Below are 249,253 nucleotides of genomic sequence, written 5' to 3' on the forward strand. Positions count from 1 at the left end.
ATTTCAGATTTATTTCCGATTAAAATATGAATCAAATATGTAATGAAATACATTTAATTAAATATAATAAATAAATATAATTTAATAAACGATTGAGGTTATATCTCATTCTAATCAATATTAATTAACTATGAAAAAGTTACTATTCATTTCATGTTTAGAGCATACATATGAATATTTATTTATTTTTTGCACTGTTAAATCCACTCTCATCGAAGCATGTATCCATTTCTTACATCTAACCTCATTAATATGAGGTTTTATAAATGGTATAAAAAACACGTTTTCTTCCGGATATCGATTATCCGACGTATAATTCACAAAACAGCAATGCTTTGTTAGCATTATACTAGCACAAAATAATTTTTTATATCAGATTTATTATATTTTTAAATAATGAATGAATATTACGTAAATAACACTGTTTTACATGTGAATAGTTTATGTTTGTCCCTACTACTAGTGCTGCCTCTCGTGACACGTTCGCTGTACTATTCTCAGAAGAAAGGCTCACCACAGCTATGTGGGGTATATTTTCAACAATTTACTAAAGGGGATCTGTAACAAAACTGAAACAATCTTTGAAATAATAGAAATATATTGATAATATATACAAAATGATGTAGAGAGCCCAAACTCAGCTCTCTCAATTGTAACAGTATAAAAATATTAAGGAATGATGGGTTATAAACACAATTTCATAAAAGGAGACTAGTAAAACCAAGAACCATGTTCCAGCCGGTTCTATTGAAAAAAAAATTGATGTTCTTGACACTTGCATCATTTGAACATAGATACATTATTTCTTATTTCTTGAAAGTAATTTATATATAACAATTTTTCAAATTCTGGCTGAAACAATTCAGTTGAAAAACAGTAAATTACAAAGGCAACTGTTGAAATGTGTAATTTTTCAAAATATCTTCATAAAAATATTGGTTTCAAAAAATCTCAATGGGGTTACCAGTATACCATTATTATTCTTCATCAACAAGAACAAAGTAAAGAAGTCATTTGATGTATGCAATTAAATTGGTTTTCATTTTCAAATTATGTTTAGAGTAATCCTATTCTAATATTATTAGAGGAGTATATTGATTCATTGATATACCAGATATCCCAATTGCACTTTGTACTTATATATTCTCGATATGTTAAATGGGTTGTGAGCCAAATTTCAAAAAATCAATACACAAAGTCATTTGAAAAATAATTCCCTATGTTAAAGGATTTTTTTACTGGTAGAATTCACTTGGTACTTTAATATGATTGATCTTTAAATAACTATCCAACCCTTCAATTGAAAACTAATAGCATTAAATATTTAAATTCGATGGAGATTATACTGATGCAGAAGACATAGCAGCTGAGCAGCTATCATTGTCTTCTATTCTACTCTAAAAATGAGGTATTTCATTTGGCACCGGAAGAGAAATATAGCCCAAACATAAACAGTACTTACTGTATAAAAATATAAAACTACTGACCCCACTTTAAAAGTTTTTAAAATATGTGAATATGGGTTAGTAAAACGTTAGAACTATTGTAAATGACTTAAAAACTGGTTAAAAAGTGTTAATACAATTCAAATATGAATACTCAATTGAAAAATATGATTTTGAACAGGTTTTCCATTATTTTTATCTTTTTAAAAATTGTCTGATATCTATTCATAAACATGCACAACCCTTAGAAAGTCACACAACTGAAAACAAAACAGATGCTTTGGAAAAAAGTAAGAACATACTTTTAAATAAAAACAAATGTTTCAACAATTTCATTATGGAATATTTTCCAAAGCAACAGTTTTTGCCTCTTAAAATCATCCAATTCCGAAAATCATTTGAAAAAGGTATAAAAACATGTATAAAGGACAAAATTCATAAACATAAAATAGCAAAAACAGAATAAATAAATGCATTGAAAGAAATAGATGCAAATATACCTATATAAAACTATTTCTTTCTACAATTAATTCTAGAGAACATATCAACGAATATTTGAGCTAGGTTAACACCCGTTGAGCAAAACAATTACTATTGCACATGGTCGAGCTGATCTGATTCGTTTTGAGATCCGATAGTAGAGAGAAAATTAGGTTTTTATCACAATAATTATGTTTGAATGAAGAATCCATTCAACGAATCTCCTGATCAAAATTGCACAATAGCCTGTGTCTAATTTCATTAATTCTCTAATTATCAGGACGGACAATTTCCATAATGTACACCTTGCCATTATCGTCAATTGCCAGGAAAGAGTCGAAATCATTTGACGCAGACATATATTTTGCTTTTCCTCCTAGCTTCATGCATGATAACAAAAAATCGTTACCATCGAGCGGTGTACGGTCCCTCCAGTAAGAAAAGTCCATAGAACAGAGATCATATGGGACATTTTCCAAAATGTCGATGCTGAAAATTTTAATGAATATCAATTTCTATCATAAACTTTTTAAATATTCACTAGCAAATGAATAATGCAAATAGGGTCTCAATATATTTATCCTTCATTAATGGATACGTATTTGATAACCTTATTGAAGAAATCAGAATTATATTTGCATCTAACGTATTGAATATGTTCGACAAGTAGGCTAAAGTTGAAGGAGTCAATGCAAACAAACGGGATTCAATGACAGACAAATATTCTGACAATATATGGTTCTCAGTACAAACCTCTTGGGTCTGCCTTTACTTTTCACGATCTTTTTCAAGGACTTGAGATTCCACCAAGCTATTTCAGTGCCCAAACTGATCAGTATTGGTTCAAAGTTCGGCGAAAACAGCAATCCTTCCACAGGATCATCATGAAGTTTCAAGGTTGTCCTTTTGAAACAATCTCTCAAATTCCACACCTGAAAATTATAAAAAGACATCAATTATTGTAAGATGTGTTTGCATTTTCACTCAATATAGTAAATATATTGTCTATATTTTATCAATTTTAGTCAATCTACTTTATATACAATTTTTTTTTTGACTAGTCCGATAAGTTACATATTCTGTAGTTTTCACCATACAATGTGTATTCTTTTGTGATTCTTTATATTATATAGAATTTTGTGAAACGGAAACATATTAAAATCGAAAGTTAAATACCTCTATGTTGCCAGACATGAATCCAACCGCTAAAAGGGAGCCATCACCAGAGAAACAGGCCGACCTGACCTTATCAGCCAATTTTTCATGTCTCAGCGATTTCGAACTATCAGCTAATGAAAGAATATCCATATATCTCCAATCATCTTGCTTGTAAAATAGTGCCAGATGAGAATTGTGTGACGCAAAAACGGCGAGTTTGCTTTGAACTGTTTTTGATATAGTCGAATTCGAAATATCTGCAAATCCATTATCCTGTTGCCAATCGTAGATTTGACAGAAATTATCAACAAATATCAAACGGTCCAACTTGTGGAAGACTGTTGGATTTACAATTTTTTTTTCATAAACTTTATTTCCTTTATAGATTTTAACTAACTCATCACCAAATATTACAATCAAGAGTCCAGTCTCACAATCTAAGAAATCTAGGCTGTCGAAACTGCCACCAGACTCGCCAGTCGGGGTGCGATTATAATATGAATTACTGGGATCATACGATTTTAGGTAAGTCACTTCAGCACCAGTTGCTTCTTGCAAGCACGTGTTGGTTTTTGAACGTATCTTGAAAATATGTACTTCACCATTACTCAAACCATAAATCACTTCATTTCCACACACTGAAAAACAAGTGCAGGTTACTTTTGGATGGATGACCTCACTTTCTGAAATGATAATATATCCACTGAAAACCTGAAAATTATTAATTATGAATAAACTACTAAAATAAGACAATATAAATAAAAACACGGTGCAGTGTTTACATGTAATTTATTCTACCAAAATTGGATACAACCTTCTTGATATATTGATGGATGCTCCATTGCTAAATTCATTTAAAATGTGTCAAAATTTTTGTATCTATTCTGTTATAATATTCAATAAAGATCAAAAGCTACTGACATAGTTACTAGTGAACAATTCCACCATTAACATAAACGGATGGGAAAAAAGTATCAGAAGCAACAGCAAATTTTCTTTTGGTAGCCGTTCAATGTAAGATATTTCATATCATACTAGTTCATTATTGTATTCCAATTGTTTAGTTATCAAATAAGTTACTAACTTACCCTGTATAATTTACCAGGATATGGATGAAAATTCTCATTGACAATGAAGAATTGGATGCGAATTTGATAAATAATGTATGGAAGAACAGATACTTTGGTATGTAATTGTATGCAATTACAACTATCTTTTGAAACTGGGTGTTGGGATTTTAGGCCTTCATTTATTGGAATTTCTTTCTAATGTGCCGACGAAATGTCAGTCTACAAACCCGAAACCCCAAACAGTTTCAATTTTTAAATTAGACATGCCGTTTTTATGAAAATATGGGAAAGTAGAATGTTTAATGGTATTTACAACAGGCCATTTGCATGCAACACTATGTATCTCTTCAGAGCTTTTGAATTGGTAATTACACAGAGTTTCATCTATCTTGTATGACATAAATTTTTCTGTTCATACCTGTATTTTGTTTTCTTTGCTAATGACGGCGGTGAGAACATTATTTTTTCTCCAAAATGGCGTACAAATGGGCATATTCTCAGTATGAGGTTCTCTTTCATAAGGTTGAATGTGACATTGTTGCAAAGTTTTCCTATCAGATCCTATAAGTAATATGTGAACCGACCGGTCTTCATCGTAAAAAGTGTCAAGAGATTTTGCCAACCTATAAAAAAAGGTTTACTCCATTCCAATACTTATTATAATTATTAAAGAATATTTCACAACCTCACCCTTTATTCGGAAACTCTCTCAACAGTTTCTTCTTCTGGATATCCCAAATATAGACTGTATTCTTATTGGTGCTAACTACTAAAAATTGGTTATCAACTGTAAGAGTTGAACAGATGTTGACCTTGGTAGGATCTGAGATGTTATAAACCATCTCCATTCTACCTTTTTCCCATCGCCACTGTTTGAGGTTTTTGTCGCTAATGGCAAAAAAATTATCATCGCTAGCAAACAGTGAATTGCAATTATTTGCATTGTGAAGCTGACAATGAAAGCTGGGCTGGTCATCTTTTATTCTGTAAACAAATATATCATCCTGCAAATAAAATTATTTGTGTTAGTTGTTGAAGAAACAAGGTACATAGACATAAGGTACGGAAAATGCCCGTACCTTATGTCGTAAAATGATTGAAGTTTTGCAATGAAACAATGACAAAAGAGCAGCGTCAGCGTAATGCTGTTCAAAAATTTAAGACGTTATATTATATCATAATACCTAGGTATGAAAACAGCAGCGAAATACCGAGTCAATTTTGTTCCTTTTTTTGCCGGTAACTAACTGACTATCCCCACCAATACCCATAATGATAGTTTGTTCTTGCTGGTAAATTCCAGTTTTTATAACATTTTCATGCACGCCAAAATCAATGCCACATTACCCCACCCCTAGTCATAAAACCAGATTGGCACTGTCAACTTCTTTAGTAGATATTGTAGTTGTTGTATTCTGAGGTTATGAACGAAGTTAGCCAGATGCAATTATCTTCTGTTGTGAACATTTTTAGCCAAAAAATCAATCTTGTACATACATTCTGATATTTTTGTATCCTTGATAACGTGATTTGATCAAGACAAGAGCCAGATTCTGAGGTTATGAACGAAGTTAGGGCCATAGACAATATCACAGTAGTTGAATATGAAAAAATTACACGTGATTGAAAGCATAATTTGTAGTCAATATTAACACTCAAACATTTAATTTCATAGCTACATTCAATTTTTTGATTGTCGATCCTAATTTTGACACTATCTATGGTCCTCTGTTGTTCTTTAGAATTTCCAAATAAAATACAAGATTATTTGTTGGGATTTCTAAAAATAATGCTCTTGTGCCAACAAATTTTTCAATTAACCAGAAAAATATAATATCGTATCGTCTGCATAGGAGTGCATTTCAAATATTTCAAGTGCTTTGCCAAAATCAGAACTATAGATAATAAAGAGATAAAATTGACCCTTGGGATGCACCATGTGAGACTTAAATATAATCAGACGTTGAACCGTTTAGTTTACCACATTGATTACTAAGACATGATTTGATACATTTTTGTGAGATCTCTCGAAAACCAATATAGTGTAGTTTGGCACATAGAAGTTCATGACTCATAATGTCAAATGCTTTACTATAATCAATTGATACAAAAAGAGTCAATTCTTTGTTGTCAGAGGACCAATAGATGTCATCCATCATTTTCAGTAGGGCGCTAGTGGTGCCCTACTTTCTTTTTCTTCTTTGAAATTGTGCTGATCTTGAATGTATTTGAGATTTTTTTTTAACTTCTTGTATCAGTTGTTATTCATTTTATATTGGTTACAATGTTCAATGCGTTAAGTTTTTTGAATTTCTAAAATACACAATTTTTTATTTTTTATATTACTTTCAATACATCGGTCAACCAAGGTGTCTTTGACTTACTTGAGGTTAAATGGAAGAGCAATTGAATGATGACTTGTCATCATGTAAATTGAACTTCGCCTTTTATCTTCATATAATAAATGAACTAACTGTTATTGATTAATTTGCTTTAAATGTATTAGAAGATAATAAAGACGATATTATTATTATTACTTACTCTTTCTCTTCTGTTATAAATATTCTTGTTTCTTGATATTAATTAAGATTATTATTATGAAATATATAATTACTGAAAGTTGTGACTATTTGATTGACGTCTGTCAGCAGATAAATTTCATACCAGGGCATCAATTGCAAATCAGCAAAGAAAGTCTTATAATTGAAGTATTTCAATTATAAGATGATATATTAATGTTTGCTTTTATCAGTTTCAAATATTGAATCACAGAGCACCAAACAGTGGTCGGACACTGAATTCATATTCAAAGTATCATTTCTTAAAATACTGACAGTATTAAATATGACCCTTTAACTAAAACTGTCATGAAAGAAATGTTATTACTTCAATAGAAACCCTCAAATTCGAAAATCGTGCTCACCGAAAATTAACAAGGTCTTATCTTTTAACGTGCGATCCTGTATTTTGGTGGTTCCAAGAGAACTAACCACTCCCAAATCTTGGAAATATTTTCATTACAAAATTTTAATACAAACTGTTTTTGATGAATAGTAATAAGTGTTTCGTTATACGGGGGCCGACGGTAGATGTTAGTGGAGTGGGTGATCATTGGATACATTAATTATCTGTGCTCAGTAGATGTCAACAGAAAATGACACCTTTCGCATGTTTCAGAACAAGATTTTTTTTTGTAATAAACCTGAAAACAATATTTCCGAAACAAAGAAGGTATATGAAATATATTTAGAATGGTCTGAAGAATCCAAAATTTAAATAACATACATGATGTTGCATTCAATACAAGAAAGTTGGTATTGGCCACTGTTACATTTTTTAGAACACACTCCATTCCATTTGGCTAATACAAACTGTATATAAAACCAAAAAATATTACTATTTAAGAGTACAATTATTACTATATTAACCTCGAACTCCTTATAAAGTATTTGAATAAAAAGTAATATGTTCCCATAAATGGAAAGTATCTAAAATATGTCCAATACTGAAATCAGGGGCTCCAAATAACATTCTGAACTATCGACCCATAACAATTCTGTCCAACTTTGCAAAGGTCTTTGAGATGTATCTGTATAACAACATTTTTCCTAAAGTGAAAAATAGTATAACTTTATATCAGCATGGTTTCATCAATAAACATTCAACAATAACTAATCTCATGTGTTTTACACAAACGATCAGCACTGCGTTATATAAACAGCTACAGGTGGATAAAATCTATACAGACTTCTCAAAGGCCTTTGATAAATTGAACCATCAAATTCTACTGAATGAACTTTTTTCTGTTGGTTTTGATAGTCAACTGTTGAATTTACTACAGTCTTATCTTCAAAATCGTATGCTATTTGTAGAATACAAAGGACACAAATCAACAGAATTCACTACAACTAGTGGTGCTCCTCAAGGAAGTAATCTAGCTCCTCTTCTATTGTCCTTGTTTATGAATGATATTGTTTCAAATACCTCTACTAACATATTACTCTTTGCTGATGACTTGAAGATTTTCAGACTCATTGAATCAACCGAGGACTGTCTTATTCTGCAGAAGGAAGTTAATTCGATACATGAATGGTGCATACTAAACAAGCTTCCCCTGAATATTCAAAAATGTAAATTTATGAAATACACCCTCAATAACGTCATATTAGAACAAAGCACAGAAACTAAAGATCTGGGCATCTTATTCGATAAGAAACTTAGATTCACAATAAAAATTAATCTAATCACATCTTCTGCAAAAAAAATGCTTGGCCTTATCTTCAGGACGTGTAGAGAGTTTCAAAACCAAGAATGTTTTATAACACTTTTTAATGCATATGTCCGATCTCGACTGGAATATGGCTCCCTAATCGGGTCACCTATATACAATGTGCATATACAGCAACTCGAATCTTGTCAAATAATCTTTATGAAATACATGGCTTACAAACTGGATAGAGCTTACCCATCCCAAGGAATTGATAATAGAGTGTTGCTAAATAGATTTGCCCTCTTATCCTTAGAAAACAGTAGAACATATTATGCCTGTATCTTCATATATAAATTGATTCATAATCTGGTTGACTGCCCAGATTTGTTATCTCAACTAGATTTTCACGTACCGAGACAAAGTAGTAGAAACGAAATATTTTTCTAATTGCCATTGCCTAGGATCGACATGTTAATAAAATCCCCAGTTTATAACATCTGTGAAATTTATAATAGTTTCTATTCAGAATGTGATATTTTTGTTGTTCCATTTGGACACTTCAAGTATATAATTTGTAACAAACTATTTTTTTATGCAAGTCGAACTACAAATCTAATTACAACCCATAAGTGAAATACTGTGTTTCAACTCTCTGCACACTGCCAATTCTGTTAGAATTCTACAGTATATGTTTCTTTTTTTTTATTATTATATGAATGTATCACTGTTTGTATAATATACTACTCTATTACTCTGCTGATTTTGTATGCTATTCGTTATATTCCATTGTACTCATACTTAGTAATAATAATAATACTTTATTTCCGTGTAGACAATATACATTGTATAGGAATAGTCAATAAAAGAAATAAAAATAAAGATAAAAACAGAGTATAAGAAACATACAAGTTGAAACAACACCTTAAAACTAAAATAATACCCTACTTATCTAATCTAAAAAATTCATTCAATGAATAAAAACACTGTTCAATTAGAAAACTCTTTAAATTTCTCTTAAACATCACATAATTATGTTCTTCCCTTAAATGATCGGGCAGTTTGTCGAATATTTTTATTCCAATGTATTCTGGTGCAAATGAAGTTATTCTTAGTCTTGCATATGGCACATGAAATCTATTTTTTGTTCTAGTGTCATAGTGATGAACATTTTTATTCATTTTGAAATGTGTTTTGTTTTTGAATATGTAGCTGCATATTTCAAATATATAAACAGATGTGAGTGTTATGATGTGATAATTTTTGATTGTCTGCAAGATTCTCTCCTTGAGACATTCGCAATACACCATATAATGCGTTTTTGAGCAATGAATACGTTATGAGTCATGGATGACCCACCTCAGAAGCAGACACCATACCTCAGTCTTGAATCAACTTGAGCATAATAAATGCTCATTAGTTGAGTGGTAGTTAAAACTGTCCGCAGATTCATAAATAGAAATTTCATTCAATTAAGCTTAGAAATTAGATGCTGGCAATGAGCATTCCAGTTCAAGTTTTCATCAAGAAGAATACCCAGGAATTTAACACTTTTATTCGATTTTGAGTATGTCACATTATCAGCACTGAAACTGAAGTCTTCCATCCTATTTTGTCTATTATGAAAACGAATAATATTTGTTTTATCCGAATTAAAAAATAAATCATGATAATTGAAAAATTCTGATATATGTTCAACTGCAGAAGCACATTTGTCTTTCAATATTTCATCATCTGATGCCGAGATGATCATAGAAATGTCGTCGGCATAAGCTGTATAATGAACTTCAGAAACAACAGAGTCTATATTGTTTACATATAGAATAAAAAGGATTGGGCCCAGAATGAACCCTTGAGGTACTCCCATATCTACACTGAAAGGCTCAGAATTTATTCTCTGGATTTCATTTTTGACCGTACACTGGAGAGATACATATTGTCTCCTACCTTCAAGGAATGAGGATATCCAGTTGAGAGATGCACCTCTTAGTCCATATCTTTCCAATTTCAGTAAAAGTTTTTGATGATTGACGCAGTCGAATGCCCGACTCAAATCACAGAATATCGCTGCCGGGCATTCACCTGCCTCAATATATCTAATTACCTCATTATATAATGAAAAAATGGCAGTATTAGTTGATTTTTCTGCACGAAAGCCATGCTGCGTGTTTGTTAATATTTTGTGTAGATTCAAAAATGAAGTAAGTCGATCCAAAAATGCATATTCGAATATCTTTGATAGTCCATATGGTACTGTTACTGGACGATAATTTTCCATTAAGTTCGGGTTGTTTTTCTTGAAAATGGGAGTTACTTTTCCGATTTTCATTTCTTGCGGAAAGACACCTTTTACAAATGACAGATTAATCAGATATGTTAATGGTTTTATTATCGTTGGAAGAATTATTTTCCAAATGTACATGGGAATATCATCTGCTCCAGAGGATTTCTTATTTTTTAATTTATTCCCTAATAAGGATAATAGTTCAGTTTCAGTAAATGGTTTCAAGAACATTGTGAACACATTAAAAAAGTTTTCCTTGAAATTTGTATGTGGAGCTTTATTAACTGATATTTGATTGACCAAACTGAGGGGGGCCTCTATAAAAAATTTGTTGAGTTCAGATGCTACAGTATGTTGATCTTCTACCATAGAATCATCAACTTTGAGAGAAATATTCTTTCTTTTGCAGTTTTCATTTGTGAGATTAGACACAACATTCCATGAGGCACGCATTGTGTTTGGAGAATTGAATATAACACCTTGATAATATTTTTTCTTCTTTTCTTTCATTAAACTGTAATGTGTTCTTTTAGCTTTCCTATAAATAGGTGCAAAAGAGGGAAAAGCAGCCTTCAAGGCAAAAAGATTTTTCAAAGCTTGACTTGAATGTTTTACTTCGGTATCAACCCATTTTTTCTCAACAACTTTATAATAAAAACTTTTTTCAGGAAAATGTATGGAGAAGTTATGTTTTATGATCTCAAAAAAAGAATTGAAGGCTTCATTAATCTCTGAAATGTTATAAATGTACTCCCAATTTTCAGACAACAATGAGTTCTCAAAGTTATTAATATTATATTCACTGAAACTTCTTTTGAATTCAGTTTTTGGGGAAAAGGAGGTATGTTCATTGAATTCATCTAACTCTAAGAATACTGTTCTATAATCAGAAATTTCATTATCGAAGACACCGCATGAGCCATTATTGCGAAAATTTAAGAAAACTTGGTCAAGTATAGTAGAAGAGGTATCTGCCACTCGAGTAGGCCATCCCACAACTGGAATTAGATTGTATGATGATATGATGTATGATGATAGTCATAGCTGTGATGCACTGTTCGGAACCTTTGGTGTAGTAATGAATATTACTGGATTTTTTCCCAACACCAAATCGTTATTTTTAACACCTCGATATGTGTTTCGATCACCAAGTGATCATCTTCAAGGGGAAGATTAAACTGGAAAAACTTGCCAGGTGTTAAAAATAACGACCTATAATAGGGTTAGCCTGGCAAGTTTTTCTAGTTTAATCTTCCTTTTGAAGATGATCACTTGGTGATCGAAACACGTGTCGAGGTGTTAAAAATAACGATTTGGTGTTGGGAAAAAACTCCAGTAATAATAATATTGTCTCAAAGATCATAAAAATGATATCAGACATGTCACAGAAAAAAAATTGAAATATATTGTAAATAAATGATAGAAATATATTACCTGACAAGCAAATGCAATCAAAATCATGATATGTGTTTCAAGATACAAAACACATGGTGCAGGCATCCCTCTAGGACCAGTACTGAAGAGCCGAGTTTCTGTCCGAGCATCCCAAACCGAGACATTGCCTCTTTCAGAACCAGTAATGATGCGAAATGTGTTTGGAAAATTATTGCAAAAACCAGCCGAAATCAAATGATCTTCTTCAGACTCGAAAACGCCAAACCTTTTTCTAGGGGACACCTGACCACGATCTGCAGTGTGCATATCTTGCCAATAGGACTGTTTGCTTTTCGGTGAAACTATAACAGAAAATGACAAATTAAAAAGTACAAAATTTATTTATTCAATAGCTTACTTTGAAGCAGATTAGTGAAATCTCGGCTATTTCTAGCACTGTCGGCAGCAAATTTCCACATCAACACTGTCCCATCTATAGAAACGGACAAGAAATAGGATTTATCTGGGCTGATGATCAATGATTTTATGGCACCCTCATGGCCGACAAAATTAGCTATTTCTTTGACAGATTGTTCGTAAAACAGCTGGAAATCAGATAAAACAAAGATCTAAAAAGAGATTTTTTGTGAGAATATAACTAACTTTTATTTTTCCATTGGTGGTTCCAATCAATATACTCTGGGGAGAATCTACGAAGCACGCTGACGTTATATCATCCTTAACATTAATTTTCTGAGAATAATCAAATTCTTCACAAGGTTTCCTTAAAAAAATCCCAATTACTGCATGAATTGTTGATGTCACTGAACTTACTGTAACTGTAAATATAGCTGATTCCCTGTTTTGGCTAATTTGATGGCATCTTTGAATACATAACTGTCTCTGTTTTCACGCAACGCATACTGTATAATGTCCGTTTTCTCATAGCTGTATAGATTTCCACCACAACGTTTGATGAAATCCTTATACTGCTTTAGTTTTTCTGATAAAATATTGTCCTGAAAAAGTACCAAATAATGTTTTTTAATAATGTATCATATAGTCACATTACCAGTGAATTTATTTAGGGTCCCTGTTGTACTTAATTATACTGACAAATAAAATTCAATGTCCAACGTGATATTAGCCAGGAAAATAGTTGTTTTCCGGCAGGCATTTACCAGAACCTACCATCTCACCTATTACGAATCCCGACAAATACTGAGCAATGGACGTTGTGCATCACACTATTTCGTATTAAGGGCGTTTGCACGAATTCTTTGCTTTGCAGTTTGCAGCTGCTCCCAGTGAACGAGAGGCCCAAGACTTTAATTGCAATACCAAACGAATATTAATTTGAAGCTCCAGTGAAATAAGCAGATGAATATTTTTGATAAACGCAAAAGTGACTGGTCTGGGAATGAAGTGAAAAACTGAAGAAGCTAGTGGAACAGAATAGTCTCTATACTGGCAATCACAGGCAACGAAAAAACTCATGCTAGATACGTATTACCAGCTTTATATATTGGCCCTGAATCTATAGGACAGGATTAGATCATCAAATGGTTCAATAAGAAACATAAAGAGTACTGGAAAAATACACCAGGGAATGCACTCTGAAAAATCTTCTATAAAAAGAAGTGAAGAACTGTTCAACAAACAGGGTTCATTCAGCTCAGAATAACTTCAGCGCTAGTCATTGGACATTTTCTCATGTAGAGGACACCTGAACAAAATATAGTTGTGTAACTTGATGCAATAAAGAACAGAGAAGCTCGTGATGTTTAATGCAAATTATGTCGATGAAACTCTGAAAAACATCCCACATGGTATAAACTAGTTCACAGAACAAGAGTGTTGGAAATGGGTGTAATGAAAAAGATGGCGGAAACGCAAATCTATGAAGATGCAGTGTTTTACGGAGACTTTGTAGAAATTAACATATCAAAAGCTCCCAAGGAGCAAAAAAGCACTTCCATTATTTTATAACAAGTAGCAGTGGTCTGCAAGTGTGTTCCAATTGAAAATCTATTGCGGCAGTTGTATCGCCAACAGCATATGCAGGAATAACTTCAGTGAAGAATCCTGCACTGACAACTGTCGGATTTAATCTAACGCCTTTTGTAGTATTAGCCAAGTTGTTTTCTGATAGGTATCAGCCCATTGACCAACAGTGTAGGCAGTTGATACTGGCCTGAATAGATTGTTCTTTAACATGATTTGATTGATAGCCAGTCTTCAAGTATGCCCACTGACTATATGTGAATATCTATATATTTATCATTATTCTTTCAATTCAATCAATTTCAAGTAGACATACTTACTTCACGAGTTATGTATATCTGATATTTATCCATGTCTCTCAGAACATCTTCCTTGCCGACAGCCTTCACTTTTGCTGCCAAGAATCTTAAATCGAAATAAATATCAAATCTATCAAAATATTCTCCGTAATACAGATGGTAACCAATAAACTGTAATGTATAGTTGTCATTAGGTAAATTTGCATAATTTTTACCAGTGAGTCTGTCATAGCCAGAGAGTAGCTTTCTATGCAACAAGACAGAACAGTCTTTTGTGATGTCTTTAAGGTAATTTAAGTGAATGTCGTGGATTCCATAAATGTAAGTCTTCAGATCCTTGTGATAGAATGGTACGATGAGCGACTTCTCTGCAAACTTGTTCATGATGTTGCGGACATCGTCATGGGATACATCCCACAGAGTTTTGAGTACTTCTGGAGGTATATTGACATCCGGGGGAAATATTGCAAGGTCCTCGTAGAGATCCTTCAAATCGCTGGTCAAAAGATTTTCGATGCACTTTTTAATCATTTGAAGGATATCCACTTCAGTGGTATTATACTTATTCAACCTGAAGCAGAGAGAAATTAAATCAAAAATATTCAATGGGGCTTATTCAGTGAGAAGGTTAAATAATTATAACTCAAATAGGTGCATATAAAAAATAGCGTTTTTCTTTGTAATTTTTGAATTGTTTCGATTTCTTGTAAGTTCTCTCTAGGTAGAAATTGAATTTTTAGTTTTTCTTCCCTTCATGGGTATTTTTTAGAAAATTATTTCTATTTTCAATATTTAAGAAAAAAACATGTGAAAATGTAAAATTTCCTAATATACAGTGTGAAAAATGTAAAATTTCTTAATATACAGTGTGTAAACTGTAAATTTTCATTATATCCTGAAATATAAGAAATGTGTATAATAAAAAAATTCAACAGAACTGAGAATATTCACTAACCTGTAATGTCCCTTCATAACCATAGTTTTGACAAAATCCCAAATACTTTTTCCTTCCTCTTCTTTTATATAATCAGCATTCTCACTCAAATATGATCCGATGAGAGCAATGAGCATGGGATGACCTTGACAAATACTATGAATTTCATCTGCAGCAGCAGGTAATTCATGATCAACTTTGAGAGATTTTTTGAACAGATTTAAAGACTCTCTGCGGGAAAAACCTGTTTTCACCTGAAAGTTGGGATATCTACAAATATTTACTAAACCAAAGATATTACACGATATAATTTTTGAAACTTTCTATGTTTTTTACCACTTTTATTTTTAACTAACGTTACTGCAGTTTAGTCCTATACGGACATTTTCAAACTTATACAATAAACTGTAACGTTAGTTACGAATAAAATTGGTAAAAAACATAGAAAGTTTCATTTCTCTTTTCTTCATTATGATTTCCTACCACGTAGTAACGGATTCATCCACCAATTTATTGATATAATTTTTGATTATATATCTAATCAAATACCGACCTCGACCAGTACAGCCTCTTCATTCCGCAAAATATTTTTATTCTGGGTAGTAATCACAGTTTTGCAGTTTACAATATCGAAACACTCTAAAACTTCCTCATTGTTAGCGTCATCAAGAATCAACAGGGAATTTTTCAGTCTGTTATCTATAAATAGCATGATGAGCAACCGTTTCAAGTTATCTACGTCATCTTCATTATGGGAAATTTTTTGTGAGATCATTTCACTTGCAGTAGTATAAAGCCTGAAATGAAAAAAAATAGAAACATATTTAACCAGTTTGACAATGGTAATAAATTTTACTATTGATAATGATTTATTCGTACAGAAGATATATATTTTTTATACAGTCGTAAGACATTAGGAATATTAGAAATGGAAACTTTATGTATCCCAGATAAATGTTATGACCATAACCAGTAAATATATGGTCCAGTCAATTTTCTAGCCAAAATAAGTTAGGAACAATGTGTTACAAGGGGTAAAAAATTCACTACAAATGAAAAAGAAATCCCAAACAAACACTTTTCCCAAACACCAGAACTGCAATACTCTTCTCTCTGTCTGCTGAAGATGTCATCATGGTGTGTGATAGGCGCGTCGAGAAGAGTATTGCAGTTTTGGTAATTGGGAAAACTTGTTTTGGATTTATAAAAATCCAAGAAGTCATGGTGCTCAATTATTTTTCTGTTGTTTCTGTTTCATATAGAAAATGAACCTTTGTCATCATCAGTAGATCTTAGCCAAGTGCAAGGAATGAGTCTCTTTGAAAATAATAAGTTGCTCACCTCCACATTGGTTGTAAGGCATCCTCCTTTTGGTGACAATCTCCTAATTTTATCCAGAAAATACAATTATCAAAATATTTTCTCACAGTACTATCACTCAGTATTTCGTTTACCAAACAAGATTTTCCATAGCCCATCATGCCATGTATTACTAGTTTGGTCTTCCATTCTAGATTCAAAAATTTCCGTCTCACGTCTTCTACCTAGATGAAATGAAATCATGTATACAAATTGAAATTGAATTAGTGGAAAGGGTCGAATACCTTCAAAGAGTTATCATAGCAAACTTTGGATTAATCATGTATAGTTTATTTGTATACAGGACAACTTCACGACTATTTTCACTACATCATATATTTAAAAATTTCTTTTGCAATTTTTATTGTTGTTTTATAATTCCATGAGCATATCTGTAATTAAAATACAAATTTCTTGTTCTTCCCTTTCACATAATATCTTCTTTCAAAATATTTACAGTATCGATTCTTCTTTTATATATTTATACACATAGTTATATCAAAATTCAAGAATAAAACATTCTCTTTTCCAATGAAGAAAATGGTTGAATTGATAGACTGTAATCAGTTGATGAAGAATATTTTTAAAATAAGATTGATCTGACGGAAAATCTTCAAGATTGTAAAATTGAGCAAATTGGTACATGTAACTGTACTTTTGATTTGTTATTTATTATCTGGATATTTTATTAAATTCAAGTGATCAAAGATAAATGCTGTTATCAATCCATACCTTCAAGTTTGAACCCATCTGAGAAAAATGTGACAGAATTTAGATAAAAATTTGAACATAAGTTAGTTGATTTATAGTTTCTTCTGTTTTATATTTCAGATAGTGGAATGGACATTAGGATATTTCAATAGTGAGTTCCTCATTTTTATTATTTACCAAAATTATTCAAACCTAAGGTTCCTTTTATACATATTTAACAAGGATTTTATCACCAAGGCCAAATCTTCTTCCTATTTAGAAACCAATATTAGTAAATGGAAACAGTTTTTTCACAATATCATCCTTTTCATTAAAAAAAAAACAGATAATTCAACAATTCACATCTGAGCCGGATATTATTTCTACTCTAAAAAACTGAACAAAGATGGAACTCTGATCTTAAGTATCATTCATTAAAATTTATAAGAATGGTCCAATAATATAGAAGTGATACTTTGTTGATATTTGTAAACATGATACTTCTATGGCTCGAATTGAATCAAATAAGAGTATGAATGTCTTTATGTACTGTTATAGTGAATGAAATGAGTACTTCATCTTGTAATATTATCCAAACAGGTGCTGATGAAGTAATAAGACTTCTTCCGAAACTTCGAAGTATGCCATTGAGACTGGTACTGTTCCATATAAGTGAAATTAAATACCGTAAAGCTTTCATGTATCATAATTGTACTGCAGCAATCCTATGAATGATATTTTTCAGTTCCATTACGAATGTTTGGAGTGCAAACTGAATAGAAAAAAGTGATTTTCGTATAATTCAATGTTTTTTCAAGGGACTTTTTCTTTCAATTTTCATCTGAAAGTAACTTCTATGCATCATCTACACATCTTTGCAGACAAAGAGCTCATTTTGCTTTCTTCTTTCCTTTGGAAGTTTGCAACATTTTCTATATCGAAATGGTTAACTTTCTTCAATGTTGAAAAAGTTATTAGGTGTTTAGTTACATTACTATTTAGGAAAATAAAATTTCAATGACAAAATTTCAATATGAAGAAAGTCTGGCATATGTTTCTGGTAAACTATCATCTAGTACAAGTATCATCTAGTACCTGTTGTTTTTATTATTGGTTTAGTAATGGTATATTTCTGATGACTTTTCCAATTATAGAGCCATCAGTTTATTGTCAAGTCTCTCTAAACTCATTGAAATGGACATCACTAATCAGCTCTCATCATTCTTGTGGAGTCAGAGACTGTTATCCAGAAATCAACGTCGATTCTATAAAAATATGAGCACAGAATCTGCTCTGTGTGATTTTCAAAAATGTCTTGTAGAAAATCTTGATAAGGGAAAATATGCTCTGGGTCTTTTCATTGACTTTTCAAGAGCTTTCGATTTAGTCAATCATAGGCTTTTATGTAGTAAGTTAGAATCGTTTGGAGTTAGGGGATACCGCTAAAATTATTTGAATCATATTTAAATGGCAGAAATCAGGTTCTTTGACTGAATAGAGTTCTGAGTAGTTTCCGTGAAATAAATCGAGGTGTACCCCAAGGATCTGTTTTGGGACCTTTATTGTTCAATATATTTGTAAATGATATAATCCGTCTGATGAAAAGAAACCACAATATAAAAATAGTGTGTTATGCAGATGATACCAATTTACTAACTTTTGAAAAAAACATAGACATGCAACTGAGTAAAACTGAGAAGATTTATGAAGATATCATTCATTGGACAGTCACAGTATTTTTTGGGCGCTCCAAACAAAGATCACCTGTGTTATTCAAAAATACAGAAAAACAAATAACTTGTAGGGATGAGGGAGTAATTTGGGAGTAATTTTCGACAAACATTTGCAATGGGCCAGTCATATAGAACTATTGTCTAATAAACTGAGAAGTAGTTGCTACAGCAAAAAGTATATGAAAGACCACTGCAGCAAAAATGTCTTGCTTTCGCTGTACTTTATACATTTTCACTCCCACATGAAGTATGGTATACTGAATTGGGGAAATAGTGCCGATATGAATCGGATCCTCAATCTTCAAAAATACGCAATTCGAATTATGGAAAGTATTGATATGAGAACCAGTTGTCGTCAATACTTTATAACTCTTGGTGTATACAGTTTACAGTTTATATATACTGGAAGCTTGCACTTATATCTATAAGAATAAAAATAAGTTTGCAATAAATAACAATCATTGTTACAACACCCGTCATAAAAAATCTCTTGCAGCCTGATTTTCATCGCACATCTCTGTATCAAATAATTTTTTTTTTGTATTGGTTGTAAGCTCTATAATATTCTTGATGATCATATAAAAGCATCCCCCAATGTTCACATTTTTAAATCAAGACTGAAAAAGATCCTACTTAGTGATTGTTGTTATTCCATAGACAATTTCTTTTTATGATGATAATTTTTTATTTTTAAACTACATAATTGATTTTTTTTATATATACATGTATATTTAAATTTGAATTGTTGACATATGTCCTTGCTCAATGTAATGATGTAACTGAAATATTGACGTTTTTAATCATTTATGTAACCTTTGTGCATTCAAATGATAAAATAAAGGAATATTATTATATATATATATATATATATATATATATATATATATATATATATATATATATATATATATATATATATATATATATATTATATATATAACAATATTAACGTATGTCACAAAAAGTATTTTATAACTTCTATTTATTATATGCGAGCGCTTTCGATAGCTGGCTGTGCCATCATCTTCTTCGCTCTACTCAATACATCTACTTCCAAAATTTCTGCTACAACAGTTGTCGGTTGATTGGTCAAACAACCAATACTGACATAAAAACTTGCCAAGTTGACTTGCTTGTCACACCAATAGGTGGTTCCACTTATGTCTCGCTTGTGTTTACGCAGATATTTTTATCAAGTGCTTTCCTTAATTATTCACGTTTTGTCTTTAATCAAGGACCACCTGCCCGGTACTGACGATGCTCAACAGGCTGAAAAAGCTGTCTACCGGTGGATCTTAAATTGAAATCAATGTGGGAATGATCAGAATAATACTTATCTATTTATCTTTTGATTTTCATGGAATTATTTTCCAGCAGCTTGACTACATTAAGCCTTCTCGATTTTATATATAATCACTGTGGCAACCAAAGTTGCTACAGTACATACAACAAGTTCAAATATTTGTAAGTTTCAACTATCATCTTTTTCAATTATCATTTAACTTATTCTCTTTTGCTGCTTTAGATATGGAAAACATTCACCATTTTATGACTATTCGAGATTATGAGATCTTGATTTGAATGATTAGTGAGTTGTTTTCATCTATAGCCTGAAGACGTATAGCTTCAAAACATAGTGATCTGTAGGAACTTGTTCTGTTATCTTCAGAGACTTTTATTGGCTTGCAATTAGTACAGTATTCAGGAGTACTTTGTTGCATACTTCTGTCATCTGAAATCAAGCAGGCTAAGCTAGTAGAACAAAGACCAGCAGGTTGACAGACTATCAATCAAATATCATTTCTGAATAGAATCTAGCAGCATCAGGTGGATCTGCATATATGTAAACAATATTTCATAAAAGGTCTAATTTGAGCTTTGTAACACAACAAAAGTTCTATGGTACTTACAACTTTCTAGTTTTAAGGGCCAAATGTTAACTGTCACATCATTCAATTATCATTTCACCTATTCTTTTCATTATTGGTTTGGTAATTTCCAACCTGCTTAAGATGAATATGACTATTGTGTGGTTTGGTAACGGTAAATGTTCTTTTCATAATTTTTTGACTATTTAGATGATGGTTTGAATGATTAGCCAGTTGGTTGCATCTATAGTCTGAAGATGTATAGTTTTACAACATAGCGATTTATAGACTTTTTCTGCTTACTTCCGAGACTTGTATTGACTTCAATAATTTTAAAACATAGATCTCAACATATGTAAGAGATTCTCTGAAGCTAATTAACACTTGATTTCTCCATATAAGTTTGCCACTGACTTCAAAGCATACCTTTTTTGCAACTACAAACCAGTTGTTCAACATACTTCTTTCAAGATTTTTTTTATTGGAAATCAATTCAGAAAACTTGATGAATCCTTCAATTTTTAATATTTTGCCTTACAAGCAAAGGTATGGCATTTTACGTGGATTTCTAACTATATAGAAATATTTTCAGGAACTTCAAATTGAATATTTGAACATAAATGACTATAAATAGCAATATATTTACCTACCAAATCGATCCACTCCTGATTGATATAAGCATGAAAAATACATTGATCAAGATAAGATATTTGAAACTGCATTATCAACACTATGAAATAAAAAAACATTATTCACTACTCCACCTTTCTGATTGAATGCAGCAATATTATTTTTGTAATTGAATTTATTGTGATACTTACTAGAGATTGTCTAGGAATATAGTTTGGAGGCAATTTCGGAAAGCCACCTAATGCAACAGATACTCGATAAGCTCTTTCCTGTTCTTGAGTGTTTGCCTCTTCTGGATACCTATCTTTTAAATAATCAAAAACTGTTTCCAAATTTTCCTTGGAGTGTATAATTTCAAACAGTTCATGAATCCTAGCAGATTGTTTCTGAAACAAAAGAAAGATTACTTAAGTCTGATAATAAGCAGTCACATTCTCACCTTTTGCTGAACAACATAATAGTTTTCTTCAGATATTAATTTATTAGAATACAAAAAGTCTATGAAGTCTTCTACTTCTATAACTCTCTTGTATCCGTTTAGTTTTGAAAGTGTCTCTTCCATTTAGACTATGTCCAATATTCCTGCATTATTTTTATTACATTACTACTACATCTAGACAATTTTTATTTGTCTGATGTTATGACTAATACCACAGAAATCACAAATAAAGTATAAAATGAAAACAAAAGTTCAAAATTTGATCACAGAAGGTAATAAACTTCGTCACAGAACAGAGCAGAATGACGGTTTTCTGTTTTTGTTTGATACTTATTCACTATTTTGTTTCGCCCCTCTTCTTTATCCTTATCAGTATTTATCATATATCAATCAAAATAAATATGGATAACAAGGACAGCCTGTGTGAAGTCGAAGAAAATGAATATCGCCATCCTCAAAAAACTATTGCGCGTGCGTCAGAAAAAGCTTAATTTTGTATCAGACTTTTGTTTTTTTTTATCACAACAAACCATCATGGAAACAAAAAGTAAGTCTAAATTTTATTACAACCTATGAATTCTAAGAATTCCTGATCAAATTATTTGTTATAAGAAAATAAACATTTCAAAATGGAATCTCGAAAAAATATTCATTTCTCTTAACGTACATACACAGTAGGTTCTGGTAACTGCCTGACAAAAAACAACTACTTCCCCGGCTGATACCACGCTGGGTATTGAATTATATCCTACAGACATGTATGCATGATACATAACAGAGATTATTCTTGCAGATGTATCTCGTCCATCCAGCAGCAATACCATGCTGAAATCAGTCGAGTGGAGTAATTATTTTTCGGCAGGCATTTACTGGAACTTAGTGTGTAGGTAAGTTGGGAGAGATGAATATTTCGAGATTTCGTTTAGAAATATATATTTTTTCATATATATATGTATTTCTCCTCGATAGAGTCTTCAGACTTATTTGATTTCATTAGTTGATGTTAACTTCTTTATGTCAAAGGCATCTATTGCTATGGTAATTAGCCTCGTGTCCTGGCTGGGCAGTGTTAATGAATCTCCAAGCCACCTAAGGAGCATCATGACTTTAAACTCTCAAGTGAACTCTCATATCGAGAGAAAACTCGGATACCTCTCTTACTTTTTTATTTTCGAAACAAAGAGATATATCCGATTTTTGTCTCGATGGGAGAGTACACCAGATTTGAAAATGAAGCATCTGGTCTCAGTTAGACTTGAAACCATGATCTTCGGTTCGTAAGTAGAACGCAACGAACCCTGAGACGTATGTACTACAACATATTCATATAACAATGGTTGTACATGTTTCAGACGTTTCTTTATTGGCAACACTGATTTTTGACATAAATATGAATATGTGAAGAATTGTTATTACTGAGTTATGTGTAAAATTATTTTTTGTTTTGATCTTAAAACCTTCATATCTAGTGCACGAAAATTTTGTTCGTCCTATGACGAACTTCAGCAAATAATAGTAAACGCATTGGCATCGTTGCGTACCTATAGATTGACTATCACTTGAAAAGAGGAGGCAATTTATGGTACAATGTTGGGTACACTCGTTGTAGCCAACATTGTAACATAAAACATTGTGACCTGTCTAGTACAGGATTTTTATTTCCATCAAATTTCACCAGGGTTCGTATACAGGGAGGGTTACGAAATAGAGTCGATTTGGACAAGAGAAAATCTGTTTTCCAATGACGTCACGTATTTGTTTAACCGAGTTCTTGAATGTAATAGAAATTTCTGATTATTTGCTTCAACCAATATAAATGCATTAAAGTTTTGATTGGACTAATAGATGAATCCATCGTTGGACTCATTGAAGAAATCATGAACTCGTTTGATATTTTACTAATTTCTTCATTGGTTATTTCTTTATTGATGATTTCTTCATTGATGAAAACGTTTTTTGTACTTTTAGAATTCAGTTATTTAACAACAATGACTGAAGTATGAAAATTTTCAAAGCACTTCCCGGTGATACGTTTTGAGACAACTTTCAAGAAGCAACTTTTATATATTCTTTCTAAAAGAAGGCATTGGAAAAAATAGTTCATAACTTGGTTTGTTAAATCCCAGAGAAACTGATTCTTAACTTCTTTGTTTTGCAGGTGGCTAGGAAGAATATTCACCTTTACCGATTTATGGTAGACTGGTAAAGAAAACAAGACGTCGATAAAAAATAGTAGATAACTTAAATAAAGATCTTTCAATCTCCACAATAGAACAAGTATTATTATATATATATATATATATATATATATATATATATATATATATATATATATATATATATATATATCGTCAAAGCTAAATGTTAATTATGTTCTATTGAATAAAGGTCGACCTCGGACATGCAAACCTGATTTTTGACAAAAAAGTTAATGGGGAAACTGAAAGAAGGTCTATTTCAAAACTGTGTCTAGTATGAGGCAAAGGTTTGAACAATTGTCAAAACTGATGTTGAAATAAAACAAATATCTAACGATTCGACTACAATCTTCTGGTGGAACACTTGGAAAAGTTATCTACCTGTATTACCTAAATGAGACAAGAATAGAACCAGGCCTAACTTGAACTGTTAATATATATGTATATATTGTGGAAACGAGTTTCTTTTCATTCTTATTGATCACCTTCACTTTAAGCTACTTTCTGGATAACTAATTTGGAACTACCGTTTTGAAAATTGAATGGAGTTAGTATGAAAATGAAAAATAGAAATAGTCAGTTGAGTAAAGATAAAAAAAATGGCAAAATAATACATAAATAATTTGCTAATACAGCAATTTATTATGACCTGAAACATATGAATTAGGAACATGGGGAGAACAGTTATAAAATGAAACAAAAGTTATAAACAATAAATAAAGTCAAGAATGTGCAATATAGTTAGGAGTCAATTATTTCAAACTATGTTTCAAATGCTAGTGTAATTACAATAATTCCATTCTTGATTTTTATATTCTATTGTGTCATTATAGCTTTTCATTATTTTCAATTTCATTTTTTTTTGCGAACCCACTCGAATGTTTCGAATTTCTAATTTTTGTTTTCAATACTCCATGCATTTTCCCAATCTCAGGTTTTGAATTTATTATTTAAATCTCACCAAGCTCAAACGTATCCTCAAACCATTATATTTTTGCATAATAGAAAAAATAAATAAATATAAGGACTAGAATAATGATGCAAGAATACTGTTGCAAATTATCCCTTGAAAAAATAATGCTGGCCGCCGCTACTTTTCACCAATGGACTGTGACTTGGCCATGGTCCTAAATGGATAAACATTCTTGTAGGCCTTTTTTTGCTGCCAGTGAAGGTGAACCTTCTTTTCTACAGGTTCAGTAGTCTTTTTCCATTTCTGTTATTGCAAAACTGTAATAAAATATAAATTCAAAACAAGCACTTTTTCCCAATCACCAGAACTGCAATACTCTTCTCGACGCAAGTTTCACCAACCATATTGGCTACTAGGAATATATCTAATAATACTAGTTTTCTTTGTATAGACATCTAATTCAAGATCCTGGTTACATCGAATCACCAAGGCACTTAGGAATGGTAACTCGGTCCTCGTTGTTTTTAACTTAATTTAAGAACATAATATATCCATTCAAATATTTTTATTATGATTGAGTCGACAGATTCAAATATATGTTACATTTGTTTATGTGAGCAACAATCAAATCAAAATTTAGTTCACAAAAAGTATATTTAAGTTGACTATTATTTGATTTTACGTAAATTCCAGATCGGCACCTCAAAACAACTATTTTCATTTTGAATTGTCATCGCTTTTCTTAAAAATTGTTTCGGCCAATATTTTTTCTTCACATTCCTCATTTTCAGCAAACTTTTCTTCAGATTCTATATCTTGAACTCCAATGAATCCCAAACGATTTCTCAAAAGACATTTTTTGATGACTTGTAACTGAACATTAGATATATCAGTCTCACGAACGTCCAGCCATTCTAATGTCGTATTAATCCTCATTGCCTGGACGAGATACTGTAAATCATAGGAGGGAATCAAGAGAGTATTATTAATAATACAACAATAACAAAATATTGCATGGATATTATCGCCAAAGAAAATGAGGATTGAGTCTGGTATGAGGTTGTCGGGCTGAGACATATAAGTACACAGAGTGTCGAAAGCTAAGGATGTGTTTGAACTCTGATTTCAAAGAACTTATTCTCAGAAATTGAGATAAGGGGTATCGAGTATATCGTGTACGATAGTAGGAATGACAATAGATAGGAGCAATTTCTGACTGACACTGACTTTCAGCTGTGATTCATCAATTTGACAAATAGTTACAGGAACGGTTCTCTCTCTCTATGGTAATGGCTTTAGCTTCCATTCAGGCGTATTAAGCCAACCAGAAACGGTTGTTTGAAATTCTAGACGAAAATAAAATATTTTTATGCACGACTTCATCACTTCATCACCCGGATTTGCGGGCGTAAAGTTGCACTTTAGCGCTGCTAAAGTGCTTCACTTATTTCTGGTGGAGTACAATTTACACTTTCTTCGTCGCTTGAATCCATTTCAAAATCACTAATGAATTATCTGTGATCACAAAAATTGACAGCAAATATGACTACTAGTCTATATAATCTTTCGAAAAATTGAATGAGTTGCCATGGTAACAATAATTCCCTCACTTTTTGATTTATTCTGTTTCGGATATGATATGAATATATACAGCCTCAACAGTCTTGATGTGTTTCTATCGTGTTCTGGATATAAACAGCGTGTAAGTAAGTAATAATACTTACACGCTGCGGTCTATAAAAACCTATTTTACGCCCTTGATACATAAATAACTATTTTGGCTGTATTATCGATCCGAGGGAAATCAGGTATTCTTCAAATTTTTCCCTCTTTAACTGCATTGAAGACTATGGCCTGATATTTCGTGTGGGAAATATGGATTGTGGTATATTAACAACTGTAGCTCAACTTAACAACTGCTCAATGGCCCTATCCTCCATGCGAAATGAGTGACCTAAGTATATGTGCCTTAGTCATCGGTGTATATATTTAGATTTAGACGTTCATTTTACAATTTGGGATTACTTACAGTAACTGTAATGATCCACAGACTGTACTCGGTCCAAGTAGGTATAGTCAAAAACGGTTGAATTATTTAGGTTTATAAGGTCACATAAGCGAAAATTATCGGAAATGATAAACCGTAAATGAAACTGCCGCTCTTGGTAGAATCAGACCAACTAAGTCCATCGAACACTTTCCGTAAAAGAGTACACAGAATAAAGCCTTGAAGTTCCTTAAAGTTCTTTCCAGACTAATAAGGATCTTTTTTGGGCATAATCCAGCGACCTAGGTTCAATTTGAGCTTCATAAAGCAGTAAAAGTTGCTGAGGAGTATAGAATCATCCCGTTCAATATATAATGTTCCAAGTTTCTGAGAAGTTTTTTTTGTATTTCAGTACCTAACGTAATTTTGCCAAAAGTGATATCCAATTTGACACCAACAAATTATATAATCGGTTCATACGAGTATAAGTGAAGTAGTTCACGTTAAAAGTGTAATGTGTATTTCAGTTTATCTATTGTGTATTCTTTCAAGCTGAACAAAACCAGGATTACAATGCCTTTACTAAACTTCAAATTAACAGAACTTCAAAATGAATACTTAATATCCACTTAAAAGTACAATTTTGTTATGTCAAACTAGAAATGACAGACATTACACTTTTCCTGTTACCTCTCCTCCTTCTTCACCGAACCAATTATTGCTGATATCCAGTTTCTTTAAACTCTCGTTCAATTTCAACATCTGGCCAACTTTGATGAGCGTATCTTCTTGAAAATGACACCCACTCATCGAAAGTTCTCTCGGTATGCTACACCGTACTAGTGCTCTCATTATCCCCATCGCTCCTTCAGTTTCCAATGGGTTGAGTCTCAGGTTTAGATGGACGAGTGGTGCGCAGCTTGAAAGCAATAAGGTGTATCCTTCAACCAAATAAAATTCATTTTCGTTTAATAATAATAATATTAATAATAATCTCTTTATTTACTCAGATTGATTTGTATAACCACAGGAGCAGAAGTACAAATGAAAAAGAGGAAAACGTCAATTTCCATATAACTACTCAATGTTCAAATTTGTGAGTTACAGTCTGTCCAATTGAAATCTACTACATTCAGATTGGAAACATTTAAATCAAATTATAATATGTATATCACAGTGTTTTGAGTTTGTTGATGGATGATGCGTCAACGAGTTTGAATCATTCAACATCAAATTCGAAGATTTTTAAAATCTTTGATTCGACTCTATCAGCCTTGTGAAGTGTATAAATGACGTAAGCGAGAATGTCATATGGATCGCTCAGTTGAAAATTCTTGTGCCTTGTGGTCAGTACCACAAAGTACGGTCAGTATTTGTTAACAACCGGCTAAAGTTCCATGCACATTGCAACAGGATGGGAACATGACGTAAAGTTTCGTTTCTTTGTCTATAGTTTCCTATGAGGGGGCGTCCTGGACCGGCGATGCCGTTGCAGAGTAGGAAAAGAACTCTCCACCATGCGGTTACAGGAAGCAGGGGTCCCACAAGGTGGAGTCCTTTCGCCTCGGTATACACAGCAGACGTGCCCAAGCCTGAAAACAACTTCAACAAGTTGGCACTCTACGCGGACGACACTAATACTGGCGAAATCAACTAGCCATGTGCAAGTTACCAGATAATAACAATTGCAGGCGGACATATTAGAGGAATGGGCCAACCTTTGAAAGATCAGCATAAACCCTGACAAGAGTCAGGCAATAATGTTAACCCGAAGGATGGTACACCTTCAACGGACAAGAAACTCCGTGGACCAACGAAGCGAAATACATGGTTGTCACTCTCGACAGAAGACTAACGTTCAGGGCCCACGTACTGGCAAGAGCTGCACGACAAAACCTACATCCCATTATAGGCCGCAGAAGCAACACGGGCTCCACGTAATTAAAACTGCTGCTAATCAAGACCGTACTAGTCGCAATCATTCTGTGTGCCTGCACTACCTGAGGCCAGTGCGCAGCGACATACAGACGTTCATGAACGGTTGTGTGCGAGCCGCCGTAAACGATCCGAGATACATACCAAATGGATACATACATGCCAGGACCTGGACCTGAACATACACTACTTAGACGCGTATATGAAAGAACACACAGAAAACGTGTTCGAAAGAGTTCAGTCACACAACAGTCCAGCGCTGCGTGATCTACACGAAGTACTCAACAGGAGAGACCCAAGATTCCAAGGAAGAGACAAACACAAGAGGCCAACCAAGCAGAATCATAGACCACCCCGAGAGTCGCTATCAGGCGGCCCCGGTAAGTATAAAAACTTTTTAACCAGATTTCAAATTCGATTCTTTTTCAGACTCATTCAGAAACACTTGTTCGCAATATGAAGACACTCGTCTCCGGTTATTTTTTGGGGACCCATGCAATAATTACATTCAAGTAAAATCAGGACTCAATAAAATACTAGATTAGAAAATAAAAGCACATAAAGGCTGGCTGTCGACCGCAGTAGGTCAAATGTCAATCTTGCTGAAGTGCCCATCAGTAAGTTGAGGACCGCCCCGGAGGAGCCAGGATGGACGGACGAGATGGGATGTTCTGCACACAGTAACCGTGAGGGGAAGATTTCAATTCAGGGCACCCAACCCCGGAGGGGGCATGTGGGGGGAGGACGTCCTGTTCCTGTCCTGGCATGTACCACAGGTACCTGTCCGTTGCCGAGGTGTCCTCTGCCGTTGCCTGTCTAAGTGCGCGATTGTTTTTATAACTGGAATTGAAAGTAATTGTTCTATTATTGTCGATATGGAGTGGACTGTATTATTATTGATAATTAATTATTATTGTATTCGGGTTTTTCTTAGTGTTCCATGAGTGGTGCTAGCGTTTGGAAGAAGTTATTTTATTTCAAGGTTGAATGAAATTCAAATTGTAGGCTACTTGATGTGATTGAATTGACTCTACCTGTACCGTTATTGTGAGCTTTCCACTAGACAGTTTACAAAACCTCAAGACGTGTTTCGTTACCTATAGCTTATGAAAACGCTTGATGAAGCTATTGTATAGCGAAACACGTGTTTCACTTTTATAAACTGACTGACTGAGTGTTACTCAAATATTGTAGGTTATTTTCAAATGTTATTTCTATTTGAGACATCTCAGGACCACATCAATTGAATTTTGTTCAAAACCATCTTAGGAAACTGAATAAACTGCTGTTGGCCAATCAGCCTTTTTGTCAGTACGATACAGCCATGTGTAAAGGATAAACAATAATTAGTTTCGAAAAAAGCATCAAAACAAAACGAATACATCATCAGGAGCCAACGGCGTGGCATCATTGGAGGACCTTGTTTATTAATCAAGGATAACTCCCAACAATTCATGGGTGCATTTACCATTGGTATTGATGAAGTTCATAAGGTACTCAGAATAAAATAGTGAAGTGAATTGTATACCTATGTGTTCGGCCTTTTTATTCAAGTTTATCAATCCAGTGGTGTCAACCATACAGGGTCTTTCACGACGAGTGTTCGTCAGGAATATATAGAGAACGATTCAAAATAAAAACTGGAAATTTTGTGGTAGTGGGTTTTACAAAATGGCCTTCTCAACTGAAATATTTTCAACTTCTGGTCTCTTTCCTTTATACTTAAAGTTGAGGGCAACTTCCTTATTCCGAATGAAACACCCTGTATTTGATTTCATTTTTGAATTTCTCAGCACATTTTAGGCCCACTTTGTATAACAATGCCTATACCCAAATTTGTTAGTTTTCGAGATATTACATTTTTTCTGAAAAATTTGACAGTTACAGCACCGCTCCGAAAAAATCATATCTCATAGACAGTAACAGTTGAAAATGTGAAATTTCATAGAATCACACCTTAAGCATCAAGTCATGAACAGGTCCATCGAATTTTCGAAAATAAATTACAGGGTGGACAAAATTTCCACCTGAAATATAACATCAAGAAAACTAATGATACACGATATTTTCAAATGAAAACCATACACTATTCTATTATTTTTGGAACCTACAAAAAATATATATCAAATTCATATATTGTTGTTCATGTTTTGTATCGTAATGCCTTTTAATGTTATATTCTTTTAATGTCCACCTAGTCTATGAGCATATTGAGCATACCAGCTTCATCTTTGACGAATGTGAAAAAATAATCAAATTTCCACTTTTCTTGGAAATGCCTGGTCCTGTGCTCATCCGCAACCTCTCGTTTTTTTGTTTGCTTTTCCGACATGTTATGTTTTTTCCATTAGCACAAAGGTAGCTGGCACAAGTCGAAACTTGTGCCAGCTACCTTTTAACGTGTGATTCCTAACAAGGGTTGGACGATAGTCCGATAGTGAAAATCGATCTTCCAGACTGCAGCTTAAACCACCGACTAACACGGTGGTCGATTTAAGTGAGTGAACAAAGCACCCACGTCGAACCGATCGGCTACCGACCGACATGCTATTAAGGATTAAAAATTTGAAAATTGCTAAAATTGTTTGAACAAGTCGCCGACAAGTGATTAACTCGTAACAAAAAATTGTTTCGGTTTAATATGTATTACTACCATTTTATTATACTTGATTTTATAATAATATGTTGATGGGAGAAAGTCGATAAAATGAATTCAATTTCAGAAATGCTTGGCGGCCGTATAAACATTTTTAAAGGGTCGCAAGCTGGTCGCCTGTTGCTCATGCCTGCCTACTACTGCTACTACTGTGGGGTACTTTTGGTAATTCTACCAATGTCAGTTTAATAAATGATATATAAGGAACATTTTAGGAATTGTATAGTAATATAACAAAGTGAATTCATAATAATTACCAAGACCTTCTGCGCCAATTCTTCCGATAAGGTTATTGGACAGATTCAATATTTTTATAAAAGGGTGGACTTGAAGGAATTTAGCCACACAAAGAGCTCCTTTGTCGCCTATTTGGCAATTTGACAGGTCTAGTTCTACTATTGATCTGTTTTTGATAAGATTCTGCATCAAAGCTTGACAGTGCTTGTACTCGACTTTACTTCTATGAATGCGCAAAATTCTCAGATTCCTCAACTCCAGTAATGCCTTTCCGAGTGTTTGGCAATCTTTAACTGTTACTTCGAACATGTTCCACTTGTAATCTTCAGATACATTGTTCATACCTTCGACAAAATTGAGTGATAAAAACTCAAAATAGATAAATTTTAATTTTCTCACTGACCAAAAACTAAATCAAATTCGACGATATCTGGTAATTTTCTGAGAATAGGATTGAAATTTATATGATTAAGAGGGTACACCTCTGGGATATCGTCCTTATCCATCGTCAGTGGAGGTTTCCATGCTTGGAGTTGACTAACAACCAATCTACGAATATATGGCGAACACAATTCCAAAATTTCTCCAATATTTTCTTCATCTGAATACTGAGGTTGAGCTTCTTCTATCACTTTCTGGATATGATTTTCCAAATAGAGGGTTTTCCACTTCCAGTCCGACGGTTTCCTCTTCAGAATCAAATGAAAATGTGTTTCATATCTCCGTTTCCAATAGTACTCATCCTACGACATAATAACTTCAATCATATCTACAGAATAACGTACGCTTGAATGTTATATTCACATCTATTATCGGAATAGCTAGTTCGAGAGGTAAATCTGGAGAAATGATTTCCAGAATATGATCTTTATCTTCACAAGGAAGTTCACAGAATAAAGGTTTCTTTTCAAAATTCTTGCCAATGCATTGAATGCTCAAGTCCACCAAAGTAGGACAGTGATTTTTATTCCACTGAAAGTCTTCAGAAATAATCTGCCTTTCCGTTTCTCCTATCAGATCTGTGGTTTCTGGCGAAGGGCTATACTCAGCAAGAGTGTTTGGATTAATGGAATGTGGAATCCTCATCTTCAACAAACTATCGATATATTTGTACCCATTCAGCAAAGCAATATAGAAATTTAACAATTCTAGAAAATCTTTGAAATCAGTTTTGAGAGACTAAATGTCATATTGACGACACAAAAAAATCATTGAAGACATGTTGTTTCGGTTTCGAATGTTTTCCACTTCCGGACACATATCTCTTACAATTTTGGAAAACTGGTAATTTTATCATAAAAAATTAAATCGGACACGGCGAGTGGAATTATATGCCTCTTATGAACACTACTGTTTCCAATAAATTTAAAATAATAATTGGGGGAAACATTCATCTTTTGATACTTTTTTTAAAGAAAAATCACAGAAAATACCTTAACCACAAAACTCATAAAAACATTATTTTCTTTAATGTAAGAAAAATATGGAATGGATGGCATAAGTGATGTAAAGAATCAATGAATAATAAAATAAAATTATTTTAATGAGTACATTGATACAGGTTTTTCCAAAAATATATGCGTTATATCTAAATTTCCCTGTAATGTTAGAAGACATATCATAATAGCATTGCTCAACACCAACCCATCTGCATCGCTTAACTTTTTTCCAAATTATAATTTCTTGCCCCTTCAGCTTATAACTAAATAATGTAGTTGAGCCACCAAAAGTTGTTTAGCAAAATTTTGTTCCGGAGATTTTAGTCTCGAAGAGAAGCCCCGAAGTGGTCAATCTACAGTATTCCAGGACGAAGATTTACGGACCCTGGTGGAGACTGACCCATCACAAACGGTGCGTGTGTTGGCAGAAGAATTGGGTGTCAGCTCCCATGAAGTTTTTGAAGGTTTGAAACGCATTGGAAAGGTTAAAAAGCTCGAAAAATGGGTGCCCCACGATCTGAACGATGGACAGAAATAGTCACGTTTCGAGGACTGTTCTTCTTTGGTTTTGCGTAAACAAAACGGTTTTTTTATCGGATCGTCATGTGTGATGAAAAGTGGATCGTCTACGACAACAGGAGATGTTCAGGACATTGGTTGAACACCAATGAGCCACCCAGGCATTTCCCAGAGGCAAAAACTCACAAAAAAAAGACCATGGTCACTGTATGCTGGTCAGCGGCTTATTTTATTCACTATAACTTTCTGCAACCGGATCAAACCATCACAGCAAAGTCCTATATTGTGAGGAAATCGAATTGCATCAGCAGCAGCCGGCACTGGTCAACAGAAGAGAACCGATTCTACTCTCTACGACGACAATCCCGTCCGCTCATTTCACAAATCATTGTCCATAAAGTAAACGAATTGAGCGTCGAAGTTCTGCCTCAACCACCATACTCTTGCCACCCGACTACCATACTTTCAAACACTTCGATAACTTTCTCACCAGTAGAACCTTCGCTAATCAGAATCAGGCAAAAACGGCCCTTGTTGACTTCATCGAATCCCGAACAGACAATTTTTGTGCTGACGGAAATGATCGACTCTTGTTACGTTGGTAAAAATGCACTGATTCGAATGGCGCTTATTTTGATCAAATTCAATAATTAGTATTTACTGATATATTACAGTTTAAATTGAAGTAACTGTGAAATATATGTATTTCTGTTACATATTATTTCTTTATTCACCTGGATTCCTCTACTATATTCCGAGGTAATAGTTCTAGGGTGTGTAATGCTCTGTCGTTACTCTTGACTGAGAAAAGTTATCAACCTGTGTTATACCTATACATTTCACTAATTTCCTAAAACTAGCTAGAACAGATGAGGATAACGAAGTTCCCAGGTGTGTCCCACTTTTACTTCTATCTTAATAAATCTATCACTATTGGATATTTTTTATTACATATGTTGTTACGCCTAAATACAATCTATTACGTTTCCATAAAAGACCAATATCGATATATCAGATAAAGATTTTATTGGGAGCATATATGTCTTTTCTGACTTAGCTTCTCCGTTTATGTCATTAATGTCAGTTGTCATATTAATTGTTCACACCGTGAGCGTCTTTTTTGACCTTGACTGCCCTGGGCTTAGACAAGGATATCTAAGGCCCTGGGCTCTCCATTGGGACGATAGGGCTTTCGTTTCGATGTCATAACCATCTACCCATGATTCGTTATCAGTTATAACCCATTTAAGCAAATCTGGATTACCGTTGACGGTTTTTTTTTGACAAAATTCAACACACGCTATACATGTTCAAAATTTCCAAAACACTTCTAAGTGAACGTGCTAAACAGCTGAGACTGTGAACATATGTTCGAGACGAGTGCACCACCATAAAAAATAAAAATCGCTAATCAAATGTACGTAACCCGTGAAATTTGAACATTTACCTTATTTCTTGAACAAACCTCGAATGATACTATTTAGGAGTGAATTTTAGCCCTCCGCTCTTTGAAGGGGATGTACAAAAAGTTATCTGTGAAATTTCACAAGTTTATTCATGACATAAAAAGTATCAATTACAACTTTTACTCTGTACGCCACTGAACGTTCGGAAGTATTCGAAAATTTTGACCGCTAACATTAGCAGCCAACTTCACACTGGTCATATACAGTATACTTGAGTAGATAGTTGCGACACAGAATAGTAAACAATTGACATAGTACAGTTTTGGTACAGTCACAGATTTAGTTGATTGTATCATGTGCGGTTAGGGAGGGTGATAAGTTTTAGCCTAATATTTTATTAATATTTATTAAGTATGTGAACTGATATAAAAAAGTGAAAATGTGGACTATGAATATTTATAAAGTGTTTTATGTTGTGGCTCACGCTATCTTTACAATTTTTGAAACGATTTATGGGACAACAAATCATTTCTATGATAAACTATTTCTTAAGGAGCTTTTACCTTTTAAGGGCTATTATTTGCCGAGTGATTCCAACATACCGGTTAAAAAACCCAAACATATTACAGTACTTCTCGGTCTTGAAGAGCCGGACATCAAAGACTTGGCCAAACTCATTTTCTGGTGCATAACCACTCAAATATCTTTTATCAGTTTTTATGATTACAAAGGTTAATTTGGTGCCAAATAAATTACTATTTTTTGTTGAAGTGTTGTGTTTCAGGTAACTTAAAAAAACATGAGCAAGATTTGCAGTATGAAGTCAGTTTGTATAGGCACAAAGATCACCACATTGTCTGGCACAGTAATCCTAAAACTGTTCATAAAAATGGGTTTGTAGGAAAAACAACCCACGTCAAAATATTAACAGACTTTGAGGGTAAAGGGAGTGTTGTGAACCTTACAAAGCAGATAGTTTCATCAAGAAGTAAGGTGGATATTAGTGTATGTACAGTTAATGAAACTCTATTAAAACTGTTTGAATTTCCTGATCCTGATATGGGGATAGTTTGCGGCAAAACATTCAGGTTTTTCAATTATCCTCCATGGCAGATAAGACTAACTGAATTTTTCAGACTGGAAACTATTCAAGGTATTAGGTTTCCACAATTTTCAAAACTTCTAAGGAAGTTCAGTAAATGTGAGCAAAGATTAGGTAAATAATTGTAAATGAAAATAAAATATTGCATCATCCTATTTGTACTTGATTAATCCTAACATCTGCACCTAAACTATTAAAAATTAAAAAATTATGTTTCACAATTCTGTTCAGATATGAATAAAATGGTTGAGAAAATTGTAAAGTTACAAGAACTTATTAGGGTTAAAGGTTATCAAGCCAGAAAATTTTGCTAAAACTTTCATATGTCAATTTGTCAAAAATCAAATGTTATTAATTATATCAAAGGCCTTTCGAAAATATCTCATTTTATTTTGAATATCATATCTAATACACCAGACTTATTGCACATAATATAAAAGACAACCATTTCACAATGTTCATTTCCTAACCATTAGCTGTTCAATCATGTTTGGAATATTGGCCTGCTGATTTTTATGTGGATTTTCAAAAGTATGGAAGAAAAGATGTATATAAATTATGAAATCTTTTTGTCATTATTTTTATATTGATAACTGATTCACCACTTTAAACAATTCTTTCTCTTCTGAAAATTGAGGACAGTTTGCTGATATACTCAACTCAATTATTTTAAGTTTTGTTTATTACCGAATTGAGTTTTTTTATTCAAGCAATAGTATGAAATCATAGTTTTCAAATTGATTTTTTCCTCATATAAAAAAAAGTTATAACTTAATGACATATTTTTTCAGAATCTTACATTAGGATATTTTGCTCTAGTCAATTATCTACTGAAGCTGAAGTCATACCAGAGATATTCAATATTTAAAGAATATAACTACTGATTTGACTTCAATTTTCTTTGGGAAATGAATTGGTAAAAACGTAAGAAGACAATAAAACAATATAAAAATTATTAACAATATAATATATCATCAATATATCAATATTTTTACAAATGAGATACTAAAACACCCATTTTTGAATTTTACATTTTCACTCATTTCTCTGAAACGTGAAATTAAGATTAAGAGAAAATGCTTGTTGAAGAAAATATGTCATATACGTAGGATCAGTAGAAATGGTATGGTCCTTTAGGAGCTATATGGTCTTAGCTTCTTATTTAGAACTTTTTTGACATAATGTGAAAAATAATACTACCTATATTATTAGGCATCTTATCAATAATGCACTGGTTTCAATTTTTTAAACTAAATGCAGTGCAACTAAATCATTGAATTTCCAACAACCAGGTATCTAGGTTACAAAATCAGAAAAAACACTGGAAATTCAAAAACAGAAAATAATGTGAATAATAAATAAAGATAGCCACTCTCATCAATATTCATAGAGGCATAGAAAAGTGAAAAAAAAATACAAAAAAAATGATAAAATACTAATTTCAGTTTTTAGTTTATAGTTAACATTGTAAACTGAGCCAACATGATATATCACTAACCAAGATTATTTTGATTTCGATGGTTTACTGAATACCTAACTTTGTATTTTACTAAATTTTATTTGAACCCGTAATTCTACCAATGACTTTAAACACTGAAGTTTGTTAAATTTGGATTCAAAACCCTAAAATTTATAAATTCCGACTCCATTGGGCATTTTTCTCAAAAATATATCACTTCTATTTTATAAATATTTATTGAGAAGATAACACAACTCTTGAAATTTCTGAGAATATCTTAAAAAATGTGCTCATGTACCAATAATACAACAGTTACTGAAATACACCAGAGATATTCTAAAGTCCCTCAATCTAGAAAGTGCTTATGAAATGTTTCTGCTTTTAAGCCTGTGACAGTCCCAACAAACTTTTAACTTCAATATTCTCAAATCCACCGTGTCATATTATCAGGTGCACAAAACTTTACTTTGCAGAAGAGAATACATGTGGAACTGTTTTTTTTTCAACTGAGCAGATCCATTATATCATCATTGGACAACCCTCCTTGTTTATTATTGACATTATTACTAGGAATTAGTGGAACATTATAAGATGCCATACTGTTCTTTGGCGTATTAGCACTGTTACTACTTGGCAGAAGATTGTCGAGAGCACTCCAATCTGGTGAATTGTTTTTCTTATATGTTGAGGAACCCTGGCTGTTCGCCCACGGATTGGGAAAGTCATATATTGTGGAGGTAATCTGATTGTTGAAACCTGGGGATGTCCTAATAGGATTCCTATTTGTATCTGATCCTTGGGGATGTTGGATTGTATTCATGAACAAATTGGTGTTTTGCATCATGTTGGGACCGAAACTATTTTGTGTCGACATCTGTGAGTTATTCCACTGATTGAAGCCAATTCCAGTAGTAGAAGTATTGGACACAGTTGTAGGAACTTGTGGGTTGAACGTATTTTGTGAATTAGTCCAATCACCACCAAGTGAAAAAGGAAGATTTTTAGGAACAGCCGCAGTTGTTGGTATGGCTTTGACATGTTCAATAACTGTCTGATTAGTAAAAGCCTGCACTTCTGTTTTCTGCTTGATGTTCATGCCTGGGACAAAACTATCTAAACCAAGACCAGAGAAGGCTTTATCAAGCTCCACTGGTTCTTTACTTGTTACGACTGGTATACTACTAGCCAATACCTTCTGCTCATCTTTCACAGAATTCAATTGTTCCAATTTTGTTCTGTGCTCCGTTTCAACAATTTGAAACATTTCTTTAACCAAGGATGTCATAGCATTGAATTGTGGAATTGTTAAACCACTTTCAATGCATAAAGGTATTAGAAACGGTAGGACTCTAGAAGCTATAATTTCTTTCGTGATCCCTAGTTTCTTGTGATTCAATGCCAATTTATATATACCAAGAATTCCCATCAGCACAGCCGGCTCTCTAGATGGAATTTGTGGTAAGAAAGGAAGAACTTCATCGATTACCAACCACTTGTCTAAATTCTCCAAAAGTCGACCTATGCATAAAAGACTGTTTACTCTGACTGACAAAGTTGAAGTATTCAGGCATATCTTTTTTATTCGCGGCAAGAGACAATTTTTGACGTTGGAATGATCCAATAAACCAGCAAAGGTCGGTAGAACTGCTAAACACAATTCATGGATTTGTGGAGTTCCAGAATCAAGTCCTCTGTACAGCATGGGAAGAACATGCTGCTGGATATCTTCAGCTGGAGTTAACTTCAATAACAGTTCCATCCTTTGCAACATAATTAGAAGAATCTGTGAAAAAGGAAAAGAAACATTTCCTACTAATACAGTAAATCCAACTTTCAAATAAATTACCTGAACAGGTTCCATCAATTTCATCAAAGGCTTGATATGAGGTAATATATAAGTGCAATACTCTTGTTTGTTGCAATCTTGAGCGATATCAAATAAATTTGGCAAGATGAAAGGCACCATTGCTGGTTGTCCCAAATCATGTACCAAACAGGCTAGTACCCTTTGTACTTTGACACGATGGGGAAGTTTCGTGAGAGCTTCTGGCAAACCTTTATAGAACTGTGATTTCTGGAGATTATCCCATTGTAGTAGAGAGTCAAGATAAGTGAGTGTTTTTATGCCAACATCATCGAAAAAAGGAATCTGAAAAAAAGTACCTAATTCAAGTGAGAATATTTTTTGAGAGACTGGATAAAACTTTTTTCTTTGTTTTCTGATAGGAAACTGTATATACAATTGATCAATATTATTTAAATTGAAAGAATATTTTCAAGAGAGATTTATTTTTGGGAAAGGAAGTTTTTGGCATTCAACTTTTTCCATCTTAAAAAAAAATATGGAAGAAAGCAATTTACTCCAAAATGAACTCTTTACAAATTGTGTACATTATGCAAAGAAGTAACTTTCAGACACAAACTGGAATAAAAAGCCCTCTCGAAACAACTACTTTCATAAAAACGTTTTGAAATGAGTTGCTTTCTTTCTTTCTTTGGAAGATTTCCATATTTTTTTTATGAAGATGGAGAAGTAGAATGCCAAAACCTTTCTTTCCCAAAAATTAATATTTGTTTCGAGAAAAATTGGAAAATTTTGAATGAAAACAAAGTTATATGTCAAATGAATAAATGCATGGAGAGCATGTAATGGTGAAAAGAAGATGGATATTTTACGTTATTATCGCCAAAATTTTATGAAAAAAAAAAAAACATTTTTTGACTTCAGAATGGCCCTGTTGACATTGCTGCCAAACACTGACTTCAGATTTGTGTGTTCAGTATACAGAAAAGTAGGTAACAAAAAAGTTTGCAAATTCAAGACGAACATCTCAATTATTTTATCAAAATGATATTTTGAAAATATGTAACAACTGAATGGCAGAAATTATTCATAAAACTTCAACATTGGACATTTATTTCCTTGCTTTCATTCTTTAGATGTTTTCTCTAGTTTATGAGGTGAGAAACTTAAACAAATTGTCCTATGTTTCCGGGTTTATTAGCCGTGGGCTGCATGTTTATATACCCATTTTGTCTGCTACTGCCACAGACACTATTAAAAGTGATGCGGCAATGGTCAGTGATCTACCTTGCTGAGATACGCAAACTGAAAATAGGTCTGATGCGTTTGTACTTATAATGGATTAGGTGTCAGATGACCGATTGCTATTGTACCTGATTGGTTCATCTCTTCTTCAATTAGTGGGAGAATCTTTGTGTTATGCCGGTATCCATCTTCTATTGATGTTTGAGCATCACAGCAAGGTAGAGCACTCTAACCCTTGCCGCATTGCCTTTGATAATGTCTGCTGCAGTAGCAGATGAAACTTCAGGTATAAAAACCTACAGACCACGCTAATAAACCCGAAAACATCAAACAATTTGATAGACACTGGCCTTGAAAGCCTACACACCATTATAACTTTAGAAAATGACAAACCTTCAAGAAGTGATATGTATCAAGCCTGATTTCTGGAGTAACATTCAACAATGACTTCACCGAGTTTCTCAGTTCTTCAGGAACACATTGTAATGCTCCGAGATTTAGTTTTTCGAGTTCCTGTACCCTGGATTTGTATTGGTGTAAATCTCTAACAGGTCGAATACATTTTTTTTCTATGGAATATAAAGCATATGCTAGCATTCCTAACGAGAACATATCACTAGCTGGGGAATGCTTCAATTTTGTAATACATTCAGGAGCCAAATAATCCAAATTAGGCTGACAAACCGAAGGAATTGTTGGGTTATATTCCTCAAAAGGATAGAAAGGTTCTAAATTTGGAGGGCTAGTGTTGTGGACAGAGAAGTCAAAACCAAATATTTTCCAAGCACCTTGAGCACTGATTATTATGCACTCTGGGCTGATGTTTTTGTGTAATAGTTTCATATCATTGTGCAGAAATGCTAAACCATCGCCGACCTGCAACAGCCCATACTTGATTTCAATATCAAATAACTTATAATCCGAGATGTTAGCTGGTTGGGGCATATTTGTAGTTTGTCCCAAAATATTTGCCAAACTAATTAAGACTGGTTCCGTTGCGAATGCTAAACTGTCTCTACTCTCTTCTAATGGGTGTTGAATAGTGAGTAACTTGGGATGGCGAATTTTGGTAAGCTGAACTATTCCCCTTCGTAAAGTTTCCAAAAGTAGTTCTCTGTCACTTTTATTATATTTTTCCAGTTGCCTCTTCTCGAATACAAATATTGATGCTTCTTGTTTTGTAGATCGTTTACTGCCACTGTAAATTTTCCACAATAAACCTGAAAAACCATAAATTTAACAATTGATACAATAATATAAACAATTTGATGGTACCTGGTCCTGCAGATGCAATATGAGCAGATGATTCATATTCTCTCGTAACTGGATTTCCGGGAAGAACGCCAGATATTTGCGAAACTGTTATACTAACTGAGCTAGATACTTGTGAAAAAACTTTATTGAACATATCCATGTCCACAAATGGTTCAAAGTAAAATAAATAGATGAATAATTTTTACTTATCCATCAAAACCATTATCCACTCTCCATCACTGAACTTAAAGTTAACTACACTATCCAACTATCTATTCTTTGCCACTGTACTATTATTTGTATTTTTTATTTTAGGCGAGTTCTTAAAAATTCGACTTTGCATATTGGATTAGTTCAGGATTGCCATTCGATAGTTTATTTTCGTAGTGTTTTTCATTGGAAAAACCAGAACAAATTCAGTGTATCTATGTGGTAAATTTCTTAATATATTATCACAGTATTCCGTATACTTATGAAATACTATGATATTAATAGAGGATAAACATATACTGAATGTGTACTAGTTTCAGTAATAGAGAACGCTATAAGTAATTTAGTAATAAAAATTCAGTGATATTGTATAATAAATATATTGAAACGCTTTTACAAAAATATTCGCCTATCCTTTTGTTAAACGGAAATAATCAAAATTACAACCAGAACATGAAATTGTATTCGAATAATTCATTGTGAGATTTCCACTGGACACTTTACAAAAAAGCAACACGTGTTTCACGATTTCTCAAGCGTATTCATATGCTAATATGCATTTGGCTTTGACGGTTACGTAAAGTGTGAAGATCTGCATCTTCATTTCATGTTTCATTATAATGATTGGAACATCTTCACTTTAGCTATCACAAAATACTATTCATTATCGATAACCGGTTTTCTTTACTAATCTACCATAAATCAGTAAAGGTGCCATCATTATACGAGGAGCAAACTGATTTTTCCTATGTATAGTTAATATATAGAAGTTGCTCTTTGAAATTTGAAAAACTATGCTATACTTTAATATTATATGCATATATGCATACTGCATGTGTATATATGCATAGTGTTACAATAATCAAAAGGGTAAATACTGTGTGAATTTCGAAGTGGACAAAAAAAGGTTTACATCTTGTTTTCTTTACAATACATTTTTTGTTATAAAAACTTATAATTTTTTGGAGAATCGCCTCCTGCTCGAAATGTCTGGATTTTTTTATTCCGAGTCTCACGATAGCACATATCATTCGAGTACCTTCTTTGTGGACGGGCTTTACTGGCACGTTGATTATCAAATGTCAAACTTTTGTCAATGAATATTCTTAGAAATTACATCCATCTAAATTGTCATGTCATCAGAAATAAAAAAAACTGATAGAAATCTTTCAACCAAAGGTCAAAGCGCTCGAAAGCGCTTTGCTCTGTGAGTTTTGGATACTATAATTAATGTCACAAATCTCATAATATAACATAATCATTAATTAAATCCCCGGATTTTTGTATGCGCCTCAATTATTTTTATGTAAATCTATAACTTTTTTCTGTAAACTAGTACTTTTTCGTGTATTCACCTATTACCTGAACAACTTTGTATGGTAGCCAACCACACATCAACAAATGTCTCTGTCTCTTCCTCTTTATTTCTCCTTTTACGTCAAATGTTATTTACGTCAAATGTTTGGACACAGCATACCTAACAATTGGATCGCTTGGAAAATAAGTAATATATAAGCATAGGATACTGGAGTGAGGTCAAAGATGATCATTGAAAATTCCCTCATAATTTGAAAGTTTGAAATTTGATCAGAAAGGAGTTTCAAATACTTAACTGTGGGAAAAATGAAACAAAAAAGAAATAAGTATGAGCATCATACGAAAATAACTTTGATGTGCCGTATTTGTTTAACACAAAGTAATAATGTAATGTATAAATTAGAGGAAGAATTCGAAATTCAAGATGCATTGATGTCTTATTTGGAAGCACTGGAGTATGTCACAACTTCAAAAGTGAGTATATGAGATGGTGTTTTCAAAATGTTCATATATAGCCATAAAAAATTGGATAGATAGTAATTTTATAAGTTTCAGATTGTTGTCAATGGAGACTACCCAGAAAATATTTGTCCTGTGTGTGCCAGTGTTCTCAAAATGGCCTTTGAGTTTATTAAGCAGTTCAAAGAATCACAACTAGAACTCAGAAAACGGTTCAATCATGATTTAAGTGAACCAGAATTTGACGGAAGTGTGAAAAGAGAAAAAGAAGATAACACTCCAAATGTAGAGTTAATTTTTCAGAATAACAAATTCAATATAAACGATTTACTAGTCGTAGAAAAACAAGAAACAGAGAATTGCACTTTTGAGGGGTTTTTAGGGAACCTTGGAAAAGAAGTAACAGCCACCTTTGTTGAAAATTTGGAGAGTAAAAATTGCAACAATATAGTGAAAGACATCATTTCAGTTTCAGTAATTGGTAAAGACCGGATTATACCTGTTAGTCAACTTCAGATTGATGAAGATGCCAATGTGATAGAATATGTTTTAGATGAAAACTCCATAAATCATGCATCTATTGAGGAAAATTCGACCAATGGAGATAGCTTGTCTGAACAATCGGAAAGTATAGAAATAAATATGAACGATGAAAGCTTATATGAAAATAAAAATATTGAATTTATTGTTAGTGATATTCCAGAACAAGACACAATTGAATCCCTTATAATTGATAGAACTGAGATAACAGATGATAATAGTGCAACTGAGAATACATGTAACAATGGAGCTCCAAGACGTAAAAAAGTTGTTAAAGTTGGTAAGAGACGAAAAAAAACAATAATGAAGGAGATCGAGGATGAATTTGAAAAAGAAATCAAATTTATATGTGAAATTTGTCAAAGTATTTTTCAAACTAGAAAAAGCTTGAAAGCTCACAAAAGAGTGCATTTTCCCAAAGAAGAAACTTTTACTTGTGAGATTTGCGGCTACTTATGTAAAACAAGATCAGGTAAGATATATTTATTGCTTTTCAGTTTCATTATTATGAACATTTACAGTGCAGATGCATATACAGTGTATCAAAAATTTTATACAGAACTATCATTTATCACCCTGAACAAATGTTCTCAGTACCATTTTGAGATAATATCATGAACAAAGGGATACATTGCCTGAAAATTAAATGGTTTTTGCTTTACCATCAAGGCCGACATGTTTTTCAAAAACTGAATATATTCCTCAAACTCATTTCTTATCAAGCAAAGCTTACCCCACAATCTTGAAATGAAATTCAAAAGTTTTTAGTCTATGGTAATTTGAACATCAATCCTGGAACTCGCCTCTGGATCGTTTGTTAAAAATCATTCTTTTTCACAGCATTTGCTTCAACAATGTATCTTAAACTATGCATAAGCACCATCACAAAAGCACGTGACAGATTGGTTGGAAAAGTGGAAAGTGTTCCTCATTTCAGTTTCAATAAAAAATTTCTGATTGCTTCTGCACTTATGTTATTTTCTTTATTAACTTTTTACCAACTCTGAACATTGGAAGTTTGAAAATGTCCTACGTATTTTTATTCAAGAACATTGATGATTTTCACAAGTAAATTAATATATTCATATGAATTCATCAATTATCAAGTTTAAATTCTATAATTTATTTAAAGAACTAAAGATAGATCGGTTTTACAACATCAATGTTTTATGCTGAAAAACATGCATGTTTGAAGGTCGATACGAAAAGTACAAGAATAGAACATAATACTTCAATTACAAAAGAAAAAATAATATCTATGTCATTAACATATTCAAATAACACTTTATTGTGAGATAATCACTAAACAGTTTTACAAAAACAAAACAATGGCTTCTTCAGGCATGTCTTCAATAACTATATTCTACATATTCAATGCTCAATATACCTAATTTTACAATTTGAAGTACCTACATTTCAAGGACCTGAGTTTGTAATGAATTAAATTTTCTGAGTTTATGTCCTATAGTTTCCACATTTGAATACATATTTATTCACGGGGAGTTAGTCAATTCTAATTGAATCATTAAGTAAATTACCCGAATTCTGGATTCTATTGATTTCTAAATACTCTAGAAGATTGAGTTTCAAACTTTTCTAAATATAACAAGTCGTATTCATGATTGAATTCATGTCCTACTGCTAAAAGGTAGTTTGCAAATGTGGAATTGGTCTTACTATTTACAAAACTACTTGTATGGTCTTTAATTCTTTGGGAAAATGTTCTCCATGTTCGTCCAAAATACAGTTCTGAACAAGAACCATAAGTCAGCTTACTTCTGATCTATCCGACACCGAAGTTTTGTCTTTATTGGTTTAAGTAAATTTACTTAGACTATTATTCGTTCTGTAAGATACGTACGCATTCTTTCTTCAAACAAGGGGCAATATTCTTGATGGGTTCACCCAAAGATGACAATGTCCTATAATTTGCAAATAGCCTGACATAAGATCTAATGTACAAAACAATTTAGTTCCAGTAAGTAATTCAAAACAATCGTCAATATTCGGAATTGGAAAACTTTTCACTACAGTTTGAGAGTTCAATTTTCTAAAGTCTATCACTTGCCTTGTTTCGCCTTACGATTTACGTACTAGTAAAACTGGCGAAGCATAAGGAGAGTTTGTATCACGAACAATACCGCACTTCTGCCATTCTTTGACGATATCATTTATAATTATCCGATCAGCAAAATTAGCGCGATAAGGTTTCATTCTGACGGGTGTGTGTGTCATTATCTTCAATGTTCACGGTCATCAAGTCTGTGCAACCTGACTCACGTAATATTTATTGCAGAACATTCACGAAATTCAGTCATTATATCTAAAAGTAGTCATATCTAAAGTGATGAGTAGTCTCTTATTATTCACTTGTACTTTTGATTCAACAAAACTTTCATTCTTTCCTCCTATGTCTCCAATACAATTTCCTACTTTCAGGTCTATGTCGCAGTCAGTTATCATTGGTAAATGTGATACTTCATCACCAATTTGTACTTCGACGAAATTCACTGACATCTTTTCAGACAGGTACTGCAATTTTCTTATTTTCCGCTCTCTGTTTGATATCCCTGAAATGGTCTTCGATTTTATATCCAAAATAGAAATGATCTTACATTCTAACATAAGCTATTCCCGGTAGTTCAGTAAATGTCCGGCCAATCACTAAATTCATAGATTGAGCGCTGTCAGGTACTACAAGAGCCTCGACCTCTTCTTGTTCTTCATGCATATTTATCAAGATTTTGGTCAGCTGTTTACTCACAGTGCTTTGTCCTCCTAAACCATTCAAGCTCTGATGAGTCTCTGAACTACCTTTTCTTCCAGAATCAACAGTGAACAGATAATTGATTTTGACTTGTCTGATGATTTTTTGAACAGATTGGGCCTGCAAATTATTATCAATATCGTTATTTCGTCCTTCAGCAATATTGGAAATCATCACACATCGATTTGTACTTTTGGTACAATACTTCTTTATATGACCTCTCCCCTTGCAACGAAAACAAATGACTCTAGAATTAGAAGGTACTCCTTGACTTTCTCTTCTAGACTCCTCGTAATTTTCCGTAGTGGACGTCACTTTATTTTTGTAATAATTATTTGTTTCACGTACATTTCTATTGTTCCAATTAGCTCCTCTACTATAGAATGTTTCTTGTTGACAAGTCCAAACAAAATCACATTGACTTTCAAAATAATTTGCTTCGTTATTTATTTTTTCAAATTGAATTATTTCATTAAACAGTTCATCATTATCTATAGTTTTTATGCCACGCAAACCACAAATGATGTTTTTCTTATACAGGCTTGTTCTTTGGTTTCGTCATGATTATAACCAAGAGCTTGACAAAGAGTGACTTTATCTTGGAAATAAGAATAAACCAATTCATTCCCACCTTGGTATCCCATTTTCATCTTTTCCCACATCTCACCTTTGCATTTCTTTGCAGTACCAACCATATGGATTTTTGCAGTTTGTAAAGAGAACTTCTGAGGCCAATTATGTAAAATCGCCGCATGTTTCAAACTAGAAAGCCAATTCATTACGGGTTTCCCGAACGATTCTAATAATAATAACATTAATTTGGTAAATAGGATACATTCCTAATATATAATAACAAAATTATAAGTAAGAAATAATTAATTAGTATTCCAAAAATCATGACTTATCATCATCCTATTTGTATAAAATTCAGTTACATTTGTTAGAAATATGTTACAGTTGTTCAGTTTAAAACCTTTTTAAGGTTGAAGCTGATTTAATTGAATGAGGAATTTGTTGTACGTATCAAAACCTTTGACATATACTGAGTTCATACTGTTTTTGGTATTAGTTCTATGTGTATGTATGTCAAGATTATGTCTAGTGTAATATTGGTGAATATCATAATTATAACAAATAGATTTTTTAAGATATTTATTCGAGTTGACTCATTAACAATTTTATGAACGAATATCATTGTCTGGTATAAAAGTCTCTGGGATACTGAAAGCCACTTTAAGGTTAATAACATTTTAATTATGGGAGTATATCAGTTTCCTCTCAATATGATTGTCATTTCTCTATTTTGTAGTTTTTGTTTGTTCAAGTTGAAGGAGTATCAAATCGAAGCACAATAATCAAAATGTGGTTGAATCATTGTTTTATAAACTAATATCCTTGTGTTTGATGACAGATGCCTTAAAATTCTAGAGTGAAAATAGTTTTTTGAAATTTTCTTGTGTATGTATTGAAAATGTTCTTCAAATGTGAGATTACAGTCCAGTTGGAACTCTAGGTATTTTACAGTATTATTCACTTTTATATTTTCTTCATCAATAGAAATATTTATTCAGTTTATACCGATTTTTTTATATTTGTATTTTGAATTGAGGATCATGGCAGTAGTTTAACTCACATTCAGTTTCAATTTGTTAATTTCAATATATCCTTCAACTTTTTACAAAATCACATGCATTTTCTATATAGCAGTATCTAGGCTTATATCACTACAAGCTAATAGAGTATTGAAATATTCAACGCTCTGACTGAAATCTGGCATCACATGGAACTCCTTGTTTTGTTCACTTCCAATAGTTTTTTGAAGTTTTGACTTTCAAGCAGTTTCATGAACTTTTCTTCAGATGCCATTCTATTCTTCTCCATTGTTATCATCATTTCCATGACCTTCTCTGTTGAGCTGTACTTTCTGTTGAACTGGTTCTCTTGTTATCTGCGTCCATGTCAACAGAAATGCAATGCTCTTATTGACGCACGTTTATTCAACCAAGTTGGCGTCTTCAGGGAGAATATCTTTTTGATTCAATAATTTTCATTAATATGGCTTTTTTTGTTGATTAACAAATTATGGAAAACATTGAATGTCATTGATTCATTTAGAATTTTATTAAATAAATAATTGGTATCACCAAGCCTCTCTGGCTCATTTTAAACATTTTCAACCATCCACTGATATAATCACAAAAAATTATTTTGGCTGGAGATACCTTTTACGATTATGACTAAGTTTTTCTCAAACTGCAGAAAACATTTATGTACCGACCCCAAATATCTTGCAACAAAAGTTTCGTAGCATTTTATTTATGAACACTTCGTATGTATGACCACCCTTGAAATAATTTCCTTACTACGGCCTTGACCATCGGCATCACAAGCTTTTTTAATATCGGAATAATAATAAAAAACAATTTTTTTTGACATATTTTTGAAAAATATTTGAAGCAATCAATTTGAATTATTGAATAATTTATAATTAGGTTACCTTATTAGCATTACTCAAATCTTCAACTGTAATATCATCACATTCAGGTGTAATATCAAATTTGTGATTTCTAACAATTTTATTCAAATTATTTCCGAAAGTAAGCTCATTTGTCGTGAAATAACTAGCTTTTACAATAATATTTCATTCGCTCAAATATATAAGGCGATTGAAATGATAATTAAAAAGATTTTGTCCCCCACATATGCTTCTGAATGTGCATATGGTATTTCAAACAATAAGTATAAAACGATTGATTTCTTTTGTTGTTACTATTCATAACACACAACTTAATAACTTTGTTTTTAGCTTTTATTCATCATAGACTCAAACATGACGAAAAAAAATTCCAATGCCAATTATGTGACAAAGCATATCGTACCAAGGCCGTTTTGAAAGTGCATATGGACACACATGCAAATAAACGTCAACACCTGTGTAATGTTTGCGGTAAAGGTTTCAACTATCCAATTGCATTAAGGTATCATATGCGTCTCCACACAGGAGAAAAAAACTACAACTGCGAATTTTGTAACAAGAGCTTTCGAATGAAAAATTCCCTCAATCGACATAGACGTACACACACTGGTGACCGGCCTTATAGATGCAAATTCTGCAGCCGAAAATTTTTCTCAAGAGGAGAAGTAACTTGCCACGAATACACTCACACCGGTTACAGGCCATATCACTGCAAGTACTGCCGAAGGGGCTTTTCCAAGACACACAATCTCAAGGTTCATCTGTTGTCACACTCTGGTGATTATCAATGTAATTATTGTCGTAGGAGTTTTATTGAAGGGGATATTTTATCAATGCATTATAAGATTTCTCATAAGGATCGCTTACAACAGGATGAAGGAGAGAGCACTGATAGTCACAGAGGAAATGATGAGTCACTTGATTTCTCGGATCAAAAACAAGCATCAGAATGAGTTTCATCGTTGTTCCAGAAAAAATTGAGTGAAAATAATTTGTTTTTTGTTATACAATAAATAATATAATACTTTATATCGAGTATTTCTCATTCATTAATATTATGTCTAACTGCAATCACCAATTTTACGTCTCTGTATGTTCTTTAATAAGAGATACACTTGAAAAATCAACCCCGTTATTCAGTTACTCACTTGTAATTTTTTTTAACTAAACAAATCAAGGTAAACGATAACCTGGAGTTACCTCACAATTGTATTACATATCATAAATCGAATTCAGAAAAGCAAATGGTAAAACATTATATATCCTACTGAATGTTAATTATTATGCTATTAATTAAATGACTCAGCAGTGCTTCTGGAAAGAAGTCAAACATGTTTTATCCATCTGAATTACACAAAATAATTAGACTTGATCAAGATAATTTTTGCATTGAACATATAAGGGATATGATTATGTTAGAAGCAAGAAATGTTCAAAGAACCCTTGATGAATTTTTTTAATTGAATAACTTTATTTAGCTCTTTGAACTATTACAGTACATTATACATTGGAAAAGATGGCATAATTTGAGATAAGGTAAAATAACATTCATAAAAAAATTAAAAATACCTAAAATAATATGGGAATAGATTAAAATGCAGAATCATGAATGAAAATTAACAAAAAAAAATCAACCCCAATAAGATAGTTCTAGGAATATATACTGGTATAAAAATTTAGGATTTAAATTGAGGTGCATATTTGGAAAATTGAATTTTGTTAAGAATTTAAGCTATTCTGAACTTTAATAATGAAATTGTCTTGTCCTACTGTACTGAAAGTATGTGTATCACTGATCTTTTCAATTTTAAAATATGGTACAGAAATCTCCAAGTGAATTTTATGTATGAATATTAATTCAATCTCTCCAGCATTACACACATTTTTGTATTCTTATCACATCTCAAAATCATTCTCGTTGTCTGGTACTGCAATTTTTCCTTCATTTTGGTAAGATGTACAAAATAGTACTACAAAAAGTGATGATGAAATTATGGTAATTTATACTGATTTTCCGGAACGCAGACAGATTTTTGCTAATTTTTTTGTCGAATATTATCTATATATTAACTGAATTTTAAATCCAAATCTACAATTTGAGATTGGGAATTTCAAATCAAACGGGATATGAAGTGGTTCTTCCAACGTTCATAATATAATTGAGGAGATAGGCAAGTGATAGTAGCAGGACACTAATGGAAGAAACTTAGCTGGAGTCATGAGAAAACATTTTTAATCAATACCGTCAATGAAAACTATTAGAATTTGAATAACAATGATGTTATACTATGGCCCAGTAAACTGACAAAAAAATCAGAAGTTTTTCTTGACAAAGTAAATAATACTAATTCATCAATCGACCGCTGTGAGTACTGGTGGTTCGAATCGCAAGGTCGGACGATCGACTTTCACTTCCTATCGTCCAACCCTTGAGAATCACACGTTAAAAGGTAAGACCTCGTTAGTTCTTAGCTCGCACAAGTTTCGAATGTTGAGACTTGTCGTTTGTAGGGGGGGCGACAGCTGGTTAACTGAAAAACAGTTTTTTTTAACAGATTAATAACCACTGCACCTAATCGACCTCACATAAAGAAAGGATGAAATGAACATGTTTACAATAATAATTTAGCATTATACAAAGCTTTTCATCGAAAGCACATTCTTGACTACAATATTTTGCATAAAACTACATTTTTTTAAAGACAATACAAACCTCAATAAAGCAGGGACCTTCTTCCTATCTAAAGCCATTATTTCCCACTTGGAAACTGAGTACGGAAACTGTTACTAGAAATTACTGAATACGGAAACTATTACTGCTTTCAGAACTAGCAACTATACTAGTCATGAAAATGAATGAGAAATTAAACTTCCTATGTTTTCCCACTTGTATTTGTAACTAACGTTACTGAAGTTTCGTCCTATTGGGACATTTTCAAGCGATTACAATAAAAAGTTTTTGTATATATGATGATGATCTAACACGTATTAACGGCTACATCCATCAATTTAATGAAAATAAAAAAATATACTAATGTTACCCAAAGAAGTCCAAATGAAGGTGATGGATCTAGGACTATACAGGAGTTGTAAGAAAAACTGAAATTGTCGGCAGGTTAGATAAAATCTTTCATTATATAAGGAGTTGTCATGTCTAGAAGGAAATGATCCAAAATTTTCCGAAAACTCCCTTCGTCAGGTCAATAACAACTTAATATCTAATTTTGAAAACCCCCTATTCAACCTAGAAATTGACGCTCCTACTATTGAATATTTAGTTACTCTGCAGGTTGATGAATTATTTGTTCTTAGAAAGCCTGAATTTTCCTAATTTAGTCCTTTTGACTAACTGTCAAGCAAGCACAACTGTAATAGGTTTTATCAACGTTGTGAGCAAACGAACTGGCTTTTTTTTTCTTGATAATAATCGCCGTTTTGAGGTATTTTAAGGATTATTAGAAAATTTCAACAAATCGTTTCCTCTTCAAAAAATCAAAATAAGAAAAACCCTGGTTGACAAAAGGTACTAAAATCTGCCAAGTAGGTACCTAAGATCATCACATCATATAAGGAAATGTATAGATCCTACCCAATCTTCATTTATTGATCACTATATAGAGGTACAGAAAAACTTTGAAGTATGCTAAGCAGATCTTCTTCAAAGAAACACTGGACGAGGCAGAAAATACATCAAAAGAAAACTAGGCCTTTACACAGACCTATTAAAAATTTTTGTGATTTTTTTTTAAAACAAATCACCTAAATATGCAATATGTTATCGATTTATTACTTAAAAAATTAGGGAGAATCTGATATACCTATACAAATTTAGCAAATCATAGTTTTATAAATTAGTTATATTTTCGCCTACAATCATATTCAATTACTTAAATTATAATATAAAATGCTTAAATTATATATATTTTTTTATTTCCTCTCCCTTTTCTTTGTAAAATTTCTTGCGTAGCTTTTTCACCTATGAATTGTGTTTTGTTGTTCTCTATGAAGTAACCAACAGTAATCACCCATCATTTTGATACCACCATCCCTGGTATCGCTTCTCCATCTCTTTTATGTCCTGATGAAACAATTTCCCTTGCTCTTCACTCACTTGCTTCTGATAAATGAAGAAATGTCTCACACAAATATTTAAAACAATCACCATCTTTAGACAAAGCTTTAACAAATTGTTTCATTGAACCCAGATTTTTGTGCAGTGGAGGTAGAAGACTCTTATTGAGGTTTTGTGTGAAAAGTTTTTTATGCCAGGTCTCCAAGTTTTCCTTAAGTGCCATTGTTTTTGAAACCAATGTTGATCCCTTATTCCTTGCTCTGCTGTGGAGCAGAGCAAGGAATAAGGGCAAGACAACTTTTAAATCCCCACATAGCATCCAATCATGAGCTGTATAGTTAATTTTCTCTGAAATGATATTAAGATTTTCGTAAGTTTCCTTAACATGACTTGAATGTACCACAGGCACTGAGGCATAAATATCTCTATTATTTAATAACACACCTTTCAAGCTTGTTTTTGATGAATCAATAATTCTTCATTTTTTTTTTGTATTCAATGCCAAATTCATTCATTAGACTGTCAATATCGTGACAGTAAACTAGATCCTCGTGCTGCCGAAAAAATTGAGTGAATTTTTTGACAAGTAAATCAACAACTTGACATTACCATAGCATGCATTTTGTTTGTCAAGACCTACTTAAAAATTTTATTCAACGTGATTAAGCATCCTTACCGCTCTAGTTGTGTTTATAAATGATCTGTAAATACTGAATATTGAAATTTTAATGTAATTTCAACTCTAGTAATTTTATTAATACTTATTGCAGTTTTTGAGTTGTGTCTGCTTTTTCAAAATTGAAGGTACTGACGTTTGTTTAAGAAAATAGCCAAGTGATTGAAACTTTGCACCAGTCATGTTAAAATGTATCAGAAACTCCATGATGAGTTTGTTATGTATACCTACATGAATTGATGACAATTAACTGAACTTGTTTTTTAAAATAAAGGGGATATATCTGTCAAAAATAAGCAAAACGTTAACTTTATCGTAGCTGCATAAAATTTGGCATATGGATATAAAATTGCCGTAGACAACTTTTTCAACTAACTTTTTGTTAAATTCGATCTAGAAATGCACTTTTTAATTTTTTTTCAAAAAAAAGTTGAATTTGACAAACACTGAACGTCAGTGGGTCACAGTGCCGAAGTTAAACTTCATTGAAACTTTTCGAAAAAAAAGTTTCCCATATGGTGCGCACTTTAATGGTGACACTGCATAAGGGATAATGCTATTGAAAATGTCTTTATAGGACGAAACTTCAGTAACTTTAGTTACAAATAAAAGTTAAAAAACACAGAAATTTTCATTTCTCATGATCTCCTACCACGTAATAACGGGCTATAGGTATTCATCAATTCATTAAAAATTCATTTCTTTTTTCCTAATATATACTTTGTTTTGACAATACTATTCTTTAATTCATTTTGATTTGTTCATTTTTAATCTCACTGATTCAATTGGTCATCTGTATACAAATAGCCAAAAATCAGTTTAATATTGGTTGAAACTAAAATTGTCCCACAATCAAAATTATATTAACGAGAGTTTGTTATGTCCGCGAGATTTCCTTTTTTGATGTGTTTGCCTTAACCAACATTTTTCATATAAAAAACTTTTTATATAGTAGAAACGTTGATTATTAAACTAAATAGTGTCAAAGAAGGTGAAGTAAGGTGTAAGAAAATAATTGTAATTCTATAGTTTGTATTGTGCAAAAGAAAGCCAGAAAAGTTTCGGAACTTTGAGGGCTGTGACTCCAGAAATAAACAAGAGCACAGATTTTTTTCATTCCGATTCGTAATCTACACGTTAAGATATGTGTAAAAACAAATTTTTTTGCCAAATAGGCGGATGCCTATGTAATCTACACAATGTTGACAGAGGAGAAATTGTAATGGAAATACTACTGAATTGAAATTGAATAAAAATGCAGATAAAAAGGAATTCTGATTGTATTTCATTCTGAACATGTATATAGATTAACTTTAGAAATAAGATACATTGTACGAAAGTTAACTAAATACAATAACTGTTTTAACATTTGTTATTTTCCTAGATGCCCATCTGTACTAATTTTGGAAAATCAAAGGCACTGAAAAAAAAAAAGAGAATATTAGGGATAATTTATAACGATTGAACTATAAACTGTTACAATAACATATCCTTCATAACTTTTGAAAATAACCAACTTGTGAATCCTATTGGAATTCAATGTACAATTACGGTATGTAAATTGGTCTGCTGACTAGAATATCTGATGTCAGAATTTGAATACAATAGTATAAAATTATTATTTATATCCTTCTATTCAAGTTCTAACGTTGAAAGTACCCTGCAACATTCTTTATTACTTTAACCACATCTCTATATAATGTAACACCTTGATACGAGAATTTACACCAGCAACATTCTGCTAACTGATCTTCAGAGTATATACCTATCATATTTGAAGGTGAAGATTTTAAATATTTTTTATCTCATTAGTGAATATTTCCTTAAAGAAAGCACCAGTCTTATGTACAAATTTTGGGTATGTTATTACTAAAAAATTACAACTCGTGCATGAATACTACAATTGAAAATAAATTTTTCTACTCCTTATGACTCGAGTTACGACTTGTTACTGGCGACTTCCAGCTGGTGCATGAATTTGTTCTCAAGCACAGAATATAAAAACAGTTCATAAAAATATCTAATAAAGACTATACAAGTTGATTCATATAAGCTGATAATCCCAGAGAGATGCTCCAGTACTGATTCCAGCAAAAACAGTCAGAAACTTGAAAATCAATATCCTTCTGCTTATGACTTCCCACTACTGGTCCAGGAATTTTCCTTCAAACAGAGATAATATAAAAACCTCCGATCCAATCTTTGGAATTTCTAAAAAATTGTCATTACAGTTGATTCGTATAACCAGAGAGAGAAAGATGTTCCAGTAATATTTTCAGCAAACTTTAGAAACATAACCTTACAATACTTACATACTCTTATAATTCCAATCATTGCTCCGAAGATAACTAAGTTAGCTATTACAGACTCACGACTTTTTTCTATTAGGTTATTGGAATTTCCAGCTCGTCCAAAATTTTCCTGTTGTATTTTCCTCATTCTTAATTTGAAATTTAAAAATTTTTTTAATTACTAAAAAGCTGAGGTTGCTCAATGGTCCGTAGTCCGTGGCTGTCTGCACCAGTGTTGCCAATAGAAATTGCACAAAATACTCCAAAACTTATAAATAAATACTTCACAAAATCCTCGCACAGCATACTTTCATTCAGTGACGTTAGTAAACTGCGATGTTACGTAAAATGCCTAGTGATGAATATTTACTTTATATATTTTATGATATATCAGATAACATAAAATGACTAAAGAAAAAATTTTGTCATAAAACAATTCGAAAATTATAACTTATAAATGAATAAAAAAATAGTAATTGTGTTAAAAACATCAGATGTTCAGTTTACAATATATTGAAATAAAATATATACTCTGTATAAAATTTAATGATATATAAAAATAATTGAAACTCACTTGTTGATTATCACAAGAAAAATAGAAGAAATAGAATATATTTCTCAAACTAACTGAAATAATAATCAGGTTTTTCATTTTGATATAATTGATAAAAGTAAGTGTTATGTTAATAAAATCAAAATAACATGTATGTTCTACACAGGATATTTATCTAAAAACTTTCCACTTCGAATATTTCGAATCCTGAAAATTCAATAGAAAATCGCATATAATTACGCAAAAAATTTGAGTTGAACAATTTTTAGTAGGAGCTACTTCCTTTAAAAACTTAATGGAGAGTGGTATCTAGTGACAGCTCATTTGAAAAGTCGTACAAAGTAAACCTCAAACCACCAAAACATAGCTTTAACAACTACATGCGTCATGTGTCACTCATAAATATATAAGAACGAAATGTCCAGTACAAGCAAGTACTCATAATGAGGAATGTTCCTCAATTTGGGTTATTGCAGCAAATGCAAATTTGAACAAAATAAAGTTGAGTTTGATTCATGAGTTCTTCAAATTCACTTCGAAAAGTATTCAAATTGATGTTTCAAATGTTGGGTTTTAATTTTTAAAGGGATTTGTTTCTAATTCACATATTCGCAACACTGCGTATATCAAGTTGAAATAATTTATACGTACCTCGATATTCTACTTTAAAAAAGGAAAATTATCTTTAGAAATCAACAATTAAGGCAAAATATATATTATAGTGCAATACCACCTCCACAAGCCATATAAACAACAGTTGTTTTGTTATTTATTTATATCTAGGAAGATAGGTTAGGTACACAAAATGTCATATGTCACAGAATGTTTCGGAACTCGGAATCTAAGTAAACAGAACAGCACGCCTTTGAAATATGTCATCTTTGTTTGTCTCATACAGGTAACAGATTCATTGTCCTTTATTAGCTATAACCGATGATTCCAAATGGTGAAATAGAAACGAATCCCTTCAAATGTTGAATGCATTATTTCATTCCTCTTTTTTAAGTATTTAAATATTTTTTAAAGAAAAAGGTTGAAATGATAAGGTTAAAATGCGTTGTTTTAGAGCTCTTTCATGAACAGGAGGAACATTCCCTATTCATTGCATCCCGCCACAGAATACCATACAGAAGAGACACTCATCTGGCGGCAATTTGTTGTTATGGGTTAAGTTTCTGTGACCTTTATTCTGTGTTTTCGAGGTCTTCAGTGTCATTTTCAGCGGCAAATTCAAATTATTTGAAACTTATCAGATATATAATTTAATTGCCATCAAGAAATTATTACGATGTCAACTCGACATATTGTTAGGCAGCATTTTCAGCAATTTAAGCCAAACTAGCCTAATTTCACCGTCTTCAATTCCATTTACACTCTCTTGTTTAGGAGTATATTCAAAATACACACTTCAATGTGAGATTGCCACATTCCGTATGGCATTCTCCTATTACATGGTCTAATATCGGTGTTGCCAATCATGAAAACCCTGAAACATGTACAACCATTTTTAAGTAAATATGGTCAGACAAAATGGTAATAGGGAAGTATGATAATGACTTTATTAGTGACGTCATTATTAGGTTCCCGCATTTGTAAGCATGGTTAGTGGCGGTTATAAATTAGTGAAATAACATCTTGATATTGAAAAGCAAATGAAACTTCCGAGGTTTCCACTTTTCAATCATAAAAAAAAAAGAATGAACAGGTTGAACTCGAATAATTGAGGAGAAAATTTAACCTCAGCTGTTGGTATAGCTACACCAAACAAACCAACCACATTAATTCTGTTAAATATGTAACGAATACATGACAAACTTCAAATATGCAACTCAACTAATCTTTGTCATCAATATAAAATCTGAACGGCTAGCCGGTTCACTTTTGTAGTAAGGGATCATCAACAATCACTACATAACTTTCTATTATTTTTGGGTGGGATAATAACCGCTGTGTAATTGATAACGGGATCTCGTAAAAAATTGACTAGTATCAGGATAATATCAATCTCACATGTATTTAAAGAACGTAAATGGTAACTTATATGTAATCTACGGTGCTCTGCTCACTACTACTACTACAGTGTTACACAGTGTTTACTGTCTATAGTCTATCTGCACTCTGCAGGATTAATGAACTTGTCAATTTTAAATTCTGTATTGAATTGTGGCACCTTTTAGAGAAATTGTTTTTGAACCATTTTTTTGTACCGAATAGTTTGCGTTTATCGTTTGAAAAATGGCATTCTCTTTAAATTGCACTAAATATCTTAGGTTATGTTTAACATTAAAACATTTTAGACAATTCTCTACAAGTGAATCTGCGAAGGTAATATTCAGATGTGTAATATGATTTATTTTTTTCTAAACTAGTTTCTCAACAGAAAGGTTTAGTGTTGGGAGTACACACGAGCAATGATGATAAGGGGATAGAGCTTACTCCTACATCTGAGATATACAATAAAATATCAAATGGAAAACTTCTAGATCAAATCAAACTGTGAGTACTGGTTTTATTTTTCTTTTACAGAACAATATATCAATATTTGAAATATTCGTAATTCCCTCTGAATCTGCTGCTTATGATTTTTTAAGACTACAACTTGAGACAGTACATTATTCCAGCCTTAGTCAGTATGTACAAACAACCATAACAGTCTAATTTCTATATCAGAATTAAAACACCATCTCTTAGTTCTGAAGTATTTTCATTAGATTTAATTCATGTCAAGAGGTTCCAATTTTACCTATCAAAATATTACTTTTTAGATCAAACAAGTTCCAACATTTTTCAATTTGCAAATGCACTTTGATTCACACATTCATTTCCTTAAAAACTCTACGATTGATTAACTAAGTACAAACATTGAACCATAGCCCGTCACATATTCGATAGTATCATCAAATTTGTCATATAAGTAACATAAGTGTAGTTTGTATTACTGACCTAGACTCAAATGAACGGTTATTAAGACATTGGTGTATTCATTCTAGAACTATGAAAAATTTCACAAAATTTGCAGTATCTCCAAAATTCTAATTTTTTTTGAATCTTGAATTACACTATTAACAAGCATCTACTCGCTCGGCTCCAAATTTTTATAACCAAACACATCCATGGTATGGGTATCAAGTGAAAGCCTTTGCTGAAAAGAATAGGAACAATCACATCTAATATGGCGGACCGTCCTAGATGGTGGACTAGTTTTTTAAATCCACTCATAGGGGTGGATTATCAATGAACCCCATCGTAGGATAGGGTTCATTAAAAAAAATATGAACAACATGATGTCATTTCAAATCCAAAATGGCGTGCTAGTTTTTAAAGCTATCCATGTTGTGAGTTTCAAATGACAAGGTTTTCAGAAAAGAATGCAGAAAATAATTTCACTTTAAATCCAATATGATGGACTACCAAAGATGGTGGATGTTTTTTATATCCTCCCATGATATGGATATTAAATGAATGGGTTCAGGAAAAAACAATTGAAAATGGCGGAAAACAAAATGGCCACCATAACAATTCTAAATAGGTATAACTCGGTAAAGATTAGGAATAGTACGGTGGTGCGCGAACAAATGTTGTAGGAGCTGATATAACCTTTCTCCTCCCAGTCAATTCACATACCACTTTGATGTCTGCTGCAATGGCAGACGAATAGTTTGGTACTTCAATTCTCTTCAATTAAATTGAGGGCTGTTCTCCCTACACCAGATATGAACTTTGTTGTGTGAGTTTGAGTGCAGGGACATTGTCCTGCAAAATAAAAACACCTTTGGACAACTTTAAGCGTTTTCTCTCCATAATTTTTTCTCATAAAGTGGTCACGGTTACTGCTTGCCAATCACAAAAAATTTTCCCAGCAGAATTTTGAACACAGACATTTTTAAGGCCTTGAAGAATCAGTGTGTTTCCATTCAATCTATTGCTGCTTTGTTTCCGCTTCTACCCATGCATGCTTCTGGTTAACATTCATACATTTGGAGAATAATTTTGCAGAAATTTTTTCATGTCCAAGTCAACGTGAATTATATGATGTACACATAAAATAATTAGTGTCTCAAATATTCTTTATAGCCCAAGAAAGTAATATAAAATCTTACAATGAAGTGCTTCGATATTTATGGGAGTGAACACAGAAACAGACCTTCTTTTGGATTTTATCTAGCTACTAATATATTAATTGTTTCAAGAAAAAAGAAATCTTATAGAAAAAACACTTTTTTTAACTACACTATATGCTATGAGTTGAGTAAAATAAAAAAATATACATGATGATACCAAACATAACCACATATTGTAAATAATATAAGTAAAAAATATACATATTAGTATAAATAAAATTTTAAAGTAAACTTAAACTCTATTATTTGGAGAATTGAAGAGAATAGGATTATTATGATTCAGTCCCTTGTTAACGAAATATGGTCATCCATTGTAGAACATCCAGAGTATAACAAACTTTGTCAACAATTTGATATGTGAGTTTTTTCCTGAACATGTCTTAACTTTCAGCCGTTGTGAATCACAACATTTTTTCTGTGTCGAATTTAGTTTCAGGATTCTGAGCTGATCAGCCTGTGATGTTTTGTGTTTGTTGAATATCCTTTACAGTTGGTTTGTGCACACATCCAAGAATGCATAGTATGCACATTTGGCAGACTAGAACTGAAGTTCTTTCGAAAACATACATAAGCATAATATCCTGAGGCTAATTTTCTCGAAAAGGTTATAATATTTTCCTCAAAATTTTGTCTCCCTAAAATCAAATCTAGAAGGGGTACTTGTGATGCACTGTTTGGAACCTTTGGTGTAGTAATGAACATTACTGGATTTTTTTCCTAAAACCAAACCGTTATTTTAACACCTTGACACGTGTTTCGATCACCGAGTGATCATCTTCAAGAGGAATATCAAACTAATCTTCCACGTGTCGAGGTGTTGAAATAACGGTTTGGTGTAGGGAAAAAACTCCAGTAATATTCTAGTAGCGTACATTTGCAACTGACTACTTGGTTTGTCTGTTTGAACACTTCACATCTATCAAATTGATATCTAGAACACCAATTTCTTTAATGTCCTGCAGTGACATTGTAACGGATAAAGGAATAAAATCTTCAATGGACATACATTCATATCAGCCTTTCATTCACATAAGGAAGTAGATAATTCTTGAAGTTCGTTCAGCAAGCATATCTGCCTTCCCACAAACAGCCCAGAAGGGGGGTTGAATTTCCATAAGATTCGTTTTTCCACACCATATTGGTGTACTTTGTTCCAATCAATTTTGTCAAATGTGTTATTTGCCCCAACAAAACTCTTACCACTGTCACTGTACACTACAGTGACAGGTCTGCCTCTTCTGCTGATAAATTTTCTGAAGCCTCTCTGTTGATGAGCTTGAAGCGAGTTCTAAGTGTACAGCTCTATGAATAGTACATAAGAAAATAATGACTCATACCTTTTCATTATTTCTTACAAAAAGTGGACCTCCCAAATTAATTATTTCTAAGACAGCTACATCTTTCACACTATTCGCAGGCAATGGAGCTAGTGGTGTTCAGAATAATTTTCCTGATTTTCACGGGAAACAACTTACCTTGATAAAACTGACGTTTTTAAATATGGCATGGATATAATTTTATCATCAAATAAAGTCTTACTGACGTTTCAAATTCTTTTTATTTGACAACTCTTACTAACAAACTTGATTCAACTCTAAAATTATTGTCAAACATCACATAAACTAAATATGAAACCTAAATATGGAGGGAATAATAAAAACATTTATTCTAAATCTAACATTCACCACCACTTTGAAATTAAAATGAAAAACAAAAGAGAAATTCCAAAGTTTTACTCGAAACCATAACAATGCGGAGCTCTTCTGTTTTCTCTTTGGTGACCTGCTCTATTTTGCAACTCTTTCCTGGCATAAGTATTTCTATCTCCTCTGTTCGTTGTATGAATTTATCGCCAGATGGCAACTCTGTTGCACGATATAGTCAATATTTGGATTCGTAGGAGTAGATGTAACTAATCGTAGAGGTTTGGTGGCGATATCGCACATTTAAATTTTATCATGAGATTATTTGAAAAGGACTTTAGAGAAATAAAGTATTTTTCAGCGTTGATTTTTAATTCCATTCACTTGTTAGTTCGTCCACTTTAGTATTGAATTTATGTCAATGATGTGTTTTTGTTTCAAGTTTCTGAAGTGGAGTACCTTCATGAGATGATATATTGTCTTTGTATATTTCATAGGCCCTTCTGGGTCCATTATTGGTATTGTTTCTGTTGAAATATTATATAGAGAAGAAGACTGTCATTTGTCTTATGTCAATGTATGATGTACTTGTTCTTTTACTGTAATGTTATGTTTTCCTGGAAACCTACCAAACCCATTAAATATTTCTGAGTTGGCCTGTAAAATTTTTTCTTTATCAACTGAACTCTCTATGTTATGTACATTTATATTATTTATTCTTTTAATCAGATTTAGATTGATACATGCCTGACCACTTAAGAGAACCAGGTTTGCTCCATCAACGATTACAAAATCTTCATATGTATCTTTTCCTTTATATTTACAATGCAAATTACTTATACCAATAGTTTTGGCTTCTGAGCCTTCAAACCCTTTCAATACATAATCTGTAGAGCGAACTTTTAATTGTTTGTTTACATGTTTAAAAATACTTAAAGGCATAACACTTACATCTGCACCTGTGTCTAATCTAACCTTAAATTTCTTGTTCTCTATAATAAGGACTTCTTCCCAGGCACTTACCATGTTAGTGCCTTCCGTTTTCTTTGAACATACATTTCCAACAAATACTTCCTCTTCGCTGGAATTGTCGTTTCCTTGCTCGACATTTCTGATATTCTTGACCTTGCAAGCAACAGCAAAATGGTTCTCGTTACCACATTTTCTGCATTTCTTTCCATAGGCAGGGCACTCCCGGGGCCCATGTATCTTCTGGCACCTCCTACATTTGAAAGTCTCTTTGCTCCTCTCAGATTTATTTGGTTTATTGCATTTCTCTTCTTGCTTGTTATCTGACCATAAACCTATAGTTTCTATTATGAAAAAACCCATCCATAGTATAGGATCAGTTCGATTACAGAGGTTAAGATTAAAACTTCTGAAATATTCAATTAATGTTTACTATGTCCCAGGCAAGAATGTTCAATTCGCAGACATGCTGTCTCGATCGAGTATTAAGGGTGACAACAAACCAGATCCTGATATGCTGGAAATGGTGCATTCTGTGACTAAACACTTACCTATGAGTGAATTAAAAAAAGATCAGTTTAGAATTGAAACATCAAGGGACCAAACATTATCAAAAATTTATGATTATTATTACAACGGGTGGCCAAAACCTAATTCAATACCCCCAAACTGTAAACCATTCTTCCCATTGAAAGAGTCAATCTATGTTGAGGCAGGAATTATCCTCATAGAAGATAAAATAATTGTTCCCCACTCTCTTAGATTAGAAATGATGAAATTACTACATAAAGGTCATATAGGAATCAGCAAAACCATAAATAGAGCTAGAAAATTATTTTATTGGCCAAACTTGTCTACAGACGTAACCACTTTTATTAAAGGATGTCGAATTTGCGAAAAATATATGCCTGGGAACTTCAAAGAACCAATGTTACCTCACGATACACCGAAACTTAGATTTAATAAAGTTGGTACAGATATTTTGGAATTTGGTAATCATAGTTACTTGGTTATTATAGACTATTTCTCACATTGGTTAGAATTAATTTTGTTGAAAGGTAAAACCTCTGAATCTGTTCTAAATGCTTTTCAAGACACTTTTACTCGTTTTGGGTATCCATCCTTCATTATTGCAGATAATTTACCTTTTATATCAAATCGTTGTCTTAAATATTATAAAGAAAAAGATATAACAATAAAGACATGCTCTCCTCACTACCACCAAAGCAATGGCATGGCAGAAAAAGCAGTTAGTATTAGCAAACAAATTTTGAGAAAATGTAATGATGATAAAACAGATTTCAGAGAATGTGTACTAGAATACAATAATTCTCCCATTATTAATCTTAATGCTTCTCCTGCTCAGATTTTGCAGAGCAGAAATTTAAAAAATCAAATACCAGTGACTATGAAAACCCTACAACCAAAAATTCAAACACATATTTACCAGAAACTAGTCTCACAAAAGGAAATTGTAAAAACTAACTATGACAGATTAGTTCGTAGAAACCCTCAAATGTTCAAAAAGGGGGATAAAGTAGTAATAAAGTGTAATAATGATAGTAATTGGTCAAAAGCTGTTGTAATAGAGAAAGCATCCGAACCAAGATCATACTGGGTGAAGAAAGAGAGCAATAATAAAATCGTTCGTCGGAACACCTCTCAAATGAAATTATCAAAAACAAATCCTGATTACAAATTCATTTGTGAACCAGAATTATTTCCAGATACTCATTATACTAATCAAAATAATCAGAACTTTGAGGACCCTCAAAATGATTCTATTTATAGCTCTCTAAACAGTAGTTCATTTAGCCCAAAAGCAACTCTTTCTAAACGTGATAGTTGTAATAATAGTGACTCGCTATCTAAGTTAAGTAGTCATAGTGCGCGTAGTGCAGTGAGTGCGTTTAACCAAGACTGTACTCCCAATGATCATCAGACTAGAAGTATTAGAACTCGCTCCCGTTATGGTCGCTTAGTTAGACCACCGCGTCGTTACGACATTTACACTTCCAATGAATCGGATAGTTCATCTTGAAGGGGAAGGTGTTGAAATATTATATAGAGAAGAAGACTGTCATTTGTCTTATGTCAATGTATGATGTACTTGTTCTTGCTTCTTAGAAAAATAGAGACGTTTTACAAAATGGACAACAGGGCTTTTTATTTGAACAGTTTCTTCAATGAAAAATTAATTTTTTTAAGCTTGCAGTCCAATTTTTCACAGTCGCATACAAAGGATATTAATCTCCAAGAGTATCAAACATATTTTCGTGACAACTTGTGATAACTCTCTTGAAATAAAAGATAAAGTGAATGTGAAACATTGGTCCATGAATCACTCATAATTCTTGTATTCTTCATTGATATGTTAACCCAGTATTTGTTTATCTATATAACCAGTCCTCATAAATATTGCTCATAATATATTGGAAACGCTCCTTAGAAATAGACTAATTTATTATTTGTGTTTTCGGAGTTCTGCCAATACATTATTCAAAGGTGTATCCACTTAGCTACAAAACACCAATGAAACAAAATACTTCATTTCTTGTTGAAACCAGAACCCTGGTTTCAACCAGTTGCCTTGCAGTGAAAAAAGACAGTGAATCTCTTTCGGCCGCTGAAGCTTAGCTTTGCAACTCGGCGCTTCTTAGAGCCTCGTTTATCTTTGATATTCAAGGATTGATTCTTCTGTCGATCTTATAATCGCCTCTACTATTTAATTTCTTATTGTGTTACCTAACATACCGGTGGGTATATCTTTACTTGAGTGGCTTCACTAAACAATGCCTGAACCATTATATTGTTTATAAACTGCATTCGAGTTGCCGACCTATCGAGCAGACAGTTCTTCTTACGTCATTGACATTAATCTTATTGCACATTCAAATAAGGTTCCTAAAGACATCCTGCCGATGATGTTGAAAGCCTATTGGCAGGGTATTTTAAGAACCCTATTTTAAGCTGAAAGTAGGGTTTATGGAATACTTTAATGAACTTTAAATGTTCAAGCCAGTCTCGAATATACCTACACAGTAGGTTAAATGGACTGACGCCTATCAGAAAACAACGACTCCCCTGGATAATATCACGAAGGGCTGACTAATAAGAAATGATGTAAGAAGCACTGCTTGCTTGACCGGGTGTCAATTTTAAAACAGAAGAGAGCTGTAGATTCAAACAGCTAAACATCTGAAACAAACTCTAATCCATTCTTTGGCTTACTGGATATACCCACCCATACATAATCATTCTCTTTTTTCCTCTTTCCGTTATATAGTTATTTGAGAGAGAAAAACAATTTTGTGAAAATAGATTTACCAGGGTCAAAATATTTTAAGATTGTTTAAGAAAGAAATCAAATTAATGCTGACAGTTCAGGAGCTGATAGAACAAAATATAACAAAAAAAAAGGAATCAATGAAACGCTAAAAATAATTCTAACTTCTCTCGTATAATACTTCGATATCAAAATTTTAGAGATACTCGTGGACTTTTCCCGCGGAAATTCGTTCGATAATCGCCGCCCTGTAAGAAATCTCTGGCTTCATGATCACGTTCAATTATTTTTCCTAATACCGCTGCCAGTTTGCTAATTAATATTTGGCTATAGAGGTTGATTGAATTTTACGTATTCCTCTTACTGGATGGTTTTAATTAGTTCGAATTATAAACCGATTAAATCTATTTTTGTCAGCTTCCTCGTGGCTTTAGACTTAACTTATGCCAATTGCACCTGCAGTGTGTCACAATTCTTTCAATTCGGGTATAAATTATCCCGTTTTTGATTCATATGTCAAGGAAGTTTCATTTTGTATAACCTATGCATGAACAGATTATATTCAAAATCATATTTCTCGTATATTATGTTAATGAAACTCTTCGATTTGCTTACCTCGATGTTGAGAAGAGTAATTTCAATTATAAATACTTTGATCAGAGGACGTAGGTGTGGTCTTGATGATATTATAATACCTAATTCGAAATCATACACCCGTGTAATAAAATATCTGATTGTTTCAGGTCGGTCGGGTTATTCTAATAACCGCGTCACCAGCAGCATGGCTTCAAGTCGTGATGGTAGGAGTAGCTCGGCTTCTTCTCACAGCGGTTCAAACGTACCACCCAATCGTTCGTCGATACGCACTCCAAAAAGACCACGACCTACGACCAGCTGCACCCTCGATGAAAAAAATACCGACTTTCTCTGCCCTGTATGTTTCAAATTGATCGAGGAAGCGCATATCACTAAGTGCGGCCATACCTACTGCTATTCTTGCATAACTAAATCAATCGAAACTCAAAAGCGGTGTCCCAAATGTAACGCTTTCGTAAGTGTGGAGGAAATATTTCCAAATTTTTTGCTAAATGATCTGATAAAGAAACACAAACTTCGGATCAACGGGTACGAAGCCCTCGGTCTGACTAGGGACAGTTCGGGAGAATTTTCCTCTTCCGCGGATGGTTTGAGAGATTTCGTGGCTAGCGAGTCGCAAAATTTGACTTTACCGGACGTTAACGTTATGCTCGAAGTTTTGACGCAGCGCAAGCATCTCTTGGAGGCAGAATCTTGCGCCGCACAGAATCGGTTACTCCTCGAGTTCCTCCGACATCTCTTGAAGCAGAAGCGGGAAAAACAAGCGCAAATCGCCAAAGAGATCACCGTGATTGAAAGTGACTTATGTGAAGTTGGCAACAAGTTGAAAGAAGTGCACAGCAAGTGTCCCACCCTGGAGGATGTCGAACGAACAGCCGCGGGAGCTTCCGAAACTGACGCTTTAACCGTCAACGCCATGAAGAAGGAGATGATCGAGATCATAGATAAAATGGGGTCGTCTATTGGCTACAAAGAAGAAGAAATCCCTTTTATCCCGAACGCTGGTTTCACGTTGCGGCGCAGAAGGATGCATGACTACTTCGATGATTTTGTAGAATCTTATTTGTCGTATCGTTCGAAAGACGTGTTTTTCGGAAAAGAAAGTCTGGATAAAACTGCCAAACCTGCCCTGGAACTGAACCCAGGGCTGGACCAATTTCGAGAAAGTCTAATCAAGTTTTCGACGTACAACTCCCTACGTGTTCTTTCAACTTTAAACTACTCCAGTGATCTGTTCAATAACTCTACGATAGTGTCGAGCATAGAATTCGACAAAGACAATGAGTATTTCGCGATTGCAGGTGTCACCAAGCGGATAAAAGTGTTTGATTACGGAGGGGTCGTTAAAGATATCGTTGGCATCCATTACCCTTGCATAGAAATGATTTCGAGGTCGAAAATTTCTTGCATAAGCTGGCACAATTATCTTAAAAGCACACTGGCTTCCAGTGATTACGAAGGGACCGTCACGATATGGGATGCCTCGACGGGACAACGGACTAAGACCTATCAGGAACACGAAAAACGTTGCTGGAGCGTGGATTTCAACTGCGTCGACACTCGCTTGATCGCTTCTGGCTCCGACGATGCGAGAGTGAAACTGTACTCTCTCAATGAGGAGCATTCCGTGGCCACTCTGGAAGCTAAAGCTAATGTTTGTTGCGTAAAATTCAATCCACGCAGCTCCTGGCATCTAGCTTTCGGCAGTGCCGATCACTGTGTTCACTATTATGATTTAAGAAACATGAAAGAGGCTGTGAGCTTATTCAAGGGCCATAAGAAAGCTGTGAGCTACGTAAAATTTTTGAACAGTGAAGAAATAGTTTCGGCATCGACGGATTCTCAACTTAAAATGTGGAGCATCAATACCCCACACTGTCTCAGATCTTTCGTAGGACATACTAATGAGAAAAATTTTGTTGGCCTGGCTACAGATGGGGATTATGTAGCTTGCGGTTCTGAAAATAACGCTTTGTATGTATATTATAAGGGGCTTAGTAAAAAATTGTTCACTTATAAATTTGAGGCTATTGAAGGCGTCCTTGAAGTAGAAAGACGTGAGGATGATTCCAGTGAATTCGTATCTGCTGTTTGTTGGAAGCAGAGCTCTAATGTAGTTGTGGCGGCAAACAGTAGGGGTATGATAAACATTTTAGAACTTGTTTAGTTATTCCATCGATGGTGAATGTATTTATTTTTGTTATATTTTATTGTTGACTGTGTGTATATTGTAATTATGATTTATTTATAACGACAATCACTTCCGTTAATTTGATGAAGACAAACATTTTTTTCAGTTTTAGTATCAATTCTGTTCGTTCAACTTATTTCGGAAATAGTTACTGAAAAGTTGTTATGTTGAAGGAAGTTTGATTCTTATGATTGTAAACGGCTTCAAATATATCAGATTCACGAGTAAATCTGCAATACAGGCACCAGTCTAGGAGTTTTCTTACTTATATATTTGCCAGAATATACACAAATTAAAATTATAAAGTTGTAACATCGATGTTTTCGATGAACTTATTCATTATAATAACAAGGATACTAGAAAACTTGTAATATCCCCTTGTGAAGAAGAACTTTTGTCAATAGATTCAGTTAACTACTCTTTTTCTCTCTTTATGTGTGTATAAGGATTACAGTGTTAAAGTTGTTCAGCGGACACATTCTGTACAACATACATATGTATTGAGAAACCTTAAGATCCTTGAGCAGTAATCATTGAAAAATGTGGATCACAAAAAACTCCCCAATAATGAAAACACTGCCAAAATCCTATAAATAGTCAAATAAGCACAATAGAAATTCTTCGTCATCACAATTTCAAATTAACTAAAAGACTTGTGTCCTGTCAGTTATGTACAACAATAGGCGTTCTCAATTGGCATTTGGTATCATCAGTGGTTGACATAAAGCAGATCTAATTCTGAGATATATAATAGTTATATGTTCCTTTTAGTAATTATTATTTAGCCACTAACTGTACTCAGAAAAACATCCACTTTAAAAGCAGTTTTTGATGTCAACCACTGATGATACCAAACACCAAACAAGAATGTCTTATAAGACTCTCAATAAGACACTCATGTCCTGCGTGGCATATTTAACTATAGAGATCCATCCATAAACCTAATTATATTCTACATTGTCATTAACGTGAAAAGTTACTCGCTATCGCTGCTGTATCAGATAACATTAAAAAGATAGGGCGGATAACTTTTAAAGGATAAGTGCCAACAAGACGCACCTAACATCTATTATCCACTTATTTCCCCAAAGATGTAAGATATATATATATATATATATATATATATATATATATATATATATATATATATATATATATATATATATATATATATATATATATATATATATATATATATATATATATATATATATATAGGAATAGTCAACAACAAATACAAAAGAACAAAAACAAAAAAAAGCCAATTAACTCAATCTAGAATAGGAGTAGTGACAACAAAATACACATTGTGTAACTTTTGTTTCTTACTTTAGTTCAGAGGTTATGTATAAGTCGTACAGTGACTGACAAAGATAGGCTTTTCATTAACGATGGTAACTAGGCTGGGTAAATTTTGAATTTTGCCTAAAGAAAGCACCATTCAAAAGGATGATAAAAGAATGTGCTTCCAATCGAAAAGTCCAAATAACATAGGTTCTGATTCCTCACAGTTTTTGAGTAAATTTGATTTTTACAGAAGACCGTGTGTTTGGAAAGAACGAAAATTATTGTAAAAATTATAAGGACATTTTGACACACATATATTTAAAAGTAAGTAGTAGGGTTGTTCATCTGTCATTTTGAGTATGAACAAAAAATATGCTTCAGCAGAATTAATTTTTTTTTCTTCACAAAATGTTGACTATGATTCAAATGCCACTTACCTAAAACAATATTGTATGTAAATGGATCCCTTTTGATAGAAACTGTGCTAATTCACTTGAAACCTTATTTGTTTAAAAAGTCACTTTAGTTTTCATTTATTGAAATTTGTTCTCATCCCAAATATTAAAAAACAAAATAGATAATATTTCAGTTTATTTAACAAATTTATAAAAATAATTTTAACACCTCATAGATTTGATATAATTCAATGAAATTGCTAAACCTGACCCGAGCTGACCTGACTTGACTGGTCTTTACCTGATCTGACACAAACAAAATAACCCTTGTGTCTGACACCCACTAATTCGAGATTTTATTTGTAATCCTAGCTCACATTCCATCATGTAGTTTTATGTAAGATATTCCTTCACTGTGAAAAATGAGAAATAAAACTTTCTATATTTTCATAACACTCGTATTTGTAACTAACGTTACTGCATGTTCATCCTATAAGGACATTTTCAAATGGATATCCGTTTTATTGTATCCGTTGTAGACTTAAGTTTCCAAATATCCATTTTTTAAAATGTTGATATATCTACATTATAAATCCTTGAAAACAATTTTCAATATTATTGTTTTATAGTGTCCTGTCGTTCCTATTTATTTGAAATAAAAAGTATTTTCTTTGTTTCACAAAATTCACAATTAGGTACATATATCATATTTTATTCATTTATTTACGGTATTGCCTATTTTTACAAAATAACTAACAAATTCACACTTATGTACTATAACTGTCAGCTGGATGTAAGAAAAAAATATAAAAAAATAAGAAAGGCACAAATAAACTAATCAATCACAATCTTTTTACGTCATTATTAAATGAATCCAAAGAAGAATTGAAAAGTTCTTAATCACCATTGTAAGTGTTAGCAAGTCTCAAACTTCTACCTATAGACTCATTCTAGCCATAGTATGATGAAAGGGTACTTTGAACATTTCTGTATTTCTTGTTCTCTTTGGATTCACAATTAAAATTATGAGTTCAACAAGTACCGGGGTATTGATGCTACCATTGATTATTTTGTGAATCAGCTTAAGATCTGATGCTAATAAGCCAGAGTATTCAAGTTGTTTTCTGTTACAAAATGAATTGAAAAAATATTCAGTAATTTTTTACTGCCGTTTACCATCATTTTGAAATCAAAAGAAATGTTGCTCCAGAATAAAATGTCATATTAAGCTTTGTATCTCTGAATTAGAGTTTTTGTATTAGTTTGTTACCTGAAGTTCCCAATGTGCCATTCGGTATAGTTTATCCAAAAAGCGCACAATTTTAGCTTAACTGTATTTTAGAAATGATGCCGTACTGGACTAATTTGTAGATTTTTGAAAAACTAATATAGTTTTTCTCCCAAAAAAGTCTGCTTTATCACACTCGTCATTACTATTAGTACTTGTCCAAGAACGCCACATTTTGAACAGATAACAAAAATTTTAAGTAATTATAACTGCACCAATTTCGAATTTTAACACTCAAATCGCGATAAGTTCCTGAACTGAACACGACGGCGATAACCATCTCCGCATTCCCGATTTCTATTAGTCACCGTAACATGCCTACAAATTTAATTTTAACTTTTCACCCAATCCAATACCAACCGCCAAGTCTACCGTCCACGTGGACTAGTTTGCTGGCGGTTCATTTCTATGTATTGTTTTTTTTAGCCTTTGAGGTTCTCTGGGGTCCTTAGATGACCAGACTTTCTCTGTTGCCACGAATATTGGTTTCACGTCGTGTTTCTCGAAGATTCTCTCAATCCGTTCTGTTAAATTTTCAACATAGGAAAGGAATTTTTTCCTTGATTAACCTATCTGGGATTACTTTGGTGTTTTCTCTACTGGGTCGTATGGCTGGCTCGAATTCTTCTCTGTACCCATTCCCTTGGAATGCATTTTTTCGGGTGATTGAATTCCTCTGGAAGACTCTATCAACCAAATTTTTAATTACCCCTATCATTTGTTGTGGCTGATGGTTAGAGTTTTTTTACAGGTACCTGTCTTGTGTGTGTTTGTTTCCTGTATACTCTTTGGACCATCTTCACGTCCAAGAAGACATCCGGCATTCAATGTCGGACAGTCTCGGCTAGCAGAGTAGACGTTGCATTGATAAATGGAAAATCGGTTGTATCAATAGAAGGCTGCACATAAGATTCTATATTTTAGATGTTTCAGACACACCTAATGATGAAGTTTTCTTTTCTCAAATTATATATCTTTTAACTTCGTAAAATACTTCTATTGAGAGAAAAACTATTCTACCTATTTGTCCATTACAGTGCCTAGAATGTTATATAGATTAAAAGTTTTTACATGGTAATAAGTTGAATGTATCCCATGTTGCTGTATATTAAAAAAATGCTCATTATCAACAATTGTAAAAGTAGAGAAAAGCAATATGTGCCACTTGTAATTTATATATCAACATGGACATTATAGTGTTCGTGATTGTTCTTGAAACTTTGTCATAAAAATATGTGTTAGTCCATTGAATGTTTCCTTTTTGTTCTAAATGAAGTTGATAGTAAAAATTTTATCGACAGTATACTCGGAATCCAAATATTCAATCCAATTTTAAAGAAATCGTACATACTGTTTATTTGGTGTTTTGGTACTGTCTGTAGAAACTTCATTGAAACATTATTTTTGAACTGATAGAAACATCTGGAATGAGAATAAAATTTTCACCATTTTTTTTTCCTATCCACTAACAAATAGTTGCTACCGTAAATTTCATAGTGTTCCATTCACATAGTTATATTATTGAGAGGAGTTGGAAGAATATCAATATATTTTATATCAATATATGTTAGTTGGATATTTCAAAGTTAATTAGAGTAAAAGTAATTATATTCCTTATTAGATTGATGACCAATTTATTTTGTAGAAATTCATATTGAATATAGAATAATGGAAATAACTTTTGCCTAATTTCTACAAAGTTTTTTATTTGTTATGTGGCCGGTTTCGGTTTATTAAACCAGTTAATCGAAAACCGAAACCGGTTGTAACAAATGATAAACTTAGTAGAAATTAGACAAAAGTATTTTCTTTATTCTATATTCAATTAAAATTTTTACATCTCTCTCATATAAGTTTTGTGTATGTGAATGTGTTTCTTTTTTTTATCGAAGAAATCTGATAAGATCAGAATTAGTTCAAAAAGCTGGATCAAATTATTTTGTCTCATTGTTTCAATTCAAACTCAGATCAGGAACTATCAGAATGAGGTACACAGATATCATTTTTTTATCTGATATCACTTTTTCCAAAAACTAATCTTCGCTTGTCATACAAGTAAAAGAAAGAATGCAGTCTTCAAATGAAAAATTGTTTTATTATCAATTCGTCATTATTTTATTCTGTATAAAAAATTATTCATCATATGAAATGCCAATAACCTTCGTTAAATATTGACAAAAGTATTCAAACAAGGAAATCTAAAATTTGAAGTCTGGTCAATAGTAAATTACTTTCATTTTTAAGAATAAAAAAATAAATAGTTGTTTGAAATTCAATGTGGGATGTGAATGAAGAAATTTTGTTTAAATAAAAGTAACTTTCATGTAGTTATTGCAATTATTTGTCAATATAAGATGTCTTATGAATTAGCATTTAATTTATGCTCAAATTGAATAACTTTAAAATCTATTTTTCCGTTAATCAGCTTTCCTTGAATATATTTAACAGTATTTTTGTCATATTTGAAAATAAAATTTCAAGTATCACCTTCTAATGACTATTTCAAATAAAATTTATCTGTGTATTCAAAAATGAGAGTAGTTTATTCATAAGTAAAATCAAGTTATTTAATATAAATTTTTTAATTTATGATTTTGTTTTACATTTCAGATGATGCTGAACATTGTATGTAAACTTTCAGAGAACTTATTAAAACTCACTGTGTAACCAGTAAATTGATATTCAAATGATATATATTTTTGAACTTGTCTAAAATCATATATTGATCTCCATTGAAATTATACATATAGATATATTATGGAGAAATATTAAGAGCTGATAGAAAATTATTTTTTAATATATTTATGTGTATAGAGTAAAATATTCAAATTTGAGTTATATCGATGAAAAAATAGATTTTAGAAACTTAACCACCCAAATTCACATTTTCTAGATATAATCTTTTATATGTAGAACTAATAATTTATACAAAAAGAAGCTTTTTAATATTTTTTGAGACAACAATGAATTTATGAAAAATATTCAGTTTCAGCAGACTGGGTGAAAAAATCGTCAACTTCAAAAACGTACAAAACTAAAGTTACTAATTGTTGAACTTTCACAATTTTTTTTGTTGACACAGTTCCTTGGAGAAAATGAAAAATAGAATAGGTAACAGATGTAAATCTTAAAATCATTGTTTACTGCACTCGATGATAGTTTTTGACTCATCTTTTCTGTTGAATAATTGCTCTACCCTTCGTAGTGGTCATTCATTTCGTTTTAAAGGATCAGTTTTAACTAAAAGTACTGTTTCAACCGTTAAATAATGTTGCTGATGATCTTTTCTTAGCTGTCCTAAGTACTTGCTACAAAACCTTTCCTTAGATCCTCCTTTACTTTGTTTCTTTATCTTTAACGTTTTTTCAGGTTTGTAAAGTCAGGAACTCTTACGTCTTTGATGTCAGTTATAGAAAAAGCTTTTTGGCGGTCTACTTCTTCATCTTTATACAAAAAATTTGTGAAACTTCAATTATGTGAGTGAGTGATATTGAATTTGCAACGGCTTCACAATCTAACTTCACACTTTCTTCAGTGGGTGTTTGACTAGGCACTACCCGCTTCCACCAAGCAGCAGAAGGAGTATTTAACCCCCGGATTATTCGTTGAGCTATATGTTCTTTTACTATTTCTTACCAATCCAATGTTTCTAGTGCATTCTTAGCGTCAGTGAAATTTTTGTCACTATCACTGTATATTAGCGGCGGTCTTCTTATCCTTGCTGTCAGTTGACAAAAAGTCTGCAGAATACTGTCTGTTGTTAGAGAACACACTAACTTCACATACACAGCCTTGTACACTGCACATGTAAAGATGCAAACATGAACCGTTTCGTAGTTTGTTAAGTATAAGTTCCCAAACATATGTGTCCCTCCAATTTCAGACTGCAGCATCTCTGACTTGGGTCCTTTGGCAAAACCACTGGACCAGATTCACATCTCTTGGCTTCATATCTCTTTTCTTCATATCTTCGACATATTGTACGTTTGGAAATTACTGATTTCCCAGATTTTCTTCCTTGTATTATCCAGAATTTTTTACGTAAAATGTATAAAAGACCTTGGGTTCCAACATGAGGAGAATCAGCATGTATATGCATAAACCATCTAAGGATTTCCAAATATTACAACCTCAAAAGGTTCGTTTTACTTTCTGATACTACTTCAATCCAACTCTATTTATCAATGTGACTTGTAGAGGTAGTAAATCCAAGGGAATCAAAAAATTTTGTTTGTAACCGAAAGTAGAGTAGAAATCGTGAAAACTGTCGAAGAACATCTTCAGTGTATCAGAAGGTCGTTCCTAATTCAGACCAAGTGCATATGACATGCGACAATAATATGCTCTCGTCAGTGAATTTCAGACCGAGCCTGGATCATCATCTCTTGTGATTGCTTCATGAAATCATACAGCTCTTCTTGTGAATAGTATCAACACAATAAGGGTACGCTGGATAATTCTCGGCAAAAGCTTTCTGTGAATGGTGATTGATAACTGCTCCAAACAAAAGGACTACACGTGACTCCAAACAACTACACACGTATGCCTGAAATATACCAGTTCTTCGTTTTTGCAATACCAGCGTAACATTCTATATTTTCGTGAAAGATGTTCGGTGGATATTAACGAATTTTATGAGCTTCTCCATAATTGTCAATTCTCTATTCTGTCACGGACAAGAATAATCTTTAGTTTAACTTTAAAATCGTTCAGAACTGATAAAGTTTAAAATTGACCAAACTTTCACAAATTATGTTCCTTTTTTGTTGACAGTTTCTTGGAGAGAATGAAAAATAGAATATGAAACCAGTGTTAATCCTCAAAATCTTCAATATCACATTGAAGAAAAGAGTTACAGGGTAGACGCTGCTTCTAAATAAATGAGTTGAATTATAAATAAGTTTTCATAAGACCATTGATCTCGCTACATCCTCCTGTTTATTCAATTTGTCAAGTGAAACAGTTCCTCTTTGTTTATGTTAATTTTTTTAATGATATCTCATGTAGCAGTGTAGAATTAATATTTATGTTAGGCGTATGCTTGTTAGTGTTTTCCAATATTTATTTTCTAGACTTCAAATAAATGTGAATTTGACCACCTCCAATTATGAATGAAGTGAAAAATGTTGGCTGTTTAAATGTACTATAAATATACAATAACCACATTTACAGTACCTATTAATGCATTTTGTGTCAGTAGGGATGACCAGTTGAAATAAGTGAACAACTTATTTGAAACAATATATTTTCGTCGATGTGATGTAGCTGTACGGCAATAAAAATTTGAAACATGTTTTGTGTATTTTTCAAAAATATTTCGAATCCTATTTGATTTTATATAGTGTCTGTCAAAGATAAGAAGGGACGGCATGAAAAACGTGACAGATACAAAGTCTGGTAAACTAAGAAAAAGTTGCCCATTTTACAGCTTATTTAAATTAAGTTTTAAAATTCATAAAATTGTTCTGAAGATATTAAGAAAAAACTGAAATTTTTATTTCCTTTTAATTTTTTTCTGACTTACTTAATTACATATTGAAAAAACACTTTCTCATTGCCACTTTTCATGCTCTACCTCTACAAGATGGTGTTAACAGATTTTTAATCCAAACCACTACAAATTTCAATTTTTTATATGGAATGTAAAAAAGGATAACCCCTTATATTTACCTTTTTGGCGTCAATTTCACTGATGTATCTGAAACAAGATCTGAGATGGACCATTTTTTCCTAATTCGATCGACTCTTCTGATGTTCATAGTGGCCCTTCTTATCTTGTCACACTGTATAGATCCTTTATTGAGTATACCCAATATATATATATATATATATATATATATATATATATATATATATATATATATATATATATATATATATAATATATGTATGTATGTATGTATGTATGTATGTATGTATATATGTATATATACATACATACACATATAAATGCATGTACAGGGTGTCAATTTGAAAACTTCCCACCCTTAATATCTTCCTTCCAGTAATCAATATGAGGAATCGTCAATTTTATTGTCAAGGGGGACACTTTCAAGGACTATTCGTGGCCCTCGTGGTCAACCCCCTGGGAGGGATAGATGTTACCCTAAGAATTTTAAATGGAAAGGGGGGTCAAATGGCACATCATTCTAATTGGCGTTCAATTCTTCATCCAATGGTACCCTGACTTATTGTTTTTTGATGAGCATTTTCCGAAAAATAGCTTTCTAGTAATCTTCAAGAGGATGATTAAACTGATCTTCCTCTTGAAGATGATCACTTAATGAATGAAACACGTGTCGAGGCGTTGAAAATAACGATTTGGTGTTGTGGTAAAACTCCAGTAATATTCATTGGTCAATACAGAGAGGATTTAATGTCTAATGTTTACTTCTGGCCCGAGATTTCATAACTCAAATTATACCAGAGCTATATATGTTAATACTGCAAAGTTTGGGCGCTCGGTACCTGGACCTTCGCAACTTTATTACCTATCCTACAAGGAAACAAAATTGTTGGAAAGGGTGCCATGAAAAGGTTGGGGGGGGGGGGGGGCTTGAGGCTGCAGTGTTTTCAGGAGACTTGGGAGAAATGGACATATTGCTCCCAAGTAGTAGGAGGAAAACTACCATCCCTCTGAGGGCTTTTCACCATCAATTCCTAATCAGGGGGTGTCAAAAGGAAAACTGAAACAGAAAGCAGAATTACTATAACTCTACCTACCCTCGGTACCCTAAAAACAGAGTCACAACGTCTGATTCACTCCCTTAACCGCATACTTCCAGTTTGGAGTGTCTTCTCAGCTTCCTTTGACACGCCTCAATCCTTGTTCCTCAACGTCCTACTCCCGATAGTCTTGATTTCTAACTAATCTGAAAAGAAGTTTTGTTGAGACCTGAAAAGGTATTTTTGTAGCTTCAAGTTTAGTGTTGACTCTTTAGCTGCTAAAAACAAACATAATATCGATGGTACATTACCAGTCCGCTAACTTTTTTCAGCGGTAATTGAAGCTGTGGCTTGGGTCTCATTTTTTCAAATCGAACTTCGTCGATTCAAACTCTAATCCCAATGTCTTTCGGGTTGACGAAAACCTAAATGAAACATTTACTTATTTTGGCTTTACCGTATTCCACTGCCTGGGTTGCACGATACACAATAAAAACTAAAATTCATATCGATCTAATAAATTCTTACCCGTTTCCACATAAAATTCATAGCGGCTTTTCCAATAAGCAGTTCCTCAGTTATTCCATCAGCCTTCACTCCATCCTAAATTTACTTGCCCATATACATCCTTTGTAGACAAAAATGGCTGGAACTATTTCAGTCTTTTTGTTTTCTAATTTTTACGCGATACGAAAAGTCCATCAGAATTTGCGACTCCAACTCCCGACCTCGTAATGCATATTGCATTAATAATTATGATAAGTTTGGATGGAATCAAGTCGGTATGTTGTGCATATATCAAGAAAGCAATCAATGCATAGAGAATCGAAAACCCTTTTCAATACTGGACATTCCTATTAAAAAAACATTGGGGGGATGACCCGCCACTCAGATGATTGGAACTTTTGCAATGATTTTTAAGTCAAAACTTCCTTCTAAAAAAAAGGAAGAAAGCGACTATTTTCAAAATAAACTATTTACAAAGATTTATAGATCATGCATGATCTAAACATAGAGTTTATTTTATAATTAATTGCTTTCTTCCTTTGGAAGTTTCCCACCTTCTTTGTATAAAGATGGAGAAGTAGAAAGCCAAAACTTTTGTTTCCCTCAAAATTTGATCTTGACCTGTTTTTGGAATTTAGCGAAAAGTTATTTCCATAGAAGTTTTGCCTTGCGTTACGTTTTCGATACCTCAGTCCGTATAAAGAACTATTTAATGGAATTGAAATAGGTCAAATTTTCAACTTTAAAACTCACATGAGAAATATGTACCTCGTAACATCTACTCCAATAAGAAATATTTAACTTTATATGTGAAATTATCAAACAACAATAAAAATTATTTGGCGCTCCGGAGCCAATTATTATTTTAAAGCTGTTCTTGAAATACTGTTTTGTATTTATGTTTTTGTTTTTGATGCAAATCATTGAAGAACCATATATTTTGAGTTGATAAAGCATAACGTGGAATAATAGTGTTACGTTTTTTCCCGTGGGATGATCAATAATTGACCACACTGAATAATCAAACTTAACTTTATTTCACTTCAAATACAACAAACACTTCAATTAAAAATTTAACTATTATTTGAATGTCTATCGCCTTACTAGATCACTTCGTGTACCGCACTGTAACGTCCACTTGACTGTCTCGATATGCCCGCCGCCAGCGCTTAAATATCGTAATAGAACATTCCCCGAAGTTCATGCTGCTTCTCGAGCGGCAGGGAACATTGGGCATTCCCGCACTCTTAACTACGTCACGTTTGGATTGTGGTTACCAGTGGCGGCCGGCGTTACTTCATTTCGGGCATGATCTACAACAATAGTATCTACCAAAAGCCCACAAAATATGATAGAACAGACCGATACTCGATGAAAATGCATTATAACGTATTCAAGAAACACACTTTAATGTGAGATTTCAACTTGAAAGTGTGTACCTAAACCCCTAAGGATTTTTTTCTGGCCCTTTGATACTATAAATTAATTCAACTTTGTGCTCAATCACAAAGTATATGGTTTTTCAAAGACTGTGTTTTGTATCAAGTTATTCAAAAGGGTTCAGATGTTTTCTTAACACTATTAGGTGAATATTATTTATTTTCAGTACTGGGAATGAAGTGAAAGCGGGAAAAGGTTTCATTTTTTGGGGACTTGATGACGAATTTCAGTCGGTTGCTGTTGTAGGATTAGGAAAAAAATGTGAAGAACCTGAAGACATAGAGCTCATAAATCGAGAAAGGGAATCTGTACGAATTGCAGCATCAGGTAAATACAAGTGTTCTGAGTTATGGTAATAATATTCAATAATATGGTAATGAAATTCAACCATATTCAATAGCGAAGGTTAGAACTTCCAACGTTTCACTCGCATAATTCTTTCTACGTCTTCTGAGGTAAAGAATAACAATAATGAATAATCTATAAAATATCATATATGTTGACCAACTCTGTCCATTTTTTACTCCATTAATTTTATTTTGATTAGAAACATACCGTGGGATTTTACGAACTCGTATTGTTACGTCCATGCAGGTTCTTATCAATACTAGGTATAAGTGATATGCCTAATCAAATTTCTATTTAAAACATATAATTAACGCATTTATTTCAATTATTCGAATCAACTGTCTTCGAATTAACTAATCTAATCTCAGTAACTCTATGTGCTCATATTTATAGTTAGGAAAATTATCCCGTTTGTACGTTAACGCGTCCAGCACAAATGACGCCAGCCTTTGGTTTGGTCGTGTATCTTTGTCACGATTCGTTGTTACATTTGCTCACTTCATACTCTCCAATCAGGAGGTAACGATCTGTAACTGTAGAGTAGGGAGGGTGAGTGTAGGCCCACAGCACTTAGGCCACATGTGACCCATTATACATCCTCCCAAGTGGTTGTCCTCCTAGGTCATCGTCCATACTGTCCTTTCCAGGAAGGTGGACAGGTCTCTGGGAGACATCTCCTTTATATCGGCAGGTGTAGGCCAAGACTCGCCGAACACGTATAGGACATGCCTGATAGTTTTATCTTTCTGTTCACACATCCTGCATAGAGGTGTGTCCAGTAGCCCCATATTGTGGCGTTTCTTTAGTTGACAGTGGCCAGTTAGAAATCCTACTGTTGAACGTAGATTTATCCTGGTCATCGCCAGATATTTCTTCAGCGCCAGTTTCCCATGGTCGCCCAGGGTGATCCTGGCAAGATTGCATGTATTGATTCCATACCATCTCTTTAGGGATTGAGCATGGGTGTGACGTTTGGCTAGTTACGCAATTGTCGAAGTCATCAGGCCGTAGGTGCCACTGGGTCCTAAAATTCTTATTCCAGCCGCTTTTTTGGCTAAAGAGTCGGCAATGCGATTACCTTCACTCCTGTCGTGCCCTTTAGTCCACCTTAGGATAATGTTATTTCTCATTATTAAGAATCAATGTATAGACATAACAGTGTCCTTAAAGGTCGTAACATACTTATTACCTGAATCTGCACACTGAAATTCTCTCAAATGTAGCTACTGTTTTGCTACTCAAATGTAGCGGCTGTTTCGCTAAAACTTCAGCAAGAAACAAATCAACTTTGCTGGAAGTTCCAGCATTCCTGCAAGGCTTGAATAAATTAGGGGTTTGTACTAAATAACTCAAAACCGAGAGACTAGAAAATTTTATGGCCTGTAACAATGCACCAGATCTGGCCTGTAACAATGCTAAACGGTAACCGTAAAAACCAAATGATGAAGCATCCCCCTATTGAGTAATTAAAATTGTATGATTTTATTACATTTGCTTTGAATTACCTATATTTCATTCAATGTATCACATATTTTACGTTTGCATCATTATAGGTACAGTGCAGACGTAAAAAGGCATCGGTTTCGAGATTTTTTTGAAAACAAAAAATAGTGTCGCATTACTCGTTCCCGAGAAAACCATCAATTTTTTTTCCTTTCAAAAATCTGCAAAAACACGTCAAATGTATTTCAATAAAAAATGTAATCAAAACTCACTCCATTGTAAGTATTCCAATAAATCTACAACTATTCATTTCTTGACAATAATGAGGTCTGTTTGGAAATTCATTCTTCTCATTATAAAATATTCCTCTGGTAATGTCGTTGTAAGCACTTTATTCTATCTACGTCTTCTGAAAGTAGCTGCGATTGTGTATTGTACACTTGCACATATCCCCTCAAAAACATCTAGAGGCGTCATATCAAGTGATCTAGGGGGCTATTCTAAGGGACCACGTCTGCCTACCTACTGCATAAACCCAAATGAGTTTTCAAATCACTCACTTCAGTAAGGTGAGGTACCTACTCTTTACGACAGGCTGGTCCGAAAGTGGGTAGATGTGGTCCTTCAGAATGGCCGGATAAATCACTTGATACAATAGTCTTAGATTTTTTGTGGAGATTCGTAAAATCCAAAGTATTCGTGATACAACCACAGTGTGTTACAAATTACACCAGAAACATTCCATAATGTATAATGTGGGTTAAATACATTCTTTTTTGGAATAATGATTATCGTTTATTGCAGATCCTTAAAAGTAAGTTAGTACTGACTAGAGAATTCCTTTATTTGAAAAAAGTTGGTAGCGCTATCTCAGCCATAATGGTTCCAAACAACGGAAGTCTTAACGTATACCCTTAATAGAAACCCTTATCGCAAATTGTAGATTATGCTTTAGGCTGGTTTACTAATCTTCATAAACGATTTATTGTTTTTCAGCCGGATGTAGAATGTTAGCTGATGCAGGAATCAAAAATATCCAAGTTGAAAACTTTTCGGACGCTGACGCAGCAGCGGAAGGCAGTTTATTAGGAACGTGGAAGTTTCAAGAGTATAAAACAAAAAAAGATGCTTCACCGCAAATACAACTTTTTGGCGAAGATGGCGAAGCAGAATGGGAATGTGGAGCCATAAGAGCAGAAGCTCAAAATCTCGCCAGAAAACTTGCCGATACCCCTTCGAACCTGCTAACCCCCACAATATTTTGTGACATTGCACAAAACATTCTAACTCCCCTTGGCGTTAATGTAAAAGTTCACGATAAGAAATGGGCAGAAGATCAGAAAATGTGGGCGTTTCTGAGCGTAGCCAAAGGTTCGATAGAACAGCCAAAGTTTTTAGAAATTACTTACGACAGAGGCGACAAGAAGGATTCGCCTTATGTTTTGGTAGGAAAGGGAGTTACCTTTGATGCGGGTGGTATAAGTTTGAAGCCATCACTTGGAATGGATAATATGCGAGCCGACATGGGAGGCGCAGCTAGTGTTGTAGGTAATGACTCATCATGAAAACATTGTTTAAAAATCGAGGAGAATATAGATAAAGGGTGATAACTGACAACGGATCTGTCAAGGTTTAAGGTAACATCCTGGTTAGTCTGATCTGGAGAGCTATTATTATTTTCAACATTTGTTGAACCAAATTTAAGTTATGAAAATCTTATTTGCGTTTACCACCCTATCTGAAAAATGTTTATCACTGACTAAGAGGTTTGTATCATCAGCAGGGTATAGTTATATAGGGTAGGCTGTCGAACAGTAACCACATTTTTCTCAGAAATCTATATGTTGGAAGATTATTCGTTTTCAGTTCTAGTTTTTCACTATGGGTTTGAGAAAAACTATCCATGTTACACTTTATTCACTGAACCAGAAAGGGGAATCAATGACAAAAATAAATGTAATGTAATGTGTAAAAAAAATTTTAACAAAACTGTAAAAAATGGACGTGAAAAATGGTAATGAACACCTATTTATATTTATTTATGAAATATTCACTTATATTTGGTCGATTTTTTGGTTCTCGTACTTCATGGAGAAGAAAGAATAAATTTAGTGTCAGACAAACCTAGAATCACCAAGTCCGGTTCCAAGGAAATATAAAACAATTTAGTCTCTTATGAATATCAAGAACGACACTGAATATTCATTTTCGGTATCGTCATTCACTTTTTCAGCAACATAACAACTGGTTTGTTTCTTAGATCCATACAACCTTTTTGACACTATTTGTTTGCATTGAAATGACGATATCTGTTGGCATAGCTACACATTCGTAAATCTCATGGTCATTTCCACAATACAATACAAAAACAACCTCAATTTACATACTTATGATGCACTGTTTGAAACCTTTGGTGTAGTAATGAATATTACTGGATTTTTGGGAGGCAAAATAAATCCACAAACCGGGAAAATCAATGCGCCCCATCATGTCAGCTATTGGAGCTCATACCTATCAAATAGCAAAGTGGCTCACTAAATAATTTGAAACCTTGTCTATTGCGGAACCAGGTTTTAGTATAAAAAACTCTTTAAGAGTTCATACAACATACAAAAAACGTGGTTCTGCAAGGTGAGATTTTGGTTTCTTTTGTTGTTAGTTCCTTATTTCCTAGCGTCCCAATTCCACAGACCTTGCAATACCTCAGGGAATTACTAGAGAAAAATAATTTCAATAATAACGAAATCGATGAATTTGTTTCTCTTACTAATTTGTGTATGAAACAAAATCGGTTCCAGGTAGAAGGTTGCTTTTATGAACAACAGGAAGGAACGGCCATGGGAAACCCCTTGTCCCCCTACCTGGCAGACCTGTTCATGAGCAGATTCGAAATGGAAACCAAAGAAAAGTCGTAGTATTTTCCTAGGATTGGCTAAGGTATGTGGATGATATTTTCGCGATATTCGATACCAAAAAATCGAATATTGACGACTTTGTTTCCATTTTAAATAATAGATGTCCATCAATAAAATTCACATATGAGTTAGAAAATAAGGGACAACTACCATTTCTTGACGTTTTGGTAATGAGGAGCCAATATGGAGGGTTAGAATGCAATATATTTAGAAAAGATACAAGTACGTACAGGTATATTCCTGACAGTTCACATCTCTGTGGACAGCATAAACGTGCTGGGTTGAATTTTTTAGTGCATCGTCTTTTGACTTTTTCCTCTAACACGTGATAGGTTCAAAAAAGAAAGACGTACAATACAGGAAATAGCAGCCACTAACGGTTTCTCGAGGGGTATTTTAGATGACATAATAAGGAAAAATAAGTTTAGGTTAAGGATGAACGAAATCTCGACTTTCAGAAAGGACAAAAACCAAGATAAATACATCTCAGTTCCATACCACCAATATACGAGGAACTTTGGAAAGATTTTCAAGGAATTAGGTATGAAGGTGGTTTTTAAAACAAGTCATACACTACAGAGCCTTTTGGGAAGTCCAAAAGACAAAGTCGAGAATTCGGAGAAGTCAGGAAATTACGAAATTGAATGTAAGGACTGCGGTGCAAAATGTAATGGACAGACAAAAAGATCTATCAAAGTAAGATATAAGGAACACATAGCACACTTAAAATATGGAAGACCTGAAAAATCATCAGTCGCCCATCATATTTTGCAACAAAACCATTCCATAGACTTCAGTTCATTAAGATTAGTTAGACAAGTTAACAACAACAGGCAACTAGATGCCTATGAGAGTGTAGAAATAAGTAAACACAATAATATTATGAATAACGATGACGGACCTATACCAAAGAGCATAGGTACTATATAGCTTGTTAAAATAAAATAAAATAATGTTGTTGGGTTTACTGATTACTACATAAGGACACATTGCAAAAATAAATTTGGATAGGCAATGCCGTGAAATTAATTTTTATATAGCTGAAAATTGTTTTATTTAAACATATATTGTAACATAATAGATAAGGCAAAATTGTAAAATTAATTTAGGTTGGTATGCCTGGATGGTCTACCTGTATGAGTTACCGTTTGGCATAAATAGGATTAGCTCGCACTAGTCCTCTGTTTTAATTTTCCTCTTTGAAGATGATCACTTGGTGATCGAAACACGTGTTGAGGTGTTAAAAATAACGATTTGGTGTTGGGAAAAACTCCAGTAATATTCACTCAATTTACATGGTAACTGACATTTCCAAAATTGAGTTTTTGTTAATACTTTCTTCAAATTCAAAATAATTTAAAAATATTGAGGTGATCTTCAACGAAACGGGTGAGATAACTCATTTTCCAATCTTTTATTTTTTATTAGAGCAGGTACTGGTTAGGACGCATAAATAGCACGAAAGCTGAAGAAGCATTTTTTATCATTTGGTAAGTCTCCAGACAGTTATGCTTAATAGGTGGTAAACATAATAAGTATTTGTGTCAACAACTAGCACCTATAACAATGAAAAAAAAAGAAACGGATAAAATCACACTTGCAAGTGCAAGTGTGTTCCAATAATTGAAAATCGATTGCGGCAATTTTATCGCCAACACTTCAGTGACACCTGCCGGATATAATCCAATACCCTTCGTGGTATTAGCCAGGGGAGTAGTTGTTTTTTTTGATAGGTGTCAGTCCATTAACCTACAGTTTAAGTAATATGATACTGGCCTGAACGAATTGTTCTTTTAGATAATTTGATTTACAGCCAGTCTCCAAGTATGGCCACTCAATTTGAGAAAAAAAAATATTGAAACATTTTAAATTCCACAGGTGCATTATATGGTCTAGCAAAACTTGGTGTGGAAACAAATTTGAAGATTTTAATACCATTGGTAGAAAACATGCCGTCGGGAAGCGCCATCAAGCCTGGAGATGTAATAACAGCTCGAAATGGGAAAACGATATGCGTCGATAATACAGACGCAGAAGGAAGACTTATTTTGGCAGATGCGCTGTGTTACAGCTCTGAATTCAAACCTAAATGGGTTCTAGATGTCGCAACTTTAACGGGGGCGATGGCTGTTGCCTTAGGCTGTGCTGCTACAGGTAAACTTTTCCTTCAAGAATCATCTATATCTATAAGAATGTGATACGGCTTTATACACAACAAGCACTCGGTGTGGATAAAATTTGTACAAACTTTAATAATATGTAGAGCACAAATTATGAAACGAGGTTGTTGTAGGTTGTGAAAAATTGTTTTCTTTACTTTTAAATCTGAAAGAAAGATTTGTTTTAGTTTTCTTACTTTAGACGTTTTCCCTCTTCCTAATGGACTAGCATTATTTGTAAGGTTAAGAATTAGTAGGTACTTGAAATTATTGATATATTTCATTGAGGCCATTTATGTTACCCTGTATTAGAGGTATACAAGTGGTTATTTCTATTCAAAATGGCGGCATAAGGCCATCAAGATGTCCTCCATAAAACTATTATCAAATAATTTGATGAAATATGATACAAAAGTAATACAAAGTAATACTTCATTATGAGATTTTCACTGGACAGTTTACAAAAACGCAACACATGTTTTGCCATACAAAAGAAGAAATGTGCTTCATTTTTGATGAACACTTTTTAACAAAATAATTGAGAGTACTAAAGAGAAATTTATTTTTATGAAATAATTTTTTTGTCAAAACTGAATTGAAGTACTTTCCAAACATAAATGATATAGTAGTTTCGTTTCAGTTTTTATAATTGGTTCCCAAATTGTCAGCTCTTACTTTACAAAAATACATTGTCTCTTCAACTATTTTTTGAAATACTATTTTTCACTTCAATTCCCTCGAAAATCTCAACAGGAATGAGTAGATTTTTTATGACTCGAATGTACATCAAACTTTTACGTTTCTTTTTTATTACTTTAAAATAGTTGCCACAATGTAAATCAAGTCACCACACTAAAAAAGTGAAAGTGTGCTCCCATTGATTTATGTTATGACAACTTTAATAAAGTAAAAGATGAAGTAAATGTTGAACTTGGTGTAGGTTTGTACCATCTAACATTAATGTTAACATATACTTTGTTCTTATAAAAATTGAATTTTCACGTAAAAATAGGATTTCAAAGCTTATTTTAGTTGAACAAAAAAATAACATACCTACTATCTTTGATATTTTTCAGGAAAAGAGGTGTACTTCAATGTTTAGTTTAAAAATGCCACTTTCTGTTATTTTTTTTTTGAGAAATTCAAGTAAAAAACGGCATTTAAAAAAAATTAACTAGTGAAAAACTAATTTTTTCAAAGTATTTCAAAGTATTATACCTATGAAAAGAAAATATCTATACATTCTATCGAATGGTTTTGAAAAATAGAGACGGTTTTATTAAAAATTTTCATTGTCAGTCTCTGGTTAAACCAGAAGATATTAAATTGTTTTACTGTTGAAAATATCGACCTCGATTCTCATTAAATCGTACGTTTATTCTAGTTATCAAAATCTGTAACCTTACAAACCACTGAATGTTTTTTCCCAAAAAAAAAACCAATACTTCATTTTCAAAAATTCAATTTCTATGACTGTATTGAAGAAACAAACTGGACGAAAAAAAATGTGTCACCAGTGTCAAATATTCGAAAAGTATTTCTGAATTTCAATAAAAAAGATCCAAAATAGTTGAGGAGTTGAATACTAGTGTTTTGATTCGAAATCCTGTGGTACCCTTTGAGATAGAGAGCATTTCACTTAAATGTAGTTTTATGTTACCACTTTTTCATATTTTATATCATAGTGTTTTTATTGAACTATATTCATTTCAAAGCCTAAAACGAAACTTTGAGGTGAACATTAAAAAAAATTCAATTCATTCTGTATCTGTAGAGTAGGGAGGGTTAGTGTAGGCCCACAGCACAGGCCACATGTGACCTATTGTACATTCTCCCGAGGAGTTTTCCTCCTAGGTCATCGTCCATACTGTGCTTTTCAGGAAGGTGGACAGGTCACTAGGAGACATCTCCTTTATATCGGAAGGTGTAGACCAAGACCCGTCGAACACACACTCTCTTATTGACGATAACTCCGGACATTTGTATAAGACAAGCCTGACAGTTTTATCTTCCTGTTCACACATCCTGCATAGAGGTTTGTCCACTAGCCCCATATTATGGAGGTGTTCCTTAGTTGACAGTGGCCAGTCAGATATTCCATTCTTAAGCGTATATTTTTCCTGGTCGTCGCCAGATATTTCTTCAGCGCCAGCTTTCCAGGGTCGCCCATGGTGATCCTGGCAAGATTACATCCTTCGATTCCATCGTACCTCTTCAGGGGTTGGGCATGGGTGTGACATTTGGCTAGTTCCGCAATTGTCTAAGTCATCAGGCCGTAGGTGCCTCTGGGTCTTAAAATTCCAAGTCCAGCCGCTTCCTTGACTAAAGAGTCGGCAATGCGGTTACCTTTACTCCTATCGTGCCCTTTAAACCCACCTCAGGATAATTTTATTATCTACCGAGGCTTTGGATAAATCTTGGTGGCACTCTAGTACTAGCCTTGAGGTAACACTTTGTCTGTTCAAGGCTAATAGGGCTCGTCTGCTATCAGTGCAGATTGTTATGTTTTTGCCAGAAATTCCTTTACTGGTTATTTCTTTTGTAGCGATTGAGATACCAGCCAGTTCTTTTTGAACCACGCTGGTATTTTCCCATTCCCCACTTAACCCTTAGGCTTAGTGATCTGGAGTACACTCCACATCCTGAGCCTTCTTTGGTTTTTGAGCCGTCTGTATATATGCGTATTCATTATTCATAATGGAAAAATTTCATATGGGTTCTTTTTATTTGTATCTGAACCATTTCATTCCTATGAATTATTTCCATTGATATTTTGGAATTTTTCGTCTCTATAAATTAATGGTGAAGTCGAATGCCTAAAGGGTTTTTCCCACTATACTTTTCATAACGTATTGAATACATGTTTTGTTTCAAAAGGTTTTTATTCATTTCATTTGCAGATTTCTTCAATGCAGTTAAATTAATTCACCCACAGAGAAGACAACTTTAGAAAGTCACGTTCATCAAAATAATTCTAGAATCCAGAGAATTGTTTTAGTGAATGATAAAATTCAAACTCCTAGTTATTTACGTCTCTACTTTGGACATTTGACCTTTTTTCACATTTTTAGAATAGATTAATAGTGTAGGTTACTGTGATAATGTCTGTTTTCTTATTTTTATATTTCAGGTTTACTAACCTACATTACTCTTTACGTGATGTGACTATTTCGACACCTATATGTCAAATGAAAATAAACATTATTATTATCATAACAACGGTCCAATTTCACTATTTCAATGATTAGTAAGTTTGACGTAAAATTATTTCAGGTGTTTTTTCAAACTCAAATGCCCTTTACTCGATTCTGGAAGCTTCTGGTTCCACCACAGGTGATAGAGTGTGGAGGCTACCTCTTTGGAAACACTTCACGAAACAAGTGTGTGATTTTCCTGCATACGATTTGAACAACATTAGTCGAAGCAAGGTAGGAGGAAGTTGTACGGCAGCCGCTTTTCTCAGAGAATTTGTTCCGGAAAAGACGGAATGGATGCATTTGGATATTGCAGGCGTTATGGGGCCAGATGACAATTCACCCTATTTGCACAAGGGCATGACAGGTAGACCCACAAGGACTCTGATAGAGTTCATACAGTCTCAGTCAAAATAAGATACAAGTTTATTTTAGTTGATTAGGTAAATCAAATTATGCATTTCCTGCATGTTTTGAAAGGAAATATTTCACTTACCATTAGCACTAAGTCCTAATTGGTAAATCAGACTTCAAGTCTTATCAGTGTGTAGCTACAATATGAGTTGCTTTTTGTATCTGTTGTTCACTGTATGTTTATAATAAAAGAATCCTGAATGAGTGTATTCCTTTATTTATTTTAATTCATATCACAATTTTGAAATTCGGTAACGTTGCACGTAAAAAACAGCACAATACAAGAACAACCTCAATTTACATGGTAACTGACAAGTATTTGTTTGCTGTATTATGTGCCCTAATAACAATCACAGAAACATTAAAACATTTTCAAATTGCCAGTAAAATATCACCAACGTGCTCAATATATTGAAAATGGTGTACCAATTGAAATTGCCTAGAAACAACCTGTTGGTTGATTTTCAATTAGATAATATTCAATTTGACAATTCTCAATGGAGTGCTAAGCAAAACTTAAATTAACAACGAGTAAAATGCACAAATCCCCAAAAATAAAATGCCCGTGTCGATATTAAAACTAATAAACAGATCATATAAATAAAATAATTACACTTATAGAATGATTTGTATGAGATTTTCCCATCGTTTCATTGCGTTCTTGAATTTTAAAGTTTTTAGGGATATTATGATTTATGACAACAGGCCAAAAGCAGATATTTTTTAAAATTGAAAAATAACCCTTTATAATATGCTTCCTTGTTTTATGGCTCTGCTCTTCAAGCAATTTACCGGTCTTTCAGATTGTCTCACTCAAGTTAATACCACAAATTGCTGATTCCCTACTACATAATACTTTGTTTTCTCTCTGTCTCTTCTTTCCTGCTAATTAATATCTTGACATGAAAATGATATAAGGATGGAAAAGGCAGTTAGCGCAACAAAGAAATATACTATACCAAAGCTATTTTCTGGGTTCATTGCCTTGGTCTGCGGGTTTTTTACCAACGTTTCGTCTACGATTCCGGCAGACATCAAGGTGATGAGGAACTGTGCAAAATAGTGACACATATAAGTATGTAGTATAATTCATTATAGTTTGAATTAAGGTTGGCGAGAGAGAAATATAGATAAATTGTGTCCAATACCTTTCAATAGAATAATTAAATGGTAGGATTAAATTCGTTGAATTTTCTGTTAAAGATCCTAGATTATCAAAATCAAATGGGAAAAGCTCAAACATTCATAAAAACATATAATATATAACAAATACTGAAAAATGTATGGAATTGAAAAACCAATTATCAAAATATCACTTATACTTCAATTTTCAGCTGGAGTAAATTATATTTACTCATATTGCCATTTTGAATTATTCTAAAAGTTTTAAATGAAATATCCATTAATAATATATTTTTAAGGAAAGGGTGATCTAATATATATTCGAGTAAATAATACTATGATTATTCGATCCTTCCTGCGGAACAAAGAAACCTTGAGTTTTTATCTGTATATATCAAACGTGATTTTCAACTATGAAAAATTTTAATCTCTTATATAATGGTGTTAGACTCTCTACCAACACTTCTGATAGTAGTAACAATCATGTGTATTGTTACTGACAATTTATACATCTACGAATATCAAATAAACTTTATTCCTCAATAATCTATTCGATATTAACAGAAAGTATGAAACCTTATTATCTCTTATTGTGTTTGCCGATCAATAGATAAAGAGATTTCAAACACTTGTAAGTCGAAGAGCGTGCAGCATTTTGCACCTATAATTATGGTTTAATTATCTCTGTCAATATCATACAGACTATAGTGGAGATTATATTTTTACTTTTTATGCAAATGACGAGTTTGTTTTTTCAATGTCTTTGATTCTCAAAAAAATTTATGAGAAAATCTTAGTCACTTATTTTATTTATTTATGGTACTAAGAACAAATCTTTGAAAACAATACCTACAAGAATTTATTTCCATTTTATTAAAAAAAAATCGAGACAAAATAAATTGAATTTCTATTTTTACATTCACTAATACTATTTAATTAATGATAGATGATGGAAAGTAGCAATAAATGGATTAAATGATATCTTGGAAGATAATCTCACAGTAAACTGCCTAATCCTATCTTAGTAGAAATATGTTTCAATTATTCAGTGTTGTCAAAATAGTGAGAAGTGAAATTAGAGTTTCAGAATAAGACAGTTGAATAGGAACAAAATGAAAGATTCCTGAGCTATCTATTGGTACAGACTAACGGACATTATTTTATTGAGACCTGGATATATGGAATAAAAACCAAACTCAGATCAATTCAATCTCTAATGTTTATTTACTGTCATTTATTCAGAAACTATAAAATATTTCCCACATTTCTGTGATTTGAAGTAATCAAATTTTTATTGTTTTATATCTACTCTATAGAATCCTTTCAACCATATATACGAGAAATAATGAAGTTTGTCCATGAAACTTTCACGATAATTTATCCCAATTTGCTTGAAAATTCTCATTCTTGTGGTGAAGTAATCAATTTTCGTGTGTTCAATGTTTCAATAAGTTATTCATAAAAAATCACTGAATGCATTTTTAGAATGCTAATACGAATGTGTCATTTCAGGAATTGATAAATTTTATGAGAATTTAATATTTTTGATGTTAGATATCCAATCTTAATTCATATGAAACATAACATGAGACTTCGAACCTCCAACTCTAAATATAATTTCAAACCGTTGTACTTTTGGTACTCATCAGACATAAACTTTATTGTATTGACCTTTTTTGGGTTTTTTTCACCTTCCACAATCTGAAAAATATAAATATTGTAACGGAGTATTTTTCACAAACTTCACCATTACAATTTTTATATTTTACAGTTTGTGGAAGGTAAAAAATCTCCTAAAAATTATCCTCCACAAAAAATGACTCTCATTAAAAATAAACTTTATTATTAATCAATTGTATATATTTATAAAGCTAATTTAAATTCCCAGTCTTGAGAAAATCCTTTCAGTACCTCAATTGCTTCAATAACGATTTTATTGCATAGATTGTCAAGGAATGTGAAAGTACCTTTGTATATTTACTTTCAAAGGTAAAAGATCAAATTATTTTTTGAGAAACAAAATCTATATCATTCATTTGATGCAAAACATGTTTTAGATTCAAGTTTCTATCCATTCAGATTGAAATTTTTATACTATTGTTAATCAGAAGTATCTGACCTGGCATATTGATATAAGTCAAAAGTGTGTACATTTTACATGAAGAAATTCCACAAAAAGCTACAAATCAATGTCTTAAAATATTTTAATAGAGTATATGGTGATGTTTCGCAGATTTTGGATTGATTCACTTCATAAATGAGATGAAGGATCGTCACAACAAGCGAGCTAAGGATTAACGAGGTATTACCTTTTAACGTGTGATTCCTAACACGGGCGAATCAACATAAAACAAGATGAATACAGTTTCATATAAAGCAAAGATCATGTCAGTTATTTGGTTGTCATAATTTTATTATTTTTAAAAGGCAAAATAATCCATGGCGAGTATTGAGCTAATGAATCGGATCATTACAATGATGAAATCAAGGAAAAAGAAGGCGTTAGTAAAAAAGAAAGTGTTTGATAAAATATGCAACACTGATCCTACATTTTTTACCACATTCTCCAAAATCACTAGATTAATGTTCAAATTACATCCTCACACTTCATATTTCCTAGATTTAGCGTCCTTTTATTATATGATGAAAGAGTTGTCAATAAGGAAGGGTTGATGTCTATTTTGAGACTGTCAGTTTCAATTTTAACAGGGTATTATAGGAAGTGAACATCGCTATGAAAAGACTGAATCGAGCTAGAACTAGTCCACATAGGAAGTAAAAACTTTTTTTTACAATTTTTTTTGTAAGGACAGGTACTTTCATGGCAATTCGTGCATGTACTTTGAAAACAGAATATTTCAATGGTAACATGTATTTGAGAGATATGTAAAACTTTTTTTCAAAATTTTTTGTCATGAAAATGAATCCTCCGCAAGAAGAATCGAAATACATACACACTAATGATTAGGCGTACAGTTGAGAAAATACTCCTGCCAACATTCCTGTTGTTGTGGAATGTAATGCTGCAACTTCGCCGGAAGTAAATGCATCCCGGCCGGGGAGGGGGTATTAAGGGGACATATAGTCCGGCAAAGTCCCACGGCCACGACCTCTGCCTCTTCCCCTTCCTCTACCGCGCCCCCTCCCTCTCCCGCGTCACCTGCGACCATCGGTTATCCCTGCGAAATCAGATTTTTTTAAAAAGTAAGGTCGTCCTGCAACCTCGACCTAGGATATACTCTATATACTGTAATACTCTAGACCAGGGGTTCCCAAATTTTCAGGCACTACAACGCCCTTTTAAGGCCGAATATTTAAAAACTACACTTTTTGCAAAGTTTTATCCATAAAAACACTAGTAACTAGTAAAATAAGCATGAATTTTTGTCACTTCAATCATTTTATAATATATAATATTCATGCGGTCATTGTTCACTGTGGTTCTGGCGTTGAATTTGGTCATTATTACGCCTTGGTCAAAGACGAAACGGACTGGTTTAAGTTTGACGATAGTCGTGTCACGAAGTGTTCTGGCAATGTATTGAATCTATTGGAGCCTCTGGAGATACCCTACATTTTGTTTTATGAGAGAGAGGGCATTGGCAGATCAAGATCTTCAGGTGATGTGGTGCTGCAGGTTTTTCCGGGTTTTCCTGCAGCTGAAAAAGCAAATGCGCCACTGGAATCAATGAAGTCGCCCCGGAGCGCCAATTAATTTTTATTGTTTTTATTTTTATCGTTGTTTTATAATCTCACAAATAAGAGACAGTAGTAGACCTCACTCGCAGTAGTAGATTCGCGCTTCTTCAAGCTCAAGCTTTTACTTTCAACAATGCTTGTATTGAAATGGAATATCCGGAACTGTCCACAACAGCATTAAAAACTTTGATGCCATTTTCTACACCTTACAACTGTGAACAAGGACTTTTATAATGGTGAATTTAAATATAAAATTAAGGAATCGTTTGACACTGGAAAATTACATTGTTTTGTATGTTACAAAAGTCATTCCAGACATTAAAAAATTGGTTAATTACAAACAAGTTCATATTTCACACTGATAGAATTAAAAAAAAAACTTGTGTGTGCACAAAAAGCTTGTACATTTTTTTTTAAGCAACGACTGATTTTTTTTTCTTTCTCGATATGTCGCAACAACCTGGACACATCCCACGACTCCCCAGGGGATTGCGCCCATCGTTTGAGAATCCCTGCTGTAGAGGATTAATAGTACCTATTCTAAAAGTCGAAATTTCTACTTGATATTCAAAATTTTGACTTTCAACTTGAAATTTTTACTTTGCAACAAATTTTGATTCAACAGTTCAAAATTTATAGATGTTAACACATATAAAAAAGAGAAAATTACATGATCGGTGTTTGTGTTGATTTCAAATCTGAACTGATTATCATCAATATTACTGTTAAACTCTTTCATGTAATACTTTGTGAGATTTTCACTGGACAGTTTACAAAACCCCAACAAGCGTTTCGCTATACAATACGCTATACAATAAGCTATACAATATACTTTGAGCGCTTTTGTAAATTGTCCAGTGAAAATCTCACAATGAAGTGTTACTTTGAATGAATTATGGATTTTCATCAAGTGTCGGCCAATTCCATCACATATTTCAAAAACTGATTTAACCTTTTTGCAGTAGGCGGGTTGAGTTAAACAGAACCTAAGGTAGACATCTCATTCTCCACCCTTGTGCATGTGAATCATCCGATTTGCTTATAAAACTGCAATTTACTGAAATTATACTTGTGAACCACAACCCCTGAAAAGTAGTAAATCCGAAAGGAGTATTTTTTTATACTCAGTATGAAAAGTTCAAAATATTTCTTTTTAATATCTCCAAAAAAGTTCTGGAGATGTTCTTTCAATAATAGTATGATTACATGACATTATTGACTTTTTGGTTCGCTATGAAATTCTCTAAAAATTTTTCATTGAAACTCTTCATTCAAATCATGATGTTCACATATATACGTGGACTGTTTCGGGCTACGTACATTCGATTAGCGATTTTTTAATTTTTTTAGAAGTGTTTTGCGTGTTCGACTATTTTCTGCTATCTAAAAAATGGATCAGAGAATTTGCATCAATTTTTGTGTAAAAAATGGAACTAAGTGCTCAAAACCACTTGAAATGTTGACAGTTGACAATGAGTCAGAAAAATGTTTGCAAGTGGCACAAGCTTTTTACAGAAGGCTCATCAACAACCGATGTAAATGTTGAGAAGGTGAAGAAAATTGTTATGAAGAGTCGTCGAGTCACTATTAGAGAAGTTCCTGAGCATCACTCATAAATTGTTGGTGACCGGTGACGAATCATGGTTATGACATCGAAACCAAAGTCCAGTTTTCCCAATGAAAGAGCACAGGAGAGCCAAGACCAAAAAAGCGCACTAGTTCGATCAAATGTCAAGGTTTTGTTCACTGTTTTCTTCAATTACTGTGGCGTGGTGCATCAGGAGTTCTTGCCACATGTTCGTAATTTCAATAAGGAGTATTATCTTGAAGTTATGAGCCGCTGCCAAGAAGGAATACGAAGAAAATGTCAGGTATTGTCAGGAAAAACAATTCATGACTTTTGTACCACGATAATGCACCTGCTCCTTCGTAATTTTTTGACCAAAAACAACACTGTAATCATGCCTCAGCCACCGTATTCACCAGATTTGCCCCTCTGCGACTTTTGCCTGTTCCTAAGATTGAAAAGACCCATGAAAGTACGGCATTATGCGACGATTGAGTACATACCACAAAGTGCACATCAGAACTGCTTGGAGGATTAGAAAAAACACTGGCACAGGTGTATTATATCTGAGGGGAACTACTTTGAAGGGAAAATTAAGAATACCTACATATTTTTTGAGAAAAATGAAAATTCTTTTTTAACAGAGAAGTATATTAAAATTGAAAAATCTCAGGAACTGTCAAAGCCACCAAAAAATGACCCGTTACCCTTATTGTTCATCATGTAGTTCCCTACAAAAAAGTTCCTATGCTGCAATTATTAAAAATTGGTGATTTCAGGTGAGAAGGAAAGAATTGAATTGAACCGCTCAAACAAAAACTAGAAATTTTCAACTAACTCTATACTTTCAGTGATTCGGTTGAAATTGTAGATTCTGTTTAGGTGGCGCGGTACCATTGCGTTCAAAAAAACTCTGTGTCCGGCACATTATTTTTAATATCTAGATAGAAAATTCTGCATAGAACAGCTATAAATACTAAATGGGCTCATTCAGGATAATTTAGTTTTTTATTGAAAATTATATATTATAAAAATAAATCATTTCCCAAGTATCCCACAAAATTTTCCGGTTTTTATGTCAAATAAAAACTGAGCAAGAGCAATTGAAAATGTGACATCGCCCGCGGTACATCCTGACGTTACACCAAGCAATGAGCTTCGAGCGGTGGCAACCGGGCCTGTAGTTGGAGATTATGAATCGCTGCCATCGTCGGATTTTGTTTCATTTGCTGACTGGTTTGAAAACACCATGTTACATATTCACGCAGTTGATACACTGCAGTAAACAACACACAACTTGCTCTCTACGGCTTCAGTACACGTATGTATTTCGCTTATCCGCCAGGACTGGCGGCTGATGTGACGTCAAGTTTGACCACGCCCCGTTTCGGTGAACGCCACGTTCAACTATTAATTTGAAGGGGAAGATAAAGAGCGAAAATTCAGATTTTTTCCAGGTGTACTATTCGAAGTATAAACTTTCAAATAATGAAATAAAAAAAAATTGGTAAATGAGCCCATTCAGAGGAGAAGATATACCAAATTTTACTCAAACTGAAAGAAACGTTTTTTACTGATATTGAACAAAATACTTGCATACTGGGCAATAATTCTAATGACTGCACCACTACCACAACTGCATAGTATATATGTTTGACTAGAATGGCATGAATTATTACAGAAACTCAAATTCTATAAGAACTGATAATTGTAGAAGAGAAATGAATCTGATTCAATCTAATCATTTACTGGTATTTTGATACTTATTTTTCAGCAATACCTCTTACTCATTGAAAAACATGTACTTTAATTGGTATTATTGAACTTAGTGTTAAATACATATATAATACGTTTGACAAAATATTTCTTGATCCTGATATACATAGATCATAAGATATTAAGGGAAATATTTCAATCATTTGATGTTTATCGTATTATTCAGAGATAATCCCGAGGGAATTCACTGACTGCCACTGCGTTCGTAATTTGTTTAGGCAAAAAACTAACTACTTTTTACTCTACACAATGTAAAACAATAAAAGAAATATGTGTGTGTATCTACCTATATTACTTGTAGTTTTTTCCAAATATGCTAAAGGTCCTTGTAAAACCCCAGCTGGTGCCTGTTGTCCGAAAGGACTTCGTGAGGGTCCCATTCCTTGTTGCTGCATAAATAATGCTTGCTGAGGGGACATCACTCCTGGCCCCACTGCTCCACTGAGGCTGGGACCTACCTGAAATGCGACAAAATTCGTTTTCCTTCATCTACAATTCATTGGATAAGCATTTCTAAAGGTAACGTTTCAGTACCATGGTCCTGAATCAAAAAAAGGATTGAAAATAATAATGAAAGACGCAAAAAAATAAAATTGAAAATAAGTAAAAACAGTGAAAGAAAACAGTAATGACACAACAAACACAGATGCTTGTTCAATAATAGTATAAATAAAAGATGAACTGCCATATAGTTCTGAAAGAGTTCAAGAAACTATAAATTTTTAGCTGTACTTAAAGAAGATGACACGCATCAAAGCAAGAAAAACCAGGATTTCATTTTTTTTTAGAAATGTAATTTTCTTTATACTGGGGATAAAATTGAAAAATAATTTGAGAGTTTTTTAATAAAATTCAAGTAGAACAACTTCATCAGTGAACTGTTTCATAAATTCTACAAGAATCGTTGAAAAACCTAGAAGGGACAAGTTGCTGTACCATAAAATGATGTAGACATGCATTTTCATATTATTTGGACTCCAAATGGGAGGCGAATGAGGTTAAGTCCAAAAAAACTTTTTTCCTTGTTGCACTTTTTTTTATGGAACTTGATTGTAAAAGTAGCAGGCATATTTGTATCATTGTGGTAACAAGAGATCTTGTTGAGAATTGAGTCATGAAATAACAAAAATAGATTTGGCATATGTATATATGAAATAAATAAATAAATATATAGGTATTGTATCATTTGAAAAGAGAAGGTAGACATTTTGTTAGAATTACATAATTTTTATAAAGGCATGATTTGATTATAATATCGTGTTTATAATAAGGATTTATTTACAAAAGGTAAAATAAAATATAATAAATTGATCAAATGAACTATATTTGAAAAATCCGAACATCCTATATACATATAAATATTCACTTATGAAATGTTGGTATTTATTTTTTATCTTCCACATCAAAAACTTTTGGGATATTTTTGTTTGTTATATTCTACATAACAATATAATGATTATATTACAAAGCATAAGTACTACTGGTCGTTACTGAATAATTTTTATTATTTTTTTCTAATTGATTTTTCAATAAAACCAAGCCATCTAAAATGTGAAATAGAGCAGAGACGAGCAGAAGTTGAAAAAACAGCTTTAAAACAAAATTACAAAAAGGTAACAAACAATTTTCAAGAATTTTTACTGAATTTCCCAGAGGTTTCCTTGTGAAACCACTTGTATTATATGTTGCATAGATACCTCTTCTTCAGTCGTTAAATACACCAATATTAAGGCACATAAAAATGGCTGTGTGTATACAAATGCCAGACTATCTCGTTCTGTCCTCATGCCTAACACACGTCTAAAGGGTAAGGGAGCTAGGCTCCAACCTGAATTAAACGAAGACGAGCAATCGATAGTGCCAGACTGAATGTTACCATACAACGTTATCAGAATATCTTTGAAAAATGGCTGGGAAATTATTTCTAATATGATTATCTGATGAATAATAGATTACAATGGTATGTTTCACACTAAATGAAATCTCTATTTAGAGAAATCTGAGTATGGAATGATTTGTATGGATGGTTTCAATTGTAGATACTGCGTCTCATAAAATGATGTGGTTTATTGATCGCTAGTCAACCCTCTGCTGAAAGATGCAAACTCAAAGAATCAGTGTACCTTTTTATATATAGAGAGAAGGGTATTTCAAAAAATGTTGAAAAGTGGATCGTACTTAGCCACCTGTCTCGAAGAAACAAATTGGAAACTGGCAGAATTGCAACAGACCAGAGAACACCTTGTACTACATCGGAAAGTTTCAAAAGTCAATAAACAACTTCATGGAAAAAAAACTTTGGCTTCCTACTTCTCCACTGTGGGAAATTTTCGAAGGGAGGAAGGAAGTAATTAAAATAAAAATAAATTCTTCATAAAGATGTGTAGATCATGCATATAAGTTAGTTTCAGATACAAACTGGAATATAAGGCCATTCTGAAAGTTTTCAATACATTTTCATAAAAAAATTTCTGAAGTTTTAATTTCGGGCACAAACGGTTGAAAAAATAATTTTGATATATCATTTATGCTAATCACATTAGCCTAAAAATATACTCCTTTTAATTCGAACAAGATTCCTATGGCTGGGATTAAATCAAATATGGAAATGAATGTCATTAAGTACTGTCATCAATGACATGAGTAGATTTAACTCATTCGTGACATGAAGTCGCAATTTTATGAATGAATTGAGTGCTTCATCTCATAATGTTATCCAGATTGGTGCTAAAGGCAGTAAAGCAAGTGTCTTATTCCGAAACATCAGATGTCCGCCATTTAGGATGACAGTGTTCCATATAAGTTGATTTTAACCAAATTGTGTAGCAATCCTATGAGTAATATCTGATTCAATTCCATAACGAATGTTTGGAGTAGTATGAACTGAATAGGAAAAAGTGTTTTTGGTATAACTCAATGTTCATATAAAAGTAGTTGTTTCGAGAGGGACTTTTCTTTCAGATTTGTGTCTGAAAGTTACTTATTTGCATGGTCTACACATCTTTGTAAATTATTTTGCAAATTGTTTTGAAATTATTTGCCTTATTTCTTTCTTTCCCACATTTTTTGTATGAAGATGAGGAAGTAGAAAGTCAAAACCTTTCTTTCCCAAGAACACATCAATCTCTTTTTTATTAATGGCCATACTAACTTACTGGATCAAACAGAATTGGATCTGAATCCAACTTTATAAATTCATAGGATAGACAAAAAACAGAATTTGGTCTCACAATGAAACAATATATAGTTATTTCAAACTGCAACAGTTTCTTGAAATGCATGCAAAAAATAGAGTGTCCAAACTCTCTCCCCATAGTTATCAGCTAGCTTTATTATAATATATAAATTTGACTTCAACACTTCATCTGTAGCTGAGGAAAATCATACACAATAGAGTATGTCATTCCAAATAATTGTTGTGGTTCTCAGATATCTCAAACAGTTAGAGAAGTTTTTCCAAATTCTATTTTCTTCAAATTATTCAAGGTTGAAAATAGCCCATAATATGACCTTAAATTCGAAATATTTTTTCCAATGATAAAGCCACTCGTGATTATCTTAATAACATTCAGAAACACCTGACTATAACTATAATTGGTGATTTTAGTAATGATGAATTATCAGTAATAATGGAAAAATTACGTCAAACTTTTATCTCCTGATTCATTATTTGAACAGATATCAGAAGTAAGAGGCATTTTCAAATTTGTATTTGAAAGAAATTGACGTTCTATTTTTAATTCCAAGCAGTTTCCACTAATTAATTGGGGGTAATGTACTAACTGAAATTAAAATATTTTAAAACTGAGTCGTATGCTTGTTTCATATGGATAACATCTATGTTTGTCCTTACAGTAATCTAGTTTCAAATTTTCTAGCGAATTCTTGAAGGTTTAACAAACTACTAACTGATTCCCGGTTCATTAGCCGTGGTCCGTACATTTTTAGGTATGACGTTTCGTTCACAGTTGAGGCAGATATCTTCAGAAACGATACAGCAATGAGCGAAGTGATTCCAATTGAAACATCAGACCTGAAAACCTACGGATGACGTTTAATAAACCAAAATACAGCCAGTAATTTGTTAGATACCGACCACTAAAACCTATAGGTACTCCCTAAAAGTTTGTTTGCTACTTCTTTCGCTTAAGTTTTTCTTTCAGCCCTGACCAAAAACGAATTTTCTACTTTGAGGAAGATAAATGTGACAAGCCACTCTCTAAGGTACTCGTTTGGTCTGACCAGTGCATCGTTTTTGAGGCCAAACTACGCTTTTGTAGCGACCTCTTGCATACTACTGAGAATTTGAAAAGTTTTGAGTTATTTTACGGCTTAGCAAAAAATATGAAGTAACAGTACTTTCTCAATCTTACAAACCAAAAAACATTCATATTCATATCATATTCAAAAATATTGTTTGTATTTCTCTATTAGAATTCATTTGTGAGAATGTCCTATAGGTTTGGTGTGTGGGAAAAGTGTTTCCATTTAATTAATTTCAAGTCAAAGGTTCCAATTCTACCTGAAAAGATTTGAGGTTGGAATTGGTATCAGGTTGTTTCAAAAGATTTGTTAGTTTAAAATCTGTTCAAAATCTGTTTTTTCGTTAATCAGCTGTCGCCCTCATACGAACGACAACTCTCAGAAGTTGAGAAACTTGTTCGAGCTAAGGACTAACGAGGTCTTACCTTTTAACGTGTGATTCCTAACACGGTTGCAGAATCATACCAGCTTCAACCAGATAAATTATATCGAGAAAAATATCTGGTCGAGGCAGGAGTCGAACCCACGTTCTTCCGATCGTGAGTCGGGCGCACTACCACCGCGGCCAATTCCAGTTTGAATGTCATATCTCAATAAATATTTATTCGTGGTATATACTGAGCGATAGAGAATTTTGTACTCTGTAGATTGATGCTGTTCACTTTTTTCAAATTTTGATGCTTTGCCTCTTTTCAGCTCATCACTGATGTTAAGCGATTTTCGGCCAATTTTTCTCTACGAATTCAAATTGAACTAAAGCTGCAAATTCAGTTTACCATCACTGTGAAACCCTAGAAATTTTGGAATGTATTCACTCTTGATAAACCCACTTCTAATGCCAAAGTGACATCACTGATCTTTGTGTCTTCTAAAGAAAAAGTTTATTTGAGTTCCATTTTCTAAATACGTTAATATCATTATGATTTTTTTTAAGAAATCTAATACAACAGTTCCATATTGAAGTGGTATTTTTACATTTGGCAAATCATTAACAAATATAAATGAAGATCGGCCCCAATATAGAGTCTTTAGGTATGCCTGTCTTCATTTCCGTTTCATCAGAGAGTGTCGTTTTATTTTAAAGCTTTAACCCAACGAGTAGGAACTACACCTTTTTTGTAATTTGTTGGATTAATGATTTCACACCCTGTTAGTTGCACGTTCTGTATATGGATCTGCCATGTTTTTGTGTGACGATAGGTATTGGGTTTTACATGACACAACCTGGGCTCAAGAAGAGTTCGATTTACAACAACTTTATATTTCAAAGAACCAGTGGGAATATTTTCTAACATACACAGTGAATTAAATTTCAATTGAAATCCAATCTAATAAAGGTTACTAAAGCTAACCTTCTAATCCTTAACACCAATTCGCTATAATAAAATATTTATCTAGGATCTTTCCTTAGCCTAGATGTTTATTTGCAATAATGAAATTGGAGGGTTGAATAATCTTATGATTTATTCGAAACTGTAAATTTGTACCAGCCAAAAAAAATTTAGAAATGGTCTATTTCCATGAATATATTGCTGATGTATATTTCAAGTTTTCAGTTCTGTAATTTCACTTGGAGACATTTACTAATCAACTTTGAATAACATAAAAAATCAAAGCAGTTCCAATCCACCAATATAAAATCATAAAATACCTATCCAACTATATATTTATGAATACCAACCCTCCGATTTTTAGACATATAGCAGCAACAATGGAAAGTTGAATAAAACTCCAATAAAATTTTGAAAATTTTATTATACTTTGCACACCTTATACATTATAGAGAGAAATTAAATGACAATAAATATGCAACATTTTTCCAAGGATAATTAAATTCACAAATATTTTAGTGGAACAAAAATTCTATCAAAGGCACATTTGAGCAAGTAGACATTGTATACATTTAGTACAATTTTTTAAGCTACTTCATACATATCACATTTAATTGATCGATCTTCAAAAAAATAAATTATATTGCCACTTTCTAAAAAACCCTGAGAGTTAGTATACAAAAATATACACTAGTGACATAAGAGTAGCACTAAGGTATCTTTTCAAAATGACATTGCCAAATAGTAAGTCAAACTAAAATAATTGTTTAAAATAAATATTATTTTGTTAATGAACTGACTTTCATCTCAATTGGAAGTATAACCTAATATGTATGATATACAAAAGTATGAAGAGTCCAGCATTACCATTGGAAACTCAATAGTAAGCCATCATTAATAAAGAACTTTGAAATTATTTTTAAACTTCAAATTGAAACCATCCAAATGACAATGAAATTCGGATTATTGATGCTTCTTATTTTGTGCTTCAAAAGGTATAATAAAGAAGCTTTTTTTCATTTCAAATACACCTTACGTAAAGTCATATCAACTCCAATTGTTGTGTAAAACTTGCTTTTCTTTATCAAGTCTTGGACAATCTAGAATATTTACTAAAAATGACGATGGCGACCCCTTATATACACATCGTTTATGGGATGGATAGTAAATTTTAACCATACTAATCAATGATAAACGAGAGTCTCAACAGCAGTCTGTTGCAATGTTTTGACATTGACCGTCAATCGATTTTTGTCTTTTTGTAGCTTTCACTGGAAGTAATTTATGGTACCACTATATAATCCACATGTAAAGAAATTTAATATTTTTTGTAGATATTACTACTTTCCTTTACTCTAGATATTTCCCAGACATTACCCACTATCCCTTAGTTTAGATCAAGTTCAAAGTGAGTGGGTCTATTCAACCCCTCATTGGCAACTTGCGAGAGCTTTTCGTGGCTCACACCAAATAAGTTGAATTAGTTAACGAAGCAGATTAGTTGGTTTGGTGGATGATCTTTCAGATCCGATAGCTTCAAGGAAATCCCCCCAAACATTGAAAAGATGTTTTGAGCCGCGGCGAGGCAAACACAAAGTACGTGTTATGCTGGACAGGGAGCACTGTAAGGCAACATAGTCCAACATTTGTATGGTGGCCTTCTCTACATGAGCTATAAATATCTTGGAATGTGACAACTCTGGTGGATTCCGACAGATATCTAAAGCTCTTCTTGCAATCAAGTTTTTCGTGTTTGTTTGGCAAAACCTAAAACGATGGTAATGACAGATTCTAGTCCAGTGAAACCTCTTGCAGCGCCTTCCTTGCAAGGAAGTCAGCAGATTCATCACCTTTCAAGCCAATGTGGCCATGAATCCAAATCAGGATCGATTTGTTGAGTTTTTCTACATTGCTCAATTAGAACTAAGTACTTCCAGAGCCCCTTGATTGACGACATTATTTATATCGATAAATGTGCAAGGTTAGCTTCTGCTAATCTCTTCACATGTGAATCTATGGTGCAGATTTCCTCCAGAAAAATATTCGTTCAGTCAGGTTGATACCTGTCAGTATTTACTTCTCCTGGAAAATCCAGTCCTCACTGCTTGGAATTAGGACTGTATAAGGCAGGTCATAGTTGATTAAGTCGAAGATAATTACCAGAATATGTCTTTCGGTAATCTGCTAAGCTCTGCATAGGCCTGTTTTGTGCAACTGGCATTATTCACAAAACTCATTGATGTTAAAGGAGACTGACGATGAGGTACGGATACCACCAGAGACAGCCAAGCAAGCCTGTTCTGTATAATAGAGGCATTTGCTGTAAAGCTTTCGACTACCAAACAAATCCATAGGGACAGTCTGTCACCTTTTGTGTAAAACTTTTTCAAAGTGACCGTTACAAGCGAGTTTTTATCAAGGATAATACATAGATATTTCACTTCCGTAGCTAATGGAATCACCTTACCATTGAAGGAAAGTGGAGTTGAATTATCGAGATTCCTCATCCTGTTGAAGGATACAATCATAGTTTTGCTGGGTTCAACAGTGGTTGTATAAGCTGTGAGTCCTACACTCTGGTTTCATCTAGTCTAGAACCTGCATTTGGTCAAAGGCAATGTCATTGAATATCTCCTCTGGTTGTCCAGAGTTGAGAACACAGAGATTTTACCAATAATTCAAGATGAATCAGACCAAGCAGGGGAGAAAATAAGAGGATGTCCAACAACCAGTTTAATGTAAATGCAAATATGTCAGAACACTTTTAGTTTGCATATCGCAGCAGGTGTATCGCAGATAGTGTCTGCTACCGTTGCGGACGAAATGCCAGACTCAAAACCCAGCACGGCCAATGAAATGAAAAACAGCAAATAATATGTTTGATATCTGCACCCACTGGGACCCATTACGTACATCAACGTTTGGAGGAAATTTCAGGTTACCCATCCTGACGTGATCCTTGCCAACATGACGAAGTAGACTGAATTATCTCACAGGACCTCTTTTTTATCAAGGACATTGACAAATTTGAATTTATTTTGGAATACATACTTTTTTAATGATGGTTCACACTTTACATCTTCAATAATCATCTGTTTTAAAATTATCTTCGCAATGTTTTTATTACCAAGCAAAACTAGAACATCAAGCTTTAGAAAGAATAATAATCAGTTAGAAACAAAGTCAAACAATAAAAGTTTTAAAGGAACTAGAGTTGGTAGATAAGACAATTTTTATGCTTACTTTTTGGCATGTATTTCAATCAACTCAAATAAAACAAAAGAGATCCATTTGCAGTCACATTAAATCTAAAAAAATATATACCTATGAGACAACATATTTACAAATTTTACTGATTTTTTTTCTCATAAAAATCAAATGTTATCAAACATAGCATGCACTACGGGATCCCGATACTCAACTGGATCAAATAAGTTGAAGTAAAGCTTTATGAAAGACGGATTTTGGTTATTCACATCCAGTATTAGGTAAGATGGAAGAGAATGCTCTTGATTTTTCACCCACTGTGAAAGGACAGGAGAAAGAGAAGATAAAAATGTTCAGAGATTATTTTAACCCTTCTCAAAAAAAAATTATATTATGCATGAAAAACTGAAATTTTTCAATTACCCTTCTGAACGAGTTGAAAATATTCCTTTAGTAAATTTTCCTATCTTCAAGACTCTCATTATCCAGTACTTCAGTAATGAAATGTGAATAAATCAATAAAAGGGTGTTTTCGTGGAGTTGTTCACATTCACAAAGTTTACTGTAAGTTATTAATTTTTCCTTTATCAGGTTCGTTCATATAGTAGCTTTTATTACGTAATTCATAAGTGAACAATATTAAGTTATGATGTAAGGAAATACATAAGATAACTTATGCAGATGCTGGAACTATGATAGTATTTGAAAACAATTTTGAAACAACAGTGAGCACAGAACGTACTATTATCAATCAATTCAATTTGTGATGAATCGCTTATCTGCCAACTTATATAGGTTAGGTCAAAAGTGAGTGGGTCTATTCGACCCTCCACCGCACACCTATTCACATTCGACCAAATAAACCCAGCTTCTTTACGAAGCCGATTATTTTATATGGCGAGTGATCTTTCAGGTCAGATAGTAAGAGTGTGGTTCTACCAAACTTCAAAAATTTGATTGGTCCACAGCGAGGCAGGTACAAAGTATATGCTCTGCTGTTTCATTATTTTCCAAACCAGAGACGACACACAGTCTTCCGACAGCCCGAGTTCCTGCGTATGATGATTCAGATGACAGTTATCTGTAAGGAGGCTTGTTAGACATCATAGTTCATCCTCACTGTAGTCCAACAATTGTTTGGTTTCAAGCTTCGAAGGGTGAATAAACGCCTTGGGGTGAGCCAATCCTGGAAGATTTTGCCAGAAGTCTTTAAATCTTCTTGCCATTCAGGTGTTCAATGTTTGTTTGGCAAAACTTAAAGCAATGCCAATGACAGGTTCTGGTCCGATGAAGCTACTTGCAGCACTCTCCTTTGCAAGGGAGCCAGCAGCCTCATTGCCTTCCAGGTCAGTGTAGCCAGGAATCCAGACCAGAGACAGTTTGTTGAGTCTTCCTATCCAGGAGAGCCGTTTTTGACAATTTGCTACCAATTTAGACGTTGCTCGGTAGGAGCCAAGAGCTTCCAACGCCGCTTGACTGCCCGAGAAAATTTGTATTGACTTGTGCGAGGTGGATTCTACTAATCTCTCCGAACACAATTCAATAGCATAGATTTCCGCTTAAAATACCTAGTCGCCTAGGTCCCTAGACAGGATGATATCTCCGTCCTGGGTCTGCCACTCAAAACATCTGCACCAGAGCCTGAAGGTGTTATACGATGCATAAAATGGAAATATTTCACAATTCTCAAGACCAATTTCGTTAATGAAGAAACTTTCATCTAATACAAAACATTCATCAAAAATTTGTACTGATATCTCAGAATTTGAAGCTCTCGTTCACTGTGGCCCAGCTTTCAGGATTTCAACTAGGGAGAGTATCTGTTATAATTTTCGGTGCAGTGGAAAGCAAAGACAGGGAAATAAATCCAATAATCTCAAAACTACTGAATAATATTTTGGCTGAACCCAAGATTGTGTAACCATTCATGTTTCTCTATCTCTAGTAGCCATCAGAAGATAGTAAGTAGACTTATGATCTACATCCATCTGGTGTTTTCAGATGAAGGAATAATTGAGGTTTGGAATAGTCCACAGATTTCATGATAATGTCCTAAACTAGTCATAATAACCATCCCAACTAAATGGATGATCAATATTCATCGTGTATCTTCGAACCCTACTGAGAACCGCACATCAAAAGTTAAGACTTTGTTAATCATTAGCTCGCACAAATTTCAACTTCTGAGGGTTGTCGTTCGTGACAGTTGGTTTGAGGGAAACACATCACTAGATTACCCATGAAGATTTTATTTCTGATGTTGTTGATGTTTTATTTCAAAATGTTTATAGACTTTTCATGAAAATAAGTTTCTAACATTTTCACAACAATTTCACCCCTCCAATGACCTAGAGAACTTCAATATAGCTCTCAACTTGTTAAGGTAAAGTAAGATATAATATGCCTAGGTAATTCCTCATGAATTTTTTTACTGTCATTTATTTTTAATGTTGTTCCGCCTGTCAACAACAGAGAAATTTATGCTCAAATCTACTGGTTGCTTGTAAAAAACTGACAGGAAAAAATTAATAATTCCATGTTTTCAGCGTACTTTGTGGATGTGAAATTGCTACTTGTAATGAATAATTACTTGAAACCGTCTATATTTCTTACCATCAGTATTGAATGCTCGAACTATAAAAATGACAATGATAGTGTTTATATTGACAGCTTCGATCTCCTTGAATAGTTGATTGAAACAATTTGTTCATCTTTTAGTTAAAAAATAAACAAACATGTTTTCATTCCTCTTTCAATCTGATCAAAACTGGCTAGATAAATGGAAGGCTAATCAAATCCGATTTTCTCTTTTCAAATACATTAATTTAATTAATCTTTCATCAATCGAGTTGAATATCGTGATTGGTCATAAGGTTTTACCGACGATCTACCTGCATTTGCTGTTGCATCTGCTGAATTTGCTGTTGCATCTGCAATTGTTGCTGTTGTTGTAACTGCTGCTGCTGCTGAAGTTGCTGCTGCATGGCAGCTGGAATACTGGGCATCATTTGATTGGGAGTTTGATTTCCAGGTATGCTAGGCAAAGGAGAGGGAGGAATAGAACCACCACCTGGGGTGGCATTACCTTGGGCAGGACTCTTTGAATAGCTCTGAATGTCAGCTAATAGATTTTGCCAAACGGCAATTTTGTCATAATGCCTTTTGAGTAATTCTTCTTTTCTAGCTAGCTCCAGTCGAAGTTCGTTGATATCTTCTTTAACATTCATCTCAGGCTTGAGAGCGGAAAGAAGAAACCTTTTTTGCAGAAAGAAAGCTTCCATTTGCCTAGCTAAATCAATAAATCGCAATGTTGTTTGCTCTACTTCCACTTTAATTTCATCTTTATCTGCGTTAAGTATGGCTTCTTCTTTAGTAAGTACATTCAAACAATGCTGAAAGTGAGAAGTCATTGAAAAGTGATTAAACTTTCGAAAATAAGAAAACTCAACCTGAAAAGCTTCCTCGAATTCGTCCACTAGATTTCCACTGCTATTTGTTGGAGTTGCCATCGCTGAAACTGGAGGCGATGCCTCTTTCATTGGAGTCATGGAATCAACTTTTAATAAACTACAAAATATAATAACAGATTCCGAATACTTCACCTCCTAAATTACTAATAACGAAATATGTCAGTATCAAAATTATTGATCCATTATTTTCATGGACTGTTATGTTCTTCTTCTTTTTTCTTCAATGGCTTCAATTGCCAGGGCTATCCAACCAAGAGTTCCAGATTCATGTTGCTACTATAGGTGGATCCCACACTAAAGTAGATCTGAGTCGGACCCAAACCCCACCTGGGTTTGCGCTAAAACAAAGTTCAACTGTAATTTAAAGTCAATTAACAAGCGATGACCGACTGCACTAGAGTGTAAACACTAATGTGAGGTGATGCACTACGGTTACGTGTATGGGCGCTATGATCAGGTCATGATTGACGAAGCACTGCATGCGCACAAGTATTAGGGCTATCTTGGTCACTACAGCTTTATATTGGATGCAATCAGGACTTTGGATATGGTTTGTATGTTAGATGGTGATATATATATATTTGAAAAAGATATCGTAGAAGGTAAGAGGCTGAATTGTTGAAGGAGGGATGCTGAGAGAGGCATGAAGTATTTGTATATTGTGAGAATTACTAGGGCAGGCAAAGAATATATGTAGGAGCGGTCGTCATCTTAAGTAGCTAGTCTTCAAGTATGACCATTTACTATAGGTGAAATTCATTTCGTTAAATGAGGATTTGGGTCATTCGAATATGCGGCTTGTTAGTACCTCGTCTATGGACAAAGGAGGCGATGACGGGTATATTGATTGTCGTTCGCTTCAGCTTTGTTCAAGGTATGATACTGTGAAAACAAGCTTGAATTATTTTTAGGTCAGAACTGCAACAGGTGATAATTTAATTATCAAGTTTTTTTATTGTGTATTCTGATTTCATTTTGAAGTTATAAGGAATTGTTTTCAGAACATTCAGATAAAGTTAACAATTGTTTTTGTTAATGTACCAATCATATACATACCGTGTAGTGTCAGTGTGACACGAGAGCACAATCACAACACAATGGAAAACACTGTAACACTAAAGCATTAAATACCGCTGTCATAAAACGAGATTTCGGTAACTTCATTTGAAATCAATAATAAAAATTAATACCAATTCTAATTTAATTTACTGTAATGTTCAGTATGACCACCTATATCAGACCTCTTTTGGATGATAAAATACAATGTGTAAAACGAGAAACCGAAAAATACTTCTCTGTAATTCAAGGTTAACTGAAAATCTTAGCCCCCTCCCGGGTTGAGTGCCCTGGAGTAAAAACTTCGCCCCACAAAGCCACAAAATACATTTTCTGAGGAAAACTTAATATACCATTTCATCCACCCCCGCTCCCCTGGAGCGGTCCTCAGTCCTACTGATGGGCAGATGGGCACTTCAGCAAGATTGACATCTGACCGTCTTTAGTCGAAAGTCAGCCTTTAGGTGCTATTACTTTCTGATCTATTGAATTAATAGTTTTTTCATGACTTTCCTAACTGAATTTTTGCATGGGGTGCCCAAAAACTTACCGGAGACGAGTGTCTTTTTAATCGCGTACGAGTATTTGAAAATCTTAGCTGTGATGATTGAATTTGAACTCTAGGCCGGAGTACTTCAGTGGTACATACATATATTTGCATATCCGTATGTGTATACGCAAAAACCTTAAATACATTAGTCAGTCAGCCCCGCGAATATATGAGCAGTGCAGCTCATGGAAAAAAAAGCCATAGAAAGTTGTACCACTCAAAGAAATAAGGAGCAATAGTAGTGACCTCGGTTGACCTGTGAAAGGTCTTTTTTGTGGACTGTTCAAGATCAACTACTTGATTGGTCCGTTATACTTATTCTTACTTCAATAACTATTGAATACATACATATTCATTCCGGCACAAATATATTTGAAAATTTCATTTATTTTCAAACTTGGTAATATTGACGTTCTAGAGATAGATCCAAAAATATTTTGTTTCTTTTGTTAAACTGGGTGAAGATGCGTAGACACCCGCATCTTGTACTTGGTCTTGTTTGCATATATTTATAAAAACCACGTAACATCTATGATTACAACTTCACAAAGTATATTTATTTTAGACATTCAAATTTTGAACTGTCTCAATAAAATGGTTTTTCAACCTATCCATCTTGCATTTCCAAAACAATATGATGACAATTTAATGCAGAAATACTAATCCAATCAAATTAGTGTATTTCTGAACATCTTAACTAAAGATAAAATTATTATGATGATAGTGATAATTTACTCGTTATGGCTTAAGAAGGTGATTCGAAAATGATTGGTTTTCTTCACTGTATTCTTGTGTAAGTGTGAAGTAACGAATGGTTCACATTTAGGACAATTTAGTCAACCTTCACATTAACATTGCACATTTGTTATATTGAAATCAATACAAATCATTAAAAATCTATCAACTACTTATAGCCTCAAAACCCTTGTCTGTTCTGTTATAGGCACAAATGTACCTTCATATGGTCTTCTGATTACTGAAAGCATATTGAGAGCTTTGAGAAAATACAAAATGGATAATTGCGGTCTGCAGGACGAAACATGTTTTTGGAAACAAATAAAGCAAACTCTCTATTGAACATTCATGTATTCCTAATTTATTTTCAGGCTCTCAAAATAGGTTTGGTAACGACTGCATTCTGCATTGGATACTCATCGGTATGGACTCCATGGCTTTTAATGGGCAATTCACATTCGACGTGATAAACATATCATATGAACAGGCAGTGTATTTGAATTTAATTGAGCTACCGCGAATGAGTCAGTTGATACAGAGACTATAAAAAATCGTGGAGCACACCTCTCCATAACAACCCTCATGTGAAAAATTTCTAATAGAAGAAACACCTTATTTGAAAGGTCTTGAACAATTACAACAATAAGTAACGTAAAAAAAAATACCCTGTTGGGTTTTTATTCAGTTACAAAATAGGTCAACCTGTAAACATAATTTCACCATTCGTAATGTTGAATCTGAATCATACTAATGAATATAACAAATAAGAACACACGGTGGAAAATATCTTATCTAAGTTCACAATATGGTCCTGAATTTCAACACCTAGTTAATATAGGTATGGAAGTTGTTGATGTCAAAATTATTTTGAAATAGTGATTGTAGTTTAGTTTCTTTATTTAAAATTTTATTTGCAGAAATGTATTATATTCATACATAAATTCATGGAAACTGGTGACGTTAGTAATAGACAACAAGATCATTTAGGAATAGTCAATAAAGAAGGCAATAATGTTGAAGTTCTAGTCCAAGTTGCTTTGATGGAAAATACTTTGACTGAGTTTTAGGTATAAAAAATTATCATTTCATAAGTTCGGATTTCCATTGTGTAATATGATATAAATTGATTTGAAATCCCTGAAAGAATCTGTAAAAAATTAAAAAGGGTTAGCTGAAAAATAACAAATATATTAAGCAAAAAAAAACTGAAATCACAATGAAATAAAATACAAGCAACAACCAAAAAATAAAAAACACGAGATGAAAATTAAAAAAATATTAACAAGAAATGAAAATCAAAAGATTCCAAACCCAGTTACTTCACGACGTTTCGATTGTTAAGTATCCACAATCGTCTTCGGGTGATAAATAGAGCGGCTACCGTTGAAATATCGTGAGCTATAAATCCCTGGAAGCCGCTTTGCACATGTATAGGACAATAGTAATCACCAGTGGCGTAGGCGGGCCGCACCGGGTGTCACCTTTTTTGGGATGACACCAGCCCGGTGACTCAACTTTGACAATAATATAGAAACATTGAAAAATCACTAGCACAGCTGTCTTCAAAGGGGATTTCTCCATACTAGCTCAGCACTATGTATAATTTGGAGTTTCCCTCAAAAGCGGACGATGTTGTCATGTGGGATTTCTCACCCATAGTCGCGATCCGTGACGTCTCAGTGGTATCGTTTCTCATTTGTTTCGTGAAGTGGTTGGCGTAAATTGTTAAACGTCAATCGCGGCTTAGCAATCTTGCTATACCTATTGGCCATTGAACACGAGGCAATACAAAATATGAATGTTGATGAAGTTATTTCTGAGTTTGCAGTTTTCAAAGCTAGAAAGGAAATATTTTAATTGTAAGATAAAAATATTTTTTCTATGCCTTTGATTTTATTGTGTTTTGTAATTTTGTCAATATTTTAAATATATAAAAAAAATATTAAATGATCCATGACGTTTATCAATATCATATAAAATTTATTGTTTTTAACTTTTGACGGGGTGACACCACCAACTTCCGCACCAGGTGCCACCTAAGGTAGCTACGCCACTGGTAATCACTTATGTATTTTGTTCAGTGATAATCATAATAAGGCATTTCAGAACGAGTTCATGTTCTTTGAAATACCCTAAGAATTTTTCTTATTGCCATTTCTAGTTCAATAAAAATTCGTTGAGAATGAATACCAGTTAGCTTACCTGTTTAATATAAATCCAGTTTCATGAATAAAAAAAGACAAACTAAGAAATAAGTATATGAAAAGAATTCAAGAGAAAAAAAGCTTTTTGGCTTTGTTACTCCATCATTATACAAAAAAAATGATATACTTTCGACAAAAGCAATTAATTTCAATAAAGACTCTTTACAAAGATGCATAAATCATGCACAGAAGTTTCTTTCAAATACAAACTGGACGAAAAAAAAGATATGAACATTGAATTTAATGAAAGTCACTTTTTCCCATTTAGTTTGTACTCCAAATATCCATGATGAAATTGAAACAGAATATCATTCATGTGGACATGTGGACGGTACAAAACCACAAAATATTTGTCTTCATCTCTTCATCAGCAGTATTTTCACAAAATTACGATTTTGTCACTCGAAGAGACAAATTTGCTCTTGTCACGATGATAGTTCATAAAAACATTCATACTGTTAGTTAATTTAATCCCAACCAAAGTTTTTTAAATTGAAAAGGGAATATTTTTCAGAAGAGATAAGTTTTTGAGAAAAAATGTTTAGCTTTCTACTTGTTTATCATGATTCAATTCAATAGATTCTTTATAAAAAAAAAGAGTTTGTTATTCGCGGGTTTCTAAATTTAGAGATAATGTTTTGTCAATTCTATATTTATTGAAATATTTTCTGGGAAAACTATTCTATTTTTGGGTTCTACACAGGTTATCTTGATTTTATTATTTCTGGGAAAACAATGTGTGATCACAAAATAAACTCAATTATTTGCTTGATTTAATTTATTATGATAAAAATTGACCACCGATGGCAATGTAAGGCACAAACATAATAATATATTTTATAATTTTTGAATAAAGTGCTGAGGTGAAAAGTCTTCGCCCCTTCACTTTTGGAGGCAACAAAATAACAAGATTCACTTTGAAAGTATGTTTTTCAGTACTTACTTACTTACTGTACTGAAGTACTTCAGTACAGTAAGTAAGTACTGAAGTACTTCAGTACAGTAAGTAAGTACTGTACTGAAGTACTTCAGTACAGTATCTCTTTATCTATCAACGAGTTCTGAAATGAACTGTAGTTGTGTATCGTACACTTCAGTGTCACATACTCCCTCAAAAACATCTGGAGGCGTTATATCAGGTGAACTAGTGAGCTCTTCGGAGGGATATACTCCAGAACTCATGGTAAGAATAAGAGGTGCTCCTGACAAAATTACCTCAGAAACATTCCATAATAAATTTGTTAAAAAACTTCATTATTAGCAGGAAGTGAATAGTGATCAATTTAAACATTTACTGGAATGAACTGAAGTGAGTTTGAAATACATTTTTTCTTGAAATTAAATTTATATTTTGTTTGTAAATCCTTAAAACTTATATAACACTGCTAATTACTCAGGAACAGCTGATACAATTTTCGAAAATAAAAAAAACGAAAATTTTGTCAGACCTTGATATTTTGTTGCGTTCAAAAGTTAAGAGGGGGAACTATTTACGTCAGCACTGCATCATTTCTATCATTAATTTCTCGAGACTACTATCAGACAACAGACAAGATTGAAAAAAATTTAAAATATTGGACCAAACATTAATCTCAAAGCTTAGTCATACAAGGTAAACTGTAATTCACACAACCGTGTGTAATTGTAAATTTTTACTCAAGATTTGGGACTGTGGATATACATTTTCTTGATGTAAAAGTGTCAGTCTTATTGAAAGTCAACTTTACGTTTCTAGAAGACTAAGTGAAGATTAAATGTCTGATGTTTTTACATTGCCTTAACAAACTTCCTTTACTCAAACACAGTAGTTGTATTTGTATTGAAACAATAAGTACTTGGAAAAATCAATATTCACAACAAAAACCTTTCACAAAATAATGAAATAAATAAATAAATAAATACTTGTTTATAAATAAGTGTTCAAAATAGTACGGCAAAATAGAAAGAATTAAAATTTTCTATGAACTTGGACAGATATATCACATTTATATTGTCTATTGCATTGTTTTAGGTGGTGTTTCGCTTAGTTTTCTTTAGTTCTCATTTTCTCAAACTGCATTATAAGTGAATGTGTACCTGCAAAAAATTGGAATTACTATTGATAGTTATTCAGTATATTCATATTATAACTTTACTATGATTCGTGAGTTGTCAAAGTCACCGATCACTATAACATAAGATAATTTATTCAAGATATTTTCCAAAAGTAACCAGAATTGTGGGTTGGTGATCCTAAAATCACGACCTATGTGATACTACTAAGAAACCGGTCAAAGTTTTCTCAACATTTTAATTATTTTTTGTTTATATATAGGGCTATTCAAATTCGTGTCTATACATGAGGATCTTGTAAATGCTGAGAGATAGAGACGTAAAATTCTGACAAAGTACTGAGTGCTTTTGAACTGAAAAAAACAAATAATTCCAAATTTTACTTTTGCCTATATTTTCTTTATTCTCAGAAATATTGAAAATCTGTTTATATTTTTTCGCATCAACTTTCAATAAACTATTAGAATATGAATTTTTATACAGGTTGCCATTCCTCAACTTTGAAATTTTGAATATGTAACTGATTTTTTTTATAGACATATGCTCGTAATATGAAAATCTTTATGATATTCCTGAAAATTTCAGACTTTTGATGAAATAAGCTATATATTTTTAATTAAAGCCCCGACAATCGCTTGAATGGAAGCAAGATATTCCTTCATGTATAGTCTATATGAAGTCAATCCAAACAGCTAAATAAAAGACTAATGTACCGGGTCTGAAAAATTTATACTATTTAATACCATATAAAACCTCCCATATAAAAATATCGATTACACCTCGTAAATTATATCACGCCGCCTATGCGATGTAACTATTTACTTTTTATGCCATTCGACAACTTCATATAGACTATACCAGAGCTGATTCTCAAAAAATTCTTTGTCACTCTATTTTTTGGGTAATAAAGCAAGAAATACCTAAAATGGTTTGATATTCCAATCCAGGAGTTCAAGAAATTGACAAATAATCTATAGATTGTCCAATGTTTCGGGTTTATTAGCTGTGGTCTGCAGTCTTGATGGAAATTGGCATTGAAAATACAGTATAAAGGAAAATTTCAATTTAATCTAGGTATAACCTCTCGCAGGAGTCAATGATTAAAAAAAACTAGATTATGAAAAACTATAAATAAATATGAATCAACGTTACAAAAAAAATAAACTGATAGTGACTCTATCCTGTGAACGGATTTTGTCTCTTAATTTGAAAGTTTACCACATATGCATAAGTAGATACTTGGTCTTGAAGTACATTATTTTTACTGATTGACAACCACAAGAGGTCATAGGTTATAGTAATAATTCAACAGATTGAAATGGGGTTGAGACAAAAAAAGGTAAATTTTGTTATGAACTTCAAAAGAAGGTAAAATATGAAAAAACCTCACAGGAATTAAAGAGTTAGGGTATCAACATATTTTACATATTTAGTGCTATATTTATTCAAATAATGAAGTGTTAACAGTCAACATGAAGAAACACATTGTTTCCTTTCATACAATCATCAGGGGTCTGACAGAAAAATTACAATTTATTTGAATATCATCAAACAATCATAACTCTCAGGATTCAGGATAGAATTCAATTTCATGATATTATATGAACATTTCAAAGCTGAAGGTGGCCCAATATAAAATTTCTTTGAATATATTCTTACAATCAATCCGAAGTTCTCGAGACGAAGTCCTATTTAAAAAAATTTGATAAACTGAAATTTTCTGAACAAGCCGTAAATAGCCTCACAAATATTACTTGAAATTCTATAGAATTTATTACTCTTTTACTCTAATCAACCTCAACTCTTTTTTACCTGGAATTTCTACCTCCTCATCAGAGAGATCACACAAAGCTGCAAGTGAACGTGACGGCTTCAAACTAGATGGTGCAGAAAAATTATTTTCCTGCATTTCCTCTTCATCGAGTAGGTGAAGACTAGAAAGAGATTTTCCAGCCTTCAGAATGTCTCCAACTCCATTACCCCACTTAAAATCAGAACTTTCCAATTCCAGAGCTGTCATCAAATCGGATTGAGATTTAATTCTTTCATTTCTCAATTCAGTTTCACGAGACTGGAAATCAAGTAATTCTTTCACAATTTTTTCTTTAGTGGGAATATATCCATTTCTCAGAGGTTTACCCTTTTCCACAATCAGTTTTGCAGGACAAAAAGCTGCATCATTTATGAAATGTCCCTTTGAATCCGTTTGTTTCAAGGAATTGACTTTTCCTCGACTTTTGAAAAACTTTTGCATAACGCCCTTTGTATTGGTGTTTGGAATGAAACGCCGCAGGGTGCTTGAATTCGAATTTCCCTTAGATTCAATTACCAAAGAACTATTATGATCATGTCCATTTATCTTTGCATAACCGTTCTTCAACTCTTTCTCCCTTTTCAGATTTTCTTTAATTTCATTCTGAATTCTAATCAAAGTATCGTCTTTATAATCGTTCATTTTCAAATACGGATGGGCAACCACTTGTTGATCAGAAATTTATAGAAAAATAATAATTTATTCGTTAGTAAATTCTCAGCTCGCTTGCACTAACTACGGTTCACTTCACAGTAATCATGACCGTTGTCACAGCTGTTGTATTAGTAACTAATCTTATCTTTCCTCTGAATAGCAATGGCAAATTACAACTAATTACCATCAAAAATTTTGAACAGTTATGTCCGTGTCTAATAGTCCGGGTCCGAGTAAATTCCAGACACTGGATTTTTAAAGTTTTCCATTGACAAAACTAGTGCAATTTCGGTGTATTTGTACACTTCGATAATGTATTGAGAAGTAGAGAACAGCAGACATACTGTGAATGTGCACTGGTTTTAAATGGAAAACGCTATTAGTTGGGTCAGCTCAGATTTGTGTTAAACGAACACACCTCGTACCTTGATTCGTGTTGCAGCTCTCGACGTGCGAACACCGGACTATCTTCCACAAACCACTTACTCTAGTGGTTTGTGCTATCCTGCATACATCGGACTGAGGAACAGGTGTGCTACCTTTTTGGATTTTTTCTTTCTAACCTTTTCCTCTTTGAATATAAACATTTTGATAGTAAATATTGGGTTGATTGATCAACTTGAAATTTCAAGCATAAAAAGCGGGTTTGATTTTTTAAAGTAATTTTTTATATTTATAACTTCCTGAGCAAGTAAAAAACTGTTAACATGTTAAGGAAGAAAGGGGAGGGCTTACCCATCCACAAAAATAGCATATTGACAACGCTGACGATAGCAGGGATAGTACAGATGCGGAGGTAAAAAGCGTCTACACTATCAAGTTAACTCTCGTATACCTATTTGATAGGAAAAACTCAGAAAATCCATCAATAAATTCATAAATGAATAATGAAATGAAAGAAGACGATCAAACAGATAATGAAATAGCATTACATAATGAGGAGGAGAATATGAAGTTATATTGTTTAACCTATGTACAAAAAAACCCAAACAAACCTATATATAGAGTCTTGAATTATACTATTAGAATGTATGAAATTCACACCTGGGAACGATATACTTGCGAAAGCAGGTGTAATGGAAGAAAATGATTTGGCACACAAATATGTAATAAGACGCATTGAATGTAATGACGTAATGTAATGACCTTTTAACGTGTTAGGAATCATACGTTAGTCCTCAGCTCGCACAAGTTTCTCAACTTCTGAGAGTTGTCGTTCGTATGGTGCGGCAGCTGATTAACGGAAAAACAGATTTCAGAATGAAAATCAAAAAAATGATTGAAAATGATGTATAAACAAATGAAATAATACCAAATTTCAGCTTGTGACTATGAAACATACATAGGTACAAGAAATTGATATATTAGGTACCTAAGATACAAAACTCAAAAAATAAACTTTTATTATTTGCCGAAGAGTACAAAGACGAATATAATTTCATTTATACAGATACTATCAAACAGAATAATAGGGTGGGAATTGGAATACACATACAAATTATTTGGTAACGATTGATTGGATACACACATATATATGCGACACGAGAATAATTGCAATAAAAGCACTATAGAAATAATTGAAAATGCGGATATATCAACAAACACTGATTATATTACATTAAAGATAAAATATAAATTAAGAACAATTATAAATAACAACAAAATTTTCAAAATGGCATGGATACCCAATCACCCACAAATATAGGGTAGGTAATGACATGATACTTTAGCAAATATTAGCACTCGTCTTAATATTCTACTGGTTATAAAAATAGATAAAATAAACTTTATATACCGTCTGAAACAAATAATAAATATACCATGTTACACATAATGGAAACAGGAAATTTAAAACGAAGGCAAAGTGTATTTTAGGGTCCACCCTTACTACCCAATCAAACCGTGGTATATAAAAATACCAAATATGGATAGACGACACATAACAAGTATTATGAGAATGAGAACAGGATATTATAGTTGTAAACATCATTTTTGTTTTATTTTGTTTTTTTATTTATTTATTTATTTCAAAATGGGCTAGCAATATTCCAAACTGTGATGGCGGACAACCCGAAACAATAAACCATATTTTTTTAGAATGCCCCATCAACACTATTCTGGGATATCTGGTTGTTGGCGAGGTGGATCTCTTGTGGTTATTGTTTGTTCGACTTGATATCTCACGATTAAGAACTGGGGAATGTTTCTTTCGGTGAATTGTTCGCCATCCTTTATTCTCATAATTATAATCATTAAATTAGTGTCATTTACAAAAATCCTCAACTAGCTGTCAAGTGTCAAAAGTACATTTGACTAATTGACCAGTAGAAATACATCTAAAGTTGACCGGTTGAATTCTACATAACCCTGGACAAGATATTCTTCAAATCTTCTGAATACAAAATAATTAAAAAAATAAAACGTTTTATGTCATATAACCATACAAAATGGAGAACTTACCCGTAAACAACGACCTCATAGTAACAAAAGACAAACAACGACCAATAAAACAAAGAGAGAGAGAGATAGAGAGAATACGTCTAAGATGTGCTCGTTCAATACGAGCTCTGTGTTCGGTCTTTTGTTTGTCATCACACACTAGGTTTGTTCTGGTTCTACGAAATTCAGGTTCTAGGACGTCAGGATCATGCGCAGTTGATATAGAGCGTTTTGGTTTATTGAGGATAATTTCGGACTAATGAATCCTCTGTTCTGGTTTCGACTGCGAAATGATCCTAAACTGTTTTGAACCGTCCCGAATCTTTCTTGCTCTCGAGGCTGAACTGTTAAGAACAGTTACCGTTGCTCATACGCATTCGTGTGGAAATTTGTTAGGGCTGTTTGCTAGGATGTTTTTTTATTTATTTGATTTGAATAATTGATGATTGAGGGTAGATAACATTTGAACTGACTTAGGGATACGCTACATAACAAAATGGAGATTATTAATAGTATTTTCTTGTCTTCATCTCTTCATATATACGATAGGTGGCACAGTAGTCTCCTCAAAAGCGTTCTGGTTTAAACAAGTGTCCGCACCATGTCTTGCGCAGTTTCGATACAGTCTCGGATGTTAGAACCAGAACAAACCTACTATTTTCAAAAAAGAGTTGACATAATAATGCCTTCCTCAACACTTGTAAGTCTCAAATAGTTGTAAAATGTTTACATTTGAAAAATAAAATTATTAATTGCATTTCTGTTTCAGAAAAAAAACTTCACCAATCATACATAAAAACCAATGTTAGATATTTGTAAAGACGAATAGTAACACAAATTTCAATTTGTCATTTAATATAGAATCGAGAGTTCGTTAAATAGTGTGAAGACACGCCGGAAGAGGCTATTGTATAGCGAATAAACACGTGATGCGTTTTTGTAAAACTGTTTGAGGGAAAAACTCACAAAAAAGTTTCTTAAATAAGATAATACTGTTGAAGATGAATTATCATCTGAAGTATAAATACAACAGAGCTCGTCTTCATATGAGTTAATTGATAAACTCTACAAGAATAACATCTGCGATAGAACCAATGAAAGAAAGAATATAGAATAATTCATCACGCATGTAGTTTTGGAAAAACGATATCATCAACACCCCCAAGCAGACTGAATATTGAATGTTGAGTTATTTTGGTGACTCAATTTCAGATTTTGGAGAGGGAAGAGATCAATCAAAACTGCTTTATTATAACTCGACGTTTTAGTTTATTATCAAACCATTATTATTCGATAATGAACCGAAACGTAGCATTTACAAAAAAAATATACATATCCACAATGAAACTCTTCTGAAAATATACCCGTACATGAATGATGTACAATTTTTTCCCTTGTGTTACTCAGTTCCTAGGTAGTTTATTAATAAAGTTATCAACGTCACCTGCACTAGATATATGCTACATGACCAAAATACTGAATCACTTCATTGAACACGGTGAAATTTTAGTTTTTTTAATTGCAATCTCAATATTTCCATGTCTTTTTACAATATTTCAAATATAAGTATTACTAATCATGAAACGCCTGAAACAAATACAAACATTTTTACGTGAATGTGTCATATCAAATAAGGTGGTTGAAGTGCGCGATATAGTTATTAACGTTACAAATAACGGATGAGGTTGAATATTGTAATCCAAGGCGCAGTCGAGGATTATAACAACCGAATCCCCCTGAAAGATTACATTTTGATTCCAAGGAAAGAACAAACCACGTACCACAAACGGCCGCCGTCCGTTAAAAATCTTAATCGGGTGGAGGCTGTTAACATTAACTTTTCAATTGTCATCTGAACACCGTTAAATCAAAATAATTACGAAAATGGTATTTTATGACGATTTTGCCAGGATTTAGAAGTTTTTGTGAGGACTTTGAAGTAGGTAGAATGCTGCTTTTCTGACCAGTTTGACAGAGCGAAACGACAATAAATAGTGTGTTCTGTGCTGGCATTAGACGTTTTACTTTCAGTTACTCTTACATATCAGAACGGGTTCTTGAATTCAACAGAAAATTATCAATGGATGGATTCAACCAATAGAAAAGCGCTAATCTTTCGAGTGAACCTATAGATGTATCTATTTGATCAATCGATGGACTTATAAGATATTCATATGAGTGATACATGTAACATTTGATGATATATGAGTTGGCTGTTAGATCAGATGAGTGATATGCTTAGGTTTACTTTAAATGTAGTAAATTAAAGTGGAATGTGGTTCGATGTGGGCATTCTCGTCTCTGTTATACTCATCAATTACTATCAGTAGATCCTACTTACGACAGAAATGAAATTGCACACAAGTCTCTATTTCTGATTTTCTAAGTTCAATGGCAGTAGGCAATTTATCACCTTTGTATAAACTTCAAAACAAAATTAAAGATTGATGGATAAATTTTTTTTTCATGGATTCCATATATTTGAAAAGTATTGTGAGTATTTTTATCATACTGCGAATAAAATACCTATATTCTGTCCCAAGCTTTGTAGTACATTTTTCAATTTTCATTGGCAAGCCTGGTTTGAATTCGTTTTCATTATTATCATCCATACAGGCATTCTCTGGCGCTCATGTATTCAAAACGTATTCGTCTGTGATTCAAATACATTCATTCTGGCGCTTTGGCGATTTGAAACGTATTCATGATGATTCAAAACTAGCGTGAGGTTGGTTTTAACACGGAATATGACTTACGTTAGTTGTCAGAAAAGCTACTTGTTGGTCTATATTTTGAATAGAAAAAAGAATTCTGCTACACTAGTTTTAAAAATGCAGCTACATTTGTAATATTTATGCAAAAATTTGTACTCTTTGTCTTATATGGTATATTCTACAGAAAGTTTAGCCAACATTATAACTCAAAATTTTCTAAATGAAAAACAGTGGGTAACCACATATTTACTCTCAATAGGTTATTGTACCTTCTAATTTTGAAGTTCTATGATTGGTTCACTGATATTTTATAACAATCCTTTCCCAAATAATGAAAACTTGTAGAATGAAATTATGAAAGGACGATTGTTGGTTTTCTCCCTTTGAAATCTACTTCGAACTGTCTCGAAATTCGGCAATCTCCGTTTTTTTACTTGACGTCACGACTAATGACGGACGCTGCGTCACTTTATTTCTTCCGGAGAACAGGCCAATGAAATCAAAGTACTGCGTCACGTGACTGTTGGCAGCCAATCACAAGAGAAACAGGTTTTAATAGACATGATATTCTGACAAGCGTAGGAAAAGGTTTCATCAACAGCGGCCATTTTGCCTGTTTGAGATTGTGCAGAATTTCGGACGAATTTCGTTGATTGTAGCGTCGTGTGTAAATTGAAGAAGTACTTCATTAGCAAAATCGGTGTTAGATTATGGCATTGTGTCTTAATAACAGTAGTGGTTGCTTAAAACGAGTGTAAAAGTGAGATCGCAGGGTGAATAAGTTTAAGATCGTAGTGCGGTTTGGACGAAAGATGGTGAGAGGCAGTCGCGAAATATAGTCGACCAGTCGGATTAGTCGAAGTTCATAATGGCCGATGGTTGACATTCGTTCGATAAATATGTGCCTTGTAAGATGCATCGGGGATCGAACACACGCTACATCGTCTATTTGGTTCAGTTTATTTCATATTTTCGCTCATAAATGATGTTTTTATTGAAATTTCGATAAATAAAGACTAACCGTGTTGTTGGTTGGGAAAGCCGTAGCATTGGGCCAGTGCTCGGCTTTGGCTTGGTAAACACCGAAGTGCACTGATTTTGCCATGGCCGATCACCTCGTAGACGGCCCCCCGATTGCCAAACGGCAGAAGTTGGACCAATTTCAGGGACCGTCGGATTCTTCCGGTAAGTGAGGCGAATGAATCCTTTATCCTCGATAATGTTTATTTGTATATATAACAGCATGTAGTACAATGAAAGCGGGAGAGGCGTTACTGAGTTTGACAACTTGATGTTATTCTACAATTATTTTATGGATGTTTTCTTGAAGAAAGTGCTGGTTTCAAGTGAAATTTACAAAATTTTTATTGAATTATTTCACAATTTTTGTACGATGGTTTATTTTAATAAGAATGTTTTTCTTTGTTAAAAATCGCATTGAAAATGAATTGACCTCTGTTTATTTTCTTCAGAAAAACTAATCAAACCAAATAATTGAATGAAACTAATAGGTAATAATGTTACAAAATCAACGAATTCAAGTTTTTATCAATTTATGTAATGTAAATTGTTTTTCATTGAATTATGGGTTTGTTTTTCTTTATGAAAAATCACAGGATTCTTTTAATAGGATATTAGAGAAAACCAAATACAATATACTCAACCCAAACAAATAAACTTAAATAAAAACTCTTCATTCAGTTCTGTAGATCATGCATTGTTTCTTTCAGAATATTGAAAGAGTTTTGACACAAAGTTTCACTCACATGATACTAATGGAGAAAAAGAAAGCTGAAAAGCTTTTTTCCATATAATATCTGCTAAAAACTATGGGCTTGTAATCAACTATAAAATATTTTCTTTTTTTGTGTTATACTATGTTTCAATTATGATTTGATTTGTTTTTTAGTTTGAAAAATCAAATTTCGCTGTGCTATTGGGTGCAAATATGTAGGACAATATTGTTTGGTAACTAAAACATACATAAACAATAATAATTAGATATTCACACAATATTAGAAAACTCCTCACATTTTTAGCTTATTCAGTGTGTGTCTCAGTTTAAAAAATGATGAAACACCAGAGCATATACTTTGTGGCTGCCCCGCTGCGCACTGAATCAGGTTTTCAGAGTTTGGTAGAACCACACTTCTATCATCTGACCTGAAACACTATTCACCATATAAACTAATCGGCTTCGTTAAGAAGCTGGGTTTACCCAGCAACCCTTGCGGGTTGCGGTGGAGAGTCTAATAGACCCACTCACTTTTGATCTAACCTTACCTAGCTTCTCTAATTCTTTATGTGTCTGAATTTTTAAATTTATAGTGTATGTACTTGTTCAATTGAACGCGGTAACCCGACAAATATTTTGCAAGGCGATGTCGAATGAGCTAATTTATAAGATTATAGAGTTACTGTCACGGAGCCCTTGTAGTCCGAAACTCAAATCAAAGTGATAAGATTCTGCAAAACATAAGATCTGTTGAAGAAAACACCTTTTTCTCACAAATGCTGTCTCTCGCTTGGCATCATCAGCAGTTTTAGTCATCTCTTGATGATGCTTACTTGGTTTCCTGATGGTGCTAACCTGGTTAGGTTTGAGAAACAGAATTTTTGTTCTGATGAGGAAAAAGTGCCAGAGGTTCCTAATTCTACTCATCAAGAAACATATGATGGGAATTTGATAATTCGAACAACACAATACACAACAGCATTGGGTATATTTTGCAAAATTTGTAGTGGTGCAAACTGTAGTTACAACCTGCTCAAACACAAATTAACAAAGATTTGTTGAAATGAATGTACCTAGGACTTTCGGATTACCAGGAGCACTTGATTAAACAGGGGTCGGATTACCAAGGGTTTTGCTGTATATTATAAGTATAGTGTATAAGTCATATGTTCAATTATGCCCTAATTCTAATAAATGTTTGTTTTGAATGACTCGCGGAATTTTTTGAAAAATTTTCAATTTAAATGACCTAGTTTTGTCTCGTGTTCAAGAATCTGATATCAAAACTTGGCGGTCTGCTCTATTTTTGTTTAAAAAAAATAACTTATCTCAGGGATCCACTTTCCATAATAAGAACTCACTTTTTTTACAATCATATTAAACTTTTATTCACCCATTTCAAATGTTTTCACATAGTAAATGACATCTGTTCTTTAGAAAATTGTTTTAGATTTCCACTTCTCCATATTTCAGGTACAGACTGGAAGGGAAAGCCCTATTTATAAATCTTTGTGGAGAGTTTATTTTGAAATTACTTGCTTTCGTCTTCCTTTTAGAAGTCTCCCAAATTTTTTGTGTAAAGATGGAGAGGTAGAAAGTCAAAACCTTGTTTTCCCAAAAATTAATCTCTCTTAAGAATATACCCCTTTCTATTTCATTTTAAATAATTCAGAACACTTTGAGTTTTTTTATTTATTGGCAATATCACGAAAGTAAGTGTCAAAAAATGAAAATTACAAGGGCAAATTTTGAAAACTCAGCTTTACCCTAAAAAGCTCATAATTTTTTCAAAGCTTAATTTTATTTGTAGTATAATTTTTGTAACAATGCCAACACCACCAGCAAAAAATTCCTTGTAAAATTTTGTAGTAACAATATATACTACCTTAAAATATAAATCATTTTTGAGCGCTTCAAGAAAATATCCTAGTATATTGTTACTAATAGAAAATATCCTAAGTTTTCTTAACTTATATTTCTTTGTCAAGAACTTGTACATGTACCATCATTTGAAAAATTTAAAGTTTAAAAATGTATATTTTTGTAAATTTTCTCAATGATTGATAACGAAGGCTTAAAAACCTTTAGTCTGGTTTCGGAATAGTTTCAACTATGCACAATAAATACTATTAATGTCTGAAATTGTAGAAGCCTAATCCTTTTTTTAACATGCTGTTATGGATATGTGATGTAAAGAAAGCATGGTATTCATTTGTAGTTCCGCAAAATAGTGTTTTTGTGCTTTCTTAGCATGATATTTATGCATGGATCATCATGATGTGATGTGTTTTCTTTATGTTAAAAGGTTTCGATTTCCATTACCTGAAGATATAGAAAGTGAGAAAGAGTGATGATAGATAAAAAAATGTCTAAATCAAAATCCGACAATTAATAAATGAACTTCATTACTGTTCGTTTGAAGGCAGTTGACAATGTTTCATGGCGAATTTGATTTTCTTTCATAGATTTTGAATTGTAGTACAATATTAGACAAAGGAAGTCGGAACTAATGAAATTCATTACTGTTGAATTCATTATTCTTGACCAATTTCATTATGATAAAAAGTATATTTAGGTATGTAATGAAAAATAAATTGATTTTACATTGAATAGGAATCATAATATTAATGGTTGAATAAATATCCACAGAGTAGAGTGAAGTGTCTCATTTATTTGTCTTATTTCTGTTCTTATATTTTGCTTTCATCCTTATGTCTACTTTCCAGATTAATTTTTAGTTAGTTGAGTTTTTGTATCTTTTCATTATTACTTGATAATATCCCCCAATTTTCACTTCCTCTACTTCTGAGCCCTTTAATCAGGTTCAAAATCCCTTTAGCCTTCAGTTAAAAGAGAACCATTGTCGACATTTGAAGAAAGACTGTTTTCATGACTGATTCAGGTGAAGAAAACGGTAAGAAATCAGTAATTACACTGTTATTTTTTTCTTGGACTTGGTATTTTCACCCCCCACATTATGAAAATATGAATTGAACTAGATCAATTGAAACGTCCACAAAACTTTGGCATAAAAAATGTATAAAAATTACAATTATTTAATAACAATAGATTTCTGCCTATCAGAGAATAAACACATATTTTAAAATAAAATTAATTAAACCATCTACAGTACTCAAAATGCTTTATATAGATAAAAATTTTATTTTTTCCTGTTACAAAAATATCTCTACTTTAACTATCGTTTTATATAGGTAATAATTATACTATCTTCATTAGTTGATTTTTATGATAAAGGAATATAATATAATTAATGAATGAAGAAGTATAAACCTGCTGTTCTTAGCTAGACCTTTTTCACAAAAAAATATATTTTTCTGAATATAATGATTGGGAGATCCCTATCAGTTTAGCAGAACTATTTGTTTGTAGGTCAACATTTTTGGCAAATTTTGTGCAAAATTCCAGAATGTTTTTTTACTTCACCTTGCAGGTAGGTACTTCAAATGTCATGGATTCTACTAGCTTAATGTTAAGATAGCAGAACTCAATATTGAATTAGCAGAATTGACCACAAGATAGATTTAATCCAATTTAACTTCACCAAGGTTTTAGTCTCTTCTTCACCACAGCTTAGCTGTTGATTTTTTTTTGTTGGATTATTTCTTTTCTACCCTGTGCTTTACTTTATCAAAGGTGTTCCAAAAAACTGATGCAGCACGGGCTATATTTATTATTTTATTTGTTTAGTAAAACCTACAAAATACCTCACAACACTTACTGTTTTAGAAGCTTTATTACTACATTACTAAGCTTAGGATACAACTATTTTAATTGCTTTTAAATTTTTTATGAATTCTATGCTTTCACCCGATGAAGAACATGTAATAAGTACCAGAGCACTTTTGGACTAATGATTCAAATACAATTTCATAAGGATGTATTTCCATTTGACAAACTTTGCTGTGCTGAAAATAGGAAAATTTGGTCTATTATTAATATTTTTTATTTTTCGTTTCTAACCTCAGCTTTCAACTATGGTTTGCTACCCACGCAGATGCCAGTTGGTAGTGGTGGTGGTGTTTTAACTCCAGGATCCCATTGGAATTATGGCCAACAAAGTAAATACACTATTATTATAAAATGTGGATTCTATTTCAACTAACAACTAACACTTGTAGGTTGAGAGGTTGGAATAAGTAATTTTCCTTCCTATTAACCTTGAAATATTTTTTTATTAAATTAAAAGGGATTTTTGAATTCTGCAACATTTGACGCTGTTTTATTTATTTCAAAACAAACCCATTTTTTTGGTTTTTTCTTGCTTTTCTAGGCTAGTAGTCGAGTGCTTTCAGTTTTCAAATTTTTCTACCTATGCTCTTTTTATAATTTTTATATGGAAATATGGTAATAATGATTTTCAATCCCTGAACCATTTAATTGTGTTGCTTTAATTTTTTTGTCATTTTTTTCTGATAACACACCATTTGGTCAATTCTTGTAAAAACTACAAATACTTGCATCAGTTATCTTCGAATCTGATTAAATGAAATGACGTAATATTAGGCTGTCTTCTGTACAAAATAATTACATTTTGTCAATATGTATGGCAAATGGAAACTCTAAATTCTGACTGTATTTAAACATTTGTTACTATTTCAGTATTGTTCTAGTTTGTGTTTGAGGTGTTACATTTTATTTATTTGAGCTTTTGTCTTAGTTAATTTAATAGAACCTTGCTATGTTTGCATGAGACTGACTGAGTACCTGCATGTGAATAAACCGTTATAAATAATTTTTCCTAGCAGGACAACTTTTGGATCAATTGATCAACTAATTTTTGAAAGAATGGAAGGGTTTTAGCCATTCAGACTTTTTCATTCAAAGAAATTCAAAGACAAATTGGTGAAATGGTGCCTGAATATGATACCTTAAAGAAACTATGGTACTTAGACATTATTTTATTATTGAGAGACAAATGTAGAACATTTATAGAACAGATAGTATCCAGTCTAGTTTTCAAAACAGTTAGTAACAATAGTAACTGAGTAACAATAGTAACTGAGTAACAGTAGTAACTGATTGATTACTGGCAATAGAAGATGTATTACTCCTGAATACTTTTTGCAACACAATTATTGGTTTATACAAACTTTGTTGAAGTAGAATAAGAATGATAAACTCTATATTTGCTATAAAGATTGTAAGATTTATCATCTTACTAATCAAAAATCGTTTCAAATAAATATATGAGGTATAACAATAACTGAATCCTTTTAAATGTGAGCTTGATCACAAATTTCATCAAAGAAACTATTGTTGAACGTATAACTTGCCAAACTTCTCATCTGTGTTATGCTTCATGGCATTCCACAAAAACACTTTCCACACATCAGATTCTTGACATTTTTCTGACTAAACTAATTCCTTAATAGTTTAGATTTACCTAAGGAAGATACAGGAAAATAATAATTTATATTCATAGTCCTTGTGTCCTGTTTCCAGACTTTATTCAATCCAGAATCTTAATGTTTTGTACCAGTCTCAACAATTTGGAGTAATTTTAATTCATTCTGAAGCCAGTTTTTAAGGCACATTGAAGTACTTTACACTTTTCTGGTCTACTAAGTCAAATATGACCTGAACTCTATTTGAAACAAGTTTCAATAGCTGACATCTTTTGTAGCACACCTTTCAGAAGTAAAGTAGCTTTTAAAATTGCTTGTTCTCTTAAACAAGTGTGCCAATTTAAAAGACAGTACAATGAAAACTGGAGTCTAGTTTTCATAAAAATAATCCATGAAAGCTACAAAAATATTTTGATCAGACCTAACGAAATATTAAAACTTAAGCACACCAGAAAAGTTTATTGCAATTCAATAAATACCCCTCTTTTTTATTCTATCTAGATATTGGTTCCAGGTCAGCCTTATATTTAGTATTACTTTCAGATATTGACCCCCTTATGAGAGATGATTCTCTTCAACTCAAAATTTTGGAGAACCTTAGGTTCTCTTTGGTCCTGTTAGTGAATGCTACAATGGTTGATTTCATTGGGCTTATGTTTAGCCCTTTTTCATTGATCCAACTAGATATAATATTCGGGGTCTGCTACATACCGTACAATTTTTGGAACAAATTTTGATCTGTTTTCTCTCTTGCAGAAAAAAAATTATCTCCTCTTCTTCTCTCCTTCATTTTTTTTTGGATAATCAGTTGAGCAGGTCAAACGTGTTTCACGAAAACATAACTTATCTCATATTAAATATGTTCAAAAATTTTAATTCTCAACTATATGATAGAAATGTTTTTTTTGGCAGATGTATATATATATATATATATATATATATATATATATATATATATATATATGAGTTTATCAGTCTGATTATGCTCCACTCTCAGTGAGTCTTTGTGAAGATTATCATTATTATAAACTTTTGGTTCATAAGTTACACTTTATACTATAGTCAGTTCCAAGACAAGACTCAATTTACCTAAAGCATTACAGCATTCGGCTGGCAAATCGACACACCCCCAATCACCTATTCAGCTATGTTTACTTTGAGCATGCCTTGGAAACGAATATAGTATAGTAGTATTTTATTAGTTATAGACCTTATTTGAATAATTCCTCACCAAGATAAATTTGAGTTTCTTTGAATTGTATTGTTTTTTAACTATTTCAGTACGTTGAACTGAAAAATTATTCAGATGTTTCTATAAAGCCTTGTTTTTTGTATAATTAGTATCATTTTGATTCAACATCTATATTGCCTTGATTGAGGTTTTATTTGGATTGTTCGAATTATCTGATATACAGTGTGTTAATTAACATATTAATCACGTTTGTTTTAACTGCTGGAGGAAATGTATTTATAATCAGTTTTTTATCAATCAGATGTTCTCTCAAATATGGACATGCTTGATCTGGAAAATGATCTTCCGGACGAGCTCATGTCTTCATCTCCTTGGGGACTTTCCGATAACATGGGCAATACTAAGCCCCCTGCTCAAGGTCCAGGTCCAGGAAGTTTGCAGAACGGCATCGAAAACTCTGACAGTAACAACCTGAGACAGCAAATGCAACTTAGTCACCTGTTGCAGCAGGTAAGTCACGCATCATACGTTGTATAGAAGTATATTATGACATAATGACAAAAATTCAAATTTTTTATTAGTATGTTATACACTATTTTCAGCTGATTGTAATTTTTTGATTTGACCATTTTCAATTAAGAAATGGATTGGTTTATTAGAAACATTACTGAAATATGAATCTATAGTATATTTATCTATAGTTTAGTAATAAAATGTCATATAATCGGATCATATAATTCCATCAAATGTTGATTTTTAAGATGTGACAAATTATAATTGAGATCAGCAGATAGAAATGGAACTTCTGGTGTAGAATAAATCCAAAACAAACAATGCTCTCAAACAAGAGCAACATTCTTCGCAACAAACGTTTCACTAACCAAGTTGGTGTCTTCAGGAGATGTAGTAGATAGCCGACTTAAATTCCTGAAGACGTCAACTTAGTTGGTGAAACGCGTGTTGAGAATTTTTTTGTGGCTGTTATAAACCGGGCTCTCAGCTCAAATAAGTGGGCAAAAAACCAAATTTTCACCCAAAAATTATGAACAATCGAGAAAGCTTTTTTTAGCACAATCAACAAAAAATATTCTCTATTGCATATTAGTTTTTCATACAACAGTCATACTATTTTTTTTTTCAGAGTAATAAAGGTATAGCAGGCAATGCATTAGTGTTGACTAGTGGTCCTTTAGGTAGTAAGAGTCCTAATCTTCAGTCTCCTCCTAATGTATCTGTTGCAAAAACTGGTGTAGTAGAAATGAATTTGGGGAGTTTACCTTCAAGTCTGTCTAACAATACAGGGCTTCAGTCCATGGCCAATAATTGCAGTTCTGCTCAAGTTATGAGTTCCATTCAAGGCTCCATTCAGGGTTGGTAGAGAATGTGCTTTCAACATTTTGTTTTCTTTAATGAATATTGGATATTCATTAATAATTCATTTCCTAGGTATCAGCAACAGTGGAGGAAATATGATTATGACCAGTAGCAACATAAATTCAATGGGAAACATGGCAGGAGGGGGGCTAATAGTGAGCAGTAGTATAAACAAACCTTTGTCAAATACACCTAACATGTTTTCACCTGGTCATCCTCAACATCCCGGCAATCATAACGTCCAGGGGTTACCAAATGGACCAATGTTGAACAGAGTAGGCATGCACATGAACCAGCACGCTCCTGGTTCCCTTCACATAGGACCTCGGTTATGCGGAACAAAGTGTAATACACCAAATATGCCCGGAAATCCTCCATATGCAACTTATCCCAACTCCGGTGCCCAAGGAGTGCCTGTAGGTGAGTAATTCCCAACTATTACTTTTTGAAAGAAATATCATTTCCCTATCTCTCTTGATTATTATGCTCATGAGTTTTGAAACCTCTGAATTTTGAAGAGTTCAATCACACACCCCCTGTTCACATCGAATTATCTCTAATCGATTCAGGTGTAGTCACTCCCCAGCAAAAACTGAATATGCAGAACCAGGGTCCAAGGTTTGGAGGGCCACAAACTACTTCTGTTGTAGGACCAGGTTGTGGTGGCGATGGTGGTATTGTGCAGACACAACCTCCAGCTCCTTCACCAGCACAACCACAGTCGGGTGCTCCCAGCGGAACTCAGTCAACACCTCAGCAAGCAACGCAGAATCCGGGGAGTCAACCTGGTGCAGCCCCACCACCATCTACTGGTAAGCAGTTGTTGCATGATTTTCTTTTCTCATTAGTTATGAAGAAATTCACACCCCATATTAGTGAACCCACTAGAATAAATCAAACACGAAAGATTAGTTCAAAGTAGTCATTCTTTTTACTGTATCGTCATACATTTATTATGGATGTTGATAGATACTTGATTATGGTGTCCGAAAGACGAAACATGGTAAGAAAGAACCATCATGTAGTGGAAAAACCTGGTAATGTAAATGTGCAATTTGTTTTTGAATATATCCTTGAAACCGTTTAAGTCAATAGTCATTTCTGTAATACCAAAAATGATCAAGATAGAGATGAGAATGCTGTAATTTAGTTTGATGTTCTTTTGGAATACTAAATGCTTCAGAAAATTCGTTCAAAGTTTTTTTTGTGATTTTTATTTGGAACTTCGACAACTTTTCTAAACTGCACTAAAACTAAAGCAACTCGATATAAAATTAGTTGCATTGACATTGAAATTGTTAAAAAAAAATCAAATACTTTGGATTCATGATTGATAACACATTGAACTTCAAAGATCACATCCAATACATACACAGTAAAATAGCAAAAAAAAACAGTGCTTCTTTACCCGTGTCAGTAGCCATCTTAGCTTCCAAACATGTGTAACAGTCTATAATACGATAATACAACCTCACTTTGTATACTGAGGCAGCTTATTATCATTATTCGATAGTAATAGTCTAAAATCCTTGCAAAAGTTGCAAAATAGAGGTACGCGAATTATTTTGAAATGCAACAGACTCGCTCCTATCATAATTATGCATCAAGTATTAGGTTGGCTCTCAGTTATATTTTCTCTCTCAGATATAATTTTCTATTCTTCTATGATTGTCATCTTCAAAATTTTGTTTGATGAAGCACCTTTTTACTTCAACCAGTTCATCACATACATTAGTGAAATTCATGAGTAATCCAACATGTAGCAATACTGATCTATATGTTTCTTGTACACATTATTCACAATTTATGAACTCAACTTTTCATCATGGTTTGTTAGAATTCAATAAGCTTCCAATAGATGTCAAGCAGCCTTGTTCGGTGAGAGAATTCAAGTATACTTTGATTGAATATATAAAATCAAAATACTAAACATTAACAGTTTGTATCAGTGTTAGCACTTTGAATTATTACTGTAACACATCTATTGCATACTTATAGCAAATATTTGTTTGTTTAATTTCTTTACTTGCGTTTCTTATTCATGTTTGTATTTATTATTCAAGTATGATTTGTAACAAAAAATTTTCCCATTTCAGTTTTAAGTTTTTTTATTTTTGCATGCCCAAAAATTTTAACAAAGTTTTTTTAAATTATTTCATTCAGCAGACCCTGAAAAGAGAAAGCTTATACAGCAGCAACTAGTTCTTCTGCTGCATGCTCACAAGTGTCAAAGAAGAGAATCACAGGCCAATGGTGAGGTGTGGTCTTGTACTCTGCCGCATTGTAAGACAATGAAAAATGTTTTGAATCACATGACAACATGCAATGCTGGAAAAGGTTGTTCTGTGGCACATTGTAGCTCGTCCCGTCAGATAATAAGCCATTGGAAGAACTGTATAAGAACGGATTGTCCTGTTTGTCTTCCTCTCAAACAGGCAGATAAGAATCGCAATAATCCTAATGGTGAGTGAAGATTTTCTTTGTACCTTCATTCAGAATTATGACACGTTTAGTCGTAAAATTTTGTATTTATTTAATCGAGTACAACCACAGTTTTTGAGTACAGAAGAAATCTGAAAAGCAGTTGAAACATTAAAGGGCACCACATGACTAAGTATAACTAATAATAGAACATTTTTTGGGTCATTACAAGATTTTATTTATTCTATAATCTTTTTATTCATGTATGTAAATTCGAGTCAAATCTTGCAACTAAATTTGGAACTGATTGAGCGGTAATTTTGCACAAACGCTTAGGATAACAATGCACGGTTAGCCCAGAGACTCCATTCTACATCCAATATGGCGAACCGACCAAGATGGCGGACTAGTTTTTTTAAATACACTCTTATGATATGGGTATCAAGTGAAAAGGGTATTCTGAAAAGAATTCAAAATTAACATTGTCACTCTGACTCCAATATGGCAGACCGCCCAATATGATGGGCTAGTTTTTATGTAGTCTTATGATATGGATATCAGGTAATGGGGTTCAAGAGAAAAAATTAAAAACTGGAGAAAACAAGACATACAGCTGTTATGGCCGGTGAGAAGCCATTCCCTCAAGATGTGTAGAAATCTGTTATCAGTCTGTTAGATTATTCGAGCCGTAAACATCCAAATTCAGGACCGTATTCAGTTAGTGATAGAGTTCCTTTTTTCCTAATTCTTTCTTTCATACACCGACCCAAACTTTACTCAGATACGATTTCTCCCACCAGTCATGATTCAGTCCGGTTGTTGTACCCATTTCAATGAGTTATAACTCGGCAAAGGTTAGGGATAGTTTGGTGGTGCTCGAACAAATGTAGGAACCGATCATGCATTAAATGTCATGAACAGAGAAGGAACATTAAGTGATAAAGGAAATTAAGTGAATCTCCATTTTCTCTATTTAAATAATTCAACTGTAGTTGATAAGTAAGATGAATTATAAATGCACTTAATCAATTCTGTAATTTATTTAAATTTTTTAACAAGAAAAACCCCAAATCAATAGTAAATTGAATTTTTTGACAATTCAATAGAATATGGGTCTTGCTTAGTATGAAACTCCAGTTGAAAAGGCATACATGTTTTTTTAGTTTTCTCTATTAGTTTTACTACTCGAATCTTCATATTTGTATTCTTATATTATTTTTTCACTTGGTATTATACATGATTTATAATTTAATTTCGAAAAGTTGAATTAATTTGTATTCTTTTTTGTAGCAATGAACTGTTGGTTATACTCGTAGCATATTTTTCACAGAGGAAGTGACTTTGGTGGAAATAATTGTACCGACTCATAGTATCTATGAAAGTAGGGCAATAAACTTTTTCACAAACATGATAAGCATCATTTCATATACACAAATGAATACATATTATTTTTTTATGAATTCAAATTTAAAAGTTATTTATAATTACACACAAGTGTGACCCTTTATCATATATGTCACTTCAAGTTAATTACTTGAAGTAAACAACTTAGAAAATTTGAATATTGCATCATGCAGATTGAATATGGGTGATACTCCTGTTTTTTCCTAAATTTATAGAAACACTGAGATGTTTTGTTCTATTTTTATGTTTCTTCTGACCACATCTCAACAGTATTCTTGAGTTTTGAATGAAATGTTGAATTATCTTATTTTATAGTTGTTGCTTTTGCATAATTTCATCTCGTTCTCGAAAATTTACCAACCAAAGATTACAGAAGAATATGGATTTATGTATTTTTTAGCGGCTACAAACCCTCCTCAAAACAACCAATCTCCTAACCCGTCAGCAACTGATATGCGAAGAGCGTATGATGCTCTTGGAATCCAATGCCCAACAACAGGTGCAGGTCCACCTCCTGCTGGTCTGATTCCAAACCCTGTTCCGTCAAGGCCAGCTTTAAGGTTACCTCTGAATCCTGGACAAAATATACCTAGTTTAGGTGAGTATATTGGCTTTTATTATTTTCGGGAAGAAATACACTCATTACAGAGAACTGCACACGGCGACATATATTTTTACTTATTGAAAACGGTAGAATTGAAATCAACGATAAGCATTGAAAAGAGCAAATCATTTTATTGAAATATTATTTTATCTAAGTAACACAAAAATGAATTGATAACAGAATTGAGTTACTAAACTTGTTTGATTACATATTTAAAATATTTACAAAAAAGTGAGTAAGTAGTTATTGATTCACAATGATATAGAGCAGCTTTGACACTGACACTGCATTGGTAAACAAAAATGAACAGCATAGTATCGTCTATAACCTTTTGTAATTAAAGAGTTGCACTTCGACATAAAAGTTAAAAAATATCACTTTTCTATTTAAGATTTTTTAGACAAATGAAGTAGAATGTAGCATTTGAAAAAGTAAAAATGACGGTACACAAATTAGTGAAAATTTTCTATTTTTGAATTTCGTCATCCTGTGAGTTGACGTCATAGCGCCGCCATATTATATTGGAGAAAATGGCTCCTATCCTACCATTTCGAATGGAACATGGACGCATGTTATATCGTTGAAAAGAGACTTATATCTGATCGAATGGTCAAAAATACACAGGTTTTTATTTGAAATTCTTGATTTGTTTTTATTTCCAGTTAACCCTGTATAGATGTTCAAGTGTTTAATCATTGAAAATATTGTCTTTGATGTACTATACCTGTATTCCGTATTTCAAATTTCTTGCCTCATGAACAAGTGAATGCACCTTGTACTGGTATAACAGTATTGTGTTTTCGTTGATATTATAAATACAAAATGTACTATATCTGTTTCTTGATTCATCATCGATTACTATTTCAGGTAATATGAGATGTTTAGCTCCACCCGGCCCAGCTGCTCCCAATGTATCTCTACCTTTGAATAATGATCCCTCTTCCAACTCGGCTCAAATTCAAGGTGTTGATCAGACTGCTGCCAGCTTACGACAAAGCGTAAATAGTGTGATGTTTGGTCTTGCTAGTGGTGCAGAGGCAGTCAATCAAGGTTTGGTAGGCCAGTTGCCAGGAGGTTTGCAACCGGGTCAAGTGACTGCATCTCCTGTAGCTGGAACTAAGGAGTGGCATCAGTCTGTTACTCCAGATCTCAGAAACCATTTGGTGCATAAGTTGGTGCAGGCTATATTTCCTACGCCCGATCCCCAGGCTCTGCTCGATAAAAGAATGCACAATTTGGTTGCCTATGCAAGGAAGGTAGAAGGAGATATGTACGAAATGGCCAATTCGAGGTCTGAGTACTACCACCTACTGGCAGAAAAAATCTACAAGATTCAGAAAGAGTTGGAAGAAAAAAGACAGAAGAGAAAAGAACTGCAATTACAACAGCAGCATACACAGCCTATCAGACCAAATCTTCAAGGTGATTAACAAATTTTATTGATGATTTTTTTTTCTTTTATGTGCACATTGCCTTAATAATTGTTTATATTTCATAAAAAATGCAAATGAAAACAAGTACTCAAATTATGTGAAAAGTAAATACCTTCTCTCCAAATTTAAGGAATGGGACCGAGACCTCCAGTACCAGGTAATATTCTTCCGGGGCAACAGCAGTCCCCTGCCCAGACCCAACCAGGTTTGAGAAGCAGTTCCCCATCTCTCGGCGGTCCTCCTCTAGGAGGTCTTGGTGTTATCAATCAACCTGGAAACCGATTACTATTCTCTACTCAACAGCCCACTCAACAAACCGCACAACAGCCTCAGCAAAATGTTGGTTTACCAGGGCCCAGCCCGAGTCCATCGAATCCTGGTCTGTCGCCATTTGGAAATCCTCTTTCTCAAGGTAGTACCACCACTTCTTCCAGCAACCAGTTTCCTACAACAAGCAATGGACCTGTCAGCCTTCCTCAAGTGTCGCCTAGTGGACAGAACTCTCAAGCAAATCATTATGGAGATATGTTGAAGTCCAGTCGGATATCTCCTTCACCATCGAGTTTTGTTCAACAATCGCAAAACTTGCAACCGGTTTCTGCTCAGAATGGCAATAGAATACCTACCACCAGTTCAGATTCGGTACTCACTCCACATGCTACAACTGCAGGTCCCAGGTCAGTCAGTTCTTCCAGGGGGGCTTCCCCAGCACCAGCAACTCCGATTCAGGCCTCACCGTCATCAGTTGCCGCCAGTATGGGTAAGTGTATATTCAAGTTTGTTTTCTACAAAAAAAAATTTGAACTTTTTTCTTGGGGCCAAATTTTTTTGTATGGTGTTCCACAAGAGTTCATGTCAGAACTTTCGTCATGGACTGTCTTTATAATTAACTCATGTGCTCTCTAAAATCAAGAGAAAATATCCATGGTTTTGGTAATAATAATAATAGGTTAGTCTATAGAAACACAGTTTTTAGACGTGTCAATAGTTTTCCAAAATAAGACTTGAAAATACATGGAGTTGGAAAAAAAATTATACAAGTTGACTGTACGGTAAAACCATTGAATATTTTTTTATAAATTATTACTAGAATGGATGACATACAGATTCGTAAAATTTTATTTTATTTATAAAATGTTCAGGAGCTTACCAAGAACGTGAATTTATTTTTGTGAAAGGCATTGAAAAAATTGATTAATGTCCTAAATTCAAACTATCCTTTAGTCTAGCCAGGCTGTAGATGATCTTTATTGTATATTTATATGTTTCTAAAAATTTATATATCTTTAAAAACTATACCCTTTGCAGGGTAATTTCGTCTGCTGAGGTACTCGAATGGCAGACTAGTGACTTCTCAGCAGAGTTCATTAGTATGTGACAAGACCATATATTTTTTACTGTGAATAAAAATTAATTAGTTTTCAGATGAAGTGAATGTCATCACTGTTTATTTAAAATAGCTTTCAATATCTAAATATATAATTAATTCACATCCATTATCTGTGATTCATTATGAATTTTGACATGATTTTAAAACCAAGTGAATAAAGGTGTTTTCGGCTCATCCTATCACTGGAACTTAATAATTGCTATTCAGCATTTGTTTAATGTTTTTAAAGAATTTGGCAGTGAAGTTTTTGCTTGAAATGTTTGTAATTGTATTCATTGGAACTTACCAACTGAATTCTCTAGTGTGTACTTATTGAGAAGAATCATTAACAATTATCCACTTCCAGGAAAGGGCATGAGTAGTGCAGAGCGTGCTGCCTTAAATGCTCCAAGGCAGTCATCTCTGTCATCCCAAATGGCAGCGATAACTGCAGCAGCTGATAGAGATGAAGAATCCCCATCACCTCCTCGGGGAGGTAGTAAAGGAAAGTTGGAGCAAGTCAAAATGGAAGTTGGGGCAGAAGAGGGAGAGATGAATGAATCACAGATGGAGAGTGTGGGCGGCAAAGGAACGAGAAGTGAGATTAAAATGGAGATTAAGCAGGAGATTGCATCAGAATCGATCGGGGAACATGGCAATATGATAAAGGAAGAACCTGGCTTGGTGAAAGAAGAACCGGGCATCTCTGAAATCTCTGCAGATGTGAAACCCTCCGTTGATTCAACCAGCGTTGTAGCAACAAGCGAAAGGAAGAACAAGAGTGAGTGTTTCTAGATTTTATTCAAATTTATTGATTAGAAACCATTCATATATACCTTACTATTATCTATATCCAATATAATTAACTTGATTTCTGTATAAGAATTCAAACCGGATGAACTCAGACAGAAGCTGATGCCAACCTTGGAGAAATTATTCAGACAAGACCCAGAAAGTATTCCATTCAGGCAACCTGTAGATCCGCAGACTTTAGGTATCCCAGACTATTTTGAAATTGTTAAAAGGCCTATGGATTTGTCAACAATCAAAAGAAAACTCGATATTGGACAGTATGCAGACCCCTGGGAGTATGTGGACGACGTGTGGCTAATGTTCGATAATGCATGGTTGTACAATAGAAAAACAAGTCGAGTATATAGGTATTGCACAAAGGTAATTTTTTGAATGCTAGTGTGATTTTGAAATACCTGATGTTTGGTGTGATTTACAGCTGTCTGAGGTTTTCGAACAAGAAATCGATCCTGTTATGCAGTCTATGGGTTATTGTTGTGGTAGGAAGTATACTTTCAATCCTCAGGTGCTGTGCTGCTACGGTAAACAACTATGCACAATTCCCAGAGATGCCAAGTATTACAGTTATCAGAATAGGTATGTTTTTATTTACTTTTTTATTGTTTATTCATAGATTCATTTCGAATAATATATAAAAAGTAATATTTATTGAGTAAAGCAAGAAGATACTGAAAAAGTTAAGAAACAATTTCATATATATTTCATTTGCTTCCACATATTACTTGGATTAACGATGATCCTCAAGAGAGAAAATGTTTTTTCTAGTTAAATTTCTGATTTACTTTCAAAATCAGTTCATACGGTTTTATTAGTATTTTTGAAAAAAATCTATTGAATGTTTTTTCATGCCAAACATCCCATAAGCTGATGATTTACTATCAGAATGGTGAATTCTGATTTCCAAAATTATCAACCAAATTCTATCACTCACTAGTTAGTTGTGTTGTTAAAGTCATCTTGGAATTTTGTCAACTATGAGTATTGTCAATTATTAATTTTGTGAAATGTTCCTCTGGAAACTTCAACTTTTGAATATAAGATTCACAAACTTCTCTTTATCACCTTGGCTTATTTTACGAAAGTGTATACTTTTGGCTTCCTTAGCCGTTTTCTTACAATATTTCTTCATTGGTTTTCTGAGGAAGTAAGATTATTTACGAAAGTGACAAAATTGTTGGTTAATTAAAAAAAGAAAAAAACCTGCTTTTTGTTTCATGAAAACAAATCTGTATGCAAATTATAATTAAAGATACATTCTGCAAAAGTTGTAAAGTTGAAATTCAAGAAATTTCCATTAGTATCAATTGCAGAAATGGCTTTAAATTTTCAGGTCAGTAATAAGTAATAATAATCTTCATCATTGAAATGATGACAATTTGGATACTTGTTTATTTTTCTATTGTTTGGTTCATTGTGCAGTTTATTATTTGAAAATATGATATGAATTCTGTTGGTCTTTGCTAAATAACATGTATTTCTTTCTCTGTGCTCAGTATGAAAGCATATGGATTAGGATCTGATAGGTACACTTTCTGTCAGAAATGTTTTAATGACATCCAAGGAGATACAGTAACGCTAGGAGAGGATCCTACACAAGCCCAAACGTAAGTCTTGTTTATATTGCATAATTTTTTGTTATAATAATAATAATAATATTGTTTTGTAATATTTTTTATTCAGAAGTTAACAAATCTACAGATTCTCCATGATTGACATACCTTTGGTTCAATGCACTACTTCACAAGAAATCACTCAGTGATTACTGTCGGCAGTAAATCAATATATAGATTATTTTATTTTATAAATAAGGATTTACTGTACTAAAAACAGTGATAGTTATAAAAACTAAATATTTAATACTTCATGAATCTAAAACAACTATCAAAAAGCTTTATATTGGCTTTTACATTGCTTTGTCTGTAAAAGCAAATATAAAAATGTAGTATACGACAAAGTTCTGTGAAGTCCGATTATATCTTCTAAGCAAATCTCACTCTACAGTTTCTAGAGCTTTTGTAATTTCACAGAACATCCACTCTGAATATCAATATTTGTTACTAACTCACTTTGAAATGTGTGTCATTTCATTACCTCAGTTATATATATTTTTTTCAGAAATATAAAGAAGGATCAGTTTAAGGAAATGAAAAACGATCATCTGGAGATGGAAACGTTTGTGCATTGCAATGACTGTGGGCGAAAACTCCACCAAATATGTGTTCTTCATATTGAAGCCATTTGGCCCCTAGGTTTTATTTGTGATGAGTGCCTCGAAATCAAAGGACTGAAACGTCGGGAGAACAAATTCAACGCGAAACGGTTGCAGGTTACGAACTTAGGCATTTACATTGAAAACAGGGTGAATCTTTTCCTCAGGAAGAAAGAAGCTGGAGCGGGTGATGTATCGATTCGTGTTGTATCAAGTTCGGAAAAAGTTGTTGAGGTTAAACCGGGGATGCGATCCAAGTTTGTTGAAACCGGTGAACTTACAGGAGAGTTTCCATATCGGGCGAAGGCCCTTTTTGCCTTTGAGGAAATCGACGGTGTGGACGTTTGTTTTTTTGGGATGCATGTTCAGGAATACGGTTCGGAGTGTCCTATGCCAAACACGCGGCGAGTGTATATAGCGTACTTAGATTCTGTTCACTTTTTCAAACCCAGACAATTTAGGACTGCTGTGTATCATGAGATTTTATTAGGTTATATGGACTATGTGAAACAGTTAGGTTATACTATGGCTCATATATGGGCTTGTCCCCCTTCGGAAGGTGATGATTATATCTTTCATTGCCATCCGCTGGACCAAAAAATACCAAAACCCAAGAGACTGCAAGACTGGTATAAAAAGATGTTAGACAAAGGAATAATTGAAAGGATAGTTTTAGATTATAAGGTATGATGAAAATTTCATTTTTGATATTTCTTTTTTTAATCTATTTTGTGTGCTAATTACAGGATATTCTGAAACAAGCAATGGAAGATAATCTTAGATCGGCTGCCGATCTCCCATATTTTGAGGGAGATTTTTGGCCAAACGTTTTGGAAGAAAGTATAAAAGAGCTTGACCAAGAGGAAGAGGAAAAAAGAAAGCAAGCGGAAGCAGCTGAGGCAGCGGTAAGTTGTCCGTTACAAGCTTTTATTCAATTTGCAATGTTTGCATGTATGTCAGTTCTGGCCAAGCCTGGCAACTGAATTTCAAAGCACTTATTCTCATCCAATTGAGCTAAACTTTTGCATACTTGTTTAGTTTGGATGACATTCATAATTAGCTAAGTGACGTCATTCTACATCCAACAGATAATCTAGTTTTTTGTGCACTTCCATGGTATGGGTATCACATGAAAGGGCTTGCCAAAAAATAACATGATGTTACTAAGTGCAATATGGCAGACTGTCTAAGATTGTGGATTTTTTTATGCTCCCTAATGATATCCGTATCAAATGAACACTTTATTGTGAGAAATGTCCAGTGGAAATCTCACAGAGTGTTACTTGAATAATTCTAATAATTTTTTTTAATGAGCAAATCTTGTGACGAGTTTTCATATTGTATAATGTAATAAATTAATGTATTTGACGTAATTTGAAATTTTTCTCTTTTTTTAAGTGCTTATAAATGAATGTCCTGTATTTTTATTGGATTTTAAAATTAATCATTACACAACTTTGCAGTAATCAAAAAGTTAATTCGAGGAAAACTATTTATTTTTTGGCAAAAGTGTCCACAGGGGTGGACATCGGATCTCACACAAATTTGAAATGTGATGAATCATTGATGCTGATGAAAAAACATCGTCAACTTGAGTTTCCTTTCTAAATATGTACTTTCTATAAAAATTCATGAAACAAGTTTTTTACTTGAGGAAACATAACTGTATCTTACATTTATAACTAGAACAATTGTTTTTTTAGAACTGTTCTCCAATTTACGAGTTGCTTCTTTTTCTTTCATGGCAATTTGATTTGCTCACAAAATATTTTTGAGTTGAAAGAATTTCCTTTCATATGATTTTTTACTGGGCTGGCCCCAAAATAGCACCATGTGTTTATGGATACTAAGATCCTTTTCAACTTGTAAGCAATAAGAAATATACGAAGAATATTGAAGTTGAAAGTTACCAAAATAGTTTTTAAGATAATTTGAGTACTTTCAACCATGAAGTGTCAAACAAAAAATTGTTCAATATTGGCATTAGTGGAAATGTTCTCAAATGGTTCCAGAATTATTTAATCAATAGGAATATTATGTTCATATTGAAAATCATGAAGGTTCCTTTAAGAATATTACCTTCAGGCAATTGAAGGAACAACTGTTGAATATGGATTTGATTGAATATATATATATATATATATATATATATATATATATATATATATATATATATATATATATATATATATATATATATATATATTTTTTTTTTTTTTCAGTTATTTTATATTTTGTCTTAATGTGGCAACAGTTCTTCTGTGACAATTAACTTTTTTTTGAATAAGTTTTTTTTTATTTGAAAATTGTTCACATTTATTGAATATTTACTTTTTTAAGTTATTTTAGGTTAATGTTTAACTAGCTTTATAATCCCTACATAAAACATACATTAGGTTATAAATTTTGATCAACTTTTTTGAAATTGTCTTTCTAGTTTATTTTTATATCAGTTCAATAATTATTGTTTCTTGTAGATATTTTCATCCCTGGAAGAAAATGAGGTGGGTCCTGATGGAAAGAAAAAAGGACAGAAAAAGGCTAAAAAGAACACAAAATCGAAGGCAAATCAAAGAAAAAATAGTAAGAAATCAAATGCTCCTCAAAATGGTAATGATTTGTCTGCAAAAATATTTGCCACAATGGAAAAGCATAAAGAAGTATTCTTCGTTATTAGATTACATTCTGTTCAATCAGCTGCCAGCTTGAAGGTAAGTTACATGTTTTAAATCAGTTTTATTTTGCGGGGTAGTGGAATTTCAATAAATAATTATATATTATCTGTGTAACATTATGGTCTGTACCAAGATTTTTGTTATACTGAAGATAATTTCTGATTTTTCAGCCAATTCAAGACCCTGATCCTTTTATCAACTGTGATCTCATGGACGGACGGGACGCGTTTTTAACGCTTGCCCGAGAAAAACATTACGAGTTTTCATCTTTAAGACGAGCAAAATACAGCACAATGTCCATGCTGTATGAATTACATAACCAAGGACAAGATAAATTTGTATATACTTGCAACAACTGTAAAGCACATGTGGAAACTAGATATCATTGTACATTTTGTGAAGATTTTGACTTGTGCATTCATTGTTATGAGAAAGATGGCCATCCTCATAAGATGGTGAAACTTGGGTTAGACATAGACGATGGCAGTTCGCCAACAGACAGCAAAGCCAATCCTGGCGAAGCAAGAAAATTGTCTATTCAGGTAATTTATATTCTGTTGTTTTTGTTTCTTGTTATTCAATTGAAAATGTTTATTTTAGCGGTGTATTCAGTCATTGGTGCACGCTTGTCAATGCCGAGATGCAAACTGCCGTTTGCCAAGCTGTCAGAAGATGAAACGTGTGGTAACGCATACGAAGGTGTGCAAAAGAAAAACGAACGGAGGTTGCCCTATTTGTAAACAACTTATTGCACTGTGTTGTTATCACGCTAAACACTGCCAAGAAACCAAATGCCCCGTCCCATTCTGTTCGAATATAAAACACAAGCTCAAACAACAACAGTTACAACAGAGATTGCAACAAGCACAATTGCTCAGAAGGAGGATGGCAGTAATGTCCAAGACAAACTCGACAAATGCTCTTCCTTGTGCTACCAATGTGCCAATGAGTGGAGGCGTGGTGCAGTCAGTACTGCCAGGTTCGGTTAGTCCTGCTAGCACTATGAATACTGGTACGTATGGATTTCATTTTTTGTCAAAATATCTTCATTAAAAGGGTGAAGGATAGATACCGGCCACCTTACTACGTGAAATTTAAAACTCCTAACTTAACATCTTTTTATGACTTGTACCTCTCTAACCTACCCTGTATACACATCTGTGTGTTGTTTATGAGAACTCTAGAACAAGTGAAATCACTTCTTGTGCATTTCATGGAACAATCTGATTTGTTTCACAAGATGATTAGTAGAATAACGTCTGTTGAAAGATAGTAACGATAATAAATATGCTTCATGTCCATAGAGTTACCCTCATTGACAAAGCAAGTATTGTAGAAACTTAGTCAAATGTGAAACTCATTAATACAGTTTATTGTATGATTTTTCACTATGAAGGGTTTTACAAAAACCGTGATACGTGTTTCGCTATACAATAGCTTTCTCAAGCTTAAAATATTAGATTCTAGATGAGTATGTTATTCTTACTGCATAACATCCCCACGATAGTTTTTTACTCGGCGATAAAACGTATTTCTCAAATTTAAGGTTTTTTGTCACTATATATATTATTGGAACAACATCTAGAATTCTTAAAAATAGAATAACTTCACATAAAAGTGATATAAAGCTCAATAAGAAATCATGTGCATTAGCGCAACATTCTATAGAAACAGGACATAAACCAAATTACTCTAATATCACAGTTTAACATACAGAAAAAAATATTTCCAAACGCATTTTTCTTGAAATGGTTGAAATTAATAAGTCTTCTAATTGTATGAATAAGAGAACTGACATTGATAATCTCAGCAGTATATACAGTAACTTGCTGGAACTATACCAAAACTCATATTGATACCTAATAATGAAAATTGTATCAATCAACTTTCCCTTTAGAGTCAAAGATTATCAAATTATCATGCCCATTGAAAAATGACATTTATGTGAAGGTATGACATTTGTCAAACCAAAAAACTCCATTAATGTTTAACTTTTTTCGTCGATTTATATGTTCAATTAATTGTTTTTTACTCATTTTTACTGTAAGTATGATTTGTAATTTTATTCATTGGCAAAAAAACCCACAACTCAATAAATTATAGGCCCTGAAGAAGCTTCCCACTAGAAGCGAAAGCTTGGCAAAGTAAAGCAGAGTTTTTGATTTTTGATCTTTTGACTGAGAGACCCCGTTATTCCATTCTACTGTGTCATCTGCAAATAAAGTGAATGAAGCCTCTAAGTCAATGGTTGTTGAGTTCTTGATGTAAAAAAGAAATAGACTGGAACCCAATATCGGACCCTGTGGTACTCCGTTAGTTATATGACAGATATCAGATAAAGTGAAATATTTAATCACTTGACTTCTGCCAGTTAGATATGATCATTTATTAATAAATTCCTCGATTCCATGATGATACAGTTTTCTAGGCAAAACTTGAGTATTTTTGCTTGAAGTTAGTTATTTCTGTAACATATAAAAATTCTGTTACGCAAATTTTAACAAAACATTTTCATAATTTTGGCAAGTGAAGAAATCATCTTTATAGAGAGGGATTTTAATGGAAGTTTTTAGAAATGAAGAAAACATCCCATTTTGAAATTGACTCTGCTAATGAATCTAGAGCAGAAACAGAAATATTTTCCAGAATCTTAATTTATAATTCGTTAATTTTAGATATTGTTTTGTTTTTCAATGAATGTTTCACTACCTGAAACTCAGCAGTATCTAAATTAATCAGTATGTCATATGGAACTACAATATTTTTTGTCCCCAACTCAGCTTTTGAAGAAAAATAATAATGGTTTATATTATTTATCAGGATTGAAGATTCTATTTGTTTTTGTTCACCTCTGAAAACATTAATAATGTACCAAGTCTCTCGTTTTATTTTAGCTCTTTTAATATTCATATTGTAAACATTACATTTATCATTTTCAATCATTTTTTAATATATATTTTTATATTTTCAACGCAGTTATAAAATCGTTAGTGAACTTTTTTTAATGTGATTAAGTAATCCAAGAGCTCTTGATAAGCCACTTTGTTTAATCTTGACTTTTTAATAAGGACATTATTAATGAAAAATGGTGATAAACAGATATAGAAGGATTGATGATAACAATTAGGAAGCTACAGTGTTAGCCAAATGCATCTAGAAATAAAAAATGTTTGTTAAAATTGTTTGAATGTCATGGATAGTGTTATTTATTTTCATTGTATAGTCTTCCATACTTGAATTTTTTGCTGTTTTTGATTTAACCAATGTATGCTGAATAAAACAACTTCATGATCTGGTATTCCAGGGAAAGCTATAGTTCATGATGTGAAATATTCATCTAATTTACTACATACAAAGTCGATTATTGAAGTATGTACTATATATATCCTGTTATGTGGGTGGGTAATTATTCCTAATCACAACAGTAATTATAAGATTTCCACTTTACCTAGTCAAATTAGTATTGATATAATATTACAGCTATCTGGATATCAAGTGGAGATATCAGAAGTTTCTCAAAGAAAATATAAAAAAAAATTAGAGGAATACAGTTTACTACTAACATATTACCTTTTTTAGAATACTCTTAGTGACAGTAAAAGGCAATATTTCACAATTTTCACCTTTTCATAAATCTAATTAAAATATTTTTCACATACATTTTGTTACAGAGGTACCAATTCTACCTCAATATTAATAGATATATGTACATCACTGAATAAGTGATAACTTAAGTACTTCGCACCAACTTGTACAACTCTTTAGAATGGGGGCTTGTATATCTTACGCTAGTTTCTAAATTTGTCATTCTGTAGTTCGTTTCTAAGAAATATATGTTACTTGTTTTGGGGTTTTAAAGAACTTTCTCTAGAAATGTTACATTGTAAACGTGGTAGCTCGAATAGTTTTGAATCGGAATAAATTAATGCATAAATTAATACAGTATAATATATTATTTTGAACTTACCGTTTTCATCTATTTGATTATATGCTTTTTAAATTGAAGGTTTACCCAATCCATCAATGGGTATTCAAGCTCCACATCAAGCAGGTATTGGTTCGAAGCCAGGTACACATACCCCACCAGCGAATGTACTTCAAGTCGTCAAACAAGTGCAAGAGGAAGCTGCTAGGCAACAAGCTCCACATGTCGGTTATGGCAAAGTCACTCCTAATCAGGTTCCTGGACAGAGTATGCCTCCTCCACAAATAAGAAACATGGGCCATTTGGGAGCAGGACAAGGTAAGACTTCCTCATAAATATTTTTCTAGAAATAATGTCAACCGCTTCAATGATACTTCACTTCAATGACATTGACTAATCTCAAGTAGGGTGTAGGACTTTTATCACCATTTCTTTTTTCTAATCAACAAAAAAAATAGAAGACAGTACGATACTTTATTCTCAGTGGCGGTGCATAGCATTATTTGGGTCAATGAATTACTATTATTTATAATTCCAGTCTTCTGACAACATAATTTCGGTTGACCCTGTATTAATACATATTGAAACCATTATACCGTTGAATAGATGATTAGTAGACCTTTTGAATGAGGTGCCACATGACCCCTGTTTGCATTTAAAAAAATTGTCGATTACGTCATCACGCCAACACCGGTGACGAAACGTCTTTCATATGAATATCATGAGATGGGCCGTCAAAAATTAAAGTTGACCTGTTTTTGGATTTCTTCCGAAAGACGCTCATTTTGTAAATATCGAATTTATTCCATACATTTGCATCGTAATGTATATATATATATATATATATATATATATATATATATATATATATATATATATATATATATATATATATTAAATATTACATGAAGTCATGTTGAGTATCCTAAAGTCCTTTTTCTGTAAAAAATAGTATTAACGTAACAGTCTAATTTCAAAGTTCAAGTTAGTATTCATGAAGACATTTGTTAAGAAGTATTTCTTACCATTTCGTTGTTGATGTTTATTGTAGGATGATTCTTTGAAGGGTATTATTTGTTTCAGGTGGAAATCTCTTGCCAATGGAACAGTGGCAGCCAAGGTACGCTGGCGGTGGTGTTGCGCCTGGTATCCGACAATCTGTGCCACAAGTACTGCAACCAGGTCAGATGGGTCAACCACCCTTGCAAGCCAATCCGGCAGGTGTAAGGCCAGGTGCAGCACCCCCACCTATGATGCAAAAGCAAGCCCTCCAACAGCTCATGCAAACATTGCGCTCGCCTCAGTCTCCAGAACAGCAACAACAAATACTTTCGATACTTAAGTCTAATCCTCAGCTTATGGCAGCATTCATCAAGCAGAGACAGGTATTTTTTTGTTATTGTAATTTTTTTTCTACAATTTGGTGTGGTTAGTTTTTTCCTTGAAACAAGAATTACAGTGTGTAGGAAGAAGTATTATTCAGCCTTATTTTAACTATGCAAGTCTTATACAATTTTAATTTAAATAAATTAGAGCAACTATTCAAACTTCAGAATTGAGGAATATGAATAACATATCTTTCGTTATAAACCAATCAGCAATATGTAATCTACATTGGGTTGGTTTAGGGTGCTTTAACATTTCTTTTATTTTTTTCAATGATTTTCATCTACAAAATTGTTAATAAATCAGCACCATCATACCTTTGTGACCCAATTACATTCAACATAGAAATTAATGAACAATGATCTCGGAATAGAGATTATTTGCATATATGCAGGGTTAATAACTCCGGACATTTGAATTAACTGTTTTTTTAAGGCTCTCCAACCAATTGTATAAATTGCCTGTGAATGGTAGATCTGCCAAAAGTTTTTTTTCGTTTTGGAAAACAATTTTAATGTTATATTTTCCAAAATAATAGGCCTAATGTATTGTCATTATTTTCCAATAGCTTAATGATTGTGCATTTATCTGTGCACTTTTGAATTAACTTTACATGTACTATTTATTTTTATATTAAGATTTCTATTCAAATGAAATGAATCTATCTATCTATCTAATAACTTATATAAAATACTAACAGATACATGGCAATGAATATAATACTTGAAAAATTATAATAACTATTAAACCACATTTCAAACATTTTCCATCTGTTGAAGGACTGTTTAATTTCTCAGTAGGATATCTTGAATGGTAATTTCAGTTTGTCTATACTGTTATTCAATAAAGCTGCTAAGTTATAGCAGCTACCTTCAAATTTTCTAGTTGAGAAACTGGATATTGTAAAAATACAAATTTCTATATTATTATGAACAATAGATTGTCTTATTAATGAAGAGTCTGGAATTTTCAATATTATTTTGATATAATGATTATAAGAAATAATAGATTTGAATATTATACTCAGTTTTGTGAATTACTGGTTCTATACAAAGAGTCATATTCTTATTGCACCCCACACAAATATGTTGTCTCGTTCAAAATTTATGCGGTTTAAAACATTCGCCATGCATTCATGATATATCTGCGTATAAGTTGATTTTTATCATCTTAGGTAGGTCAAAACAATCTATATTACAATTCCATAATAGAAGGCACTAAATTCTCAGAAATATTGCATTAAAATAAAAACTTTGTTAAGGTTGTGATTCTATGTACTTTGTCATCATTTTTCCTCATCTGTTTAGAATAATTTTCGTAGGCTACTGGAAGACAGATTAAGGCAAAAACTTAAATCATTTCTGAGAATTTAGAGCCTATTAGTTTGGAATAATAGTATAGCAAACAGAAAGGAACAAGTCCAAATGATGTTATTCCACACCTCGAAATTGAATCATTATCCATCCTAATTCTTTGTAATCTAGCATAAAGGACTACCACTCGATCCAAGATAATGTGGCTTGTGTATTGCGACTTATCCCAGGCCGAGGCTATATCATTTGCTACTTTTAACAGATGGGAAGGTGGTCAATAATGATAAATGAATATTAATCAAGAATTATCGTTACAATCATATTACATTGATTGATACCATCATGCGCATGGAGTTTGATAATTCATAAAATTTTATAAAACTGGCAGGAAGGAATTCTTTCAATTTTTTTTTCAGTGAATTCACAGTATACTAAAAAATACCTCAATCATTTTATTTTCGTGAATTTCTTTTATAAATTATAATTTCTGGTATTATATTGGTAAAAATGGTTAATATGAGTGAAGTTTAGTTCAAGAAAATAGCTTGAAGCTTAACTTTTAATAACCTATGGATTCCAAACTTGAAATGTATTGAGTTATCAATAAATCAACAGTTGATGTTTAGTGAACACCTCAGGAACGTCTCCATTTCTTCTTGTCTGGAAACAAAGTTGATTTTTCTTACTAAAATTAATGTTTGAATTTGTATACAACATAACCTATTGAGCAATATTTTAATTTTTTTCAGTCCTGTTTTCATTGTTTCAGAGAAATGGAAATTGGTTTTTTATTCCTACATAAGTTCCTTATTTATGTTATTTTCTATTCTCCCAAATAACCTCTCTTGATCCTGACATGTCCTGTTTCCTGATCCCTAGGATACTAACACTCTGAAAACAGGTAATTTTTATGAAACTCTTGAACCCATTCATTTTCCTTAGTCTAGACTTAACGATTTATTTTCATTTCTTGATACGTTTTTTGTAATTTTGAGAAATTCGAAAGTATTGAATATGATAATGATAATAATAAATGGTCTTTTTATTTAATGTCACAAAGTTTAGCAAAACACTATTTTTACAATAGAGTTTCCTGAATATTTGGAAAAAATGAACAGATCGTATAGCCTGATAACGATAGCCTGATAATCTTTATTTTTCCAAAACGCTATTACAGTTCATTTTAGGGGATAATTAACTTGAACATTAATCAAGAAAAAAACTCATACAGACACAAACAGATCAAATAATATAACTTCCAAAGTTAAGGACCTGCCTTATCCCATTCACATTTTTTGCAATAATAAGCATACCACCAAGATCGCTTTCCTTTATCATCTTTTTTTTTCAATTCCTTTATAATTATTATATGTTATTCTGCACACTTTTACTGGAATTTGCGAGAATGAGAATAATTTGAAGAAAATTGAAATTTTGTTTCTCTAGCAGGCACAGCAGATTCAGCAGGCAGGTGGTGGCGCACCTCCCCAACAACAGTTACAGCACATTCTCAACACGCAACCGAATGCTAATCAACAGCACCAAACTAGAATGCAAATTCAAAGTGGAATTATGAATCAACCAGGCCAAGGCTTAAACCAAGGACCTGGCCAGCCAATGAGTCAGCCTCAGTGGTACAAACATCAACAGATGCTAGCGATCCAAAGGCAGCAACAGCAGCAAGCACATCAGCAGCAAGCACATCAGCAGCAGCAGCAAGCAGCACATCAACAGCAGCAGCAGCAAGGTTTCCAACAGCCCGGTGCTTGCCCAACGTATCAACAGCGATTGCCAGGTATCCGGCAGCCACACCTAGGATATAACAATTCCTTTACTGATCAACAGTATCCTCAAATGCAAGGACTGAAACCATCGCCATCGTCAGTTACATCACCGCAAGGGGTGATGGGTCCTCCTCAAGTTCAGGGGATTTCTGTGCAGCAACAGCAACTGATGCAGAGTGTACGGAGTCCGCCTCCTATAAGGTAAGAATAGGGTTGTTTCAATTCATGCATTTTGTTTGCTAGTATGGTACATTACAAGATAATTTGTTGGCTTCACTGTCCTATTTGAGAGTACTATAAGTATTTATTAGAGAAGTGTTTTACCGATTAGAAGCCCTGCTTTACTCTCCATAGCAATACGATTGGTGAAATGTTGTGTGTTACTTGGGAAGAGTAAATGTTATTATAAAAATATTTGAATTTAACACTTTGTGAGATTTTTACATAACAGTAAATAGTCACCCCCTCTCAACTTTTGAATGTAACAAGATATCAACACCAGACAAAATTTACGTAAGAAGGTATCCTTTTTAGTAGTTTTTGATATAACAATTTGTTGCATCACTTTTCGCCTGGTGGGCGCTACCAACTGTTTTTGTACAAATCGAAAGAGGGGTCCTGTGATACCCCGTTTAATAGGTATTTCTATTCTCTATCCAATACTTTTTTTATTGTTGGAAATGGAATTATCCAATCTCGAGTGATTAGCAGTTTTATATTCAATTTTTGCCTCAAGAAATAATAAATGCTTATAATCAGGGACTATAACTAATTACAAAGTATTATACAATAATATTATATAAAAATTATTCAAAACTCACTCCAGTCCATTTTAGTAAATATTCAAAATGTTTATCATTCATTCCCTGACAATAATGAAATCTACCTATAAATTTTTTTCTTATATTATGAAATGTTCCTGGGGAAATATCTCTTTACCTATCCACAAGTTTTAAAATGAATTGCCGTTGTATATCGTACAGTTCAGATGTCAAATATTTCCCCAAAAACATCTCTGCGTACTATCAGATGACCTAGTGGGCTCTTCTAAGGGATCATGTTTGTCTGTCTACCGGTTTTCAACTAATTTTAGGTTTCAGCAAGATGAGGTACATCATTATCACGACAAGCTGGTTTAAAAGTGGCTAGATGACAATCCAAATCATTAGATAGGTAAACGTGGTCCCTTAGAATGGCCTGCTGAAGATTTTTGTGAGGATTGGTGAAATCAAAATTTTACGTTACACCACTGCAGTTTACTTTAGAGCTCATGGTTAGAATGAAATTACTCCAGAAACATTCCTTAATGAATTTGTAAACAAACTTCATTATTGTCAGAAAGTGAATGGTGACCAATTCGAAAGTTCACTGGTATAAACTGAAGTGAGTTGAGAATACTATTTTTCTTGAAATTATAGTTATCGTTGTGTGTTTGTTTGACTCAAAATGTTTTTTAAATTCCCTGAATTCATTTTCTAGGGACTTGTTACTTTCATTGTGTTTCTCAAGATTCAATATCCTTTTTTCAAGACATTTATTTGATTTCGATATTTTTTCCATCTTCAGGATTCTTTGTTCCAACGTGATGAATTTTCCATTGAAGTTGGATGAATAATCTTGGATTTCCCCTTGAAATTTAGTGAATTACAAATAATTAGTTTCGAGACTCTACATTCTCTGAAAGACCAGATAGTCAACGGAGAACAATGTTGTTATCAACGATTGTTGAACTGTCTAGACGACAATAGTGATGTTTTGTCCATATGCGGAGCACACTATAAACACAGGAGATCATGCACCTTATTTCATTACTCGAGAATATTAAATAACAATTTTTACCATTGAACCTATTTTTAAGATTAGTCCTAATTACCAAATTCCTCCTTGTAAACTAAATTCGAATTTATTTGATCATTGACAGATAAGAGTCCTCAGTATTGAAATATATTTTCATTTTCAGAAGTCCGCAACCTAGTCCATCATCAAGAGCAGCCCCAAGTCCTCGAAACCAGGCAGTTCCGAGCCCTCGGGGGCCTCAACCTTCGCCTCATGATCTCGCAACATCAGAAATGCTTTTGAGTCAAAATCATTCGAATGCCCTGCATCCGCACTCATCGCCTGCAGGAGTTTCGAATCAAGACAACAACGAAGTGCCTACCATGACTCCTCAAGACCAGCTGAGCAAGTTCGTGGAGCAACTTTAGTGGTGCCGCGCGTTTCTTTCTAACAAACTGTCAGACTAAACAGTGAAAATTTATGCATATACATGTAAATATTGTACATTTTGAAAATATATAAATTTGTTTTATGTATTAAATATACAAAGTTGTAAATATGTTACATAGAAAACTGTACCATACTATATATATGTATACATATATTATATATATAATTTTTAGTGAATTGAGTAAAATCAAGATACCCAAAAGTATTTATGGCTTTGCGAGGCTGTGTTTAAAATAACGGATTGTTACCCTAGTGACGGTAGACTTTGGCATAGCTACGCACCTGTTGCTCGTTTGTTTCTCATTTTTACAAATACATGTGACATTTTATGATAGTGGCGCTGTATGATATAGGCGAAGAAATTTTTACCGAAACTTTTTAGTGTCGCGTCGGTAGCTATTGTGATGGTGGTTTCCTCGGAGGAGGGCCTCCCTAATTGTTTTTATATAATATATTTATAATTTATATACCTATCATCTTTGTTTTCATGTGTTTAAACATTCCACGAAGTGTGGGGTGGTGCGGTGCTGGCGCTAACGACAATCCTGACCCACGCCAGTGCAATAACTTATACAACACTCCCTCCTAATTTATTACTGAACATACATCAATTAGATTAATTAGTAATAAGAATTATATAAAAAATAAAATGATATTGAATAAAAATGTGAGGCCTTTTATTGGTGCAGCGAGCTGCTCTACAGAAGAAATTTCCCTAGGACGATCTGGGATCCTTATTAGTTTGAACAATACAAATTGAGAATCAATGTCCTAAGCTTTTTGGAGATTGGCCGATATGGGGTTCGTCCCAGAAATAGATCGTCAAGGGGAGTTGCTATCCACAAACTGGAAATAGATAGGGACGGGGTCCTGAATGACGTTTCACTCTCCACGAGAACACTGAGATTTTCACTGAGCATTTAAAAAAACTGAACACATGTTTCAATATGCAATAACTTCAAGTGTGTTCATACTCATCATGAACAGTTTACAAAACCTCAACATGTGTTTCATTATACAAGGAAGTTATTGTATAGTAAAACGTGCTGCAGCTTTATGAACTGTTTACCATTCACAATATGATAGGTAACATCCCCGGTATCCAAACAAAAATCAATACCTGGTAGGTATGCTGTGTCCCAGTCTGGTTCCTTATCAAAGATTTTGGTAGACTGTGGTGAAGGGCCTATATATAGAGTTCATGTTCTGTATCTGGTGCAGCATGGCTGTCCATGAAAACCGCTCATTTAGTTTAGGCTTCAAATTAATTATCGTTAATCATTGCAATGTTTCATACTCTTCACCCATGAAAACTAATGTGTGCTGATTGAGTGGGTAACTGAAATGAAGATTTCTTCCTTACAGTAAATTCCAGCACCCGTGTCCTATGTTCATTTTTCGACCCCTCTGTATACCAGGTGTTTCGGCCGAGTATGTTCTTCGGATGAATGTTCATTCTCAGCAGTACCGTATAGCCAAGTGCAAGGCGATGGGATGGGCAACACTTGGTTGCAGGAAATTTCCTGCAACTCCCGTTAGTTACCGGAAGTAACTGATCGGGTCCGAGAGTTACGTTCCCTGAGTAGTCAAAATTAATCAGGGATGACAGGCCTCTGTATTTGCCTGGCCATCAAGAGTGTTACAACGATAATTCAAAGTCCATAATTTTGAAAAGCTTTCTATCCCTTATTTACGGAATCAAAAAGATTATTATAGAAATCTATGAATAGTGGTCATTAAGAGCTTTCCATTGATGCCTTGGACAATATAAGAAAATAAATTTTCAATTTTTCATTTCACCATACCAATTACATTGCACTACCCCAAGTAGCTTAATTATGCCAAGTAGATCCAAAATATGGAATTTTCAACCCTCAGATACCCCCTAAGTTTTATGTCCAATAATGAACATGATATGCTGCAAAGAACTCCTACTTCCTGCGTACCAAATAGATCAAATTTGGGGTATCTATACAACGAAACGTTTTTTTGCTGATAGCTTGAAAATTTTCAGATCCATTGAGAATATAGACTGTTTATTGCTTCAAAGAACATGCTGAATCATGTTTGGGAATGGTGGGAGAACAACAACTTACATTTCACCATAGTCAAATACAAAATTATGACATTTAAAAAAACTACATGAATATTGAACTCCGCTATCATTTTGAAAATAATATGGTGCGATGCAATCAAAGACTTAGTTTATTTAAATCAAATGTGTCATTTACCTATCAGATCAAACCTAAGAGCCGAACGATATGCTTGGATTATTATAGGTTAGAATATGGCGCTATAATTTGCAATCCATTCTAATTTTGTCGTGTTTCACATCTAAAAGCTTGTTCATGCTTATTCGAATATTCTCATTTTTGTTGTGAATCGTAAATCGCACAATAATGATCGCATTGAGCGTTCATACTTGTATAGCTCATTTTCTTGCAAAAAGTTTATAGTCAGCTGCAGTTTTCTTTCAATATTAGAAACTTTAATAAATTTCAACCTAAAAGTTGTTTTGTTCGCGATAAAAAACACATATTGAATTAATAGTGTAGCGAATTAATGAATTATCTAACTCGTTCGATTGATGACTTATTTAATTTGTAGAACCGGTAAGTTGCCACACAGTAAAAACTAGACAGAAGCATTTTCTTTATTCTATAATGAAGTATCTGTCTCAAACAAATGTATTTCCAAAAATTTTTCACTAATCACAAACTAATTTATTTATTACAATACTTACCAGCTAACGCTTAACATATTTCCACTATTTGAATTTCTTGTTTAGCAGCTCGATTCACTTTATGAACTGCCCTCTTGAGTCGGAAAGACTCCTTTCTAGAATTCGGTAGTCGGTTCGGTACTAGAATTTTACCAGCGATTCCCGACTGCATTCTTTTGAGGTGAGATCATGTGTTTGTTCAATGAGTCTGGCTTATCGGTCAGGACCGGTTTCAGATTCGTTACAATAGGTTTTTAGGTGACACTTACTAAATGACAGAAGAAATGATTCAGCATGTCCTTAGAAATATAACCAGATGGCAGAGAGTGGACTTCGAGTACAGTTGTACCGGGACCCTTGTACTAAGTGGTCACATGTAATATGTTCGATAAACTGAGTATAATAACAAATGTTATTACAAAATGTAATCTCGAGCTATGACATCATTAAACATGGTCTGCAAATCAAAAGATGTAATGGAAATACGGAGATACGTAGATAAACAGTCAAAGTTTGGGATTGCCCAAGAAACACACTAAACAAAATTTTAATTTCAATAATGAAAGTTGCCATGAATAGTTTTTGGAAATGAAATCTATCCAAACATGAAACCTAAAATATAAAAAAACAAAATAGAATTTTTTGTTATTTCTTTATGTCTAAACGTAAGAGGGCTATTAAAGACTTATGTACATTTTAATTATGTACTCCACAATAAGCAACTTTGCTTTAATTTAACTTTTACCATTTTCGAGATCCGCGTGTTTTCACTCTTCGCCGGTTAGATAAAGGAGTTAGATGGCCGCAGCGAAAAGAAAAACCATGGGGGGGAGGAAATTCAAATTTTCCCAACCTCATCAGCAACATTTCCCAACTATCGAAAAAATGAAAGCCGAGGGATCAGTTACTACTATAATATATTAAATTTCTTACTTAGCTATTCAAAGATTGGCCAAAATGCTTATGTCCGTTTGGGTATGCAAAAACAAAAATAAATTTTGGTAATTATAAAAATAATAATGGGAGTTTTTCTACTTTGGACCAAGGTCCTTGGTCTTCCACCATATCCACCATGTATAGGAATATTCAATACAAATGAAAGGAAACAACACTTAAATAATATTGTGCTTATTGTTTTCTACTATTATTTTTTCTATCTTCAGGACTGTTCTCTTACTTGGGAGAAATTAAACTTTTTTGAGGTTTTCAAACATATCAGAATTTCAAAGTTCTTTCCTTTTTCTAATTACCTCTCCTTTTCTTTTCTCTCATTTTCGTTTTTTTTTTATTTATTTTTTTACTATTATAATAGGTGAATAGTTGTTAAATTCGCATCTGCCTGATTAGGTTGTGGTAATGCTACAATTTCTAGAAAAGTTATATAAACACTTAACTTTCTTTTACTTTTAACGAAATTATTCGATAGGTCCCAAAAACCATATAATTTGAAAAAATAAATAACTAGGAATTAAATGCAAAAACACTTTTCTTGAATATCCACTATAATAAGTAAACTACAGTACATGCCACGGCTGATGGCGAGCGATCGCGCAGGTATACACTCCCAACTAAATTACTATTGGATTACGATAAGCCCCTTGCCGGTCAGTGTCGTAACTATAATTAGTTTTAATTAGGGTAGCAAATGGAACATGATTTCTGTGTAATTTCTTTTCATATTTTATTTAATATTACAGGTAGTAGTTATATAATGTTATATAATGATACACTTATCCAAAAATAAACTTTAATCTGAGTACAAATTATCTTCACTGCTGCTTGTGAAAATTACATTCTTTTGGGACACGTTGTTTTTGGCAGTAGCCCAAATGTCCGTGTTGAAGCAGAACCTCATCCAATTTGTATCTAATTTGATGCTTTTTATTTACCTTGATCAACTCGTATAATTCGAGTTTGAGCATGTCAGGGGTGAACATAATGCTTTTTTCCTGCAGCCACTTCACCATGTTAGCCTTCCTAGAATTTGTGTTGGGGGCTGGATTAATTTTAATATTATGATATAGAGCATTATCTGGCATGACTACTGAAATCACAGGTAAATTTAGGATTACCTTTTCTTGTAAACATTTACCATAATTTTCATAATTCATTCCTAAATGATATCCTCTGATGTTGTGTCTGATTTAAATATAAGTGGGCAATTAGGTATAAAGCCCATGAATGGGCTTTATACAATTGTTGACTTATACCTTTTGGTTGATTCATCTGTCCAGTTCTTGGAAGATATATGTCCACTATGAATTTATGTTTCATCAAGAAACACAATCATGACTGGTTTTTTGTTAGGCAACACAAATTATTCAGACAATGCCAAACGTAACCAGAATTAGAGGACAAGTAATGATACGCCTCTGTACAGAGCTTTTGTATGTCTTGCAAGATCTGTAGTGGGGGTTACATTGAAAATGAGTTTGTGTGCGCAAATGTGATGGCGCCATCACGTTTGGCGCTTGCTGTACCTGTTTATTATTAGGCTACCCATTTAAGATAAACACCTTCTACTATTTACCTTATTTCAAACTGCTATAAATATGTCTATACTTTTACTGAATACATTTTTGTTTGAGAAAGCTATAGGAATAGCAAAACGCGTCACATATTACAAGTAGTAATATATTGTGGATATCTAAAAGACAAGTGTTGTTTCATTTAATTCCTAGTAACTATAGACATCCATCCAGTATCGGTCAAATCAATCAAGATGTGAAAAAAAATGAATTAAACTGAAAAAAGAATTTGTCAGAAAGATTTCTCCCCAACTAAACAAAAAATGTGGGAACTTCCAAAGAAAAGAGAAATAGAAAGCCAAAAAGCTTTTTGTTGAATCAATTACTCCAGACAAAATTGATGTTTGACATATGTATATCATTTCACAAATACTTTGTGAGAGTTGGTAAGCATGAGCCACACATGAATAACAAATACAATATTATTTTAACAAGCTATATAGTATACTATTAAGTATTGGTCTACCATCGTTATTCATATTATTATGTTTACTTTGTTCTACACTCTCATAGGCATCTAGATGCCTGTTATTGTTAACTTGTCTAACTAATCTTAATAGTTAACTTATATAGCTTATAATATTTTAATTATTAGATTCACCTAACTGTTACATAAGGACACTTTGTAAAATTAATTCAAGACTAGTAGATAAGGCAATATTGTCAAATTAATTTAATACCTAGAACAGGTATCTATGTTATAAATAAGGATAGCTTTGTAAGTAGGATTAGTTTGATCTTTCTCTTGAAGATGATCACTTGGTGATCGAAACAAGTGTTGAGGTGTTAAAATAACGGTTTGGTGTTAGGGAAAAAACTCCAGTAATAGTTTAAATTTCCATAAGTTGACCATTGACACCGCTTTTGACAAGTCACAGAAGATTCTTATCGTTCTCCTGAGTATGGAAATTTGAATTATTGGGAATTTGAGAATATTTATATTTTCATGGAACCTTCATTTGCTTTATTGCTAGCATCAATATTTTGAAATACAGCCAGAAAGACGAGATGAATTGTTTTACTTTTCTTTTCATACAATCAAACAATAACAATAAATATGTCGTCATGCCAATGGGTTTGCAAAAATAGGATTTTTCAGTAATTCAGTTGTTGACATTGACCATGAACTGTCACATGACAGTTCCAGCACATGAACTGTGCTTGAAGAAATGTGAAAAAAACTTTTCAAGTCATTCATAAAAAAATATGTTATCCATTGTAGAAGCTGACTTATATGCTATTTTTTGGAGATATATCACTGACATATTTGAAAAAGGCATAAATAATTTTCAAAAAACTTCAGGATAGTTGCTCGACCATCAGTAAGAAAGCCATAAATTCATATGTGTTTGGGATGATTGTTGAGCAATCATGAATACAATTTCCAAATGCAAAGATCAACATCGGACCTCCTTTATGGTTCTATTGAAATATGTACAAAATTGCTTAAATTAATTTATTAATCATAACTATTTGACAATAAAAAACTAAACTCTAATAATGTACACATTACTCTTTCTGCTCTATCTTCACCTTGACTTCCTCCTCCTCCTCCTCTTGTTTAACATCATCATCCATGGCTTCATCTTTGCTGTTTTCATGCAGCAAAACATACTCTCGCGAGCTGAATCCAAATTTTACAACATCCCTCTCGAATAACTCCACATATCTTTTGGGTTCTATTTTTTTATTGTTGATGAAGGTTCCATTAGCGGACTCGAGATCAATAAGATAAGGACGAACCCGTTTTCCTGTAAAAAGAAGATTTTTAAATAAATCATATGAATCAAATATTTGTTTTCTCAAACTCAGTCTATCATTTTGTCGAAATTATTCGGATATTCTTTATGCATTGTTATTAAAACCTTGAGTAGCTACTGTGATAACAATTACCGATTACTTCATCTCCTAAAGAGGAAATTTTGATTGGTGAAATGCGTGTTGAGAAGAATTTTACAGTTTTGGTGTTTGAGAAAAGTGCTTGAATTGGATTAATTCTATACCAGAGGTTCCAATTCTTCTTTTCAACTGAGTTTTGTTTCTGAGCGCCCATCACCTCAGTGCTGAGGCACTGAGTCGAATGCCACAGCTCAGTGCTGTTGTTGTGGAGATGACTATGGCGTGTAAAAGTAATAAAATTACATTTTTTATTTAAATCATAATTGCTTATTTGATATTATGAAGAAATAATTTGGTGTTACGCCACTTTCTATGTTTTTTACATGGAGATAGATGTTAATTTCATCTCCATTTTGGTGAACATGAAAGTAACAAAGTTTTATGGGAAGGAAGCTGCCTGGTAGAAGTATTCGATGCATCTTGCAGTGGAGATGCTCTCATGTAATATATCCCAGAACTGCAAGCTAACACTGCTTTTAATTTGTTTTCAATGTCTAATTTGGCATTTATCAAAAGTGGAGCAGAATTTCTCCGAAATAACAGTAATTTTCATGTATTATTTCTTCATTTGAATCTATTGTTCAGATATAACCGTCATCGAGCCATATAAATAAAAAGATATCTGAACCTTTAGTGTTGTTCTGCCATATAAATTATTTATATAGTGTTTCAGATTTGAGGCCTAATGAAAAAAAAAATAAAAAAATCGTCCAAAAAATATTTTTGTGGGTGGGAACAGCCTAATTATCAATTTTCAACCCTCAAACCACCCCACCCTCCATTTTAAAATTCACGGGCATGCAAATTGTTTTCCTTCGGGAAAATGTTACAATGCAAAAGAAATTATTTTTTTCAATAATCTTACCTACTGACCCGTCTTCCCTAGTGAATGGTACTAGTCTGTACTGAAGTGCTGCATGTTGTTTTGAGCAAGATGGATGATCAACAGGTAGATCGACAACTTTTCTTTCTCTGCCTATGAGATAAGCACTTTCCCTGTGTATGTACAGAGTCTGCAAAGCTTTTTCTCCTTTGAAGGGATAGAGTCGCCACCTCCTTCTTGGCTTCCTTGCTTCTGGGGGCTCACTGTATTTGATGACAACTCCTCGAAAAGTATTCCTTTCTTCAGTCAACTTGCCAGAAAGGCCAAAGTTTGGCTTTTCCTTATCCTTCTTCTCATTATCACTTTTCTCAGATTTGACATTGTCATCATCTTTACCCCATTTGGCATTGGCATGATCATAAGATCCACTTCTTCGTCTCCTTAAAAAATATAAAAGTTATGCTAAATTTTTTTTCAGCTCAAGCTTCTTGTTGACAATACATTGATAAAACTCGCATAATTTCATCTAAATATCACAAAACTGAAGTCAAAAATTGGCGTTTCAGCCTACTCTTGGATATTCGGTCATTCAAAAGTTGAGAAATAAACTTTTTTGGAAATGAAAACTTAAGTATATGCATGAAGAGTTGTAATTATAACGATTTCAGAAGATTGTGTCATTGAAGGTATACAATATTACAAATACTGTAAATTCCTATCTTATTTTCATATTCAGCTTTTTAGGTACGAACTATCGAAAATTAATCATTTATTAATACAATTCTTGTCCATGATTAGCCAGAACACCCTAAAAATAAACTAAGCAATTCCTTTTATATGTCTATTGAAAGTTAAAGAATGTCATGTTCCTTTTGTCATTTAGAATGTGCCTTCAACTGATTCCTTGTTAGTGTGTAGTGTATCAATTAAAAAGGAGTCTGAATTAACCTATTGTATTACTTGCACAAATGAACAGAGACGAAGCTAAGCTGAGACATGGTATATGTTTAAGGTCACTGTAACATTATTAGCTGTTGCTTCCAAATCAGGCGCAATTGGGGGATCAGACACAGTTCTGCTATTGTCATGTAACAAACTAAACATAATCTAAAACAAGGTTTCTGCTGCAAACAATTTAACAATTGTATATACTAATTGAATATTTCATACACTATAGAACTTAATGTGTGAACTTGTGGCAGAGCTTAGAGCTAAGCGGAATAAAATTATAATTATGACATTTTAACAGAACTTCAAGTAAAGCAACAACATCAATTAGAACATGATTATAAATTAGTTCGATCTGGTGAAATAGAAGTTTTTGTACATTTGAAATGGGCGAATAAAGATTCGCAGCATATAGAAGAAGGTTCTTGAAAGACTTGATTTTTCAACAGTTTCAACCTTTGAGTGGCTGTATTTCTGAAGATATATGGAGCACCAAGTTTTGACTTCAGATTCATAATCAACAAACAAAAAGACGATATCGTTTACTCTGAGAAAATTATCACAATGCAAATCAATATAAGCATCCATATATCACACTTCAACATTTTTTTACTTCAACAAAAGTTTTGAGAAATTCTATAAAGAAAAATAATGCTTATGCTTTATCCGATAGAGTGTTCAATAACTTTTGTAACATAATCCTGTTCTTCTTTGATATTGGCATTCTGCTATTATATATTGAGGGTAGATAACACTGACATATAATTAATAGTTTCCCAACTTCTAAGTCAATATTGGGAAATATATTTGTTTTTAATAAAAACACCATAAATTCAAGTCTATAGCCATGCATCACTTTTTAAAAAAATGCTGTCTAATTACTAATTCAATAATGTTTGATACTCATTATTGAAGTAAAATGTAAAAAAATATTAAGTACTAGTTTTTTTTTCCCCAACACCAAATCGTTATTTTTAACACCTCGACACGTGTTTCAATCACCAAGTGATCATCTTCAAAGAGGAAGATTAAAAAAAATCCAGTAATATTCATTACTACACCAAAGGTTCCGAACAGTACATCATAAGTAGAATTCAAAAAATAAAGCTTGAACCTAAATAATGAATATATCAGGGCAAAAAAAATAATAGTTTTGTAGGTACAGCAACTTTAAAATCGATCATTGCATGTCATGCAACCATTATACAATTTACCTTTTTTCATTCCTTCCATTTCTTCCATCTGGTTCTCTTCTGTAGTTCTCATTACTCCATTTATCATTCCTCCTATCAGCAAATTCTTTATTTTTATATCTATCTTCATGTTTTTCTCTATTATACTCTCTTTTACTTCTGTTATCATCATTTCTCTCTCTTGTTTCACTGTGTTTGTCTCTTTTGTTATTACTCTTCCTTTCTCTATCTTCATGTTTGTGGTAATCTCCCCTTCGTTGTCTTGTACCATCTCTATCCCTAGATCTACTCCTATTTCTGACATCATCCGTAACTTCTTTTCTTTCTATGTACTTACCTCGTAACTCTTCAGAATGAATCTTTTCTCTGTGACGGGTTCTTTCCAAAACTTCATTCTTGGATTTTCTGTAACAATATCATAGTAAGAACATAGTAAAAACATATATATTTTGAATTACCTTATCTGACAGCTTGACTTATGACTTCTCTTTTCAGTCTCATCACTTTCTTCAGAACTAGACTGTTTAAACCTTTTGGAACATTTTCTCTTACTGGTTCTTTCCTCTTCAGATGAGGAGGATTCGCTTTCAGAAGAGCTAGATTCTTTTCTGTGTTTTTTATTTTCTTTATGTGAACCCATCTCAAAGCCCACAAAATATTTAAAAGTAGAACTAATACTTTCCTTCGATATGCCGTTGCTTTATAATCAGGCACAATTCAGGCCAGCTCGATACCCGCGGTTGCCGTTTTTGGATTTACTTATCAATTGTTAATTTTGTTCAATCATCAATTGATTTGATTTGTAAATCTATAAACTACTTAACGTTAAATGACATGACATGGTAATAATTGGTCAGTGTTGCCAATCGAAAATTATCAAATGTCTCAATGGACGATTCCAGTACCCCTATAAAAGTTTCGGATCTAAATCGACATGATATAAAGTTGTCCATATCAACTTCAATAATTCGATTCATATATTCCGGAAACAGCCAGGAATCTATAAAATTACAAATTCTATCTGTTCCGACTTTGAATTATTCCAAAAAAGGCATAGAAAATGTCAGTCGATTTAGACCCGAAAATTTTATAGTGGTAACACTGAATAAAGTACTGGAATCGTCGATTTCACAATCAAACTTCTCATTGTTTTGGAAGAAATGGTAACACCACAGTATTTTGTATATACAGAAATACTGTGGTAACACTGTATGTACGCTATGGCCACATGTATAATGCTAAAACCTTTGTATATAGACTAGTCTATACTTATGATGCACTGTTTGGAACCTTTGGTGTAATGAATATTGCTGGAGTTTTTTCACAACACCAAATCGTTATTTTTAACACCTCAATTAACAGAGATGTTAAAAATAACGATTTGGTGTTGTGAAAAAACTCCAGTAATATTTATTAGTCTATATACAAAGCTAAAAGCTCTACTTGTGATATAACATCACAAGAAGGCTAATCTAGGGTTACTAGAACAAGGGGGATTACGCAATGTCATCATTTTGATTGACATTTGTGGCTGCATAAGGGCCGTCCATTAATCAAGTGACGCGAGGGGAGGGGGTTTATCAAAAATCACGAAATATCACAAGGGGGAAGGGGGTGTATTCATTTTTTCGTGAAACGCGCGATTTCTAAACCAAAAAGCTGCGTATAATGTGACTTTGACTCACCTATTTGCAGAGTATAAGAATTTAAGATTCTTTGTAGGTATTAAAAAGTACACGTTTTTTTTGCGTGGGAGGGGGGTTTAGTCTTAAACCCCATCACATATCGCCAAAGGGAATGGGTGGTTAATGAATGCTAAAAAACATCACCCGATTAATGGACGGCCCCTAATATGGTGGACACTCCCATGTGATACCTACCGAATCGTTGTAAAAAATATACAATAAGTGATAAATAATAATAAATATACTTTATTGTCCAAAGAAAAACTTTCAAAAAAAGCTTTGTCAATGTTCATCAAAGTGAACATTGTTTTTTTTTTAGAGAAAGAAAAACATAGTCAAGAGCATATAGAACAAGATTCATCAATTATCGAAGTATCAAAAGGAAGATGAAGTTGAACATTAAACAGAACATTAAAGGGAAGAAACGAAAGTGGAACACTTATTAACCATAAACACGTTCATCAAAGAAACTATGAAAATTAATAAACCCTCAGAGTAACAAAATACAATAGAGAGGCCTTTTCCATCCTTACATTGAAGGCAGCATAACTTTGTTTGTTTATGGGAAGTAAGTTGGACCATAAAACAGTGGCGGTTGATTTAGTTGATAATCGGAGGGATAGTATATATTTATGAAATAAATCATTTCAGGTGAAAATAGTTTCTACACGAAATCTGATTTATTATTAATGATTATGGAAATGAGGCCAGTTTTTCTACCACCTACTAGATTTTTATTTATGTATGGCTTTATAATAAAGCGCGTGGTTTACTGGGTTAAAATTAAATTATTTCATATGAACTAATTCATAACAATGATAAATGTTAATTTCAAAAGTAATGAACTTTACTTCGTATAATCAGATGAAAAAATTTGCGATTTATTCTCAGATTTTATAAACAAGCGGTACGGTTTTTGAGGTCCGATATGTATCTAGGGGTCTTTGTGGACCGACATTATGAAAGGGGATATTTTTGATATCATTTTTTTGATCTAATTCTTATAAATGAAGTTTTTGAAACTAGGTATATATTATTTCATTATTTGACACATCCCAACCAAAAAAAGGTTGAAAAATGACAACCGTCATTTCTTATTGAATATTGTCTGTATGCAACGTGCATAGAAAATAAAACCAAAACGGAAATCATATTCTTTATGTGACGTAAGTTAGTTGTTAAGTGAGCAATAACAGATTCAACACCGGTTGCACAAGAATAATTATTTAGTTTTACAATACAAACTGAACATTTCTGTGGACAAAAATTATCATGACATTTCTTGTCACAGTAGTTGCATTTCTTATTTTTCATTTCGGAAGTACTGAGAAGTCTTTCATGTTTTCTACCTTCATATGATTTTTGTTCAAATTTGGAGTATTTACAAGGTGAACTAACATAACAAGCTGCATTAGAAATAGTTTCCAACCATGAAGAGAAATCTTCTAGAGTCACATCACCCTTTTTAGACTAAACAATTTCTCCCCAATTCAATTTCAGTAATTCAGGAAGTTTGGTGAGTAGTTCTTTGATTAACTGAGGATTCTGCAAATGTCCCTTGGATTCTAGGGTCTTCATAATGGATACCATGTTATTTACTTCTGCTGAGAATAGTATTAGCTTTTCCAAATTGTTATCTCTGATGAATGGCATACATTTTATTTTCGTAATGATGGTTTCAATAACAAATTCTGAACTGCCAAATCTTCTTTGTAGAGTATGGATTACTAAGTCTACATTATCAGCAGTCAGTAACATTCCAGCAACCAAAGACTGATTCACCTTTGAGATGTCGCTGTAGTTCCAAAATGATGTTTTCGTTTGAATAACCGCCGTATTTTCGTAAATTAGTAAGTTGCTTATGAAATAGCGGCCATTCCTGGGGATTTCCGTCAAAATATGGAAAGTTCTTTTCCATCAATTGTCTCTTCTGCCACTTTTCTGTTTCAACTTGATTACTTATACATGGAGTAGCTTGATAACATTCCTTAAGACATTAGTGATAGTTTCACAAAGTAATTGTATATCTTTGTTATTATTGGAGTTAACAGTTTCCGGAACAGTAAGAGTGTCTGTTTGATCAAATCCATCTGGAATGTCATTTATCCATTTTACTACTTCCTTGTGTTTTGATATTTCACTCAGGTTTGTTCGTGAATCTTCATGAAAGTTGGTTTCATCAATACTTTTTAACTCTGCATTTTGAAGGTCTTCTTGCATTTTTGGAAGGCGTAAATTGTTCTCTATATGCCGTTTTTTCTTTTCTAGCTCATACTCGATTCGTCTGCTCTCTAGTTGTAATTCTTGTCTTCGTTTTTCCATTTCAATTGCATTTCTCTTTCTCTCCAATCTTGCAATACTATGTTTGGATTTGTTTGTTGGTCTAGTCGTGGTAGAACGTATTCCATAGATTTAGTCAATTTCTTGGAGACCTTGTCACTTTCTATCACAACTTGATTAGGGTCAGGCATTTCGATATTTTCCCTGGATTTTGAAGACTCAGCTGGTAGTATTTTTTCAGATGCGCTTATGAGGGGATAAATCACTGCTGTTCTTACATCAAATCTGAGCGGAACATCGAATCTCTGTGGCCAAATATAATCCGTTGACAGGCTTTTATTCAAACCAGCGGTGCGTCTTTGGCTTAATTTTCGTTCCTTCATTTCGCGATCACGTCGGGGTCACCAATGTTATTTCGTATCAAACTTTCGTGCCAAAAAATATCCAATTTTCGTCAAAACAATTATTTTATTGACAATGACAAGTTTTACAAAAAAAAACTCTTTCTTTTCAACAACACCATAACAACAATTCAACGGTAATAAGATCAAGAAAATAAATAAATAACTCAAAACTAATCAAATAATCAACATCAGTGCACAAAAATCAAGTGTAACACCTGTTCATAGTGATAAGAAACTTTTTAAAGAATGAGGTGGAAACATCAATCTTTTATATGGTTGTCAGCAAAATTTCCGAAAAATCTTGAAATACAGAAACAATTGCAAAAATCATAGAGGTGCCTCTTATCTTTAAATTTGGCATTCAGAAAATGGGTTCACAAATCCTTTATATGAGAGAAAATCACGAGAGTTCCATGAAAACGTTTCTAAGGAACCACAATGTGTTCTTGCACCTTTTCCTATTTATATTGAAATTTGAGGTATTTGTAGAAATTAGATTTCATTTTTTCATTAAGTATTCACATCATAAATTTCCTTTATGCTAAAACCAACATAAGGTGAATCAATAAAGAAAAACCTCAATTAATTACTGTTTATTAACAAAATAACTACTATTAGATTATAAAATATTGGCAACTTCACTAACAATATAATCAAATCTCTAATACATATATATCACTTATGATAAACACCAAATTCTGTGATATTATCTGGAATACCAGGAAAGGCCAGAAAGGTAGAAAAAATAGTGAGCTAACATTTTGGTATTGAGTTCAAAAGTGGCTTGTCCAGAATTCCAATTTGAAATATTAATCAATAGTTGCTCTACAAATTTCGATTAAAACCACACGTTTTTTTTCCACTCTAACTCAAGATTTCGATCAATTATCTCGATAAAATAATATATTTCGCTTTATAAAAATGTAACTAATCTGCCTTGGTAGCAGTCACATGTTGATAAAAATGACAATGACTTGCAATTAAAAATGGCAATGAAAGATAAGATACTTATTGGATAGGTGAATTTTCATATACACTGCAAGTTATAGTCATTAAGGCTCTTTTGTTAACTACAGTGTTGTAAAGTTTCGTGATGCAGTAAATAACTTACTCTCTAATATAATCACTAACATAAAAATAGTCGATTTAATTTGTTTCATATAACATATCATAAAATGGGCTTAAATTTCTACCTTTACGAATTAAGATAGCACAATGTGTATGATCGAAATGGATATAAAACTTTTTACGAATTCAGTTCAGTTCACTAGAAAAGGCACTTGTGAAAATTCAAGTTTGCCTTTCAACTGTGAAGGGGTAATCGTAATCCTTCAAAATTTGTTGCATTGTCCTTGCTTTTATTCTTGGAAACTGAAACTAAAAAGAAATGTGTGATGAATATGTTAAAAACTGTGATAAGGTAAACGCTGGAGATATGACGCAAGGTTTGAAAACATTTTACAAAACAATTATTGGATAACTCAATTCTACATTGTGAATGCTACTTAGGAATTACTTACAATTCATTGAATTCCATATTTATACAAAACTAAGGAGGCTGCTTTTGCGGTATATCCCTAACTAGGGTGGGGATATGCCACGTCATTTCATCAGAATGTTTCACCTAAAGCTCTGTAATATTTATGCCTAAGGAGTCATACAATTACATCTGGATTCGAAAGGAAAATATTCTAATTTCAACCAAGGATGAAAAAAATTCTATAAGTATTCAGTCGAAGAAATGTAAAGGCTATAACAAAATTTTATGGGCAATACTGGCAGTCCTAAACAGGAGTCATGGACTTGACGACTTTTTTGGAATAAATCAATGTATGAGCCAATCAAGGAAGATTTCTTCAGTTATATATGCGGATTTACAAGACATCAACAATTCACCTCCGTTTGGAAGATCGTCCAATCATGCCGCTTGCTTGTTTATGCCCTTGAAAATGATGAAAGGTGACATAAACAAGACTTCTGCATCGCAACATGCAACTACGGTTATGGATTCACCTCGTTCAAGGGAATGGTGATACTGATACATTTCCTTTAGCAACGATAACGAATCGCGGCGGATTGTTCAGTTTGAAATAATTCTTTTTCAGATGATTCCGAAGTGTTTTTTCTGGATTATAATCAGATTCAACAGCTGTCCGAATTGAGAAGCCATTCCAAGAAGCCCCTGTGAACCCTTTGCTAATATATTTTGGCATTTCTGAAACCATTAATCAATTTAACCATCACTGAAATGGAAGAAAATAATGTGATGTCAATTAAAAACCCAATGGACGAGAGATATGACGCGTATCATATCACCCGCCAAAAAATCCCCATTCGCCGCCATTTTGCAAAATGCAATTTTGTCCTCTTCAACAATGGTTCAGTTTACTTGTTAATTTAGTTATAGCGTTGATATTAAATAAATAATTGATCTAGTCATGTCATTACCTGGGAAATTGCCTACAGGTCCTGATGGAATTCCGCTATTCCTAATCAAAAAATGTGATTTTATCCTGGTCAAACCAATTCACGTGATATTCAATATTTCCTTGAAATCGTCGGTCTTTCCAGATTATTGGAAAAGAAGTTTTTTGAAACCTATTTATAAAAGTGGATCACATGATATAAAAAATTATCGAGCAGTCTGTAATGAATCAGAATTACCCAAATTGTTAGACAGCCTAATTACAAAAAAGCTAACATGGGATTGTAAACATATAATCATTAATCAACAACATGGTCAGTCACCTAACGGCCGGTAGTGGAACCCACCATTAGCAGCATTATCATTGGCGTCATATCCCCAACATTTACCTTATCTTTTCAAAAATGATAAAACTAGCCTGCTCATTGATGGATTGTTTATATGTAATTTGTACTATACATTTGTATTCTTGGCCAACGTAGTACACTAACAAAAATGTAGTTGATAGAGAATACAAGTAATCTCGAGAATCATTCAAATCATTATTATGAACGAATTTGTTTGGCTTGACTTTTTTGTGTCTTGTGTGAATCAAGTCTGAAATATGTCATTTGAAGTAGGGTTTTTGGAAACAGTTCAACCATACACGATACCAATGCTCAATATTACAGTTCGTGCCAGATCTCCTAAACATGGTATTGAATATATGTTAAATGAAAAACTTCGAAGTGATATGGAAACTGAATCTTTTTTATATATATTCTACCAATTAACAATTATCACGAACAAATCATTTTTGCTTTTTTTAAATTTGAAAAAATGAAGACAAACATACTCCAACTTGAAACCTAAAGCCTTACCTGAAATGTTCATGTCAAACATAATTGAAAAAGATTTTTTTTAACAAAAGTAACTATGTCTGATATAATTTCATAAAAAGTCAAATGCAACCTGAACAATGGGACAGCATTTGGGCTTGAATTAAAATTGTAGATTTTGTACATTGTTGAAATTGATATTTAGATTTACTTCTTTCTTACCTGGGTTGAACATTGATGATAAACTGAAATTTAAAAATCACACAATAAACTTAAGCAAGAAGCTTGCCTCAGGTTGCTATGCACTAAGAGTGATTTCTAGAGAACTAGGCTACTCCCATTCAAGAACAGCTTATTTCGCCCTAACAGATCCCCATATTAAATATGGAATTGCCTTCTGGGGAGTCTATTCTAGAGATTTATTTCAAATGATTTTTGTGCTCCAAAAAAGGGCTGTCTGATATATGTGCAAAGCAGCTCCCAGGGATCCATGCAAGCCTCTTTTCATAGCTCACGGTATTTTAACAGTAGCTGCCCTGTTTATCTTGGAATCAATTTGCTTGATAAAAAAAATTTATTCTTGGGCATCTCCCCCTTCCTCATATAATACTCGTAGCCACAATAGTAACATAGATCTGCCTATTCCTGCGAGCTCCCTTGTTAGGGATTCAATTATATTCAACGGGATCAACTGTTTAACCACTTACCAGCCCGAATTAAAGAAATTATAGTGCTTAACAAATTCAAAAAAGCAGTTAAAATGCTACTTGTTGATAGGGCCTATTATTTAGTTCAGGAGTATCTTATTTCCAGCTGAATACCTCAGTGTATTTCACATTTTTAGCTTATGTTTATTGTATTTTGTTAAAATTGTGTATGTTTCTTTTTTATGTAGATTTTTGTATCTTACATATTATTCATGACTTTGTCTACAAGATGTAGTTCTTCAGACAATAAAGTATATTTGATTGATTGATTGATTGCAGAAAAAATATTCTTTTTCCACTTCAGTTGTATTGTGGGTAATATGTGCAGGCAATTTACCTACATTATTTACTTCCTGCCTCCTTTCTTAGACCTTTTTTGGCAAATTTGTTTTGGTGTTAGATATATGAATTATTTAGCTATTGATTGGTTGGACAACATTAAGCTTTAGCCATAATCCGAATGGAATTTCCTTAAATGACGATGGTTCTGTGTTTCAATATGTCGGTCACAATTTATTTTTAATATTGAATACATTTTATCAGCTTACATCTTCTAATCAGTATCAGTTGTATCAATAATTAATCACTGTAGTTCTATTTCCATGATTGTTCTCATTTGTTAAAATTTTGCATATTACTTCCTTTATTTACTTTACATTTTTTAAACTGACAAATACATGCAGCCAACGGCCTAATGAAGGAATTGAAATAGTTCCTTTTGTACTGTTGGATTATTATTATTGTCTTCATCATCCCAAGAAACATTAGATGTTTATGAATAGGGATTAACTAAAGATAAAAATAAGGAAATACCAAACAAGAAAAAAACAAGTAATTATTTTTAGCAGTGAAAATTGAATTTGTTAATAGGTATTAAAAACTAAAATATAAATAATTGAACAATCAATATAGCCAAGCTGTCAAATGTGAAATTCTTCATAATTAATATAAAAATATTTAGAGGATGATTCTGGCTATATAAATCCTGTATTTTCAATTTAATTCATTAAATACGTTTTCAATTGAGATACAAAATACTCTTCCCAAAAGTTATGATGCTGAGCAATAATGAAATGATTGTGAGGTATTTGGATAGAATATCAACCCAAGTCTTTTTGAATACATTTTTTTCTCAATTATGAAACTCTATGAAACTGCTAAAATCATCTACTCACCCTGTCACCACTATTGGATGCTAGAAATTTCGGATTGATGATAAATGGCACACCATCCAAACCATTTTGATAAGTTATCACCAAAGTCTGTGTTGAGTTTTGATGAGGGACAGCACCTGGAGGTTTAGGAGCTGGTCGAATGGGCCCTCCAGGAGCAACAGGAGTTGAAGGATACCCCCCTGGTCTTAGAATTTCATAGTCGTGGTTGTTATCTGAGAGTGCAGGGTACATTGGATTAACTCCTCCTGGAGACATTGCATTGGGTTTTGGAGGTCGTTGAGGAGGCGTCGAGTTGGAATTTGGGTCTGCTTGAGAATCTTGAACATTTCCCATCTTGTAGCAAATTGTCACTCCGTTGATTTCTCTACAAGAAAATCTGGTATTGATGGCATGTCTTCCAAGCGCAATACTAATTATATGAATATCGGATGTTTTCACTAAGATTCAAATGTCACTAAATGTCAGAGAATAAAGAAGTCCTGAAATTAGCTCAAATCTTACACATTGTCGATACTTGAAATTAAAAATGTACATAAGGAATGGTAACGTTTAGAACTCAAAAATCTTCGAAATTGAATGTTCTTGTAAAGGAAATCAGCTTATGAGATTGGTACAGTTTGCTCACAAATAACGTTAACAAATATTAGGTGGTTTCAAGAGTTTTGTCCCTTTTTATGAGTCTACTTTAAATTGTTATATATCAGTGAATACTTATTCAAGGTAATTCAAATTAGCGCCATTTGAACCAGTGCACTTTTGCTTACATAACACAGAAGGATTAATTCCGCCAGCATAAATATTTGTTGTTGGGATTCGATGAAGTCGACGAAGGCCGTTACTGCCTGGTTGTGATAGAACAGTGCATCATAAGGTTCTACCGGTGAGAAAGTTATCGAAGTGGTTGAAAAGATGGTATTTGTTTGGAGAGTATGGTGGGTGAAACAAATTTCAACGCTCAATTTGTTTGTTTTTCGGATGACGATTTGTGAAACGTGTGGACAGGCATTGTCACGGAGCAGGATCGGACCCCTTCTGTTGATCACTACCGGCTGCTGATGAAAATTTCAGAACATTTCATCGATTTCCTCACAATGGGATTCTGCTGTGATCCGATCCAAAAAAAGGATTTTTTTGTTTGTGAAAAAGCAAAGAACATACCTTGAAATGTGACAATATCTGTCGATTGTTCAAACCGTGGGGCACCCACTTTTCGAGCTATTTGACCTTTCCAATAAGTTTTAAACCATCAATAACCGCAACATATACTGAACCTTTAAACAAATTTGAAGTTTGTAGGCCTTCAATAATATTTAATAGAGCTAGTAGGTTATGGCACTTCAATCTATATACAGTGCTTCACATTGATAACCACACTATTATTTTAATGGACCATTTTGGCAATTTGCAGATAAATTTGAAGAATATGATTCCAAATGATTGAAATGCATTCAAATTTTTCATCTCAATTATGTTCTTACCCCGCAAATGAAAATCCTGTAGGAGCTTTTCTCAGTCGGCTACAAATAATTATATCTGTTACAGCAGTTCTGATTTCTTTTCTATTCACTAATCTATAACAAATCTGTTTCTTCTTCCAAGCTTTTTGTTCACTATCTGCAGTCTTATTTAATAAACTGAAACCCTGTGGTGGATTAGATTTGTCGCCAAGAACTAATATTTCTTGTATTACAAAATTTGGTAGCCCTGGAAGAAATGTAAATATTTTTCTGATTATTTGCAAGCATGCCTTTGTTTACAGTACAGTATGTTATCCACTAAGTGTGCAAAAGTTTTTTTCATTAGTTGCGCAATTGAAATTGGAATTGAATAAGTGAATACTATACTAGAAGCCCTAAAAAAATGTTATTCAGAAAACTTTCTTACAATGAAAAGTCATGGACTCTCATTCAAATTTTTGTAATTTTTTGAAAATTTTTGAACTACTTCCATGATTTGATAAGTAGAATTTGGAACCTCTGGCATGAAATGAATCATCATTAGATCCGTAAATATTAGTCTCAGTGAAATGCTCTTCAAGAGACAGCATTTTTGTTCTGGTGAGAGAAAAGTGTTTTCAATAGCTTTACTCCCGTGATATATTTTTTCCATAGATTTAATTATATTCAAAGTAGCTATAATCAAATCATTAGGTATATTTTAATAACTAATAGGGAATAAACTCAACAAAAAAGGACCTTATACACTTCCTTAAAAAGCTCAGAAACTATTGAAATATACCATAATTTTCAATCCTTTCCTTAATGCCATATTAATATATGTCTTTTAGTGAACAAAATGTATTTTCTGTTTCTTTCTCTAACCCAATCAGTATTTATAAAAGATGATGAATTTGCTTATAAGAGTATTTGATTGCTTGTATACCTTTATTTTCTACATAATTTTTTAAAGTAGATGGTGTGTTCATTACCGTAAATTGTTGTAAAGTATTTTTGCAAATATTGTGCTAGGAATGTATAATACATTGTTATTAATTTGTTGGCACACATCACAACTTTTAGGGGTTGCGTTCATTGGGAACAATAGATGGTTGATAGAAGTCTATTCTAAATCCTCTCTATATGGAAACGGTTCATATATCAAACTGTTTGAAAATCAATTTTTCGAGGTGTTACAGTTGGAATATTATTTTCACTGATTTTATTTAACTTATGAATTATAGCTCATAAACCATTTAAAATTAATAATTGTTGAATAATTTAAAGGAAGACATACATATTGAATTCCTTTAAAAAAACCATGGTTGTTTAAAATTAGATATGCATAATGTTTGATTATGTTAAAAAATGTGAATATAATTAAAAAGAAGTTTCAACAATAGTTGTAGATTTTTTTTAAAATCTATTGATTTACTTTTCAGAACAACAGATTCTGCAATAATATTTTATTTATATCTTTCTAAGAAAAACAAAATAAGAAAGTGGTTATGGATTATTAGCACCCTCAAAAAATATGCAAAAAAACTAAATTGTATTTACCTTCAGTTTTCGATAAACAAAGATATCTGGCTGAACTACTCTTAAAAATTGAGCTCTCTCTCAGATCAGCATCTGAATCTTGATCATAAGTTTTGCTGATTGCAAAGAATCCTCTAGGACATTTTTCCAAATTCTCTACAATCTGGAATTGGTTTATTAAAAAAAATCAATGTCAAGAATAATATGGATTGAAAACTCACTTGTATGGCAGTTATTGGTCTATCATCTGGCAAAGAAGTTAAGATTTTGTGCTGCACAATAGACTTTAACATTGTAATCAGTCTTGTCAATCTCCTTAAAAGAAAACAAATATCAGGTAGTTCTAATAATAGAAGTAGCGGTAGTGAAGCTGCACTGAATTGTGATAAGTACCTGCCATACTGGAGTTAGCGGAATCAAGTGGGCTATTAATAAAGTATTAGTCACAATCTATGAATTGAAAAGTAAATACCTACAATAATTAAAATGTCTATCTCAATTACTTAAAACATGACTGATGAAGTGATGAACAATCAGCATCCAACAGGCTTGCCACTACCACTGGATATTTTATTCATAGAAAGAGTATTTAAAAGGTTGTTTTGGTTCTCAGTTTGTATTGTTTCGGATAGTCCAAATTCAGTTAGTCACTGGTGAACTGAAAAGATTTACCATGTACAGTTTTCCTGATTGTTAAAGACAGTACGGACAGAGAACCAGAATAGGCATTTACATTATAAACGCCCTCAACATTTAGTCGCAGTCGAAAATGAATTGTAAATTAAAAATTATTTTTGTTTTTTTATTTATGGGAAGGGGGCCAAGAGACCAATATTTTTCAAGTGAATTTTGAACTTGCGTTTGAATGAAATTTTCCTGCCTTTGGAAGAACAAGAGTTTGTCAAAACTGGGTCAATGATCTGATATTTCAACAAGTCCATGAAAAGTAGAAGAAGAACAATATGTTTTTGAGGTTGGTAATTTAAATTTAAACATCATTGAATTTTTAAATTTCTTCAAATATCGTTCGTCGTTCTCTCAGATCTTCGGATTTTCAGAATTGGGCCCCTCCATGGTCTGTGCCCTCCATAGACTTCATAAAATCTCAAATATTTCGTCACGTCAGTTATATTGAAATTTCCATTAATGTCAATAATTATGGAAGATACAGTAACTAATGAAACTCCTGATGTAAAATCAAAAAGTGATAGTAGGTTGTATTTTCAAGATATTATATTATTAATTTCTAATATTTTTTATTTTGTAGGTTAGGTGCTTGTGAAGTATGTGCAACTAGAAATGCAAAATACACTTGCCCCAGATGTGAAGTGAAAACATGTTCACTGAAATGTAGTAAAATTCACAAATTGGAGCTAGAATGCAATGGACTTCGAGATCGAACAAAATACATTCCTTTAAAAAAATTCACAAACCTGGATTTGTCAAGCGATTATAGGCTATTGGAGGAAATAACAAGATCAGTTGAATCATCAAGAAAAACCTTTGGAAGAAATAGATGGAAAGATTTACCACCTGTGAGTATTATACCACTCCAAGTAATAAATTATTTAAAGGAGTATATCTTGAAACAACTATTGTACCTAGGTGCGATTCTTTCTATTAATTTTAAAATAAAAACGGTAAAAAATTAATAACTTGGAAAATAAACAAAATTTATCAGTTTTCAATTCTTGATATGAATGACTGTCAGAATAGTTGGAATTATCTTGAAAATAAATCATATATGACAAACAGTCAGCAATTTTGTTGGGAAGTATGTTATTTTCTTTGCTTTTTATCATAGAACCATGGAACGCAACAAATTTTTTTTTTACTTTTAGATTTATGAGTGCATTAGAATATTAGAATGAACATTCATTCCATAGATCACACACCATAATCCTTAACTAAAACAATTAAACTAAACAATCAATCAAACCAAACTTTGAGGATTGTTATGATTTTACACTTATGTATATTACTCTGGTATTTTATGTTTTTACTGAATGGTTTGCTTTACTTTTACATTACTTAGTTCACAAACTTTAAAGCTCCCAAGTACATGACACAATTTTGAAAAAAATTGATAAAACATAATAAATTGCACTTTGTCTCATTGAATAAACAACCACTTCTGAATCAAATGTATTCACAGAAAACTGAACAAAAACTGTGTAATGTATTTTTGGCAAAAAAGATTCTTGCTTTCTATTTCTCTATCTTTATACAATAATGTGAACTTCTGAAGAAAGTAGAAAGCCAAATAGTACTTTACAAATGAAAACTCACATAAAATATTCAATATAAAAACATTATCATATATCTACAAGAACCTAAATGGCATTTTAATATCCATTTATTGTTTACCTCTTAATCCGTACTATGTAAAATTGCAAACAAAAGTTTCTATTACTTTTTTTTCTAATAGTTTCTTTGTCTCCCACCGGCCATGACTCAGTCCGGTAGCTGTAACTTTTTTCAAATGTGCATGAAAAATTCAACACAATTTCTAAATATTTTTTTTGAAGAGTTTCATCCTACAAAAACAATAACTGTTAATTTCATTTCAATCAAAGACTGCTTTCGAGCCATAGAAAACGTTTGGAAAACCACATATTTTGAATAACACTCTGAACATAGTTGATCAATATAAATGATTGCTTATTAAATAATGTAGAATTCAGGAGTTGGATATACCGTGAAAATGGCAATTTCAACCTTGACTCCCGATTCATTTCTCTGAAATATTTTCATCGCGTTTTCTATTTTCTAATTTATTTTTAGGCATTGTTCAAACTTCGAAATGCTGCTAGAACAAGAAGAATCAATTTGAAGTTTCTGCCTTTCAAGTTTGCCAGACGAAAAAATAATTCTACAGCATATTTCCACAAGCAAGATTCAATATATTGGCATATTGAATGGATATTTGTTAATGCAGACATGTTGAAAGTGACAGATGTCAAAGTATGTGAAACTGAAAAACTTGCCACCATATTAAGCAAGCATTTGACTGTGGAAAATGAAACTTTTGGCGAAAAACTTCATTATTATCAAGCCGTTGGGATACCGGGGGTCAAACTATTTTTGAAGGCAGAAGAAAAAGGCACTAACAAGTTTTATGAGCTAGATATGACATTGTCTCTACGTGAAAATTTAGAAAAGAAACTTATTATCGAACACCCTGTAATTCATGTTTTGTTGAAGGATCAGGACTGTGGGTACAACGTGATAGACTCAGGTATGAAAATTTCTCAGGTTCATTGAAAATACTTGTTGTTGCTTTCTATTAGGATGCCTTCATCTGATTTCATTTCAATATTCAACAGAGGTAATTTGAGTACATGGCTTGCGCTTTTTTCAAAACAGTTTTTTATCAGACTTACAGTTTTGTCCAAAACTTGTATCAGCAAAATTTGTTGCTAAATTTTACCTAGCTTCATCTTAGGAAACAAAAAGCACTTTACTGCCGCTGCTGCTATCAGAATTAACAACAATTACTTATTGAATTGTTACAGAAATTGTTATAAGGTTACGCTTATAATGATTAAAAAATTCCTCCTGGCTCAATTCAGTAAATATACGATTTTGTTTATTTCTGCAAATAAATCTGATCAGTTGCGTGAGAATAAAGTTACAAAAATGTACTCGTTATTTTTTCTTCAGTCATCTTTCAAATTATTGATGGTAGATTTCGATTACAAAAGAATGAAATTTCTTATATTTTTTATACCCATTTATATTTGATAAGAGAACATTAATTTTCTTGATTATTTGTAACAGTCAACAGAACCAATGAGAAATTGCCGTATGAAAGTGTCATTTACTTTTATTAACAAGATGTTGTTTGTGGAAAGAGATACAATTTTGAATGAATCAAGTTTTGTAAGGAAAAAAATTGAAGTGACAAATGAATATAGTTCTGTAGTATGTGACAGTTACGAGTTTTTATCCAGATATGTGATCAGCAGAATGAACTATGTACGTCTGAACATATGGTCATTATAATTTCAGTCTTAGGTCTATTGATACTGTTCTGAAATTAAAAACATATTTACATCTAATTATGATTTTATGCTGCAAACATGCCCAGTATTTCAACATAAATTTTTCACACCATGAAAAGTTTTTGTTTTAAACTAGTCATAGACTTATGTTACGAGACGATTTGACATCCCAATATCACTGTTTTTTTAAAAGCATTTAGAAGTATTAAGGGTTTTTAATTGTTGATGAGAAATATGCAATTTCTTTGATATTTTCTTCAATAGTGCAATACTATGATCATAAAAACATAATATTAACCACTTCCAAAAACTACTTGTTATATAGTTGCATAAAAGTGACTTTTTGAGGATTGATAAATGTATAAATACATGGATAGTAAACACAAAACTAGGTCACTGAAACGAGGATAGTTTGATAGCAGCACTTGTAAATACATTATGATAGCAGCACTCGTAAATAAAAGCTAGCGAATTTCGTTGTTCATCACCAAAGTTTGAATAATTTCGGATATGCTGTTGTTATCTAACAGTCGTTTGAGTGAGTGCTTTCATGAAAATGGACAAAATTGAGTATCGAGCTTTCATTACTTATTTGTTTTTGAATGGCAATATGCCTACGCAAATCGAAGATGAGTTAGAGTCTGTATAAAGGGACTCTGTACCATCATTTACCACAGTGAAATTTTGGGCAGCTGAATTTAAAAGTGACTGTAAGAGCTTGGGAGACGATGAACGTTCGGCAAGTACAAAAACTGCACCTACGGACGAAAGCATTGCCAAAGTTCACCAAATGGTGCTAGACGACCGCTGAATTGAAGTGAGATAGCAAAGGTTATGAACATGTCAAAAAAAAGTGTCATATACTGAATCAACATTCAGGCATGAGAAAGCTGTCTGCGCGTTGGGTGCCGCGTTTGCTCACGTTATACTAAAAACGTGATCGAATGAACATTGCCAACGCTCTGTTGGCGCAAAAAATCCGAGGAAACACTATTTTACGCTCGAAACAAAAATACAGTCCAAACAGTGGACTGCAAAGGGGAAACCGGCTTGAAAAAAAGCAAAAACTGTCTTTTTGGCTGGGAAAGTGATGGCGACTGTTTTTCGGGAGAGTCGTGGAGTCACTTTAATCGATTATCTTCAAAAAGGAAAAACCATTACAGGAGCATACTACGCATCATTACTTGACAAGCTGAAGGCAGAACTTGCGGAAAAACGGCCACATTTGCAGAAAAACAAAATCCTGTTTCACCAAGACAACACGCTTTGTTATGTCATCTTCATTTTCTTCAGGTTGGAAATTTTTTTCCTTGCCCTTTCAACTGTCTTTCGTCAGGAGGACGAGTGGTTCATAACTGAAGGTGTTTTTTGGTGACGACATAAAAATCAATGACCTCTATGCCGTCCTGCCTTGTGTACCCCTTCCTGCCTGGGGTATTTGATGAACAAACTGTTCATTTTAACAGACGTCGTGAGGCCTTCACTTAAACGAGCGACAGGACCTTCTGTATCGGAAGGGGTCGTCTATCTATAGTATAATCTACAGCTTTCCTAACTAATGGGTTGTCATGAGTTTTCGCTGACTCGAAAACTCTTTGATTCCTCGACTGAATGGACTGCCGTATAGTTAACAGCTTCAAATCTCTGCAGATGGCTTAATTCATTCTTTCCATTTCCAAAATGGAAATATTTGATGGAGTGGTTTGTCCCCAGGCGCCTGTAGCATACATGATGACAGGCTTGAACATCGTATTGTATAGTAGAATCTTATTTTTAAGATTGAGCTGTGAGTTTTTGTTAATCAGAGGATAGAGTTTTGCTATCCTCGACTGCACTTCGCTCTTGATATAATCAATGTGATTTGCCCAGGCGAGTCGGCGATCAACCCACAGACCTAGGTACTTAACTTGCGTTTGCCATTCGATCTCCCTGCCTGAAATCGTGACCCTTGTGTCTGGAGAAACATTACGTCTCCCCAAGAAGACAACACTCTGTCTCATACCTCAGCGGTTGCCATGGCGAAAATCCACCAATTACAGTTTGAACTCTTGACCATCCACCTTACTCACCAGATCTAGCCCCAAGTGAATTCTTTTTGTTCCCTCATTTAAAAATTGCGCTCGGAGGACAGAGATTTTCATCAAATGAAGAAGTAATCACTTTCATGAACAATTATTTTGCAGAGAAAGTATTATTTGGACGGGTTACAGAGATGGGAGCATCGCTGGGAGAAATGTGTAGAGTTTAAAGGAGACTATGTTGAAAAAAATCTGAAAAAATGTCTTGTATCTTTGTTAGGTCGGAAATTTTTCAGACCACTCTCTTATTCTCGAATCTGTTTTTCCGTTAATCAGCTGTCGCCCCAAGTCTCACAATTTGAGAAACTTGTGCGAGCTAAGGACTAACGAGGTCATACCTTTTAACGTGTGATTCCTAACACGGTTGCAGAATCATCCCAGCTTCAACCAACTAAATTCTCTCGAGAAAAATATCTGGTCGAGGCAAGCATAGAACCCACGGCCTTCCGATCGTGAGTCGGGCGTACTACCACCGCGGCCAATACAACTCAAAAAATAGTAATTACCTTAATGAATAATACAAGTATATAGAAAATGATTTCTAGTATTTTACTTCATATTTGATACACATTTTACAAAAATCTCATAAACACTTGGGTACTTCTGATCAAATAATTATTCTAGAAAGTAATCGAGGAAAATCTGAGCATTTTATCTTGTTTAAATCGATCATTTATTATCTTTTGGAATGAAATCATACTGGTCATTCTGAGGATCAGCATAAGGAACCCCATTTTTGAATGTTTCCACAAAATATTCATTGTTCCCTTCAGCTTCAACATCTCTGTCAGGTTCTTTGCTTGGTAATGGAGTAAGCGTATATTTTCTTTCCGAATTGGGATTACGAATAGTAGGATGATCACTAAAATCAATAGGTTTGGAAAACATTTGGCATTGATTGTCTGGAGAAGCGGTGGAATCTTCATCACTTATAAGCTGCTCAACTTTATTTTTGTTTTGTCCTGGCAAGCAAGCTTTGCTATCTTCTTTTTCAGCATTTTCATAACTTTGTTCTTCCACTTTGAACTTGGGTTTTGGTTCTTCTGAAAAAATCGCAACAATTTGGGCAATGTCTTTCTCGGAAGCTATACGTTTCTCCATTGCGATTTTAGCGTCTCTCTCAGCTTTCAAACGTTCCTTTTCTTCTTTTCTGTTTGCTTCTTTTAAATGCAAAACTTTATATCTTGTCGCCCCATATATTATTCCAGCAATAAGGAACGTGTATCGGAAAAATCTGATCAATGGCGAAACCTTTGAAGGCCCTGGCAGTGTCATGTCGATTTTGTAAGATATTTAGCTAGAGTTTATGACATATTGATTTTCGAAATTTCATTTGACATTTACAAATAATGATTGACATTTCTTCTGAATACAACTTGATAGTAGCACTCTAAGGGTACTGAAGGTTTCATGACTGTCTCTCAAAAAAAAAAAAATTAATAGTTAACAGTGCTGGATTTTAACTTAAGGCCCTATGAGCTATTTGGATATATGGCTGATATGGGGTACTGGTCAGGAAAAATCGTCAGTGAGGAGTGGCTTTCTGTAAGCCAGGATAGGTAGGGTCGGGGACCCTCGAAATTGGGGCCCTGTGTAGCTTATGCCTAAATCCTGCACTGCTAGCAATGCCCAGTTATACAGTCACAGTTTTAAACTAAATTCGATATAGGAACGTAACCTAACTCTGAAATGTACATTGGAATTTTGTGGCGTTTTGGTTTGAAGTTGGAAATCATAATTTTTTCTTGGGTTATTCGAAATTTGGGTTTGTTAGAAATGATAATGAAGACATATTTGAATTAATAAATGTCGGTAGAAATGCTAGTACAAGCTTGTACAACTGGGTCTAGTAAGAGTAGCAGAATGTTTTATTTTAATTTAATTTTATATATATATATATATATAGTTATACAGAAAATAGATTTTTACTTTATTAAAAATTCAGTAATCAGATTTATCAGACCACTTTCATGTATGTGTACATATTTATTCCCAATTTGAGTAATTTTGTAATGGCTGGCATGAAATTTCAATTACATTTTTCGTATCTTGAATATCCTTATTGTTTTTGTTATAATTTTTTTGGCAATATTACATAATTAATTGTATAACAGGAAATCAAGTTGTCAGGTTTTGAACATTAATTTCTGTTATGTTTAACACTACTTTCAAGGAAAATTTTCAACATTCAGTCAAGTTGAATCTGTTAGCAGTTTGATCCACCTAAAATAAATCAAAATCAGGTCTGTTTCTGAGGTCTTTCGAATTTGGTTGACGCGAATATTCACCCCCAATCTGTTTTCGATTCAGTTGCATTGTAAGACACCATCATAGAAATACTATTTCAAATGTTTTCAGATGATGAAGAGGAACACACGAAAGCCGACGGGAAACTGAAGTCTGGAAAAGAAGTGGTGGATAGTATCGTTAGCAAAGCGGAATCTAATGAAAATTTATATAAAACATCGAAAAATTTTCTTTTCACATCAGAGTATTCAGATGACGAAATTGATTCAGAATGAGCAAAACTGAATCAAATAGCAAGGTTTTTATGGGGGAAGCCAGAAAAAAATGTATGATCATATGAACTCACACATATACAAGTGAGGTATAGTGATGAAAATATATGAAAAAAAAAAACAGTGTTCCAGTCATATCCAATACTGAATTTCACAAATGTAGAATATTTACCTAAACAAGGTTTAACTTAAGTATAATTGAGTATCTGGAATTTCAAAATGACTAGGATTGTTGGAAATATTTTTAGGTAATAATATTTAGGGCTACAGCTTTATGAATATGTTTATTATATTAATGTGGATTTTGTACAAGAATTGAATATTTTTATTTGTTGAATTATATGTATATATATATATATATTTTTTTCTTAAATTCTCATGTTATGAAAAACCTAGTATTCCCGTTTCTTGGAAAGAAACGACCTACTTATGGTGTTTATTATTGAAGGTTAGTTTTCTGAAAATGTGAAAAGGGGCTCTCTTTGAAAAATCTTAAATTATTTGATTCATGACAAGTGTCTTTCTTATTATGGATTAGGTCTCTCTGATCTACTATAATGAGCATTAGTTGACAACGAATAGTGAATTTGAGCATAATCATTGGTTCATTGGAGTACTGTTGTGAATAAATAGGTGAAATATTTAGTGGCAATTCGTAAAATACTTTTTGATTGTACATTTTTTCTAAATAGAAAAAAATGTTAACTGATAAATGGTTAACTGAAAAGATCAAAACTAGATCAGGTAGACATAATCTTAATTATTCGAAAATCATTTGTGATTATAGGAGTAACAAGTGCAGAAAGTTACAGTGAAAAACTTCGATTCACAAAAAATTTCAACTCTCTTTGAAAGACATTTTTTTGAGGAGGACTCAATACTTTCTACAATTTTTTTGGGTTTATAACCTTCCACAATCTGAAAAATAAAAGCCCAATCAATAGAGAATCTGCTGAAGCGTAAAAAGGGCAAACTGAAAATTACTGTGCAGTATAAACCACTGAAAAGTCCAAATAGTCAGTAACTTGTATTCATAAATTTTGACTAAAAATTGAAAAAAATAAATAATAATACTTAGCTTCCTTTTTTGACTTGTGTCAAAAGGAATTAGAGCTATCACAGTTTCGGTCAAGAGTGAATTTTAGATTTTGAAAACTGTGTATAAAATTCAATCATCCAAATAGTTTTCAAATGCATTGAAAGGAAATGAAAGAATAAAAATATAAATAAATTTATTTTATATATTTACAAAATCATTTGATGCAATTTAAATACAATACACCCCTGCTTCAGTGAGTGTAAAAACCATTTAAAGACCAACACTATGAACGCAATACACCATATCAATATTAGAATATATAACTAAAAGGAGGTCCCCAAAAAAGTGTCACAACCAGAATAATGACAATCAGTGTTTCCATAATGTACTTATGTATGTTTGCCTTAGTATCTTTGCAGATTCATTGATTTTAAACTGAAATATATTTAACTTGAAGGAATTAATAAATTGAACAAACTTTTTTGTTCGGAAGCAAATAAACAACTGCAAAAAGTTATATCGAATTGTGTAAATGATTTTTAGTAAATGCAGAGGGCATATAATTCATATTTTGGTATAGCTTTGATTGTACCACTAGTTATTGTTATTTTGTACCTTCCATTTTTTACATTCAAGGTAGCATAATAGAAACAAACAATTAAAATTTTTGTATCCTATCTACAAACTTATGAACTTCTTAACAAGCATAATTGTATTCTGCAATGACCTATTCAGCCGTGACAGCATCAAATGAAAATTTTAATGAATTTTCATGGTACTATTTTGTTTTTCTGAATATCAATTTGGAACTGGATGTACATCTTGTAGAATTGCTGTTAAGACACTTTACAATATCCAGAAATAAAAAATAAATACCAGAAAAACTATTCCTCCTACTGCGGCTTTGACATACATCGATTTGGTGTTCAGGTAAGTGGCATCTTTTTTATACTTTTCAGTTAACATTGACAAATTTTGAGTTTTTGTATCCAATTCTGTAAAAAAAAAGAATTTGTTATTAATGTCTTATATCATGTAAATGATCGAAAAGACGAATAATAGTATATTATGCAACGATCATGTAATGATAGTTATTAAGACACGAGCATTAACCGGGATACGAAACGAGCCGAAGGCGAGTTTTGTATGGTATATGCGAGTGTATTAATAAGCATTACATGAGAGTTGCATACGCTATTTTTTCTAAACCCGATAAATAATGAAAAACAATAAATATTATATTTGTATTGAACACATTTACAGTAATTAACTCATTTTTTTTTTAAAACACAAACTTAATGGTATTATCATGGATATATGAAAACTATAAAGATTATAATTATATTTATATTGAATATAACAACTGTAATTAATCTGATCTTTTAAAAATATTGGAGTCGATTCTATATTGCTGTTTTCAGACATTTTGATAATATAGGTAGGTAATATGAAAACTGATTTTGACAAATAAAGCAATTAGTTACTTAGGTTAGAATCTAGGACAAACAAAGGAACAGGATTCTTGATTGAAAAATTATGGGTTTCTATTGGTTGATAATCTGTATCGTTATGAAAAATCTGTATCATAATGGATATCATTATGAAACGGATTATGGTCATATAAGTGTATTGTTAGAGTACGGGTGTAGAAAAAGTTATTATTATTATTAATAGGAAGGGTACTGCTGAATCAGTGATGGGTAAGATTGTATAAATTCATCAAAAAGTGTACTTGTGTCTATAGCAAATATACATACATTTAATATATATTGAACTATTGTTAGTTATAGCTACAGACTCGAGAAACTCCAAATTCAGTTTATTATACTTACAATAACAAAAATTTTTTTATGAAAGATAAGAAACAATACAGAAATAAGTCTGATAAAAAGCAAGCAATGTTCCCAAATACCAGAATTGCTACACTCTTCTTGGCGCACGTTTCAGGAAACTACTTATTTCCTGAAGTAGTCAACTTGGTTGGCGAAACGTGCATTGAGAATATTGCAGTTATGGTGTTTGAGAACACTGCTTGTTTTGGATTTATTCTATGCCAAAGGTTCTAGTACTACCTTTCGATGAGACTGATGGTGAAGTCTATCTGAAGCTATCCTACTTAACCACCAGAGGAATTACGCCCAACAGAAATTTGAAATGAATCAAATAAGTAAATTAAAGTCTATTTTCGCATTATCAGCGATAATATATAAATTTGGGAGAGGTTGTATGTTTCGATGCATAGAATTGTTTCATTAATTGAAAGCATATACATGAAATAATAATTATGAAATAATAATAATTACAGTTCATCAACAACAGTACACCTCAAACTTTACTGTTTCAGAACTCTTTCATTTGGAGAACTGCGTTTATGTGGAACAAACTTCCTGAAAACGTTTTAATATCCAGTATTTAATATCCAGCGATTCAAATCCAATGTGAATCACTACTTTCGCACAGGCACCGCTCATAGAGTGCCTTAAGGATTTTTCTGTATTGCTTGTATTTTGTCCTTAAAAAAAATACAATTTTGCTCAACAAGTTATCGACCGAAGTCTTTCTGTTGTATACATATTAAAATTTAGAAAAAACTGTAGTATGTTATGTAGAAAGGTTATAGAGTTTTAGAGTCGAGAAAATGAAAATGTTTTCATTTAATATTTGAGTTTATTAAAATTACATATTTTGAACTCTTCTAGTAATATATTGTACATACAGATTGCATTAAAGACAAATGCCCTTTGAAAAATTGCTGGTCTGTGCCGAAGCACTGTAAAGTTAGACTTGTTTCTGACATTCCTTAAACACATTTGAGGTCGAGAAGTGAAACATCGTATCAGGCTTGGTAGGTAAGGATTGCACAAAAGTTTTTTCAAGAGAGTATTTTAATGAAGTTCATGAGAACTGGATTCATATTTTCTTATGAAATAAAAACTAATTTCTATGATTTATCTAAACCTAACATGGCATGGAAACTGGATATAGTTTGACGGGAGAAATTTACATTACAGCTACTTGCTCAGTTAATACACATCCATATTTCTATCAGTCAATATTCTCAGAGACAACCAATCTGTACCGAAAAGTGATATTGAGACTAGTCTGGGAATGCCGTTACAACTGAAAAAAAGGTGGACCAAAATGAAGTGATTTTATATTGAATGTCTTGACAATCATGAATCACGGGTAAGAAAAAGCTGACGAGTAATGCCTGAACCAGCTGTGAGGTACCAAAATCTATGGTGCAGGAGTATATTAATAAATGGATCAATAAAAAACATACACCTGAAAAAACCTTTGTGAAGAGACAGTCTGAAAAAAGAAATGAGAAACTGTTCTTATTGAAATAATCAGAAGGCTACTCAAGTGTCCCCCATTTAGGGAATACTTGAACAAAATAGGGTATAATGAAGATCGTAGCTGAAGGCAGTGTAAACAGGATAAAAACAGCCCATCATATTTTATGCCCTATGAGAAGCCCTAAATCACAGGAAGCAAGCAATTAAAAAAAAACCCTATCTATTCAGAAGATGGTAACAAATATCCAATAAAGGACTAACTATCGAAATTATTTTAGCTATTATCTACAAAGCAAGTAGGTAAAAATTAAAGTGGGGTTATTTCAGGATATAGTTTTTTGAGAGAAAAGCTTTATGGCTTTCTAATTCTTCATCATGGAACAAAAAAATTGTAATTATATTCTTTCTTTCCTTGCGAGTTTCTCATAATTATTATTTGATGATGAACCATACAGCCAAAAATCTTTTTTTTTTCCATACAAGTGCTTTATCTCAGTTGTATAACTTTCTTACCACATTTTACCTTACATCAAGATAAACTAAGAGTTACTGCTCAGACTTTTGTTTTACGCACCTGATAAAACTGTCCCTCTTTGTAATACATCATCGATATTTTGAACCATAATCCTCTGAACATCTTGAAGTTGATTATTAATAGTGTTCAGGTTTCTTCTAGACCTAGAATCTGTGAAGGTTTTTTTTGCTTTCTGTATATACGTATCAAATTCTATAAATGTGTAAGGCCTAGTAACAGTGTTCACTCTTTTACCGTATTGGGAATGGAATTCTTGTGCAATGTCCTCAAGATAAGAATATGCCAAACGTTTGGAGTAGTTTTTCTCACAAAGTACTAAATAGCATACTTCATATTCTATTAAATAACTAAAAAACATTTCATTAATTTCATCAACTATGCATATTTTTCAACATACTGGAATAAATATGGTCCAGTTTCAATAGTGCACCTAGGAGGAGATTGAGGTCCTAATTTTCGAAATAACATTTTCGCCTGGTTTTGGTAGTCTAGTATACTTCTTCCAGACTGAAAACAAAATAATTTATGATGGAGAATATTTTAGAAAATTCATATGTACCTGTTCATCTTCTTGCATAGTAGCTGCTAAAGGAAGGCCGTCGGCCACACGGGCAATCATAGTCATTAACACCATTCTTGTAATTCCGTTTTAAAACAGTTTTTCTAACTTACAAATTACAATCTGGATTAATCGTATGATGTATGATTATTGGTTAACTTTTATTTACACGTCATTTTAAAAACGTCAATTAAAGAGTGGTTAGCTGTCACCTGTCACACTGTTAAAAAGTCAGTTGTAGAGGATCAGTCGATCTGAGTCGATCACTGACGTACGCTATTATTTTCTCAGAGGTGCTGAAGTAGAGGAAAGATATTGTAAAGAGCCAAAATCCTATATAGAGTAGAAATTGCTGTAGATGTAGTGTCATAACACTTTTTTCTTCCAGTTTTGAATGAATAAAAAGAAAATTGGAATACATATCCAAATTTTCTTTTGGGCTCGAAACTCTCTTTTTAAAAAATTGCATATAGGGTCACGTTTTTTATGAATCCACTCCATATCTCTGTTGTTCAGAATTTAGAATTCCGAACACATTTGGAACATTGATGTATATATCATATTGACCAAGTAAAACTTATTATTGTAGTACGCGTGCTGTTTTGCAGGTGGTAGTACGGTCAATTATTCACGAAAGATATATTTTCGAATTTTTGACACCAAATTATGTTTGTTTTTGGGAAAAAGTTTTTTGGCTTTCCACTTCTCCATCTTTATAAAAAAAATTGAAAAAAATTCATATTCAAAGTTACGGCATAAAATTTCACTTACTTCCAAGGAAAACCAACATCTTCAATAGGAAAAAGTAATTTTCGTATGATTCAATGTTCATATAAAAGTAGTTGTTTCGAAAGAAATTTTTTTATGTAATTTAATGTTCATGTGAAAGTAGTCGTGTCGGAAGGGCTTTTTCCAGTTAGTTTCTTTGTAAGGAATTTATTTTGATTTTAATTGCTTTCTCCCTTCCTCCAGAAGTTTCGCACATTTTTCGTATAAATATGGAGGAGAAAGCCAAGAAGCTTTTTTTCGGTGTAAATTGAGCACACTGTATTTGGACAGTACATTTTCGTATCGCACTGGTTTAATATCATATATACGTTAAAAAACAACACTTCCGCCTATTGTAAGAACACAAATAAATGTCTGAATACCTACATCCATTCCAGGTACAATTCTTTTTATATTTGTCACATTCACCTATTTTTATGTTCAATGAGAAGTTGAAAGAACCTAAGTAAAAATGGCTAGCAAACACCCACAAAAATTAGAGACACTGCCACTGCCTCAAAGACTGAATTGGCATTTAAAAAAATTGCAGTTGAACCATGATCACAAAATGATAGGTAGGTTAAACTTTATAAAAGCTGCATCATGGCATTCCTATAATGAAAATGAAGTGGTGTTTATTTATGTGGTGTCAGATATATCTATTAGATAAAAAGTTGAATCAGCTTTGCTTGGTGAGATTTCCTCCGCTGTAGAAGTTGATACAAATGGAAATTGTTTTCAAATTCGGAATCAGCAACCAAAAAAACAGTACATACGAAATTATTTTGCAAGTATAGAAAACTAATGAAAAAAGGTTGAAAACTGTTCCGTTCCTTGATGTTTTACTTTACTTTTACTTTGTTCAGTGTCGCATAACAACCATATTCCAAATATGTTTGGAATTGTAATCTAAACGTAGAGATAGGGGTGGATAAATGAAAAATCCTTACTACATAAATGTCTGAAAAGCAGAAATCTAGTCTTTTAGCTTTCTCTATTCTATTGAAGTAAAAATTTGGTCACCGTACATTCACACCTATAGTGACATAATTACGGAACACTGATTTGGTTTAAAAACTTAAAATCTTATCTCAAGATGAAAGGTGGATTCTGATGAAATTTTAAATTGTTAATCAAAATTCAACCCTCTCAGTCCAAATATAATGAAACTGTAATCTTCTGTTTTGATAATTCAATTACATCATAAAAATTAAAAACTGAACTAATGGATAAAATAACTGTTACTAAGCCTCACATTCGAAACTAGCTATATTTAATAGAAAAATTAAATACCACTGAAATTGTTTCATACTGTTTTTTTTTGGGTTTATAACCTTCAACAATCTGAAAAAATAAAAGGGCAAACTGAAAACTCCACCCCAAAAAGTTACTGTGTAATATAAGCTACTGGAAAGTCTATATAAAGTGTATATATCTAAAAATAGTATTATCAAAAATGATACACAACGTAAGTCAAAATAATCACACATTTAATACATGAGAAAAATACAAAATGATATGGTTCACAGCAACAAAAATCCTTGAAAAGATTGCAATGATAAAAAATGATCATCGGCTGGTGTCTCTGCTCTTATAGATTATGCCACGACTTCTTAATTCTCTGACGATACTGTTTGGAAGACGTCCCGAAACGGAAATCGCATAAACACCTTTGCAGAAATGATCTGAAACAAGATCTATTAATAATCCTCACCCAATCTATTTCAACAACTTACTAATTCTCTGCCACTTGGCCACCCAACTGTCCCCAGGAGTTAGCATAGAAATCATTCTAGAAAAATAAAAAGTTGAAGGGCATAATGAATAATTCTGTAATTTGCTTACCCTTCAAAGTTTTTGCTTGTACAGTCAACTACATTGTCTATGTTGTCCTTCATACTCAAGAATTCTTCACAGTTGTCGCATCCTTCTTTTTCAAACTGATCGACGCTCTGAAATAGTACATTAATTATGAATTATGCCAAGTAGCCATTGCCTACCAGAAACTAATAATAATAGCCGCACTTTTTGCTACCAGAATGATCATTCCCGCCATTTTATGCTCTCTGATTCCTTTCTGTTATTCTTCACCGAAAGGTAGAACAGAAAAAATGTAAAACAATCACTGCAACCACACACCAGAACTGAAATACTCCTAACGAAGAGCATTTCACCAAACAATTTGGCGTGATCAAAAGATGTATAAGAGATTACATATATGAGTGCCCAGAAAAGTGTTACAGATCTGGTGTGTGGAAGCAATGTTTGCTTTGAAGCTATTCATTCATTTCTTCCAATCAGTCGAGCACTTGAATGAATTAATTCGAATAATTGATATCATTCAAATTCAAATGCTATAAAGGAATACCAAGTTGAATGAAAAGAGAAGAACGTAAAATATTGATAGGAAAGTTCCAGTCAAATATGGCAGAGACCAATTTTGTGGAATGTTGAGCATAATTTTTAGAAACCTAATACTAAACTATTTCATAGATGATTTTTGTAATCATGATATCCTTTACATAAACACAAAGAAAATATAGGGGTAGGTTAGAATATATTCAAAGCATGAACAAACAATAAACCCTAACAGGAACAAAAACTATTTATAAAATAATCTTCGAAATTACAAAAAAATTATTATTTAAAAATGAAATGTTATCAAAATGTTTTGGCAAGAGACGATTCCTTTTTAAATTTGTGAGCTGTTTTGAGAAACTCATTTCTGCTGGAATCCATAGACATTCCATTGCCAACCAGTGTAATTCAATAAATGTGGTCCACTTCGGCTAAATTTCATTGAATCTTCTTTGCTTCATTATTAAGGTAACAATGGATGGGGTGAAGAAGACTCTGCCTTACATTACAGTTAAAATATGCTGAAATGTTCCCATAGTCATTGCTCACATAAAATACATTTCGATTCTCAAGTTGATATTGAATTGGTGAGTGAAGTAGAATTCAAGTGATTAATTATTCATAAAATATTTTTTGGGTCACTTGAATACTGAGAATTTGATCCTGATATGATTAATTCGAGTATGCCCATCATTACCAATTCTGGTGAGAAACAAAAAACCATCATTAATCTTTTTGAGATTATATAGAAAGATGTTTATGTATAATACATATTGTTTCAAATAGTTATATCCCTAATATATCAATTGAAACAAACTTACCTTTATCAACGAGCACATCAGACAAGCTCTAAGACCTCTCAAATCTTTGGGAATAGTAGGCAATACCATCCTGAATAATAAACTTTTTATGCTATCCAAAAAAGTACAAGTCTAAACGTCCAATGCCTCTTACTTTGGTCCTTGCTACTTACAAACTGTCGATATTTAACGTAATGCAACATTTTATATGTTTCCCCAGGTATTAATTACTAATAGTAACCATATACAAAATTACCTGTTCTTCTTCTTCTTTCTTTATTGGCCGCTGCTTCCTATTCAAGCGCAATTGGGTCCAGCTGAATACCTGGGGTTGTCTAAAATTACCTGTTTTTTCAAATCTCAAGCTTCTTCTTCATAGTTTGCGCATACGCCCTATACAAAATTCAAAAAAGTCATAGTGCATGTACCATTCGAATACACAAAACTGGAACTGTCAGGAATCAGGATCATGCTCACTTTCAACCGCCTAATTTTTTAAATTTACAGCAGTTAATTTTTGAGAGCCGTCGTCTCAACCAAATATTTTTTAGCTTGAAATAATGATTTTGGAATAGGATTTATTGTAGAAAGACATTATCTCAAGATCAATAAAAACTGAATATAAATATCACACTACAATTTTATTATGATTTGGTACTTATAAGAGATCAAAAGTATACATAAATTTTTGTTTCATATAAGTGAAAATAAAGATCAATTTGTTCACATACATAGTCAGTCTAGAATTGTAAATAATAAAAAAATAACATTCTCAAATCCCGAAATAAATACCGAGACAATCTACTCTGAGTCAGTCTCTGATATATGGGACGTATCAATAAGTCTATTTTTGTGGTCGTACATGTATTGATTGTATTTTTTGTAATACCTTTCATTGAAGACATATTCACTACAACATTTATTTTCATTTGAAGTATCCATTTTTATAGAAAGAAATGCCTTGATCATGCTGGTGGACTTTCATTTTTTTTAGTTTTGATGTTATTTAGAAATGAAAATATTCGTTGCACATCAACATTTCCGTGAGGAAGAGTTGAAACTGTGAGGTACAATTCTGATATGGATTTAAATATCATTGAAGTCTTGAATATTCTTTAAGTACATCCAAAATGAAAGTACTTCTCAAGGAATATCATTCATTTCATTCCAATTGAAATATGATCCAATTAAATTGAACTAACGAACAATATTCTTCCTTATCTCATTAGATTTTTTCACCAACAGAATATTAAAAAATCTTCTTCTTTCTTTCATCATGTAATGGCCTCAGTTACTAAGACTATAACTAAGACTATAACGTATTGACTGTGTATTCAATTGTCAGTTGTCAGCGTCGAATGCTGCCACTGACTCTTCTTTTTTCATATTTTTTCAGTATTGATTATTTGTTGAAAATTCCGCTACTTTATCTTCAAATCCGCTAGAGCCGCTACTGTGGAGTAAATTCCGCTACGGTAGCGGAATTCTGTCACGGTTGATAACACTGAAATTTGGTGCTATCATGACCAGTACTCTTCATTACAGTGTTGACTGTAACAAAAAAATTGTCCGGGGATTACACAATATGGTACTCAATTTTTTCGTAATTTGTTTTCTCTATTTATCCATCTCATCTGTCGGTTCAATGTATTCTTCTGTGTGCTAGACCGTTATTCATAGAAGGTATAGATACTTCATGACAGCTATAAAGCATTAGCACAAACCGAAATGCTGCCTCGGATGAAAAGAACCATCCGATATTTTATTTTCATACTGAATATCTGGTGTGGTTCAAAGAGTCCCTATGTATGGAGGTAGCGATATCACAGTAGACTATACTGAAATTCCATAATAGTAGGCGCTAAATTTTTAGAAATATTATTGCATTGAAATGAAAACATTGTTGTCAGGTTGTTATTCCATATATAATATCATCTTTTATTCAAATCATACACACGCAACTAAATGTTCGAAGAGTAACAGACATATTTTATTCATTACAGAAACTTCCTGCTGATGAAATGTATTCAACATCATCAATGTTTATTACTTTATTTTTTACTATTACAATAAAATATTTTAATTATATTCTGCGACTAAAATTTATAAACGGAAACATTGCGTTCACAGAGATGTTTGGGGAGTGGAAAAAACAACGGCAGATTGAATTTGCGATAACATAGAGAGATATGAATATTGGCCCATCAGCTGAGCGCGGTTAGGTTAACATTCCTGAGCGTAACATTCATTGAATAACACGTAGAGTAAATATTGGTTTTTTTCTTCGATCTGTCATTATAATTTAGTTATAAAGATTTAGGATTGTTTCAACACTGTTTCAACACAAAAAGAAATTTTATATCAGGTAAAAACCAAGGGATTTGTTCAAGGACTGGAACAAAGGAAATATCATTATGAATCAGTTCAATTTTCTAATGAGAACTGTGAGCAATATGGAAAGTGAAAGCAGTCAAAGCAAACGCAGACGTCCGAATTTATCTGAAGGAGAAATCGTACCTGCGTAAAGTTTGGTTCGATGTATGACAAAGAAAGTATTTTGAAAAAAAAAAGAATAGCAATTTTACGTTGTGAGGATCAAGGTGTAAATATTAAATGGATTTCTGATAACAGATTTCTACACATCTACTGCACATCTTGAGGGAGGGGCTTCTCACCAGCCATGACTCAGCCCGGTAGCTGTAGATGTCTATTTTTAGTCTGTTTGATACTTTCTTTGAAAAACTAAAACTTTGACTCCGATCGCGACAAAGAACGGTTGTGCCGATAACGACCGTCTTCAAAGATGGCCAAAAGTGAGGTGTTTTTAAAAAAATAAGGTCAAGTTCGAATAAATATTGAAGTGAAAGACATTTTGAGAGGACTGGCGGCCCCCTACGCCAGTAACCATGCTGGATGTCAACGAGGTCGTCTGTGCGATAATAGATGTGTTATTTGTGAAATTCATATTGAGAGGACTCGCGACCCCTTGTAAAAAATGAACTGTTTTTTATGAAAGAAAAAGTTAATCAAAAAACAGGGTGGCAGCATTGCCTCGAGCAAGGCAGCTGCGCCTTCGAATGAAGCTTCCTTTCACTCTGGACAAGAGGAGTCTGGCCAAATGCGCTCGACCGAGACCAACGGCAATGTAAATTAAAGAAGAAGTTAATTTCAGGGTGTTGGTTTTTTTTGTGACGGTGTGCGCGCATCGTAAAAAATTCTGTTCTTTCCCTAACGCGCCAAAAGAAGTATAACTTCAAAAAACAACGCAAACGAAAAAAAAAAAACATCAAATTAACAGCACAAAGTTAGTCAAGAAATTGGCGTTTTTCTCGATATGGTTGCTGCAAATTCTTTTAAAAAAATTCCCCACGGTAGAATAGTACATCTCGAATAGTTTCTAATTAATTTCGATTTTGAGAATAATCTCTCACCAGAAGAAATGGACTCAGGTCCGTTGGAAATTATTGAAATGTTAAGAATTAGAACTGACCTGCTGCAATTTTTTTGTTTATTTTTGTTTTATTGAAGTGATAATACGAATTCAATATTCATTTAGGTATTTTTTATGATTATCTTTCAAACGTGAGATTTGAATTCGTAAGGCGCAAACCAAAAGTTTGTCAATTTTTGCCAGAATCCACTTCAGCCTTCCTACTTTTGGGTTCAACTAGTGAATATCTGACATAGGTATTCATTTTTTTTTCTTCCGTGAATCTGTGTTATTCAAGCAAGAAGTGTTGAAAACTGGTGACTAGATCCTTCCCAAACAAATTATCTACTTCAAAGTTAGCGGTAACCATTATTTCCCCCAGTTTCATCTCTAATATTTTTCAAATTTCATTAATCATTCACCTGAACCGGCCCTGCTGTAGAGCTTCATCGAATCAAATTATAAACACAAGCAGTCAACGCTGAAAAATGTGATATTTATGATATCAAACAAGTAATTTTGTTTTATCATCAGGGAATTTCATGGAAACGTAAATCTAAGGTAATTTGAATTTTTTTCCAGTTCGATGAAAGATGATTACTTTTGAAGCGTAGGCTTTTGATATTTAACATCCCATCAGACACTGAAACTAGAATCGATGTGATATACACGTACAGTACGTACACCTTTGGAAAAAAGTATTTACAACTTTCAGTAATAACTCCAACGGAAAATATTGGAAGTCAACCTACCTATGGTAGGTAGTTTTCTTTGGATGATAAAATATTTGACACGAATGATTTCAATGGCAAATGATAGTCGAACAATAATTCATCGGTTCCAAAGTGAAAATGTTTTGGTCAGATGTAAAATAGAGGTAGGTTAGGTGGGTATAGAGACTTCAATTGGAAATTATGGGTAAATATATGACCGTGACTTTCAAAAATGTAGTATTTTCGGTAATTATTCGGACACACGGCTGTAAAACTCAAAATAAAATTATGGTACTTACATAGTTTGGTGCACTGATCACGAATCTGAGGTCAAAACCTGGTGCTCTGGTCTACTTTCGAGGTTTCGATCGAACAAAAGTCGAATAATCAACTAATTCAGAAACTCGCTTTCGGTAATAAAAACTCGTGAAACAGTGGCGTAGCTAGGTAACCTAGGGCCCTGGGGCAAATGAACAAATGGGGCCCCAATGCTATCAAAACTGGTAAGGTTTTATAAAGTAAAATCATTAAATATACAGATACTTTAAAAATGCTAAGCTACTTTATCATCAGCTCTTTTTCGTGCATTGCAGGGTAGGTAATAAAAATATATTAAACACTTACTACATAAATTACAATTATTTTAATAATTGGAGTAGGTATTGGCCAATAAAACGAAATAGAAAAGATTCAAGGGTTTATTATTATTATTATATAAAGATCAGACCCACCAACTGACTAAATAGCTATTAAAATCACAATCTTTTCCTAGCTTTAGTTTTCGCAAAAGTATCAATAACTTCGGTTAAATCCAGACTTGATCCGGTTTTGTTTTCAATTGCTATTAGCAATAAATGTAGGAGTCGAGTTTGGCCCATACTATTTCTTAAATAATTTTTTATTATTCTTGATTTGCTGAATGACCTTTCAGCTGCTGCAGAAGTGACAGAAATTGTAGAGAATAATAACATTGATGTAAATACTTCCGTTAGATCGCATTCTAGCACTCCATATTTACTCATTATTTCCTTACATAATGGTGAACAGTCCATGCTTGAGTTAATTGAGGTACAAGTAGGTGGTAAATATTAACAAATTGAAGTGAAAAGCTAAGGCCTATTATATCTGAATATTTTCTTTGGAATTCGTCATACTTTTGTAATGAAGTTGCTTCATCAACATGTAATAAAAATGTGGGTGTTAGAAAATCGAATGTTTGACAGACTGCACTCATACCAGTAAATCGTGTATTTAATCGAGCTATTATCAATGTATCAAGTAACTGAGTTGCCATGATTAAAGTTGTGTTGCCACCTGTCATATTTATTTTGAGAATGGGAGAAATTTTTAAAAGTTGAGTTCGATTGAGATTTTCTGGTGAGGTCGAGGGCCCCCTGAGCTTGAGGGCCCCGGAGCACTGACCCGCCTAGCCCCTTAGTAGCTACGCTACTGTCGTGAAATGACAAATGGGTTTCGGCAAAATGTTTTTCAGCTGAAATATCATCAGGGGAGGAAGTTATTCATGTGGGTAGTTTTTCAAGTTCCCCAAACTGTTTTACCAGATGTTCAAACGAATATTCCGCGGCAACAAAAACTGCATTAGCTGCAAGAAGCAGAAAGGGAAGGGTAGAATTTTCTCGATATGACCCAATCGAATTCGTTGTCAAGAACAACATTATTTTCCATTGTAGTAGCCATAACATCACTTCTTGAACCGAAACCGAATATGTCAGCTCCCAAAATTAAATCCACGGGCTGTAAAAAATTTAACAGAGTATCTACCAACCCTAATTTTTGGAATTTCTCGAATTTATCTTTGGAAATGTCAACACTGGGCATATTTGAACAAAGCTTTGATGTGACTACAAAGTCCAAAGTGAAACTGGATTGTGCTTCATTTATCGGCTTTATATGGTATGTCCAATAGTTCATAAGCAATCAACGGAAATCAACTTGGTCGAGCAAATGAAGAACCGCATTTTACAGATTTCCGATACTTCTTTTCACTTAAAAAATTCAAATATACTTTTCCAATCATTTACCAATAAATCTTACCCAGATCCTCTACTTAAGAAGATTCTATTTAGTACGTTAACCATTGACGTTCAAATCAACAATAACAATCAGTTGGATAGAAGTCCTTTACAGTCTGACAATGTCACAATTGGGGCTTACAGAAAGAATTCTGGATCTTCATTAATATAATTTATAATATTTTAAATATTTTTGTACAAAATTCCAATCTCCCTATGGCAGGGTTTTACTTTCATTTAACAACACTTCTCCACTTGTTTTCCTCAAAACTAATAAGGGTGTTGTCAATCAATTAATTTTTAAGTGGACTTATTTGATATTGGGTTTTCTCATTGAATCACTCATATAACAGCAGATGTCTCTGATCACACTAGCACCATAGCAGATCTCTTTTGTTCCATAATTTTATCGTAGACAAACAAACACACCTTTTCAAACTGAATCACATGACAGCTGTCATTGTCAATTGTTTGTTGTTTCTCTCTTTGTTCTTCAACCACACGGCTTTTCCTGTAATCCATAATTTTAGAACAATAAAAGATTTTTAGTAAATTTCATTCAATAATCTTCTTTGTATCAGTGAGGAGTCAGCCTCTTTTAATGTAGTGAATTGTTTTATTATATTGACATATTTCAATTGTTAAATGTAACATTCTTTTCGACTCGTCTATCCTCACTAATAGTAAGTTGAGCCCTTTCATAATAATTTTTTTAATGTATATTTTATCGAAATATTGGAATATCTTGTATAGATATTTCCCAAGTTTTGTTCTTAACTAGTCAGCACAGACTGTCCTTCTGATATATATATATATATATATATATATATATATATATATATATATATATATATATATATATATATATATATATATATATATATATTGATTGATGCAACAATTTTCCTTTATTTTCAGTATTTCAATATTAACATATGTTCACAAAAAGGATTGGATTGGAATAACTTCTACTTATCACATGCGAGCTTTCGATAGCAAGCTGTGCTATCATCTTCATGGCTCTACTCAAACTGAACGTTTCATTTTCTTGTTTCTTCTTTCATACGGTTAGAACGCCTTAGTGCAGGTATTTGTCCCCTTCTGTCATCCGGATGTTTCTTTAAAGCGCTCGCATGTAATAAGTAGAATTTATTGAAGCTTCAAATCTTTTTTTTAAACATATGTTAATATTATAATATGATGATGCATTTCAGATGCCTCATTATGACAGAGAGATAAGATAAAGCCAGAACTTGACAACTGAAAACTAGAGATTTCAATATTCTGTTGGAACAGATAATTCAACTGGAAACCAATAAATATGGACAGAGACTTCTGGTTACATCGCCGTATAGAGACTTATTCCATTACATGTAGGCTACAATTTTCATCAATGCTTTTCATTATGTCATGAAATGATCATTTTTTACATCAAATGTCGTACCTAAACTATATCCATCCAACAAACAAAGTAATTCAAACAAAGTTAGAAGTCTGATCAAAGCATGATCACCACGCATATTTGCATCTATTGGGTAGAATAAACAATCCTCCTTATGCTTGCCAATCAGATTCAACTGCAATCGGCTGGCGGAATTCATTGTTACTGTGTCAAAGTGGTCAATTACGTTTTAGCGCCTGTGGTGTGAATATATACGGTATTTTAACGTTTAAAATTTCCAAATTGTTCTGATACGGCTGAACAAACTACTAATTTGTGTCCCTATACTCCACCTAAAAAATTTGCCTATAGCCAGCCACATATTATTAAAAAACATCCGGTTGTTCCTTAGTGAGACTATGTACAAGCATTCTCGTCTGGGAGATCATGTGCAATATGCATGATAAAGTTTTGGAGCACTTAGACGGACAGAGTATACCTACATGTGAATAACAAAAGGTTGTTGAAATTGTTCCAAATGACTAGACCCCTTTTCGTTATACAAACTTTGACGTAACTCATTACAGAACAATAAAATTGACAAAATAGAGTGAACAACGACAATATACTAAACGATACTTATTCAAAAAGGACCTATTAAAAAACTCATTGTTGCTGTCCACCTGCTTTGATGTGAAGACGAAAATCGGTTTTTCATTTATGTGGTACTCCGTCCACGGATTTCCTCGTTCAGACGTCACAGACAGACGCGTCAAATCATTTTTCCTGAAGTTGTAGAAGACTGATCAACCGTGACAATGACGTCTTGTCTACATTTATTTGTGAATTTTCATTAACTGCTCATTGAATATTTATGTTCGTTGTCGTCTTTTTTGTATGATTTGTTTTTCAGCGAATCAGTTCTTGGGTCTCTACTTTTAAAAATTACAGTCACTTGATAAGCGAATTTGTTCAACATACTTTGTGAAACCCCCTGTTTCTTTTAATTCAGTTTTGGATGATCTTAATGAATGGTGCGAAAAAATAATGGAACGTCCTTTCCGCGAATTAAAAAGAAGTTATTCCTGAATAGAAAAATGGATTTCATATCGACACTTCCACACTATCACGCCACGAAAGCCACAACACAATAAATATCTATCAACTTTTTCCTGACACCCCGAATGATGGTAAATCGCCACAGGAGTTATGGCCGTTTCATTCAGTTGGGCACCCCAATTACATTTCATTAGCAGCCCACTACCTGTTTTCATTGTGTTCGTCACAATAGCACTTTCATTATGGATTTGATTACGTGTTAAAAAATCTCGTCCCCGATGCACATACACACACCAGCTAATTGGCAACGCGGTTATTAGTTTACGTTCGTTTTGAAAAGGGCAGTCGTGATTTTGAAAAATCGATCGAGGCAATTCTCAGTGCAGATCTGACGAAGAGAATGGATTTTGTTATAGATGAGCGAGCAAAAAAATTTGCATCATTTTTGACTGATTATAGGCACATTATATGCTTGGTTCTTGACCAGATTCTCTTTTCTTATAATTTCGAAGCTGGAATCGTTCCTTCAAAAATGTTTATTAATATGCGTGTGGGAAGATTAATGATAATTTCAAAATTAATAGGAGACTGAAATAACCCTAAAGAGTAAATATGATTGACTGGAAGATCTTTTGGACTGTTTTTCGCAGTTTCAACGTTTCACTTTGTAAAAATCTCCTTTTCGTGAATATGTACTTGTCGATTCTATTTTCCAACGTTGGTAGTTCAGACAAAGTCATCTTTCGCAACCACATTTGTAGCTTGAAATTCTAGCTCAACTAATAGTTTGGCTTTTATTTTACCTCTTTTCCTATCATAAAGCCAAATTGAACGATGTTCAATAGAGCGTCGATGTTAAAATTTTTTGATTTAATTGATTCTCCTAAGGCTATTTTTTGTAAGAATTAAGAGTTTGCTGTACATTTTTAGCTAATTTTTGCTGCTTAGCTGTCTTGAATAGTTCTGTACCAGATTTTACAAATCCTTTGTCTAATGTTTGTGATATTCTGGGCATTTATAATAATAATAAATCGACTTTATTCATCATAATATACAATAGAATACGTAGCATTGACAGTAAGATCATATTTTAATAAATGATGAATTCGCGGGGGTTCAGCCTGAGCTGTTCAACCCCAACCATGAGAGGAGTGTCTAGAAGTATAATCGTAATACAGAAATCTATAAAGGCAATCGATCAGATGTGTGAAGCTATCAAGATTGTCAGTTCGAATTGAGGAGGTGTAGTTTTCTCATATTCTGCACTGAAAGCCAACGTTATTCTTTCATTTTGTGGCTAATGTGGTCAAATTTGCGACATCTGTATGAGTACCTTATGCAAGCATTTTGTATTATCTGCAGACGGACGGAATCGCATAGGCGTAAGGAAGGTCCATAAACACTGTCACAATATGAGAGCTTTGAAAAAATGAGACTTTCGCATAATGTCAGCTTCATCTTTGTGGAAAGAAGGTCACGATTTGGGTACAATTGTCTGAGAGTATTATATGACACCTTACATAAGTTGCTGACATGTCCCGAAAATCTCAGATCACTGTCTAGACGCAAACCTAGATTCCGGCACTCCTTGACCTGAGGGAGGTAGTCATTTTCAATTTTGGTTCTTATCTGTCCAATGGCTGAGTTTCCATTGAACTTCAGATTGTGTGCCATATATATGTCCAACAATATATGGCACACAATCTTGAATATCTTAATTTATTGATAATCCGATATATAAATACTGAATAGCAAGGGACCTAAGATTGAACCCTGTGGTACTCCATATGCAACACTCAATGCTTCAGATCTATTGTTGTCTATCACTACCGATTGTGTGCGATCAGTTAGAAACCTCTTATGAATTCAACAGAATCAGATGAAAAACCAAAAAATTGAAGCTTTATACAAAGAATGTGATGATCTAAGGCTAAGGTATCAAAAGCTTTACTATAGTTTAGTTTTCAAATGGTAATTCACGAGTTCTGCTACAACTGGCCGGATTTTATTTGGAGTATGCTGTTTAATCCAATATATGGCACGGAAATCTCGTGCGGAGCAATCAATTTCAAGTTTGTTATTGATGAAAGCTAGTAAGGTTTCGATCGGTTTGGCCTCGATGCCATCTTTGTGTGTGTCACACATAAAATATAATAGCTGTATCTGTATCTTTATTGCATTGTTTGGAATACTGCCTGATTTTGTTCTGATATCCTCTAGCTCTAACGATCTCTGATTTGGTGAAGCAGTTCTGCAGTTCTTTTCCCAGACGAACCCTTCATGAAGGGTTTCCCTGTGTGTTCCTATGTATATTTTCCAGCAGTTCTTGTGCTTATTATTACTTGATTAATACTTTCTTCTATTCCTTAATCACTGTTTTTTTCTTTCGTCTGAGTTGTCACATCCATGTTAATCTTGGTCAATTCTATGGTATAAGTCTATATATTGTATATATCCATTCCACAGGTTCTTGAAGGTGGTGTATCATAAGAAGGTATGTTGAACACTCTCAATTTTTTGAACGGTATTCTTTCGAATTGGATACCAAACACAGGCTGCGTATTCCATATGAGGTCTGACTAATGAGCAGTATAATATTTTGACAATCTAGATAACTGTACTGTCAAATTCTGGAAGCTTCTTTTACGGACTATTAACATTTTGGGGGTTTGACGATCATCTTCATTTCATTCAGGATTTGGAGACCAGCTCCCCTACCCTTTTGGCTGATCATTGGCCTTGAGATGGACCAATGGGTACATGACTGATGGATGACGGCATGAAGTCCTTAAACATCAGTGCCGCCCTTCACGGGATACCCCTACCTGGCTGGGGTGGGATGGATGAAAAAGTTATTCATCCTTTAACGGGGGACATGAGGGCCTCATTCGACAGAGTGTCGGGGCCTTCTATATCGGGAGGGGTCGTCTACAGCATAATCTGTGGCTTCCCTAACTAACGTTTTTTTTTTTGGGGGTTTTTGATAAGATATTTGAAATATGGGCCTTGAAGGTGAGCTAAAATCAAAAAGTACATCTAGATCCACGAGAGTTTGAATTTTTCGGATAGGAGTTGAGTAATTGATTTTGTAAGAATAGGCAATACCCACACATCTGGAGCACCTAAGGGAAATAGTATAGAATTTCGCAGCATTTATATTTAAGCGTGTTCTCCCTTATGACAGAGTATAACTTCAAATCGTCGGAAAGTAAAGAAACTTTGAGTGGCTAAATAAAAATTGGAATTCATTATAATGGTAAATAATAGAGGTCCTAAGCGGAATCGTTGGGGAATGCCCGAGAGCACATCTACTTCCTTAGATAAATAACTTTTCAGCAAATTTGAAAGACAAATATTTAGACCTAATTCTTCGAGTTTCGATATTGTGATTAACCATGCCAAAAGCCAGGAAAATCCCGTATTTGCATTAAATGGTGAAAGGTCCTTGTGAAAAAAATCGTTATAAGATAGAATGCTCAATTAATTTTTCTTGCATGATCGAAATCCAAACTGTTCATCGATTAGGTGGTTTTGGATCAAGCTGTCAAAAAACTGCATATACTTGATTGAAAGAGTTTTGGTTTAGCATTCAATATACTAACTGGTCGATAGTTCTTCACCAAACTCGTATCTCCAATTTTGAATAGTGGTATGAGAAAACTGGCATTCCAAAAATCCGAAAAAGAACTTATCTGAAATTTTTCTTCAAAGCGGCACAACCTTGAGTGAGAAGTGTCTGTCAATCTCATATATGGCGATAGAATTCTGTCAGAGCCAAAGTTTCATTAGGTCATCCTCGGTACACAACAATTTATTGGAAAAGACATGGTTTGGTTTTCTACTTCTTAAAAAAATTGTAGGAATCTTCCAAAGAAAGGATGGAACCAATCAATTTCAAAAAAGTAATTTCATACAAAATTGTTTAGATCATGTACACCAAACTGGGAGAAGAAGCCCTATCGAAACAAATACTTTCATATAAAAATTGAATTACACGAAAGAAAACTACTTTCGAAACAATTACTTTTATATGAACACTGAATTATATAAATACACTTTTCTCTATTCAGTTCGTATTCCAAACACGCTTTATGGAATTGAATAAGATATCATTCACAGGATTCCTACACAATATAGTAAATGAAAGAGGTAACGTTTCACTTACATGAAACACTGTTAACCTCAATGGTAGACATTTGACGTTTCGTCGTAAGACACTTGCCTTATCAGCTCTTCAGTATCGAATCTGGATAACATTGTAGAAAAAAAAAACGATTTATTCATAAAATTACGACTTGATGTCATGGAATGAGTTCGATCTACTCATGTCATCGATGACATCGTAATGACATTCATTCGCTTATTTGATTTAATCCCTACCAATTTACTTATTCATACCATGAGTTAGTGGAACTCTAGAAATGTACTCGCCGAGCAGTACTGGATCTATAGTGTGAGCATGTACAAAAACAAAATAGGATTTTCAGAAATACTGTTGATAAGACCTACTACCTTCATGAAGACGACATGTATGGGATCAACTGAAAACTTCAACCACGAATAGCAAAAATAAATAAATGCCACCATAGTCGCTTCTCCATTGAATTCGTTCATTTATTTTCGATGAATCGGAGTTCCAAAACAAAAAGGAACGTATGAGATTCATCAAAACATTCCAGTTTTTCGGAACTGCCAAGTTCCCATCATTTGGTAGTAAACTCTTGAATACCTACAAAATTAAAGATAAATTAAGACATCAATAACAAGAGATACGACATGAAAAATATCCACTCATTTATATTCGGCGTTCAAATGAGAGTCTATTAGTAAACCAAGATTATTTCTCGAACATCTTTTTGAAATGATAGCGGCCAGAATTAAAACATAAATGATGATTTGACGCCTTTATTTTCCACCTGCGACAGTGTTAAATGGATGGGGCAGTACCTCATCAAGCTTATGTCTGTCTGTATTACCTACTACGACCTATTCAAAATACCTATGGAAAGGAGAAGTTTTGTTAAAAGAAGTAATCGAAATTTTTTGACCCGCTCTCCTGAACATGAACATTAAATGTTAATTGGGAAATGAGATGATCTCTCTTTGAATCAAGTTGATTAAAATATTGAACGTTTTTCATGACTTACTACAAAAATTATTACGGAAGTCAAAATAATGCTAACTGTCTTGGCAACTATGTCGAAGAGAGAGGCATATGTGTATAAAGTAAGTGTATTGAAGTGATAAATTCTTATGAGAGGGTAAACCGCTTCGGTTCTTAACGCCAGACAAACTGGTGCGTAAAGGCACCAGTTTGTCTGGTGCGTAAAGGCACCAGTTTGTCTGGCGTCCCTTTCTCTTACGCATACGTCAGCGAAAGGCAAGCTTCTCCTCACTCGTCGGACAGATGAATCAGATGATCAGTGTTTAGTGTGGGTCAGACATGTACTGTTGACAGTATTATAAAAATCTAACCAGCAAGCACCTGATATTCTTTTATCATGTGAAACGTGGCTTGAAAATGATGATACTAATTTTGTGTATGTACATTATAAGTATCATTATTTAATCCTACGAAAGTAACAATTGACTTATGGTAGCTATAATATATGTACATACAAAAAAAAAGAAACATTTTATTGGTAAATAACCGTACACTTCGATACTTGTTTCGATCACCAAATGATCATCTTCAAGAGGAAGATCAGTTTGATGATCATTCGATGAGTCATAGTTAGACTTAATAATAAGATGTAGTTGCAGATAAGAAAAACCGCGAAGAAAGAGAGGATGAAGAAAGTCTATACAAACTGGAGTTATTTCAAACCATTCACGGTAGCTTTTTAGAAAAATAATTATTTTGAATTTTTTTTACTTTTTTCCCTTTTTTTTCTTCACAGCATCTCCCATTATAGTTTTGTAATGTAGTAATTATTTTTTGTATCGATGAATCGGAGTAAGTTTTCTCGAGGTATAGGTAACTAAGTAACCATTTTTTGTATGACTTTCAAACATTTTTAGGGAGTGATTTTTTTTTATCTCAATGTCCAATGTGTTATATAATTTACGTTCTAGGCAGCGGCGGCTCGTCAGAGGAGGCAAGGGAGGCTTAGCCTCCCCATAAAATTTGAGGCTATTCATCGCAATAAATTAAAAGATATTGGCAAATAATTATGACTATTTTTTTCTAAAAATGCTTGGGTATCATTACTTTACCATTAATTTTTAATATAAATACATAATATGCCCGAAAAAACACAATCACTCACTATGTAGTACGTACCATACTGTATCCTGCATCAACAAAACTCAAACGCATCGCCTATGAACGAATAACGAATAAACTATCAACCCGAAATAATGAATGCCATACGTTGCAAGGGAGCCAAGTCTCAGACCGCTTTAAAAAACACAGGCTCCACGAGACCAATCCAACCAGCGACATACGTCCCGATTTGTAATTTCAGTTGCAGAAATTACAGCGTCAGAGGAGGCTAGCCTCCAGTTGGTCTCCGTTAGTGTATGACTGCGTTTGTTTTTTATTTAATTATTCGGACGGGATACCGTGACGGACCGGGACTAAAAAATATTCCGGTAAATCGTTTTAGTGTTTCTTGATAATATTTGTTATTTGTGTATAAAACAGGCAGTATTATATTATAGCAGTGCTTTTTGGTAATATTTTTAATGTGTATTTAAAGTGTTTTCTTTCAATTTCAAGGTGTTTTCAGGTTTTCACTTTTCGGTAAGTTTTTTTTTATTTATTATGGATATGTTGAACGAAATTAAAAAATCTGATGATATAGTCGATTGGTTGGTGACAAATAATTTTAAGTCTTTATCTTACGATAAATTTTACATTATTAAAACTCTGGGAAGGCCTTAACCGAATTTGATTTCAATTAAATCATCAGATAATTGACAAAATCGATGATTTAATATTAGTTGGTACGATAAATGCGATTGGTTAACCGTCTCCATTAAACGAGAAAAACTTTTTTGTTGGCCCTTTTTTTTATTTTCCGAACAAACCGAATACCAAACGTGGTCTAAAATAGGATACCCCGATTTAAAAAATTTACCTCGTGTTATGAGGCAAATATGATTCACAATTTGGCACTTTTTTAAACGGTAGCGTTCTTTCGGGGACCTCAAAAACCATTCAAAATGAGCTTATTATAGACAGTGTGGCATATGTTATTAAGGAAAATATAAGCAAGGAGATTGAAAGTGTTTCTTTTTTTGCATGGGAAATTGATGAAACTACCGATTTTACCTGTACATCACAACTTTCAATCGTTTTTAGATATATCAAAGATGGTAAAGTGGTAGAACGTTTTATGGGTTTTCATGCACTTTTTACGCATTGTCATGCCCATGCCCTAACTTTAGTATTTAGCAAAGCGTGCAACAACATAAAAATTTTCGCGGGCTTTTCTGTCTATCTATAGCCTTTATGACTTTAGCCTCCCCTGTTCTCCAATGCACGAGCCGTGACTGGTCCTAGGTAAGTATGGCATCTGATTTTGGTTTTTTAAGGGCGTTTGTTTTGTGTCGTGTGTTATGTATATGCGATATCCGAATCGAAACTTTCTCATTTTTGTGTTGATCCATGAGAAGACTGTGACAGAATATGTTTTTCCGTTAACCAGCTATCGCACCCCTACGAACGACAACCCAATAATTGGCGAACATCAAGTACTTTGGTCTCTGTGTATAACAAGTCGGATGAGAATCGTCTTGTTTTGTTGAATGCAACTTTCAAAAGAAATTTCTGTATAGTTCCAAGATTTCGTGTCAAAGTTTTATTTGCTCCTCCCCAGACTACAATTCCATATAATAAATGCGATTCCGCTAATGAATGGTAAATTATTTTCATTTGTTCCACTTTCAGGATATCTGATAAATATTTGAACTTATACAGTAAGTATCTCAGTTTTTTTATTATATTATTGATATGCGTTTCCCATTTCAAATGACTATCTAAAAATACTCCTAATTTCCTAAATATTTAATACTTTTGGTAGACGAAATTTCAACTTGGGAAGTATTATGCAAGAGTGTGAACTTATTATATTCTGGTAAATGACTTTTAATGCGAATGGAATTTTAATAAGTTTTATCATTGTTGATTGTAAGTAATTTTGTATCAAACCAATGCATAATTTTAGGAAAATCTCTCTCAACCTTAACTTTAAGGCCTTACCAGTATAAATAACAGCGGTATCGTCTGATAGGCAAATACATGAGAACGTTTTCCACGGTAATATAAGCTTTACTATAAAATCATTCATTCATCACCATTACTGAGATGAGAGGGTGAAAACACAAATATGAACCTAAACTGAGTTCTAGGATATTATCTGTATTCAGACTATCGAAAATGATATCTAAATGTGAATTTCTTTTGAAAAATGTAAATTTCTTTCACAAACGTCAAATGAAATTTATATTTTTTTAATCGAGGCGTTTATCACCAAAACTTTATCGATTTTGAAACTGAAAGGGTGTACTTTCCGAAACACTAAGCTAATTTTACAAATACTACAAGTTACCATTCACCATTTAATAATAATAATAATAAGTTTATTTCCAATCAAAATAACAAGATAATAACAAAAAACAAAATACAAGAGAGAGAAAAATAAAAACACTTTGTATTTGATTTCAAATGGCTTTTGGTTCAGATCGCCAATTTGCATTCGCGTATGCTCATGCACCAATGCCGAAAATGTATAAAAATAAATAAATGAGGGCTTGAAGAGAAGAATAGAAGAAAGAAAGAAAAAAAGAAAAGAGAAGGTAATATAAAGATATAGATATATGAATAGCTAAAACCTTTTTCAGGATTTTCACCGCGGACCTAGTTATTCTGAATGCTGAACAGATGCTGTTTAAACCTACTTTTAAAAACAGTTTCTGACATATTGAAACAATTGTTTTCCCACTTATGGAGATAATTTATTGTGGAGGAGATATTATAGGAAAAAGATCGTTTGAATATTTCTTTTTTATGTACAGGAATGTTTAGCACAGTCTTTTTACGCAAATTCAGGTTATGGATATCTGTCCTATGAGACAAATGTTTATGTAAGTAGGGAGGGTTCCTATATTTGAATATTTCAAAGAATACGCATGTTGCATGAAAACGTCTAAGATTAAACATATTCAACCACTTCAAATCTGCTAATGTGTGTGAAATTCTGGTCCTTCTTCTGATACCAAATATTAACTTGATTCAAGAGTTTTGAACTTTTTGTATGCGACACCTGTCGTTCTTGTCTAAACATGAATGATAAACAGCGTCACAGTGGTTGAAACGAGATAAAACTAATGAATCACATAGCATTTTCTTGACATCTACATCCAAATATTGTCTATGGGGATATATGAGTTTCAATGATGAATTAGCAATTTTAGGTTTGTAGGTTATATGTTCATGAAATTTTAGTTTATGATCTAAAATCACCCCAAATTTTTTGAATACGGTCTAAATTGTATCTCAGAGTTTCCCATTTTCAAGCTGTGGTTTTTTAATTCTTCCCTGATGCTATCACTTCCAAAAATAATAGCTACTGATTTGTTTGGATTGATTCTCAAAAAATGGTCAGTGGACACTTTTAGAATCGTATTAAAATCAAAATTCATATCGGTTACTGCTTGACCTATATCTGAAGATTTGAAAGATAAATATATTTGAAAGTCATCTGCATGAAGGTGATATTTACAAGACTTCATTTTTTTGATAAATGTGTCAGTATAGAGGGTTTTATTTCTGTTAAAAAATAAATCTGTTTTTCCGTTTACCAGCTGTCATGCCTCTCCAAACGACAATCTTCAAAAGTAGAACCTTGTGCGAGCTAAGAATTGACGATGTCTTACATTTTAACGTGCGATTCCTACCACGGAATTATACATGAACACTTCTTCTGCTGAACTGGCTTCAGCCATTTTGTATATTGTTGTAAGTTAAACACCTAGAAAACATAAAAAACAAACAATATTTTCAGTTGCCGATGATTTTGAAGTTTCAACCTGTAAAAAAATATCGCACTATTTCATTCTCCGACACAATGAAAATTTCAGTACCCTATTCAATATTTCCCACTCGAACTTGATATCAAAACCTTCAAATTACTCAGGGGAAATGGAGTTGTGTCAAGTGTTGTACGAAGCCGAGTGGTGTTTAATGTAGGACCTTGGGGCAGTTTCATTTTCCCTGTTATTAATAAGTTCTGAGTTATGAGTTATGATTGGGTGACAGGCAGCTGATTGATGAAGCCAAGTGCGTAATTACACTCGCATTATTAACTATTAATGTCCAATCTTGAAGTAATCTTCATGAATTGTAAATATAATAGTGTAAGAGTTTTTTATAGTCCATTGGTTCGGAGAAAAAAACCTTTTTTACGTTAATAAAGTCAAGAGACTTCAGGGACATAAATAAAAGTTGGGTAAAAGGTTGAATAAATATGAATAAATAGTCAGGATAATCTAGTTTTTCTCTAGTTACGTTGGATGTAAAAGTTTATTCATTGAGCTGAATATATAATAATTTGAATGAAAATGAATATTGAATATTGTTCGGCAGATACTACTTGAAATGCAATTCATAGTTTGACGCAGAGTACAAAACATTTTGGTCTTAAATAAATACAAATACTTACTTGAGAAAAACTGATACTTGAGTACAAGTACAAATACTCACTTCGACTTGGGCTCCTTGAAGAATGCTAATATCACAAAATTGAATGAAATGCAATAAAACTGCTTGCATAATAATATATTCATATCTGTACCTAAGACATATCGTTAAAATTGAATAACAAATAATGAGGAATATGTTGTATATCTACAGGAAAATAGTGAAAGCGTCAAATCAAATGAATATATTGAAGAAAAGCAGTAATGTACCTGAAAGTTAAAGCTACGCATTTCCATGGTGTAAAAATAATGTTATGTGTCCTTAAAATGCAATAAGTGAAAAAATATATATTATTTTGTCAAACATTCATAGGTATTTATAAAATAGTTCATAGGTGCCTTTATTCAATTTAACTCTCATTGTTTTCAAAATGCTGTTTGGTAATACGATTAAAAAGAAATAAAAATGAGTGTCAAAAACAAATAAAATTCATTTCAGAAAAAAATTAAGAAAAATGTACATTACTAGTGAGTACGTCCACCCCTGGCTCTAAGAAGTTCGGCACAACGACGAGGCATGCTTTCCACCAAATTTCTAATTATTTGTTGTAATAACTGCTCGTAAATCGTCAAAAGAGCATCTGCAACTTGGTTCAGATTTTGGAAGGGTTTATTATCCTTCAAACGTCTTTCCAGTTCATCCCAGAGCTGCTCAATAGGATTTAAATCCGGACTATTAGCTGGCCATCTCATGACATTAATATTGTGCTCCTGTAGGAAAATTCTCACGACCCTGGGTACGTGTGGCCTGGCATTATCTTGTTGTAAAATGAACCCAGCGCCATATTTTGGGCAAATGGGATGACATGAGGTTCCAATATCTCCTCTATGTAACGGACAGCCGTTAAAGTCCCTTCCCGAAATACCATAAGGTACGTGTGTCCTGTCAAAGTAATACCAGCCCAGACCATTATCGATCCACCTCCAAATGGAACAATTTTTTGCACACAGTCATCCAAATAGCGTTCACCGGAACGTCTCCATACGCGAACACGTCCGTCATTGTTGAATAACATAAATTTTTTTTCATCTGTGAACATTACATTGGCCCACTGCTCTAAATTCCAATTACGATGCCCTTGACAAAAGTTTCTACGATTTCCTCGATGAGCTGGAGTTAATCTAGGGGCTCTAGCAGGTCGTCTTGCATGGAGTTGTACTTCGTGTAGTCGGTTTCGTATCGTTAGGTTCGAAATTCGCGTTCCCGTAGCTTCTATAAGGCGATTTTGCAGTGTTATAGCAGAATCGGTGCGACCCCTAATTGCTCAAAGTCATAACAAACGATCTTCTCTGCGGGTTGTTGCCTTTTGCCGATTGGGATAAGAGGCTTTTTTTACTATGCCGTAAATTTGGTAGCGATTCCAAGCTCTGGAAACCGCAGAATGACTCACATTAAGCATTTGGGCTACACGACGCTTTGAATACCCTACTTCGATCAATGCCACTGCTCTAGCAACTTGAAATTCGTTGAGGTACACCCTACGTATCCTCTTTCCACCCAGTTCATCAACATTCATTGTTTAAATTAAAAAATTTAGTACCTATCACGAACTAAAGTAAAGTGAAACTGAATACAGACTTTTTCATATTAATGAATTTCTAGCTAAAAGTACAAAAAGAAGTAAAAAAAGTAAACAACAACTGAATGGAACATGATAAGAATTAGTATGGAGTACACACCAGAAGTTTTTATCATGAAATAATACATATTTTTTACTCATTGGATTTTAAGGATGTGTCTCTATATTCATTTTGAGTAGTTTATAATTATTATTACTGATACATCGTTTTGAGGATCAACTCAGTACACCTCGAACATAACTGTTTCATTTGGAGAACTGCGTTTATGTAGAATGAACTTCCTAAGAACGTTTTTTTAAATGAATTTAATCTCTAGCGATTCAGATCGCTAGAGTTTCGCACAGGCACCGATTTTAGAGCGCCTTAAGGATTTTCCTGTAGTGCTTGTGTTTTGTCCTTAAAAAAAACATAACATAATGGTAATATCACAGTAGATATATATGCAGTTAGCTGCTTGATTACAAAATAAGTCGATTAAATCTCGAATATTGTACATCTGACAAAAAATTATACTTCAAAATAAAGATTTTTTCAATGTGTTATAAAGAAAATATAATGTGAATAGATTTGGAGTGCTCACGAGTTAAATCTATGTGTTTTCATTAAAATAAGGATTTTTCAAAACACGACAAGTTTTGGGAAAAAAAGTTTTTGGCTTTCTACTACTCCATCTTGATACAAAAAACAAGGATGAGGGAATCTTCCAAAGAAAGGAAGGAAGTAATCAATTTTAAAATAAGTAACTCTATACATGGATGTGTAGATCATGCAAAGACGTAACTTTCAGACACAAACTGAAAGAAAGTCCTCCTGAAACAGTGTAATTCAATGTTTATATGGAAGTAGCTGTTTCAGGAGGACTTTCTTTCAGTTTGTGTCTGAAAGTTACGTCTTTGCATGATCTACACATCCATGTATAGAGTTACTTATTTTAAAATTGATTACTTCCTTCCTTTCCTTGGAAGATTCCCTCATCCTTGTTTTTTGTATCAAGATGGGGTAGTAGAAAGCCAAAAACTTTCTTTCCCAAAAATTAATCACTCCTAAAAATATAACCCTTTCAATTACGACTATTTTTGAAGGAATTTTTGAACTGAAAACTATTGCAAAACCTTTTGTTTATAGGCATGGGGCTCGAATAATACTTCATTGAAAACCACACCATAAATATGCCTCAGCCACGGTATTTACCAGATTTGCCCCCCCCTGCAACTTTTTCTGTTCCCAAGATTCAAGAGATTCATGAAAGGATCGCTGAGAGAGCTCAAGGACTGAAAAAAACGCTGACACAAGTGTGTTATATTTGAGGGGGACTACTTTGAAGGGGGCGAAATAGAAGTTGATGGATAAATAAATATTTTTTGAAAAAAAAAAAAGAAAAATCATCTCATTTTCTGAACAGACAGCGTAAATCATTTCAATCAATTGATGATTGATTGTTCTACTTATTTTTGATAGGGCAATGAACAGATGATATCAAAAGTTTTGAATTTCTTTGTGAATTCAATGAAACAATAAACGGAAAATGAGGTGAGCAGAGTACTCATACATACAGGAGACTGGAAATTTCAACAAGAAATCAAACGGTCTTATTGGATTCAACCTTGAACATCATTTTCAAGATCATTTCAAGGTCACCTTGTATTTTCATTAGGATTCGATATTTTTATTACCGCAATCAATAAGAGCGGAAAAAATCATGTTCGAATATATATTCAGGTGAAGGGTTAACGTGACTCCTAATCCTACTTTAAGCGTTACCCAAGAAAAACGATGTGGACCTAGAAGAACTCTGTTCCCTTCGGTCTGCCACTCAAACCTAGATGCTTTTTCAGAGCGAGATCGCCTCTTCTTCGGGATATTTTTTTAGAATGGGTTTCCGTTTCCTCCGTATTACGAGAAAGTACTTTGACCATTATTTGACGCCAAAGGATTTGGTTAACACTGAACCTGAATACATATTTGAACGTAACATTTTTCAGTCTTTACAATTTTCGTATGAACATAAGGATTCCCATTAAAAAAAGTTGTATTCGAAGTGAACTGGAAAGTGGGACTCAAGGTCAAATTGGACTGGCCCAAAACTGGATGAAAATCTAATCAAAACTCACTTTTCGATATAGAGGATCTTCCAGAAGTGACTTTCGAACTTTGACAATTCATAAAGGCCATCTCGTTGAAGTTACATCTGTCAAATTAGTCGTCACTTATTCACTCTGTTTTGCAAAATCACCATGGATGGATTCTACAACACGTGCAAATAATAAAATTGTTCGGGCAACGTACCGCGCACTTTGCCCATTTTACGGTCGCCAAGAGGACTATTCGCAATATGGTGGATAAATCTGCCGAAAACATCGCCGCTGTCGATTTTGTGTCGCTCACAATGACTCCGCCTTTCGCAGATCACAACTTGGCCAATTTTAGGTCATGATTTGGACCTGCACCAGTACCAAATTCAACTGACCCAGAAACTGAAGGTAAACGACCGTAGACAGCGACATTTGTTCGCTGAATGGGCTCTTGAGCAGTTAGCAACTGACCCTAATTTTCATCGAAGAATCATCGTCAGCGATGGGTACGTGAACAAATAAAATTGTCGAATTTGCGACGATACCAATTCAGATCGGATCCAAGAGCTTCCCGAAAAAGTCACTGTTTGGTGTGGATTTTCGGCTGGCGGCATCATCGGTTCCTATCTTCTCTCTTTCCCTTTTATCTTTTTTCTCTTGCTTTTTTGTCGTCTTTTCGTTTACTGGTACTAGTCAGTAAGTATATTTTAGTTTTAAGTTTAGTTTGTAGTAATTAAGGGTCTGAGTGGAGGACCAGTTTCTCTCTTCCTGGTGTTGAAAGAAAACTGAACTCTTACCTTTTATTTACCTAGTTTTTTTTAAATTGAAACTTAATATTGTTTGTGGATTTGTGGTGTATAATAATCTTGTTATTATTTTATTTTTCACCGTAGTGTGCGCTGGTCAGGCCCTATCCCCCGAAGTCCCGATACATTCGGGAGGACGCGCCAGCATTATCAACCATTAACCACTCCCCACACCGTGGGGTAAGTGATAATTGGGTCCGAGAATCACGTGCCCTGAGCAAGCGCAGTGAGCCAAGAATGACAGCCTTCTGCATCTGTGCGGCTAAGATTTCTGCCTTAGTGCGGCAAGCCGGTATGATTTTAAGATTCGAGAGTAGAGAGGACATCATTTCACCAAGGACTCCAATAATCAGAACAACCATCTTGACAGAGTGATCTGGATAGAGTCTGCGGAGTTCGAAGAGAACATCTCGATATTTTATCCGTTTTTCCTCCTCTTTTCTGACGATATTTGTCTCGCCAGGAGCTGAAAACTCCACGACAAATATTGTTTTGCTCTGGTGGTCGGGAAGGACTACATCAGGCTTTTAAGCTTGTATGAGCCTGAGGGTGGGAAACGAATAGTTCCAATAAATTCGGCACTTCTCGTTCCCCATAACGGATTCAATGTCCCCTGGAGCGTAGGACAACACCGATGTCTCGTCAATACCGTAAGAGTGCCGTAGATGGTAATATAGCACTGTTAGGGCCGCGTTATGTCGATGGATATAGGCCGAGACCGCATATGCTGGACATGCTGATAGCAAGTGCATTAGGGTCTCGGGCGCCTCGCGGCAGGCCCTGCACCTTGTGTCAGGAACCTCTATACCCATCACGCGACTGCGGTAGACTAAGGTTTTGAAAACACCATCCTGGCAAGCCATAATGAACCCCTCAGTTTCCGACTTCAGCCCACTCGACCTAAGAAAAGCGAACGTCAGGTGCTTTGATAAGCCAAGGTCACCAATGTTATGGAAGAAGACCCCATGCATTGGCTTATCCTTGTGTTTCCGCAGAAGTAAGGTGATCTCTGTGGTTTTTATCTGAGCTTTTTGCTGTCGAAAACTATACCAAGTTCATCATCTGCTCGGGCAGCTGCCCTAAAGATAAATGCTCCAATTCCTGCTCTCCCATGGCCACGGACCATGGGGATCCAAACTCCTGACGACTTTACAGGCTGTATCCAGTACCATTCTGTCATGTAGACACTTCAAACTCAAAAGTCCATGTCCTCCGTGTTGTAGGGGGAAGTACAACCGTGGAACGGACGATTTGGGATGCAAACTCCTGTAGAGATGCATCATTTTTTGGGTCTTTACGTCGAGTTGATACAGCTCTTCCCGATTCCACTTCACTACTCCAAACGAGTAGAGTAAGATTGGAACGGCAAGCATATTTGTTGCAGCAACTTTGTTCTTCCCCGACAGCTCCGATGACCAGATCTGTCGAAGTTTGTGCTGATACTTGCCCCGGAGAGAGTTTTTCACTGCTGTTTCCTCTTGTGGGGGGCGTTGTTCCACCCCGAGGTAAATATACGTCTCTCCGGCATCCAGATGGTGTATGATGCTTCCATCTACGAGCTGCACATCCTCTCCGTAGTCCCCGCATCGTCCTCTTTTGAGATGGGCAATTACACATTTGTCTATCCCGAATTTCATACCGATAGCATGCGTTTACTCTTCCACCACCCTCAAGGACTGATGGAGATCCTTCTCTCCAGAGGCATAAAGTTTAAGATCATCCATATAAAACAAATGGGTGACCTTGTGCCTCCGGTTTCCGGGGGTGCCACATTTATACCCTCGAGTATTTCTGAGCAATTATTATTATTATATTTCTTTGAGAACGACGTTGGTCAGGCCATCACTGTCAACGGCAAGCACTATAGGTCGATGATTACCAAATTCTTTTGGTCTGAATTGGACGATCTGGACACCAAAGATATGTAGTTTCAACAGAACGGCTTGAATGGTATTTAGGGTATGATATTTTGTTTTTTTGATTTATATCTAGACCTGCGATATTTCTAGGAGTGTCCATATTTTCTCTTCCCCCGGTATACATCTTATATGTATCTATTCTTTCTTTCCTTTCTACGACGGCGGCAACTGTTTTGTGCGTCGACATTAATTAATTATGGCAGTAGCGGTGAGTGGCCAGTCCGATCTGATGGGGTCCTAATAGCTCGGCTGCTGTACATGCCGGGCTCAAAACATCATTACTTTTTGTATTGTCTCAGATCGGCTCATAAAGGGGGCCGACTTCCTTTTTAATTGCTTCATTCACTACTTGACGGTTCATTAGGGATATAGGATAATTAGAGATATTATAATTGGGACAAAAATTTTATTGTTCGCTTCCATTGTCTTCGCAGGTGAGTTTGAATATGCTTTTTGGAAAACGGGTAATGGTCAATTCACTCTTTGGTGTTAGATATTTGGTAATGTAATTTCAGTAACTTTTTCTTCGGCATTCCTCAAAGAAGACACTGGGAGTGGATACAAAGGATATTTTTCTGATAATATCGTCTACTAATGTAGAATTTCCATGTCATCAAATACTGCCCATCATCTCATTGCCTATTTGCATGGAACCAGATGAACTAACGGATCAGATCGAATTTTTAAAAGTTGAATGTGAAATGCATTGAAAACTCCTTGCTTACTTCAATAAAAATCAGGTAACCATGAAGAGAAGGTGATGAAGAATGAAAAGCCGGAATTATGTGATATAAGTACAATAAGAACATAAGAACAATTAAAATTTGTTTCAAAGAACACGAAGCGCACCATTCTGATTTTGAAGACCAACACGCTTTGGGAAACCGCCGTAGAATGAATGAAAACTGTCTGAAATTGTTGAGAACGGTACATGATACTAGATCCTGACCGCAACCTGAACCATTGAAGAAAATTAAAAAAATAATAGCTGGAAAACAACTTTTTGAATATATAATCATGTTCACTATTATCTCGCCTAGACATTGTTCGTGGATTAGACTCTATCTCATAGGTTGTATAATATATATATATATATATATATATATATATATATATATATATATATATATATATATATATATATATATATATATATATATATATATATATATATATATATATATATATATATAAATAGAGCCACCGGTATACAGCTGTTTCAGCTGTATACCGGTATATGGGCATCATCAGTACCGGGCAGGCGGTCCTCGATTGAAGACAAAATGAGAAAAACCAAGAAAGACCTTGATAAAAATAGCTGCGTGAACGCAAGCGAAACATAAGTGGAACCACCTATTGGTGTGACACCCAAGTCAACTTGCCAAGTTTTTATGTCAGTACAATCAAGTACTTTCTTGGTTTTTCTCATTTTGTCTTCAATCGAGGACCGCCTTCCCGGTACTGACGATGCCCAATAGGCTGAAACAGCTGTATACCGGTGTCTCTTAAGTTGAAATCAATATGGGAATGATCAAAAAGTATTAATCTATTTATCTTTTGATTTTCATGGAATCATGTTCCAGCAGCTTGACTGTATTAACCTTTCTCGATTTTATATATATATATATATATATATATATATATATATATATATATATATATATATATATATATATATATATATATATTTGAATGATGCAACTAATTTTCCTTTATTTTCAGTATTTTAATATTGAATTTTACAAAAAGGATAAAAAGGATTTGAAGCTTTATATCTTCTATTAATTATCTGCTTTCGACAGCTGGTCGTACTGTCATCTTCTAGGCACTCCTTGAGGAGTGGCACAATCATGTCGCTGAAATTGCAAAGGCTGTTTCTCAAAAGCTTGAAACACTGTTCCGAATCGGAAAACTGTACACACACCAGCAGCTCCAGAAAAAAGCCATCCGGCTGATTGGAGACGTGAACATCACTTGCCATCTTGGTAGTCTGGATTTGTCTTTCTTCTATAGATACTTCCACGGGAAGTGTTCAAGTGACTTGGCACTTTTGATTCCACCAAGAGCGATACATATCAGAAAAACGCGACGGACTGTGGCTGCTCATCGTTTTGAGGTTCAACTCAGTATACCTCGAAGTCCACTCTTCAAGAAATCTTTCATCTGGAGAACTGCGTTTGTGTGGAATACATTTCCTGAACACGTTTTTCCAAATGGTTTTAATCTCCAGTGATTCAAATACACCGTGAATTTCTACTTTCGCACAGATACCGCACTTAGAGCGCCTCAAGGACTTTCCTGTAGTGCTTTTCTTTTGTCCTTGAAAAAATTTTTTTTTTCAAGATGTCGGCCGGGGGACAAAGTTGCGACCCCTCATACTAACCCCCCTACATATGAAAATAATTAAATTGCGTCCTCTGAAAAAGGCAATCCTATAAATGTAACTTTTCAATAGACTATTACGAAATAAGCTTATACTTATATAAGTAAAACTTCATTTTGGACGCTCTCTTGTATATGATTTGATTACCACCTCTGTTCAGTTATTCCATTTATTTCTTTTCTATTTTTATGATAAATAAATTGAAATACATTTGAATTGAAAAACGGATCAAGAATGCTGTGAACAAATCCTTATATTAAAGGAATTATTGGCAATTTCCAGTTGGAAGTTTTTCCCTCAACAAATGCCACAATTATTTGCAGCTTCTACCTGGTAAACGCACAGCTATTACTAGCAGAGATTTTCTTTCAACGTACGTGATTGTGAGATTATTATGACGACAAAGGAAAATCGTAACAATATTCATCTACTAAATCGCAGTTGACTCGCGAAAGGCTATTTAGTGCTCCTTTTACAATGCAGAGCTTTTGAAATCTGCCAGTCATGCGATACAGAGATTAATCTTGACGAATTATTCTTATGATTATTGTACGCGAGGTTTACAAAAGAAATACAGTTCCATAGACTTTTGAAGGTCTCGGTAATTAACTGAATAAACGGCGACGCAATACTGAATTCGCAGTATATTATTTCTCGTTTTTCCACTTATAGTTAATTTTTCAAGCAAATACAATGTGTAGGTGTATTTGAAAAATCCTGGAACACAACAATTTTGAATTTAAATACTAGTTACACCCTCTTGTGTGAAAATGTCAACTCTTGAAACAGTATCAAGACTGAAGATCGCAAATCCTAATCTTTTCAAAGTAAGGTGGGAGCTTGTGATAACTCATTTGAAGGGTTATTTATTCATAAATGACAGAAAAAAATATGTGAAACAATAAAATCATCTAATTGACGAAATTCGTCACACAATCACCTGATTTTACGCCATTAGACTTTTTATTGTACGAATGGAAAGTGTAATATACAAATTGAATAACGTTTGCGATCAGGTCGATCACATCACAAATGTTGAATATCTTTAGAAAACAATTTTATTTAACACTAGTTTACTCCTACCACTTCGATCGCGTGTACTTCAGTAGTCGATAACGTTGTCAATGATAATTTTTTTTTTGATAAATGAATAGGACAAAAATTTCCAAGTTCTTAGCGTGAGAGAATATCAAGAATGCACATATAGACTTTGATGCACCGTGAAGAGTAATTTCTCAATTGACATATTATATTATATATGGTCACATATACAAGACAGTGGTTGGTTGGCGAGAATTGTTGTTCCACTCACTCAATCGATCGTTAGGTAAAACGGTGGTTCGAGCTGCGACGCCAGACGATCGATTTCCACTACCTATCGTCCAACCCATGCTAGGAATCGCACGTTAAAACCAGTCGCTTTGCTATCAGTGATATCTAAAATAATAATAATATTAAGACGTTTATTATTCCGAATTCACAATTACATATTTTGTGATATACAGATTAATTTGCCTATTGTCATCTTTCTGATACGAGATCAAGTGCCGTTGAGGCCCAGAGGGAAAATGCATACACTGAGAGTAAGATTGAGATTATTATATTTCGAATATTATGAAAACTGTCAGTTGGGTACTAAATATATCAATGTTGAGATAGCTTCTCTTTTATTATCCTTTTGAATGACGTCATCGATTTTCTGAAGGCAGTGATCCGGAATTTATTCAGATTTGCCGTGCAGTATGTAAAGGAACGTTTGAATATCTCTTTCTTATGGGAGGGTATAGTTAAAATTCCTCTTCTACGAATATTTACATTATAAACATGGTTTCTAAAGATTATTTTTTTGTGTAAATAAGGAGGCTTTTCGTATTTTGAAATTTTATAGAAGAAACAGGTTGTATGAAGTGTCTTCGATTATACATATTCATCCAAACTGCGTTGAATTCTTACTGAATTTGATCAACAGCTCGTTGGCCCTCAGACACTTCCCCAGAAGGTGGAAGCATGCGATCGTCGTCATGCTTCCAAAACAGGATCAGAATCCGCAGAACTATCGCCCGATCAGTCTACTCTCGTCGGCGGCTAAGCTGGTTGAAAGAGTTGTTCTGCAAAGACTCAACGAAGAAGTTGAGGACCGAAATGTTCTGCCTAACGAACAATTCGGCTTCAGGAGGGATCACTTCACTGAGTTACAGGCTCTAAGGTTGGTCGAAAACATCATCAGCGAGCTTAACGCAAATAATGAAGTGTATATTGTGTTACTAGATATATCGAAGGCCTTCGACCGAGTATGGCACGAAGGCCTTCTGCACAAATTAAACGCGTTCGACCTCCCTCGGGGCCTGATCCGGTGTATCGGGTCTTTCCTGAAAGACAGAACTTTTCAGGTCAGAGTAGAGGGCTCTTTGTCTGATAACAGAGAGATCTTCGCCGGAGTGCCACAGGGGGCCGTGCTCTCTCCGACGCTGTATTCTCTCTACACCAGCGACCTCCCCAGGTCCGAGCGTGTGAAGATATCCCTGTACGCCGACGACACGGCTCTTCTCTCATCTTCCATGGGTCGAGAGCTCAGCGTCGTCTACATGCAACGTGCATTGGACGACCTCGAGCGCTGGTACCTTGATTGGAAGATCCAAGTAAACCCGGACAAGACTCAGGCGATAACCATGGGAAGATTACTATCTTCTCCGGCTAGAAAAATGAGAATCTCTGGAAGGGAGATTGACTGGCAAGTGCGGGTAAAGTACCTCGGCCGTCTAATAGACCGTAGGCTCACTTGGAACCCGCACATCATGTGCGTTAAGTCAAAGATCGAGGGTCGGATAGCTAGTCTGTACCCTCTGGTCACCAGAAAATCCAAATTGAGCACAAAGAACAAAATTACCATCTATAACACGATGTTCAAGCCTGTCATCATGTATGCTTCAGGCGTCTCGGGACAAGCGGTTCCGTCAAACATTTCCATTTTGGAAAGACTACAAAATAAGTTAATTAGGATGATTGTGAATGCTCCTTGGTTCGTGCGGAACGAAGCCATCCGCAGAGATTTGCAGCTGCCTTCCATTCGGCAATCCATTCAGTCGAGGAATCAGCGAGTTTTTGAAAGTACGGAAACTCACGAAAACCCGTTAGTTAGGGAAGCCACAGATTATGCTGTAGACGACCCCTCCCGATATAGACGAATGAGGCCCTCATTTCCCCCGTTAACGGATAAACAGCTTTTTTCATCCATCCCACCCCAGCCATGTAGGGGTATCCCGTGAAGGGCGGTACTGAGGACTTCATGCCGCCATACCATCAGTCATGAACCCATTGGTCCTTCTCGCGACCAACAATCAGCCGAAAGGGTAAGGGAGCTGGACTCCAAGCCTGAATGACATGAAGATGACTTTCCACTTTCCACATATTCATCCAATTTATTTCCTTCAGTTTATGCGACACTCTCTGTCTTGGCCTTATACCAAATATCAACCTTGAACAAGAATTTTGTAATTTCTGAATGCGTCACGAAGAAAGCCGAAAACCACCATATCCTCAAATATTTGGAAGGCTTCAACATCTTGAGCGATCATTAATATGGCTTTCGGAAACAAAGATCAACAGGCGACCTTCTATCGTATGTCACCCATATTAGGAATAACGCAATTGAGAAACATGGAGATTCAAGAGCTGTTGCGCTTGATATTTGCAAGGCCTTTGACCATATGTGGCATGAGGATTCGCTGGCCAAATTTCGATGCTATGGCTTGTCGGATTATTTTTGTGTATGTCTCTTCAGCTTCCTGAAAGAACGTTCCCTGCAAGTGGCCATCAATGGATATCTCTCGAAAACTTTCACCTTCAACGCTGGTGCTTCCCAGTGATCCATATTGTATTTAACCCTCTTTTTATTGTATACAAACGACTTATTGGAAAAAAACAAAAATCTAATATATTGCTTTGTTGACATCATACTTGTCTTGTCATTACATCTTCACCGGGTTGCATATATTAATAAGGATCTAGAAGTTATTTCGAATTGGAGTGAAAGTAACCAGGTTCAATGGGGAATGTTCCTCCTGACAAAAACCAAGTAGTTTTCATATAAGAGCTCTAAAACAACGCAAACAACTGATTATTTCAACCTTTTTCTTTAAAAAATTATTTAAATACTTAAAAAAGAGGAATGAAATAATGCATTCAACATTTAAAGGGATTCGTTTCTATTTTTCCATTTGGCAACATCGGTTATAGCTAATAAAGGACAATGAATCTGTTACCTGTATGAGACACAGATGACATATTTCAGAGGCGTGCATTTCTGTTTACTCATGTTCCGAGTTTTGAGACATTCTGTGATATATGAAATTTTGTGCACCTAACCTATCTTCCTCTACATAAATAAATAACAGAACAACTGTTGTTAATGTGGCTTGTGGAGGAGGTATTGAACTGTAATTTATATTTTGCCTTAATTGTTGATTTATAAATATAATTTTCCTTGCTTAAAGTAGAATATCTAGGTACGTATAAAATATTTCAACTTGATATAGGCACTGTTGCCAATATGTGAATTAGAAACGAATCCCTTTAAAAATTAAAACCCAACATTTGAAACATCAATTTGAATACTTATCGAAGTGAATTTGAAAAACTCATGAATTAAACTCAACTTTATTTTGTTCAAACTTGCATTTGCTGTAATAACCCAAATTGAGGAACATTCCCCATTCAATGCCACAAAAACCCAGGCATCGGTTTTCTCCAAAAAGATAAATGTCTCCGAACCGGATATAATAATGTCAGGTTAGATAATTCCGCTTTCTGCTTCGATAAGTTTGTTGAGGGTTAAAATGGGCACCAATATGAAACAGAAAACTGAACACACCTCAGCAACTTTTGATGCTTCATAAAGCTCAGATCAGACCTTCTTTGGAGTATTGTTCTCATGTATGGAGGTCTTCTCCCAAACACACCCCGAACTTGCTGGATTTCATCCAGAAAAGAGCCGTCCGCCTGATTGAAGACGCGAACATCACGTACAACCTTGATAGCCTGGAACATCGAAGAAAGGTTGGAGATTTGCCTCTCTTTTATAGACACTTTCACGGAAAGTGTTCAAGTGACTTGGCACATTTGATTCCACCAAGAGCGGTATATATCAGACATACGCGACTGACTGTGGCCGCTCATCGTTTTGAGGTCCAACTCAGTACACCTCGAACTTCACTCTTCAAAAACTCTTTCATCTGGAGAACTGCGTTCATGTGGAATAAATTTCCTGAGAACGTTTTTCTTGGTCCAGTCACTGAAGAAGACGTTCGAGATGCAATAATCTCCCTAAAAAATTCTAAATTAGTATTCATTGTAGTATTATTGGTATGTGTTTCAACTGACCCCAATCGCTGTTGTAACCGCTCCTGGCGTGAGGACGGTTCAATTTCATAATTTTCTAAAAATTTTTCTATAATGATACAGCCATATCGTAGCTAATAATAGGGGAACCCAAGCGGGGATTTCGGGATTTACTAAAGCGCGGCAGATTACAGGGTTAAGATTAACATACCCGGTTAAGTACCTCCACCAAATATGATCCTCATATATAAGGCCGCATGTAAGGGATAAAGGATCAGATTAGTAAAAATAAATGATCATCAGAAATTCTCGAGCGCGTCAGATTAAGGTAGGTTGAGTTGATTACCTGCTGAAAAGTGTATATTCCAGTAATCTGACAATTTGAGAGTGACGTAAAGAAAGAGGAGGGCGGCAAAGTTGTAAAAAAATAACGTCATCTCGACATTCTCTAGCGTAGCTGAATTTTTTTTATTTTGAAGGAAATAATTCAAGGATAACGAAAAATATATAATCTGACGATTTCCGCAAGCTGAAATAACAAAAATTCGTCGATAAAGTTTAATGCGGGCAGCTCTGTGATACCTATATTTCTCTCTCCGAGTTTCTATTCCTCTATTTTCTATTCCTTTTTCTCTATCTATTTCTCTCTCACTCCGTCCCCACTCTGAATTCTGTTGCCATGACGCCATCACAGCTGATCACAGAGACTCGTTCGTGATGAAGAGAAGATGAATTGGTTAATTGATGGATGTAGCTGTTACTACGTGGTAGGAAATCATGATGAAGAAAAGAGAAATTAAACTTTCTATGTTTTTACCACTTTATTTGTTACTAACGTTACTGCAGTTTCATCCTATAAGGACATTTTCAAACTTATACAATATAGTCCTTATAGGACGAAACTGCAGTAACGTTAGTTACAAATAAAAGTGGTAAAAAACATAGGAAGTTTCATTTCTCTTTTCTCCATTAATTAATCAATTGATTATAAAATATTAAATTTTTTTGAGCATTTAAAAAAAAAAATTTAAAATACAAGTGTTCTACTTAAAATACCTACGCTTATTTATTTGCATGCTATTTCCTGAGCTTTTCAATTGATTGAGTTCATTGAATTGAAAAAAAATGTTTTTGTCAGATTAAGCGAATCCCTCTAGATAATCGTCAGATTATGGGACAGCACGTCTAAAACATAAAGATGAACCATATATATCTTAATCTGACGCGCTTGAGTATTTCAAAATGGCGATTTTTTTTGCACATTATAATAATGGCGCGAGTTTGCATCAGATCTAAATTGTCAGATTATTGAATGAGATCTTTTTGTTGTTGCATTTAACACCCCCTTTTATCTTTTCACTTTTAACTGTTACGTACAACCACCCACATCATTTAAACGATCAGATTAACATACCAACATTATTGAAAATACGTAGGATATTGATGCTATCAATATCTGACGCGCTCGAGTATGTCCATGCAACAGTATTTTTTACATATTTAAAAATCTATAGCCGCTTCCCCCACCGATGAAAAGGTATATATTATATAACTTTTTTTTTCTCGTCATCTAAGCTTTGCAACCTAATATGTCTCTATGACGCTCGAGTAAATCCCCATTTTGCATCGTGGGCTCCCCTGTTATAAAACTTCACATTTCAATTTGACATATCATCGGTTTATAAACAACAAATTTATAAACGATAAATACGAAATTGTTTCAACCGTACCCAGTCTCCCCTACTTCGATAACTTTCTTACCGGTAGAACCTTTGCCAATCAGGAGCAGACAAATCATCGTCCGAAAACTAACCTCTCTCCATCCGAGTACCGCCTTTTCAACTACTTCGATAGTTTTCTCACCGGTAGAACATTCGCCATACAAGACCAGACAAAATAGGCATTCGTCGACTTCATTGAATCCCCAGCACCCAAAAAACACTGATTCAAATGGCGCTTATTTCGATTAAAATAAGTGTTTACTTAAATATTTCAGTTCAAAGTAGACTCAATAAGAACGGACAACATTTTTTCATCATTTGGTAGTGTCTTATTCCAGTATCTTTGTGCTCCTTCTCGTTGACGCAACAGACTCCACTCGGAACAAGGACAGTAATGACATTAACGATGTGATGTAGCTTATTTGAAGCAAATGTATGGACACATTAACTCAATTACATCGTTACAAAGGCAGATTTGGGAGCCGCAAAAGGGGCGGTAGACTTTTCGTATGAGACACGTCGTAGTTTTGATGTGATATCGCGGTTTGTTAAGCCGCATCTAAGACCCTCCACCGAGTATGTGCATATTATGGGCGAGCGTAGAAACTTTTTGGACGAGGGGTTAGGATCCAATCTGTTGAAAAGATGAGACAATTGAAATTACGTTGGCAGATGACTGTTTTCATTAAAATTTGCTGAATATTTGTTAAACTCTCATAAAGGAATAACAATTATATTGACCAAGCATCTTTAGAGCAAATTTATTACACAGTGAAATGAAAAGTCAAAATATACCCTATATAAAAAACTATGATATGTTAATGAAAAAACTCAGTAAAGAGTTTGTTTTTTCCATAGATATATGGTTTCAATGGGGTAATTCTTTTGAGGACAAACTGACTAATTGCAATTATAATTCTTTATGTGAAAATTATTGAGAAACCTAGATTATTGTTATTGAATTAGTATTCAAATCAAATCAAATCACTTTATTAATCCTGTAGAACCTTCAAAGTTATAGGATAGGTCAAATAGTATTTTGTACATACATAAAACAATACTTGAATTAAAATTAAAGCAAACATACAAAAACGAAAGATTTCATATGCAAACAATGATGGACAAAACATTAAATTGATGTGATAGAGAAATAAAATTACCGAATATTGAGAAATTCATCTATGGTATAAAAATTATGATCTAATAAAAACCTTTTGAGGGTGGTTTTGAAAACTTGTATTCTATCAGTAGTTTTCAATGATTCGGGCAGTTTGTTACAAAGTTTTAGCCCCAAGTAAGCTCTTCCAGTTCAGACAATTATCTAGCGTGAGTTCTAAAAATTTACATTCGTCGGATGAAGAAAGTGCGTTTTCATTCTCATTGATTTTAATTTCAAGATTTGAACAAATTTTTTGCCTGTGATGAAACCGTACTAATAAAGTTTTTTGAGAGTTGAAATGAAGTGAGTTTGCGGCACACCATGAAACCAAATGATTTGACAATGTGTTAAAATAACGCGCGTATTCTCAGCAACCGCGGCCCCAACATCATTACAGTAGAATATAAATAATAGCGGTCCAAACACTGATCCTTGAGGTCAAAACTTGAGTATTTGAAATACATTTATAATGACTATTTTTAGATCTATGATTCACCGAAACAAATTCATTCCTGTTTTTGGTGAAAGATTCTATCCAGTCAAAGCCATTTCCTCTTATTCCATATGAATATACTTTATTTAATAATATTGTGTGGTCGATGCAGTCGAATGCCCTGCTGAGATCTCAAGTTCATGGTTATGATTCTCCATTTCTGAGAGACAAATAATATCTACTGGTTAATTATGTTAATGAAGTTAAAAAAGTCAAATTCATTTTGAATTTGATTTGCTAGTATAGGAACTGCTACTGACCCATATATAGGAAACCTCATCAGGTACAAAGTCGGTTCAATCAGACAATATTTTCCCATTTTAGAGCTAATTTGAAATTCAGGAAATTCAAATCGATTCCGGATATATTTGGAAAGTAAAAACAGTTTGGTTTTACTATTTTCCTGACATTATTTAAGAAACAAAAACACATTCCTATTGCCATTTTTTAGGCTGTGCAAAGCTGTAAAAGGCTGCTTCAAACATATCAGATTCAAATAGAAATATTTTCGAATATTCTAGAGTTTTCCAAAAAACATTCCATAACCGCAATGATGGGACATTAAATAATAACATTTGAATGAGAGGTTAACTATCGCTACTTTCGCACAGACACAGCTCTTAGAGCGCATTGAGGATTTTCCTTTAGCATTTGTGTTGTGTCCTTAAAAAAAAACTTCCATACATTTCTGAATGGCGAAATAAAAATGTTGTGCTCAAAGTAAGGAAGACAAGCATGGGAAAATCTAACACAGACGGTTAGATTAGGAAAAGTTATCCATTTAGGAGCTTATTTTAATAACGTTTTATATTTACTATTTTTACGATTATGGTGATAAAATTTGTGACATGATTAGGCGAAAACATTGAGACCAATCTAATTAATGTAATTTGTATTGAAAAAGTTGCTGATATATTAATGACCCATACCTGGCTGACAGACCCCTGTATCTTGACCAATATGCGTATAAGTCAGGCATATCAACAAAGAAGACTTTGTGTTGTGTCATGGAAAATCAGAATGTGTTTACAATAACAGGTACTTTCAGATGATTTCTTGGATATTGAGGGCTCATTGGACCTCAGGAATTGCGAGGAAACAAGAGTTCATTGATAAAAGCTGCAGGTGAATAGAATGAATGCTTAGAGAAAAATTGGTATAAACAAACCTTCATGGGGGAAGCAGTTTTGACACCGGGAGCAAGGGGATGTCTTCATTGGGGAACTGTTATGAAATCTTGAAATAGATGAATTTCAATGTCTCCTGGTTCATAGTGTAAAGCACCGGGGTGTGCAGACGACATGGTCATTTCAGTCTAGAGTACATAAAGTGTAGGGCCGCATGCAGCACATTATAACAAACTGGGCCATGGAAAATGGTTCAATAAAGCCTATCTAAATCAAACATAACCTCATTGACCAAGAAGACTCAAAAGAAGAAAACTGGACCTCTAAAACTTCATGCTGAAGGTGAAGAGATATAATTGACAGGAGAGGTTGAATATCTGGGAGTGATACCCCAGAATCATACCTAGAATCAACATTTAGATAAAATAAAAATGAATGAGTAGTTACCATTGATGCTGGTTATCCACACCTATGGAAAGATATGGAGGCTGAAGCCTGTTGAATAAGGTTGGCTATAATCGAATATGGTTGAAACTATGAAAACTGGTGCTTCTTTGGTTCAATCACAGAAGATGAAACGAGTGACTGATATTAATAAAGCAAGCAAAATAAAAATACTTGCTCGTTTTTGAATAGGAGGTGCAATAAAAACCATGACAGCAGCATAGAATACACTCTTGCATTCACCTGCATAAATAATGACTTACTGAAAAATTCTTCACAGAGCTACAATGAATCAGAAAAATCATTGGGGTATGAAAATCAGACGCATTCGGGTTTGAAGGTCGTCGTAGTTTGGGACTGCATCCTAAAGTTTCGCCATAACGAGTGGCTGGCTTCTTCATGGGTTTATTCATCTTGATGCTTCACCGATGATTGGTGATTTCTAGTTCGTAGGTTGTATTTATGTTGACTCAGGTAGTCCGTATCTCTTGTTGATGCATTGCTATTGGCCAAAGTGCTATTAGCATCTTTCAATATGGGATTCCAAATCCGGTTGAGCGTTACCGCCTCCTCTTTTCTGTTGTAGTTTTCCTTATGTTTATGGATTTATATGGCTTCCCGTACAAGCCGACTGTAGTATCCATGAACGTTTGGATGCAGTTCCAAACTGTGACGGCCTTCAAACCCGAATGGAGATGGTAACACTTGGTATACCTTCGACTTATACTTCAGAGTTGAAGCAATAAACTGTGGATTGTCAAATTTCGGTTCTTTCCGAATATCTCCGGAACCAATATGGATTTCCTGAATTTTAAAATACCATTCATTTAAATAAGGTCTAAGCAAGTTTTTCCTAATTGAAACAACTTATTTAAACAAACAACTTATTTAAACAAAAAACTGAAATTACAAAGAAATAACATACAAGCAACAACCAAAAAAATAAAAAACTGAAATATTGATAAAAGCTGAAAATAAAAAAAAATAAAAAATATTATTAACAAAAAATGAAAAATAAAAATTGAAATATTCCAAACCAAGTTACGTCACGACGTTTCGATTGTTAGTATCCACAATCGTCTTCGGGTGATAACTGGACTCATTCCTCCCAGATCATTCGAGTGCTTTCACCTATCTCCTCTTCCCTCTCACCACTTCATTGGTTTTAACGGGAGATGACCCTTTGGCGGAAGTTGGTCGTTTTTCGCTTGATTAGAGATTTCCATATGTTACGTATCTCTACGCTAGCTTGACTAAATGCGTTGTTGGACAACATATCCGCGGCTTCTTTGAATTTTCTTTAAAACTAGTGTTCCTCTTTGTGGATGATTTCAGCTTGAGCCCACCACTCAACATTGTCAACCACCTTCAAACAAATATTTCACAGTTTTTATTCTCTATTACGTTATATTTTCAAAATATCTCAATTAAATAAAACTTGTGATTTTCTACAATTTCTTTTTTAATACAGTCGATCACTTGGGTTCATGGGTGGATTATCATATCTGACATATCAAGTATTGAAAACTTCATTATTTGATTTTGTATTTTTGCTGTTTTATAAACGGTTCACATAAAAATTCCATAATGAAACGTTTTTTTATGAATTCATTCCGAATTTTTTCATCAAATATCGGTGAAGATGATCAACATCAACTTTTTTTTTAAGATACTGTCAGCGGTCACAAATTCTTCTGGAGGATTTATCAAATATATTTAACACATGGAGAAACATGAATAGTTATTTGAATTGAAGGGGTTATATTTTTAGGAGTGATTAATTTTTGGGAAAGAAAGTTTTTGGCTTTCTGCTACTCCATCTTGATACAAAAAAAAGGATGAGGGAATCTTCCAAAGAAAGGAAGGAAGTAATCAATTTGAAAATAAGTGACTCTATACATGGATGTGTAGATCATGCAAAGAAGTAACTTTCAGTTACTTTGCATAATCTTGCATAATCTTGCTGTTGAAGTGGACTGTATATGTATCGTTGATTCTGTACTCCTATCGCTACCACTCGAATCTGTGCTGGTTCTGGTAATTGAAAATGCTGTTACATATATTTAATGGATGTATATTTTACGGAGTTACAAAAACCAACATTTCTAACTGTTGTTGTTTGACAATCTCTCCTCTTCTGTCATCATGACAGTTGTCACAAAACTTTCTTTCCCAAAAATTAATCACTCCTAAAAATATAACCCATTCAATTCAAATACTATTCCTCTTGGCTGGGATTAAATCAAATAGGTGAATGAATGTCATTACGATGTCATCGATGACATAAGCAGATCAAGCGTATTCCGTGACATTAAAAATCGTAATTCATGGATAAAGTGTGTGTATTTTCTATAATATTATCCAATTTGGTACTGAAGAGCCTTAGGACAAGTGTCTTAAGGCGAAACATCGATGTATACCAGTGAGGATGACAGTGTTCCATATAAGTGCAATTTGTTACTATTCATTTAAAGTAGAACTCATGTGAATGATATCTGATTTTTATTCCACAACGAATGTTTGAAATACAAACTGAGTAGAGAAAAGTATCTTCTGTATAATTCAGTGTTCATATACAAGTATTTCTTTCGAAAGAATTTTTTTCTTTCGTGTAATCCAATGTTTATATGAAAGTGGCTGTTTCAGGAGGACTTTCTTTCAGTTTGTGTCTGAAAGTTACTTCTTTGCATGATCAACACATCCATGTATAGAGTTACTTATTTTCAAATTGATTACTTCCTTCCTTTCTTCGGAGGATTCCCTCATCCTTTTTTTTTTTTTGTATCAAGATGGAGTTGCAGAAAGCCAAAAACTTTCTTTCCTAAAAAAATGAATAGTCAGTGTCACTATACAATTACACATGTGTAACACGTTTCCCTTACGTAAACTATGGAAGAGGACGACCGTGATTCGCAAAGTTTAATCTCCTTTGGCTTTTCCAGAACGATAATAGGCAGGCCTATACCACAACTAATTCGGTTAGGTCTATGTATAAGCTGAATCTAAGTGGATAGTCCTTTAGTTCATTAGTAAACATACATCTGTTCGATTACTGAGTGGGTAAACAATCAGGGATTGGTTCGAGAGTACACAAATTACATTGAAGAAACCACAGGGGTTTTTGTCACACTATGTACCTACAGTTAGACCGGGAAATGGAGGTCATTTCTTACAGTATGGCGCTTTTAGAGTTCATAAACGTAATGAGTAAAAGGAAAATGATGTTCTTATCGGTGGTGCGTGGGACGCAATGGCAGAATAAATAATTGACATTTCTCGAAAATCCGAAGGTGTCAATTCCTCCCACAAAATTTCTTCAATTTATCGGTATTTCAACAAAAATAATCCGACGTTTGCAATATGTCATAATTCTCCGGTAGGTATTTAGGCCTGCCATACTTTTTTATTTTATTTTTTTTTCAATTTATTTGTCACAGGCTGATTTTTGGTTCGAAAGACCGTGATACGCAAGCTGAGATGTAAAAATAAAATGAAAAATAAACGATTTCCTACAGTATGGCATTTTGATTTCCGGAAAGTTCGTAAGTATTATCCCATACCTATGGTGAAGTCCAAAAGTGGTGCCATACCCGGAAAATTGATTTTCAGGAACCTAATTCATCTCCAACTTGTACGAGAAGTACAAATACTCATAACGGTACGTCCACACTGTGGCATCATGAATCGATTTGTTCAAAAAAGTCATTTTCAATATTTGTGATGCACTGTTTGGAATCTTTGGTGTAGTAATGAATATTACTGAAGTTTTTCTCCAACACCAAACCGTTATTTTAACACCTCAAAACGTGTTTCGATTATCAAGTGATATTCTTCAAGAGGAAAATCTTCCTCTTCGGAAAAGTCTGGAATTTACGAAATTGAATGTAAGGACTGCGATGCAAAATATTATGGACAGACAAAAAGATCTATTAAAGTTTAATCTTCCTCTTAAAGATGATCCAAACAGTGCATCACAAGAACAATTTCTTTCATATGCCACTTTTGTAAAGTGTTTGATATGCTTCTTGAGAAGATAATTTCAACACGGTTTTATGAAAGGACGTTCAACCATCACCAATCTTGCAACAATTACTCAATGTATTTCGGAGGGTATTGTCAGTCTCAGACTGATGTCATCTACACTGATTTTTCTAAAGCGTTCGGCAGACTTGACCATAGTATCCTGCTCAACAAGCTTTCGACTTTTGGATAATCCAATGACTTAATTACTCCCTTCAAATCGTATTTTTACAATCATAAGCAATATGTCCAACTCAATGGCCTCAAGTCTGTCGAATATGTACCTACATCTGGAGTACAACAAGGGTCAAACCTAGGACTCCTAATATGTTCATCAATAATATCGGATCGGAAATTACTATGGATATTCATCAAGTAATGGCTGAATCTATCAGAAGTTGAGATTGCGATTTTATACGCAGATGACTTGAAACTCTATCACAATATAACATGTTCTAATGATTGCGAACGACTCGTCCTGAATTTTAATCGTGTTGCTACATGGTGTTGGAAGAATAATCTATCTTTCAACACATCCGAATGTAATGTAATGTCTTACTCACTGAAAACGAATCTGACATTACACAACTACGTCATAAACAATCAAGTTCTGGAGCGTCCTGACACATTCACTGATCTAGGTGTTACTTTTGATTCATTTCTCTCTTTCAATAAACATATTGAGACTACTCTGACAGCTGCTCATCGCATGTATGGATTCTTAGTTAGAAATACAAAAGACTTCGAAAAAGCTTCAACATTGAAATTACTTTAGTTCACTTTTGTTCGATCTAGGCTGGAATATGCATCTATTGTTGTGTGAAATCCCTAACTATCAGGTTCATATAAATCAACTAGAAGTCCTGCAGAGGCGCTTCTTAAAATATGTCTTTCAAACTTGAATCCTACTGTATAGGAATACCCTATTACGAATTGCTTGAAATTCACAATTTTTGTAGTCTTGAGGTAAGGTGTAAATATCATTAATCTCTTTCTTTATTCAAGGTCATAAATAATATCATTACCTGCTCTGAATTGTTACATATGTTGAATTTTTGGGTTCCTAAACCCTAAACTCAATTCAGTAATATGACAGCTAATTAGCAAAACCTACCTCAAAATTGATAAATTTTGATCAAAACCGGTCGGCAATTGATCAATATTCTGAACAATATCCCAATGAATCTTACAGAATTTTCAGTTGGCATGTCCATGCAGATCCACGTAAGTAATTTTTTATGGGTATCAAAACCCATCATTGAGTATGGAGAATATTCGAAGGGTTTATGTTTCTTTTCATCTTTCTTTGCTATCAAGCTCAACATCATTAATATAACGAATGAAATTCCCTCTCTTTCTTCCATTAAAACAGAAACGCCCAAGCCCCTGATGATGAATGAAAATGCGAAGTAGCTTATGCGGCTACAATTAAGACAGTCTCACCCTTTTTCTTTTTCTCACGTTACACATTTTCACAAAACAGATTATCACGACCATTTTTAGCTGAAGAAATTAATGGTGTTTTGTTTTAGAATCAGTCACGCTTTCAGGTTTGATAAAAATCATTAAAGTGTTTGCCTTCCCATTTTTTGGGGTCATCGCTTCTAATTACGAAAATCCAAACAAAAATCTTTTGTGGCAATTAAAAACACCTGTTTTGACGTGAACGCATTAATGGTTTACAAAATATAGTAGATTATTATTTATCTTTTTTTCAGGAATGAGAATGCCTCAGTTTTTATGATGTCATTTTTAGATTTACAATGTGTCTATATCACTGTGTTATCTGTTAAGAAAAGAGAAATGAAACTTTCTATGTTTTTTACCACTTTTATTTGTAAGTAACGTTACTGCAGTACTGAGTTTATGGTATAATATTGAAAATGTTCGTATAGGAGGAAACTGCAGTAATGTTAGTTACAAATGAAAGTGGTAAAAACATAAAAAGTTTGAATTCTTTGAACGTGTATCTATATAATAAAATTCTGTCAAACTTAAGAAGTCTTAATTACAATCAGTTCAAAATCAGAATGAAACAATATTTCAAATCTATATAGATGTTTTTATAGTGTCCCCTGTCCTCCTTTCAGGTCCCCTGATGTGTTGATAATACGTACATTTTTCGATTTCTTCTTGCAAAATAGTGATTAACATTTCTGTAATGGAATCCAGGCTATTATCTGAATAAATTTCTTCCAAGCTTCAGTTCTTTATGCTTTCAATGAATTTTTTTTCATTGAAATGTTGTTTTGCTTTTTCCTTCAATTGATTATCCGTCTTTTTCCCTGTTATTATTTGAAGAATTATAGTTGAGTGATCAGTAATATTTGTATGATTTATTATAGGAATTACATTTTCTAGATTCTGGATATGAGTTTTTATAAAAATATGGTCAATACAAGAATTTACGCGTGTTGGTGGATTAATTAGAGATGTGTATCCGGCCATCACTGTTAGATAATCATTTACTCTATCGTTTTGCTCGTTCATAATATCAATATTAATATCTCCAACAAATAGACTGTATTTTTTGTTGTTTGTAGTTTGGTTTTCAAAATAATTTTGCAAGTTCTGATTGAATAAGTTAATGCACGTTGATGGAGATCTATAGAATGAATGAATATTTGAGTTTTGTAAAATTCAACCTCCAATTTTAATATATTAGAGCCGTTGAAATTTATCAAATCGTGATTTTTATAAAAATCAGTTTTCAAGTAAACAACTGTACCGTCATTTTGGTTCAAATTTCCTTCGTTATAAAGCATCTTGTATCCTGGTAAACTGAATACGCTGCAATCAGTAATTTTTTTTGTCTCTGTAAATATTATGCAGTCATATTCAATTTGAAATTGTGAAAGAAAAATTTTAAATTCATCGAAGTTTTTTCCGATACTTCTAATATTATTGTGTACTAGTTTGAAGTTATGTGATTCTTCATTGATCTTCAGAATTTGATTTGTTTGAAATATTGTATCTAAAGTAAAGGTGTCAACTTAAGTTATCTCGAAATCTCTGATATATGGATCCATTAAAAGAAAAAAAAATCAGCACAAATGAATTGAATGTAAAGCTTACTAAATTGGTTTCGCTATCTCTAGAATTATGGTTCCTGGATTACTACAAATAAAATAATAAAATAATGTTTATAGTTTGAAACTTTTCATTCATATAAAATATTTTAGCCTGAACGTGAAGTTGGTGAAACTGTTAATTTTGAATTATTGGGAAAGAACGCTCGTTATTTTTGGTAATTAGTTCTCGATCTGGTGAGCTTCTCAACAGTTGGGTTGTCTGGCTTCGATAGTTTTTTTGAGGCTCCACTAGACTTTGATAGGTGTTCTACTAGACTGATTGATTGATTCTCTAGGGCGTGCGTTTTTCGGATATATTTGTTCTGGATTTTCTTGATTCCTTATCGTAGAATATTCAGTACTAGTTGCTTTCTTGTCTACCTGGTTTTCTATTTCGTATAGCTCTTCTAAGGAAAATTCTTTATTTTCTACAACAAGTTTATTACCGTTGATGTAACAGTGTTTATTTTGCTGCCTCTCTTGAATTAGAGATTTCCGTAAAATTTGATAAAATTGATAAAAATAACTGCGTAAAGGCAAGCGAGACATAAGTGGAACCACCTATTGATGTGATACCCAAGTCAACTTGCCAAGTTTTTATGTCATTGTCGGTGGTTTGACCAATCAAGCGACAACTGCGGTAGCAGAAATTTGGGAAGCTATCCTGGAATACCATTGGAAAACGAATCCATATGTTTCCGAAAATGATATGAAATCGAGAAAGGTTGATGAAATCGAGCTGCTGGAAAATTATTTCATGAAAATGAAAAGATTAATAGATAAGTACCTATTATTCTAATCATTTCCATATTGATTTCAATTTAAAAGCCACCGAGTTTCACACCAATAGACCACCTCTGATGTCTCGGTTGCGTTTACGCAGTTATTTCTATCAAGTACTTCACTGAAGTTATTCGTGCATATGCTGTTGACGATACAACTGCCGCAATAGATTCTCAATTATTGGAACACTTGCAGACCGGTTTCGGGTTGTTTGGCCACTCGTCAGTGCAAGGCAGTGTCTACCATCAATATAAAGTCGATGATTTCCGATAATTGAAAATCGAATTCCTTCAGAGTATTATTCCTCGAACTAGGCTGAAGCGGACAACAAAAAAATGGTTTGTCATCGCCCCATCTGCCTGTGAACAAGGTAACTAACCGCATATCCGAAATTTGCCCAATTTCTCGTATAAGGAAAGAAAACTTTTGATATATAGTCAGTGGGCATACTTGAAAACTAGCTATCATCTAAAGGAACAATTCGTTCACGGTAGTCTCAATATAATTGTTATTTCCAGTTATTCATTTCAATTTTTGATTTTATTTGTTCTGCCAGGGATTTCAATTCATATTAGAAAATAGAAGTCCAAACTAATGAAACATTGTCAACCACTTTCAAATAAAAACTGTTTACCTCCGAAATACCTTTTTCTGCCGTTGGTATCCCTGATAACCTCAGGTACCATTGTCTATTATCCTCTTATATAAATAAACCCTGTTACTCGATTTATAGAATTGTTATTCAGTCATTGATGTGATAATAGTGTTCATTTTGTGCAATTAACAAAGTTGTTGCTTTTGGAACAGTTATAATAAACAGGTTGGGAAATAATCACCAAACTCTATGATGGAATGTCACTACAAAGTTTTGGGTATCTCCAGAAATGCAGACGACGCCGAAATAAGATCCGCATATCGAAAACTAGCCCTCAAATGGCATCCTGATAAGAATTTGGACCAAGTCGAATTAGCAAAAAAACAATTCCAGATTATAAAGCGAGCTTACGATATTTTGTGTGAAAAACAAAAAAGAGCAGATTACGATAAGAGTCATGAGGAGTTTCCGAGATATAAAGGAGCAGATTACGATGAGAGCCAAGAGCAGTTTCCGAGAGATTTCTACTCAGACTTCGTAGACAAGGGATTCGACGTTTCCCAGTATTTGACTACCACATGCTTCAAGGGTTACGGTGATGACAAGAATGGATTCTACTGTGTGTATCGCACTTTTTTTGATGGTATTATCAAGGAAGATATGAATTTTATGAAATGCAAAAATAAGTACCGTGATGTACGAGTACCGAGGTTAGGTAACTCTTTCACTGACTACGAAAAAGTTAAAGAGTTTTACGCCTACTGGCTTAACTATTCAACGAAACACAGCTATGTCTGGGATTTCCATAGAAAGGAGCACAACCAGAAAGTTCAGAACCTTGTGGCTTTCGTGAGGGAAAGAGACGAGAGAGTGCTAGCCCAGAAAAAACTTCGGGAGCAGAAATTGGCGAAGAAAAAAAAGAGAGGGGAACTGAGCCATCAAGAAATGTTAAGGAGTGGGCAGAAGTTCATTGATTCTAATTGCACAAGGAAACAGAACAGCAACAGAAAGAAACACTAGGTATATTATTTCATTGTTTGAGTTATTCACATGCGATCTTTTTATATCTTTAGATTTTTAACCCAAGATTTGCCTCAGTTATGCTGATAATAAGTTTTTGATGACCCGATAAGTTTTTCGGAAGCGTGACTGAGATAGTAGATTTTTCAGTATTATATTAATTTTTCAATGAACTGTTCCAATAAAAACATATGAAATAAAATCTTAATTCTAAATAATTCCCAGCGATGCAACATGCCGCTCGCCCTGAACAATCTGGTTCAAGATGATGGAAATATTCGTACATGAACAAGGTACAAAACTTCTTGGTACAATGCTTGAACTTGCTGCTCCTTGATTCAATTGCCACAAATCTAACGACGCCATCTTGTCCGAGGTGGACTGCTGTGATTCTTCTCATGGCCACATGAGTTTTGGTGTCGCCCACTTTGAGATTGATCGGTTGGCCACTCCATCTGGCGCAGGTATTCCTTATGCCATAGCTTCAAAAAATGCTGTTTGAGCTGCTGAGTGTGGTACCATAGCAGATTTATAACAGTATCCGTAAAGTCAACCTGAGAAGCTGCCGTCAGTACTTTGCCCATAAGGAAGTGGAGAGGAGTAAGAGGGAGTGGGTCATTCGGATCTG

At 33.4% G+C, this 249,253-nt stretch overlaps 16 protein-coding genes and 2 long non-coding RNA genes across 30 annotated transcripts; 7 read left to right on the forward strand and 11 right to left on the reverse strand.

The window, feature by feature from the left end:
- Positions 1-580: 580 nt before the first annotated feature.
- On the reverse strand, positions 581-22,366 carry Dark (Death-associated APAF1-related killer). 3 transcript variants are annotated; one of them, XM_023173700.2, is made up of 15 exons: positions 21,975-22,362; positions 21,727-21,921; positions 16,597-16,799; positions 15,809-16,052; positions 15,277-15,509; positions 14,343-14,892; positions 12,853-13,037; positions 12,682-12,802; positions 12,437-12,623; positions 12,079-12,380; positions 4,844-5,157; positions 4,572-4,776; positions 3,102-3,794; positions 2,679-2,857; positions 581-2,414 (listed from the first exon to the last, which is right to left on the reverse strand). In XM_023173700.2, exons 1-15 carry the CDS (start codon positions 22,095-22,097, stop codon positions 2,195-2,197), a joined length of 3,954 nt encoding a protein of 1,317 aa, XP_023029468.2. In that variant the 5' UTR covers positions 22,098-22,362; the 3' UTR covers positions 581-2,194. The 3 variants fall into 3 exon arrangements, with proteins under 3 accessions (XP_023029468.2, XP_023029469.2, XP_074038309.1); XM_023173701.2 differs by lacking the exons at positions 21,727-21,921; positions 21,975-22,362 and adding an exon at positions 16,860-17,000; XM_074182208.1 differs by lacking the exons at positions 581-2,414; positions 2,679-2,857 and having other exon boundaries at positions 3,565-3,721; positions 21,975-22,366.
- LOC141485454 (uncharacterized) lies at positions 17,120-24,629 on the forward strand. Its single transcript, XR_012467221.1, has 2 exons — positions 17,120-17,476; positions 24,133-24,629. It is a non-coding gene; the product is annotated as an uncharacterized lncRNA (long non-coding RNA).
- A 1,004-nt stretch (positions 24,630-25,633) lies between these two features.
- On the reverse strand, positions 25,634-33,116 carry LOC111517519 (dynein regulatory complex subunit 5). 2 transcript variants are annotated; one of them, XM_023173698.2, is made up of 5 exons: positions 32,705-33,116; positions 32,304-32,643; positions 31,921-32,244; positions 27,763-28,013; positions 25,634-26,036 (listed from the first exon to the last, which is right to left on the reverse strand). In XM_023173698.2, the coding sequence occupies exons 1-5, from the start codon at positions 32,984-32,986 to the stop codon at positions 25,803-25,805; spliced, it is 1,431 nt and encodes a 476-aa protein (XP_023029466.2). In that variant the 5' UTR covers positions 32,987-33,116; the 3' UTR covers positions 25,634-25,802. The 2 variants fall into 2 exon arrangements, with proteins under 2 accessions (XP_023029466.2, XP_074038310.1); XM_074182209.1 differs by having other exon boundaries at positions 25,875-26,036; positions 27,749-28,013.
- Positions 33,117-35,528: 2,412 nt separating this feature from the next.
- Positions 35,529-36,518, forward strand: Tango14 (Transport and Golgi organization 14). Its single transcript, XM_023173697.2, has 2 exons — positions 35,529-35,995; positions 36,049-36,518. Exons 1-2 carry the CDS (start codon positions 35,704-35,706, stop codon positions 36,486-36,488), a joined length of 732 nt encoding a protein of 243 aa, XP_023029465.2. The 5' UTR covers positions 35,529-35,703; the 3' UTR covers positions 36,489-36,518.
- A 798-nt stretch (positions 36,519-37,316) lies between these two features.
- On the reverse strand, positions 37,317-42,500 carry LOC111517517 (SCY1-like protein 2). The gene is made up of 4 exons (XM_023173696.2): positions 42,150-42,500; positions 41,268-42,094; positions 39,672-39,974; positions 37,317-39,608 (listed from the first exon to the last, which is right to left on the reverse strand). The coding sequence occupies exons 1-4, from the start codon at positions 42,286-42,288 to the stop codon at positions 38,328-38,330; spliced, it is 2,550 nt and encodes an 849-aa protein (XP_023029464.2). The 5' UTR covers positions 42,289-42,500; the 3' UTR covers positions 37,317-38,327.
- Positions 42,501-43,764: 1,264 nt separating this feature from the next.
- On the forward strand, positions 43,765-50,926 carry LOC111517516 (uncharacterized). The gene is made up of 3 exons (XM_023173695.2): positions 43,765-44,129; positions 44,211-45,126; positions 50,228-50,926. Exons 1-3 carry the CDS (start codon positions 43,962-43,964, stop codon positions 50,848-50,850), a joined length of 1,707 nt encoding a protein of 568 aa, XP_023029463.1. The 5' UTR covers positions 43,765-43,961; the 3' UTR covers positions 50,851-50,926.
- A 4,983-nt stretch (positions 50,927-55,909) lies between these two features.
- LOC111517514 (uncharacterized) lies at positions 55,910-57,290 on the reverse strand. The gene is made up of 2 exons (XR_002723832.2): positions 56,958-57,290; positions 55,910-56,065 (listed from the first exon to the last, which is right to left on the reverse strand). It is a non-coding gene; the product is annotated as an uncharacterized lncRNA (long non-coding RNA).
- A 2,187-nt stretch (positions 57,291-59,477) lies between these two features.
- LOC111517513 (E3 ubiquitin-protein ligase COP1) lies at positions 59,478-92,561 on the forward strand. Of its 2 annotated transcripts, XM_023173694.2 has the most exons (6): positions 59,478-59,814; positions 59,870-59,985; positions 82,046-82,206; positions 84,667-85,218; positions 88,464-88,739; positions 92,018-92,561. In XM_023173694.2, exons 1-6 carry the CDS (start codon positions 59,725-59,727, stop codon positions 92,353-92,355), a joined length of 1,533 nt encoding a protein of 510 aa, XP_023029462.1. In that variant the 5' UTR covers positions 59,478-59,724; the 3' UTR covers positions 92,356-92,561. The 2 variants fall into 2 exon arrangements, with proteins under 2 accessions (XP_023029462.1, XP_023029461.2); XM_023173693.2 differs by lacking the exons at positions 82,046-82,206; positions 84,667-85,218; positions 88,464-88,739; positions 92,018-92,561 and adding an exon at positions 68,252-78,559 and having other exon boundaries at positions 59,790-59,814.
- MED28 (Mediator complex subunit 28) lies at positions 92,552-113,006 on the reverse strand. The gene is made up of 4 exons (XM_023173691.2): positions 112,767-113,006; positions 112,209-112,709; positions 100,803-100,974; positions 92,552-96,653 (listed from the first exon to the last, which is right to left on the reverse strand). Exons 1-4 carry the CDS (start codon positions 112,863-112,865, stop codon positions 96,631-96,633), a joined length of 795 nt encoding a protein of 264 aa, XP_023029459.1. The 5' UTR covers positions 112,866-113,006; the 3' UTR covers positions 92,552-96,630.
- A 5,086-nt stretch (positions 113,007-118,092) lies between these two features.
- On the reverse strand, positions 118,093-122,081 carry mdu (mitotic spindle positioning protein meduse). The gene is made up of 2 exons (XM_023173689.2): positions 121,197-122,081; positions 118,093-119,408 (listed from the first exon to the last, which is right to left on the reverse strand). The coding sequence occupies exons 1-2, from the start codon at positions 121,837-121,839 to the stop codon at positions 119,356-119,358; spliced, it is 696 nt and encodes a 231-aa protein (XP_023029457.2). The 5' UTR covers positions 121,840-122,081; the 3' UTR covers positions 118,093-119,355.
- Positions 122,082-127,577: 5,496 nt separating this feature from the next.
- nej (CREB binding protein nejire) lies at positions 127,578-160,707 on the forward strand. 7 transcript variants are annotated; one of them, XR_012467253.1, is made up of 23 exons: positions 127,578-128,189; positions 132,726-132,818; positions 135,599-135,807; positions 136,439-136,667; positions 136,744-137,091; positions 137,241-137,483; positions 138,835-139,134; positions 140,897-141,094; positions 141,968-142,522; positions 142,664-143,293; positions 144,270-144,683; positions 144,786-145,075; positions 145,134-145,291; positions 146,209-146,319; positions 146,831-147,608; positions 147,671-147,829; positions 149,402-149,635; positions 149,770-150,141; positions 150,200-150,611; positions 153,606-153,842; positions 154,608-154,909; positions 156,993-157,124; positions 157,670-157,806. XR_012467253.1 is itself a non-coding variant. In XM_074182339.1 (23 exons), the coding sequence occupies exons 1-23, from the start codon at positions 128,108-128,110 to the stop codon at positions 159,144-159,146; spliced, it is 6,939 nt and encodes a 2,312-aa protein (XP_074038440.1). In that variant the 5' UTR covers positions 127,578-128,107; the 3' UTR covers positions 159,147-159,302. The 7 variants fall into 7 exon arrangements, 6 of the variants coding, with proteins under 6 accessions (XP_074038440.1, XP_074038435.1, XP_074038437.1 ...); XM_074182339.1 differs by lacking the exon at positions 156,993-157,124 and adding an exon at positions 159,101-159,302 and having other exon boundaries at positions 157,670-158,208; XM_074182334.1 differs by lacking the exon at positions 156,993-157,124 and adding an exon at positions 159,968-160,707 and having other exon boundaries at positions 127,579-128,189; positions 157,670-158,208.
- A 6,218-nt stretch (positions 160,708-166,925) lies between these two features.
- LOC111506115 (uncharacterized) lies at positions 166,926-171,196 on the reverse strand. The gene is made up of 4 exons (XM_023161090.2): positions 170,805-171,196; positions 170,368-170,751; positions 168,248-168,645; positions 166,926-167,234 (listed from the first exon to the last, which is right to left on the reverse strand). The coding sequence occupies exons 1-4, from the start codon at positions 170,984-170,986 to the stop codon at positions 166,993-166,995; spliced, it is 1,206 nt and encodes a 401-aa protein (XP_023016858.1). The 5' UTR covers positions 170,987-171,196; the 3' UTR covers positions 166,926-166,992.
- A 4,096-nt stretch (positions 171,197-175,292) lies between these two features.
- Mvb12 (multivesicular body subunit 12-like Mvb12) lies at positions 175,293-183,421 on the reverse strand. 3 transcript variants are annotated; one of them, XM_023161042.2, is made up of 6 exons: positions 183,292-183,421; positions 183,037-183,130; positions 182,837-182,978; positions 181,319-181,544; positions 179,841-180,204; positions 175,293-176,092 (listed from the first exon to the last, which is right to left on the reverse strand). In XM_023161042.2, the coding sequence occupies exons 2-6, from the start codon at positions 183,106-183,108 to the stop codon at positions 176,006-176,008; spliced, it is 891 nt and encodes a 296-aa protein (XP_023016810.2). In that variant the 5' UTR covers positions 183,109-183,130; positions 183,292-183,421; the 3' UTR covers positions 175,293-176,005. The 3 variants fall into 3 exon arrangements, with proteins under 3 accessions (XP_023016810.2, XP_023016801.2, XP_023016818.2); XM_023161033.2 differs by having other exon boundaries at positions 183,209-183,366; XM_023161050.2 differs by lacking the exons at positions 182,837-182,978; positions 183,037-183,130; positions 183,292-183,421 and adding an exon at positions 182,269-182,478.
- A 342-nt stretch (positions 183,422-183,763) lies between these two features.
- LOC111506082 (box C/D snoRNA protein 1) lies at positions 183,764-191,758 on the forward strand. The gene is made up of 4 exons (XM_023161019.2): positions 183,764-184,029; positions 184,083-184,350; positions 185,600-186,053; positions 191,256-191,758. Exons 1-4 carry the CDS (start codon positions 183,962-183,964, stop codon positions 191,417-191,419), a joined length of 954 nt encoding a protein of 317 aa, XP_023016787.2. The 5' UTR covers positions 183,764-183,961; the 3' UTR covers positions 191,420-191,758.
- LOC111506114 (uncharacterized) lies at positions 189,426-190,265 on the reverse strand. Its single transcript, XM_023161074.2, has one exon. The coding sequence runs from the start codon at positions 190,170-190,172 to the stop codon at positions 189,567-189,569; it is 606 nt and encodes a 201-aa protein (XP_023016842.1). The 5' UTR covers positions 190,173-190,265; the 3' UTR covers positions 189,426-189,566.
- An 873-nt stretch (positions 191,759-192,631) lies between the features above and the next one.
- Sec22 (vesicle-trafficking protein SEC22) lies at positions 192,632-197,048 on the reverse strand. The gene is made up of 4 exons (XM_023161059.2): positions 196,849-197,048; positions 196,687-196,796; positions 196,329-196,636; positions 192,632-193,450 (listed from the first exon to the last, which is right to left on the reverse strand). The coding sequence occupies exons 1-4, from the start codon at positions 196,921-196,923 to the stop codon at positions 193,302-193,304; spliced, it is 642 nt and encodes a 213-aa protein (XP_023016827.1). The 5' UTR covers positions 196,924-197,048; the 3' UTR covers positions 192,632-193,301.
- A 2,037-nt stretch (positions 197,049-199,085) lies between these two features.
- Positions 199,086-205,344, reverse strand: spt4 (Transcription elongation factor subunit spt4). The gene is made up of 6 exons (XM_023161007.2): positions 205,217-205,344; positions 201,031-201,167; positions 200,796-200,950; positions 199,462-199,568; positions 199,353-199,408; positions 199,086-199,301 (listed from the first exon to the last, which is right to left on the reverse strand). Exons 3-6 carry the CDS (start codon positions 200,862-200,864, stop codon positions 199,186-199,188), a joined length of 348 nt encoding a protein of 115 aa, XP_023016775.1. The 5' UTR covers positions 200,865-200,950; positions 201,031-201,167; positions 205,217-205,344; the 3' UTR covers positions 199,086-199,185.
- Positions 205,345-247,748: 42,404 nt separating this feature from the next.
- LOC111506022 (dnaJ homolog subfamily C member 21-like) lies at positions 247,749-248,649 on the forward strand. Its single transcript, XM_074181977.1, has one exon. It carries the CDS (start codon positions 247,855-247,857, stop codon positions 248,623-248,625), a length of 771 nt encoding a protein of 256 aa, XP_074038078.1. The 5' UTR covers positions 247,749-247,854; the 3' UTR covers positions 248,626-248,649.
- Positions 248,650-249,253: the final 604 nt, after the last annotated feature.

The sequence above is a fragment of the Leptinotarsa decemlineata genome, unplaced genomic scaffold, assembly GCF_025532065.1.
Source record: "Leptinotarsa decemlineata unplaced genomic scaffold, Ldec_3_MD MMD2_tig00026328_RagTag_RagTag, whole genome shotgun sequence".
In the NCBI taxonomy this organism is placed as follows: Eukaryota; Metazoa; Arthropoda; class Insecta; order Coleoptera; family Chrysomelidae; genus Leptinotarsa; species Leptinotarsa decemlineata.

Bases quoted from the DNA above. Each gene is read 5' to 3' on its own strand.
- Dark (XM_023173700.2), bottom strand. From the start codon at position 22,097: ATGGAAGAGACACTTTCAAAACTAAACGGATACAAGAGAGTTATAGAA. The intron at 13,038-14,342 runs GTAAGTATGTCT...GTACTTTTTCAG, and splicing joins AGATATACATAACTCGTGAA to GACAATATTTTATCAGAAAA. The intron at 2,415-2,678 runs GTTTGTACTGAG...TAAAATTTTCAG, and splicing joins AGTAAAGGCAGACCCAAGAG to CATCGACATTTTGGAAAATG.
- LOC111517519 (XM_023173698.2), bottom strand. From the start codon at position 32,986: ATGAGGATTCCACATTCCATTAATCCAAACACTCTTGCTGAGTATAGC. The intron at 32,644-32,704 runs GTGAATATAACA...ATTATGTCGTAG, and splicing joins TAGCTATTCCGATAATAGAT to GATGAGTACTATTGGAAACG. The intron at 32,245-32,303 runs GTCAGTGAGAAA...ATTTTGTCGAAG, and splicing joins CGAATTTGATTTAGTTTTTG to GTATGAACAATGTATCTGAA.
- Tango14 (XM_023173697.2), top strand. From the start codon at position 35,704: ATGTGGACTATGAATATTTATAAAGTGTTTTATGTTGTGGCTCACGCT. The intron at 35,996-36,048 runs GTTAATTTGGTG...GTTGTGTTTCAG, and splicing joins CAGTTTTTATGATTACAAAG to GTAACTTAAAAAAACATGAG.
- LOC111517517 (XM_023173696.2), bottom strand. From the start codon at position 42,288: ATGGATATGTTCAATAAAGTTTTTTCACAAGTATCTAGCTCAGTTAGT. The intron at 42,095-42,149 runs GTACCATCAAAT...ATGGTTTTTCAG, and splicing joins TATTGCATCTGCAGGACCAG to GTTTATTGTGGAAAATTTAC. The intron at 39,975-41,267 runs GTTTGTCATTTT...ACTTTTTTTCAG, and splicing joins ATACATATCACTTCTTGAAG to ATTCCTTTTTTCGATGATGT.
- LOC111517516 (XM_023173695.2), top strand. From the start codon at position 43,962: ATGAAACAAAAAAGAAATAAGTATGAGCATCATACGAAAATAACTTTG. The intron at 44,130-44,210 runs GTGAGTATATGA...TATAAGTTTCAG, and splicing joins AGTATGTCACAACTTCAAAA to ATTGTTGTCAATGGAGACTA. The intron at 45,127-50,227 runs GTAAGATATATT...CTTTGTTTTTAG, and splicing joins CTTATGTAAAACAAGATCAG to CTTTTATTCATCATAGACTC.
- LOC111517513 (XM_023173693.2), top strand. From the start codon at position 68,290: ATGGCTTCAAGTCGTGATGGTAGGAGTAGCTCGGCTTCTTCTCACAGC.
- MED28 (XM_023173691.2), bottom strand. From the start codon at position 112,865: ATGACTCCAATGAAAGAGGCATCGCCTCCAGTTTCAGCGATGGCAACT. The intron at 112,710-112,766 runs GTTGAGTTTTCT...TCTCACTTTCAG, and splicing joins AATTCGAGGAAGCTTTTCAG to CATTGTTTGAATGTACTTAC. The intron at 96,654-100,802 runs GTAGATACACAC...CTGATTTCGCAG, and splicing joins AAAAACTACAAGTAATATAG to GGATAACCGATGGTCGCAGG.
- mdu (XM_023173689.2), bottom strand. From the start codon at position 121,839: ATGAACGATTATAAAGACGATACTTTGATTAGAATTCAGAATGAAATT. The intron at 119,409-121,196 runs GTAAAAAAGAGT...AATTTTTTGCAG, and splicing joins TGAGGAGGTAGAAATTCCAG to GTACACATTCACTTATAATG.
- nej (XM_074182334.1), top strand. From the start codon at position 128,108: ATGGCCGATCACCTCGTAGACGGCCCCCCGATTGCCAAACGGCAGAAG. The intron at 145,292-146,208 runs GTATGTTTTTAT...CTCTGTGCTCAG, and splicing joins TATTACAGTTATCAGAATAG to TATGAAAGCATATGGATTAG. The intron at 153,843-154,607 runs GTAAGACTTCCT...TATTTGTTTCAG, and splicing joins CCATTTGGGAGCAGGACAAG to GTGGAAATCTCTTGCCAATG.
- LOC111506115 (XM_023161090.2), bottom strand. From the start codon at position 170,986: ATGGGTTCACATAAAGAAAATAAAAAACACAGAAAAGAATCTAGCTCT. The intron at 170,752-170,804 runs GTAATTCAAAAT...ATATTGTTACAG, and splicing joins AAGTCAAGCTGTCAGATAAG to AAAATCCAAGAATGAAGTTT. The intron at 168,646-170,367 runs GTAAATTGTATA...ATATTTTTTAAG, and splicing joins AATGGAAGGAATGAAAAAAG to GAGACGAAGAAGTGGATCTT.
- Mvb12 (XM_023161042.2), bottom strand. From the start codon at position 183,108: ATGTTAAAGTCTATTGTGCAGCACAAAATCTTAACTTCTTTGCCAGAT. The intron at 180,205-181,318 runs GTAAGAACATAA...ATTTTCTTGTAG, and splicing joins ACAGGATTTTCATTTGCGGG to AGAAATCAACGGAGTGACAA. The intron at 176,093-179,840 runs GTGAGTAGATGA...ATTTCTTTTTAG, and splicing joins CATCCAATAGTGGTGACAGG to TTTCAGTTTCCAAGAATAAA.
- LOC111506082 (XM_023161019.2), top strand. From the start codon at position 183,962: ATGTCAATAATTATGGAAGATACAGTAACTAATGAAACTCCTGATGTA. The intron at 184,030-184,082 runs GTTGTATTTTCA...TTTATTTTGTAG, and splicing joins AAATCAAAAAGTGATAGTAG to GTTAGGTGCTTGTGAAGTAT. The intron at 186,054-191,255 runs GTATGAAAATTT...AAATGTTTTCAG, and splicing joins GTACAACGTGATAGACTCAG to ATGATGAAGAGGAACACACG.
- LOC111506114 (XM_023161074.2), bottom strand. From the start codon at position 190,172: ATGACACTGCCAGGGCCTTCAAAGGTTTCGCCATTGATCAGATTTTTC.
- Sec22 (XM_023161059.2), bottom strand. From the start codon at position 196,923: ATGGTGTTAATGACTATGATTGCCCGTGTGGCCGACGGCCTTCCTTTA. The intron at 196,797-196,848 runs GTACATATGAAT...TTTTGTTTTCAG, and splicing joins CTATGCAAGAAGATGAACAG to TCTGGAAGAAGTATACTAGA. The intron at 196,637-196,686 runs GTATGTTGAAAA...AATGTTTTTTAG, and splicing joins ACTGGACCATATTTATTCCA to TTATTTAATAGAATATGAAG.
- spt4 (XM_023161007.2), bottom strand. From the start codon at position 200,864: ATGGTATTGCCTACTATTCCCAAAGATTTGAGAGGTCTTAGAGCTTGT. The intron at 199,569-200,795 runs GTAAGTTTGTTT...GTACTATTTCAG, and splicing joins TGATGTGCTCGTTGATAAAG to AGCGTCGATCAGTTTGAAAA. The intron at 199,302-199,352 runs GTAAGTTGTTGA...ATCTTGTTTCAG, and splicing joins GGCCAAGTGGCAGAGAATTA to ATCATTTCTGCAAAGGTGTT.
- LOC111506022 (XM_074181977.1), top strand. From the start codon at position 247,855: ATGATGGAATGTCACTACAAAGTTTTGGGTATCTCCAGAAATGCAGAC.